General features: G+C 36.8%; 5 protein-coding genes across 15 annotated transcripts; 4 read left to right on the top strand and 1 right to left on the bottom strand.

Annotated features, from left to right (window-relative positions):
- Positions 1 to 57109: 57109 nt before the first annotated feature.
- On the bottom strand, positions 57110 to 69575 carry XKR9 (XK related 9). Its single transcript, XM_026706200.2, has 3 exons — positions 69114 to 69575; positions 61084 to 61277; positions 57110 to 58846 (listed from the first exon to the last, which is right to left on the bottom strand). Exons 1-3 carry the CDS (start codon positions 69449 to 69451, stop codon positions 58218 to 58220), a joined length of 1161 nt encoding a protein of 386 aa, XP_026561985.1. The 5' UTR covers positions 69452 to 69575; the 3' UTR covers positions 57110 to 58217.
- Positions 69576 to 78285: 8710 nt separating this feature from the next.
- Positions 78286 to 88708, top strand: LACTB2 (lactamase beta 2). The gene is made up of 7 exons (XM_026706096.2): positions 78286 to 78667; positions 82438 to 82601; positions 83738 to 83861; positions 85120 to 85298; positions 86273 to 86421; positions 87562 to 87643; positions 88276 to 88708. Exons 1-7 carry the CDS (start codon positions 78546 to 78548, stop codon positions 88317 to 88319), a joined length of 864 nt encoding a protein of 287 aa, XP_026561881.1. The 5' UTR covers positions 78286 to 78545; the 3' UTR covers positions 88320 to 88708.
- Positions 88709 to 91517: 2809 nt separating this feature from the next.
- TRAM1 (translocation associated membrane protein 1) lies at positions 91518 to 102519 on the top strand. Of its 2 annotated transcripts, none has more exons than XM_026706098.2 (11): positions 91518 to 91790; positions 93967 to 94030; positions 95398 to 95519; positions 95653 to 95769; positions 96572 to 96630; positions 96920 to 97004; positions 97970 to 98040; positions 98549 to 98653; positions 99243 to 99386; positions 100961 to 101118; positions 102315 to 102519. In XM_026706098.2, the coding sequence occupies exons 1-11, from the start codon at positions 91668 to 91670 to the stop codon at positions 102386 to 102388; spliced, it is 1122 nt and encodes a 373-aa protein (XP_026561883.1). In that variant the 5' UTR covers positions 91518 to 91667; the 3' UTR covers positions 102389 to 102519. The 2 variants fall into 2 exon arrangements, with proteins under 2 accessions (XP_026561883.1, XP_026561884.1); XM_026706099.2 differs by lacking the exon at positions 91518 to 91790 and adding an exon at positions 93105 to 93327.
- Positions 102520 to 145720: 43201 nt separating this feature from the next.
- Positions 145721 to 267138, top strand: NCOA2 (nuclear receptor coactivator 2). Of its 10 annotated transcripts, none has more exons than XM_087931375.1 (23): positions 145721 to 146014; positions 155778 to 155854; positions 208505 to 208609; positions 209780 to 209952; positions 228543 to 228646; positions 231063 to 231237; positions 233075 to 233263; positions 235266 to 235367; positions 235465 to 235605; positions 239152 to 239299; positions 245269 to 246535; positions 250979 to 251189; positions 252119 to 252325; positions 252887 to 253102; positions 253549 to 253678; positions 254818 to 255010; positions 255912 to 256193; positions 257061 to 257150; positions 258098 to 258323; positions 259226 to 259403; positions 259738 to 259936; positions 261286 to 261375; positions 263597 to 267138. In XM_087931375.1, exons 3-23 carry the CDS (start codon positions 208524 to 208526, stop codon positions 263606 to 263608), a joined length of 4419 nt encoding a protein of 1472 aa, XP_087787501.1. In that variant the 5' UTR covers positions 145721 to 146014; positions 155778 to 155854; positions 208505 to 208523; the 3' UTR covers positions 263609 to 267138. The 10 variants fall into 10 exon arrangements, with proteins under 10 accessions (XP_087787501.1, XP_026561889.2, XP_087787505.1 ...); XM_026706104.2 differs by having other exon boundaries at positions 145822 to 146067; positions 254845 to 255010; XM_087931379.1 differs by having other exon boundaries at positions 145826 to 146067; positions 254845 to 255010; positions 257061 to 257138.
- An 11555-nt stretch (positions 267139 to 278693) lies between these two features.
- PRDM14 (PR/SET domain 14) lies at positions 278694 to 286007 on the top strand. The gene is made up of 7 exons (XM_087930400.1): positions 278694 to 279220; positions 280521 to 280612; positions 280721 to 280878; positions 281261 to 281531; positions 282892 to 283094; positions 285338 to 285439; positions 285780 to 286007. The coding sequence occupies exons 1-7, from the start codon at positions 278694 to 278696 to the stop codon at positions 286005 to 286007; spliced, it is 1581 nt and encodes a 526-aa protein (XP_087786526.1).
- Positions 286008 to 288358: the final 2351 nt, after the last annotated feature.

The raw sequence follows: 288358 nt of genomic DNA, 5'->3' as shown, positions 1-288358 counted from the left end.
ATAGCCATCATACTTTCTGTATGAACTATAAATGAGTTTCAAGAACTTGTATCAGATTTATTACCATTAATATTACTTCAGATATTATTATTATTATGAATAGTAGTAAGAACTTAACCTGAAGTTCTTATTAAAGAATAAGACATGAAACACAGAATTATGAATTTACTATTATTTCTTGCACAATACTTTGAAACTTTATTACTTTTGCTATAATCCAGTGAAGAATTCTTCCTGCTTCTGAAAGTTCTGTTTTTAATCCAGTTGCTGCATTTTAGTACTGGGTTTACATTCATATGTCTGACTTCCCAATTACAGCCTCTGAATCATCAGATACTGCAGCAAATTCCTGATTTTATGCAAAACTCATTATTTACCAGTAATAAGAGCCAAGTCATACTTCCCTATAGGGAATGTTCCAAGTGAATCTGTTTTGGTAATTAAACAAAGCAACTCACAATTTAAAGAGCAAAGTTTTTCAAGGTAATTTCCTATTGAACAATTACAAGAACTTCTTTGTCTCTCTAATACCTCACCTTTAATACCTCTAATACCTCACAGTGCTGTCTCCTCACTTCCTGTTCTTTGTTCAAAGTTCCCCATTCTTTAGCTTTTCAGTTGTATTTGTAGTCTGTCTTTAAAGGGAGAAGCCAGGGCTTTACTCAAAAGCAATAGGCACACAGATCGTGTTTTCCATTCCAATGTTTCATATTACAACTAATCATAGCTCTGACATTGCTTAAAACATACTGGCTGGGGAATTCTGGGTGTTGAAATCTACACATTTTTAAGTTGGCAAAACTATCCAGCTTTCTCCAGCATAAGAACACCCATTAACTGCCTGCCTCTTCTGAAGGAACTTTCTCATTATAAAATTCTAGACCATTTTGTTTGCTTGTTTAAAGTTCATTAGTGGACCAGTGAAAGGTTGACTTTTTTTCTACAGTTCACCATTGAAATTTGGGGATATGTTTGCTTCTACAAATGTAATAAACCAATAGTTTTTTTTTTCTTTAATCAGATTAAATTGACAAGAGTACTATAACTTTTGCCCAAGTGATTGAGAAACTAGTAAATCTGGAGCATTTTCTCCAAGTTTTATCAGGCAATTTGGATGGGAGGACGTTAAATATGAAAGAATCTCAGATTCACTCATATAAAAGAATTGACTGATATGTGCTTTCCTACATATGTGGAACTTTACAACCCTCTCTAAGCGATTTAGAGTCAGGGTTTTGCCCCAAACAATCTGGTAGAGAAGAGGGCAATCCATCCATCAGACTTGATGTAATCACTTCTGAACAGGATACCTGGCTAGCATTCTTATTAAACTGAAGAATGCATTGAAAGGTAGACTACAGTTTTATTTCCTACTGATTTCAATTCAGGCAACAAGCAGTTTATGGCTGCCATGGGTAACAAATCTATGTGCAAGGTAGCACTTGAACCAAAATAGCATAAACCAATTTAGAACTTTGAATAAATCATTCATGAAATAACTTCATATTTCAAAATGTTAAAAATTTATATCTTTGGATACATCCTATGCCTTAGGAATCCCAGTTTCTCTCTGAACTTAAGTTGTTTTGTTGCAGACATTTCATTACCCGCTAGGTAACATCATCAGTGTTATCTTCAGATGCTGATAATGTCATCTAGTTGGGTAATGAAATATCCACTAGCAACCAGACTCAGAGGGTACCAGGGTTTCTACATTTCATCCTTGAGCTTCATACTTCTGATAGTTACTTGTATCTCCCAATAAGACTGGGTAACGTAAGGTCAGTGGAGACATTGCATCAGAAGAGAACCCTAAATGTGAAAAGCAGAAGAGCAAGAGTGTAGAAAAAAAATAATGTTTTTAACATTAAAGAGGACAATAGAGATGGAAGGCTCCTGAAAAAGGGTGTTATTGTTGAAAAAAAGTATTCCTTCTGTGCTCATGAAAGTAGAGGACAAGAAAGCCACAGGGGTATCCTTGAAAAAGAAATCATCAGAAGTTTAGAGGAAAAATAATATTAAAGAGAACAATATAGATAGGATATTGAGAGAGGTTGGGAAAATAATAATGACTTCTCCGAATTATATTCTCATATGTCTGTATTTAGTAATATGGGAAATACTATAAGCAACCCCAAGCTTTCAAGGTGTAAGGCATAAAAAATCTAAATAAAGACATTCAAGACAAAGAAGCTTGCATACCTTCTGGTAAAGGTAACCTCAGATTGGCTACAGTTCTATTTTTGCAGTATGAGAACACTTTGTGTTGTTATGCAGTTCTTTTTTAAGTTCTATATTAATACTGCACAGAAGGGTGCACAGAATCTCTTTCCAAGAGTAATGCACTTTAAATATTTGTATTCACTGCAGACAAAGAGTCTGTAGAACCAGCATTTTAGCCAATTAAGCTTTAATCAGGACAGAATGTTAAAATACACTAATTGAGCTAACCCCAATGGCATGTTTTGTCTTCCTCGGTATGTCAATCTACATTCCTTTATTTCACTGCTTACTACAAAGTAGAACAAATGTATATACTATTGCCAACATCAAAGATTGGGAGACTGCCACTCTCTGGGCTAGTTTTTCCAATTTCTTCCTCTGGGATTGGGTGATATTTATATCAACATTTATATATAATCCAGAAAAAAAGACCTTAGGTGTTTGACAAGATCTATCACCAGGTTAGATAACATAATACTGCAGTCTTATTCAGTGGCTGTCTTCTTGATAGACCTGAGAGTATAACTCAGGGGTAGTCAACCTTTTTATACCTACCATCCACTTTTGTATCTCTGTTAGTAGTAAAATTTTCTCTAACCGCCCACCGGTTCCACAATAATGGTGATTTATAAAGTAGGAGACAAAATCCCTACCGCCCACCATGAAAGCTGGAATGCCCACTAGTGGGCGGTAGGGACCAGGTTGACTACCACTGGCATAACTGGAGACATCCATAACCTGAAACGAGGGTAAATTAGAGAAATGCAAACTCTTCAAAAGAGTTGATCAATATGTGGGGTACACAGCACCTCTGTCTGATACAGGGAAACCAATCAGTATACTTAAAGGAATATTACACTTTGGCCATAAGCTAAAAACTCAACTGCTTCTACCTCTCCCGCTATTTATTTGAGGGGGCTTTATAACACAAATAAATCTTTGGATTTTGACAGCTTTGCATTCACATTTACAGAACTACTTAAGAATCACTGAAAAGACATGCAGATAGAAACCCTTGTTTCCACTGCTGACACTATGCCAGAAGTTATCCTTGTGGAAGATGAATGAAGGTTGCTGAATAAAAATTAGCCTTTAATTTCTGTAAAGCATTCGGTTGCTTCAGAGAGGATCTGGTTTGCTGTCTCAGCTGCATACCAGGTGTTTTCAATTGCTGATGAGAAAAAAAGTGCAGAAATAGTGTTTTGGCCTTCTGACAGCAGTTAGTGGTGCCTTAGAGCAACGTGAATGGTGCCCGTTGCAAGGCCTCAGTCGTCAGTCTATCTTTTGTCACTGTAAAATGAACACAGGAATACCACTCTAAAGGACTGGCAAGAATTATTCATATACCAACTAATGTTCATCAGGGTACAAACAACTGAGTCTTGTCAAATAAATTGACAATATATGTAGATCCTAATCTATCATAGATAATTTTAAAAATAGCATTGACCTAATTGTTAGGAAAGTATGTTGATTATGAAAATAACATCTGCATATCATATTATTATTAGTGTTGATAGAATGCTAAAAAGTCTAAATCCATCTGGGGAGAACTTCAGCTATTTTGTATTTCAATGCAAACATAGACTGACAACCCAGAAATGGATTCTACTTGGATGAATTCACTTTTCATTAATCCCCCATCAAAAAATAATTGACCCCAAACTTTGCCAGAAAGGAGTCTTTGGGACCCTGCAAGGCATCCTGCTCCAAGAGGCTGTGCTGGCACAAGTCTCACAAAGACCCATTTCTGGTAGAATTTAGGGGAGAGAAAGAAAGACTTCTGCTGCTTCTGCTGCTTTCCTTGCATGAAGCCAAAAGAGAGTCTCTCTCTCTCTCTCTCTCTCTCTCTCCCTCCCTCCCTCCCTCCCTCCCTCTCTCTCTCTCCCCCGAGAACAAAGCTGGAGATGATATCCTGCAATCTCAAATAAAGAATGATCGGTCAGTAGGAAAACAGGGTGGGGAATTTTCCTGAAGACTTTTTGGGGGATATTCCCAGGGTCTCTGCTGCTTTCTGCAGAGACCCTGGGAAAACATCAGCAAGCCACCGTCAGTCAAAATTCATATTAGTGATCCACAGGATTTAAAATTATGAGTTTGGTGGTCCCTGAGCTCCAAAAGGTTGGTGACCCCTGATCTACTTGATCCCTTGATCCAGTTATATCCCATCTTCCTATTTTAGCAATTGTTCAATGCAGATAACAAAAATTAAAAACCAAAAATAAGAGCCAAATGAAGCTGGTGTATGATCAGGTTAATGAACTTTTGCTTTCTATCAGTTTCTTTTATAACATTCTGATGGAACGCTTTCTTCCTAACTAGAGCTGAATGAGAGAGAAGGTCAGTAGAACAAATTTCTATGCAGCATTAAACCCAAAGATAAGGAATCAGAATTAATATTTAATATATTTTTCTTCAAAGGTTTCTTTTAAACATATGAATTCAGGAATATCTATATGGATTGGTCCAGTAACATTAAATTAACTGTGTAGAAATCCAAGGAAGTAAATTCATCCAAGGAGTATTCACACACTATATTAATCCAGGGATTTTATTATTTTGATGGAGAGACAGCAATACATGATTCACGTTGCCTTCATATGCAATGGCCATGCAATATACTGAAAACCATTAAAAAGAAAAGGGTTATTTTAGATGTTGTAAAATCTGATCATGTAACCTAGTCTGCAAGAAAACCACCAAGAGCAGAGAGCACAAGGATCCCACATTATAAAATCTTAACCTGTACCAGTTCCCATTATTTTAAACATTTTTGACAAAAGCATAATAAGGTACTAAAAGATACCATAATACCTATACTTTGTTACAAAATTAGTAATAATATAGCATTGAAAAATGGCTATAGGGCTTTGCTCTAAAGACCCTGGATAGAGAAATAATGACATATGCCAGTTTCTTAAGCTTGGCAATTTTAAGATGTGTGGTCTTCAAGTTCCAGAATTGGTTAAACCGTATCAACCATCAGAATTTAACTGGGATTTTTAAGGTTTCGGTCTCTCGACCCCTGTCTAGTTCCAGCTGCAAAATGCTTAATGTACTTTTGAGACTTTATTCACAAGGAAACCTCTGCTTAGTAGAGGGGAAGTGCATTACATGCCTGTTGTCCCTGTCATTGTATTTTTATTCTTTTATTCTTGTTCTCGTTTTTGTTTGACAAATTCTAATAAATAAATAAATAAAATATTAGGTACACCTCCGTGACCTGCTCCTTCAGGAATCTGTGCTCCGGAGACCTGGAAAGTAATCTGGATTCCCTTTTGGTACAGGAGGAGGTCCTAAAATGAGGAAACACTGCAGAGCTGTAGAATATCTCCCAGGTCAGTTCTATGACTGCCTTTCTGATGATCTTGGAATCTTTCTAATTAATTCCCAAGGTTTGATTCATGCCGTGAATTTTCTGTTCTGGAAATATAGATCCACTTGGAATTCTAAGTGAAGGCCAGTTTGAATATTATAGTTTTAGCTCTTCTCAAAGATGAGAAGTAAAGGGGAAGGAGAAGAGATTATAAAAAACATAAGAAGCCCTAAAGTTCCAAATCTATTTCTGCTTATATCTACACAAATTACATGTTGTACAGATCAGGCCCATTGTGCTGTAGGTCTTTGATCATAGTGATCATACACAGAGATTTATTTAGTGTTACTATTTTTCATGTTCAGTCTCAATATTTTGACATAATAGCTACCAGTCATTCATGCTTACAAAAAGAAGAGTTGTAGCAATTAAACATGTGATTGAATCCAGACACTTAGATGGTAGTCTTCCCTATAGTTTACATGTGGGCCCAATTACATGGGCATAAACCCATCTATGTACATATATGCTTGTGTCAGTACAGCATCCATACATTAGAAGCTCTATTGTTTTTTTCTTCTTCTAGGAACTATGAATCAAAAGGAGACGACAGCATATTATATGCTTTGCAGATTGAAAAAGACATCTGTTGCTGATTCTTTTAGCCCTATGCTGCCAAAGCATAAATATGAAAATCAAAAAGGAAAAAAGGCAAGTGATTCTGCCAATGATTGAAATAATCCATCCCCCTTTTGGGTTTGGTTTTTTGTTGTCGTTGTTTGTTTTGGAAGGACAAACTGTTGCCCTTAAGAAATGTCATAAACATGTGTCATCACCTTGAGCTTTTATGAAATACCAGTATTTCTATTTCTACAAGTTTTCTTGCTGAATTTTCTCTTTCTGATTTAATTTTGGCTGAAAGTGTTCAAGCTCATTAGCAGACTTGCACTTACTTAAAAGTAAACCGTATGGAAAAACTAGGGGGTACTATTTGCTAAGGGAAAAAGGAAGAAAGTTATTTTCATATGAATAAAAAAGATTGCCCACCAACCAGTGACTGAGGAAATTTTCCAAACTGTGAGTGGAATACCCTCTCCAGACATATTTTGGCTTCTGAGAAGGATGATGATGGTATTTGCCTTCCAAGTATAGCAGGCCAGGTGATTGATTCATATTTCAGCTCCGATGTGGGAACTTAGTTTTCAGTGCCTGTTAGATGTACGGGGGGGTGAGGATGTGATTCATCAGCTACTGTTCCTTTTGGTAGTAACTTTCTACTTTAAAGGGCATTTAAAGCAGCTATTGATACTTCATTTCTTTGCTATAATCCTAGAGTTCCTAAATTGTACTCAGTTATTCATTTTTCTTTACAATTAGAGCAATTGTTCATTATGTTTTGAAATTGTTGAAATTATATATAATTATAAAAAGTCTCTTAAAATAAGTTTAGGAAATGAATCATGAAAACCATTCATTGAAGAATGAATAGCTTTCAAGATTTCATTCTTCAAAAAATGTAAAGCCAGTATGGTGTAAGGGTTAAAAATGTTGCTCTAGAACCCAGGAGATGGTGAGTTCTAATCCTCCCTTAGGCATGAAAACTAGCTGAATGGCCTGGTGGGGGAGGCACTCATTCTCTCTCAGCCCAACTCACCTCAAAGGTGAGTCCTAGGAAATTACCAATGACGATGATGTTATCCATTCCTTCAAGTCTGATTCTTGGCGATTCTAAGGGCCAGGTCTCTCTACAACTTCTGATTTTTTTAGCTGTTTTTTTTTCTCTATGCTCTGGCTGGTGTCAGTTTTGCTGGTGCCCATCTTCTTTGACAGCCTAGCTGTCTAACTCTTCCAAAGATAATTGCTGTCTCTAGTGAATTTCCACACAGTAAGTGAGATGCAGTTTTGTGATTTTGTCTTCTAGTGACATGTCTGGTGTTATGTGCTCCAGTATTTGCTTGTTAGTCACCAAGGAATACACAGGAGCCTTCTCCAGCACCACAACTCAAACAAGTAATTGTGAGTGATCTCTAAAAATACAGGTCTTGTTGTGGTTCGCTGGCAGCCGGTGCAGACGGTAGAGGTATCAGACAATGAGGAAGAAAGGGGACCAGTCAGGGAGACTGCAAAGGACTTGGACAAGGGTCCTGCATCCAATGCAGCAATAGGGCCAGGACCATCTGGGAATGGGGTGCTGCCTTCGGAGTTTGGCAGCAACAAAGCAGAGGACCCAGGGGAGCTTGTTCCCAATGTGAGTGTGTGCAGAGCTGCTAGAAGGCGAGAGCGGCTGAAGCAGAAGGGGTGACTTGGGTGTAAGGCTGGGAGGTGATTGCCTCTCCCATAAGGGATAACAGTCAGACCTCAATGACAAAAAGCTTTGCAGAAAGCAAAGCAGTTCAGTAATTTCCGAGTCCTTCTTGAAGCTCTGTACTCTGGTTGGTTTTTTTCTGGGTTTTTGGGTTGGTTTATGTTAGCCTTAATTGGGCTTCTGTTTTTTGGCAGCATTCTACAGCACTGAAAAGCATGCTGTCACCTGGAGGAACTGTGTATAATTAGCTTTGGCTCGGAATGCAAGTAATTCCCAGCGTTGCATTAAAAGAGGTTTTACTTTTACTATCATTGTGTTTTATTAAGCTTGATGAAGCCTGGGTCAGAACAGGTCTTTGTTTCCTTACGAAACAGCTTGTTTCATAGTTTTCTTCACAACTAGTGCATAAAGTGAGAATATTTTATTGTAAATTTATTGTCATAAAATTTGAAAATGTGTGCCTGGGCAACAACGTCTTGGAGGGGGGGTATATCAAACAACTGCCTATTTCTCCTTAATCCCCTTTTGCCCTGCATATCCAGTGTTCCAGGATTGGGAAAAAATATTTCCCTACTTTTTCCAAAACTAAGGCTATGCATCAGGATTGAATTAGAGGGTTAAGTATATTAAGAACTACTGCAGAGAATACATAATTTATACCGAATGCGTAGAATTCATGTTTTCCTTTTGGCTGCAAAGTTTGGCATATAGTGCAAAAAAACCTGGACCTTAGTTTTGAAACATTTCAAACCTCATAAACCAAGTGTGCAAATTAAGGTCATATTCACACTTACCGTTTAAGCTGTTCCTGTCCTATGCTCATGTCAACTTGAATCTAAGCCAGTTTTAAAAAATCCTGCCTGGACTGAGACACTTAAACAACAGCTTACAAAATATTCAGCCTCAGTGTAACCTACCACATTTTCTTATTGGCTCATTCCTCTGCAGGTCTTCCCACGTACACTTACATTAATTTATATATACAAAATTAAAGCATAAAAATTGCACTTAGAAAGTCACAAGAACGTTTTAAAAATTGGAATGCTGTTTAGACGTAATAGTTACAACCTGCCATGTAAACAAAAAAAAAAAGGTTGTTGAGTCAAACATGAATTATTTCTCTGAGCATTTTACTTTTCCCTGTACTTTTCTTTTTCTAAAAAAAATGCCTACTGGTCTACCATTTGTCCTGATGCTTTTTGGCCCTGTTGCTTTTCACTTTTGCTCCTATAGCTTGCAGTGGCACAGTTTTATGATCTGGGATATACCCAGGGGTGGGATTCAAATTTTTTAACAACCGGTTCTGTGGGCGTGGCTTAGTTGGTGGGAATGGCTTGATGGTCATATTATTGGCTGGGCATGGCCAACTCAACATTCCGCATAGCAAAGCATGCATCTCCTCGCCTGGCCTCTCATGACTGTGGGGATGCTGCAAAAGTCGTAAGTGTGAAAAATGGTCATAAGTCACTTTTTTCAGTGCCATTGTAACTTTGAATGGTCACTCCACACAAGCAAAGTACCAGCAAAGGAGGAGGGAAAAATTTCAGAGAAGTTCCAGAGACAGGAAGTCTAGTCCTTCCAAGAATGTAATAAGGATTAATGGAGAGGCAGTTTCTATAAGCAACATCAGAATGTTTTCTTCCTGCCTTCCTTACAGGATTAGGCCAGTAATTTCTTCTAACAACCGCTTCTCCGAACTGCTTAGAATGTTAACAACCTGTTCTAGCGAATAGGTGTGAGCCAGTAGAATCACACCCCTGGATATACCTAAATACAAGTATTTTTCTCTATACCTTATTGAAAAGGTATGAGTAGATGTTATAAATGGAATGGCAGTAGGAATAAGGAAATAAATAAATTATAGTTGTATACTTTTATGTACAAATTGGGTCTGCAGAAATTGGTAAGAGAATGGGCAATGGATGGATCAATAGCCATTAGCATCAGCAGAAATCATGCAATTGGAAAAGGAAATCAGCTTGTAGTAGAGTTCCCTAGTATTGAACATCAACATTATTCCTGAGAATGCCTTCCTAGTATTACATCTGCATGGAACACTTTTTTCCATAACTGTCTTCATTATTAACTGATATCAGTCTTTACTGTACCACTTGACAATTTGTTCCAAAGATGATTTTTCAAAAGGAAACTGGACTGACTTGTTTTTCCTTGAAGATGTTTTTCTTCTCATCCAAGAAGCTTCTTCAGAACTAAAGAAGCTTCTTGGATGACAAGCGAAATATCTTCAAGGAAAAATATAGAAAGTCCAGTTGTCTTTTGAAAAAACTTCTTTGGGACAACCATGAGCTGTATGACTAAGAATCTCCATAGACAGTTAACATTTTGCTTTTTTAAAAAAAAAACAAAGCTGTTAAATTAATGGAAGCCCTAATCATGCCCATGATCTTAATTTTATTGATTTGATAAGCAGCATGTCTCAAAGACTCTGCAAATTTATATTAGAAGTATTTGCACAACTGAAAATGGGACAACATTTGAAGAAAGTAAGCTTTTGGGCTTAACTGGACAATAGGGACAATAGCATACCAGCCACAGAATTGTCAGTGAAGAGCAAAGCAGATGCAAAGCTGGTTTATTATTGCCATCATTATTTTTATGTATACATTCCATATTGGTAGTGTTGTTGTTGTGTTTTTATTTTTGTATGAAGATTGTTTTACATTGTATTTTTATGTGAACCACCGACAGTCATTTTTGGATACAAAGGCATGCAAATACATTTAATAAAATAAATAAATTCTGTTCTGAAAGATTTGTAAAAGTCAGCAGCAGACACCCATATTTATGTCATCTTCTGGTGTGAGGATTTTAAGCCAAAGACATCTGTATTCAGCTTTCCCCTTTAAATCCTTTTCCGCAGAAGCCAAACATAACACAATGAGTGAACAAAGCGCTGGCAGCTGATTAACATCTGTTGGTTTGATTAAGATCATAAAGATGGCAGATTTTCAAGATATAATAATTTTAGCTTGCTTTGCAACAAAGGAAGACATTATGTAGCTGCCTTGCTGTGGCTGTAAAGATCATATGCTTTACATTCATATTTCACACCTGGAGCAACGGGGAATCCAGGCTTCTCAATTGTTTGTGGAAATTCCCTTTTATGTTAGACCAATAAAATATATCAGAAACATTTCAGCTACTGTCATTAATACAGTGGAAACTGTAGACTAGCATGCCTCATGTCATAGGGGGCTGCAGTGTAACATATTTGCTTGTAAATTACAAAGAAACCAACCAGGCATGTCCTGGGGGATAGGAGAGACATGATCTTCCCTTGCTAAAAACTGCAGACTATTCTTTTCCACTTTTGTAAAAGCTTGGCAGACAATCCTGAATGATGTTTGCTTCTCATTTTATCTGAACTGAAAGTCGTGTGAAATATGAAATGTCTTTTTGCAGATCACCTTCATCCAATATCTGTTTAAATTGTTTAATTAAGTGTTGCAGATCAGGGCAACCACAATAGAGAGTTTTAAAAGGGAATTCAATAAATTCATAGAGATTAAAGGGTTACTAGTTATATGTATAATCCACTTCGATGTCCAGGACAATGATCCATAGAATATCAACTATTCTGAGGAATAGAAGAAAATATTATAGGAGTAATTTCTGTTTAAGACTTCAGCAACTTTAAAATGAGTGGACTTCCTAACATGGTGGACTTTATGGATGGCTGTGGGATTCTGGGAGTTGATATGCTTTAGATCTAATACAAACATAGCATCTCGCTCCTATTCATTAAAACAGCTATTTCTTCAGGTTTCTGCAGGAGCCTAGAAAAAAAATTCAAATGCCATAGAGTCAAATAACATTAACAATAAATTGACTCCTTAAAGCAGACCCATCTTTTTTCAAGCAGAATCACTGTTTCCAAAACATACTTGAAATGTGCTAAGCCTTAGCCCAGACAATGGACATTTGGGAAAGTAAAAAGTTTTGGGGCTTTTGTTGTTGTTGCTTGTTTAGGCTGCTGTCTAAAAAAAGTTAGGCTGCCAGGTCTATCCTCAGATACAGTCAGGGTGTCAACAATATGTTGTGAAAAAATTGAAGATAGCAGACACAATAATGGGACCAAAGCTTTATACATGCACCACAGGTTTAAAAAAATTGCAGTCCTTCAATTGCACCATTGCGCCTGCCAATTTAACCTTTTTTAGCATACCCTGTGGACCAGCCCTGTCAAACTGGCAGCCCACAGACTGGATATGGCCTGCATAGGCCACACCCACCCAGACTCCAAAAAGGGAAAAAACTTTGTGATACGTCACAATATGGCCTGCGATATGAATGGGTTTGATACCCCTGCTGTGGACCCTCCTGGATAAATACAATCATAGCTATGACACTATTTTTTTCAGTTGTCCTTTCACTTTTTACAAATCAGCTGTAGGGCACTAAGCAGTGCAACTTCAGGTACTTCTCAAATAAAAATTTGGGAAGAATAAATAAGAAAACCTGCTAAAAATCTACACAATTGTTGAAGGGCAAATAATTTCCTTTACTTCTGCAAAAATTTGAAAAAGACAATGTGAATTTGTGTAACCACATGCTTATGAAGACATTTGAGATGGCAAAATATTGACAAAGTTTGGAGGCATGTTTTCTTCCAACAAAATGTAAATTTGTGTTCAATGCTGTGGGAATGTATTCTGTTACCATTAACACTGTCAGATTCTGCTGTTGTCTTTAGTGCTGATAGTTGTTTCACAAGGAAGCTTTTTAAGGAAATCTGTCTGAAGCTTCCCATATGTTACTGTTCAAACCCAATTGGACACACTTTGTATGGTAATTGCACATCATACTTGTTCTTAATTTATTTGATTCTAAAGAGATTCCTTTTGTCATTGTTTCAGAATTCTAAAGTCAAGCAACATCTGTTTTATACAACAACAGATTGCTCTGAAAAAGAGCCATGGTCACCTCTGAAAGATTTTGTGGCCCTGAAATTACTGGTATAACTCACAATCCAGAGCAATAGGCTTGAAATTGAACAAAGTCATTCACAAGAGTTCTTATGGCAGAAGAAGCAAGTCACTCTTCAGTTCAAACACTGGCTTGTCTGTTTCATTGGGATGACTCAGGAAGTGGGGGAGAAAAATGGCCAGAGGCAGATTTCTTATTTACATATCAATGGCTGCTTGTGGATGGTGGTAATGATATATAAATTATTGTTTTTAACATATATTGTGCTTTAACTTTACATTTATCCCACTATCTTTTTCAGATTAGATCTTGCCACCAAGAATGTTTTTTCTACGGGAGTGATCAACAAGTGTTTGAAGTGAGGCTGAAGCCATTCCAGCAATACTGAACAAAGTTGGCTGTTTTTCCACTGTTAAAATTAGTAAGGCAACAGCAATATCAAGATTTGTGACCAGATACATACTTCAGTGTATCATTCAAAGACTGAGTACAGTCTCTATCCTAAAAAAGCTATGTAATGGTGTTACTCAGGTTCCCATGTCCTTTCCATCAAGCAATGTGTTTGGTAGTAGTGCAGTTATAGGTCACAGGAATGCAGCATGAGGTATATGAAATGTAACCTACAAAAAACTAAAGGGATAGAGCTACTGCAAACTAGAAACATTTGTAATACACATGTCCTGCGTGTTGAATTAGCACACCAGATGGTGTACTATAAAATTGCTTCCAAGGACTAATGAGATAACAGTACACAATATATGAAAATTGGGTGTGGGAAGAATAACTAGAGAATCCAGCTCTGACTTGGAGTTTGGGTCAGTTATTTCTGATGTGATGTGTTTTGTATGTATGTTTTCAAGAGAGTAATAAATAATTTATTTATTACTTTATGATATCCTAGATAACATATATTGATGGAGGGCAAATGTGCAGGAGAAATCATATGGAGAGGCTTTACTCAAGCCACCTAACTGATAGCTAAATATGTGAGACCAAAGAGCAGGTATAGCCAGCTATAGGTTTTGGATAATAAGAAGTCTTCTTGTAGGCTCTACATCACTACACTACAAGGATAGAAGAGAAACACATCCATAAAATCACTTCATGCTACATTAAATATGTAAGTATAAAGGTATAAATAATTACAAGCATTTCTGGGAGATATTGTGAGTTTGGGTCCAGACCACCACAATAAAATGACTACTGCAATAAAGTCAGTCACATTATTTTTTTTAATTTCCAGCGCTTACAATGTTTCTTCTGTGGTCTATTAACTGTGTGGTTGTATTATGTCTAAAAGCCAATATATTTTATTGCTAGTGAGCAAATGCATTGGAAAAAAATGACACCAATAGACTTGCTTGATGCAGGATTGACACAAACCTTCAATTTGTAAAAACCACAATCTCTGCAAAGCACAATAAAGCAAAGCACAATAAAATGAGGTAATTTAATCATCACAATAGAAAAAACTTGAATTGGTGGTGCTTTGCTTAGTTTGATATTCATCAAAATACCAGAGACTGCAAGAAAGTAGCAAGTACAAACTGGATCTGGATCCCACTAGTACAAGGCAAGATTTCAAGCAGCCTGCAATACTGCATTTTGGTTGGTAGTTTTAAATTTCTGAGCACTTATATCTCTGAGGACCTCTCATGGACTATGAATGCTAACATGCTTGTGAAAAAGGCAGAGAAGAGGCTGTACTTCCTGAGAATGCTCAGGAAGATAAATCTATCTCAGCATCTAATTTCTGTCCTACTACCACAGCACCATTGAGAGTGTCCTGACATATGGCATTCTTGCATGGTATGGGAGCAGCTCTGTAGCGGACAAAAAAGCTCTACAGAGAATCATTAAAACTACCCAGAATATCATCGGGCTACCGGGGTGCTCTGAAAACAGAACAAAAACTTCTGCAGCCCCAGGCTGGAACCCTGCTTTCAAGTGACAGCTACCAGCCCTGGGTGACATCTTTGCATCTCGCTGTTTGAGGAAGTCACACAACATTCTCAGAGACTCTTCCGATCCTGCTTATAATCTTTGTGAACTGTTGCCATCTGGCAGAAGATACAGAACAATTAAAACTCGGACCACACGTTTTCTGAACAGTTTTTATCCCAGAGTATAATTGCACTTAACAGTGAACTTAAGGACCACCATTAGTGAGCTGTTGGACAGTATTACTTGGTCTGTTGTGTGGATGCTTGTGTGTGTTTTAGGGGGTGGGGAATTTTGGCGGGTGGGGCTGTGTTTGGGGATTGTCACGTGTGTGTGCGTGTTGGGTCTGGTCTCTGGGTGTTATGTGAATTTTGTTGTAGTGTATACTATATACATTGTATATACATACAATGACAATAAAGTATTATTATTATTATTATATTATTATAACCACTGCATCACTAAGGCTCTTATTTTGGCCTTTTGAGTAAACATCTGGGGGACTGACACTCTCATAGTCAAAAAAGTATCCTAAGACTTCACATGAACATTTGAAACTCCAATGTTGTGCTGGAGGCACTTTGTTACGTATTCACTGTCTTCGGAAATGTTCTCAGATTTTTATTTTTATTTATTTTTGCCTAAGAAAATGCTTCCCCTAAAACAATGACAGTCCAGATGCTAATTATCAAAAAGCAATTTCAAGATACCTTTTTTAAATTTAATTTTCACCACACTAAAGTTAAAAAGAATCTTATGATGAAACCTATGTATGTTACATCCAGCAAATCTATGAGGAATAATGCTACAGCTAGTCCTTGTGAGGCTGACAACTCACAAATTGCTAAGCGGAAAATCACATGACCACAAAAGGGTTAGATTCTTACTTCCCATTTGGTCGTTAAACAAATTGCCGTATTGCTAAGCAAAACGGCATGTGACCACAACTTCCAATTTTGCTTCTGTATTTCTATTAACTCTGTTTGTCATAAACTGGTTGTAAAGCACGAGAATAGCAATTTTATAATCATGGGATAGTGTGACAGTGATAAATGTAAGGATTGGTTGAAAAGCTATTTTTTTACACTGTTGTAAATTTGAATAGTCACTATATAAGGCAGTTGATAAATGAGGACTATTTGTATCAGGAAAGAAATTTATATTTGCCAGGGGGAAATCTGCAATGGGAAATGAAGTAGAATATAATCTTAGAACCTATGTGGTGGTTTAGAATCTTCTGTATTCTATTTTATAATTAGTCTAATAATCGGGGGTGAATAAGATTCTCTGCAGAAAACACCAGGCTAATATGACTATGCGAAACATATTACAGTTCAGAATTCTTATAAAAGATAGTAAATGTATAGTAATATGACAAAGTAGCATATGTTGTTTCAATTCTTTACTTTGTGCAGCTTACCTTATTGATTGTAAACTTCCTAGGTTTCTGGGAAAATATGAATAAAGTTGAAGAAAAAATATCTCTGCTAACAATATCTTAGATCATTTCAGACATTCAGATGAAGATTGCCATACCTTGTTGCTATCATAAGGATGTTATTTTAGTTTGACAAAGTCTTTGATTTGTGAATTTAATATTATTTGTTTTGTTTGGTAGAGAGATTGCAAGAACCAAACTTTAATTGTGTATATGTTTTTACAAGTGAATGTTTTGCATGTAACTACATTCAGGTACATGAAAACAAGAGTGTATGCCTCGCCTTGCACACAAATCTTAACAGGGACCAGATGATGGAGATAACAAAGCAGTAAGAAAGGTAGTGAACCACATATCACACAAAACAGAAGCAAATTAGTCTCCAGTACAGGCAAAGCTATGGTCCATAAAGGAACAAAACAAGATCTCCAGAGTTTAGAGTACTGAAAATAGAGAGTTTAATGAGTGTGCTGTTGAAATGGACCATCAGGCACTGATGAAGCTGACAAGGTAAAGCAAGGGTCATCTCCAATTCAATCTGCCTCACCTTAAGTGCTTCTGAAGGCCATGGCAGTATTGTGCCAAAAACACTGCACAAGAAGCCTAATGCATAAACAATTTAACAGTAATCATCCTAGACTTCTCTAGTTCCATGGGCAATCTGTTTGATTTTCATTATTCCCCAAAAATGTGAAATGTAACTTTCTCAAATGGTCAGAGGGGCCTCACTGCAAATATCCTTTGTAGTTTAACTCAACATAGTAAGCCAATATAGACAGAGCCTCTCCAAGACCTGCAGAATCCAGGATTCTTTGTATATTTGATACCCCTTTGTTATAATGAAAGTGTAAAATGATGGCATGCAAACAGAATAAGGCAACAAAGCAAACAAGAGGTAAATTGCACATTAAGCAAAATAGCAAGTACCTAAATCTGAGTTGTCCTCTGAGGCCAGACCAAATTATTCCACTATTCCCTGTAGTGACGGAATAGAGATTGCTATACACAGAGTTTAAGATGGATAAGCTCTAACTGAAACTAATTTTTAAGCAACATTTAATCTCTTCAAGTTTTAGAATAGCTATATAGAGCAAGTATTTGAACCTAGTGGTACCTATTTATCTACTTGCATTTTCAGGCTTTTGACCTGCTAGGTTGGCAGGAGCTGAGGAAAGAATGGGAGCTTACCCCGTCACATGGTAATTGGGTCTCAAACTGCCATCCTTCCGGCTGATATGCCCAGAATCTTAATCATGAGGCCACTGCATCTCTATTGAATAACTCCATGGTGTTGTTGATAAACTGACTAATAATTAATTGTGTAGTTTTTATATTTGCTGTGTATTTTAAGTGGAATACAAATCCACTATATAATGCTACTAATAATAAAAAATGAAGCCTTTGTAAATAGATCTAATGAGACATTCATGTTGATATGAATGAGGTAGGTTGGTATGAATCAGGTTATTGTGGTGCAGAATTGATATATGCTTGTGTTGCTTTAAAATGAATGTTGGCAAGTTTACATTTTAGAGATGATTTAATGCCCTCAGCCTTACTTTGGAACCCATATGTTGATGAACTATTACTATTTGTCTATTAAAAATAGACAAATGACAGGGTGCTAAGAACCATAGTTTGAAAACATCCAGAGAGGTTTGTATTCTCCAACCCTAGGTTACAGGTTGGAGGGGAAAAGAGTTCTAAGTTCCTATTCCTTGTGTACTATAATCATTATTCAGATGATTCACACTTATTTCTGATTGTTGGGATCTCTAGTGAAGCCATTGTAACTCTATTCTTTAAAGTGTCATTGTGGCTTGCTGTTTATTGAAATATGCATAATATCAATTTATTGGGTGTTAGATCAAGATAGAACATTCTGATGCTTAACAAAGTTTCAGATATGAACATGCTTTATGACAGCATATTAAGCATTTGGTTGCACCAACTCTGAATGCCTACAAATAACTTTGTACATATTACTATTGTGTCCTTTCTTGCAGGAAAAATTCAACAAGCATTTAGGTGTTTATGAAAAGAATCCAGTGAATACCTAAATACCTAGAGAAATGGAAGCATCCTCCTAGACATTCTAAAGTGTCTTTCTGCTCCATTTGGCTTCAGATTGAACTCATTTTCCATATTTTTTATTAAATTAAAACATAAATTAAGTGCTCCTAAGGGCATTTATATGTTTTATACAGCAGTAAAAGCATAGCATGCAACACACAAGCACATATGTTTTTGAAATTATTTCTGCATTGAGACAATCTTGTAGAATCATTCACCATTATGAATAGAACTGTGTGTAATACATTCAAATTGAAAAATAAAAAAGTTTATTTGAACATATCTTTTATTTCTATGACAACAATAAAATAAATGTGTGTTAAGTTTTATCTGACAAATGATGCTAAGGAGTCGATCCTATGAAGATTGAAAGGGGGCTAAATATTCTTCTAAATCAATATGTAAGCTTGGAAATAAAGTAGAATTATTATATTAAAAATACATGTGCATGTACGATGAGATGTTAGATTTCAATGAATTATATACAGTATGTTTATCTCAGAACATGAACCTTAAGAGATTTACTTCCAAGTAAACATGCACAGAAATCGGCTATATTATAGATTGGAACTAAAACAAAATGCTTAATGAATTCACAGTTCACTTATCAAATTAAACTATATGCTAATTACTGCTCAATAAAATGCTACCTAGAAACTAGAAATAACCTTCTAAATAACCACTAATTGTATCGACTAATCACAAATCTGGTTTTCCAACTGTTATTCACTGTATTGCCAAAACACCATTCATGTACTGAAGAATTTCCACAAGTTTAGGCAAACTTCAGGTTCTTCTGCAAAAATCATTAGGAAAAATCCAGTGGGTAATGAGAACTGAACCTGTGGAACAGGAAAAAGAGAATGTAAAACTGGAATACAGTAAGAAATTGAATGGATTATCCTGCAAAAGGTCCTCATTTATTTAGTTATTTGTTCAGCACATATATCCTACATTTCTTCTAAGAGGAAAACTGATATTCATGGTCTTAACTCATTCCTATCTTATCTTCACAAAAATTATTATAGTAGTAAATTATTCCACAGCAAGTGGACCAAAACAGGAAAAAAAAATCTTTTTATATTCTTGGCTCTGCAACTTTCCTGGATAGGAGGGGGCCTTAACACTTTTCATTGAGTTTCTTTAATCAGATGGATTGATTCTGGTTGAAAGAAGAGATGGTCCTGGAGGTTTTTGGCATTAAGCCAAATAGGGCTTTTTAGGTTAAAATCTGTGCTTTATATTGCCACCCAGAAGTTTGCTGTAGGCCCATTTGTTCTCTTCCATTCCAAACATTTTACCTATTTCAGAAGATCAGAAGTATGTTTTATTTCATACTGCTTTGCCAAAACTGTCTTGTTTAAAGTGATGGTAACTGATTTTTTTTTTTTGTCAAAAATTTAACATGTGATGTTTGAGCACTTTTCCAAGCAGTAACTGTTCCAAGTTTGATATTATGGTCTTTCTGCAAATTGAAGTATGCTAATGTAAAAGCCTTAAATCTACAAACCCAGGATGGGTTTAGGTGACTATTTCTTTCCACGTGCTTTGATCACATCAATCCTTACTTATCCATTTAGCTAAAGATGACTTCTTGCTTAGGACCACCAGGTATGAGGCTGAAAAAGTACAGACAACCACTAGATGGAAATAACACACACACACACACACACACACAAACACACACACAAAGCGGGGAGGAGACAAATGTGAATTTTAAATACAGAGGATTTTCATTAGAGTAGAATTAATGTGGGGAGGGGAGAAGTATCTAACCCATTGGAATCTTGTTTCTTAACAATGATCTCAATTTGTAAAAAATCTTTCAAACTGCTGTTAGAGCGGAAAATAATGGGGGGAAGGGTGCTCTGAAAACAGAACGAAAACTTCTGCAGCCCCAGGCTGGAACCCTGCTTTCAAGTGACAGCATTAAAGGGAAACCTCAACCAAATCTTCATCTCTCAGGTGGCAAGGTATAAAAGTCATTTCTGCACTGTTTGATGTGGAGTCTTGGAAAAAGTTTAATAAGGGAGATTGTACTTGTGAATCACGTGTTACCATCCCCACCACCTCCTTCTCCTCTCATGCTGAGCCTTGTCAATGCAAAGGAAGGGAGAGTCTATACTATATGTCACGCGTCAACTATTGACAGTGGAAAGAGCTGATTAAAAGCCTCTGGGGTTTGCTATGTTGCTGATCTCGCAGAGTGCTCATAAACTTATACATCTTTGGAAAACTATCATGTGTTTTTAACTTCCTGAAGAATTCTTGTAAAATATAACTTAACCACATTAGCCTTTGTCCTGTGCTTTTATTCCACTAATGGACAAATTGGGAGGAGGCTGAGAACAAATGTGCTATTAATTACCCAGATGGCTTTTTAATAGAACCTTGGATTATTGCTTAGCCACGAAACATTGTCCAGAAATTTCTTAATAATGCCGGTGAGTGCTGCATTCCTTCCAAGAGAATAAAGCTGCCATTGACCAGGAGGCTAAGCTATGTCAGGTTAGTTTAAGAGATAGCAGACAAAGACTGAGTATTGTGTAGGTGGAATGACAAGCCATATCCTAGCTGTCCAGCTTCTTCAGCAATGACAGATTTTCTAATTTGCTACAGATTCTCAGAAAAGTGGGTGGTCAGCTTAGGGGAAAATCAACAGTGCTGCTATTGATAGTGGGTGGGAGAGACATAATTCTGAATTAACCTGAATTGATTTAATGCAACACAGAGCCTTAGTAAGATAAAATTAGTATTAGTGTATTAAATGGTAGGTCAGAATGTTAAGTTTCACTGCTGAAAGATCTACATGCACTGCCAGAACATAATGCAAACAGGTAATTCACATTAAGTTAATTATGTATGCATCTTTATTCCAAACAAAAACAAATACTAAAAATGCCTCTTTCCAAGAGAAAAATAAACATGAAAAGATATGTTTATAACTATTACAAACTGCAGGTTAGCTGGCTATTTCATGTTTTATTTTGAGTTTATTATTTTGTAGACACCATGGTGGCAAAGATAATTGATATTTCCTTGGGTTTTTTTCCCCATTTTCTTGAATATTTCTGCCAGACAAGGGAAATTTCATTTGAAATTTTATTCCAGATCATTTGTTGACTATAAAATCTTTCAAATTCCATCTTAGCTAGGATGGGCATTATACTCCAGGGATAACAACACATGGAAACAGCACCAGATCAAGGATATACAAAAGTGGTCAGCTATTTCATGCTTTTTTTTCCGCAGTTACAATCACTACAAATTTTCTTTATCTATCCTTCTGTATCTCCTTTCCTGTGTCTACTTGTTTTCTAGATAGTGTGTTATACACCTATTTTCATTAAGAGATTAAGACAGCAATCTTATTACAATTGACTTGGGAATAAGCCACAAGTGAAAATTACTTCTATGTTCACCCTTAGCCTTCTTGTCCCTTTCCCTATCATATAAACCTAGTTCTTGAGAACTCAAATCTCCTCTGTTATTCAGGAAATTTGAGTAAAAAGACATAGATATCAATGGCAAAGACAGCATTTTAAACACAGAAAATGCTGCAGTTGCAGAGAAGACATGAAACACTTGCCAGAATGAAAAACCCACAATAAATGTATTAAATTGATAATAAGTTGCAATAACAACAGATCATAAAAGCTACAGTGCAGGATCTTTTCAGAAGCCAGTACTACAAAAATTTGCCAATTTATTTTCACTTTAGAAGTTCAAAGAGGCAATGAATGAATGAATGGGAAAACAGACTATAGGGCCCCCATCTTTTTTAATTATTATTTTTCAGAAAGAGACAGAGAAGGTTTTCTTACCTGATGCACATAGGAACTGAGTCTGGGACTGCTAGTAAAAGTCCCAGCACAAATTGTGCTGCCCTCACTGTCAATCATTATTCTGCCTCAACAGTGAGACTAAAGAGTCTCATTTAATGCAGAAGTAAGACAATGTTTGGCAGATTCACCACTTTTGTTTCCCTTCTTACCAAGCACTATCTACTGATGTGTCAAAACCATTGCCAGTTTCCCCTTAAGTTGGGTGAGATCCTTGGAATGACAGCATTAGCCCCTTTCAAACTGACAAATTTTGCACATGGAAGAATAATATGTCACTCAGAATATTCTAAGTCAAAGATTTAGAGGGTGCTGTTAGGCCTGTACTGTTGCAACAGTTTCTTTCTCTTCACACTCTCTCCCTTTCTCTGGGGAAGAGAACAAAGGGGTTTAGGGAAGGGGAAATGGCAGACTAAGGATAGTAAAGCAAATGGCCATGATAGAATGAGGAGCTGGCAATAGACTGGCTCTTTGTAATTCCTTTCCAGATAAGGAGATGACTTGAGTTCACCCAAAAGTGCTCCAGATAACTCCTTGCAAGGAAATTGCACTTAATTCCCATATTCTATCACTCATTTGACATAACATATAATGAACCAAACATTTTACACACTTTTTGGCTGTTGCTGATTGACCATGGTTAGGGGGAGAGTTTGGGTGTGCTAATTATGGTGTGCTAATTATGCCCCTTTCTGGACTGGGAGGCCTTGCTCACAGTCACCAATGGCTAGGTCTGGATTACTACAATGCACTCTGCATGAGATTGTCTTTGAAGTCTACCCAGAAAGTTCAACTGGTTCAGGACATGGCAGCGTGCACACTGATGTTGCATGAACTGAACTTGCTATAACTTTCTGGGTGCATGTCAGGGTATTGGTCATCATCTTTAAAGTCCTAAAGGCTATCTTGGGAATGCCTTTCCCTAAGGACATCTACCCATACTGCCTGAACAGATGGGAATGGCACATTCCTGATTCCCTTCCCTCAAAATTGTCATCTAATGGGAGCTAGGAAAAGGAAGTGTTCCTTTTCTGTGGCAGCCGCTGCCCTATGGAATACTCTGCCCCCTGAGGTTTGTTAGGCCTCCATGCTTTTAGCCTTCCAGAAAGCCAGAAAGAGCTGGCTTTTCCTCCAGGCACTGGGAGTTGAAACAGCGATACATTTGTGTGAATTAGCACCAGGATTTTGTTTTGATCATTTCTAATGCTTTATGTTTTAATTGAATATGTTTCACAGTTTTTAAAGTGATTTGATTAGGTGTTGCCCAAAGATATCACTTATACAAAACAATGAAGGATTCATTATTTGCACAATGACTGATAAACTACAATAATGTTTAACTGATGAACCATAGAATGGAAGTAAAATCAATCACTTACTGATGCAGAAAATCTACTGCATAGTATTATAGATTCTGTCTATAATTACACAAGCTATTATCTAATAACTTCTTCCTTCATACATACAGTGCATGTAAAAAAAAGTGGCACTTCAATCAAGCATTTGTTGATTGGCTGCCAAAATGTCTTAGCTGTCTTCCCCACTCCCCTTGGATGGTCCTGTTAGAGATTTTGGAGTCCCTGACTCTAATGTGGTACAGAATGATGGTAAGAATTCCTTCCTTTTCTTTTCATTAAGCTGCGCCTTCCCTTTATCTCACTAATGTTGTGGCTACCTCTTCTCTGAATCCCCTCCCATTGATTTACAAATAGTCCTCAACATAAGACCATAATTGAGGTCAGAATTACAGATGTAAATTGTTGCAGTCGTAATTCCAGGCCTCACATGACCATACCCATTTTTTTCCAGCCTTTTTTGTAATGGCTCTGAATGCCATGGTCATTAAGCATACACCATGTTGTTAAGCAAACACTGTGGTCATTAAACAAATCTTCATTACTCAACTTTGGGGTTTTTGGCCAGAAACCAAAAAAATGTCAAAAATTACTAAACAACCACCTGTAAGTTGACGTGGAATCACCAGCTAAAAGAAAGGGGCAGAATGGGGTAAAAGGCATTTCAGCAGAAAGTGGCTCCATGGGAAGAAATAGCAAAGGCCAGACCATTGAAGCCTTATCTGCCATTTCCAGAGGTATGCAATCAGACTGGCAAGATTCTTGTAAAATAGGTAATCAATAATAAAGAAACTGCTTTGGCCTATTCACAGAGTTGTTCTGGTTCCTTGCACGGAGGACTACCTGCATACTGACTCTATTTCCACTCAGAACTATGATATTCATGCAGCTGATTCCAACATAAGGTTGGATTACTGTGGTGGACTTCCACATAGAACTAAGCCTGGAAAAAAGCACCCATTGGAGTCATTTGGAGACTATTTTGCAAAATATTTATATATAAGAGAACCATTCAGCCAATTCACTCCTCTGTAAATGGCAAAATAAATAAACTTGCTTGTATTTTGTTTTTAAAATGGGAAGACACCATCAAAGCCAACAGACCCAATACCTACCATGTCTATTACCTATTTTAACTTTGCTTAAGATGTACAATTATTGATTTGTCATTGTAGTTATTATCTACACAAAAACATGAAATCACAACTGGCAGCTCTTTAACTGACTCTGATCTTTAGTCACATTGAGTTCTTCCCAAGAACCTAAAATGTCATTATGTATCGGCATAGTATACATGCAAGTCTAAGTAGTGTTGACTTTTGTAATCAACAGATGTCAATACACAAATTTTCGAAGTGCCATCCTGGATAACCACTGCCACCACCAGTTTATGCTGTTACCTTTCAATGATTTTCACATCTTGATACTTTGTGAACTTTTTTCAATTCTTTTTTCAGTCTTTCTTTCTTTTTTTAACAACCACAGTTAAATCTGGTGCATTATGGGCTAAGTTTTTATCAGTTTGTATTTGGAAATCCCACAATATTTTAACCTGCACATCTCAACTGCTTTTTTAGCTCTATGTTCCCACCATTTTTTATTACTGGCACATGATAATTTTAAAGATGTTCCCATGCATAATTTTGGTGACTGTGTTATGTCATTTTTGTCTATAATCTGTTTGTGAGATCTTCTTGTGAAAGCTAATGATCTTCTGTTCTTATAGTACCCTTGACTTTGGCTAATGATGAAGAAACAATATTGTTTGACATACAGTAGGTTATAGTGAAAAGAAATTGTGATGATCCCAGTGAATATTCTGTCCTCAATTCTCCTGGGGCTTATTAAATGCCTCCAGTGAGCCCTACATAGCTTCCTTTTTCTGAACCAGACAATGCCATAGTGATTAAAGCATAGGTTACAATTAGATCCAGAGTCAACTCCAGTTAAACCAGGTGGCCTTAAACAGGCTACAATGAGTGATTTAGAGGAAAGATGGGGATGGCAGAATGAGCGGGGATGGGTGTGGGATGTGTGAGGGTCCTGTTTTTATATGTATACAACATATACACATTGACAGCAGGCTTCCTCAATAGCAGGAGGAATTTTTTTAAAGCAGATACTGTAAAGGCATAGAAGGAGACTGAATTCCTTGACTATCACAAAGCATATATTTAACCCAAGAAAATGTTACACATTTTCCGTATTAAAGTGGTATGTAATAGCAAATAGATTTATTATGAAAGGAGATTTTTTTTTAAAAAAGATGTGTCTATCCCTATATTGTACACTGTTTCTCAGTAACGTGGAGGCCAGGTTTTAGCATGCTATCAATAACTATAACTAGTATACTTATAAATACTTAGGCAATTTATCTCTCTATCCAACAGTAAAAGATTAAAAGATAATATGCAGCAATAAAAGCAAAACAAAAAACAGCCTAAAACCCAGTTAAAACGCAGGTTTTGAAAAGATTGGTTAAACTCAAAAGGAGTTCCATGAAACATGGACAGAATTTCCTTCTCCATAAATATATTCATCACTACTCTGTAAGACTGAAAAATCTGTTATTTTACTTTGTATGACTAGGGGTGAAAATATTTGTGTGGCATTTTCTTAGGTTAAATTTGATTTCCTTCATGTTATAGTTTCACATTAGGAGAGTTTAAAAAAAAAGAATTCTCAACTGAATAATAGCTGTATACTTTCTTTGAATATAAATGAGTTCCAGTCCATTTTATCTGTGTGCAACTTTGGTGCTTTTTAGAGAGAAACAGGAGATTGCCTTTAGTTTCCCCCATCTCCCTTGAAGGCAGTGACAGAAGGCAAGTTAAATGATGAATGTTCACTTTAAAGTACTCAGTATATTGGGTTTCTTCTCAGACTCATACCTGCAGTCTCTCTGGGAACCCAAAGCAAATGCTAGGAAATCAAGCAGAAAATGAACCTTTACAAGAACTCAGGATGATTCCATTAAAAACAAAGGAAGGAAGCTATATATTGTGAACTATCATTTTTAATCTGAGGGTCTGAAAGCAGGGCCAAACTGCATATGACACCAGTGAAATCTATGATTCGGCTTTCTAAAAAAAATATGAAAAGCAGCTTTGTTGGTAGGCAATATGGATGAGAGCCGTGGCACAGAGCAGACTATGCTCTTTCTCCATGGGCCACGGAAGGAAAAGCAGAGTGGAGTGTTTCTTGCTCTTCAAACAAGAGTCTGTTCCTACTCCTCTTTGGAGGAAAAATACTGAGAAATTCAGTCATTTAACTTGGGAGTTATATGGAACATGGCCTGTTAATTGTTTTCATGCAGAATCCATCTGGAATTCTTTTTTTGTCCTTTGGGTTTATACATTTACCTGCAAGCCCTAGGGTTATCTTTCCCAACCTGGGTGTTTAAGGTGATTTCAGACATGCTGTCATAAAATTCTGAAAATTGCAGTCCAAAGGTATTTGGAAGATACTTAGTTTAGGAAGGCAGAAATAAAACATACCATGATCGCTGCAAATTTGCAAAGAATAGAGTTTGCATTGTGATACTGAAACACAGATTTGCTCATTTTCCCCTTGTTGTCTTCCCCATGGACCTGCATGGCCATGGATGATTTCCTGGAATGCATCTCATAGAATTTTCTTGCAAATTCTGCAGTGTTCTAGATCTGTGAAATTTTGTATGTTGTAGATCTCAAATCTGAAGTTTTGTGCTGCAAGAAGCATCAATTTTGCACCTATGGAACTGTTATTTTGCTGGATCACAAAAGCAGAAGGCAAGCTTGATTTCTTGTGGCCAAACAGTTCTACTGTGAATTCAGACTCTTCCATGCTCTCTTGAATACCTACCCTAAACCTGGCGAACATGTAGACAGGATGTTAGAAACACACAATGTTTGTCAATGACAAGAATCATAGTGGGAAGATTCAAAGGGAGACTGATATTACATGTCCATGATTTTATATTATTTCTTAAACGTATTAAAGCAAATTAAGACTCACACAACTGTTTTATACAGTAAGAAATGTCTTCCAGTTTTTAGCATTCGTCCATTTGGCAATGTGCTCAGAAAGCCTGGAAAGGCAGCAAAAAAGGAGTTAGGGAGTCCATGTTGCTCACGTTTCTAAAAACTTTAAAGCAGGAATGTGGTTGAGGCATGTTTTATAACATGTATCACCCCTATTGCAGACCCTTCTTGAGTTTTCATCTACTGCCCAACCTATGAAATAAAATTGACTCCAGTATGTTAAGAAATTGAGATGCAGTAGCATGTACAACTGTGCATGTTGCAAAGGCTTTATTATTGTGTGTGTGCGAGCCTCTCCACTGTCTCCTGGTCCTTCCTGATCTTTTCCGGACAGTAGTGTCAAGCACCTATAAAGGCAGGTCAGGCACACTGCAAAAAGCACTAAGTGTGCGGTATTTGTCATAGATACAGTTACAAAGGCAGTTCTGTTTTCAAAGTATAAATTTGGTACTTTTCTCAGAAAAAAGGCTTACCTGCCCAGCTACAAAATACCTGGCTGATGTACTCTCAATATCCTTTCTTGCTTCCCTTCCCATCCGCTCCCCATTCCTCCCTCCCCTCCCCACAATGCCTTTTGGACATATTTTTGTAATTGCTTGTCCTCAGGTACAAAGATGCTTGCAGGAAGTCATTAATCTTCATGAGTAATTCTGCCATTTCTTAATGCTGAACAATAAACCAGCTCCGAAGGGCAAGTGTGCTCTTGTCACAGCATGCTTTGAGGGAAAAAGGGGAGTTTTGAGGAACACATAACTGTTCCAACAAGAGAAGAGAAGAAATAATGAAACGGTTGTATTAAAGAGAGTAAAGCAACAAAGCCACGAGAAGGAAGAAAACCAAAGTATGGAGGAAAACAAAATCTCCTCAGATTTGTTCTCCTCCCCCATTTTCATCTCCAGCTTCATTTTTTTCTAATTCTGTGAACAGATTAAAATCAATTACATGCACACCACAAACTAAAGTGATATGATTGAGCCAAAATTCTCCTCCCCATGCACAGCCAGAAAGACAGGTTGACAGAGTCCTGCCCTCAGCCCATTTTTTTTCAGGGTTCTTGTTTGTTGTGCAGGGCAGGTGAGATACACTAAACAGAACCAGAATAGCCAGCTGGAATCCCTTGTTGGCCAGCTGCTCATGGAAGGGCCACCTGTTATTAAACAAGAAAGGAGCAGCAGCAGCAGAGATATTACTGTCACTTCCCAAGGCTCTTTTTTTTTTGGTACTGTGGTCAAATGCTTTTTTTAGCAATGTTGCACTAAATCCTTCGTGCAGTTTTCAAAGAACTCATTTATGCATATTGCTTAATCCAGTGTTTCTCAACCTCAGCAACTGTGGACTACTATAACTGTGTCCAACCAGATGCGCTTACTATTTGTCCTCAAATGGACAGGGAGTTGCCAGAATCTACATTGCTAGTTTCACAGGTACATTTATTGAATGATTTAAATGCAGTAGGACATTTTTAGAAATAATCCGGTTCAAGCCACTGTTCAGTGAAGCTTCCATAATGCAACATGTAACTGCGCCACAGAAAGAGACTGCCATGGAAAGGAAGGGGTCAAGCTATTTTCTAATGCACCTGTAGGCCAGACATGGAACAATGGATGGAAACTGAACAAGGAGAGATTTAACCTGGAAATAAAGAGAAACTTTCTGACAGTGAGAACAATCAACCACTGGAACAGCTTGCCCTCAGAAGTTGTGGAAGCATCATCACTTGAGACTTTCAAGAAAAGATTGGACTTCCATTTGTCAGAAATGGTGTAGGGTCTCCCGCTTAGGCAGCAGGGGTTGGACTAGATGACCTACAAGGTCCCTTCCAACTCTGTTTATCTGTTATTCTGTTAATCTGCACTATTCACAATAGATAGCCATCCAGCCTTTGCAAAGCCATCCAGCCTTCCAATAGGGCAGGGACCATCATACCTCATGTTAATCTGTTGCACAGACTGCTCCATCAGAATATGTCTTCCAATGTTCAGCCAAAATCTTATTCTTTTCCATTTCTTCTCATTGAGTCTGGTGGATTTTAGTCTTACATTTTCTTCCTATTATGCTTATTAATATGGTGGGTCACACAGTCAGTCATATGTTTAATTAGATTTAGTATTTTTACCCACTTATCGAGTCCTTCCCATGGCCCTGTGATAGGCAGATGTTGTTTGATGGTAAAAATTATGTGTCCATAATCTACAGCTAGATCCACAGTCTAAGATTGCTGGAAACGTAATCATTCAAAGCCAAACCAAGGGCCTATTATTCATTATCTTACTATTGTACTGTATTATTATGGACTGGCAGCTTTTCTCCCTTTCCTATTTTTATACCAAGAACATACTAAGTTTTGCTATTCATTATATTACATTTGATGAATATAAATATTTTATTGTAATTGTTTATTGGCATGTTTATTGAAAGGCTCCATTTGCTGACACTTGCATTTCTTTAAAAAGTTACAACATCACCTTTTCAAGATGATACCTTTTAAAGTATACCCACATAGTTTATAGACATTTTCAGACAACTGTATTCAAGATAATTGCATTTCAGTCGAATCCTATTTTTACTAACAGTATGCACATCCATGTCCATGTAGTTTCAATTATTCATTCATTTAAATTTTTTTAATCTCATCTTTATTACATTATAGGTAGTTCAAGGTGGCAAACATACCTAATACCCCTTCCTCCTCCTATTTTTTTCCATAACAATCCTATGAGATAGTGCTAATGACCAGATGACTGTAAGGAATATAAATCTTTCCATTCTCCACTATTCAGCCAGAACTAAAGAAACTACTTGGATGAGAAGCAAAATGTCTTCAAGGAAAAAAAAAGAAAGTCCTGTTTCCTTTTGGGGTGAAAAGCATCTTTAGCACAACCCTGTAAGGTAGTTTTCCCTTGCATACTTTCCGGGGGTTGAATCTCCCATCCAAATACTAAACAGTTTCTTCTTTTTTAACTTCTGAGCTCAGAAGTTCAGATATCAGCTGCAAAAATCTGATTCATCACTGCAACAGAACATTTTCTCCATCTTGATGCTACCATTTAATGAAATATTTGCAGTCTAGGTTTGGTAATTCTTGTATAATTCTACACATCTACCTGGGAGTAAGGACAAGAAAACTCAAGGCAACTTACTTCTACTTACTGCTGAATCAGCTACCTCCGAAACGGGGGTTCTGGGGTTTATGATAAAATTAAGTCAAAATGGCAGCTATAATGGTGGGATCAAAGTTCCACTTATTTTTGTGCACAAAAATACAGGTAGAGCTTTGATCTCACCTTTACACCTTGGATTTTTCTATCATACCCTATGGACACCCCTGTTCTACACTGATAGGTTTCTGTAATAAGACTGTTATTTATAAAAACTATTTATGTGGGCTAAGTGAGAAGAGGTACATTGAACAAATATCAAACTTTACTATACTTTCAGTTCTTAGGAGTTAATATTTCATTACTTTGACCCAAGTAGACTCTTTTCAGACTGAAAAAGAGATGCTTGTAATGCTTTTTTACAGCTTATTTAAAACACAAGTGTCTGTCAAGAGGCATTGGTTTTTTGGGAACTCATTGGCACACTTCAATCATAGCAGGGTTTTTTTGTGGTAAATGATACAGAAAAAAAATCCAACTCAATAAAAACAGAATTAAAATTGCAACTCCATCCACATATACTAGGAGGTAAGCCCCATTGAATCTAATAGATATGACATTTGAGGAGACATCATGGGAATGGCTTGTTGACATTGCTTACTGTTGGCAGAAACACTAACTATCATAACATATTTTACTTATTTAATCAATTTATACCCTGCCTTTCGCCTTTGATGAGGACTTGCTTATACTCTGATATTCATCTTGACTGAATTTATCCTTTTTCAAAAAACTTTAAATATACACAAAAACACTATTTTAGTTGGTGAAATTTGAGTAAATCAATTGCACTGAATGGTATCATTTCACTACCAGTGCAAACAATAAAAAATATATTTCCAGCATACAGAAGTATTAATTCAGTATTTCTATTCTCTTTAGACAAAACATTGTATCCACTGTTTTATAACGTTATCAATCATAATGATTTAATTTATCTTTGTCCTAAGTATTTTACTAGGAGTTGCACAAAAACAAGAGGAATTGACATCACCTCTTTTCTGGATTCTTATGTGTGTTATGGGTTTCTGTGTGCTTAGAAAGTGGGAAAAAGGAAGTTAAAAGCAAGCCAGCAACTAAGGTAAAACTAAGGTAGAACATTTGCTGAAGTTTTGTGTTACTTTATAATAAAAAAATAAAAAGACATCCAATGTATTATTTTGAATTAGGATTCATATGCTTTATATTAAGGAAAAAGGAAAAGCAGTTAAAAAATGAGGTTTTAATACTCATTTAAAAATAGCATTCTGCATAACTATTTAAAATATAAACGTTCTACTTTCTATTTGTAGCTATTTATAGTCTGTTGCTTTTTGTTTCACAAGATGGCTTGAAAAATATGGAATATTATTATAGTCTGAGACAAAACACCGAATGCTATTGTGTAGTTCAGACTATTATACTCCACATAGATCATAATTTGCTGGTATAAAATTGAATTAAAAGATTAAACTAATGTTTACACGTTTAATTCTCATTAAGTATACATTTGCCTAAATATCTTCATTAAAATAAGTTTTTCCCATTTGCATATTGAAGCAGTAAAAATATCGCCAGCAACATCGTGATTCTGCCATGTTGCCAGAACAGCTAGTTTTGGATGGCTGTCCAACACATGTGTGTTTTTGTCCAGACAAGGCTCATACCACACAAACCTTGAGCCAAGCATAGATTAAAACACACTGTTCTAGGCAGAAAAAGTTGGAGGATGTGGTGCTAATAAGGGGATTTGGCAGCTAAAGTGATATGGAGAGATGGCAATGAACATTGTTTGTTCAATTGTAAAGTAAGGCTAGTAGATCTGGGCTGCAAACATTCTGACAATTTAGATTTCTTTTTTTAATTTGCTGCCATCTAGTAATCTCAATTTTTGAAATCAGATTTACTAGCCTTGGGGTAAATTCCCTTAACATAATTTTCTGTCCCTATGAAGGGAAAATGATAGTTGTCATAATTACAACATCGAACCTAATCCTACTTTCACAATATATTGAAAAAGGGAGGATAGGAATGCCAGACATATTCACTAATGATATGAAATAGAATATGCAGCACACAGGAAATCAGGACACCATCTTTTGTCTACAAAGCGGAACTGTGATAGAAGAGACAAGATAGGGATGAACTACTAGGATACTGATGTTTATGCCAGTTGAATGGGGGATAGGTGAACTGCACTAACTGACTATGCTAAAGGGCTCCTTATCTAAGACAATAAGAAAGCCTCTTTTTCTTTACCAGAGGCATGCCTGTGTACATCCATGTGGGCAGAGGAAGAGAAGAAGGAATGATCAAAGAATCCCAGAAATATTCATAATAATTTGTTCTGGTATCTGTCAGTGAATCCTTCCTAGAAGAAAACACAGAAGTTAATATATTTTTTCTTGAAAATCTCTCTGTGAAAAAAGGGCTCTTGCGATCTTCCACAAAGATGTTGTTCTTGCACTTTAGGATAAAGAAAGGGGAAATGTGTACAGCATAAGCTGGGGTAATCCATTCCAGATATATGGGTAATGCAGGAGATTTGGTGGGGTGAGCGAAACAGGTGCAAACAATTCAGCCAGCTGTCAGTAAGTTCTAGTGATTGCTTGTGATAGGTTAATCATTAGCTGCTCTGTGTGCAATGTTGGCAACATCACTGTCATAGTTGCCTGCCCCCTAAACATCTGTAACCTTTTCTTGGTGCTTCTTGATTTGAGTGGGCATCCACAAAGCCCTGACATCATGGGAAGCTAAATTAGACATGATTGCTGCCATATCTGTTTTCCCACTACAAAACCCAGAAAGCTGACAAATGACAATAATTCCTGATCATTCTCACTTTCTACTATTGCTTTTACATGCCACACAGGGTAAACAGAAAGAGACAGACTCTTCCAAGAAACTCAGGTCGTAACAAAGTAGTTTGCAAATCCAGGAATAGAAAAAGAGAGAGAGAGAAGCCTACTTTTGCAACTTCAGGTACTGAAATAATTTCAGTATGAGTACATTTTTCCAGTCTACTGAACATCCATCATGCATCAGTACACCAATAAGTGCCTGTTATCTTACACCAAAGGTCGACAGCATCTATTGTTAGGAGCTAGTCCCATTTCAAGATAGCAATTCAGTTTTATGCCATAAGGTGCTCGCCGAGGAGGTCCAAATCACTTTGCAGCATTATTTGATGTTCATTAATTGATTAAAGTCAAAACTTAAACTTTTCAGTACTAACTGCTGAAAAATGTTCAATGGGAGGACATTCTGGCATTTCAGTCCTGCGTCTAGCTGGCTCAGTGTAAAGAGAAAGTCAAAAGATCTTTCTTCTGTTCTTTTAGCTTATCTTTCTCTGGGTAGACCCCTGAAAAGAGAATCATCTGGTCATCAGATGATTGTGCCAAAGCAGCATAATGAAGATGGTCTTTCCATCACCTCTCTGGCAGCTGGATGACACTAGAAAGTGCTGTGTTACATTTGAGGCAATAGTGCTGGTTTTTCAAAACCAATATCTTCCTATATTCTTTCTTCCTATATAGCCAACAAATTCAGGAAGAAAGAACCTTTTAGATATTAGAATGGCATCTGCCATAGTAATCAGAATTAAAACATAATAAACCACCAACAATTGTCAGATTGTGGAAAATGTACATTTGATAAATAAATATTGAAAAGGGAATTTCCAGGCAAACAAGACAATTAAGGCAGGGTATGGAACCATAACATGTCAGTGTTGGTGTTTCATATTTGAAGAAGCAAGCAAAAAAAGCTGTTGATGTGACAGATTCAGGAGAGTGGGAATGTTCAAATCGGGAGCATTTCTGGCTATATAGTATATCACTTAGTATCCTCTTCTATGTTAAAAATTCTTTGCAGGAACTAGCAAGCACATCCCCATAGATATCTGATATATGCCAAAATGATATCATACAAATGGCATAAATTGTATAATTCCTATAACTTACATAATGATGTCACAGCATGCATTAAGACACTTCATACACACTCTACCACCATAGATCCTCACACATGTCCCTTTATCTGAAGCTTTGCTTTGCTTTCCTTTGACTTGACTTGATTTAGTAAAATAAATAAAGTCTTGTATTGTGGCTTTTTGGGTTTATGACAAATTTGGTGTGTCATCATGTAGTAATTGGCTTAATGTAGATATATATGAGAGAAAGGAAGAGAAGATAAAGAAGAAAGAGAGAAAGTAGACAATTAAACATTGAATTCTGCAGTTCATGAATGTAGTAATTTCCACATTTCCTTCACTTAAATCAGAAAATATATTGCACATGCATGCTAAGGCTTGGTCATTTTTCGTAGACATAATCCCTTGCTTATAGAAGTGTATATATGGATGTCCATGGTGACTAGTTGGAGTTATTTATAAAAATAATAAAAGTAGGATAAACATCTAATCAATCATTTCCCCCAGTTTGATCCTTTCTTCCAGATCGAGTCCCTATTAGTGGTCATCCATGGCCTCACCAGTGCTCCTGAAAGTAATTTCCGTCCTTGTTTCTTTCTTCCCTTGTTTTGTGCCTATAAGCCATTCTGAGCTGCATTTTGTTTTCACCATGTTAAACTGTTAGTAAGAGTGTCAAAATATTCAGACATATAATAAACACAAATCTTTTTTCTTCCTCTTCTTCCCATTTCCTTCCCCCACCGTTAGCATTTAACATGATAATCTGTTTATCTCTCAGTCTACTGTCATTTCCACTGCAGTAGCAGCAGCTGTGCTGCTGGAGAAATCATGGATTCAGTTAAATTCTCCCCAAGCATCTTGAGGCCTTCAGGCATGTGCTATAAATTTAAAGGCCTAATTATAGCCATGAGCAGCAGGAATTACAGTTATGAAAAGCAGGAACAAATGGGCGAGTGGCTCAGCAACTGAAAGAGATCAATCCTGGCCTCCCTTTCTCCTCAGGCGCATGCCTTCTTGAGGGTCTCCAGTGGTGCATCTGCCACCCCCTAGCAAAGGGCACCCTCCTAAAGTCACCGGGCAGTTCAACTTATAAACCATCCAAACTGGAGAAGGGGGCAGGCCCTTTGATACAAAGCATCTATTTGTCACAGTGATCTGTCTTGTGAAAAAGTAAACACAAAGTGACACAATGTCCAGGGAGTTCTACATTTTCCTGGTTAGAATTATTCACAGTAGATTTGGCGGTTTTGGGGAGGGCATTTTTAAACATATGCTTTTTGACTGAAAAAGGAGGCAAGTCAACTTTGGAATATTTCTGTTGCAGGTCTGCTTTTAGCTTGGTTGGAGTGATTTAATCTCAGGTTTGAGTTAAACTTTAATGGTCCAAAATGCTTAGAGTCCAGTACCTTGCCAAGGGTAAGGATGGAAGGGAGAAGAGACAGAAAGAGACACAGAGAGAGAAACAGACAGAGAGACAGAGACAGAGACACAGAGAGAGACATACAGAGAGACAGAGATACAGAGAGAAAGAGAGAGAGAGAGAGAGAGAGGGAGAGGGAGAGAGAAGCAATGTGGTTTTTTTGGAGACCGTAAAGGTTAATCTAAATTATCCTGGAGATTAACTCTGAGACAGTGCATGGTTCCACAAACATCACTGCTGGTGTCCCAAGTAGTGATCTGATATGCTTTGCTTTTGTTAGCATTTGCAGGGAGACTAATCCAGAAAACCCAGGAGAGGCGAAGACCTAATTTTATAGGTGAAGTTGTCAGTCTCCCCATGGTGAATTATGGGGCACGACTGACACTAGAACAAGTTACTGGTCAAACTGTCCTACAGTGGATCTCATCAAACAAAACAAGCCCAGATATTTGGACACTGCGATCTCTGAAAGAAAGAGTAGAAGGATTTATTTTTGGAACATTACACTTCAGTTTATGATCCACTAGTAACCTGAATAATTATTCTATTAAGAACCTGAAATAATTTATCAAAAGGAAACATTCATGCCAGAACAAACTAAGTGTTTACATCTCAGTCCTCTTGGTAAACAGGTTCATAATTTTCAGAATATGATGATCTTGAGAACAAATGGGAAGAGACTTTAATCAAAAATTTGATTTACCCATAAGTGCAAAATGCCTGTTTAGGTTATTCTGGAAAGAATGAGAAGAACCAATTGCTTTTAACATTTCTTCATATGCACACAAGGGATCAATTTCCCTCCTAGTGTTAGAGCCTGAACCAGGTATCTATAGACTTTTTTCAGACAGCAGCAGCGGGAGAGATACCGAAATCTCAGAAGATTTCAATGATCAGACACTTCAGAGTTTGTGAGGACACATCAATCACATCTTATTTTAACATTCTTGACTGAAACCGCCCATGATTTGAGAGTGTTTTTAAATGTCATATTTTTCACATTTAGATTTAAAAAGACATGGTTCAGTGGATTTCATTTGGGTAATGCAGTTTGGTGCTTGCAAGGATCATTTTGCCAGTTTCTAGTTTAATCACCTCACCCTAAAATTCCCTCTGCTAGATAGTTATTTTTTTCCTAATTCTTAAAAGATTTATCTGAATTATTCTATACCTATGTTTATGTTGTCTGTACCAGGCCTGTGGGTTGGGGCCCAGGGAATCAGGCATTACTTAGAGAGCTTCATAGTTTTTAAATACCTGATCAGGTGTACCAGCTGTCAGTGCTCCAGGGAACCTTCATTCCGATCAGTAACACCAAGACAAGCATAATCTCAAAAGTACTTTTATTAGAACAGCACCTGGCACACCTGTGGAATTTTGAAACTAAAAGTTTCCCGGACTTCCCACAATGTCCCAACCTACAAACCATCTCCTTTTTACTCATCATCACATCTGATGAACCAATCCCAAAATAAGTTTCATTTCTTCCTGTGCCACACTCTTTAACCTTGAACTACAAAAGAATTCTATTTTGTCTACTAAAAGCTACTCAGTTAAAATCACCCCACTCCTACTTTCTCAAGCTATGTGGCAGAGATGAATAAGGATTCCAAAGCTGACACCAGCAAAATATGTGCACTGTCAAAACTGGACTTGGCTCCTAATTTTACCGACATAAAACACACATTTCCACTTATCATCCTGTTGGGAAACGCTGTACTATATAGATGAAATTGCAAGAGAGAGAGTGGGGGACGAGATTGATATCAGACTAGTAGCATTAATAACTACCTTATCTTTTGCACATACTTTTCTGTAAATCATGTTTTACTGAAGGTCAGTTATTTTATTTTTAAATGACTGTTTTAATTTGGGGTCATGGCAACAGCAAGACAATGAATAACAAAGAAATATAGAATGAACTCAGATACAGATATAAATCAATCTTTCCTACCCTAGCATCAATATACAAAATAACAGAATTAAGAGTTGGGAGTGTCCTTATTAGGCAGGAAGTTGATCTAGAAGTCAACTGGAGGTCTTCTAAATCAACTTCCTGCCTAACCAGGACACTACTATTCCAGACAAATGGCTGTCCAAACTCATCTTAAAAACCTCCAGTGATGGAACTCACAACTTCTGGAGGCAAGCAATTCCACTGATTAATTGTTCTCACTGACAGGCAATTTCTCCTTAATTCTAGGTTGGATCTCTTTATTTTAAGCTTCCATTCATTATCATCCCCTTAGGTGGTTTGGAGAATAGGTTGACCGTTTCACTTCAAGACAGCCCCTCAAATTTTGGAAGGCTGCATCAACAGAGGGACAGTATTAAGATCACATGAAGTGTTAGTACTTTATACTGCACCTGTCCTTCTCTTTGTTAGACTAGACATTCCCAATTCTTCTCATCTGGTTTAGCCTCCATCTCCTAATACTCTTTGTTGCTCATCTCTGTACTCTTCCCAAATTCTTTTTTTCATGTCATCAAAACTGGATGTAGTATTCCAAACATGGTCTTATCTGTACAGTATAAAGTATTAACACTTCATGTGATCTTAATACTGTCCCTTTGTTGATGCAGTCTAGGATTGCTTTGGTTTTTTTTTTAGCAACTGCAACATACTGCTGGCTCATCCTTAAGTGATTAAAGGATACTTAAGGAGTCCTGGTGGCACACTGGTTAGAATGCAGTATTGCAAACTAGCTCTTCCCACAACCTGGAGTTTGATCCAGATGGGCTCAAAGTTAACTCATCGTGCCATCCTTCCTAGGTGTTTGCAATCCAATGCTTATCTTTTCCAGGATCTTCCCAAGTATTGATGTAAAGCTGATTGGTATGTAGTTTCCTGAAGTCATTTTTCCCCCTTTTTTGAAGATGGGAACCATATCAGTTCTTCTCCAGTCCTCTAGCAGTTCCCTGGTGCTACAGGATTTTTGAAAGATATAGTTCAATGTTCCAAAGATGCTTTTTCAAGAGGCAACTTGAATGTCTTCCAAAGAAAAACCAGAAAGTTCAGTTGCCTCTTGAAAAAGCACCTTTGGGACAACCATGATTTGGATGACTGAGAATTTCCATAGACATATAGTTCAGTGGTTCCAAAATCACACCTGTCAACTTCTTCTGGATCTTGGGATGTAATCCATCAGGGCTTGATAATTTGAAGTCATTTAGAATGGAACAATTTTTTTAATGAAATTGCTGTGCTAGACTATAGAGTACTATCTTCGGAAAGTAGTGCTGGATTTAATCATCTTAAAAATAGCTGTTATCAATATTATAACAGTTTAGCTTATCTTTTGGACATCTTCATAAGAATCTTTGTGCTGTTCCAAGATTGGCTATGCATTCCCATAATATTCTTCTATGGTGTTCCCTCCATCAGGGAGTAGACAGAGACAAAAAATCTCCACAAATAGGAAAATAGCTCCTTACCCCAGTGCTACAGAATCACAGAACTTACAAAAGAAACAAACCAGCTTCACAAATATTTTGCCACTCTCCACTTCTTGGTCTGCTACTATGCCAGATGAGCTTCTTATGACAAAGGCTCTTTAATGGCTTTCAGTTGTCTCACATATTGCCGGGATTGTTTTTATCAGACAGCAAGAGAATAAATCAATGTCAAGAAAAGAATATGGATTCCAGGAGAATTTGGAGGTTGAGATAATTTATATTATATACACTTAACACTAAGGAAGAGGATTGTTTTTTTTGGACTTATTGCAACTTGCGCCAAAGCAGTGTTTTTTGCTCTTTGAGAAATTATTGCTAGATCAATAGCCAGGAACATATTCCCAGATAATGCCCAGTTGCTTTTGAAGTAGAAGTGGAGATAATGTCAAAATTACATCTATATGGGTCTGCTTTTGGGTAACATTTATTAACCAAAGATAATCAGTAAGCCCTACTATTGATTGGACAAAATTATACAAAACGTAATTCCCATAGTTCAGTTAGAATTACCATAACCTGGTTGCATAACTCAGGATTCAACCTAGAGGCAGAAAAGAGATGCAGAACATTTTAAAAATGTTTGCCATCTAGTGACAATCTGTATTTTGCAATCCAGATTAGGTAACCCTACCTCAATGTTCTATTTGTGTACACAAGTGTTGGTGGTGACCAAAACACTCTATGATTTAGGGTATGTCTATCTGGAATATGTACTCCCTTATATGATTCAGTCTGGGCTTTCTGATCTGCACAAAAGTTCTATTCTTGGTTTTTTCATCACTCAAGGTATCTGTTGTGGCAACTGAGAACCTTCTCAATAGTTGTTCTATGATTCATGTTCAGTTCAAAGGAATGACAGTGTTCTGCCATCAAATGCTTCTGCTTCTGAAATGTGACAGTTGTTTTCAATTTTTTGTAACATTTAACACTTTGTAATCAACTCAAAAACCTGATTTTTAGGATAAAAATACTCACAAAGCATATTTTAATTCGAAGTATATTTCAATTTTAAAAGGACAAAATAAGATTTAAGTATATATGTTTTTATTTTCAAGCAATTATCATATGCCAAACCAGTACATGCAAATAAATAAAAGAGAGAGGCAACTCATTTTCCATCTGCCTTCAGGGAGCAGAGGGATGGCTTGAATAACAGGAAAAAGAGCTATAGCCTGATAAAAGGGACCTGACCACAGGCCAAGAAAGTAGACTCAGACAATGTTTCACACGAAAATTAAGAGAGTGAAGAGGAACGATACTATAGCTTTACAATAAAAGCAGTGCTGATCTATGTGGCATTAGTTTCCTAGTATGACCTATCTTGAAGGGCTGATGTCACTTTTAAAATAAAACAGCAAAAGTGGAATGATTATGGTATTAGAACATAATCATGCAAGTACCAGAGCCTCATCTTAACGCTGAACAACCAAACCATCCTGGTTATTAGAATAAGAAGGTCTAAAAATTACAATAATAGGACATAATAGGACATAATAGGACATAATAGGAAGAACACTTGTAAGAACTGTTACAATGCCCAATGATGAATTGTGTTATAACTTCACATGGACACATGCTCTTTTTGGGAATGCAAAACACACTTTGTCACTTGCCTATCCCTGCTCTCTATGGTCACGTATAACAACTAAAAAGGCAGCTGTTCTTGGTTTCATTTCTGGGACATTAAGGTGCCAATTTTTAGAACCCTAAAGTTTAGACCGAGATTGTTCTATGGAACTCCTGAAAGATTGTTAGCTAACCTGAGATCAGCATATTTGTTCTGAATTCTAATTTCCCAATAATTGACTCTCGGACTGAGAGTTTAAGAGAAGTGTCATTTTCCATTTTATGAATGCCCCATTCCCAGGAAGTACATAAAGCATTCTCTTGGTTGGTCATTGTTAAGCCAAGATTCAATGGTTACGTACAAACAATCAATGATTATATATACCTAAGTCTGAATTCTGGGAAATATGGCTGCCTGTGGCTGCCTTTGGCTGTCTGTGGCTGCCTTTTAAAGGTCATTTGAAAATGTATTGTGTTGTTATATTCTATTCTTTTGAATTAAAGTACAGTTTGATATCATGGCTAAGACATAAAGCTAGAGAACATGAGATTGTGAGTTCTAGTCCCACTGTGATGACCTGGGGCGTGGCACAAAGGCAACACAGTCACATAAGTAAGAAAAGTCCCTTTAATACCTCCAACTTTGCCCCCAATGTCCAGTTACTTTCAGCTGGAGAAAAACTTCTCCCAAGAACAGTCTTTAAGTGGAAGAAATTCAGTCTGAAAACAAAGCACATATAAACTGTAAATAAAAATCCACACATACCACGCTGCAGCAATTAACTGGACAGGGCAAGATAAGGAATTGCAGATTTCAAAGGCCAACAAAACACACACTGTTGGGAAGACACCAGAAACCCAGATAAGCCTCAACAAAACAAGGTAATACATGATTTGTTTCCAACAAGTTGCTATGCGCAAACTCCCTTTTAAACACTGTGTTCCCAGCTGCAGCTAATGAAGGGAATCAGGGCCCTTTCCTCCCCCGTAAGCTATGCAACTCACATTTCTCCCTTCTCCATTCCTTCCTGCATGCCTTAGGATGAAGAGAGGGTGGACCTTGGTCTTCCTCTGAATTCCCTCTGCCTTGCTCTACCTCTCCCCTGCTCTGCCCAGCCTGACTTTGTCCTTCCCCAGTTTCTTCCACAGTCAACTCCCACCTCACTGTCAGTTGCTCAGCCTCCTCTCGAATCAGATTCTGACGGGGGCATGACACCCACCTTCAACAAAAAAAAAATTACCAGGTGATTTTCTCTCAGCCCTAAAAGGAGACAATGGCAAACTACTTCCAAAAAATACCTTAATAAGAAGATTGCAAGCACTTGTCCAGGCAGTCACCAGGAGTCAATACTGACTTGGTTAAAAAAAAAAAAATCAGTGCAATTCCCAGGGATGAAGTACACAGTTCCTGTGCTTACCTTAATTACAAAGGGAGGAGAGCAAAGGGGAGGGGGAATCCAGTCTTTTATCATTGCAGAGCTCTCTCTGGCTTCCCATGTGTCAATTAAATCTTAAAAGAAGACATCAGGAAGGTAATCATCCCAGAATCCTTTTTAAGAAATTGAATTATATATTTTCTACACAGCATCAATAAATGGTAAAGCTTTGGGGTTGTTTCCCCGCTTCCAGCAGAGAGAAAATAGAAGCCATGAAATTAAGATGTTGATGTTTTCTGATAGAATATGATCACTGATGCCCCAGAAGCTAGATTATATAAATGATTATATAACTGTGGAATATATGATTTGGTTATATAGCTTGAGTTTCCCCATTTTAAGCTCTACTTCACTAAACCAGTCCCTTCCAGACGTGTTGGATTTCATCTTCCATGATTCTCAGCCAGCTGATTGGAAATTATTGGAGTTTAAGCCAACACATCTGGAGAGCACTAAGTTGAAGAAAGGCGAAGCCCAGCCCTCCAGCACAGCGTTGATTGCCTCCTTTGAAGCAATCATTATAAATAATTAGATGAAACATTGGTTGATTCCAATAATTAATTACTTTGTTTCTGTTTAGAGTTTTTAAAGTATGAAGGGGAAAAACCCTTTTTTCAAAGAATTATGGGGTCTAATAGGATCCATTTTATACATTGGGTGCCTCTTCGTTTGCTTTTCCTTGGTCCTTAAATCTTTTTTAAAAGACATCCATTATTCAGCTTTTGTGAGTGCTCCCTGGATATAGTTCCTTTTCTCAATAGATATTATTAAAATAGAATGTAATGTTTGCATTTAGGGTATTCAGTTTTAGGTTACTAGTAGGTTGAGTGTGAACTAGAAAGTACAAGGGCATTAAAAATAATGATAATTGCAACGTGCCTTATCAAGGTCGGTGTAGAAAAGCACCAAACGGCATACCCACTCTAAAACTGGTGTGGTTTGTTCAGCTTGTTTTTTTATTAAGAAAGCCACGGACACTCACAGCAGCATTTGACCTTTCAGATGGCATAGTGTGTGCACATAAAATGCTGAGTTAGAAAACTGTCAGATAAAATATAGAGATGAGATAATAGTCAGAGAGATAATGTTAAATGGGTTCCCAGTATGCTAAAATGATCGGGTTTCTTTGAAATGGCATGTGACCTCACTGGGATATCACTTTCTTTTGTGCCCCATGCTGTTTGTTTCCGGATTTGACACCCACGCAGGCGTAGCGCCACCTGCTGTAAAAGCTTTGAATGGCAGGAAAGCAACTTCTTGGCTCTTTCAATACCAGAAAAAATCACTGTCCTCAAAGTAATGGTTTTATCTATGAACTTCAGCTTTTGTTAGTCAGTATCTTTGTTTTCATCTCTTGTTCATTCCTGAGTCGAACTACATGGTTCTGAGTCACTTGAAGACTCCATTCTTTAAGATAGACAGGATACAAACCTGAAATCTGTCTACAGTATTTATGCTGCAGGGTTATGCTTGTTGTTATTTAATTTGACTTATATAACTGGTGTGCATCCTTCCTATTCCTGTTGCTTAAACAGGAAGTGGGAAACCTGCTCATGTTGCTTCTGCTACACAGACATCCTTTGTTAAGGACTGAATGCAGAAAGAATAAGTTTTATTATCCTGAACCAGGAAGAGTTTTGAGCAAAATATTGAATGGCATTGGTGACATCACTAAGTATCCAATTCCTCTGTTCACAGATGCTTCCCAAGTGAAAAAGGGAAGGAAGGAAGGAAGGAAGGAAGGAAGGAAGGAAGGAAGGAAGGAAGGAAGGAAGGAAGGAAGGAAGGAAGGAAGGAAGGAAGTCCTTAGTCATTTTGAAAATAAACTTCTAATTGCACAAGAAAGAATGCTTTAAGCCAGCCAAGTGTAGGGAAAGCACAAATTAGAGTGCAAATCAATTATTTTTGCAGAATCAGATGTACACCTTCCTGTCAACTGTGAGAGGGGATCAAAAGAACCATGGAGTATCACCAAGCCAGCAAGCTGGACTGCATTCTATTTTATTTATTTATTTTATTTGTCAATTGCTAACAAGATAATAGGTATAAGTATAAACATGAGTAAGAATACAGGAAATAGGTATGAATAAATGGGGACAATAGGACAGGGACAGTAGGCACGATTGTGGACTTATGCACACTCCTTACAGACATCTGAGGTAAATAGTGGACAGTTTGAGGTTAAAGGAGTGGGGGTTAGAGGATGTAATAACAGAGTCAGGTAGTGCATTCCAGGCATTGACCACTCTCTTGCTGAAGACGTACTTTCTTCAATCGAGTATGAAGCGGTTATACTGTTCCGGACTAGCAGGCTCGTAGCCTGCAAATCTGATTGGCCCGCTGATAACCGATCGTGATTGGTCGCCATAGTCTGATGAGATTGGCCAGTAAACGGGCTGCCGCGATTGGCCCTGCCAAGAGCGGCAAACTCAAATCGCCTTCATTGGCTGCCTAGCCGCAGCCAGCCCTATATAAGGGGCTGCTGCGGCTGGGGTTAGTTGCTCAGATCTGAAGTCACAAATAAAGAGCTGTTGTTGCTATCTGAGTCTTGCCTCCGTTCTTGAACCGTCCTCCCAGATCTAACATATACCATGGAGAATCACCAAGCCAGCAAGCTGGACTGTATTCTTTCAACTCTATCTACTGTGCTGTTCAAAATTACAAGTTATTGTGTACTAGAATATTGGAAGTGATTTGTATTCTGATTATTCCTTGTAAGAAAAGTTTCACTTTATGCTTCCATTTTTCAGTTGACAGAAGAGAAATTCTCTCTCCTTCACTGGTTTTTAAGATCAGTTGAGATGTGAAGACATGCTGCAGTTTTTTCCAATGATCTTCTAGATGTTATCTTCCGATCCCTTCTCTGAGAAAGCCCCACACCCCCTCTCATCCCCATCAACTGCACTTTGCTATGATGATCTTTTTGTGGACAAGAGGAGTTGTTTCCTAGTATGATTGATTGCTTATTGTATCTGATGACTATCATTAAGTGTCGTACCTTATGATTCTCGACTCCTGACGAATGTATCTTTTCTTTTATGTATACTGAGAGTATTTACACCAAGACAAATTTCTTGTGTGTCCAATCATACTTGGCAAATAAAGCTATTCTATTCTATTCTATTCTATTCTATTCTATTCTATTCTATTCTATTCTATTCTATTCTATTCTATTCCATTCCATTCCATTCCATTCCATTCCACTTCACTCTACTCTACTCTACTCTACTCTACTCTACTCTACTCTATATTCTATTCAGTTCTGTTCTACTCTACTCTATTCTATATTCTATTCTACTCTACTCTATTCTACTCTATTCTATTGCTGAAGTTTTCTTTTATTCTTTCCATTAAGACTGCTACTATATCAAGTCTAACTTGGATTTGCTATTTCAATGGTAAATTTAGATCTGCCTCCAGTGATATATGCCTTAAGAATGGAACCACAAAGGAGGGGAGGGGGTTCTGCACATGATTTATATAACATTCTTTCTGTTCTGATCACATATGGGGGGGTTGGCAGAGAAATAAAATGTTAACCACAGAACAGTAGATTCTAGCCAAAGTTTGGCTGTAGCTTCTGGGAAATGAATTTGCTGATGTGTTTGTTTCTTTTTCTTTCTTTTTAAGCTATCTGAACTGTGACTTTCCTTCATTCATGGCACTGTTTAAGACAGTTTTTCAACAATCTCAGCTGTAGGATCCTTGAACATCTTCCTATCTTGTTTCTGCATTTAACCACCCACAGCGATGCATATATGCCCTCATGTGCACTTTTGGCAAATTGCATCTTTGTTATTTCAAGCATAAACTGTGTATGGAAACACAAAACCCACAAATACAGAGCTGCTTAAATCCAGGAAATAAATATTATTCTTGTTGCTGGCTTGGTATTAAGCAGCTTAGATGCAGAAGGTGATGCAAATCGGGTAAAGAAAACAACATCAAGTTGTGAAGTTGGTTTATGTTTTCCAAAACATCATTTATACATTCCTCATATAACCATGACAACTGTAAATTCTTATGTAGAAGAGTCTTACCTGAATGGTAAGACAGTGTATTTTGATAATGGAGGTCCAATTTTCAGTCTATGGCTATTTCTAGTTTAAACATTCTTAGTTGTAGAGCTGCCAAGTTCTTTGCTTGGCAAGTTCTTTGCTTGTAATTTTGGACAGACTACTAGAAGTGGGTAAAAAGTAGATTAACTCTAAAAGCAAATCTCTGGATGACTCACAGTAGATAAGCAAGGATTTCCTCTTCCCAATTATTTACCAGCAGCTATAACTGAAATAATTACCTTTCAATCTCACCTTCAACTGAACTAAAGGTTGAAGTAGGAATTAATTTTTATCTGAAAGGACACTAACATAATGAACTTATGGTACTAATTTCTCAGAGGTAGAATTCAGCAGGTTTTGACCAGTTCTGGAGAACCGGCAGCGGAAATCTTGAGTAGTTTGGAAAACTGGCAAATATCACCTCTGACTGGCCCCATCTCCACCCCATCTATTCTCTGCCTCCCGAGTCCCAGCTGATTGGCTGGGTCTTCTTTTGTTGCCCTCCACAGGAGAACAAAACTGGAAAGCAGGTTAGTGGGGTGGGGACAGAATGGGATTTTGCAGTATCCTTCCCCTGCCATGCCAACCAAGCCACACCACACCCACCAAGCCACACCCACAGGACCGGTAGTAAAAAAAAAATTGAATCCCACCACTGTAATTCCTCAACTTAGAATTAATATATTACTGTACAAATATATAATTTATGTATCTATTGATTAATAGTGAAGAACTTCTAAAAAACAGAACAAACTATCACAAGGAGGAATTCAACCCACCACTAGAATAGGCGGTCTGATACGAGACAATTTTATCCATTTACTCACTCAAATGTTACCAGACAAATACTGTATTATAGGAACTATTTGAATTAAATGTGATTCCTCAAAGTACCTATCATCTTAAAAACTTTTTTTTAACTTATGTTCTTCCTTTGGTGCAGCCTCAGGAAGGTCATAAACTGAATCTATGGGGCTATTTGCTCTTTTTCACCATTGCTGATTAATAGATGTCCCAGAAAATGTAATATAGCTTGCCCCTTTCCCTCCAGATAAATATAAATGTGACTACGTTTAAGCCATTGAGTGTTGGGCTCCAGTTGTCCAAAGCAACATATCAGCCTGGAATTTTCAACACAAAGGCCCAGAGCTACGTTTTACTACTCACGCCTTTCTCCATTTCCTCTCAGGGAGTCATTCATCATTGATGATGACATATCTCTGGCCCTGACTTCAATTGCCAGAGAATTTTTGTCATTTTCTAATAAATCCCATAGAAGCGTCTACATGGTTTGAGAAATGAAGAGGCTTCACTGCTTTAAAATGAGTAGTTGTGAGTGCCAGAGTGTGACAAGCAGAAATAAAAGAGGAGACAGAGGGGGGGAGTGGGCGCAGGGGGGGAAGCACTGTGGAAAAAGTTCCATGTAAGAATGTTTGCTGATTTTTCTGCTTAGCAAAAATTCCAAAATACAGTATTCTCCTCCTATTAACTCCTATGCAGCTGCTGCCAAAAGGTTGGAAAATTTCTCATACTGTGTGAATTGTTTTGCTGAGTTTTCTTCTCCCTTTGCACAATATAGCAGGTTTTACTGATTTACATTTGGGATACTGCCTCCTCTGCCTATAAAGTTTTACAAGAAAACACAAACAATATTATTTCTTATGGCTTTTAAAAAAAATCTTCTGAAATAAATATTCCATCAAAGACACTTTTATGTCTCACAGTGGCCAGTCTCAAATGTCTTGCCTGCTATCATGTTCAAAACCTGGGGCACGATTCATTTTTACAGTAGATTTTCTCAATCGCAGTTACTAATCAGATTAGTACTGCTTTTGTATCTGACAAGTCATTAAGGAAGTTGTGTGGAAAACCAGCCATTGTTTATAACTGTCTGTCTTTGAAATTTGCTTTCTAAAAATAATTAATGGTAAGTTAGGCTACTCCTATGGAGTCAACTACCAAGGAAATATGAGGCCCTTTCTCCCCACTCCCCACCTCAATTATATTATATTCTGAATAAAGAGCGAACAGCAGTGAGAGAATGCTAATATTCAGGCCAACCAGCTGCAAACCATCATCTTTTGCCAATGTCACTTGTTTCCTGTTCTTTGTTGCTCTCAGGTGTTCATACATTTCACTTCTGTTTAACATTTTACTATTGAAAATCCACCTATGATTCTTCTTAAGGAATGTCTCATTCCTTAAGAAGCTCTTTCTATGGTACATTAAAAAAGTGACAATGTCATACTCATTTATTATGTATAAACTTATACCAGTTTACATTTATATGTTTATATGTTGTGTTTATACTTGTTTTCTTATACATGCTTGACACTAAACTAAATAAATAAATAAAATAGATATATCTGCACCATCATTATCAGTGTATACTGTAATTGTTTTTGTTTTATTCCAACCAGAGACAGATATCCACAAGTTTAAAACCAACCTTCCACTCTTTCTGCAATTTGAACAAGATGACAGCTAGCTTTTGAAAAGAACATCTTCCACGGAAAGAAAATAAAAGCTAGTGGTTTTATTCTACTTCTCCCCGCAATTTCCTTGTCTATTTGATGCCAACATAACACAAGGCCTCTTAAACCAGAGCAACTTGACTTTCAGAGAAAAAGAAAAGCTCATAACTTCCAAAAAATTTTATGGTGAAGTTTGGAAATTTAGAGAGAAAATTATTACCAGAATGAAAGAGAACTCTTCTGCACAACATAGAGCATTAATTCCCCCAAGATAGAAATTAACCCAAATATCTGCAGAGCTGTGGAAAAAGTTGAAGGATTGTAAAAATGTTGGACTTTATTTAGTATGTGAACCACATTCCAGGTAACATCGAGACATTTCTAAATCCTCAAATCAATTGGTAATTTTTTTTCACCAATGCAGAAAGAAACCCAACAGAAAAACCTTAGTTACACTTTAGACAGAGTAAAACTTTGCATTGAGATGCAAAATGGATTTTATCAAAGCACTCTATAGTTGTTATGGTTAGCCAGCAGCAAGTGCAGACGGCTGGGGAGAGCGAGGACTCAGATGAGGGGCCAGGACCATTAGGGAGTGGACTGCTGCCTTCAGAGATTGTGGGGGCTGGCAGCAATGATGAGAAGGTTCCCGAGAAGCCTGTGCTAAGTGGTGCAGGGCTGCTTGTAGGAAAGAACAGCTGCAGCAGCACGGGCGACTCAGGAGTAAGGCTGCAAGGTAATGGCCCCTCCTTCAAGAAGATAAAAGCCAGCTGTGAATCAGACGTTCTTTGTAGGAAGCAAAAACGTTTTGAAACTCCAGCCTCATGGACATTGCAGTATCTTAGTTGGTATTTGAAGATTCTTGTGTTGTGAAATATTTCTTATCTGTGATTCTTGGCAGTCTCGTACAGTTTTGGCGAAGTTTGTGCTTATCAAAGTTAATTAGTTTGCAGCAGCCTTTTAACCGGGGATTCGTAAGATTCATTAAAAGGTTTCTGTTCCCTTTGGTTAATGTTTGTTTTATTGGGAAAGGGTTTGGGTCAGAACAATAGTAGAACCATTCTTGTAAAGAAATGCTCTATGGTTGTTGTTCATTTCATAATTTTTCTGATAGAATTATAAAATCATAATGTTGGAAAGGACCTTGATGGTCCTCTAGTTCAAGCCCCCTGCCTAAGGTCCTCATTCCAACCCAGATAAAAAGCTATCAACCTTTGCCTTAAAATCTCTAGTGATGGAGCATCTATGACTCCAAGAAGCACATTGTTCCACTGTTTAATCTCTTGTTCCTCCCTTCTTTATTTCCCCAAACCTATGACCCTTACAATCATGTGCACAACATTTGTATTTATTCTGTACCCAAAGATCTGAAAGCCAGGATTTTTCAGACTACAGAAATAAATGCAATACCAGTGCAGATGCTCAGTTCCATGAAAGGAAACAATATGGGAGAAGTTTAGCCCCAAAAGAGGAAAGGACACTCACTGCTGGTGTAAAACTCATTTTCCCCCAAATCTGCTTCCTGACTGTATTGAACAGATGACCCACTGAAATGAACTGATGGAAGGAAGGGAGGAAAAACATGAACTGTCCACTACAGAAAAATGACATCATATAGAAACTGTGTATAACTACTACAATTAACCATACTCACTGCACATTAAAAGGTCTGGCTCAACATACTATAGCTAATGATACAATTGCTTAGTTCAGGTATTTTCTGATAAAAGTCATTGCATCAAACTTGCAAGTATAAGCAAAATCATTCCAGTAAGTGTTTGTTATAACTAAATTCTGAGTGATCTTTTTTCTACAAAGTATTTTTTTTTTACAATACCAAAGCTTTTTAGATATTCTGGTGAGTATAAGCTACTCAATAAATGGATAAATCATTGTTCCTTCCTGCATCCATTTTTTAAAAAAGGGACAGGGAATAAATGTTAAAAGAAGCTTCAGTCAGCAAGTCAGTTTTATCTTTGCTTGTACAATACATATCTAGTGCTTGTATAGCACTAGACATGGACACAAATTCTCATCATAAGATGATAGCCAATGGTGTTTTTCAAACCAATTATGTTTTTGTTTATTTTGATATATTACAGGTAATCTTTAACTTACAACAGTTCATTTAGTGACCAATTTGGTGTGAAGTTCACACCAAAGTAGCCACCCTCCAAATGCAGACTGAATCCACTGAAAGAAATAAATTAAAATTAGATTTGCAAGAAAAATGTTGGAAGAGAAACCAATCAAAGATTTTGAAAAACTAGTCACATTCTCACAGCCCAACCCACCTCAGAAAGTTGCAATGGAGAAAATAGGAGGAGGAAAAAGCATTAGCTCTATTCACTGCCTTTAGTTAGCCACAAAGTAACCCAATCAATAAAATAAAGTAAAATAAAATGACAATTATAAAGTGAAGAACATTCCAAATATATTACGTGGAAGTAAATTATTCTGGGTATAAAGGAAAATTAAAGTCAAAAGTTTGAGAAAATTTATATGACAAGTTTAGATAATTAAGAATTCATTAATCTTTAAAAACAACTATCTGCTGAACAGTGTTTGTGTGTGTATGTGTTTATTTCTTTTCCTACAGGACACAAAACATTGTGTTGGGAATTGCAGTGTAATTACAACTCATTACACAGCGTAATTGTAGCCTCAATGCATCTCAGTATCTCTAGAGCATGCAATGCAAGGCTGGCATGAGACAGGCACAAAGTGAACAGCCTGCAATTCAGATATAATGGCTCAGGATGAATCTGAGAAATAAAACATCTATTTTGGGTCTTTTAGAGTTTTGGAAAATGTACTGATTGTGTTGAGTCTGGAGACTAGAACATTCCAAAGACTACTCAGCTCTATTTCCCTTCCCTATATGTTTCTATCCTCCATCAGTCTGATTCTGTTTCATGGGAACAAGAAACACTTGTTTCTAGGGCTCCAAGATCCCTCTCACAGTTACCTGGCTTTTGAGCCAGGCTGCATCTAATCTCTACTTGTACTTTTGGTTTATCCTGCCTAAGTGTAAGATCTATAACATTTCATATTTACTTTCTTTTAAAAAAAAACTACTAAAATGCATTTGAGATTAATAGTAGAAGGAAATCAATGCATACTCAGAATGGAAGATGAAATAATCCACTAGAAAACAACAGAGGAAAAATTCATGATAATTTGGTTCAAATCAGCTTTGGAAGCAATGGCATCCTTCCTGATTCATCCAAGACATGACTGGGCATTTCCCACCATGGCAGATCCTGGCCTCCTCCTGTTGTGATGATCAGGTTTTGTGCAATTTGGAACTTTGCTCATACTTGTGTTAAGGCAATTTAAAAATTTCAAAATACACTGAATCACATTTTATGTACGAGATGCCTAATCATAAATGTCCGTTAAGAATTTGTTCCTTAAATATTTCTGTGTTTAGCTAAAAGCTCTCTTTGTGAGTCAATTCCACGGTGAGTGTAATCAGCAGAAACAATGCTTCCATGCCATATGCTCAAACATAACCGATAAAGTGTGACTAGAAATTTGGAAAGGCCAACCCAAACAATGTTCTACATGCTGTTCGGGGAATTATTTCTCACAACTGTGCCCTACCTGGCTGTTGTGTTTGGTGTTATATAACTGAATAAGTAATCCTGAAAGCAAGGTCAGTTCCACTGGCAGTCTGGATAAACATTCATCTCAAATTAGGGAATAAGAGAGATTTTCCTTATGGCAGCTCCTTTGCCAGGGGGAAAAAAAGATTAGTTTGCATATAACTGGGTGAACATTCAATTTTCTTTATAAATTAAAATTCTCCAAGGATCTGCTTTAATGCCTATATGGGATAATTGAAGCAGCAATATTTCATATCCTGTGTCATTGTCTAGGCTCTGGCCATAGTCCTGTTGTTCCAGAGCCCGTAAATCCTTAAGCATGGAGTGGAAGTAAGGACACATAGCTGCTGTCTCCCAGCATTGACAGGAAGGTCTGATATTTGGACAGACATATTATGCCCCTCCATATAATTCTGCACAACTGGTATTCCAGACTGCATTGTTAATTGAACACCCTTAATTATTTCTCCACTGACACAATGATATCTGGAAGGAACTCATCTCCCATCAAAACTTTGAATGTTACAATTATACAAATATATATTTTCCCCTGCACTGCCTATGATGCTTAGCACAAAGGTATATTCCAACACTGTACTGTTAGAATCATTATTACCATTATTATTGATAATATATCTTTGAAATGCTTCAAAAAGTGTATGTCAGTTTCCCTTCCTTTAACAGAATAATAGAGTTGGAAGGACCTTAAAGTCCAACCTTTGCTCAAGCAAGAGGCCCTATACTATTCTAGACAAATAGCTGTCCAATCTCTTATTAAAAATCTCCAGTGAAGGAGCACCCTCAGCTTTGAGCTACTTTAGTGATTGGTTGTTCTCACTAACAGAAAATTTCTCCTTTGTTGTGGGTTGGATCAGGGGTGGGATTCAAATTTTTTAACAAGCTGTTCTGTGGGCGTGGCTTAGTTGGTGGGTGTGGCTTGGTGGTCATATTATTGGCTGGGCGTGGTCAACTCAATATCACTCACATCAAGGCATGCATCCCCTCACCTAGCCCCTCATGACTGTGGGGATGCTGCAACAGTCATAAGTGTGAAAAATGATCATAAGTCACTTTTTTCAGTGCCATTGTAACTTTGAATGGTCACTCCACACAAGCAAAGTACCAGCAAAGGAAGGGGAAAAAAACTCCAGAGAAGTTCCTGAGACAGGAAGTCTAGTCCTGCCAAGAATATAATAAGGGTTAACAGAGAGGCAGTTTCTGTAAGCAACACCTGAATGTTTCCTTCCTGCCTTCCTTACAGGATTAGGCCAGTAATTTCTTTTAACAACTGGTTCTCCAAACTTCTTAGAATGTTAACAACCAGTTCTAGTGAATAGGTGCGAACTGGTAGAATCCCAGCCCTGGGTTGGATTACTCCTTGATAAGTTTCAATCCATTACTTCTTGTCTTGCCCTCTGGTGCCTTGGGTTGACCCCCCCCCCCCCACCCATTCTCTGTGACAGACCCTCAAATATTAGGAGACTGCTATCATGCCATTCCTAGTCCTTCTCTTCATTAAACCCAGTTCCTCCAACAGTTCATCATATGTTTTAGTCTCCAGCCCCCTAATAAACTTTGTTTCTCTTGTCTGCACTCTGAGTTCAGTTCCATATTTTTGAATGTTTTTAATTGTTAATTAAAGTTCCTAGTGAATGTTGGTTATCTCTACCTTTAATGTAAAGCTATAGTGTATGGCTATTTCTAAAATAGCCTTTCTCAAGCTGACATTCTGCCTAGTTGACAAAATCTTGAGATCTCCCGATGTTTTAGGGAGTGCCATTTAGTCCTCAACTGTTGGCCATGCTAACCTGGAATTCTGGGGTTTGCAGCCTCTGCCACATCTGGATACTGCCATCTGCACTTTCCTGGTAAAAGACTGGTCTAAATATTCTAGATTAGATCTTAGATTTGATGACTTGTTCTATATTATTTGAATAATGTAATAACAAAACATAGGTTCTTGTTCAAATTACTAGTCAATGATTAAGATATCAATCCGAATAAAGCTGGAAGGACCTTGGAAGTTTTCTAGTCCAACCTTATACTCACAGGAGACCTATACGATTTCAGATAGCTGTCCAGTCTTTTCTTAAAAACCTCCAGTGACGAAGCACCTACAACTTCTGAAGGCAAGTTGTTCCATTGGTTAATTGTCCTCTCTGTTAGGAAGTTTCCTCTTAATTCCAGGTTGCTTCTGTCATTGATTCGTTTCTATCTTTGTTTCTTGCCTTGCCTATGGTGCTTTGGAAAATACATTGACCCGCCATCTTCTTTCCAGTACTGGAATACTGCTATCATATCAATTCTAGTCCTTCTTTTCTCCAGACTGGCCATAACTAATTTCTGCAACCATTCTTTGTGTGTTTTTGTCTCCAGGCCTTTAATCATCTTAGTTGCTCTTGTTTGCACTTTTTGCAAAGATTCAACATCTTTTCTGTGATGTGGTGACCAAAATTGGATGCAGTATTCCAGTTTTTTACTAAGGTTTTATAAAGTGAATACTTTGCGTGATCTTGACTCTATCCCTCTATTTATGCAATCAAGGATTGTATTAATTTTTTGGTTTCTGCTGCATACTGCTGACTCATGTTTAAGTGATTGTCCACTAGGACTCCAAGGTCTCTCTCACAGTTGCTGTTTTTGAACCAGGTTGCATCTAATCTATACTGCCTAGGTATAAAACCTTATTAAATTCCATGTTGTTGGATAAGGCCCATTATTCAAGTCTGTCAAGATCTTTTGGGACCCTGAGCTTGTCTTCTGAGTGTTGGCTATTCCTGCCTGCTTAGTGTCATCTGCAAATTCAATGCGTCCCCCTTCTATTCCCTCATCTAAGTTATTAATTAACTCATCTAAGTTTATCTTAGAATGCCTAGGAGCCTGTCATGGACAAGGTCTAACCTGATGTTTTTTCCTAATCAGGGCCCACCAATACTGCAATGGTGTCAACAGACCTGTGCAAAAGCTGTAGCTAGTTGTAAGGTTTGAATCATACAAAACCCTTCACCCTCAAGAAATGCCATGTAGGTCTATGAAAGCCAACTTCAATTGTAAATGAATGAATGAATGAACGAATGAATATGTATGTATATGTATGGATGTGTGTATGTGTGCGCGCTCTCATCTTACCCTTGTTATCTTAATTAACCATAAAGTAATTGGATAGTAACACGTTTAAAAAAATGGTCTCATTCACACCAGGGAAAAGAGAAAAAAAACAAATCCAGGATTTAGAGTATAACATGTAAAAAGGGAATATATATATATATATATATATATATATATATATATATATATATATATATATATATATAGAATATATATATATATATATATATATATATATATCTTCCCTTTTACATAAAGGAAGATATATACATATATATATGGAATAACCATTGCACAGAAGAACTCAACGCCTTAACCATTCAGAATGAACTTTGGCCTTCCAGTGATCATTCTTTAGTACTTAAGTCTTCATAAATTTTCATCCTTTATAGAGTGTTTTTGATGGCAGACAATTCTTTGCTGAAAGTTAAGTGCTCTTTTATATGATCATTATAAAGCAGGCTTTGGTTTGAATGGGTACATTACACTGACAAATGTTTATTGGAAAGCCAATTACAGCTTCATAAATCAAGGCCCTCTGACACAGATAGGGTAAACTCAAAAGTACCACCAGATGTCACAATTGAGCCTAGCAGGGTAATTCAAATAATACCATGGAATCCTGTCCATCATCCATAGTACTGACAGTAGTCAAAACAGGAAGAAATGGTTTATTATCTTTCAGTTAACTTATTAAAATACTTGTTGCAGGATGTCATGGCCAACCTGGAGTTGTGGGGAACGGGGGAATGCATTTGTTTTCAATTTGCAGATAGATTAAAATGACAAGCACAATCCACTGGCAGATTGGCAGCTAAATTTTAAGGTGAACACTATTGTGCACATAAAGCTGAATAAAGTCTCCTAAATCTTTTACCATTTTAATTTTACAAAGGGCAACTTACAGTATATGAAATACAACCATTAATGCATGTTCATGGTATTGTTTAAGTAGATTGATATTAATTGAAAATGATCAGTAAACATTAGAATGTCCTTTTTAAACACATCTAACCAGTACAACCTTGGGTTTATTATTTATTTGCAAGAAATGATTGTAAATTTTGCTCTGTTCTGTATTTATCTGTACCTTGTTCTAATAAATGAGCCCTCATGTGGTGAAATCAAGACATTACATGGCTGAAAGCCTATCTTTGGGGTGAATGGACTAAACCACTGATACATTTTAAAATACTTTAATGAATCTCAGGAATCTTTCATCCTGATGAGCATGAGAGAAAACCTTGTTCCTTTCATCAAATTCATTTTTGTGATAATCACAAAGCAGGCAGTAGGGAAGAAGAGAAAATTCCTGCTGCAAGCTAGATCATTATTGAATAAGAGTTTATTAAATAAATAAGAGTGGGCTTGGTTTACCTACAATAACTTATAAATCACACAATATTTTTGTTATATATTTTATTTTATTCAAAACATTGTCAGCTGAGAGGGAAAAGATATGATGAAAATAAATTGATGAAAAATACACTGATCCTACCTGAATGTCAAGGAACAAAATAGGTTTGAATGTCTGGAAAATCAGACTTTTAAACACTGTTCCAGGTTTTGTTATAAAATGTATATATTTCAGTCTTAGTTTATATATGTACAACTAGGACTATTGGGTCAGGGTTGCAAAAGTTAGTGGAAGCAGACAATTAAACATTCCCAAAATGATATATTGCCATCTAACAATCATACATATTTTTGCAGACCAAATCTAGCATCTTTTATTGCAGTGGTCACCAACTGGAGGGCCGTAGCCCACTGGTGGTCCATGAGAAAATTTTGATGGTCTGCAGAGAAATGTCACCCCCAAAAGACCCCCAAAGCAATTAATCCAGGCTGCACAGGAACATAAGTTTGCACCATTCACCTGGCCCGCGGGAACACAAGGCTTGCGTTGCTTGCATTGTGAACAACACGAAGTAGTGAGAGGAAGGGGGAAAGGGCAGAGGGGGAGAACTTGCCCCACTCACCCCACGCACCTTGCCTGGCCTCCAGGCTGCTTCTTTCCACTTCTTTCTTCTTCTGATTTTGGCTGCACGCAAGGAAAGCAGCAAAAGTTTCTTTCTCTCCCCCAAACTCCGCCAGAAATGAGTCTTTGGGACCCTGCAAGTCATCCTGCTTCAAGAGGCTGCGCGGGCAAAGATTCATTCCTGGTGGAGTTTAGGGAGAGAAAGAAAGACCTCCGCTGCTTCTCCTGCTTTCCTTTCCTGAAGCCAAAAGTCTCTCTTCCCACCCACCCCGAGAACAGAGCTGAAAAGCAAATTAGGAATGTGGCTGCCTTGCAGGGGGCGTGGAGTTGTGAAGGACCTGTGTGTGTGTGTGTGTGAGAGAGAGAGAGAGAGAGACAGAACATCAGAGCCAGCCCTCTGAGGTTTCCTCTCACTCTCTCTCTCTCCCTCCCTCCCTCCTCCCTCTCTCTCTCTGTCTCTGACTCTCTTTCTCCCATCAAAGTCAGCAAGCCACCATCAGTCAAAATTCATATTAATGATCCGCAGGATTTAAAAATATGACTTTGGTAGTCCCTGAGGTCCAAAAGGTTGGTGACCCCTGCTTTATTGTATCAGAAATTTACTAAATCTGCAGGGTTCTTCTCTTTCTACTCCTAGTCCATCAACTTCATCTTGTGTGCAATAAATACTAGGATGAAAAAGAGTATAATATATAATAAGAGAAATAATACCCAATGTTAGGAAGATCACAACTGCAATAATCAGTGCTGACAAATATATTTTTTCATCAAGTAATGATTTCCAGTACCCACAAAGGCTCAGTAAAATTACAGTTACAATTATTCGAAAAATATAATAAACACTCTGGACAATTGCTGTGTTTTCTCCCTTGATATTAAAAAAGGTACAAATGAGAATGATTGTCACAATCATTCTGTAAACATATTCTGCTGATTTAAATTTACAAAAATCTGTGTTTTGCTTTAACACCCAGCTTAGATTTCCAAATGAAAGAAAAATTAGCAGAACAATAGAACCTATAATGCTCAACATTGAGAGTAAGACAATGGTAAGTATCCAAGAAGTTAATGTCATGAGTTTATAGAAAAGATAAATAAGTTTGCAAAATATCCCACCAAATTCATTTTTATCAGGCAGTGATTTTCGCAAAACTATCTGATAGTTCACTGTTGCACAGGAAATGCTGCAGAAAGACATCGCGATGGAAACATCTTTAAAACAAAACAAAAATATGGAAGGTTAGTTCAGGCCAAACAAAGTTACCAAATTTTACATTTTAAAAAAAATGTTTAATGGTGGATAACACAGTATAGAAAGTTAGCACTCACCCCTCTCTTAGAAGAATGAAATGTTCTAGGAAATATTAAAAAGGCAGAATATTATATTTCTCTGGATGAGAAATGGAGAAACCTGTTTTTTTGGAAGCAGGAAGCAGACTCACTCTTAAACCCCCCACCCTTCTGGCTAGGTCTATTCATAAGCAAATACCCTCACCCAAGATCCAACAAATGTATGATTAGCCCTCAGCTACTATAGGAATTGCCCAAAGCTCTTCATTACATCACCCAGCAAAATTTAACCAACCTTAATTCAGACAACCTCAGCTGGAGGTTAGCTCCTGCATAGCTCCCTGGGAGTCTGACAACCAATAGGATACATTTCTTGCACAGGAACAGGAAGCTCTAGGGCAGTGGTCACCAATCAGTGGGCCACGGCCCACTGGTGGTCCATGAGAAAATTTTGGTGGGCCGCAGAGAAATGTCCTCTCCCAAGCAATTAATTGAGGCTGCACAGAAACACAAGGCTGCACTGCCCACATGGCCCACCCACCTCCTGGCTCCCACCCTTCGGCAAAGTGCAAACCTGCAAAAAACAGTGCAGCCCTCACCATTAGGATGAGGTAATGGTGCTGTTGCAGCCAGAGGGTGCTGGCGGCACAGGCGGGCTGAAGCAGTGATGGAGATGGCTGGAAGGTGCAGGTCCACCATGCTACTTGCATTTGCATGGCATTCCCACACCTTCCAGCTCGCCTCTTCTGGCCTGGGCTCTTCCCCGATGGCTGCGGGCTTTTGGGGTGGCCTGGGACAGGAAAAGTACCGGCTGGTGGTGGTGGGAGAGGGCGGAGTGGGCAAGTCTACACTCACCATCTAGTTTAGAGGTCCGGTATAGGGTGGTGGTAGGAGCAGTCTTCTCATCCCTCTTGGCACTCTGCTCTGCTGCCCCCCCACCACACCCCAGCCATCACTGCCCGGGGAAGGCACAGAAAAAGTGAGCAGCAACATAGTTCTCGCTGGGGTGAAAGAGCAGAGATCGAAGAAAGCACAGGTAAGAGAAGATAGAAGCTGCCACCTTTGAAAAGCACCGCTTTCTGTTGCCTGTGCTTTCCTCAATCTCCACTCTTTCGCCCCAGTGAGAGCTGTGTTTCTGCTCGCTTACTTTTCCTGTGTCTTCCTCAGGCAGTGATGGATGAGACCGTGGGGGCGGGGGGGGGCAGCAGAGATGTCAGGGCTGCTCTTCTCCCTCAGCAAGCCAGGCCTGGAGGAACTCAAAGAATTGCGGGCGAGTGCTGGAGAAAGGCATGTTGGAAATGCCAACACACATTTCAAGTGCGCTCTCCTCTGTCCTGAAGTAGGATTGAGTGGTGGGGAAGGGAGCAGGGGGAAGGGTAGGAGGGAAGGAGAAGCCCGGCTCACTTTCCTTTGCCATGGGGCCGGGGGAGACCAAATGCCCAGACCAAAAGAACGCTGAGGAAGACAGGCTCCTAATAACCAGCCTGTCTGTGCAGGTGAGACCTCTAGATTTTCTGGGCTCGACACCCGCCTCTTCAGCTTCCACATAGGAAGGTACCCCATCTCTGCTTGGAAGCGGTGGGAGAAACCTGGAGCTTAGCCTGGGGGGAGAGTCTTCTTGTGTGGAGGCTGAAGGGCTTGTTATTAGGAGCCCGTCTTCCTTGGCGCTTCCAGCCCTCCTTCCCTCCCCCCAACTCCAGGCAGCCACACCTGGCAAAGGTGTTGCCTTGATTTGAGAACTGAATTTATGATTATTAAAATTTATTGGCATCCTTCCAGGATGATAATATTCCCAAGGTGTTTTATAGCCAATATAAAAGCAAAAGCAAAATGAACTGAGCTAATTTTAAAAATCAGTCTTTAGGTGCCTCTATACCTGAAGTAAAACAGAGGGAAATTAAGAAGTAACTACCAAGCCAATAATGTCCTTCTGCAAAGGTACCCAAATTGGTGGAAGTGTTTACTCCAGATAAAGTATTTTTAAAATTGACCAAGGGTTTATATTATATTTTAATACTTAATTACACAAGTATTAAAATACTTTAATTACTTTCAAAGATAGTAATTGATTACAATTTACAAAGCTTAATCTTGATCTTCATTGTAATATTGCAGAAAACTGTTTTTACAAAAGTAGACTGCATACAGATTAGACTCACATTGACCAAAAGCAGAATCTTCAGATGCCATCACAATATAGATCTGAAATATAAGCTGGGGTGTGCTTTCCAAGAAGGCTTTAAATAGCTGGAGCATACTTATATCAGTCATTGCACTGAAGCATAAGTTGCTGTTGGTGGAACTGTTTGATATAAATGCAGCCTGATATCCATATTTTAAGGTGAAATAGTATCTATAATGAGAAAAAAATAACTCACTTTAAAGAAAAAAAGGTAGACATATAGAGAATTAGACACAGATCAGTCTTCCATTTCACCACTCCTCCTTACCCCATCTCAAACATTTTATTAAAAGGAAGATGATATTTGTTTGATGCTGAAAGCTAAATAAAAAATACTGTTTTTATTGATGTAAATCACCAATAGATGGCAATACTGAGGTGCTATATAAAAGATGTTTTTAGAATTTTTTCTTCCACTTCAAAAGGTAGGAACTTGCTATGGGATGGGGACAACTCTTGTATTGCTATTTTTTGTGAAATGACAGCCTGCAGGAAGTATTTAACAGTCTCGACTAAACAGTGGTCTCTGAGTGCATTTTTTTGACTGCTGAAGGAGTTCTTCCAATTGAGTCCATCCATGCACATGTACTTTTACAAATCTTGCATCACAATATGCATCACAATATGCTAAGAGAATAATGTCCCTCTTTCCCAGTTGGGATACAAACAGGATAACATAATTCCTTTTACATACAGAAGGGCCTTCATTTATTAGTGATGGCAGACTGAAATTATTGCTGTTAAATAGTTCTTATCTATTATAAACAGCATAGGGAAGCTGTGTGATGCAAAGTACTCAGCAAGTTCCTGCTTACTTGGAAAATATGCCTGAATTCTTTATATATTAATATTTAAATTAGGGCTCATAACAGCTTAACATTCTGATTGATTTTTAACATACGTGAATTTCCAAAGCTGCAAAGGTACTAAATGTATGCCAGCATTTTCCATAGTATTGTGAGATCAAGAATGCTCTCCAGTTCTCTAAATACCTTTGAGGCTAAGACATAATATCCTCCAGAATAAAATTTAAAACAAATGATGCATTAAATATTTCAAGACATATTAATTCTTGACTCCTATACAACTTTTGCCATTCAAATCTTGAGTATTTGGTGCTGTAAACTACATAAATTATTTATATTGTCAAATTATATCATATCAAGGGATTAGAACTGAATGACAAAACAGTAGTTTTGCAGTGTGTTCCAATATCGCTTTATCATTATTTCAAGATTTTCTCTTAAAACAGTAATTCTATACCTCTCATCCATCGCTATGCTTGCTATAACCTATTTTAGAAATACACCTCATTGAGGTCAACCAGGTACTCCCAGTAAGGTTTGTATCATAAAGACAACTTTTTCATCAGGGTATAAGCATATTCAACTACTATTAATTCACACTTATATGAAAGGTTCCATAAGATCAATATATGCAAATCCTGAACGTTTTAAGTTTTATACAACTGTATTTGTTTTCAAGAATGCAGTCAAAAGATACTTTCCTTTCCCCTGTGGCCCTCTAATTCCAAATCTGCTTGAGAGGATTAGAATTCTCCAGACCAAATTTGGGAAAACAGGGGTGTGCAGGAAGAAATGAAAAATATTCATATATACACAAGACTGTAAATGCATTCTAAAATATTTGAAAACTGAGGGTGTTTGACCATTACTTACATTCTAGTCATGTCATTTTAAAATTCTTAGAGCAGTGAAACCCTTCCAAAATTCATCGACTTGTTTGCATGACATCAGACTGAAAAGTGCTGCTTTGCTCTGTGGTTATAAGTGCCAAAAAAAAGGGATGGTTGAGGTTGCTAAACCAAGTCAGAATAGTTTAAAAATTCAAGTGATTTCTGCAATGGTAGAAATGGTAAAAGTCATGAATCTGTTCTGATGGCACATAGAAGGTTGGGTTTGCTGATAAATTTATTTTCATAAGATAATTCCTTTGCTATTGCTTGATAACACTGTGACTGTATTGTGTTGCTGTTGCTTGATAACACTGTGACTGTGTTGTGCTATATATACATCTATTCTGGTTATTGCATGTCTAAGTTAAATGAAAATTGTGTACCATTTCTATTTGCAATGCACACTAGAAAGGTTGGGTATTATTCCCAAAAGATAAAATTAAGCAGCCACGCTATGAAACATGTGGCTGTTGATTGCAGAATATTATGGTTGCTAATGACTTTTTAAAAAAATTTTATTGGTTTTTAAAAACAAACATAAACAAACAAAACATAAAAACATCAAGCTATCTTCCATAGGTGTACATACAGTGTGCCGGTTGGTTTACAAATTGTTTTGTGCTTCCATTTCGTAGTCTTCAATTACAATTACATTACATATTGTCAATCAAAAATTAAATACCTTAGTATCATTATTAATCAATCATTTGACTATACTTGAATTCATTCATGTTTTACAAGATAACCATAATTTACTTAGTTTATTTTATAACAGTTCATATTATCATCCCAAATCTATCCTAAAATCATTTTGTAGATATAATAAGAAAGAAGTACATCTTTATATATTTATTATTTTCTAAAAGTCTACATATTTCATTACTGTATTTTATTGTCTAACCATTGATAGAAAAGATCCCAAATTTTATAAAATTGTTTATCCTCTTGTTCTCTAATTTCAAATGTCAATCTATACTCATTTCAGCACATTCCAATATTTTCTTAATGATTTCCTCCTGTGATGGCATTTTCTCATTTTTCCAGTTTTTAGCAAATACAATCCTAGCCGCTGTTAATACATTTACAATCAGGTATTTCAGTTCTTTACTATATATTACAAGTAAAATTCCCAATAAAAATATCTCTGGTTTCAAGTCTATATGGTTTTTTTGTCATTTTTTCCAACCACATGTGGATTTTAGTCCAGTATTTTTGAGCATCCGCACAAGTCCACCACATACGGTAATATGAGCCAGGTGTCTGATGACATTTCCAACATTTTTCGGATTTATTCTTGAACATTCTTGCTATTCTTGTGGGGGAAAATGCCACCTGTTTGGTTGCTAATGACTTTAATGGCCCATTTTTAGGTGGAATGTCTCCTTTTCTCATATGTGCTGGATGTTGGTCTGATTGCCAATAGACAAAACATAGATTTAGGCCTGATCCCTACATCAGAATCTGCTGGTGTACTAGTACTAGCAAGAGCCCCCAGATATAATGCAGACAGCAGGATTCATTTTGATTAAGCATCCTTCCAAGAACAAAGCTTTTGGATCAGAGGTGGTATTCAGTAGGTTCTGACCAGTTCTGAAGAACTGGTAGCAGAAATTTTGAGTATTTCAGAGAACCAGTAACAGAAATTTTGAATAGTTCAGAATACCACCTCTGACTGGCCCTGCCCCAAGTCCCAGCTGATCGGCTGGGTCTGCCTTTGTTGCCCCTGCACAGGAGAACAGAACTGGAAAACAGGTTAGTGGAATGGGGAGAGAATGGGGATTTTACAGTATCCTTCTCCTGGAATGGGGTGGGAATTGAGATTTTATAGTATCCTTCCCCTTCCATGCCCACCAAGCCATGCCACACCCACCAAGCCACGCCCACAGAACCAGTAGTCAAAAACCTTGAATCCCACCACTGTTTTGCATCATAGGTAGAAACAAAGGAGAAACCAGTTAATACATAAAGTAGGAATGAGAGCAATAAATCAATATAGGGCCTTTCCTCCATTTACATACTTAAAATATATAATTCCCAGTGATGACCAGTTTTTCATTGTTTTACTCAGTCTTAAAACAGCTGCACTAATGGGTTAAATGCCTTTCCTCTTACGGCAAAATAGCTTGTAGTATCTCTTTGCAGTTGCTAGAGTGTTGACTATATATTTTATGACATTTCAACAATTGGCTTTAATTAACAATGTTCAGAAATACGGTTCTTACTCTCTCTGAACATTTCTGGAGTGAAGAGGTAGAAGTGGAGAGGCAATAGCAGATAAACAGAGATAAAGACCACCTATCTGATATGCTATATTGCACCAGATGAAAGTGCCTTTTTCCTCCACCATAGGAACAATGTTCCTTCAACAGAAAATATTACCAAAAGGATGCAGCTATGAAATAACATAAAGGAACTGATTCCTGTTCCTTTGAGAATGCCCCCTTGCAGGCAGAAAGGTAAGTCTATTGTCTGTCAAGATAACACTGCTTTCTTATGTTATATGGACATGTATTTATCCTTCAGAATAGCCCTGCAGGATTTTTGTTTTCTTTTTTCTTTTAATAAAGTTTTATTTGGATCACACATACAAAATACAAGTAAAACATCTTGTTTGAAAATAGCATGGTCCCGGGTTGAACTTCTTTATACAGACACAAAAACTCAATTTCATGCTCCTTTTTGTGTTCTATTCCATATCTTATACTATTCTACATTTTCGATATAGTTTTTCCCCTCTTTTAATTTTATCAATTTTATTTTGATTATCTCATCTCAATTCAAATCATTATATTTATACTTTTGTCTGTTCTGTTTCAATTTCATATTATCTTTTCTCATTAAACAAATTTTCTCCTGTAGTTACTAATTGGAGTATGACGCCTTTATATCTTTTAATTACATCAATTCAACTCTTATTTAAATTTCAATATATACCTTAAGGTTATGACCTTCAATATAATACATAATACATAACTTCCAATCGAATTCTGCTTGATACATTCTTACAATACACAGTATATTCTTTTTTTAAAAAGATTATAAATATATGTAATTATAAACCCTAATTCCATTCCAATTCAGTTCTATCATTAATAATCATTAAAATCTTAACATCTTTAACACTTCTTTTCAATTAAATATCATACTTCCTTAAAGACACATATAATCTCCATAATTAATTTTTCCCTTATTTCTCTTCACATATGTTTTGTAAATCATTAAATATTCATTTTGTTACATTTATTTATTGGCAAGCATTCCAGTGAATTACAATAGCTATTTTATCAAACATTTTAATCATACATTGTTTCATATTTTCTAAAATTATTTCTGTTTCTAATATAACAATACTATCTTATGTACCTTTGCAGAATCCCTTTTTTCATTAAATTTTCACCCATTATCTCTAAATAGGCCCTGTTTCTCTATATTTTGTATCTGTCCTTTATAACTTCTTTTCCTTTCTTTCTTCCCTCTCATCTTCTCCCTCCCCTTTTATCCCCTTGTCTCTCTACTTCTAATTCTCTCTTCTGCATTTCCCTCTTCTGTTGCTTTCTGATTTTATACTTATTTTTCACTCTATTTTGGGGTGGGAGTTGTTTTTCCCAATCTTAAACTTTCCATTCTCTTTCCCCCCTTTCCTTTTTTTCCCCCACCGAAGATTACTTGTTCATTAAAGATGGCTTCTTCTTTACCGCAATCTTCTTGTTCGGCAGGCATTTCTTGTTGTTTCTCATAATTCCAAATCTCCATTTCTAAAAACTGAAATATGAAGCCAAAAGAACCTCTCCCTTCTTGTGCTTCTTCTTTGTACTTTTTAAGTTCCATTTTTCAGTTCTTCTAAAAGTGGAGCCATTTTAAACAGTTTTAAACAACCACCCGATTGATTTTAGTCATTCAAATGCAATAACAAAAAATCCAGAAATCATCAAGTAATCCAAATAGTCCCGAGTTATTTCTTCTTATTTCTTTTTCCACTTTCTCTTCCTGGGGTTTTTGTTGAGATATTTCAGTTAAAATGTATCTTTTGTTGAGATTTTACTGTAAGTTCTTTTTAATTCCAGGCAGTCTCCTCCCTTCCAGATCCTGTCCTTTTATTCTTTTTCTCTCCTTTCCTGTTTTCAAAAGCTTTTGATTATCCAGAAATCTTTATTATCCCTTTGACTTTTTATTTTCAGCATTAAATGCCTATTAATGTCAAAGTGGATTTTTTTCCAATTTCTTGCTTAAGTCTCTTAGCTGTCAGTATAGGAAAAGGAGGAAAAAAACCCAAATCTTTTCCCTTTTCTCTCTCCTTCGCAGCTTAAAAATCTTCTTAGGGAACAATGTTATTGGTTTTTTTAAATAGTTTCAATTCCAGGTATCTTATTTGTTGCTTTTGCTGTTTGACCTGGTCAACCAAAACTTTCTCTTCTTATCTTCCTCCTGCACATTCTTTTCCAGTCGAGTTCTTCTTTGTGGTGGCCATTTCTGACCACCGCTACAACCGCCTTCGGGAAAGGGGGTAATGGCCAGCTGGGGAGGAGAGATGCGGTCTCCTCAACCCTGCAGGCAGTCTCCCCCCTCTTCACCATCTCTATGGGATGGCTTAGCCTCAAAACCAGCTGGCTCAGGGCACCCCAGCAGCGAGCACAGATCGAAGCCTCGGAGAGACGAGGTTCGGTCTGTCGCCAAAGAAGCTCAAACCGGAAGTCCCAGGATTTTTTATTTCTTATAAAACAATCAAGAACATTAATCGTGTGGCTCTAGCATCTAAGCATTGAGAAATCAGGAAAAATAAGTTGAGTAAATCAGGCTGTTATACCTTTCATTCATATGAGCCTGTTGTTTTCCAAGCTGTGTTGTAGCCAGACTGACTACTTTACAGAATTGCTGATAAATTTTGGACTTTGCCGTACACTGAATCTCATAAAGTAAAGTATTTATTGTACCTTTTAGGCAGAAGTTGATGAATTTCATTTGATTTTGCTTCTTGAAAGCTAGATAAATATTAATTGACTTATAGATATTGCATGAATATATGGGTCTTGACTGCTTATCTTTAAATTTTTTATCAGCCTACAGAACAGATCATGGGTGTTAAACTAGGTCGCATCACAGACCGAATTGTGACGTATCGTGATGTGTTTTGCCTTTGCGGAGTCAGGATGTGCATTGCCTGTACGTGATGTATCTGGCCTATGGACTGCCAGTTTGACAGGCCTGGAATAGTGAACTCTAATATCTATGGAGATTCTCAGTCATCCAAGTCATGGTTGTCCCAAAGCTGCTTTTTCAGGAGGCAACTGGACTTTCTCGTCTTTCTTTTAAGATGTTTCACTTTTCATCCAAGAAGCTTCTTCAGCTCTGACTGCATGGTCAGGCCATTCCAGAGGCCTTCCATTCCCCACCATTCAGTCAGAGCAGAAGAAGCTTCTTGGATGAGAAGTGAAACGTCTTCAAAGAAAAATGAGAAAGTCCACTTGCCTCCTGAAAAAGCACCTTTGGGTGAACTCTAATAAGAATAATGTAAGAACTGGATGGATAATAATTAAAACAAATTGAAAGAAATGAAAGAACCATGTGATTTTATGGTCTTCAAGATAGCAATAGCTATAGCACTTAGACTTATACACTGCTTTATAGTGCTTTATAGCCCTTTCTAAGCAGTTTACAGAGTCAGCATATTGCCCCCAACAATTTTGGGTCCTCATTTTACCCACCTTGGAAGAATGCAAGGCTGAGTCAACCTTGAGCCTGGTGAGATTTGATCTGCCAAGTTGTAGGCAGTCAGCTGTCAGCAGAAATAGCCTGCAGTATTGTACTCTAACCACTGCGCCACCGAGCTGTTGCTGACATACAGATTTCTGATACTGTAGAGTAACACCTGATATCCTCTAGTGTATTCGTTCAACAAACACTTTTGTCTTCTACTGTAACCTGTTTTATTAGCTCTTTGATGGTTTTCTGCACATAATGCATAGAAGACAGTTACTTTTAAGCAAAGCAATCAGCTGAAACAGATAAGCTTTGCATCCACACTTTAGGAAATCAAGTATATCATCTTCATTTTTACCCCCAAGGCAGAACATTATCTGTCAAACTGAAGTGTCAAATGTATTGTGCCTCCTTTACACAAATCTACTGTAAACTCAATGAAACAATTATTTATAGAAACCTGGTTCACACAAGTAGAAATAATAATTTGAAATGTGAAAAAAAAAATCAACAAGCAGTCACATTATGTGTTAACATCCTCGCTATCTATAAAAAATAATTTAATGCCCTTATACATATAGTATCTCTGCTCTAAGTTAAAATTTGGCACTTACCTTGTAAATAATCCACCATATAAAGAATGTAATAGATAAAATGCCCAGTCAAGATTTTCAATCTCATCTTCTTTAAACCAGGTATAACTGAAAAACTGAATGATTATTGATGAAAACAGTCCTGTGGACAGTATTAGGATACCTTTCAAGTACTGGCCTTCACACAAAAAGTTCTTTGCAGTCCAGAGATCTGTTCCGATATCAAATGTATAAACCACAAGCCCAAAAAGAATAATAAAAAAATCTACTTTAGTAAATCTTTTTTGCTGTTTTTCATGACTGACCACTTCATTGCAGGTAAAACAGTTCAAAATGTTTTTCTTAGTAGAATGAAACATGGGAGTTTATGTTGGTCAAAACAGCAGGTTAAGCTAAAAAGTCAGGTCCACAAGTGTAGTACAAAATTTGTTTGACCACTAAGTCGTCATTGAGAAAGGAACAGCTTGCAGTTCAAAAGATGCTGGAAAGGCTAATGTTTCTTTATGAGTCCTGAAAAGAATAAAAAAATTAGTATCTAAGTAATTCAGCGGTTTATAAAACTCATTATCAATCTCAATATCTATAAAAGAGCAACTTGCGTAATAAAGGTTTATGATGGTGTGTAATTCTGTGCATGTTTTGAGTTCAAAAAGATATTTCCTCAGGAGGAAATATATTAACTGAATAGATGAAAAAAGAAACATTAAGACTTTTTAAAGTCCCGGTGGAACTCTTTTTTTTCTATTTCCCATAATTCTCTAAGGCATTTCAGAACTTGGTTATATAATTTTATTACAAAAGCCTCTACATTATGTAAATAAATAAACATTCCAGATTAAAACTAAAACACATATGATAGAACACACATGCTACTGGAAGTTCTCACACAATAGGAAGGGCTATCCTGTCTTTATGATTCTAGCAAGCTGGGCATATCCTCCAAGTAACTTACATTATGTGGAAAGGCCCAGAAATACTTCATTCCTAATTGCAACTTATAATATTGCCTACTTCTTCATACTATCTGCCTCACCCTTTCCTTAGAAGGTTGGGTTATTACAATGTTCTAATACCTGCCTGGCATTATTTATCTTGAGTGCTAATAATTGCATAAAATGCATACTCTAATAAATCTGGTTAAGTACTATAAAACCAATTGTTTTTACTGAAATTATCATGCAGAAGAGAGTTGGTCTGGTGAAAGGAATTGGATAAATTTCTGCCTTCTTGATTTAAACATTCTTTGAAAAGAGATTGTCACTTCTGCCTTTCAAGACTATAATCTGCTAGGTAAATTGACTCTATAGTATTCTAAATCAAACAATTAAAAGCTCCTTGTAAGGGTTCTCATGCCATTATGCTATTTATTGAATAATTATAGTTAATATTGAATAAAATATAAGACATTGCCACTTTGAGAGTAAATTATTATATACTATTTCTATCTAAACTTGCCTGTCATTCTAGCAATGTTGAAAGTGAAACCAACACTTGGAGAAAAGAATCCAAGAGAAAATAATTTTTGTGGATATTTATGCTCCTTCTAGAATTACGTAATTCTGTGGTTAACATTTATTGAAAACCAATATGAAGATTCCATAGAGAAAAATAAAAATTCATCAGGGATCAAGCAAATGTACATTGTTGGCCTGATGATACAACCACAAATAAATATTCCAGATAACGAAAATGTAACTTTCTTTTTGGTCAATTAATACTTTTTTTCCACCTGACTTAATTCCAGTGAAGTCAATTCATTAGGCTTCTTAATAGTATAAAGTCTTTTCTATACTGTCACAGCATAAATGCTGTGGGAGTTAATGAATGTCAACAATACTGTAATAAAAAAAATTACCTTAAAACTTGCCACGTAGATTTAGATTTTCAGTAGAAAACTCTATATCCTCAGTAGAAAGAAACAGCGGTTTGCATAGTTGGACTTTGTAATCTATACCGATAAGATGTTTGGGTGTGAGCAAAATATAAAGTAAACTGCTTTCATCCACAAGCCACATAATACTTTAGACAAGATGGACGGCGCACAAATCTAAATAAATAAATAAATCTTTTGGTATTTGGATACAGTGGCTAAGGCATCAGCCTAGAAACCAGGAGATTGTGAGTTTCAGTTCCGCCTTAAACACTAAGCCAGCTGACCTTTCACCCCACCCAGTCACTCACACATAGACATATTCTCATATCTAGGAAGGAAGTAATGGAAAACAACTTCTGAAAATTGCAGGAACTAGTCCAGGCCGGTTGGGGATTGAATTTTTTTTACTACCAGTTCTGTGGGCGTGGTTTGGTGGGCGTGGCAAGGGAAAGATACTGTAAAATCTCCAGTCAGAGGTGGTATTTGCTGGTTCTCCAAACTACTCAAAATTTCCGCTACCGGTTCTCCAGAAGTGGTCAGAACCTGCTGAATACCACCTCTAGGAAGTTGTCAATAGTCGATTCAACACCGACTCAAAGGTACCATAATTTTTTTTTGCTATAATCATTCCTTTAGCTGAATTATTATGTTGATAAATCATTTTATCTTGAAAGGACATTTTGACATGAATCAATCTAACCTTTGCCCTTTGCATCTGTTAAAGAAGTTGCTTGTACTATTTTGCTAAGGATGGAAATCATTTGTTAGGAATTCATTCTGTAAGAGAATTGTATCCTTTTCTATTTGGTTTCTCACCTCTGCAATTTGCTTCAGAGCTAGACACATCCTTGGAGACAATTCCCAGGAACATCCTGCTGCATAGATAAGGGTGGGCTGCCTAGGAGCATGAACGCACAAGGACAAGGGATACTGTGTAAAATAACAAAGTAGGGACAAAGCACGGACAAAGAACCTTCCATGGATATGGAAGGGGCGGGCAGGGGCAAGACATTGCCCACATTAATAATGAACCTTTGTTTCTAATTGGATAAACTTTGTTTCTATCAGTGTAAAATGTATGTAATAATCTGAGCCACTCTCACAAGATGTGGCTATTCCTTACATGCATTTTGTCTGTAAGTTTTGGACATAGTATTCACCCAGACTTTTTGCTTTGGCCAAACAATTAAAAAGCTGTTGTTTTTGCAAGCCTTGTCTCGAGCCTCACTCTTTGGCATCTCCGTGGCTCGGGAAAACTTCTGGGACCTTACAATCTGATTCCAACTGTCTATGATAACTTAATAACAGAATAACAGAGTTGGAAGGGACCTTGGAGGACTTTTAGCCCAACCCCTGCGATGGCAGGAAACCCTATACCATTTCAGACAAATGGTTGTCCAATCTCTTCTTTAAAACCTCCAGTGTTGGAGCACCCACAATTTCTGAAGGCAAGTCATTAATTGTTTTTACTGTCAAGAAATTTTTCCTTAGTTCTACGTTGGTTGTCTCCTTGATTAGTTTAATCTATTGCTTCTTGTCCTGCCTTCAGATGCTTTGGAGGATAGGTTTTCTTCTTTGTAAAGCCCCTTAGATATTGGAACACTGCTATCATATCACCCCTAGACCTTCTTTTCATTAAATTAGACATACCTAATTCCGGAAATCAGGAATTCATAGGTTTTAGCCTCCTTTATCCTCTGATCACCTTTTGTTGTTCTTCTCTGAACTCTTTCTGAGTCTCAACATCGTTTTTGTACTGTGAGAATTGAATTAAGCCTTTTTCTTATTTTTTTTCCTGCAAACTAGATTTCTTTTAATGGCAATGGTATTCTAGTTGAACCATTCAAGATAGGCATTGTGATTATCCTATAAACAGACAACACTCAATTCCACAGGCACTACCCACGTGTAGTTGGGTTATGAAATTACCTGATATTAAGTTAATCTGATCTGTGACACTGGAAATATGAGTCTAATCATGTATTTAAATCCTCCAAATTGCTGCTGATGGTGCAATAATTTTACCTCAAGCTCTATTTTTGTTTGGATTGTACTTCGATGATGGAATAGCCTTTATTCTTCTCATGGTCCCTAATTCCCTAAAATGTGCCCTCTCTGCTCCATGAAGGAACTCAGCTGTGCTTTGGCAGCAATTTTTAGAACACTAATTAGATCCCCAAGGCTTGCAAGTGTCCAGCAAAATCTCCACTTATAGGCTAAACCAAACATTAGTCCCTCGTAACTAACACTATATATGTCTAGTGCCCTGAAGGAAGTGACATGAAGAGGAAAATGGGCAGAAATGAGAGCTAATCAATCTTTCCTGTAAAACTCTTTTCTTCATTAAATTATGTGTTTCATTCAGGATCCCATCTGACTCAAAAAAAAACCACCCTACTGCTGAATTAATTGCACCTTTTGGGGTCTATTAATCTCTTGGATAATAAAAAGCAGAATTTTAAACTGGTAGAATAGGGTTAGGATGGAACTGAAGCTCTGGAATACAGCAAGCAATAAAGATATTAGATGGGATTGTTCCTGAGATTTCTGTCCTTATCTGATAATGAAGGAAGGTTCATTCATCGGTATAGTGAGGAGTTGCAAATGATAAAATCTTTGGAACATCACTGGAAGGATATAATCAAACATGGTTCTGAACTCAGGTCTACTAACAACTTTCTGTCCTTCTTCCATCTGTGAAATGCCAGGCAGCAGCACTATTCAGAATTATCAGTAAAGGATAAAACAAAATAGTGTAATTTCTTTATGATCAGCATGCTGGTCATTTCATAGATAAAATCATACTTTCTGAGACTTCTCAGAAAATAACAACTAAATGAAAAACTGCTGGTGACCTTCTATTGCTGCACCATAGAGAGTATCTTAACTTACTGCACCTCTATATGGTTTGCCAATTGCACAATGGCAGATAGGAAAGCACTCCAGAGGGTTAACGTCATTGCCCAGAAGCTCATTGGTTGCCCTCTCCCCTCATTGGAAGAGCTTTGTAGCTCCTGCTGCCTTAAGAAAGTTCAAAATATTCTCAAAGATCTATTTCATCCTGGGCACCCTTTTTTTAACTATTACCGTCTGGCAGATGGTACAGAATAATAAAAACAAGGACAAATAGGCTGAAAAACAGCTTCTATCCCAGGGCAGTAGCTCTGTTGAATTCTGCTATATAATGCAGTGTTGGTGCGGTGTTGGGGGTTTTCAATTCAATGTGTGAAGTGTGAAGGATGTGTGTTTGTGTTTATTTTCATGGTCATGGATGTGCACTGATGATGGTGTTTGATTTCGTTGTACGAGGTGCAATGACAATAAAGTAAAGTAAACCTATAGCTCCAGACTGAAAGCCAGAGAGCCAAAATCCAATAGATTTGGAGGGGTAGCACCTTGCAATGTTTTATAGAAGTTTCTGTAAGTCTATACATGCCAAAAAAGATTCATTCTGATCCTGCCTGGCCACCTGGAAGGTTCATCTGTGCCCCACCTGTCTGGTTAAGATACCAGGGACAGATCAGGTAATGCTGATCAGGTAGCAATTAGTAATTTGCAAAAAGCAGGAGTTAGCTTAGCAGCTACCTTGAAAGACACTCTGGCTTGCCTCCTCCTTTGAAGTCAATCCAGGAATCTTAGTAAACTATTATCTTATATTGCACATCTTCTATATAAGTATGTGGTGGAAAAGGTGATAAGACAACAATTACATAGGTCTAAGGAAGAAGCAGATTATCTAGAGTAGAGTAGAGAACCAGACTATCTAGTCGTCTCTAGGCAAAATGAGCATCTCACAAATCAATTAAACAGATAAATAAATGTAATATTTGATCATCAGGATTTAGACACCAGTTTGGGACAGAAGCCATATTGTGCTGTCCTATAGTGGGGTTTGGATATGGAGAGTACAAACATTCTTACCTTACTGGACCTCTCAGTCCAGTAAGAATGGCATCCTTCAGGATCACATGTTAGGATTTCTTCTGACTCTTCTTTAGCAGGCAATTCCCAATAGTGGTTATTAGACTTTCCATTGTGGGAGATGAGGTGGAAGTTTTGACTCAATGCATGAAGATGGATAGAAAAAAAAATAGGCTCAGACTCAACTCAAGCAAGACAAAGAGACTTTTGTTTCAGAAGCTTGCTTTTTGTGAAATACAATTTTCCCTCTGTGAGGGAACAAGGTTCCCCTAAAGAGCAGGGGTCTAATCTAGGCCTCCTCCTGGATGGATGCACAGGTCATGCTAAAAGAGAAAATAGAAGCCCATAAAGAGGATCTTTTTCTTGCTTCTGTGGGTAATTCTTACCTGGCATGAGATGTGTTAAGGGCATTTATGAACTCTTTTGAATTACTGTAATGTGCCCTACGTGGCTTACCTTGAAGTCAGAAACTTCAGCTAGTGCAAAATATGAATGCACATGTGTGCTTATGAACTGAACATCTTATTTTTTAATATACCCACTGCTACAGGTGCTGCATTAACTTCAAGTTTGATTTCAAATGTATTTTAATATGTTGGTTCTTACCATAAATCCCTATATGACTTGGAATCTGCTATCTTCAAGACTGTCTTTCCTGACCAGAACCTGTCTGTTCAATGCACACATTCAGCCAGAGGGAGCAAAGAACTTTTCTTGGGCTCTTCCCTTTTATGGAATAGTTTTCTACCCAAAGCAAGAATAGCCCTTTTCCAATACAAAAGACAGTTAAATCCTGGATATTTCAGAAGATCTTTGAAGACTTTTCACTAGACATGTATTTGTCGAGATATTGAATGATGGATTAGCTTATTCTTAGTATGTATATATTTGATATAGTATAAATGTATATTGCTGCTGCTGCTGATGTTATCCATTCAGTCATTTCCGACTATTGGCAATCCTATAGGCTAGGTCTCACCATGTCTTCTGGTATTACATTATTTCTTTGAGTTTCTATATATTCCGGTTGATGTCAGCTTTATAGAGTCCAGCCACCATGTTCTTTGATTACTTGGTTTCCTTTTACCACTAATTTTTCTGAACATAATTGCTTTCTCCAGTGAATTCCCCCACATGATATAGCCAAACTAAGTGAAACATATATTGCTATGTTCATATGTTAGATTTATATATTATATATTATTTGTATAAGCTGATTTTTATATTTGTGGCTATATATGGCTTAGAGTCAGTTGGTTAAATATGGTACAGTGTAGAAGGTAGCATAGGAGTCATATAATTAATACATTTTGCCTGCCATTAAAGGACAGAGCTTTCATCTTTGCAATTCACATCTCTCTTTCTGTCCCTTCCACAGCTGTTAGCCAAGTTGATAAGTCAAGGCATGGGGCACAAAGTGACATGAAAGAAGGCACCTCTAATACTTATTATCCTTTCTACAACCTCATGACCTATCATCAAATTACTGCTTAACATGGATTTACTATTATTTCAAACAATGATATGTTCAGAAATACTCTGCTGACCAGTTACATGTGCAGAACATTCCATACCTGTCATCTGTCAAATGTACAGGTATATTTACCTGGTCGTATATACCGAATTGAATAACAAAGTTGGAAGGGACCTTGGAGGTCTTCTAGTCCAACCCCCTGCTCAGGCAGGAAACTCTATACTATTTCAGATAGATGGTTGTCCAATCTCTTCTTGAAAATCTCCAATGCAGAACACCCACAACTTCTGGAAGCAAATTGTCCCACTGATTGATTGTTCTACCTAATCAAGAAGACAGATCCATGCCATCCATTTTAAGGATTTAGTGTGGTAGTCTCTTCCTTTCTGGCAAAGTGATTTTTAAACAAACCCAAGGGAAATTTATTAAACAATTAATGATGTTTCACTACTATTAAACTCAGAAAGAATAATATAAACTTAACTACACACAATACTATATACTTAAGTATACCCTGAAAACTTGATCATCTGCTTTGCAGAAGAATATTGGGGGCATTTTGCAATTTAACTTTCTCCACAAATTTTATTATGACATTTTGTAATCTTCAGTGCTGTTACTGCCATCTACAGACAACATGTATTCTCAAGGACATGCTATTTCAGTATCCTGGTATAACATTTGCATGGCTAAAACATTTTTTTTATTCATTTTTGCAGTTATTTAGAAATGAACTTGAACCCAAGAAGCATACATATTTCAGCTTTTTTCTCAGTGAGTTTATCCTCACCATAAACTATGAGAGACCCTTGAAAACTTCACTGAACTGCATCTCTCAGTATCCTCTATCACTGCCAATTAAGGATCTTTTGCAAACTGAAATTCCTTAACAGCTGCAGAGATTAGACATTTTCCCAATCTCTATCCTAAGCAATAAAGATTAATAACAGTAAAGAACCTGGAACTTGTTGAAGTGTTAAAGGCTTTATTGATTATGGTGATTTAAATGGGATCTCATGGCAACTTATTTATAAAACATCTGGACCATACCCAAAATATCCACCCACATGGAAATTACCAGGGCAAAGGAGTGCCTTCCATGAAATTCTCCACAAACTCCAATATTTTTAGGGCTATCAAAAATGGAAATGAACCATCTCCATCTGGAATGGGTAACTGGAATACCATCCAGATGTTTTGGAATTCAGTTAATTTAATTCTTTGACTTCAAGAGGAATGTGTAGCTTTTGCAGCTCAGATTTAGTAGTTCCAATTTTAGCTAGCAGCTCCTTGTCAAATGCTAGGTTGCCTCATAATGGCTCTTTGTCTGTCTATGCTGCAAGAAATAAGTGAACAATATTGGGGGCATATAATTTCACAGGGTCACCTAAGGTGTGAAAGTCATCCCAGCTGCCCATCTAAGCCAAACTGGCACCTTTATTGGGCAACAGCAACATAGGAAGATGCTGGGCATCAATTTACTAACAATACTGAAGGCATCATTTCATATGGCACAAGAGAAGGTAATGAAGCAAACCATTCTATTTTACCAGGCAAACCACACAGATGTAAACTATAAAGTGATTCACTACGTTTGCATAGTAGTTTATGGGAAACATGTATTTAGCCAGACCAGGTGACTACAATTAAATTTTTATTCAACAATATTACAGAATAATGTAATTATTAATGAAATTTATTGTTTCTGACAAATGCATATTTTAGAAACAAACTTCTCTTATAGTTACAGAATGATTGCTAAAAGCGCTTCCCTTTTCTCTCTTCTACATATTGGATCTGCATCTCAGCCTACCCCGTTCTCTCCCCAGCTGGTCCGTGAGGCGCGTCGCCGGGACTCCTTATTTCTATCCAAGTTCTGCCCACTTGGCTTTTAAAGGAAGTATCGAGTTAACTCTTTACATTCCACATTCGGAGCAATCGTTCGTTTCCTTGCATAGTTCAGCAGAATGTGTCAACCTGGGAATCACGCTCTTTAAAAAGTCTGGATTGCTTCGTGCCCCAAAATATTCTAACCAAGGAGAAGAGGGGGAGGGAAACGCAGTGATGCGTTAAAAGAAAGCCCCAAAGCCAAAGTTGTCACTCTACACTTTTTCCTATCTCTATATTTTTTGCTCTCTCTCTCTCTCTCTCTCTCTCTGCGCGTCTTTTCAGGCTGGCGGCAAAGATGTTGTCCGTGCTGCCCAAAGTGGAGAAGCTGTCGGCGCGGGTCATCCGCGTCCTGGGCTGTAATCCCGGGCCTATGACGCTCCAGGGGACCAACACCTACTTGGTGGGAACCGGGCCCAGGTAGGTGGGAAGCAGCCTCCTTCGGATCTGTTGGCTCGGGGCTCCGGTGGGTAACGCGCTCCCTTGGCGTGAGTCTTTCGTTCCGTTTTTAAGCAAAGCGAGGCTCGAGGGCTGCCCGGGAATTCCTATTTCGACCTCCTTGCTTTTCACGCGCTGCTCTGACTATTAATTCATACGTTTCCTCTTTATTGTACAGGTAGTACTGCGATGGCGTGGTGACGGGAGAAGGCGGGGCCCTAGATGAGATAGCAAAAACATTGGGGCTTTGTTTTGTTTTTTTGTATCTCCACCCCACCCCTGAAAAAAACTCCATAAACATTGGGGGACGGAGGAGACATTGCTAACTGGATTATTCTATGCATGTGATTAAAGTCGCCTTTGGATCAGATGGACGGCTCACACATCTAGTAAATAAATAAATGTAAAAGCCATTAGTGCAACCTAGGAAATGTTGCAATGCGATCTTCCCTATTCAGAAATCCTATTTAACTCCAGGGTCTTATTCCCTAGAAGTGCAGACTTGGGACTTTTCCAATTGCTGTATTTAAAGTGCTGTTCTCCAGTCCAGTCAATAAGCTCATGGACATTTATAAACATCTACTCCGCTTCATTGACAAAGCCTCTAAGTGGTGCTGTGTGCGGGACAAGTTAAGAAAAACACTCTACTTTTCCCTTTCCATAGAGTAACGTGTCTCAAACTTGACAAGTTAAAAATCGTGAGCTGCAGTTGTCTGGGTCAGCTTTGTTATAAACATGTTTGTATATTTTTTTCACTTTTAATTTGTTTTGCTATTTCCTTTTTCCTTTTATGTTAGTTGGTGTTTTAATATTTGAGTTTGAAATTTAATAAGTTTTTTTTAAAAAAGCAGCACTGCCTTAGGGAAAACAACACTAATGAGTCTCCTTAATGCTTCGTGGGGACTGGCTGAACAAGTGCAACAGATTCTTTTAGTCAAGTTGCTCAACTAAGATTGCAGGCATGGAAGAGCTGCACATCTATGAGAAGTCTGGGCTGTTTCTGAATATGAACCTCACGCTCTTTTGAAAGGGCCAGAAAATACTATGGTTCACAGATTGCAGATATAAGGCCATGTTTAGAAATATCCGAAGTGATTGTTCAGAGATGGGGAGAAGAGACTATGAAGTGCATAGGGCACATCACTCCACAATCCTCCTCCAGGGCCTATTTCAAATTCATTGGAGTGAAATAAAACTAGAAGGAATAATTAATAATTTGCAAGCTGCATCATAAATTATAGGTAGTCTTCAACTTAAACCATTAAACTATTTGTTTAATGGCCCTTTTAAGTCAGCACTGGAAAAGGTGGCTTGTGACTTTTTCACTCTTATAACCATTGCCCCATCCCTGTGGTCATGTGATCAAAATTTGGATGCTTAGCAACTGGTTTATACCCTTATGATGGTTACGGTGTCCCAGGGTCACCTGATACCTTTTTGCAGTCTTCTGACAGGCAAAGTCAATGAGGAAGCAGGGTTCATTTAACAACTTTTATTGACTTAACCACTGCAGTGATTCACTTAACAACTCTGTCAAGAAAGGTTGTAAAATGAGGCAAAATTCACTGTCTCATTTAGCAGTAGAAATATGTGGTTGTAAGTTATGGGATTCAAATTTTTTTACCACCAGTTCTGTGGGTGTAGCTTGGTGGGCGCGCTTTGCACGCATGCAGAAGGTTTGCTACTGACCTTTTTCTGCAATCCTGCACTCTCCCTGTGTCCTCAACAGTTGACGCGTGGCAATCTGCTGTGCCGCGCAAAGCAGCTGAGCTTCAAAACCAGGAAATAAAGGTCAGAATAGAGTCCGGGCAGGCGGGCGGGCCCAGCAACTGATCATCAGAGTGAACCAGTTCGCTCACAGATTATCCTAGAAGCTACCGGTTCAGCCGAACTGGGCCAAACCATTAGAATACCACCAATGTCATAAGTCAAGGATTACCTATAATGCTGCAAGCAATTGTGCTGGCAGGAAGGAGGCCTGGACTGTAATATCCAGAAGTAACCTATGTAATAGGTGTGGTGCTGTAGAAATAAGTAAAATGGCATCATTCCCCTAAACATCAAAACCAGTTTTTTAAAAAATGTCCGGTTTTCTTGCTTGCAGAAACACTGTAGAAACAGTAATGGCTCACAGGAAGGAGCTAGCCACACCCACCTGCCTCAATCATTCTTGTCTCAATTCAAAACAGCATTCTGTATAGCCAAAAAGAGATCTCTCTAAACCTAAATGTACTAGTAAGCCTGTGCAAATAAGGAGCTTGTGTAACACTGACAAATTCTTTAGAAAGAGCCAGTCAATCACTGTACAGGCAAATGTTGGTCATGTGTCTGTAGCAGCTCCATTGTCCAGGGACCAAGGGAAAGGAGTGAATCCATACCAACCCAAGTGACTGGAGAAAGACTGATTCCTTCCCTGATCAATCAAAAAGTCAATGAAGCATACTAAGTCATATTCATGGTGAAAATTGTGTCTGAGGGATACTTTAAAACTGGAATAACTTTAGCTAAATTTAGGCTTCCTTTACTACAGGATAAATGAAATAAAGGCAGTCTCAGGCAATATGCTATTTTAAAGCAACTAGACCTCATTATGCAGTTAGAGGGATCTGGGGATGATTGCTATCTAGAGCACATGCCTGGTTCTTCTACAGAGCCCTATCTTGAATCTTGACTATTACAGTTTAGTTGTCCTCTTAGGCAATATAAGTCTTACTTGGAATCTTGTTCAACTTGTCACTTTTTAATTTGCTCTTGGCAATATTTTCTCCTTCTGTGGACAAATTTCCCTTTATTACCTTTTTATTGGATTGTATTTGATCCATTTTATTATAATCCATTTTATTGTATTTATTTGATCCATTTTATTGTTTCTTTTGTTCACCTGATTGGATTTCTGTTCCAGTGGACTTTTTTCACCATTATGTCTATTCTCATAGGCTTGTTAATAGTGGTGGGATTCCAATAATTTAACAACCTGTTTTCTGCCCTAATGATTTCTTCCAACAACCAGTTCACCAGACTGTTCAGAAAGATAAGAACCGGTTCTCCCGAACTGGTGCGAGCTGGCTGAATCCCACCACTGCTTGTTAGCTGCGGATGAACAATATTATGAAATTAAGAGAGACTATTTTGCAACCGCTTCCCACTGGAGATGTGTATGGTTCCAGCTTTACTGGGTTTAGAAAGGCAACGCAATCTTGCTCTTGCAGATGTGTCCTTAAATATTTTTCTTTGGGTATTTGAATGAGTGTACTTGTTTTTCCTGATACGGAATTTTATTTATTAAATTTATATACTGCCCATCTCACTATCAAGTGACTCTGGGTGGCTATTGTAATTTTTTAATATAAAATAATGTATGTAAGCTGCTCAGTGACAACTGAAAAGGTATGTTTGATGTATTGATTTACATCTCATATAATTTTCTTTAGGATTCCAAATTACACAAAAGGAATGGGATATAGAAATAGAATGTAGAATCATGGGGCTGGAAAGGACCTTGGAGGTCTTCTAGTCCATCCCCCTGCTCAGAGCAGGAATCTTATACCATCTCAGGCAAATGGTTGTCCAAGCAATTTTTGAAAACTTTCAGTAACGGAGCATTCACAACTCCAGGAGGCAAGCTATTCCATTGATTAATTGTTCTTATATTTCTTTTCATGTCACATTACACTTTTTTAACCTGGAACAAACAGGTTGTAAACATTTTTTATTAATTAGCCTTTTCTTGGTTTAATCTGTTTTTATTATAGGAGGATCCTAATAGATACTGGAGAGCCATGTATCCCTGAATATATAAGCTGTTTGAAACAAACGCTCCATGAATTCAACATTTCCATACAGGAAATTTTAATAACTCATTGGCATCATGATCACACTGGAGGTATATCCAAGATTTGTGAAAATATTCCAGCCAGTAAGTATTTTCTGTAGTTTTTAAAATACTTTAAAATACTTTGCAAGCAGGTATATAAAAATTGGTTAAAATAAATATAAGTTAAAACTTTCACTGTTCTTTTTATTTTAAACAAAAGGGCTTTTATCTCCAAGTATTTGTATGTTCTATTTTTCTTTAAAAGTGAAGCATCAACCTAAATTACATTATTACTAGGGTGAGCTGAATGATCTCCCAAACACCAGCAATGAGTGTTCTTTCCTACTGTATTGACCTTGTTCAAATTAAGCTACTCTAAAATTCTGCAGAAATAGGTCTTTTCAAATCTCTTCATGAGAACAGGAACTTGAGCTTCTTTGCAAAATAAAGAGCATTGATTGTTTTAATGTTTGCATGAATGTTTGCTAGTATGTATTTTAACAGTTGTTTCATTAGAACCAGGTAAAGTTGTAGAATTTGCTATTGCAAACAAACCACTAATACAAAGGACTTGCTAAGTAGGTTGTAGTGGTAATCTGGAGGCTGTTGTCAAAATTATTTGAATAATAGGCAGCAGGCATAGCATAGAACATATGTTCTGCCTTGATTGATCTGCACTTGTATAATAACATAAATCCATTTTATAAACAAAAACTTTCATTAAAAATAAAACAGTATAAACCTAAGGCAACCTTTGAAACACATTACCAGTTTCCAAAATTTGAAATCATTTACAGCTATTTTATAAGTCTGTTTAAGATCAAAGATGGTCATAAGTGTCTCAGTCCAGAATTAATATAGATCCGGGGTGTCAAACACAAGGCCCGTGGGCCGGATGTGGCCCACACTATGGTCAGGTCCAGCCCGCGGGGCCATCCTAGAAAATGTAAGGGCCGGGCCGGGTTGCTTCAACCCAGTCTACCCAATGCAAAGAGGAAACATGCCAGCAGTTTGGGGAGTAGCTTCAAGCTGGTCACGCCCACCCAGCTGGTCATGCCCAGTGACTGACGTCAGGCTGGCCATGCCCACCCGTTTGGCCATGCCCATCTGTCCCACCCCCACCGAGATCAACCACAGCCCTGATATGGCCCTCAATGAAATTGAATGTTTTTTAAAGGGGGTATATGAATTTCTGACTAAATTCTGGTATGATACAGATTGTTTAATTTTTAAATTAGGTTATGAGTATTGCATAAGTAAGCTTCCACGTAACCCACATCAAGAAGAAGTAATAGAAGGAAAGAAGAAGTATGTGTATTTAAGAGATGGAGATGTTTTAAATACAGAGGGAGCTTCTCTCAGGTAAATGTTAACATTTCATATTGATGTTGTTTGCAAGTTTTTCATGTACAAGATTTTTTTCAGTTCATTTGCAGATTTTATCCTTTTAAAACTAAAAAGGCTTGTGAGATTTGTTTAAGATAGCTTATATGTTTTGCCTAGCCTTAATGAATAGGCTCAGCAGATAAAGAATATGAGCCTGTCAGCTGGAAAGCTGACAGCCCAGGTTTGAGATCCGAGCACCATACGAATGGGTGAGGTCCCATTATCTGCCCCAGCTTCTGCCCATCTAGCTGTTCGAAAACATGCAAATGTAAGTAGATAAATAGGTACTACTTCGGTAGGAAGTAGCAACATTCCATGACCACAGAAGTGTCTTCAGACAATGGTGGCTTCCTTTTAGGAAACAGATGAGCTTCCAACTTTGCAAGATCTTTTTTTGCCCCAGAAGTTGGAAGGCTTGACTGAACCTTTTTTAAACTGGTAGTCACATGGTCTTCTTTTGTTGCCCTGAACACAGGAGAACGGAGTTGGAAAGCAGGTTAGTGAGTGAATGGTGGTTGTTCTGGAATGGGGTGGAAGTGAGGATTTTGCATTATGATGGCTCTGGAATGGGATGGAATTGTGGTGTTTCTTCATAACCAAACAAAAGTGTATTTTCTGTGCACTTCACACCCCTTGGTCACTGGATTTGGATGTCACAAAGCAAAGTCCACATTTTGTAATTAACCCCTGTGCCCTGTTTTGACAGAGTGCTGCAGGAGGCTGAGTGCTGTCACGCCCCTTGGCCATGCTCACCCAGCCGGTCATTAGGGCAGAGAACTGGTTGTTAAATTATTTGAATCCCACAACTGGTCATAAGTCACATTTTTCAGTGCTGATGTAACTTTGAACAATTACTAAAGGAACTGTTGTAAGTCAAGGATTTCCTGTATACATCATAGGGCTACACAAGTTTCTGTGCTTTTGGTAGATAGCAATTTGCATACAATTATTCCTGGTTGATTTTTTTTTAAATGACTTTATCTGGCTTGTGAGGCCTTTGGTTTATTTAGGAAATTTATCTTAAGCTATAGGTAGTTAAAGCTTGTTCTTATTTTAAAAATAATTTTACAAAGAAAAATTTGCTCATAACTCTGCTTCCACACAGTATAAGGATCATTCATTTCCATTTTGGATCTGAGCTTTTTTAATGTATGTTCATTTACCACTGTAAGAACTTTCTTCAATTTATGACTTGAATATTATAAACATATTTAACTTTTCTGTCACTTTGCAGGGTATTATATACGCCAGGGCATACTGATGACCACATGGCTTTACATTTGCTAGAAGAAAATGCAATATTTTCTGGTGATTGTATTTTAGGAGAAGGAACAACTGTGTTTGAAGACCTTTATGACTACATGAAGTCATTGGAAAAACTTCTGGGAATCAAAGCTGATTTAATATACCCAGGTAAGTTATACATTTGACATTAATTGTATTAGCTCTTTGCTATAAGTATATTTTACTTGACTTGTGAAAAGTCCTTTGGCTGCTAAAATGTCTGTTCTTTACACTTATTCTCTCTGTCTCCCCCACCCCCAATTCCCTATAAGGAAAACAGTATTCAGAATTCAGCACCTCCAAGCTAATCTATGAAAGAAATCATGGAAATGGAATATCACAATAATACTTAAGCCAAAAGTCTTGTCAGATTCAAACCTTCAAACCTGTTTTAAAATAATGTTTAGGGATGTAACAAATTGAATTCATTTTATCATTCATCCACTTACTGTATTTATTTATCCTGTATTATTCTGTGGGAATGCAAGGTGGTCTGGAAGGAGTAGAAGTTCTCTGTTCTATTCCCATGTCTCTTATTATGAAATGTAGATGGAACAAAAGCCGTAGGATAACTAAATTGGCTCCATAGTTGATCAAAGACTTGAACTTGTACTTTTTTCATCCCATCCAGCATATTTAATCATAATTCCCATTTCTTTGTTTACATAATATATAGGCCACCTGATTCCTAACAAGTTTGGGTGGCTTATAATTTAAAACTTTTTTTAAAAAAAGAAGTCTCTTGAGTAGCTCAAAAACTACATAGAATCAAGGGGAAAAATCTAGCAGGGCTCATCCTTCACCCTCCTTCAAAGCCTGGAAGCAAAGCTGTGACTATAATATCAAGGTATAAATTGAAGAAAGCATTTAATAGCTTTCTGAATGTCGGGGAGGACATCTGGATCTCTAAGGGTCCCACTCCAGAGGAAAGGTGCAACAAATAAACACATTACAAAATTAGAAGCTGTAGACCTGTCCTGTGTTAACTCTGTAATATGAACACTTTAAATTATCTCTTCTCAAAAAGTATCCTGTACACACTATTAATTCGTAAGTTCTCCCAGAAATTTGTGTTAAAGAAACATTTGTTGTGGTGTTTATAGGACATGGACCAGTAATAAAAGAAGCAAGAGCTAAAATTCAAGAATATATTTTACACAGAAATGCACGTGAGCAGCAAATCCTACACATCCTGGATGAGAATGCTGGGAAATCTCTCACAGCAGAGGAACTTGTGAAAATTGTTTACAAGGTACAGATGACATCTGGTTTGGGTTAGAAATAGTTTTCAGTTATGCAGAAAGCAATGTAGTATAAAAGAAATTCATGATTTATAGCAAGAACAACATTTATCTAAGGAACACCATGTATGTGTACTGCTTTCAGAAACCATATTGTATATTGCACCTGGTTGTATGCCGGAAAGTGCATAGTATTAATACAAAAATATTAAGATTATCATGCTTTGTTCAGACTTTAAACAGCTCTTCCAAAATCAGACACGTTTTTTTGTAAAATCAGACACGTTTTTTTTCCAAAAACACCAGTTTCCTTTCTTTTTTAATAACTGCAACTAAAGTAGAAAACAAAAGTACCGAATGCCTCAAATTGCTTCCAGCTTGAAGAAATTATTCCAATACTAAGCAAATTAACCCATTTCACCGTGGTCTAGAAGGTTCACCAGGGACATGGGGGGGGGCCACTTGGGGGGCATGGAATGTTCTTAAGTTCTACAGAATGTCCCTGAATCAGTGAGTTCCCTATATTCATATTACCTTTTTTGCATCACTCAAAATAAGAGAAATGCCTTCTCTGAACAACAGTTGCTCTCTGGAATATGGCTCCCCTGAAATATGAATTGCACCACCACCACCATTTTATGGGTGTTCCAAAGAGCCTTGAAGACCTGGCTTGTTGCCCAGGACTTTGGAATATGTAATTGAAGCCCCCTTTTCTTTTCTTTTTTCTTTGTTTATATCTGGTATATTATCTCTATCAACTTCATTCCTTTTTTATTTGTGTTGTTTTCTTGTTTTCATGGTTTAATTGTAAGATTGTATGAAGAGAATAATTACCACTCAGAAATCTAAAACAAAATTTTATGAATTTTCCTCTGCACTCTGAAGTTGAGGATAAATATCTAATAAAAATTCATGACAGGACCTGAAAAAAGTAAAGTTATTCAGAGAAAATTATAAGATTCATGATAGAGCTAAGCAATTCCCCCTTCCCCCCATTAAAATAGGAATTGATTGGACAATTGATGGGACAATTTGCATCAAAACCCTGAAAAGTGTTTTAATCCGTACCAAATTTGAAAAGTTCTTGTTGTTTTATTTTCTTAAAAAAATGAAGTTCCATTAATATGCATCATTTGAACGCTTTATTTCAGGACACACCTGTCCATTTGCATCCAGCTGCAGAAATCAATCTCAAACATCACCTGAAGAAGCTAAAAAAAGAAGGGAAAGTTGGTAAGTAACTTCACTGTTTATATATAACAATTACATTGTTGGATACCAAATGATGAAAGGAAGATAAAATTACTCACACTTACAATCATCACAGCTTTCCCATAGTCACATGGTCAGGATTTGGGCTGTCAACAATGAGCTCATAGTATCCCACAGTCACATGACCATCATTTATTTTTGCTTGTTTATTTAATTTGCACATTTAATAACCGGCTACCAATAAGCAGAATCAATGGAGGAGCCAGCAAGGCACTTTCACATGAAGTCTCATTTAACAACTGTGTCACTTAGTAATGGAATTTGCCAGTCCCAATTGTGGTTAAGGTTATTAACCTATGGTCTTTATACATTCTTATTTGATGAAAAACATAATTTGTGTTAAAAATATTACAAGGGTGATTAAAAGAATGTAAAACTATCTGACAAAATGCTTCTCGGGATATCATCAGAAAATATGAAAAATAACGACATGGATTTCATGGTTTTTAATGTATCTTTTTAAAATGTAGTTAATATGTATATGCATTTAGGTGTTTTAAGGTAAATATTTTAGATATTACTGGTTAGGGCATTAAAGTTTTGCTGATTAGGTTATTATATAAAGATAATATAGATCCTTCTTTCTCTTACAGTATATGAAAATTCTCCTAACTTCAAGTGGAAAAGTGTTTTATAAATATGGCATATACACAGTTTGACAAACGTGCCCTTCTATTTTCTGAACTTAAATGGACTAAAAAATTTAATATCAAAATTACATGTAAAGCAGATGCACAAATGGACCTGTATTTTGTTATTAATCTGATTAAATAATAATTTGTCGATTGAAAGAATCATTCAGGGTGGAACAAGTGGATTATTTATTTCAAAGCAAAATATTCAAAATTTGCTTTGGATACTTGAATATTTTGTAAAGAAGTTTGGTTCAAGGAATGTTATTATTAATTAAATTTGTATGCAGCCTGACTCTTAGCCGTATGAGGGTTTCAGATTATTTAAACATCGTAAATTCATTACCATTATATTAATTGTATAATAAATATAATAACTAAGTATTTTTGTTCATATGTAGTTGTCTTCCTTTTTTATGTATTGGTGTCATTTTCAGGATCTTTTTTAACTTGACTGGAAAAAAACTAAAATCTTATAGAATAGGATTTCTATAGATTAGTGAACACTAGCAATATAATATTCAATCTAATTTTAAATACAGTTGAATGAAAGTATGAAATGTTTAGATCTGAACTATGTCTGCAAGTTTCCAAATTTGAATGTATTATAGTAATCATAAAATTCCGTGCATCTTCATAAAAAAACATGGTTGCTGGATATATGCAAAGATAAAAGCATCCAATTCTATACATTATATAAATGAGGGGGGGGGGGATGACATTAAAAGCCACAATACAGAAGAATTAAATTTATATTCCTAACTAGAATTTTTGACATTTCTTCAGATCAGCCTCCCCTGAAGCATCTTTTTTCATGTTTCAATTTTCCTGTATTCCTATCTTTTTGGAAACTTTTAAGATTTAATCAAAGGGTACAGTGGAGCAATGTTAAAGCCCTCACTTTTATATTTTCATGACAGTAATCTCTGTTCACATTGTTAAAAGAATCAAACCTTTTGTTATATCTAGCAGAGTAAGGGGCTGGATTATCTGGAAAACATCTTCCCTTTTGAATGTGAACTGTCTGTCTGAGTCTGTTTGATGTACAGTCTGATAAACTGTTGAATGCCTGAGCTTGCAGCATTTACATTCATAACAATGGCATTTTTTTTAACCAAGGTGGGAAAATGTGTCTCTGAAGTGTTGATCTATAATTTTCAGCATTCCTTAGTAATAAGAAATGCTGAAAATTGTAGCTCAATAACATTTGGTGAATGCTTTAGGAAAAGCCTGTAGGGCATTAGAACAAGCTGTGTGGTCTTTATATAAGCTATGTGGAATGGCAGAAATAAATGCTTTGAATAATGATGTTGCATACTACTGAACATCGTGCAAAGTTGACATTGATTACACGAAGTATCTCCTCTGAGCCCCAAAGCAGAGCTACATGCTTACACTGAAGCAAATCAGCAATATCCGTGTCAATCAGAAAAATATATATAGTATCTTGTAAAATAAAAAATAGCTATGAAAAAATAAAAAAAATAAAAGATCTTATGAAAATTATGTTATATTTTGAGTTTAGAATTAATAGTTATGTTTATAATATTCGCTCAAGGTATCCAAAGTTGCTACATGTTCTTTGATTCCCAAGGGCCGCAGATATGGATTGAATGGCAATCCATGGTAAGATGTCAATTTTTCTGAAAAATTGACCTAAGAGACCATTTTAAAACCAGTTTTGAAAAACTATTATATGGATGTTAATATATACAGTATATGTAGCCACTAAGACACAGATGTCAAACTCAATCACGTCACATGACATCACATGAGGTATCATGACATTTTTGCCTTTGCGGAGCTGAGGTAGGCGTGGCCTGCATATTACACATCTGTCCTGCAAGCCACCAGTTTGCCATCCTTGTGATTGTGACTAAGGCATTCTTTGCCTTGGGAGAATACTAACTGAAAGAAAATGAAGAAATATGAGGCATTGTGGTCATTTTCAAATTCAAATTCCCACATTTCTTTAATTGACTATCAGGCACTGCCGTAAGATGAATCTCCCTGTGACAGATTATCCTGACCTGCTATTGGAGTGCAACTTCCAAAATAGATCAATACTTATAATCTGAAAGAAAGAACCAGCAAGGAAGAGATACAGTGAAAAGATGAGAGGAAAACGTCGATATTGTCCTCTAAAATCACCTCCCCTAATCAGTTCTCCAAATATGTACACGTCAGGTCCCAAGCTAGTAGTTACTGCAGACAATTCTGCAGATCAAAGTCCACATATTTAGAGGGCAATGAAATAAAGCTCCTTTCAAGTTAGGCCTCTCCTGGAAAACTGAACAAGCCCAAACTGTTTTGCTTCACAAGTTCTAAGTTTAAAATTTTGCACAGTAAGGATACTAGTCTAGTCTACTTGTGTGTTTTCAGTTGGATTCCTATACAAATGAGATTCTTATCCTGGAGATCTTAACAATATTTACTTTCTGATGATAGTCATCTCTGCAATGACTTTTTGCATATTTTCTGAAACCCAAAGTAAGACAGGCTGGGATTATTATTTGACATTCTGCCTGTGAGATTCACTTCCAAACAATACAGGATGACAGAAAGTTAACAAAAGAATTGTAGACATTTGTAGTTGTAAAACCTCTTGCTCAATAAAAGGAAAAGAGGAGAACAGATCGTGTTAGGTGAACATTAGAGCCGAATTCCTCTAGATGTGTTCAGACTACAACTCCCCAAAATCAACGGTCTAGTCCAGGGGTCTCCAACCTTGGCAACTTTAAGACTTGTGGACTTCAACTCCCAGAATCCCTCAGCCAGCTTAAAGTTGCTAAGGTTGGAGACCCCTGGTCTAGCATTCCTGTTTGGACAGCACCCAACTGGTGAACGACAACGGGGAAGACTGCAGCTTCAGCAGACAACATAGGATGAAAATCAGTCTGGAGGGGCGCGCTTCTCCGCAGGACAGCCTTTTTTTGTGATTGGCTAACGTCTCTCCTAAACGCTAAAGTGACGCGCGAGGCGGCTGGGCAAAGGGACCTCCCACTTTCTCTACCGTTTACGCCCTAAACTGTCTCCGCTGCCTCGTAGAGTCTTTGCCACCGCCAATCAACTGCGAGTTCCGGATTTGGTCCGCCTATCCGAAAGAGGGCGCTGTCGCACCTTTCCTGCGACTACCCACAGGAGAGCGAAGTCCCTCCGATCGAGTTGAGGGGCAGGAAACGACGAGTGGCGGTTTTTTGCCCGACGCTGGAGCTAGAGAGTCGCCCGAAAAGGCGGAGGCGAAGTTGGGCGGAGCGGCTTGGCCGAGCTTTCTTCTTTTCGGGCCCCTCGGCGGACACACGAGGGGACGGAGGGACAGAGGCCACCGAGCAGGGGCCGAGGAGGGTCTCGCCATGGCGATCCGCAAGAAGAGTAACAAGAACCCTCCAGTGCTCAGCCATGAGTTCGTCGTGCAGAACCACGCGGACATCGTCTCCTGCATGGCCATGGTCTTCCTGCTGGGGCTCATGTTCGAGGTGAGAGGCGGCAGAAGGCAAAGCGCTGCAAGACCTCAGTGGGGCTGCCGGATACCCGACGGGAAGGGCCGGGCGGAGGATAGCGGGGAAGATGTTTCAGACTGACACGGGCGAGGGGAAACCCAATGATTTCCAGGAAAAGAAAAAAATGAAACCAGGAAAAGCCAGAACGGATTCCTAGTCGCAGGGCGTGAGCCTTGAATGCCTCGGTTGCCGTGTGTGGTGGGTAGGCGGGGTGGGGTAAATGCAGCGCCTGGACCGCTGTACGCCTTAAACATACCCGTGTGTGTGAGCATATGGTCCTACTCTGTGACTCCCATGTGGAAGGGCAGCTTCGCTTGTCTGTCCTCCAGGTTATATCTGGTCATATCGGTCGTTCCTTGTATTATTGCCCGTTCTTGCCTGAAAAGAAGGGGGGCAGGTAGGGCTGCATATAGCCTCAGCAATGACAATAGCGAGGTGATGCGAATATCGGCTAGCAACTCAAAGGTGCAACCTAACCCCCTGCCGGCGGGAGTAGTGGTCCCTTCTCCACGGATACGGCCGGTCGGGTGCTTGTCCCTGTAGGTTCGTCAGACCGTTAGACACCCACCCACCCCCCATTCGTCCAAGAGGGTCTCCCACCCATTGCAGGTCTGTCTCTGGTCTCAGTGGAGCTTCTTCGGGTAGCTGCAGTGTCCTGGCGCAACCGGGCTTAAATGCAACGCCGAAAGCCCCCCTTTTTAAGCCCGGGTGTATTTTAACGCTCCTTTCCTGAGAAATCAAATTGATTGAACGGGTTTCGAAGCAAGCGTGGGCAGCAGCAGCAGCAGCGACTCGCGATGTTTAGCTTCCCGAAACTGGCGGGGGAAGAGAGGCAAACGGAGAGAGAGTTACACGTTTTTTGCAAGAGGAGCTGTTTGCTCCTGCACGCTGCATTCCGGCGGCTCGGGAGTTCCTGGTCTCGGATAGGTTACGTGGCACTCGGAGCGCGAGCTCGGTGTCGGGGGGGGAGTTGGCCGCCTCTGCGATTTCGGGGCGGGAAGGCCGGCAGGGTTGTGGGGCGAGTGGAGGGTGGGGGGAGGCTGCAAGACGAGGCGTCTCACATTGCCGAAGCTGGTGGGAGGAGAAGGGGGGCGGAGAGGACGAGCTTGCCTTTTGTGTGTAGCCGGAGAACTACAAACCCCATGGGGCGTTGCGGCAAGCGACTCCTCCCCTCCGCTTCGGAAAAGGTGAAATGGCTGGTGACGTGTACTGAGAGCCGTCCGCGATGCACATCAGAAGGGGCGGGGCTGGTTCACGCCCCTGAGGATGGTATGACACGTATCCAGTTTTGCCTGTTACGGCTGTAGCGTAGAAACATACCGGAAAAAGGGCTGCAGGATGCCCCAGTTCCCTAACTCGCTTTTCGGCGGTAGGGTGGCACATAGAAGCCTTGGAGCTTCACCCACCGTTAGAAAATTTTCTCCAGAAGATAATAAAGGATTAAAATGGCGTAACTTTCACATTTCTAGTTCGGATCACTTTTAGCATGGAGAAAAATATGCCTTCTCGAAAGGTGTGAAATTAGAATTTCAAGGAAGAATAGCAATCTGCCTTTTGTGCTGAATAATCATTGGCTGAGGTCCCAAATTTTGTAGGCTGAATATCCTCTGGATTATGGATTGGCTTTCAATTCAGATTTTTTTTTTCTGGATGCAACCAGTTCACTGTTGTGCAAAGCCAGGAAATGCTTAATGATGGTTCAGCCACCACTGTGTAAAATGTATTTAATCAGTATAATACTAATTTAGTTTATCATATGTAGAAGACAGTGCAGAAGATGAAGTCTTTTCGGTATTATTTTGCCAATCTGTGATGTCCTAATAGGTTTATCCTGAATACATTTCTAATTGACTAATTACTGCTTTAAATAAGGCTTTTGTGGTTAAAAGTAATTTGATAGCAGAATACCAATTACATTCAGTTCTTCCCATTGAGATTCAAACAAGCAACAATAGCAAGCAGGCTAATAAAAAAAAATAGCCAAAATGCTTTTTTGCAATTAGCCAGTCATCCTTTATTTTTTGATTCGGCCTAGTTCATTGTTGTTTTAGTCTGTTAAATGTGTTTTTTCAGATACATGAAAGAATATAGATGTTCCTATGATTTACCATGCGATCACATAGTTTTATTCAGACAAATTGTTTTATTGCAGGTTACAGCCAAAGCAGCTGTTGTCTTTGTTACACTTCAGTACAATATTACCATTCCTGTTACAGGTAATCTTCTAATAAATGTTTGGGTATTTGTCTGCAATATTATTGTATACCAGAAATATAATTGTATCTTAAGAGAATGATAACCAAATGTGAATGGCATACAGAAACACCAGCAGAAATCTTTAGTGGATATTAATAATGCTGCTCCAATTGTTGCTTGAGATCACAGAAGTGGTTTAGATATATAATTATACTGGTTCAGTTCTGTATTAGTGCTGTTTGAAAGGCTCTGAGATTTGGAAACTTCCAGTTTTTGCTAATTCCTCCTATCATGGATGGAGATTTCATCTTATTTTATTTGTAGAAAATCAGAATTAGTTCTTTCATCAAATAAAAAATGATTTGTCTATATTGTTTACCTTGTGGTAAGATGTGCAGCCAATAAATTAGATAGATAGATAGATAGATAGATAGATAGATAGATAGATAGATAGATAGATAGATAGATAGATAGATAGATAGATAGATAGATAGATAATATAAAGCTCAAAGCCACAATTTGATCCTAGTTTCTAATTTTGACTTGCACTTAATGCACAAGCAAATCTTTGCCAATTCTAACAAAATGACATATCTTTGCAAACTACAAATCTAGAAATGAATCATTTTTAGAAGAGGAAATAAATCTTACAAAGCTTGTTTACATGGTTTGAAACTATGGCTTGGCATCTGCTTTGCATCTCCTAAAGGAGTTTCTTGAACTTTCTATAACACAAACCACTAAACGTTCCGAAACACATAGACGACTTCTTATGTCAAAAGAAACTCCATGATGAGTTTGTTTATAATATAGTCATGTTCTCCATTTTAAAATAACTTTTTAAAATAACTTTTGTATAAAAAAAAAGTATGTCAAAATGAAGAGCTTACTTGTTTACCTGAGCTGAGAGGTGACCAGACTCTGGCCAACAGACTGTTAGAGACCTGGTTAAGTGCACTATCAGCCAGCTGGCCAAGCCAGAGCCCACTTTCTGCTTTCATTCAGCCTCCCTCTTGCATCAGTGGTCAGCCAGCCAGCTAATTGCCAATGAAAAGAGAAATGCAGATCTAAGGCAGAGGACGGGCATTGCCCAATCAACTTGGTGATCCCTATGAATCAGCAGTGATCTGCAGATCACAGTTTAGGAATCACAGCTTAAATTAAATCTATTTCTTTGCTAATGAACTTTTGAATTTAAAATTTGGAGAGGAAGATAGTGAAAATCTGATCACTGTCAATATTTTGAACTGTTTCTTTCTGTACTACTATTGTTTTGTACTGGCCTGGAATATAGAAATAAAATTAGATGTTTTTTTATTTCTGATATAAATTGGATGAGGCTGGTTAAAACAAATGTATTCTTAAATATGTTCTTTTTTTCTTTCAGAAAACCAGCCTACAGAAACAGTGACATTATATAATTATGGCATCAAAGATCTGGCTACTGTTTTCTTCTATACGCTAGTGGCAATAATCATTCATGCTGTTATTCAAGAATATGTGTTAGATGTAAGTAATTGCTTGTTAGAGTAATAACGGGCATTACCACAGTAGAAATTTATTGATTGTATTATGGACTTTTGATATAAGACAAATAACTTACTATCATAACTATCAATAATGAGAGAATTTTTTTCTTTAGAAAATTAACAGGCGAATGCACTTTTCCAAAACAAAACACAGTAAATTCAATGAATCTGGACAACTCAGTGCATTTTACCTTTTCTCTTGCGTCTGGGGAACAAGCATCCTTGTGTCGGTGAGTAAGTCAGAGGAAGATATATAATGGAGAGTAAAACAGTTGACAATGATCACACAATTATATTGCCTTGAAAATAGTCATCACATCAAAAATATTTTTCATTTTATTTATAATTCCCTTTTGAGTCATGAGTACTGTTCTATAGTAATGGAATGCTCTAAGTATCAATGTTATGTTTTCTAGAAGAGTTGTAAGTACACATAGAGTGCCATTCATTTTATTGCTTGAAGAGAAAGTCAGGAATAAATAATATATTACTAATGGCTCCTCTTATTGGCTGCAGTATACAAGTGAAAAGATCCAAGGAGGATCAATACTTTCCTTGGACATTAGATACCGAAGTTTAAAATGCTAAACCTAGAATGCAAAATATATATAAAAACATGCTGCTAAACGAAATTATTAAGTGGGAGTGGGAGTTGGGGTTACCAACTTATTTGTTAATGAGGGCTTGCCAGCCAACATATATTGGTGTCTAGAAAAGCTTCTCAGATAGTTTTTATGGTACATCAAGGTGTTCACATTTTGTTGAAATTGTCTTACGTGCATCTGGCATTAATTTGAGCTCTATGAAATACGTAATTCACATAATTCAATTTAATTCAATTCAAAACTTGCTTCTCTTTCTTGCATTTATAAGCACTTTGTTTCAAATGAGGAATCACAGCTCAATTTGAGGCTTGCTAAATCATTTCATTCATATTTCCATGTTGGCCTTCCATGCTATAGGCCATGCTTAGAAAGAAGTTAAGCAACTTCATAGGACATTGGATTAATATTTCATGTTTCTTATTTTCAGGAAAACTATGTATCAGATCCAACATCACTCTGGAGAGACTATCCGCACACATCAATGCCGTAAGTTATTTTAATTAAGAATTTCTTCTGTTTACCCCACATGACTTTTGTAGTTATTAAAATAATTATCTATTTAATTATATATAAATATATCTAGTATTTTCAGGAAAATAACAAAAGATGTTTTATTAGCAATGCATCTACAGTAACTTTGTTATGTCAATAGTTTTTAGGTGCTCTAAAAAATTTCAGGTATTATTCCATTGTAAAAATTTAGCTCAAAATAAGGGTTTTTGTATGAAATAATCAGTACATTTTGATTTTGATTTTTACATGTTGTATTCTGCAGGTTTCAAATGAAGTTCTTTTATATCTCACAGATGGCATACTGGTTTCATGCCTTTCCAGAATTCTATTTTCAGAAGATAAAAAATGTAAGGTTGCATGTAATACCTTGTCCATAAGCTTACAAACTAAATGCATAAATAATAAATATGGTTATCTTGTCAAGAAGAAGCAGAATATTGTCTATGGGATTTACAAAGAAAGGTACCTTTGAAATGGAGTTTGCTTGTAATATGAGAAAATGTCAGAGAGAATGTAAGGTTTAAATATGTAGCTTCAGGCTCTTGTGTTCGTGTCCTACTTGCATATATGGAAGGTTTAGCTTCCTGTTTCAGCCAGTCCAAATCTGCCTCTTTTCCCTGTTCCTGAAGCCAGTTCGAGCAGCTTTTAAAATCGAGAAATAACTTCTTGATTAATTTTTAAGAACCAAGAAATGACCCTTCCGTAATTTCTTCTAAGATTCTGGTTTAACATTATGTCTCTTCCCCACTCTCAAATGTTCCCCATATTAAGTTTTGGACTGTTGCGATAAGAGTTGTTCCAGTATGTAAGTTATATTGTAAGTTATAAATCGACCTATCCTGGAACTTTTGTGAGTGGACAACATCATCATTTATTTTATTAAAGCATTTTGGCTGATTTTATACAGTTCCCTGAGACATGAATAAACAAACTGTTACAGCTTAACATGTTATGTACCTTGTCATAGTGTCCTTTTTTAAGACCACCACATAAATTAAACAGATTATTTTTAGGCAGTAATTGAATAGAAGTGTTTTATACCACTAACAAATATGGTATTTTCCATTAAAGAAAAAAAGTAAGCAAGAAAGAGACGATTTATTGATCAGATAATTTTGCAGTAAATTGTTGAGTTTAATATTTTTTCTAAGTATTTGTAGAGATGGACAACAATTCCTATAATTCCCAGACAGCACATTCTGCAACCTTTGGGGCTGACAGTTAGGGATATAGATAAGAAACACGGTTATGAAACCTAATTGAATATGATAAGAATTCTTGGAGAATTCATAAGCTTGCATCTCTTTCATAGGAAGACATTCCTCGCCAGCTTGTTTTCATTGGACTATATCTTTTCCATATCACTGGAGCTTATCTGTTAAAGTGAGTGGCATTTTTATTTTGCTTGGGGAGGGAATCCGGTAATTTGTAGGATGCAGTCCAATAATTTGTAATAAAGTAGAAAAATGGTGCTTCCAATGATGCTTTACAGGTAATCTTGCAATATTTCATGTAGCATAGTTTAGAAGACAAATTAAGCCATAAATGTACATACCAATTTTCAAAATGTACCAATATTTAGGATTCCATCCTCCATTTTAATGGATAACATGACAATAGCAAAGGTCTCTAGAAAGAGAAGTTGGCAGCTACCCATTCTTGGAATCTTTCTTCCTTGCCATGCAAATAGATGTATGTTGTTCTTTACACAACTCAAGAAAGTGAGTTTCACACTAGTTTCTATCCTGTAGTTGTGTCTGAGAATTTGAGGTTGGTATTCTATCCTAGAAGTATCAAATGTTCTCAAGGTGCACCTTTATGACAAACAATTCTAACAGTCTTTTGTTTCTTTGCCAATTAGCAACTGGTGTATTTTTTTTCTTTTTTGTAGTTTGACCCATCTTGGTCTTGTTCTTCTTGTGTTACATTACTTTGTGGAGTTTCTGTTCCATATCTCCAGACTTTTTTACTTCAGTGATGAAAAATACCAGAAAGGGTACGTGCTTCTATTGTCATATCTCACATATGCCATCTCTCACATTATAAATGTTATAAAGAAATATTGTTCATATTTAATAATACTTGCTGCATGCATAAATGCGTATACATATTGTATATAACAATACAGTGAATATTACCTACTTTTTAGATAAAGATGTATGCAGTATGTCATATATTAATAGCTGTGCTTATATGAGCTTTTTGTTCAATATAGAATTAAACACAGTTGGTATATTCATTTACATGCAAATCTGTTCATTTTAAAGGATGGGCTTGATCTGTCAATATCTAGAATGTATCTTTCAACTGAACAGTACACAATAGCCTTTCCAGAAGGTTTCTTGTGCTTTATTTATCAGTGGGGGATAGCAGTGTTGTATCAAATAAGTGCCAGAGCTCAGTAGCATCATATACAGAATAATCGCTCCTGATACATTTCAGAAATGTTTTATCTTAGCAGGCAGAATTATTCACTCAGAAAACTTAGTACATAATGCATATAAATATCTGAAACTGAAGATGTAAGTAACACAATCAGTGGATGAATTCTGATAAGTCATGTATCTTTTATTTCTTCCCGCTAGGTTTACATTGTGGGCTGTTCTTTTTGTTTTGGGAAGACTCCTGACCTTAATTCTGTCTGTCCTTACTGTTGGATTTGGCCTTGCTAGAGCAGAGAATCAAACTTTGGATTTTAGTACTGGAAACTTTAATGTGCTACCCATCAGGTATAACACAGATATATGTTCATGGAGCATATGATATTAAAACAAAATACAGTAATTAAAATTATTTTCAGAGAGAATTGCCTGGATATAATTGCGTGAGGAAGCTGTTGTCTTTGTTAGGAATATTGGGTGTATTATAATGAGAAAGAAAAAGGAATATTTAAAATACCTTTTACTATATTTTACAAATTCTTCTGTCATTTTTATGATGCTTTAAAATCATAATTTTCCTAACCTAGGCATTATTAAATCATCTACGGGCAAAACTAAATTGTAATGTTCCAAATTAGCAGATGCTTGCTAATTGTGCCATCTGTTTTGAATTAGAATACATAGGATAATAATTATATGATACTGGTAGTCCTTGACTTGTCACTATTTGTTTAATGACTATTCAAAGTTGCGGTAAGACTGATCTTCACACTTACAAATCATCGCAGCATTCCTGCAGTCACTTGATTGCAATCTGGGTGTTTGGAAGCTGGTTAACAGCACAAGCGGTATCATACAGTCGCATGATCACCACTTGCAACCTTCCCTGCTCGTTTCCAACAAGTAAAGTCAATGGGAAAGCCAGCAGGTGGTCACAAGTAAGGGTCATGTAATGTTTCACTTAATGACTATGGTTAAGTTGCTTAATAACCATGGCAACAAAAGTGATAAAATTGGGGGCAGCCATGTCACTTAATGACAAATTATTATGGTAAAACAAGGGCCATTTGCAAGTTCATCCGGATGATTACCAAAATATTTAATAGTGAATGGCACCAAAGTTAAAAGTCAGTGGGAAAATATATTCTTTTGGTATATTCTGTTTTCCCCTTTAACAACTTTCCCAAAGGTACCAGCTTTTCCTAGGTTCTTATTTGTATTTTAACAAACAAATCTAAAATTAAACTGAGGACCTCACGTTAATCCTTAATCTGGATATAAATCTGGCACTAAATTTACTTTTATTTTTTTTAATGTTACCTTTTAATAGTTCAATTATACTTTTATGGTAGAGTGAGAGTGACTGGTTAGTGCTGTCTGACAATTAGAAAGTACAAAAAGAAAGAAGAGGAGAAATAACAGCAAGGTGCTTGATGCTCACTTTCAGAATAAACTGGTTTATTTTTTATCACAGAAGACTCTGACTGTATTTACAGTTCTTGGAAACATGCTCTCACAATATTTTCTATTCTTTAGATATTATGCTGGTATTTATCTAGACATATGATTTGATCTCTTTCAGAGGATATAGTAAAAATGGCCTTCAGAATGCAACACTGATGTGCCCTAAATTAAACTATTATATCTGATCTTCTGATCCACAGCATCCTAATGTATTTGCTGCATAGAAACGTTGCTTTGCTATATGACATTTTAAAGAAATGTTTTTCTGATATATGTATTGCTATTTATGATCTTCCTTTTGCTAGTCCAGCAATATACAAAATTGTTTACACAAGTGTTAAGCAAATTAAAGATTAGGTAGTGGCCTTCAAGAAACATTCCTAAAAGAAACAGTTTTTCTAATCCTTTCCATTTCTAGATTATCAGAAATTCTAATATTCTATATCTGGTCTTTATAGAATCAGTGTGTTGGCGTCAATCTGTTTAACACAGGCCTTTATGATGTGGAAATTCATTAATTTCCAATTAAGACGATGGAGAGAACATTCTTCACCTCCTCAACCAGTGAAAAAGAAGTTTATGACATCAAAAGGCAAGCCCTCGAAAAAAGAAAGAGGTTTGTGTTTTAATGATTTCTGTATACTTTTGGCAGAAGTACAAAAGGGAAGTAGCTGCTTTGCACAATTAGGAAACTATAAATGACGTGGCTTAATCTGATAACAAGTTCTCTAATATAAGTCTACAACACATAATTGGGCATCTAGTACAGGCAGTTCTTGGGTTACTAAAGCTCATTCAGTGACTGTTCAACCCAGTCTGCAAAGTTGTGGCCATTGCATCATTCCTGTGGGTCATGTGAATGGATACTGGGCAACTGGCTTGCAATTATTAATGGTTGCAATATCTTACAGGCACACGGTCACTATTGGCGAAAGTCAACTGGAAAGCCAGCAGGAGGTTGCAAGTCACTCACTTGCTGTCCCTAGCCACATTATGGTGCTTACTCTCGTTCCACAGGTCCAACATGCAGCACCACCATACACACACCTTCCTCACACGCACACCAGCCTGGTTGCCTGGAATTCTTGCCCATGTTGTTGTCATGATAGGTCCTCATAGTGAGTTTTGGGGTTATGATGGCAACTAGGACTGCCAGGTTTGCCATCAGCAAACACTGCAATCACATGAATGTCACACTTAATGACCACATCTCTTAATGATAGAAATTCTAATCCCAATTGCCATTATAACCCCAGGACTACCCATATTTCTTAGGCAGCTCACAAAAAGACTATGATGTTTATTTCTCCATAGAGTACTAGTAGATGCCTATCTTGTTACATATGAAGAAAAGGGAAGAGAGGAGCAAACTTGGGCAAAGCCCTTGAAACTATTAAGTTCTTCAAGTGAAAGCTACAATGAAAGACAGGGTCAGAGAAGAAAAATGCATTGCTATCTCAGAAAATACGAGTGATGACCCTACATCCTTCGGTACAATTACTGAGAGAACGTTACCACATAGAGGGACAAAATTGATGACCTGAGAAGGACCTGCTTCCTCCCTTTCCATAATGTTCTAAAGTGGCTGAACGGGATTCAGCCCTCATTTTTTGTTAGAAGACCAGCAGAAATCTCTGGGCATTATATTGTTAAAGCATCTGTGAGAAACATTCTCATTTATGATGTGCTTGAAGCTTCTTCCCCTGAATTAATTTTAAAGCTATCTGTTAAGATGTTTAAGATTAAATCTTCATAATCTATGGGCTTGGAATCCAGAGAAAAGAGTTAATTATGTTTGTTTTTTATTTCTAGAAAATGGAATCAATGGAACATTAACCTCAAATGGAGCAGACTCACCTCGCAACAGAAAAGAAAAATCTTCTTAAAACTGAACTTTATTAAATTAATTGACTAATATCCCCAAAGAGAACTGCTTTTTACTTGGAAAGTCCTTCAGCACCATAGTTCCTACTGTTAACAAAAATATAATAAAATTAATGCCTTTTTTGATTATTGATATCAGAATGTTTTGTGCAACCTTTTAAATGTTTAAATGAAAAAGGCCACTTTATTTTTAATAGCTATAAAACTCTTTTTGGGTATTAATGAGAATTCACTTCTAAAACTAGTACAGTAATACAGTCTGCCATTCCTTATAGTTTTATAGTGGTTGAGTTTAATCCATTTGAATATGATGTTAGGACATTTTTGTTTTAAAGGAGAAGTTAAATCAAGGTTAAAGTTGTACTATTTTTTTAGGCATTCTCTAATATTTAGGCTTCTATTTTGAAATCAGCTTGGAATAGAATTTGTAAACCGCCAAAACAATCAACTTTTTGTAGATGATATCTACACTGATTAAAGAAATTCCCTTATTAAAACACAGTTGACTGATTAAAATGTTGCTGTGTATGCATTTATCTAGGAATCTCTTGAATAATTCTGGATTTAGTAAGAAGGTGTTTAGGAAGTAACTGAATGAGCGTCCGGCCACTGAGGCCAGTGAGGACTTACCACCTCCCAGCCTGTTGGGGAGGGGGAGTGTTACAGTAGACATTCCATGACATGGTCAGAATTTTTCAGACTTTGCAAAGTTTAAAGGTAGAAATGGGTCATGAAGCTAACTGCTGTTACTCTCACCTTTAAAATCTACATAAGATTTGAAAACTGTTAAAAATCCTCTTATTTAAATTTGTTTGCAGGGTAAAAGCACTTCAATAGTGCAGTTTGTGGAAGGAGAAATTTTATGGGAGGAAATGGAATAAATTTTCTGGAAATCAGCCATTTTTTTCTTTGAATTTCAGAAATGTAATGGTGCTGACCATCCTTATGCAGTCCATAGATGCACTATCATAATCTATGAATATGAATATTTAGTTAACGATTTAGTTGAATTGTATGGAATTCAAAATAGTATTGAGTCTTCTATTATTTTGTTATTAGATTCAAATCTAGCCTGTCTTTTTGGAGTTCAAGGCATTGTACTTCAAAATCTCATATGCTCCTTACAATAGCCCTTCAAAATAGACCATACTTAGTGATGTGGATGGCTCAAAGTTATCCCACAAGTATTACGATCTGTTTGTGATCTGAACAGTGATCTTGGATTTCTCTGGACCCATGACTACACTTAAACTACTATTATTAAACTACTATTCCACAAAGATTAGATTATTATTATTTCTCAGCTTTCTTAATTATATCTGATATAATTGAAGGAGAGAATACAGAAATAACAGTGGCTAGCAAAATGATAATTGCTTCCTAAGCTGATGAAAGGAATCCATTTCTACTTGCAACCTCAAACGTCTTCGCTCTCAATTGTAAATGAGCAACATAGGCAGTTTACTTGAAGTTCCATCCCTATACTCTAAAATATTTTCGCTGGCCTAGAAAGCATTATTCTTACTGGATGTTGGGCATAGATGACCTAAGTTTACAGATTAGATAAATTTATATCATTTATAAAATTGCTTCTAATTCTCTGCATTGTAGAATTACCTTGAATAAGGCAAACCTAACAAAAAACTAATGAGACTGAAATATAATGTTAACAGTGTTACTAGATTGGGCCAGGATTCTTGTACAATCATCACTCCTTAGAACATTTATTTTAAGTTTAACAAAAAATTTAAAGTTTATTTTTAACTGGTAGCAATAGGAGTCACCTAATCACCAGTAATGCCTAAGAAGAGCCGTTTTGCAACTAATTTATGTTATATATTTCTAGCTTCCAAATGGTTAAAGAAGCCAAACAACTTATTGTCTGGTCCTTTCTTTTTTCAGTTTTGTCTCCTTTTTTATGGGTTCAGGTTAACAGAAAACTGAGTTCTTAGAATAGCTTTTGGGTAGAATGCAGTAGATTTACCCGAGTTTCAGCTTCACAATTTAAAAGTAGCTGCTTAAATGAAGAAAGTGAAAAATACATGAATTCAATAGTATAGTAGTTCTGAAACATGCTCAAAAATTACCTTGTTCTTGTAATTCTGCTCTATATTATGACTGATTATTTTTGTATTGCCACCTATTCGCCATGATGACTCAATTTGATTTTTAAAAAAATAGACCCAACCTAATCTAACTAGAATCATTTTGGGGAGAAAAGAAAAAATATTGTAAGATACCCCAAGAAAACTCTTCTAAAAAATGGCATGCTGTTCTAAAGTTAACATTGCTTAATGCTCATCCATAATCAGAATCTGTCGAAATGAAATCAAAATGAAAATAAGGAAGAATCACAAACTTCCCTTTTTCTGTATAACAGTAGTACATTTATCATGAGTCTGGGATATCCAATTTTCTAAACAGCTGAAAATGCATTCCCTTGTTAGAAGTGTTTCTCTTCTGTCTGTTTATTCTCTAACACTACTCTCTCTTTATCCAATACTAATCCTTTGAACAGGCAGATTTCCCTGCTTTGTAACCAAGATACAAAGGGCTTTGACAGCAGTACTTTCCTGTTGTTGGAGTTAGGTGTGCCTATTTTTTAAAAAAGTCCTTACCTTGGATTATGTTGCTGATTCACGTTATATGTAAGCTTTGTGTCCAGGTACTTTCAACTTTCTTACTTGATGTAGAATAAGGTGGAGCTAATTTTAGCTATATTTCTGTTTCTTGTATGATCTTTCTTTTGCTTAATATTTATTTCTTCTTTTCTGTATTTACCATGTTATTGTTTATCTTGAAAAGGAATAGAGTAATGGATATTTATAGTCAAGCTTTTTCTTTCAGACAAATAGCAAAGAAATGAAAAGCCACAGATTACATTTCTCTATTTAACTCTATGCCACACAGCTATATTTTTCCCCCGGAAATGGAGAAGTTAAAAAAAGTTACATACTGAGCTGGGATTAAGAAAGCGTTAAAAAGAACTAGTGGCTTCTGTTTCTCAATAAGGAAACAGTCACACTTGGAAAGCTTTGAATATGGTGAATGGTTTTGATGTGGTAATCAGTATCAAAGCCATAACTTTAACAAACATTGAAGTGAAATTTCAGCCCTATGCCAACTATGGAAGGTAGATCTGACATAGATTTAGATATTTGGCAAGCGAAGTAATGCTGTCAGTGTTCCAAGTAATACACCCTTTGAAAGGAGAACTCTTGAGGCAGGTAGATTCCCCAAAGAACAGTTTATACATCATATCGGCAACTGGTGAAAACTGACTGAAAGTTCCTGGGGTTTTCACCTAATTAAAAGGTGAACGTTTTCCCTTCTCCCAAGTCATCAGAGGTGCTGGCCAGTCACTTGGTTATTTCACTCCTCCTCTCCCAGCCACCTGTTGGTGAGTTCTCCTCACTGTAGAACTTTTTGTTTTGACTGCAAAGCCCCAGTTAACTATTCCCCTTTCCCTGTCCCCTCTTCTGCCTTGTGGCAACCCTGAAGCCATATAGATAGCCTCAGCCAGGTTCGCCTCAGGGAAGACATTGCGCGGGGGGGGGATTTTCCTGCAGCTAATCAGAATAATACATCTTTTAAAACAAAATAAAAGAAAATGTAACTAAAAATTGATTAGAGTGTAATATTACAAAACCCAGAAAACTTTGTGGCAGAGACAAAAAGGAAAGCTTTAGAACAGGAGAAGGAGAAAAATTGGACACACACAGTTTGAAAGTGTTGTTATTTATCTCCAAAGATAAAATACAAAGGGGAAAAACAAATTAACAGACATCCAACAACAAAAAACCGCACGTACAAAAAGAACTTCAAATATTGTGGGAAAACACATGCCCCAAATATCTGCAGCAGGAAAATCTGACTGGATAAAGCATTTATCCTAACCAGACTGTCTGAAAAGGGTTTAGAAACAGATTGATGGCAACTATAGGCTCTTTCATTAATTATATCGATCAGCAAAAGCTGGTGATATTGTGGATTATTGTCACGGAATACAGTGAACACTTTTATATTGCAAATGGGTCCTTTAGGTTAAATTTGTTATTTAAAAAAGCCAGAAGTAATTTCATAGCCAGGAGATAAACTTTCTCGAAAAGAAAATTTGTAAGTTTTTGAGTGCAACAAAAAAATGAAGATATGGAGCAGAAAGAGTTTATTTTACAAATGCTGAAGCCAAAAATCACAGCAGCATTGGGAAGCAACAGAAATTCATGATTAATAGTGGAATTATATAGAAATTTATTTTCAGAAGTCTTTATAATGCAGTATTTTCAAGCAAGGAATAAAATTGTTCCCAACTTTTTTTTCATGGACAGATCCATTCACCCATATGTTTGCATTATTTTATATTGCCGTTTCCTTGAAACAATAATATGGTTGATGTTCCTGTAGATCAAGATCCATTATTTGGCTGAAAAGCTACCCCTGACCTTTATATTCTGTAATACAACACCACAAACCTTATTACAATGATAGTGCTGGAATGGTAAAAAGTGCAAGGACCAGTTGTAAAATTACTTTTTCAGCACTGTTGTAATTTTGAATGGTCACTAAACAAGGCAGTTGTTAACCAAGGACATGTTCAACAATATTTTGGCAAATAAAATTGGCACCAGAATCTTGTCCTTTGACAACTATTGTAATTAACTGAGGTTCTATAAAGTTCACTGTTTCCTATCTCAAGTACTTTGGAAACGTATCAAAAGGCAATACAATTTAGCCTGAGGACTCTTCTTGTTGGCATATGGTTGATGTTGTTAGTTATACAGCAACTGTTCAAGAGCTCTGCTATAGACTGACAGGAGTTTCTGGCAGATGCCATTAAAGAGAACTTAAACCAAATGAAAGCAAATACCACTTTGGTCTTAAAGAAATTGCTATATCAGGACATGTCTCAGCTGAAGGAATTAAACTTGAGCCAAAGAAGGTTGAAGCTGTTCTGCAAGTTGCAACTCCTGAAAATCTGGATTTGTGGCATTGTTTTCTTGGCTATCTGTGTCTGTCTTATGAAATGGATCCCTAATTATGCAGATATTTGAGAGCCACTGTGCTTGCTGACTATACTTTATCTTAGTGAAAATGCCTGCTAACTTCGAAAGGGACACAGGTTTACAACAGTTAAGAGCACCAAAATGTTGTCTAGTATAATCAGAAAATACCAACTTTTGAGGTAACTGGTGCCATTCCTGTGAACTTTTGCTAGACAGATCAAAGAAACCTGTTCCATATGTGAACTTTCTTTTCTGAAACAAAGCTGTTCCTAGATTAAGCCTGAAGCTTGAGATGTACACAGTTATACACAGGGGTTGGATTCAATTTTTTTTTAACAACCAGTTCTGTGGGCGTGGCTAGGTGGGCGTGGCCATGTGACTGGTGAATGAGGCTTTTTTTTGTGGCCACCCCCCACGCTCCATTTCTGGGCCTTCTGGGCCCCAGAGAAGCCTCTTGGGGGAGAGTTTTTGTTCCCAGGATGCTTTCCTGGGGTAAGAGAGTGAGGGGATCCCGGCACAGCTGATCATCAGAACACTTGATTGTCGGGAGGGGAAGAAAAAAAATACCTTAAGGAGTGACTGGACAGGGAGAATGCAGTCAGCGATGTCAGACATGCACACATTGTCCTGTATGTGTGATAAGGACTGACTGGGCGGGGAGAGGAGGGGCAGCCAGAGAGGGGCAGGGCCAACCAGGGGCATGATTTGCCGGTTTTCCAAACTGTGCAGAATCATAACAACCAGTTCTATGGAACTGGTCTGAAGCGGTAGAATCCCACCCCTGGTTACATAATTCCGTACACGGAGAGCTGTCCATTTGTGCTATTAATATATCACAAACCCATCATATATGAGGGACATCCATAAAAGTAAAACCAACGCAAATAAATCTCCAGCCCTTTATTAGGAAATATTATTACCATGCTACTACCATTAGTTATAGTAAATTATAGTTTTAAAACTGGGAATTATTGGTATATGTTGATAAAAACTGACCAGGTGATCAAGTTTAATCAGTGTATAATATTCATTATATTGTCCTTCAGAGAATTTCTACATACAGACATACATTTTTAAAATAACAAAAATTAAGAAAAACTAATACAAAGTAAAAAAAAAAAAAGAGAGAGAGAGACAGAAAGGCAGTTAACAGCTTAAGGATGGTTCAAATTAATATGGCCTCAGTAATGGTGCTTTATGCATGATAAAACACTTCCAACCAGTGCAAAATTTATTCATTTAGATCCCACCCTTATGTCACAACCTTCCCCCTGCTGTCTGTGATTACAATCTGGATGCTTGGCAACACGTTCACACTTACAACCTATTACCAAGTATCCTATGATCTTATGATTTCCATTCGCATATTCTCTGCTGCCTTCCCCAAAAAGTCAATGGAAAAGCCTGCAGGGAAAGTTACAAGCTGCTGCTGCTGCAGCAGCTTCCTCCTGTCAAGAGGACTCCCTTTTGTGTCTAGGCCTGGGGCTGGCTGAAAAAGCTCCCTGCCAAAGGATTTCAATTCCATAGCTAGTTGTACAGAACTGAAATTCTTTATTCCTGCTTGATAGAGCTGAAATCCTTCATCAGAGATTTAATAAATTATTGACTGACTGACTGACTGACTGACTGATTGAATGACTGTAAAAAAAAAAATCCTTTGTCCCTGTTCCTGACAAAGGATTTCAGTGAAAAGCAGGTACCAAGCTGAAATCCTTAGCAGAGAGCACTTTTAAACATCCCCCAGAGACAAGAAGGAGCTGAAATCCAAGCAAGACTTTTAGCCTCTGAGTGAAGAGGCACAGCAATAAGGTAAAGGATTGCAGGGGGCCTTGGGAGACCAGTCATTCAATGCAATCGATGGTTTTAGTTGAGGGTTTGTCAAGGTATTGAAATTTAATAGCTGACCAGCTGTTGTAAGGCTGATGCAATGAGGATGAATCAGCATGGTTATTGCTGCTTTAAAACTGAGGATGGGTCCCACAGAGTTTTACCACTTTAAGAAGCTGTCTATATATATATGAGGCCATGAGAGGTGTACCTCTCTCTCCTCATGTTCTATCTCCATTGTAGTTCTCCGTGCAGAGTAATGAAGACTGATTGCTTGCCAGGTATTTGCCTTGCGTATATAGCAGTCTTGTATATAAACCACTGTCAAAAGACAATGCCTCTGTGGGCTATGTGGTACTCCTGGGTTGTCTCACAATAGTAGTCACGCTGCAAACACTCTGACAAGAATAATACAAGACAGTTCAACATCTCTTTTTGATATCTGGTAAAATAATTTTTTCACCCAAAGTTTTATAAATAAAATATTTTATACCCTTTTTTCTGATATAAGTCTTATGTAGGCAAATGATATTTTGTTTTAATTTTTGTCAATATTGAACTAATTTTCTATCTTGATGAGCATTTATTTCACTATATTCTATGTTAAACATTTATAAGCCATAATTGGATGAAACATTTAGAAAAGGGTATTTCTCCATTTTTTGTTTGAACTAATTAACACAAATATGATAGTGCTTTAATTAGAAATATCAACTATTTGAGAAAGATTGCACTTTTTCAAATGAAGGTAGAAGTCTATTCTACTTCTGATATATGACTACTGTACTTCAGAATTGTGGGTCCAGGGAATGGCAATTGGAAGTGACAGACTTTTATCAAACTTTCTAGTTTTCATGACATGTTTACAAATTGTCCTTGCTTAACAACCATTTGTTTCGTGACCATTCAAAGTTACAATAATACTGAACAAATGGTAATGGCTGGCCCTTAAAGTTACATTCATTGTAGTTGGGGAACTGCATTCACACAATCAAAATTCAGGTCCATCCACATATGTGATGTGTTTCACCTTCCTCCATTTACTATGTTTCCCCCATCTCTGCCCTTTTGGCTACTCTGCTATCACTGCCTCCTACCACCATTTCCAGTGACTTTCGCCATCTTCTCTCCAGCTGCTGCCGATAAGGCACAAAAGTCAAGAACAGAGTGTCTGTCAAACTTAAGTTGCTACTTACTCTGGAGTCTAAGTTAAGAAAGTTCTAGGAAGGAATACAATAAGAACTTTAAAAAGAAGCAAGCTGAGGAATGGCTGTTGGAAATTGTGGCTAAATAAACTTAAACATTTTTTTGTTAATTTTAAACCAAATTCCTCAAACTCAGCCATCCATGTTTTCTATCCTTGTTGAAAATATTCCTGTTTGGCTATAATAAATAGGATTTCATCTCAGCCTCCCACAGAAGTATTTATTGATAGCTGGTGAATTGAGTTCATATTGTTTCAATAAAGCATGCTTCCATGAAACATAGATCCCTCAAAAAGCTAAAATGTTATTTCTGCTATACTTTCATGTTATATAAATTTTAACAGTTAAAGGCCTGTTACAATTTTGGGCCTTCTGGGACTCAATGAACTATCTCTAAAGGTAATCAATGAAGTGAAAGAAAGAAATGTGGAAGTTATTTGTTCCTTCCAATGCTGAGGCAAATGTTACAGAAGAGATTGTCCCAAAAGAGGCAACTGGACTTTCTAGTTTTTCTTTGAAGACGTTTCACTTCTCATCCAAGAAGCTTCTTCAGCTCTGACTGGATGGTGGTGAATGGAAGGATTCATCCAATAAAAGCAATCAGGGAAGCTTCTTGGATGAGAAGTTAAACGTCGTCAAAGAAAAACCAGAAAGTCTAGTTTCCTGTTGAAAAAGCACCTTTGGGACCACCATGACCAGGATGACTCAGAATTTCCATAGACATTTTATAGAAGAGATGAGAAATTTAATGTTGAAACAGAAGGAGCAGGGGGTGGGGAAATTGAAGAAGAGGGTTAACTCCACCCTATCAAACTTAGCTGTGATTCTTTATTTATTTATTTGATTTTATTTTATTTGTCAATTGCTTACAAGATAATAGGTGTAAGTATAAACATAGTTATGAATACATGGATACACATAAGAAAAATAAAAGAAACAATAGGACAGGGATGGTAGGCACGTTGGTGCGCTTATGCACGCCCCTTACAGATCTCTTAGGAAAGGGATGAGGTCAATAGTAGACAGTCTAAGGTTAAAGATTTGGGGTTTGGGGAAGAAACCACAGAGTCAGGTAGAGTATTCCAGACATTGACCACTCTCTTGCTGAAGTCGCATTTCCTGCAATCAAGTTTGGTGTGGTTAACCATGAGTTTGTATCTATTGTTTGCTCTTGTATTGTTATGGCTGAAGCTGAAGTGTTCATTGACAGGTAGGACATTGCAATGTATGATTTTATATACTATACTTAGATCGGTGTTCTTGGTTTTCTAGGTCTAGAATTTCAAGTCTGGTGGCATAAGGTATTCTGCAATGAGTAGAGGAGTGGAGAACTCTTCTTGTGAACTATTTCTGGACTTTCTCTATTGTGTTAATATCAGATACGTAGTGTGAGTTCCAGACTGATGAGCTGTATTTATAGTATTGGTCTAGCAAACGTTTTGTATGTTCTAGTTAGTAGTGTGATATTACCAGAGAAAAAGCTATGTAAGATTAGGTTAACAACTCTTAATGCCTTTTTGGCTATGTAGTTGCAGTGTGCTCTAGCACTTAGATCATTAGAGATGAGTACTCCAAGGTCCTTGACAGAGTTTGGATCATCAGCAAGGTCTTGACTATTCTGCCCATTGCCATAAGAGATAGTGCTTGCAGGGAAAGGAGAGAAAGGTTCCGCTCCTCTATTTTTCTTTAAAAATAGTAGATGTTTCAGTCATGGTCCTGGCACCTGAGGAGTGATTCTGTAATGTGATTATTCCAATCTCAACGACTTTAAGATATGTGGACTTCAGTTCCTAGAATTCCTAACGATCCTGTCACCAACTTCAGATTTCATAATTGTGATTAAGCAGTTGACAGAACATCAGGACTAGAGTTAGAACAAGATCAGCATTTTTGCAACAAAAGTGGCTAGGAGAATAAACAAAATATTAAAATATAGCATTCTGCCTATTAAACGTGCTAGTTTTCTGATATAATTAGCATTAAGGTACAGATGGATAACATAATCCTGCTTGTTATTTTGGAATAACAATTCACCTGACAGTATTGTCTGTATCTATGACCAATCCTATTGCTATGTCTGCGTAAAGTTATGTATTTTACAACAACTATTCTATTACAAATGCTATTCAAAGTTAATCATCTAAAATCTGGAGAGAGACAGAAAAAAAAACCCTCTGCCAGCTTAAATTTGCAATAATCAAAGGGCAGAAGTTGTTTTACTTGAGTCATTTATAGCCAAGAAGTCTACTGCAGAATACTTAACAGATGATTGGGAAAAATATATCAACAATATTGCATCAATAGGCAGCAATATAAATTCAATACATAAATAAATAATTGCTGTGTGTGTGCAAGTGGTAGAATGTTAGCACAGATTCTTTCAGCAGAAAGGGGGCAGCACTAGGTCAACAAAGTGTATGCAGCATGACACTGGTTAATATTTAGATGGGAACTTCTCAGAAATTTCATTTTTCCCTAGGTTTGCAAGCTAAATCTAGAAGTCAAACATCACAGAAGATGGTATTTCAGAATTGCTGCCAATAAAAGTATATTTAATGGAAATAGGTCCATTAAATAATTAGGAATTGAACTTGTCTGGAAGGATATTTCCCATTTTACAATAGTTTGCACTGACATGTATCAACTATTATAGTCATACATTACTTAACATTAGTCTGACAATTTCATGAAATCTACACGTAATTTAAAAACCTTGGCTAATTTTGTAGATCCAGTGAAGTATCCTTTTCTAAGTCATTCTCTTGGTCTGTCACTTGTAAATCTAGTTTCAATATCATCTCTATCTTGTCAAATAAAATTTGTTCTACATCTGTCATTTCTTCAATTAATATCATTTTAGAAGATGACATTTTTTCATTGCTTTTTCTTGTAAAAACCAAAACAGAACCTATTTCCCACGAGAACCTGTTTTCTTTATAATTAATTTCAAAATCCTGTTGTAATGTTTGAGTTTTATTTGGACACAGTCTATTTGTCACTTTCTAAGATCAAAAATTATTTAGCTTTTTGCTGTTTATTTCAGATTCTTTAAATTCTTAAGCTTATGATTAATTTTTTCTTTCATTCAAAATTGAAGACAGACTCAAATGGTGCTTTCAAACTTCTTTTAGGTGCCTAATTGCTTAGAGGTAGTTAATGAGCAATTTGTTGAAAATGATTAGAGAGTGAGGTTTTTGGATTTAGTGTCCTTTAAAAGATTCGGCCATGGTTGTGAGCAAGCTCACTAATCCCATAATCTCCTGGTCACACCGACCTGCAAAACACCAACTGTCCTGCAGCCTCTTTGTCAGAATAGCCATCCAGAGCACATGTGGATGATCTTTTGTTCTCTTTAGAGATTTCAAGGAACTAGTCTACTTATTTGGTCTTTGCTGTGGTCATTGGCTTTGCTTTCAGAGAACTGTCTTCAGTTCACCTTATCTCTCCTAGAAATCAAAAGGGATATAACGTTATTGCAAATTTTTCATTGATCAATTCATTTTACAGGATTAAGTGTTTCCTTGATAGTTGTGAAATGGGCACTGATATTTTTGATGTTAAACAGAAACACCAGGTACAGATATCACAAAATGAATACCATTCAATTCAACTCTAGAATTGGAAAAATAGAAGGAAAAGACCAAAACCTCAGACTGGTCACTATAGAAAATAGGATACTGAGTTCTATGGAGCTCTGCGCTAATGTTTTGGCCATATAGGTTGGGTCCCAGGTGATATTGAGAACCATGGAGATGACTTGAGGGAAATATTCAAAAGACAAAACTAAAAAAGACAAAATCATGTCCTGAGAAAGGAATAGTATTAGACAGAAACACAGACTGGCTTTTCTCTGGCTTATAGATGTATAAGAGGGTGTGGAAGAGAAATATAGTCAGTCTTGCAAGACTCTGTTTCTATAACCCAAGGGTCCCCAAACTTGGCAACTTTAAGACTTGCAGACTTCAACTCACAGAATTCTCCAGCAGCTATGTTGGCTGGAGAATTCTGGGAGTTGAAATCCACAAGTCTTAAAGTTGCCAAGTTTGGTGACCTCTGCTATAGCCTATTACAATGAAACTTAATTCTAGTCTTCTTGAGAATTCAATTTCCTGATCTGACTTGTAAAGCTCACAGGTTAAAAACTTCTGTAATAGAAATTTCTAATGTGATATGTTTTATTCTTCCAATGAATCAAATGAAAACAGTTTCTAATCAGAACAGAGACGACCCAGTTCTAACCATAGGCTACTGATAATGAAGGAACAAAGCCAAGATTAAAAGCCTAAATATAATTGTAAAGAGAAACAATTACTTTCCAAAATAATCTCACTACTTCCCATTTAATTTTGTTCAGGTTTTAAACTTGCTAATTGAACCACATTTGCCCTCTGAAAATACCTGCTTAAAGCACAGATCTACTACAATGTCCTGCGGATCAGGGTGGTTTCTATTCTAGCCTCTGAATGTTATTCTTTAAACTGCCTGAATCCCCCACATGATGGTGGGTATAATTGTAATATTCACACAAAGTACACAGGTCTTTTAAAACTGCATCATACATGTAAGAACAGGAAACCTATTTCCTGGACACATAATCCAGAGGGGATAATACTTATAATAACCATATAGAAGAGGGGATTTGTCATCCATAGATTAAAAAAGTGTATCAGGTATAAGGCAAGCTGGAGAATTTGTCAAGGACTCCCAAGGCCTAGCCAATCTGGGCTGATTAGAATGATCATCTTGATGTGCCATCAAGTCAGTGTTGACTCTCAACAACCAATAGATATTTTCTATGACAATCTGTCCTTAATTTATTTTTTAACAGTGCACCCATCAACACCATAACTAAATCTTCTACCTTTCCTAGCATGAGAGTTCTCCAGAACATTGAATCTTCACATAATGAGGCACATAAATAGGATAATTTGAGCCTGATCATTTGTGCCTCAAGTGACAAATCTGGGTTGATTTGCTTAATGATCCATTTGGTTGTTTTCTTGGATATTCACGGTATTCTCAACAGTTTTCTCCAATACCAAAATATGATATCTTTCCTATCCTGAGAAAGACCATGAAAGTAAGCAAGCAAGCCAGCATTTTTTATCATACCCAGAAAAGCTACTTAACATGGATATGTAAATAAGTAGATGACAAGCTCCATTCAAGGCAACTTTACTTTTTTTAAATTGGTACCACCAACTCAATGAGCAGCACATTTCCTCTTTTTGTTATGACATATGGAAAATGTGAGATAATTTGTGGGCTGCACATTGTGATCAGGTTCACAGATCATATTAAGATAATATACTAAACCATAGTTTGGGTAAACCCTGTTATCTGGGTTCTTGCATCCTGCTAAGTTGCAAAACCATTTTTATAAATTTATTGTTCAGGTTAGTGCAACATAGTAATACAAAAATAAATCATATTGTGGTATAGGATTGCAGCTCCAAATTATCTCTACCAGTTAAGTTCTTCATAAAACAAGAGCTGACACTTAAAGCTATACTGAATCAAATACCCAGCTTCCTTCGCATTTCATTCTATTTAAATAAGGTTCTTCAGAGTGGTTTTGAATGGTATTAATTTGGATGCAGAAGTCCTTCATTAACCCGGAACTCTCCCTCACATCTGTGGTAATGTGCTTTCTCTTGTCCTCAGATTATGAGGAAAATGTGTTCTATAAAATTTGCCCCTGCTTTACCTCAGCCTTAGCAAAGGAGTCAGTCAGAGCTGCTGCCAACACCCACAGTGGGGTGGGGTGGGGTGGGGGTGGTAAATGAGTGGAGTCTTGGTAAAAGTGAGAAATATTCACAATCACATGACAGGAAATCCTTATTCTTGAGAATTTAAACAAAATAATATTTGTTTGACATCTTACAGTCTAGTCTAGCCTTCTCTTCTCCATTCCTGCTGTAGGGGGCGTGCATAAGCGCACCAACGTGCCTACCATCTCTGTCCTATTGTTTCTTTTTTTTCTTGTTCGTATCCATTTCATGTATTCATAACCATGTTTATACTTATACCTGTTATCTAATAATCGCTTGACAAAATAAATAAATAAATGTACTATACCCAATCACATCTACCAATATCTTTGCTGCTTAAATCATTCTGTTGCTCAAGGAATATACCATACATTTTAAAAGAACATTCCTATAGTTCTCTGCCATGATTGTTTTTGAGAGGGTTTTTTTTTGTGGATTGCTCTTCTCAGGAGCAAAATTGTGAAACAATTGTTAAGAAAATGCAGAAAAGGTAATTTACCTGGTAACATTCTATGAAGTGTCCTACTTGTACACAGTAGACTATCTCAATACGTTTGGGGAACCAAATTTGAGGACCAAATATTAAATTAGCTTTTTTCACTTTTGCAATTTTACATTTTCTTGGCTGATCATAAGTGTTCAGATTTTCCTCAGCTGGGCACTGCCTACATTCCAAAGACTGTAGCTAGCAATATAATATAACCAATGGGCACTTTGACGCCAGTATCATTTCCACTCTTCAATTATGTGAAAGCATTTTGAAGCTGATTCATAGTTTTCATTGCTGTCAACCTCATAGATTAAGGATCCATGAACTATCATTGCTCCCTTCAACTCACCAGTCTGAAGTATATGTAGTGAATGCTCCCTCTTCATATTTTTTGTTTTTTGGAATTCTTCAGTATTCAAGCCCCAATTTCTGTTAGCAATAATCAGAATTATAAGCAAACCAGAGCTAGGATCTTTTGGAACATTTTTCTCCCTCATATTATTGCTAACAGAAATTGGGGCTTGAATACTGAAGAATTCCAAATTTGCTATCTTTGTATGCTGTGAACTTCTTCATTCTGAAAGGACAAGCCTTGGGGAAAGAAAAAAGCCTACACTACAGAAAATGGGTTTTCTTTTTCAAGGCATAGGCAAATAGGAATCCTCTTTTTCCAGAAATACTAGGCTTGGTTTTCCTGCAAGTTTCTATTTACATCTTAATTCCTATTATTCCAGATTCCACAATTTTCCAAACCATAGGAAGTTTCAGGCAAGCTGCCACATGCAGACAATACCAGAAGTTTAGAGTGGTTGTATAATATTGTATGGTTACAGCTGCACAGCCTGAGCTGCTTTAAGCAAGGAGAGACAGAATCAGATGATATTGTAGTCCCAAAGCACAACAGCACCTAAACTCAGGACAATGCCAGAGAGCAAGTTGCATAGCTTATTATCTGAGCTTTCGGTAACTTGTTTTTCCAAAAAACAAAAGTCAGACAGACTGTCAATCAGAAGATTGGTATGATGCCCAAGCTTTTTCAGAATAAATATAAAGTGTATCTAAATGCCTTCATTCCCTTTAAGCTTCCTATTGGACTCAGTTTGTGATAGTCAAATTCTCCTGTCCTGATCTAAAATCCCTCAGTATTTACTTAGAAGGTGTTCAGCAAATGTTTACCTGTTTTCCCAAGGTCCTTTCCTGGCTCACTGCTAGTGCACACATATTAAATACTATGCAGTATGTGCACTTCCACTTATTACCCACTAGACATTCTATTCCTATATTCTATTCCTGAAAACTATAGTTGGCATCTTCTGAAAAAATGGATGTCCTTCCATTCCTTACAAAAGAACAATATTTGTTTTACACACACACATACACACACAAATAAGTTATAGCAGGGGTTACCAACCTTTTGGACCTCAGGGACCACCAAACTCATAATTTTAAATCCGCAGACCAGAGAAATTCCCCAAAAAAGTCTGTAGGAAAATTCCCCACCCTGTTTTCCTTACCGATCAATCATTCTTTATTTGGGATCTCAAGATACCATATCCAGCTCCATTCTTGGGGGGAGGAGAGAGAGAGAGAGAGAGACAGAGAGACTTTTGGCTTCATGCAAGGAAAGCAGCAGAAGCAGCAGAAGTCTTTCTTACTCTTCCCAAACTCTGCCAGAAATGAGTCTTTGTGAGCTTGTTGTGCTGGTGCAGCCTCTTGGAGCAGGAGGCCTTGCAGGATCCCAAAGACTCATTTCTGGCGGAGTTTGGGGGAGGGAAAGAAAGATTTTTGCTGTTTTCCTTGCGTGCAGCCTAAAGCAGAAGAAATAAGAAGCAGAAAAAATCAGCCCAGTGGCCAGGCCAGGTGTGTGAGGTGAGTGGAGCAAGTTCCCTCTTCTTTCTTTTTCCCCTCCCCTCACTACCTCATGCTGTTCGCAATGCAAGCAACGCAGGCCTTGTGTTCCCATGCAGCCTGGATTGTTTTGGGGTTGCTTAAAGAACATAATCTTTAACTGACATTTCTCTGCAGACCGCCAAAATTTTCTTGCGGACCACCAGTGGTCTCTGGCCCACTGTTTGGCGACCACTGGATTATAGCAGAATAATTCCAACAAGTATTTTTGCTTTCAGATGTGAATCTTTTATGTATGTATTTCAAAACTATCCCCTTCTAACTTTATGTCTGCCATTCTTTTGGTGAAAAAGAGAATAGGTGTGTCTCTTTGAAGACTGACCAGCCTGCTCAAAGATATTGTTTACACAACAGCTGCCAGTTTGAGAATTAATAATAGGTGCACAAAAATGCCAAATCCAGACCCAACATTTGGCTGACTGTGCACTGAATCATCATAATATCACGAGAGGAGACTGGTTGCTCATATTGGTGCAACAATTTCTGAGCCAGATACCAGGTTAAGGTTAAAAAGTTGATACTATTAAGGAAACAACCACCTGTCAGTCTTAGGATAAGTACCCCAGCTTATAACAGAGTTTGGTGTTCAGTGAATAAAGCAGCAGTGTAAAAGCCAGTATGTTTATGAGTGTACAATGTATTTTTTTAAATACTGTTTTCCTCTTCTAATTATTTTTATGGATGTATGACAGCATAACATCTGGCTAGTTAAGTCTTTCTGAGCTCTTGTTCACAAATTGCTAATGGTTTAGATGACTATTTGTGACATGACATTTATCTGTTTGGGTACACACAGGAAATGATTTTAATTATAGCAGGTGAATCATTCTGAGTTAGCATGGCCATTCATACTATTTCTTTATTTTGAGCCATCCCTAACCAAGTTTGGGTTTATTATGTCCAGCTAAGTATTCTGGTCTGTTCCTGTTGACTGCTAAACTACAACAGTGTGCTGCTTAAAATAATCCATCATTTGTATTTAACAAATGTATTTATACAATTCCAAATTATATATTGGCTGGTTTTATAAATCTCACTAAGCTCTTGCTTATTTTAACTATGGTTAGTTAAACAAGCCATAATGGATTGTTCATACATAGCCCTAAGCCAGTTTTTCAGTTGTTCACCTCAGAATTGAAGTAGTTATCCCCCAAAACCAGTGGACCGAAGTAAGCTCCCAAATAACATGAGATATACTTGAATGATACAAGTGGAAAACAGTGTAGACAGAATCACGGATCACAAAGCAACATATAATTGAAAGTTTTAAAAAGCAAGCAAACAAGTAGAGGTGAACAGAGCTGCCTTTTCTGGAAGTGCTTCCAGCACTATTAACCACAGGGTGTGTACTCACATTGTTTCACCTGCATGAATACCTGTTTTTGTAGAATTTCCTGTATTCCTTCTAGGAAAGTCAATTGGCTTTACATCCAGAGCTCTTCCGCATTATTCAGCCATGCACACTAACCCAACTCCTTGTGTGTCAGACAACAAGCAGCCAGAACTTGCATGACACCATGATTCCAGTCAAGCTTAGGTCTCCTTTAAAAGGACCAGTTCCCTGTCTCAGCATATCCAGAGTTCCTAGACTGACACTGATACCATTCATTTTAGCACTCAGCAGAGTGAACAAACGTACTTCTTAAGGACAATATGTACTTAAATGTTTCAGCTTGTCATACCTATCATTTTAACCTTATTATGCAATGTTATTACAATGATTTAAATTTAGCCAATACACAAATATGTAACTAACATGAGGGGTGAGCAGGCTTTCCATTGAGAAGATTACATTTTGCCCCAGAATAAAAGGCAAGATTTTTTGCACCTTGAGCTACATTAATGCAGAATGACCTCTTTAATTCACCTTTAATATATTTAACCTGGCACAGGAGGTTAAATGGTGCAGCAGTGGCATTAGTAGAAACAAAAACAAGCTAAAACTACCTGACCTGTACTGTGAAATCCAGACAATTGCTAAGTGCCATCAAAGAGACAATGAACCCTCTTAACTCATTACTACCATCTCAAGATATGGAGGTTTTGGCAGCCCAGATCCAGTAGCAAAATTCAGACTGGGTAATTCAATAGCTGCCGGGAGAAGTAAAACTTTTCCGGCATAACAGTGAAGAATGCCAATGTTATAAAGAAAGTACTTTCCTTTTCATGGAATTAAATTAATTAATCTCTTTCTCCTTTCTCTTTCTTTCTATCTATCCTGACTAATTGCCAGAAAACATAATGCTGTATACATTAAATATGTGTATCAGATATATAAATATAGAAGCACATGCACCTAAAATCTATAGATATAAAGAAAAGATAAAAGTTAGCATACAATACAGTTAAATAACATAAAAGCAAGTGGTGATAATTAAGATAAATATATTTCAATTTCAGTAAAAAATTTCTTGGCAAGGTCTTTACAAGGTGGGTTGCTAGATCATATTTTAACTGTCTTCATTTATCCAGGCTTGGAATTGGCGTGCATTGTTTGGCTTGTGGTGTTGGAGAAGGTCCTGCGCATTCTTTGGACTGCAAAGGTGGCAAATGAACAAGCACTGGCGTGTATAAAGCCTGACATATCACTGGAGGGCAAAATCACAAAATTCTGCCTTACTTACTTACATATCATGTGCTCAGATTCACTGTTTGATGTTTGTAGTCATCTTTGGAATGATCAATGAAAAAAGAAAATAATGTTGCTTAAAAACATGGTGGTTAGACACCATCAAACCTGACACAGGTCAGAACATAAAGCAACTGAAAGAAGCCATACAAGAAAACATGGAGAAAGATGATCCATAGAATTGCTGAGAGTGTAACAGGATTTAATAGATAGCATCAGCGCCATCATTATCATCACCATGCAAAAAGACAACCAGAACAAATAGAAGCACAAAAGCTACCAACCTTGGAGAATATTGGAATCTTTATCAAACAGAAAAAGCAGTACAAAAGCGTTGAACTCTCTGCCAGTGTATTTTTTCAGGATGTCATTTGAGAACAGTGGAGTATATGGTGCAAGAACCCCAAAGGCTTCTCCCTATATGGGCATATAAAATGATGTAGAGGGAAGGTTTTATAATGCCTTCACAGGACTGCAGAAAGCAGCATATTCAGTCTCATCTGGAGTCACTCTGCCTAAATGAACAGATGCAACTGACTCTGGCAATCTGGTTTAAACTCCATTAGAGGCCATGTACTTACACATCAACTTGTTCTGAAGGAAGTCAGTAAAGGATCAGATAATTCCAGACTCCTCCAGATATTATGGAATACAATTCTCACAACCTCTTAGCATTGGTCCTACTGGTTGGGGCTGTTGGCAATTGAAGTCCAAACACATGGCAAGAATAAAACTTCTCCCCTTTGATCTAGAGGAAGAATGGATCTTACACATATGGCATATATACTTAACCCAGCCTTAGAAGCAAAAGTGTACCACACAGCACAGTGGGGTACTGTGACCAGGGTACCTATACCATGCCTCTGGTTATAAGAGCACCAAGGTGAGTAGCACCTGACAAGCATAAGAACAGATACTCATGGACTGTGTAAAGGCTGTACTACTCTTTGAGATGTACAAAAATAAGAGACAGACTTCCAGTTAATCTTGTTTTGAATATTCTGCCTTGAAACAGAAACTGGGTTCCGCTGACAACTAGATACATTATCAAATAGATCTGTGCCAAACTAACTAAACATACTTGGCACCATACATCAGATAGTGTGATATTAGGCAGCCACCATGGTTATTATGCTTAATGTATTTGCTGAATCAGTGGCTTTTAACCTTGGTTAGTAAGATATTTTCGGAGGACTGTTGTCTTTTCTGTAAACATTTTAAATGAAAAAGGCATAATTTTGAAATTTACTTAGTTGTCACCAAGTTATTATGATAACTTGGCAATGATGATTCATTATGAGACTGTTAAGGGCAAGAATTACAAGTTAAACATTATGCAGATATGAGATAACTTGTCATCAGATTATAAAAGCTGCTTCAATGTGATGCCTACTAGAGGTATTGAATTGCACCAGCTAGCTTTTTTGTTCTTTTCACTTTATTCATTTATTATTGCCACTGAATCAGAACTTCCTAACTTTTGTACACAAATTACATTAAGAGAACAAATTGTAAGCATCTTCAACAATGGTTGCTCAGAGCTTGTTTGCTTTTTTACTAAATGACTGCAAAGTATTGTGTAGTCAGTGACAATACATTTTTGCAGAAGGAAAACTTACTAAGTTCCCTCTGCTCCTCTAACTCCCTTCACTCCAAGATGCTTCTCCCATCTGGTTAAAACTACAAAGAATCAGATACATGGTAAATAGCAGGAGAAACTTCATGACTATATGAACTATCAGACTACCAAACAGCTTCCCCATGAAATATTAAGTTGTTCTTTGCTAGAACTCTTAAAATAGGCTAGATGGTCATCAAATAGCCTAAATGGTCATGGAGATGGAGGGCTGGATTAACCGATCTCTTAGTTCCTTCTAATAATGACTTTATTATTCTAACTATCTTTTTTAATGGGTACATGGGCATACATTCTCTTCAGATTTTTTGTTTTTCAAGAAATGCCTGTAAGATGTGAAGCTATCTTGGAAACAAATATGATATTGAAAGCTACTACAAGTGATTTGTCCCATGCCAGCTTCTCATTTATTTTGTTTTCATTTAAACAGTCCTTTAAAAGCATTTTAAAAGCCTGCTGGGCAAATAAATTTTGTGGTCATAACATTGGAATCCATGGAAACATTATTGCATTGTGTGTGTGTGGTTTTTGTTTTTGTTGTTTTATTATAACCTGGATATTTAAATAACATAATGTGATGTAAAAATGTAAAATAATAAAAATTATCAATTCCTTGGTGCTCTCTGAGCTTGATTGTTTGCTTGCAGATGTTTTGTTGCTCAACTAAGCAACATCATCAGGGCAAGTAAGTATGGTTTGTGGAAGCAACTGTATGTTTGTTTTCTGTATATATACAGTAGCTTATCCTGCCAATGTTGGTGGCGTTGTGGTTTTCTCCTTGGTAGTTTCTTGATTAGGGCGTTGTTTTCTTTTTCATTGTTCATCTGGAGTTAGTCCCTGCTTATTTGGATGTTGGCTGCTGGATAGCACATCTTTCTGGACTTTTTGTTTCCTTCTCAGCTCTTTTATTAGGGTGCAAATGTGGTTTAACTTTATGTGACTGTTCATAGATGATTTGTCTGAGTGTCAGACTTACGGGAATTCCTGATCAGTTTTGGATTTAGCTTAGTCTAGGATGCTAGCAGATTCCCAGTTGAAATTATGGCAACATATCACCATGATAACAAAATGTAATTTAAGACATAAGAATTTATTTGTCATTACACTCGCAAGCGGGTGCAACGAAATGAGGTGCTCTTCCACAAGTAAAACTGGACAACACCATTGAAAGAAAAATAAAATTAAACACAACAGACCATACAATAATCTCTCTACAATTTTAAAATGTAAATACCCCATTACTCTCAGCCATTAAATTCCATAAAAATCTTATGACCCTGCATTCAAACTCAAAACTGCACTTGGATAAAAACTGTTCTTAAATCTAGTCGTCCTTGTTCTTAATACCCTGAATCTCCTTCTCGATGGTAATAGTTCAAAGAGCTGATGTCCCGGATGAGAGGAGTCATTCAATATATTAAATATCTTCCTCTTACATCTATTCCTATACAGTTCTTCCAAAGAGGGGAGTGAGCAGCCAATGATGTTTTGGGCCATCTTAATCACCCTCTGAATTGCCTTTTTCTCTGCCACTGTGCAGCTCGAGAACCATACACAGAGACAGTAGGATAATATATTCTCAATTGAACTCTGATAGAAGGTAGTCAGTAGACTCTCAGCCAGTTGTTGTTTCCTAAGAATCCTTAGTAAATACAACCGTTGTTGTGCCTTAAAGCAGCGGTGTTTGCACTCCAGGTCAGGTCATTTGTAATGATGGTCCCGAGATACTTACATTCAACCACCTGTTCCACACGAACTCCCTCTATATACAGTGGCTGAATGTCTGCTCTTTTTTTCCTATAGTCCACTATAACCTCCTTGGTCTTCTTAATGTTAAATAGAAGATTATTATTTTTGCACCAGTGGGATAGCTGTAATACCTCATCCCGATATGCAGACTCATCATCCCCAGAAATAAGTCCTGCAAGCGTAGTATCGTCTGCAAATTCAATGCAAATACCTGTTAAAAATACAAATGTACTCAATACTATCATACAATATAACCCAGTAATTACTACTATCAGCACACCCCAATATAATCATTTATTTAATTCCTTAATCCTCCGATTCTCCTTGAAAATGCTAGCTCTTAACTTGCTTTGTAAGTACATTACTTTTATATCAAAGAGTACATTATTCCACAGAATAGGAGCCCCAATAGGCAATGCTATACTTCATGTGAAGTGTGGGGGACTTGCAGTATACATCCTCTGCCCACTCACCTGAAGGCAAATGCTTCTTGGAACAATTGTCTTGCAGACAGCTAGATCCCAAACCTTACTCAGCTATAGAGGTTGTAACCAACAGTGGTGGGATTCAACATTTTTTACTACCAGTTCTGTGGGCATGGCTTGGTGGGCATGGCAGGGGAAGGATACTGCAAAATTTCCATTCCTTCCCCACCACAGTAACCTGCTTTCCAGCTCCGGTCTCCTGTGCAGGGCAACAAAAGAAGACCCAGCCAATCAGCTGGGACTTGGGAGGCAGAGAATAGATGGGGTGGAGTCAGTCAGAGGTGGTATTTGCCAGTTCTCCGAACTACTCAAAATTTCCGCTACCGGTTCTCCAGAACTGGTCAGAAGCTGCTGAATACCACCTCTGATATAACCAAAACCTTGAATAGTGCTTAGAAATAAATTGGCAACAAATATAGCTCCCAAAATATTAATGTATCCAATCATTCTTGTAAACCTGCAGGATGGTGTGGTTTGGACAGTAGAAATGTCCAGGTGGTCTTCAAGGGCAGCCCTATGTAGAGTGACAGACAGTAGTCCAGACATGAAGCAAAAAGGTCTTAAGTGACTACTGCCAATGCTTCCTCTTCCAGGAAAGGTTGCAATTGCACAAACTCTGGTATCAGACATTGGATCAGGATTTATACCAATGTACACGGATACAGTTGGATGTTATTTGTATATCAATAACACCATACCCAACCCCGGGGCTCTCGGGTAAATTTTAAATTAAATAGGAGAAAAAAATAAAGACTCATGACATCCATATTAAATTGCCTGAGGACCAAATCTCTCCTCTTTTACAGATGCAGGCCGGAACTATCTATTTCAGGAAGGAATACCAGCATAAACCATTGCCTCCCAAATGCAACCCTTAATGACAATCCAGAAAAATAAAAATAGTTGATGAAACAGAGGTTGCCAGGCATTCAGCAGGCCTTTTAAAGAACAGTAGCATTTTATCTTTCTGCAAAAGGTTTGCTCTTTATCTTTCTGCCAGTGTTGTTCCAGGTGTTTCTGGTACTTGATCTCTTTCAATAAATCAAGGAGCTCCTAGGTCATCACACAAGGAAAGGCTACTCAGGAAATAAATACCATGGCCATTTATTGTCTCTATATTCCAGATATTAATCTACCTTTTGAAGATAGGTCAGTGTTATCTTCTACAATACTAGGAAACTTCTAGTGTTCACTAGAAACCATTTGGAACATAAATGCGTAGAGCAGCTGATTCAATGAGGTCCAATCTCACTTAGTTAGTGAACTGTCATTGTATCTTTCACAGCATGCTGCCTGGAAAATTCTGGGAACTGAAGTCCATAATCTTAAAGATGCCAAGGTTGAGAAATATTGGTAAAGATCAATCTAATGTCAAGTACTCTAAGGTATAGGCTAGTCTAAGATATGCCACTGTGCCAGTTCTTTCTGCTAATCTTTGCTGGTGTAGCAAGAATAATCTGAGTAATGACAGTGTTCAAAAAACTTTGTGCAATATGACCCCTGTCTTAAGCATTTGTTTATCTTGCTACATTATCTTTCTGGCTAAATACTATATTCTGAAATTCAACATGAAGGAAACTACCATCTGGAAAAACCATGAAAGAGCCAAGAAAATAACTACAGGGTGGAAAGGGTTGAGATGAAGCATAGACTGGCTGTGATTCATTTTCTGTTAATACGTTTATCGTTTAGCGAACTCAAATTTTCCTTCACTGCCAATGTAATCAATTTGTTCCCCTACTGGCTTGCTAACTTGTTTTGGATTTACTTCAATAGTATCTGGTGTGTAATGAGGGAAATGGGAACCTATAACCACAACAAAGAAAACTGCAAAAACCTGTGCTTTCGCTACGTAGAGTCTGGCAGAGGGGGGCAGTTCCTCAGGAGTTCTATGACTGTGAATAAGCCTCATCAGTACAACCTAATTATGGGTCATTGTGATGTGAATGTAGTCAATTTGTCTTCTCCATTCTCAGTCCAAAGGACCATTGCCATTACAAGGTTGTAGTAGTTAGGAGGCTAACCGTGGTCCTCCTATCTATGTGATGGAAACCCCTGAAGACTTTCACTCTCCCTATACCTCTCAGCCTAATCTATCTCACTAACTTATGATTGTCAGAATAAAACTGGATGAAGTAGTCATATCTATACTGTCCTGAACTCCTAAGGGAAAGATTGGGTATACATCTAACAAACTAGTAAATAAGCCAATAAGCTGGCAGCTGTGATTTCACATTATTGCATATGTAATAATATTATTAATATAGAGATAGGTAACAGTAAAATCCAGTTCTGTTTTATGCAGCTCTAAAGTGCACCCATGCACCTCACCAGCCACAAACATTCATCTTGAACTTTTATCATTAAATTGCTTCAGAATCAAACTATTTTTATGTTTGAATTATGAAAGCTTACATGAGTAAAGGAGTCTTTCATGATATAAAATTGCTAGTCAAAGTATATTTTAGCTATCAAATTATCCTACTAGAAATCTTGGAGAGATTACAGAGAAAATAATATGCCATAATAACTACTGGGTTGTTTTTTCTTAACTTCAGTATGCTAAAAATTATACCCTCTGCTATGGGTGTGTTCAGCCATTCATTTCTAAATGGCTACATTTTTTTCCAACACCTTGGATATACTAGATATAGTTAAATATACAAGATAAACAAAGATTATCGTTTTTTTAAAAAAATGTGTTCTTGGCAAGTTATCTCCACCCCTCTATTTATATTTCTGACTCCCTTATAATTTTAGAAACATATTATACGCCTGGTTGAAGAGTGTTATAAAAATAAGGGAGATAGGTTTTTATATTTCTGCTTTGTTTTGTTTTAAAGTAAAATAGATTGCATATTTTTATACTATTTTTTATTTTAAAACACAGTGAAAAAAACAATCCACGGTCATGTTTTAGTCCTTATAACTGAATTCAAACACAGAAACATGGTTAAAGAAGGTTTCCGTTCAGATTTGTTATTTTTTGCATTATTTTAAAGTGAGAGAATTGTGGTAATGTGATGGGCATTTTGTATGAGAACAAGCAGAGTTATTTTGGCAGGAAAGAGAATGCTTCAAAGAGACATTAATAAGAAGCTAATGTGGTATCTTTTATTTGAATTTTTCTCTATGTGAAATTCTTATTCAGTCTGTTGAATATAAATTACAAAACACCAAAATCAGAAATAACAGAATATATAATTAAAATAAAAAGAATGTCAATATCACATCCCATAACCACAGGTGCCCAACAAGATTTGTAGCATTAATTCCTAAAGAACGCCCAGTAGTTTTGACTGCTTTGCTAAAAGTTATCATGGTTAGCACCAAACTAATATCCAGGAGTATGAGGGATCTTTGTTTTCCAAGGACTGGACACACCATAGTGAAGAACAGTGATGAAAAATATATAACAATAGCACTTAGACTTTTATACCAACCCATAGCGCTTTATAACATTCTCTGGGTGGATTACAATGTCAGCATATTGCCCACAACAATCTGGGTCCTCATTTTACAGATCTCGAAAGGATGGAAGACTGAGTCAATCTTGAGCTGGTTTGTATCAAACTCTAGCTGTGGGCAGAGTTAGCCTGCAATGCTGCATTCTAACCACTGCATCACCATAGTTCCTATGCACATATGACAGGCATGTCGAAGATGATATGCTATAATATTTTGATTAACATTCCAGTGTTCACCAACATCCAACAAGAACAACAATTTTTGAAAGTTCTCCCTTTTCTCACATGATTGTTGGAAACTATGGAGACCGTGGAAGAATGAGGTGTGTTCTTCCATGGTGTTTCAGAAGTTACAAAAGGAAGCCATTATCTTGTACGGTTTCCAGAGCTTCCAAAAATCATGTAATAAAGGGTTGTGCTTTTACACGGTTTTCGGAAGCTGCAGAGGTCGCAGAAGAGCATTCTCAGAATCTGCTTCAAGAATGAAGTCCTTCCAACCCAGAGCATCCTTGAGTAGGCCATAGGGGCCTATCAACAGGAACACTGACTGAAGGTAAGCAGCACACAGCAAATTCTGGGGAGCATAGGTCCATATTGGACAATTACGCCCATCCCAAAGGCTCATGAACTTTGGGGCATGGCAAAGGTCGCAGTGGTGGTATTCAAATTTTTTTTATTACCGGTTCTGTGGGTGTGGCTTGGTGGGCATGGCAGGGGAAGGATACTGTAAACTCTTCAGTCAGAGGTAGTATTTCCCAGTTCTCCTAACTATTCAAAATTTCCGCTATTGGTTCTCCAGAACTGGTCAGAACCTGCTGAATACCATCTCTGAAAGGTGGGCTTTTTGAGTGGCAGTAGTGGCATTGAGGCTGAAGAATTTTTAACACACCAAGCCCAAGAGGTTTGCCATGATTGGCATTGAAGATAATTATACAAAATACCTTACTGTAGCACATCCCTCTCCTCTTGCCCTGGCTTAACTCCAAACTCCCAGGCAAATTGATGTAGCCACATAAATAAGTCTTTGATGGTTAGTCCTTAAAACAAGTAAAAATCTTGACGTTTTAAAATGGCATACAACTTTTGCCTTCCTCCTTACAATTGCTGGGATTAGATGCTGCCTCACTGTTCCTTTTCTGGTCGCTGCCAAGCTCCAGGCCAAGTATACCAACACAATGAGCTGCTTGCTGTAGCATGTGATCCTGGCAATTGACTGATAGATCTTGCTTGCCTGTAATAATTGTACACCACAGACATCACTTTACGCTTTCTCATCTGCTTATTGTCTTCTTTTTCTCTATTGCACACCCACACATTTGTAGGCTGTGAGGCTGCACATTCCTGAAAACTGCCAGGGTGTGGTTCCATTAGCCAGACACCTGAACACCAGCATGGGTGCTTGTAAGGGGGGAGGCAGAGAAGATGAGCGAGCAAGCGAATGAATGAATAAATGAATATGCCCATCTCTGCTCAGATTTCTGCGGCTGTAAACTTTTACGCTCCTTTGGGAAATGGGACAGGAGCCGAGCATTAGGGAAGTAGGGGTGGAAAACACTCCTGCCTGACCGCAGCTGCTTTTCCCAAGTACCAACAGCAACTCCAGCTTTTTTCCTTCAGATGGGACCATTATGGAGAAACTTTTCTCCCAGCTCCCATCAACATTCCCAATTTGATTGGACAATTTTATCTAGAGATTTAAATACTTAAAAGGGCGGAATCATGTGGAGTTTTAAAAATCAGAAACACTTTTTAAATTGTACATAGGCCATTGCAATGACTGGAATGTAGATAATATGTGGCTGAAGCGGTCTCATCTGCCATATGGGGGAAATAATACATTCTGTGTTATTTACAGTTTTGTTCTCAAAGGGAGCTCTAAGAAGGGCACGTTTCATGCACACAGTATGTATGATTCAAAGCATATTATTTTTCTTTTTTCATATACTTAAAATGAAGGCATTCCTATTAGGTTTTGTTGGAATAGGAGAATCTGCTTTCATACAGTTGTTACAGCATACATTAAGATGACCCAAACAGTATCAGAACCAAACAGTATACTTTTCTGTACGATTTTCACCCTAGCAGAATGCCATGTTGAGACTACACTCTATTCTGTATATAGGGGCTGGATAATAATTGATATTGCCAATTATGTAATCTCAGCATTAGTTTTTAAAGCACAATATTTTATTTTACCTTGGCGAGCTTAGGAAGGGAAGCTTCTGCTGAGGGATGAACACTGCAGCAAAGGAATCCTAGGCTGTTCTTGTTATGCAACTAAACAGGTGCCCAAAGTTAGGGAACTTGGTTAGATGAATCCTCAGACTAGCTCTGCTCTGTCATGATTTCAGACATGATTTTGTGCGAAGGGATAGGTGCTCATTTAAAAATAATAATAAATGGTACAAATACTGCAACTTCATGAGAGGAAGGAAGGAAGGAAGGAGCGAGGGAGGGAGGGAAGGAAGGTGAATGAGTCTTAAATTACTCTTCTGTTGGAACTTTAAATTACCACCATCTTTACAGTCACTCCTCAGGGCAGTTCAGAGTTGTACTTTGGAGAATATTTGGTGGCAGAGAAGGGAAAAATCTCTTTCATCTGCTTGTTAGCATTTGACAACAGGTATATCTTGATTGCAGAAATCAGCAAATTATAATGTAGTATGTGCGTCATGGAGACCTGCAGAAGTTGGCAAGACTCCTGTTCTGCCATATGAGTGCTGCATACAGGAGAATATCTAGCCATATGCATGCCTCAGGGTGGTTGGATTTACTTGCGTGTAGATAGCATAGAGCAGCTGTTAATTTACTTAACCTTAACCTTTCTTAATTGTCAATCTGGATAGTTTTTTCATTATTGCTTTGTTCTCAAATGTCTGCAAGCTCATCTATTTAGAAAGCTTAGAGTTATAGACCATTTATACATTTAGCTTTTATGAAGCAGATGTTTTAAACTCTCACCCAGATTGAAGTAAGAAGATTTCAAGCATAATATATCAACGAAGAATAATTTTCATGTAGGCTTTCTCCTATCATGTTATTAACGAAGCACTAAGATAAACATGTGTAAAAGCCTCACTTGCTTTTCAACCACTGTTTTCATTCTTTTCTTTCCTTGCCAAATACATGACAAGCTGCCTTTGACTTGGTTTAATTCATCTTTGGAAGGTTATATATTCAAAATGTTTCATCTAAAAAACAAAGAGCTTAAGATCTGTTAACTCAGAATTAAGTGCTTACTAACAAAACACTGAGTGTAGGATTTTTCCTTAAGTTATATTTTGTATCATAGCATATTATTATCAGGAAGGAGGAAAAATCCAAATATTCTAAAAATACACAGAACTGAAAGTATTATTTCCTGGTTTCATTTTGTGCCGCATTATTAGTTGAGCCACAGCAGAACACATAATTCTTGGGAAAATGTCTTGGGCAAAGAAACATGAATATGTGTTGTTGCTCTGTTACTGTGGGTATTGTGTTATTCTCCAGTTCTTAATAGAATTTTAAGAGAATCCCTGTCATACAGCAACTTCATAATCCATTAATCTAGTCATCTTTAAAGACAAATTTTGGGTTTTTTTCATGGAGCAAAATTCATCAAACTAACAATTTTGTTAAGGGAGATGGGAATCTTGCTTACATGAAAATATGTCAAAGTCTGAGCAGCATACAATGAAGAGACACAGACTAGCTGAGGTGACTTGTGCGTTATACTGTTCTTGTACTAAATACTTTTTGTTGGAAATAAGTTTATGGCTGAAATATAACAGATTTCTTCTCCATATAATTTCATGACAGGAAATATTGAAATAAACTAGAAAGTCAATTTCCCACTTTCCTAGGGAGAAATTGGAGGTAGTACTGCATTCCACAGAATGAACTGCAGATTGCAAGGTAGTTATATTTTAAAAAGAAAGCCCTGGTATTGCTGAAATAGAACTTACTGTATGCCTAAGAATTTGTGTGTAATTTTCCCACTATCATATTGAATATAGCTATCTTCTGACTTATTTTTATACATCTCTATTATGTTTCTGAGGAGTGCAATTTAAACTCAAGTCTGACTTGCCATACATTAAAAAAAAACTGAAAACAAAATGTAACACTGATATAAAATATTGTGTTTTAGTGTAGTATAATTAAACTGCAGGAATATAGTAACTATCATATTCAAAACTTGCAAAACTGATGTCAGCCCTTTCAGGTAGTCAAGACAAGAAGCACCAACCCTAAGTAGTAATACTAACTTTGTTGTAATGTTACAGTAACAGAATCTTGCATGCCTGAAAGTACTTCTCTCCCCCCTTACTTTTAATCTCCTGAAAACTAGGGAGCGTTCCTTCTGAGATGCTTTCTCCACCCTCATCCCTCCTTCATACTCAGATTTTATTAGACCACTGTTTATGCTGAAACTCTTCCTGCACTGATGGATGTTGCCTAGTTAGGGTAATGAAACGTTTGCAAGAAAACAATCATGTCCAGGGAGTGCCAAGGACTCCTCATTTCATCCCTGAGCTACAAATATTCTCCTTTATTGAAGCTGTTCCTCCTGCCTCCCAATGTCATTCCCACATAACATTACCCTACTTTAATAATATATAAGGATCAACATTGTACAGAATGTGGAATGAATTTGAATAATTATAAAATATTTATTTCCCTAACATAGAGGTGGACAACTGGCAACATCCCCAGATGTACCGTGCAAAACAAATTTTATTTATTCATCAATTTATATTGCCATATTACTGTATCAGTGTATAACTTTTAAGTTTACTTGTAAAACTTCTGTATTCTAATTTGAGATTATTGCAAACTACAGATTTTCCTAAAGGTGCTTTTTCAGGAGGCAACTGGAAGGATTTCTACTCCTTGCAGACAGCTGGTCATTTGCATCCTTTTAGAGGGTCCTTGAAGCACTTGGAGGTTTATCTGTGTCCTTGGGGTCACCTGAGTGGTGCTCCTGGTTCCCGTAGTCTGCAATTTTTCTATGGAAATCCATTCCTACTTCCCCACCATTCAAAGGGTGTTCATCCCAAATTATACATACTATCTTGTCAGAGCTGAAGAAGGTTCTTAGACAAGAAGCACAATGTCTTCAAAGAAAAAAACAAGAAAGTCCATCAGCATCCTGAAAATGCACCTTTGGGACAACCATGACCTGGATGACTGAGAATCCCTACAGACTTTAAGCTACAGATTTGGAAAACAAAGATTGCACCTTCAGCCTCCCTTTGTTCTTGAACTGAACTGAACATACTGCTTGATGAAAATTCTTGATGACTTTCAAATAAAAATGATTTCTTTACTGGTAAGTTTCTGTCAGTTCATGGAACAAAAATGTTATGAAAGCCTTGTATTTAACAACTGAAAACAACTGAAAACTAAATCCAACTGAGCTTAGAAACATTTACTTCAAGCATTACATCTTTGGTAGATTTTTTTTTTTTTTTGTGAAAATATGTTTTGTGAACATGTGTTGGCAGTTATCAAGCAAAGCAAGTATGGCCCTGTTTACTTCATTAAACATTAAAACAAATGTGCGCATGTCTACAGAATGTTCAACTTTAGGGAAGGAGGATATAAAGAGCTAGGGAATGTTCAAATCACAATCATGGAATGAAAACTGCACTTTTATTGTTGCTGTTTTAGAGTGTTCAGTGACTTAAAAATGATCTATGATTTAATACATCGTGTTTAATGTAATGATTTGTGGTTGCAAGGGAGTTGGTACATGATTATTATACTTCCTCAGTAAAACATGATGTATTTACAGAATTGACTTAGGATGCCTATGAGTACATATGAAATAGAATTACTAATTGACAATATGGTGGGCTTTTGGAATTCTAAACATTGTATCTTATTACATAAATGTTATGTACAATTTCATTTTTTTCTGCAAGTTTTACATTATTTTCCGATTTAATACATCAGGCATCCATTGTCAGTTTGACCCTATGCATGCTAGCAACATAAATATTGATCTGTTATAAATCTCACTGCAACATTTTAAAGAATATTTATTGAATTTCATACAATTTAACCTAATACTATTATATCATTTAAATCAGTGTGGCGTTCCAGTGATTGGTTTGTTATTTTTCATTCGTTTAATAGATGTAATTTTAATTTATTAACGAAGTCTGATTGTTTGTGCTTCTCTTCTTTGTGGTTAATTTTATAGTCATTATCAAATAAGAGAAATTATGGAATAGACACAGACTCATGAAAAAAAATTACCTGGTTCACATATCATACTAACCCATAATATAAGCACTTGGTCCGAAGTTAAGTGTGAATTACAGATTGTAACTTGTAAAACTGATTTAATAGATTAGATTAGGGGTTACCAACCTTTTGGACTGCAGGGATCACCAAACTCATAATTTTAAATCTCACTGGACCAGAAAATCCCCAAAAACATCTGCAGGAAAATTCCCCACCCCGTTTTCCTACTGATCAATCATTCTTTATTTGGGATCTCAGGATACCGTATCCAGCTCTGTTCTCAGAGGAGAGAGAGATATTTTTGGTTTCATGCAAAGAAAGCAGCAGAAGCAGCAAAGTCTTCTTTCTCTTCCCCAAACTCTGCCAGAAATGAGTCTTTGTGAGGCTTGTTGCACTGGGACAGCCTCTTGAAACAGAATGCCTTACAGGGTCCCAAAGACTCATTTCTGGCAGAGTTTGGGGGAGAGAAAGAAAGATTTTTGCTGCTTTCCTTGCGTGCAGTCAAAAGCAGAAGAAAGCAGAAAGCAGCAGCCCGGTGGCCTGGCCAGGCGCATGGGGCACGAAGGGCAAGTTCCCCTCCTCCGCCCTTTCCCCCCCTCCCCTCACTATCTCGTGTTGTTCATAATGCAAGCAACACAAGCCTTGTGTTCCTTTGGGCCACGTGGGCAGTGCAGCCCTGTGTTCCCGCACAGCCTGGATTACTTGCTTTGGGCAGTGCTTTGGGGATGACATTTCTCTATGGACCACCAAAATTTTGTCATAGACTACCAGTTGTCCCCGGCCCACTGGTTGGTGACCACTGTATTAGATGATTTATTGTAAGCATAGCTTAATAAATAAACCATGATTTTTGGTCTGTAATTTTTCTGTAAACTGAAAAAAAAAGCCCTCAATAACCTAATGCAAAACATTATGCAATTATCAATTTCAGGACATTTCTAATGCTGGTATCAAATTTAAAAGTTAAATTTGCAAGATAATAATAGTTTCTGAAAATTAAGAAGACATTTTATCAAATTGAAAATCTATTTTCATTCTCTTTTGAAAAAGAAGCATTTGAAATGTAGGAAAAGTAACAGCAATTCCTTGCTGTTGAATTCATTCATTTCAACAGAAATTCAAGCACAGATTTATAATACAAAAGTGCTCTTTTCTGACTCAAGTAATTTTAAACCCCCCAGTAGATCATCTCCAGTGCTTCTATTCATATTCTATGTAACAGCAGCCCTTGGTCCAATGGGCTGCATGCCACTTTTCCTCCAGTGACTGATTTTGTTTTATGCAGCCAGTTCATTCTGTAACGCCAGGCTGCTATATTTGCAATTGATTGGTGGGGTTTTTTTTGTTTTTTTTTTGTTTTAAATTTAATTATTCAATGAAGGTTGAAATATCCCCAGCCCTAAAAACCTAAGCTGCATTCAACCTTTACATTTCCTTTTCCACTTCTGTCCAGGCTGGTGAAACATGCTACCCTTATTTTCTCACCTCCTGCCTTGAATACTGGAAAGCTTCCCCAGTCCTTCTCTTCCCTTCCCATTTTAACAAAATAGGAACATTGAGTGCAGGGTGAACCGAGTTTTACAGTGGCCATAATCCAGATTAAACACTGCTCAAATTTTGTGAAATCTATACCATAATTTTACTCAACGTTTTTTTTCCAGAAGTGTTGCTACCTAAAAATGTTTGATGATTATCACAGACCCCTTCAAACCAAACACAAATATAATATCAGAATGATTGTATCATGTAGGAATCTTAAGAAAGCAACATGGAGATCAATATCTTAAACTCTTGTTTATCACAAGTAAAATGAACAATTTGCTCCTGGTACAAAGTGGACGATTTTTTTCAGTAGCTTGTGAATTAAATAATCCTTTCTTAATTTTTATTATTTTATTTTATTTTCTGTAAGCCCCTTTGAGTCACGATGTGTGAATAGGCGACAATATAAATTCCCTAAATATATACATACATACATACATACATACATACATACTTGGTGTTTCATTAGAACTGTATTCTCATTATTACAAGAAATAAAGGTCATCAATTTGTCATGAAGATGGAATAGGGACTCCATGATTAGATGTAAGGTTAGTATGATTGTACAGATAGTCCTCAACTTATAACCACAATTAGGTCCAAAATTTATGTTGCTAAGTGAGAAATTTGTGAAGTGAGTTTTGCCCCATTTTACGCCACGTTTGTTAAGTGAATCACTGCATCTGTTAAGTTAGTGGCATGATTATTAAGTGAATCTGGCTTACTCCTTGACTTTGTTTGTCAGAGGTTGCAAAACATTACCTAGGACACTACGGCAATCATAAATATAACCCTGTTGTCAAGCATCCAAATGTAAATCACATGACCACATGGGGATGCTATAAGTCATAAGTGTGAAAAATGGTCGTCACTTTTTTCAGTGCTGTTGTAACTTTGAATGGTCACTAAACGAACTGTTGTAAGTCGAGGACTACTTATATTTATTTTATGGCTGCCTACTAGTAGCAACTACATACTAAGCAAGATGAGCCTAGGCTGATGTAGCATGACCTTAATCTTAGCAACTAAAAGCAAAGGAAGCTCATTTCTTCTGATTAGTTGTTCTAGAACATTTGCTTTATCACCATGTGGGACATTATCTATACTATATTCCATGCAAATTTGAAACTTCCTCTATGTTGCACATTATATAGCCATTTATGTGGGACAAGTCAACTGAATAAATAGGCAAGTATTGGTTTGAACTGTAACCTTTTTAAGGATCAAGATAGACTGCCTTTCAAAAACAAACCTGAAGTTTTCTAGGGACCATGCAGCTAAAATGCAAATGAAAAATAGGTGTTTCTCCAGATATTATTGAACTCTTGTTTCTACCAACAGCTATCAACCTGGCTAACGGTCATGCTTCTTAACAACAACCTCATTCCTGAATTAGAAGAATAATTATCTTTCATATTCATTATCCAATTCCTCCACTATTCAGTTACTGAGACCAAGAGTGATTTGAAATAATTTTGTTTTTGAAAAAAAGGTTCTTTGTGGACATTGTCTTTGTAAGGATAATTATTTGCTTAGCCATGGATCAGAATTTTCTGAGAAGTAATGTCTGGCAAAATAAGATATCAGCATCAGCTGTGAATTTTGCCAATGGCTCTTTCATTCTTAATTTTTTTTAAAATGTTATCTATGTTTTGACTTGTCTCAAGCTGGGATCTATACCAGGCAGAAACAATAAGGGAGAACCATCCATCTACATAAAGTACAAGGTTGAGTATATATACTCCTGGTAATTAAGAAGCCTTAGGAGACAGCAGCTAGTGAGATAATTAGAGTATGCTCTGAAGTAGAGAACAAGCAGTTCATTAAATATGAAACACTACTCCACAGTGTCAAAAGGCTTAGTCTGAAAGCAAGGAGCTAAGTGTATTTGGCTGATCTTTCCAACACAAATCATTGTTGCTCTTCCATCCCCAAAGCCTAAACTGTCTTTTCCAAATTCCAAAGTGTGTGTGCGCGCGTGTGTGTGTGTATGTGTATGAAGGGGGGAGGGAGGGAGGGAGGGAGAGAGAGTGTGTTAAATTTTGAATCACCAGCCTGCTGCTATTAAAATCAGTGAGATTTTACCTGTGCACAAAAATTTAGCTGAGGGCTAAGGTGACAGTTTGCAACCTGTTGTGGGGTGAGCATTGGAGGTCCAAAGGAAACAGCAGATATTCTTTAAGGGTGAGTGGGATTCTTTAAAATGATAAAATCATTCCTTATACCTCTTACAATTATTTATTTATTTGGAAATTTTATATTGCTGCCTACTTGCATATTGCAACTCATATTTGGTGTTATATTATTTCTTGAAAAAAGTAGTGTGTTTGTTTATAAGCAAAATATTAGTTGCTTTTTAAATGCTTCGATATGTAAGCTTGATTTCTAGCAATTTAGTGTTATATGAAGAATGTTTGCTTACAGAATATTCTGTAAACAAAATGTTGAGAATAGGTGGTACAAGATATCACTGTAGTTGACAAAGGGATTCATCATCACACTAAGGCACACTTTTTAAACCATTGTTTGTTCTCTAAGACACAGTTGGCTGGGCTCATACATCATGCTAAACCATAAACAGTGATTTGCAAAACACAAGTGATAGGTTTGCACATTACATTTAGCAAAGCATATTAAACAATGAAGTATATTGTGGTTTAGTACAATGTATTAATGTTTGGATGAGAAGTTGACTAAAAGAACTATCATACAACACTAGAAAGAGAAAACTACACCTGTTTTGGCTCAGTAGGTCATTGATATGAAGGTATTTTTGACAAAGGGAAAGGACAAAGACTTTTGTACAGTATGGTCAAAGCTCTTTGAATTATTTTAATGTTTCCTCCCTCCCTCCCTGCCTTCTTATTGTAAGTCTGAAAGTATGTTATTTCATTTCCTTTGTTATTTGTATGTGTGCTTTTCTTTTGTTAATTAAACATAAAAGCATTAACTATAGTTGTCCAGAACAAATAAACTTGCAATCACATTTTTTCTATAAATTTCTTAAATGTACAGTTGGTAAGAATAGCAAATATTGATGAAGCAACATCCTTCATGCCTTAAGGCAGGGTGTCAAACTCACATCGTCACGGCGTCATCACATGATATATCAGGACTTTTTTCCCCTTCGCTAAATCGGGTGGGTGTGGGGCCAGCATGACACATCTAGCCTGTGGGCCACAAATTTGACACCCCTGCCTTAAGGTGTATGAAATCTATATATGAATAGGTCTTATAGATAGTACCATTCATGGGTCTAACAAGCTTCAAACCACTCCAGAAAATAATTGAGCCCCATGTTGATTATTCAATAACACCACTCGCCAGTTTTTGTAATGCCAGATCTTATCTTCCTTCTGGGATGATAAAGTTTTATCCTATAATTATTAAAGTATAAATGCATGACAAGTTAGGACCTGGCACAATGGAAAGTACCAATGACATCATCAACTGATTGGCAGGGGACTCAATTTGCTATCTGCATAGGTCTGAAACCACATCTGGCAATGCCTAATTAAAATAACCACATGGTGAAGCCAATCGTGTTTTGCCCCAGAAAAAATAATGTGACATGATCGTCATGATATTCAGGTGGGTTACAAATAGCCCTCAAATACAAGATATTTGTTTTAGATTACAATTTCTGGCATTATTTACAGAGTACAAAATAATTAGAATCTCCTAGCTGAAAATAACACACATTCCAATATCATTCTCTTTCTTTTTCTCTCTCTCCCACCTTCCCCCAATTTCAGAGCTCTTGAAATACAATCCAGTTAAATAACATTGCATCCCACAGATGTTTGAAGGTTAACTAAATTATCTTTAAAAGTTTAAGGTCACATGCATGAAACTTTCCTCCTTTATGTTAATAATCTGGCAGATGTTATTAGAGAGACTAATTTGGTCAAGGCCATATGATATATTTTAGGGAGAAGCTGATATGCTCCCTGGCCCAAGTCAATGCTCAAATCCAGGGTATTTGTGGTCCAAGTGCACACCATATCACTCTGATTCCAGCTCCAAATATAGTAGTGAGTGTGATATACAAATTTAGGGCAGCCTTTACTTTGCAGTCCAATTTTACTAAAGTACACATTTTGAAAATTATCCAGAATTACAGTGTGTTCCTACTATTTATTAAAGTAATGTGTACTTTTTAATAGTTCCTTTTTAAAATGCATTATGTTTATAGTTAGGAAAACTGTTACAAATAGATTTGGAGCTGAAGCTTCTTCAGAATCTTGTTTTTGAAAACTATTAGCATGTTTAAATTTTGGATATAACTTGCAAGAATGAAACTGACAGTGACTGTTGTATGTCATACATTAAATGTCTTCATTCAGAACATATTTCTGTTGATAGTCTACAGCAGGAAGTAGCAGAACATCCTGTTTCTGAAAGAGAAAAACAATTTTTCAGGCTTAAAGTACTACAACTAAATCTTTAGATTCAGTTTAATAGAATCAATTGACATATACATAATCAATTGCATAAAAGGAAAGTAGAGAACATAAAAATTTCATATGATGTTTTTTGAAAGTGATAAGAAATACTCTGTTAGTGCAACTCAGTCTAATACTATGTTCCTACTTAATATATCCACAGTATAACTGTGCCTTGTCAACAATTATTTTTCCTGATATTGCCTTTATTTCTTCTTCAGCCTAAGAGAAATGAGAGAGAATCTACATTGTTAGCTGTATTGCTATTAATATAACATTTCTGAGAAGTACACATTTTGAAAATTATCCAGAATTACAGTGTGTTCCTACTATTTATTAAATTCCACTCCTATTTATTAAGATAGACTATTGTTTTGGACTTCCAGAGAAGCCTTAAAAATTGTAAGATATTAAAGAAGATGATTATGATTTATAAATTGGCCAAATCTCATTTCAGACTTAGGCCAAAGGTGTCAAACTCAATTTCATCGAGGGCTGCATCAGGGTTGTGTTTGACCTTGGGAGGCTGGAGGGGATGGCCAGGGGGCATGGCGAGCTTGATGTTACTCGTTGAGGCTCCATTTTCAGCTGTGATGGCCTCCTGCAGCCCTCTGCCAGCGAAAACGGAGCTTCCTGAGCTCCATTTTCCCAGGTAGAGGGCTGCAAGAGGCCACCGTGACCCAAAACGGAGCTGGGGATAGCCGCGCATAGCCCTCCCGGTTCCGTATTCACTGGTAGAAGCTGGTCCTTCACTGTTTCCAGGGCAGCCCCATGGACCTGATTTAAGCACCCAGAGGGCCAGATCCAGCCATGGGCCTTGAGATTGACATTCCTGACAGGCAGTAATCTGAAAAAAAAGAGAGGCTACTGTAGAGGTGCAATGCTTGCGTTTATTTTATTTATTTATTTGATTTGTCAATTGCTTACAAGATAATGGGTATAAGTATATACATAGTTATGAATACATGAAATGGGTACATATAAGAAAAATAAAAGAAACAATAGGACAGGGATGGTAGGCACGTTGGTGCGCTTATGCACGCCCCCTAGACCTCTTAGGAAAGGGGTGAGGTCAATAGTAGACAGTCTAAGGTTAAAGTTTTTGGGGTTTGGGGAAGAAACCACAGAGTCAGGTAGAGTATTCCAGACATTGACCACTCTGTTGCTGAAGTCGTATTTCCTGCAATCAAGTTTGGTGCGGTTAACCTTGAGTTTGTTATCTATTGTGTGCTCTTGTGTTAAAGCTGAAGTATTCATTGACAGGTAGGCCATTGCAATGTATGATTTTATATACTATACTTAGATCAGGCCAAAGATGGCGTAATTCACGGTTTTCTAAGTCTAGCATTTCAAGTCTGGTGGCATAAGGTATTCTACGAGTAGAGGAGTGGAGAACTCTTCTTGTGAAATATTTCTGGACTTTCTCAACTGTGCTAATATCAGATACGTAATGTTTAACCTTAAGGTCTTTCTTTTTTTCCAAATCATTTTTTAAAATTGCATGGGGGTGACATTTTTCCCCTCCAGGGACAGAATCCAATCAGTTTCAAAGTGGATAAGAATTTGTCTTCCATCATGGCAAACTGCTGTTGAAACTATGGATAATTTTGAAAGCAGTTTGTCATGTGGCATGAGTGTGTGTTTTTCAAAACAACTTTTTTTTTTCTTAGCTGCTATGTACAGGTAGTCCTTGAGTTATGACCACCATTCAGTCCAAAATGTTGCTAAGTTAAACATTCTTAAGTGAGTTTGCCCCATTTTACGATCTTTCTTGCCACAGTCGTTAAGTGAATCATTGCATTTGTTAAGTTAGTCACATGGTTAAGTGATTCTGGAGTCCTCATGGACTACTTGTCAAAAGGTCGCAAAAGCTGATGACCCTAGGATACTGCAACTGTCATAAATGGGAACCAGTTGCCAAGCATCTGAATTTTGATCATGTGACATGCTGCAATGCTACAATGGTCATACGTGTGAAAAACAGTCATAAATCGCTTTTTTTCAGTGTTGTTGTAACTTTGAATAGTCACTAAATGAACTGTTATAAGTCAAGGACTCCCTTTATTTTACTTTTTGTATTGTATGTCATCCCACCCAGGTAAACCAGAAAGGAAACATGACTTGATGAGCTAAATCTACTTTATTGTAAGACTATATTAACCGAATCTTGCAAGTCTAAAAGTGCAAACTTCCCACTGTTATTTCTAACTGCTTGATCCATTAGGGCGGGTCCTTTATAACTTTTTTCCCCTGATTGTTAAGTCACCAGGGGCTTTTGCTTCTCTTGTCTGATTGTTTCCTAGGCAGCATGTCTTCCCTCCTTTCCCCAAGGTCATTCCCACATTGTTTTACTTTTATTTTAATTTTGTGCTGCTGCCCAGAATAATTTGTTGAGATGAATTGCTATACAAATGGGAAGAAAGAAGGAAAGATAGAAAGAAAGAAAGAAAGAATGAATTGCAGTAAAATATCCTTTTTACAGTATTTATTTCAGAGCAGCAATTGAGCTGCCTATAGATATACAGATTACAAATGGCATTGTAGTGCACAGAGAAAATCTTGGTTTAATATAGTAGTTGTCTGTATATGATCAGTGGTTATGAAATGTAGCAGATAGTTTAAAAAAACAACACAGTAAGCAACACATTTCATACCTTTGTGAAATAACTATAGCATTCTGTATCAAGTTCCACTTGTAAAAGTAGAATAACCAAATGAACACAAGCATACATGTTACTCTGAACATATTAGTTTGAACATATTACTCTGAACATGTTGGAAAGATTTCTAGTTGAACTAAACAAGATTGAACTATACAAATGATATACATGCGATTAGGTAAAAAGTTTAAAATACTTTATGAAATAAAATTATTTACGCTAACAAGGAGAGGTAAAAAATTAAATTGGTTCTTGACTAGATTAAATTGTACATACCAATTAATCTAGTTACTTCCTTTAGATGTTAATTTTCACTTTAAATCTATTAATAAACACTAGCTTGTTCTATTTTAAAACCTCTTTTAAAATGCTGTATATCCCATACAAAAGCAGGCAAAAAACAATTGATTCTAACTGAAGTCAATGACAGAAGGATCTTCTGCAGGTTTATGAACCAACCAAGATGAAGAGAAGAACCAGGGACATTAAAAAAAAAAAGATCTTAGCCTCTGACTTTTGTTCCATTAATTTCCACTGGACATCCATTTTGGTGTAGGTTAAGGCAGCGTTCCACAATCTAAGTATTATCTAGATATGCTGACTTCAACCCCTAGTACAGGTAGTCTTCGACTTACAACAGTTCATTTAGTGATCGTTTCAGTTACAACAGCACTGAAAAAAAGTGACCTACAATCATTTTTCACAATTGTGACCATTGCAGCATCTTCATGTTCACGTAATCAAAATTCAGATGCTTGGCAATTGACTCATATTCATAACTGTTGTAGTGTTCCAGGGTGATGTAATCACCTTTTGCAACCTTCTGACAAGAAAAGACAATGGGGAAGCCAGATTCATTTAACAACTATGTTACTAACTTAACAACTGTAGTGATTCACTTAACAACTATGTTGTAAAATGGGCAAAAGTAACTTAACAAATGTCTCGCTTAACAACATATATTTTGGACTCGATTGTGGTTGTAAATCGAGAACCTGTACTTTCAGCAATAGACTTGCTGCCTGGGGAATTCTAGGAGTTGCATCTGGCTGGGGAATTCTGGACTTTGCAGCTTACACGTTTGGGAAACATACTTTATTATTTAGAGAAGTCTAAGCTAAGGCTTCTTTTTTTCTAGGTGGTTAATCTGTTTAAATCTGCTTCCCCTCCCCCTTTTGTAACACTCAGTGTGAAATGCCTAGGGTATCACTTGAATAATACATAATAAAATATGCTATACAAAAGTAAAGAAACATGTAATCCATACAAAATTTATCTATGTAACTGATCTTAATTTTATTATGTTCTGAATATTAAGGCAATATAAACTCAAATTATTGAAATTTCCTTTTACAGTGACTGCAAACCAGTACAGAAAATATCAATTTGATACTCAGTTTCCACAGATAAACTAGAAGATTCTTTGCACATTTCTACATTTTTATAATGTAATTTTTAACATGAAAAACTTGATAAAAATTGCTGCTCATTTTATCCTGGGCTTGCTAAAACTTTATGTTTACTATGACTCCACAGAGGTTAAATCATTGTATTATTGATCTTGGCTTAGGGTTGTATAGATCTATGATTTATGCAACAAGCTCTGATTTCAAAAATCTCGTGTGAATTCGGCCAATTCGTTCATAAGACAATTTACTCAAGGCATATCTTAGTAAATGCACCACCCTATGGGCATATCAAGATGAACAGGAAATGTTAGTTCAAATGCCAATAACGCAACAGTTAAAAAACTAAATGGAGGTGGTCATGACCTAAGATCATGCAGTTTTGGTGTCATACCTGATAGGCCTGGAACATCCAGAACTATCAAATACTCCCCAAAGTACATAACCCATCAGTAAAGCTGTGTCTATGCTGAAAGGTGCCATTGTTTTGTGTATTCAAAACCGCAAGGATTTACTTTCAAACCGCGCGGCATGTCCTCTCACCCAACTTATACGTGGGGCGTAATGTTATTCCTCCACAGATTTATATAGTGACAGAACTCGTGTTCCCTTAGTTAGAAAAGCGTTTCATCTCGAGGGAGGGCGAGAGAGAGGGAATATGAATATGTGATTATGACCATCGGGTCTTTTAAATGGTTCGGCGAAAGAGCGCCTTGTTTTCTTTAATCGTCCAAGGATAGGAAATCGATGAATCACACCGATTGGTTTCCACTTCTCTTTTGTTAACGATACAGACAATGGCATCCTTTCCTATCTGCCTTCTTGCTTCGGTCACGGCTTCTTTCGGGTTTTTATTTTTTTTCCCCCTGTTCCAAGACGCCTGTTTACGTCCCGGCGACCAGCGTTAAGTCGCAAAGGAACTTTCCTCTCGGCGAACCGCCCCGCCAAGACGACGGCCGCGGACGGGCTGGGGTGCGCGCGCCCTCTTTCCGTCGCAGGGAGTGGCGGCGGCGGCAGCGGCCCTCCCAGTCCCTCCTCGCAGGCTGAGGAGCTTTGCGAAGAGGAGGGTGAGCTGTGGGAGGGTCTCCATTGAAATAAACAAGCAGCCAGTGATTAAAACATGGCGGCCGCGGAAGACTCAGCAGCTCCAGCTTCCTCTTACAAAGCAAAGGTCAGCGCTGGCGGCAGCTTGAGCGAGAGGAGCCGGAGACTTTACTGACCTCGGTAAATGGAAGCGGCTGTGCGCCGCGGCCGCCAGGCCCCTTCTCTGCGGAACAGGCGGGAGGTTGGATAGCGGGGGGGGGGGGGGGACGCTCCCGGCTGTGCGCTGTCGGATAAGCCGAGCTTGCGCGCGGCGCTGCCGGGGAAGGCGAAGGAACTGCTGGAACTGATGCCGGGAAGAGCAAATGGGGGAGACGACCTGGCAGCCAGACTGCTTTCCCTCCTCCTCCTCCTCCTTCCCCGAGAGGCAGTTTGAGGGGGATCTGCACCCAAAAGGGGGAGGTGTCCGTCTGGTTGTCCGCTTGCTCCTTAATGAGGGGCGTGCGGTTCCCTCGAGCGGGGAATGAATAAAAGAAGGGGGGGAGCGAACTGATCTGAAGTTGGGTTTTAACATCTTCCTCTCCTGCTTTCTCTTTAAAGAGAAGGGGCGTCTCGGCCGTCTGGCTCGAAGGGGTGGGAGAAGAATAGGGGAGCCGCCTCGGGAAACGGGTGCCGCTGGCAGGGAAGGAGCTGGCTGCGCCTCCTCCTTCGAGAGAGGGTCGTTCCGCGTAGCAGAGATTTTAGGGGTGGCAGCTGAAAGCGCGCCCGCCTCTCCGAAGGTTTTCCTCAGGGAGCCTCCATCCTGCTGTCTCCCGGCAAGTGTGAGGGGGACCGAGCTCCTCCAGGAAGGGGAGGTGTGCAAGGGAGGCTACGGCGACGGGCTGTCGCGGTGCAAGTAGCCTCGGCGGAAAATGAGTCGGGGTATTAAAACTCTGCTCCCTCCCCGGTCTTTTGTTGTGGTTAACTTCTCCAACTTTGTGCGCGGTGGCGCGGCCTTCGCAGTCCCCCTTTCCCGGAACACGACTAGGCCCCTGCCTGCTCGCCGCTGGGTGCGAGCGCAGCCTGGGGAGCCGCATTGCTGGTTCGTGTGCTTGGCTGGGTGGGGGAGGGGACGGCGGCAGTAGTGGCGGAGGCGGCTCCGGCAGCGCCTTGGCTGAGCTGTCGTCCTCCGCTGAGCGGCCTAAGCAGCCGAGCCGAGTTGCTGGCCGGGGAAGCTGAAAGCTTCCTTATCGCCTCGGCTTCGGGGCACCCGGGTTTTCGGCGCCTCTTCCCCTCTCTCTTCCCTGTCAGTCTGGGCGGAATCGATCGCACTGTGCACAGTGTGTGGGAATAGAGATGGAAGCGCGGGGAGAAGCGTCACCTTGCTTTCTATTTGGGACGCGTTTGGTTTAATGGGTCAAAGAGAAAACCGTATTTCGACCTCCCCTCCTCTTAATTGTATTTGGAGAATTGCGTACGCCTCCTCTTTTCCCGTGTGGCAGTGAGGATGTGCGCCTAATCCCTTTTCCACCTGCTCCCTGAGCTTTCCTTGTGCAAGGGAGGGTGTTGGACACAAACAGCACAATTTTGCTGTAGCGTTCAATTGAAGGTGTACTCAGTACCTAAGGCCCTGATTTCAAGAAGGACGGAGATGGCGTTTTTGCTTCCTGATAGGCAGAAGCTTTTTTATTCCTTGCTCCTGCTGTTGCAAAGGCATCCAGGGTTATTGGTTGTCTTGGTAACTTTGACTTTGTATCTATTTTTCATCTATGCCACTTTTCACTTACTGTTGTCATCAGCCTGATACTGCTGCTTTCGTAGACTCATTGTATTGTATATCTGTAGGCAAATAAAGCAAAGTTGAACAATAAAAATGGAATAATAAATTCATAATTCTTGTTTACCTATCAAACACATGCATAGTTCTTTCAATAACATTTGTTTAGAGGAATGTAAACATGTTACTGTAAATATATTATGAATATAATTTTAGAACTTTCATGAAAAGATAATATGACCAATTTTTTAAACTTATTCACTAAGAAGTTCACTAATTTAGAATTTTCATGAAGAGAAGCTGTCTGTGTGGTTACTAAAGAGTTGACACTTGACTTGATGCACGTAATAAAATAGTTTTAAGTGTCTGGGACGGTCTCTGAAATTATATCAAAATCTGAATATCCTAAATTACTAATTTCTAACTGTGAAGAAAAGTATAGAATTTAAAAATAAACATAAACACTATATATGTGTATTGTTGGAGGAATTCTGGTTTCATTATGCTTTAAACATCCTTTTTTAAAAGAGAAACTGGACAGTAAAGGTGTTTTTTAAAAATAAAATACAGATTTACAGCTTCATTTGTAAATTGTGTATGTAAAAGCTACTTATCTACACTAAATCTATCTATTAGGCTTCTAAGGCAGTAGCTCAACTTCAGCCAATACAAATATATTATGTGGCATACAAGACTGTTGATACTTGGATTACCAAATAACCAGTTCTTGTTTCATTAACTTGTTCCATTGTGATTTACTGTGTTTCTTAATACAATGACAAAATTTACAAAAACTGATTAGTAAAAATAGTGCTCTGTAAGAATCATTTTTTCTAGTGGCTACAAAGTACCAATTTTCTTCAGATTTTTTTTTTGTATAGTAATGATTTTGGTGGTAGTAACAATCACATCCTTTGCTATTTGTATTTTAAGTGTGCAGTAATACATGAAAGATGATTACATAATGAAATTACTTCTAAATAGATGGAGGCCTTATGTAGATAGATTTAACTTTTCAAATTTGTATATATATTTATAGGTGGTGTCTGTAGATTTAACTCATGAATCTCGTGATTAAAACTCATCTTCAGTAATGAGGAACTGTAAAGCAAAATCGGCTTCTTTGTGGCCTACTAAGGATGCTGTCATTGATTTTTAAGTTTCTCTTGGGTAACCAACATGTTTAGTATTACAAGTTGCCATATAAATTCAATAAAAACAGTTTCTAGGATTTTTGTGATACTGTATATCATGAGTGTCCAACCTTTTGGCTTGCCTGGGTCTCATTGAGTGAAAAGGAATTGTCATAGGCCACATATAAAATATATAATTAATGTATATAAATAAAAAACTTCCTTTAAAAGTTTGATCTACTGGGCTCTCATTACTAGTTATCCAGGGTTTTATGTGGGTTGGACAAATCTGCTGTATGCTTTTGTTTCAAAAGATGATTCCAGTGGGGAATAGCTGACATGGAATCAATAATTAAATTTAATTGTATTCATTGTGGTCTCACTAAGAAAATGATAATATCATATCTTTCTATTTATTGTTTATTAATTTGTATCATGCCTTCCATCTAGGAGCTCCCTCCTCCAGTGTTTATCCATAGCAGCCCTGTGCAAAGTATTGAAAAAGGCCATGCTCTCTCAAGAGCTTAGTGCAGCTGCTTCAAAAGTGTTCTTTGATTTCTTATATCCTTATGCACAGATAATATTTTCAGTGGGAGGTTAGTGAAGTAAAGTGGCTATACAGACACTTGGATATGGAAATGATTGGGGAAGATTTCAGAAGAGCTGTGTTGAATTTTTCAAAGAACAGGCTGCTTTAAAGCTTCAGGGAGTGCAGGTTTCTTACAACACAAATGTTTCAGAAAACACTTCTTTAAATACTTTGCATAGCCTGCCATAAATTAACTTACATATTGCAAATTTACATATTGCATTTATACACTTAGTTATTATATGAGTGATAATCCTGTAGGTTGCTTCTAACATCTTTAACATTTGCTGTAGTCACTATTCACTTTAATCTTTAGATAATTGTGAAATGTTTGACAAACTAGAATGATAAAAACATGCTTTTTGTGATGGGACAATAATTGCAGTGTTTGGGTAGAAAAATAATATAAGTAATAGTCACACTAAATGAAGTTGATAAAATAGGTTTAAAATAGACTTCGTTGTAGCTGTTCTACAATGTTCATTGTCTTCTGTCACCTTTTGTTGATGATATTGCCTCCATGTTGACATCTGTTGTAGTATGTATCTATAATGAACTCTCCCAGGGTGGATTCCTAATATAGACATTTTGAGGTTTGATCCACAAGGAAAATGTAGGTGTTCTGAAATATTTTATAAATATTATGCTCTAAATGAATTGACTTATACATGTTTAATCCTCTTTACATAACAATCTAAAATCCATCTGTCTATTGGGCAAGTCCTTTTTCTGTTCTTTCTTATCTTAAAAAAAAATTCCAACAATAATAGATGTGCTAACTTTTTCTTGAGAATTAAAATCTAAGTATGTTTTCCTGTTATGGTTCATAAATATTTTATTGCTTTCATATCAAGCATTCAGGATGCAAAGAAGATATATTTAAAATAATATGATTATAACAATCAATATTTTTCTGTGATTGCAGCAGCACACAAATTTAATCAATAGTACAATACATGTGTGTGTGCCTGTGTATGTGGGTATGAGTAAGTGAGATAAGGCTTCCTCATCTGGACCATATAATGAAATCTTACTAGGTTAACACTATTTGTATGAAACAGAACATCCACTATCTGGTTATATTCTTTGACCACCTTGGATAGTTGCAAATACTAGGCTGTGGAAAGAAATATGGGTGTACTAAAAAGAATTACTTGAACGTATGTGTATCTATAGACAAATGAGTGTAGTTAATTATAGCTGTATAATTTGCTTCAGGTGCATACTATCTTTTACAGTGGGTGATTTCAATTTTATAAAAAATGTTTTGACCTGGAAATAAAGATAATAAATTTTAAGTGTAGCATATTAGTAATATGTCCTGTTGATTTTTCATTTTTTTTATTCATTTAGGAAATGAAAGTGAATCTCTTAGCAGTTACATGGAAATTAAAAAATACTGTAAATAGCCTTACTCATTTGGGAGAAAAGTAAGCCTTGCTAATACGTTGCTGCTGCTGCAATTTAGAAGCTTGTGCCATTTAAGTGGTACATATATTCTTCTAAATAAGTTCAGGACTCTCTCTTTTGGTCATAATATTTCTAGTGCTTCCAGGACAATGTTAAGATAGTAAGTACATTTGAGTAACCACTGAAATGTCAGATTCATAAGTAACCACTAAAATTAGAGCTGTTCAAACTGAAATAAAATAATTGCTTGTCATGTATTTAACCTTTCATAATGCAACGTGGATGAGAATCAAAATAACACAATTCTACTGAATTCTATGGCTAATTTCCATTTCTTTTCAGAATCATATTTATGTTCAGTTGTGGTCACTAGTCATTATGAAATATATTCTATTGGCTCTTTTGTGGGGGAATATAGAGGTTTTATTACTTTATTTTCAGAGGAAGACATAGAATGAGTTGTCACCTAAAAATACTGCAGAGAAAACTTCTGTTCTCAGCTGAACTTGAAAGAGGAAGTGCACCTGTAATGCTAGCAATATTGCATAAAGCTGCTTCCTGTTAAACACTGAAGGTGCATCTTGTTTTATAACCACAGTTGATTATATGGGTGAGCTGATTATATTACTTTTGGTCACATTTATATCCTACAAACTATTATTTTCCTCTTATATAACTCATTAATATTTTAAAAACCTTTACGTATTCTGAGCACGTGTTAATGAAGGGTGAATGAGCTCGTGTTATTGCCAGGGTATCTAGGAGGTACCAAAAAGAGTAAATCCAGATCAGCACCAGAGCTTTTTGTAACATTTCAAAGAAATTCAAATCAGCAGGTTCAAATGTTGCTGTTGAAACAGGGAATTCTAGACTTTTATACACAGATAGTCCTCAATTTGCGACCACAGTTGAGCTCAAAATTCCATTGCTAAGCGAAACATTTGTTAAGTAAGTTTTGCCCCATTTTAACAATCTTTCTTGCCACCCTTGTTAAGTGAATCACTGCAGTTGTTAAGTTAGTACATGGTTGTTAAATTAATCTGGCTTCCCCATTGACTTTGCTTGTCAGAAGGGGATCACATGACACCCCGGGAGACTGCAACCATCATAAATATGAATCAGTTGCCAAGCCCCTGAATTTTGATCATGTGACCATGGGGATGCTGCTACAGTTGTAAGTGTGAAAAACAATCATGTCATTCTTTTGCAGTGCCATTGTAACTTTGAACAGTCATTAAATGAACTTGTAAGTTGAGGACTACTTGTAGTCAACTGCAGTTCCATCTCCTTTCTTCTCCCATTCAAAAAAGTTTACTTCTGCTTTTCATGTCATCCGACTAGGAAACATGTAACATTTTGCTCATGTACTATGTTGACATGTAAGTAGCCTATCTTTTAAATAATGTTTGTAATATTTATTTATTTTATTTTTATTTATTTTTATTTGTCAATTGCTTACAAGATAATAGGTATAAGTATATACATAGTTATAAATACATGAAATGGGTACATATAAGAAAAATAAAAGAAACAGTAGGACAGGGACGGTAGGCATGTTGGTGCGCTTATGCACGCCTCCTACAGACCTCTTAGGAAAGGGGTGAGGTCAATAGTAGACAGTCTAAGGTTAAAGTTTTTGGGGTTTGGGGAAGAAACCACAGAGTCAGGTAGAGTATTCCAGACATTGACCACTCTCTTGCTGAAGTCGTATTTCCTGCAATCAAGCTTGGTGCAGTTAACCTTGAATTTGTATCTATTGTGTGCTCTTGTGTTGTTATGGGTGAAGCTGAAGTATTCATTGACAGGTAGGACATTGCAATGTATGATTTTATATACCATACTTAGAATATAAAAGTTCATATGGTAGACATCATAATGAGGGTTCCTTGGTGGTCTCTAAGACTGATTTTTTTTCTTGCAGATTACCCAAACTAGGATAATATTCAGCTCTGACAGGATAGTGGGGAAAGGAACACACTTTGCATGATGTGGGAGTAGGAATGGATTTCCAGAGAAAAAAATTGTAGATTACAAGAACCAGGAACACTACTCAGGTGACCCTGAGGACACAGATAAACTTCCAAGTGCTTCAATGACCCTCTAAAAGAATGCAGTTGACCAGCTGTCTGCAATGAATATAAATCCTCCATTTCCCACTAGCCTGTCAGAGCTGAAGCAGCTTCTTGGATGACAAGTGAAAGGTCTTCAAAGAAAAAATAAGGAAGTCCAGTTGTCTTCTGAAAAAGCACCTTTGGGGCAACCATGACCTGGATGACTGAGAATATCTACAGACTATTTACTTGATTATTAGTCTGATGTTAATCTTGGAATTAATCTATGCTGATCTGGATGCTGAATGCTGGTGGCGAGGTGCTTAGGTCTATTTGTTCCCTTTTTGGTTTGTTGATGGTTTCTCTTTTCATATTCTATAGATATTGTTTATTTCTATGTGTCTATTGATGGCTGATTTGTCAGAGTGCCAGGCTTCTAGAAAGCTCCCTAGCATTTTTAGACTTGGCTTGGTCTAGGACTTCCTTAGTTTCCCAATTGAAACTATGATTAAATCTGTCCATATGTTGTGAAATTAAAGAGCTTTTATCTTCTGACTGCTAGTTGGTTTCATGGATGTGTTCTGCCAGTCTTCTGCTGTTTGTCCTACATAGTAATAGTTGCAGGAGTTTCTGGGTCTTTTGGTTTGCTTAGGATGTTTTGGAAGGCTTTAGTTAGCATGTATTATATTGATTCCATGTAGAATCAGACAAGCTCAGAGAAAAAATATTCTCTTTCATTAAACATGTTGCTGGATTGAATATAAAGGGATTTTATGCAAATATACATTTATATAAATTTAAATATGTATAAATTGTATAAATATATGTATAAATATGAATAAATATATATGTCTAAGCAGTGGTATAAATCTTTTTAATATTATTAATAATAATATTTTTGTTTTCAATTTTTATAAACTTTGCATTCCCCTGTCATACATAATTTCTTTTATATCCTAAAAAACATCTTAAAATACTTCTGTAAATATACTTCTATATAATATATTTAATTCTATATTGAGAATAAATATTGGCATATGGGAGAAATATGCACATTTGGTACATTTCTATTTCTGTTATTACCATTAACTTTCAAACAACATAATAATCACTGAAAATGAAATGCCTGTGACTTTTGGAAAGGAATATAATCAATAATTATAGAACAACATAGAGTAGCTTATTTGCATGAAGTATAAACAAAGTATCTGTATCTGGGGAGTTATTAGAATTCGTTATTGTTATATATTTGTTTGATTATTAATATACTGTCCATTCACAAACGTGAGTAAAAAAATCTAAACCCCCACAACAATAAAATATATAAAACGTCAATATTGGGAAGAGTAAAAACTTCTGCAGCAGCTGAAACCATTTATTTAAATTTCTATATCTAGTATATTGCCTTGGTCTTTCTTAGTAGTCTTCCATTAAGTAACCAAGTTGCCACCTGTAGCACAGCACTAAAACATTTCAGAATGCTAAACAGTTAAACACATAGGTAACTTTAAAAAACCCTAATGATTGTTGATGCCAAATATATGTTACCGTATGGAAGCGAGCTGTAAAAATTAATGAGTGGACAATAATGCATATATTATATAAGCCTCAGTGGCGCCTCAGTGGTTAAAGTAGAGTCTGCAAGCTACTTCTGCTGACTGTTGGCTGCCTGCAATTTGGCAGTTCAAATCCCATCAGGCTCAAGAAAACCTGCCTTCCATCCTTCTGAGGTGGGTAACATGAGGACCCAAAATTGTTGGGGACAATAGGCTGAGTCTGTAAACCGCTTAGAGAGGGCTGTAAAGCACTATGAAGCAGTATATAAGTCTTAAGTGCTATTGCTATTACTATTACTTCTTCCTTTTTAAAAAATGTATGCAAATTTCGATGATGGAAATGGCCAAAGATATTTACATTCCTCTTACTTTCTGCTTATGTGAGAGCTGTATGTATTAAGAATCCTGAAAAGTTCTAGAAATAAATAGTTGTGATAATCGATTGATCTGAGTATAGACAAGGCTGCAATCTTAACACATATTTATTTATTTCAATAGGACTTTTATAGTATGCTGAAAGTATACTTGGGTTACAGTCATTTACTTACTGACTAATGTTTTGTTAGATCTCACATTTCTGCACATGACGGCTATCTCCTGCACATGGAATGATTTTTCTCTCTTTATGTTGGAAAAATATAGATTTCCACATTTTTTTTCTGGTTCATGTCTTATTATACACCTTTTCATATGCATGTGCATACCTTTGAGGAACAGAGTATAACACTTTTTCCTTGGTTACTTGGGTTCAAGCCATTGTGCCATGGGAAGATTATCAATTTAACAACTCCTCTAACAGTCTGTAGTGTCTTCAACTAAATATAAATATAAATAATGTCTCTTTTCAGAGGTGATTTTAAGCAGGTTAAATATGATAAACGTGCTCAACTGCATCTATATCTTGCTCTTAGAATGTAGCTGGTTGGATGCAAGTGATGTTTGTACATCGTTTTTTCAAATGCTTTATTAAAAGACTTCATTGCATGCAGTATGGAACCCCGCATTAGGTTGGCTTTTTAAAGCTAAAATTTCTTTACATGCAAATATGATTCCCACACAAAAAACATAAAAAAAAGAATAATACTCTGTAGAAATAGTGGCTTAAATTATCAAGAAAGGGATCATTTTAGAATACTTTAGAGGAGTCCCCAACCTCTGGATTGTGGTTTACTACCGGCCTGTGGCTTATTTGAAATTGGGCTGGGCAAATGGCAGGCTGGTGCACATGCACTAGTCCACCACTCTCATGGACCAGTACCCCTCTGCCCCTCTCCATTGGGCTGCTAAGCCACAAAGCATGGGGATTGCTACTTTAGAGTAACAAAAAATTAACATGGCAATATAAAATAAGCAATATAATTTGGTATGAATATTTATTGTCTTTTTGTTTGTTTATAGCAAGATTGAGATGTATCTGAAGATTGAAGTTTTCAAATATACAACCAATACTGATTTAACTGCCTCATTGAGTCTTGGTAAGTTATCTTTATTATCATCATCAGGAATGAAACATATGGGATGAAGTGTTGCTCAAAATAGTTCATGTTGTGTTTTCATTCTCATCTAGATTTTTTCTGTTGAAAAGAGGTTTCATATGTTCACATAATAAAAAAGACTTATTAGCTAAGTCATATTGAAAAGCAGGCCTTGAAACAGATTTCCTACAACACATTTGGACTCTGCCACTTAAAAACCTTTTGGTTCATGGCTTGAGTGCTTGGGACTGGCCTCTTTTCTTCATCTTGTGGAGTCTGAGGTGGAGAGATCCTGTCTTGAGACCCTAATGATACAGTACCTGGTTCCGTTATCCTTTTCTTACCACTCTTGCCAAAGAAAATTCCTGTCAGTTATTTTCTGTAGGAGAAGCTCTAAGAAGGAACGCTGAAACAGAATCCAAAGCAAAATATTACAATTATTTTGTTTTTGTCTTAAAAGTAGAAAAAAGTGCTGTTGCTTTGCAAAGCAGGTGTAAAAGTTAGTTCTTACACAGAAAAATAACAAAGTAAATCTGACTATTGCAAAAACAAAGGACAGATGAAAACCAACCTTTTCACACAAAAGAGGCGGCGAATAGCCTATTCATAGAGCTTGCTCTTGAAACATAGCAATCATTAGATATATTTCATTATGGCTTTGAATCTTTTCTTCAGTACAAATAACTTATCAGAAAGTCTTATATCATGTGAGCTTGGCTAATTGGTTCCAGTCCTGCCTGTTGGACTAGAAGTCTGACAACAGCATCAAGGTATGCTTTGTTGGCAGCTTTGTTAAAATGAGGTGCTTTTTTAAAAGCTTGCATTGACTTCCTCAAAATTGTATTTTGAGTTTATGTAATGAGGCCTTATTGAGAAAGTTTTACAATTTCATTTCAGATCTTTTAAATTGTAAATCTTTAAAGGTCTGCAGACAGACCATGTGATCACCATAAAAATGGATCTCCCTTTTTTTCAAAGACAATGCCCTTATTTTGGGATTACATCTGATAGATTAAGAGTAAAGATGGCTCAGTCAGAAACAAAATATAAAAGAAAGTAGATCGTAATTCTATTTAAATATAAATATAGACAGATCATGTTTGTTTACATTTGCACGATCTCCCTTTACATAAATGTATGTGGCTTGAGAGAGAATAACTTGGTTTAGTTAGAAATTACTGCTTATCTAACCAGAGGCCAATATCTACCACCAGCATGCCTGGTATAGAATTTTCCATTATTTTTCCAAACTATTGTTTTTCCCAGCTCCACTTAAAAACAAGGTAAGATAAGCAAAGGTTAGATTCATGCAGGCTTATGGTTGAATAAAAAGCTTCAGAGGAGTAGTAGCATAGGCATACAGGAATTGTTTATCCTTTTCACAATTACTATAACAAATTTTTAGGTTGCTGTGTTAGGATTTTTGTCTTGTCAAAGCACAGTGCTTCCACCGGCTTTCTGATCCCATCAGTGATTTTTTTTTCCCTCAGGTTGCTTCCCTGCCTTAAGTCTTTTTTCTTCCTCTTATGGATACGATTGCTCTTAACCTACTCAGGCTTTATATTTGAACCATCATTGTCTTCCCATCAAATATAAATATGGTTAGTTATGACATAAAACATAGTATAAAGCACAGAATGCCCGAATCTTATGTTTTGCCTGTTCCCATTATTTTTTAATCTGAAAGTAATATTAAAGCAGTGTGTAAAAAAAAATCAAGAGATTTTCTGTTATTTAAAGTATTCCATTAAAAAAAGATCAAACTCTTGAACTACCTAATGTAGATATTCAAAGCCTACACTTTTCTGGCATATCAATGTTAGGATATTTAGAAAATGATCTTTAATTTTATGAATAACAGTGTTTTTCAAGTATGTGTTTTGATATACAGGATTCTGACTATGATTGCTTATTTTTTACTGTATGGTATTATATTACCTGGAAAAGTGGGTGATGTCAAAACCTGGCAACAATCTCTGCCATTTACATAAGACTAGATGAAGGAAGATTTGCCTCTACTGTCTGAATGAAGATAGTGAAAGAGCTACCCAAGTGACTGCTTGACAGTAACTGGTGCTAATTAAATACAGAGTCAGATAATGACATTGATTCCTGGATGAAAGCCAGAACTAGAAACTTAATTTTCTAGTTCTGTTTATCTGTTGGTTTGGTGTTATATTGCAGCTGACTTGGCTTTCATAGTGAAAACAATGAGTATCTTCTTTATGAAATTAATTTAATATTTATGCATTTGACAATGTATTAATTATTTAATAAAGATGTATCATTGTGCTCCAGTCCATTCCAGTATTTCTTCTATATGTCTTGCTAATCGTGACTATGAAGACTATGAAGAATGAAATAGGGTAAAATAAGATTATTTAAATTCCTTCAAGATGGAATTTACACACACCCATTAAAATGCCAGGTTTTTGAGATGTAAAAAAATGAGATCAAGGTAAATCACCTCAGAATGCTTTCTACCTTTAATGTAATGTATAAACTGCAATTCAATTGAAAAACAAACTAAAATCTTTTAGAAGCAAACCATAACAATAAAAAACCCAGAAAAATATGGCTGCACAACTGTCCATGCTCTCTTATAAGTAGGAATATGGCTGTGTTCAGATTTAACCAGTCATATTAAAATTGATGCTAGTCAGTGCACACCTGCCATAAATTAAAGTGACTCTTAATTACTGGCAAGCCCATATGCTGTTCCAGAAGGGTTTTTTTTTCTGCATTTGCTCAGTTGCTTCTTGCAGCTAAGTCCATGGTCTGCAAAGAGCTTAGAAAATCTCAAGGGATCTCATTGTAAGATATCAGTCATGAGAAGGGTATAAAAAATGCTTCAAGGCATTGGATATACCATGGAACACAGCGAAGACAGTTATCAATTATTGAAGACAACATGGCACAACAATGATACTACCAAGAACTGGATATGCTTCCAAAATTGATTTAAGAAACAAAAGAAAACTAGCTCAAAAGCCCTCAGAAAGCTTAAAGGATACTGGTTGTGTATTACATGTGACAACATTCTCAACATTCTCCCCTATCCTTCATATGTCTAGGCAGGTAGAGGTCTATGCAAAAGCCTTTTCTAACAAAGAAAACATCCAAGCCCATCTACATTTTGCAAACACTTACATCAAGTCTGACCAAAATGTGGTAAAATGTGGTCTGATGAGACCAAGGTTTTGCTATGATTCCAAGGATTCCAAGTTTTGCATCATCAAAAGTACACCATACCGACAGTGAAGCATGGTAGTGGCAGCATTATGCTTTGGGACTGCTTTTCTTAAACTAGAACAAGCTTTAGCTATTAGTTAAAGTGGAGGGTATTATAAACAGGTCAAATATCAGACAGTTTTGACACAAAACTGCTAAAATGCTGAAGAAGAAGAAAACTTTCACCTTTCAATATGACAACAGCTCAAAGCATACATCCCAAAAAACCCCAAAAGAATGGCTTTCACCTTTCAATATGACAACAGCTCAAAGCATACATCCCAAAAACCCCCAAAAGAATGGCTTCCCCAGAAGATGATCAAAGTTTTGGAATGGCCTAATCAGAGCCTAGACTTAATCCCACTGAAAATCTATGGGGTGAGCTAAATAGGATGAATACCCCAAAAGACTGAATGTTGTTATAAAACCAAAACATGCTTCAGGAAAGTATTAGTTTAAGGGAGTGCACATTTATGTAACCACTTTAAGTTTTTAATTTTTTTACCTCTAAAAGATTTCACTTTGTTTTGCAATTGAATTCTATAGCTTAAAGGTAGAAAAAGTTATCTTGGTCTGATTTTATTTTTACATTTTTTACTTGGCATTTCAACAAGGGCGTATAGACTTTCTATATCCACCATACAACAATATTCTAATAACATTCAGACTACCTTGCCACCCTACAATATTGTTGAAATCCTGAATCAATGCTTGGAGACTATGAAGAATGAAATAGGGTAAAATAAGATTATTTAAATCCCTTCAGGATAGAATTGTTATTCAGATAGCACCCTAACAATAGTAATCCCAGTAAATATTTTGGGTTGAGTTCTCTTCCTGAATAAGTTTCTTCATAACTAAGTGTTCTTTCTGGACAATTTTGAACAGCATATGGAAGGTTGGGTGGTTCACCAGCTATAGTTGGGTGGTTTACCAGCTTGGGGTTAGAGCCACTTTTTCTTATCTTTTCCCTCAAAAACGGTGAAATAAGTTTCACGAATTTGCCAAGTGCATCTTTAAAAGGCAAGGTCCTGCATCTTGCAACAAAGAACCTATCAAAATATCTGTTTCAAAATTGTTTCAAATTGCTAATTCATACTTTTGCACTCAGTAATAATGGAACAACCTTCACGTTGTGGCTATAATGTGTCCAAAATTATAAATCGGGTCAGAAAGATAGTGTTCTTCTGAATTGGGAAACAGATAATACACCCATCTATCAATCTGTTGTATTTCTTGCAAGCAGATGATTTCAAATAGAAGAAAAGTTTTAAAAAAAGCTATCTCCTTCTTATAAGCTCCCTTTTTCTGCATAAAGTACTCAGATTGTAATTCTTCATTTGAGTTGTTTCAGCACAAATAGCATGCCTGACAAAACAGATGAGTTTTGTGCTATGGTTAAGTCTAGCAAATTCATAATACGAGCTTTCGTAGCTTAGCTTTTTTTAATCATAAACATGTATCTTAGTCTGAATTATACATAAGTATACATGATTAAAGGAAATAAGAAATATTTCAGAGGGTAAGTGAAATAAGTTTGCATAAATTATTGTAATTAATGTATTACCAATCACACAACATATCATGAACATTTCAAAACCTTGTGAAGTAGATTACAGTCTGCTAAAATTTATAACAAACTGTAATAATAATATCCATATTTTTGCAACAGATTAACATAGCTGCCCTGTTTGAATTTGCATCTTCTATCCCATGGGAATGAACTTCTGATAGTCTGGGCTACATCTAGGTGTTTGCTACTTTGGTACATATATATAAAATAGTAATGATAAATGTGCATAAATAGAGCTCCTTCTTGTCTTACAACCACAATTGGAACCAGAATTGCAGTCATAAGTTGTCATAAATTGAGTTAGGTCTGATTTTATGATTTTTACAGTGATCATTAAGGGAATCAGAAAGTTAAGTTAATCCACCTTCCCTATGGGTATTGTTGGCCAAAAATTGTCAAAAGTTGCAAATCCATCCAATTACAGAATACAACTGGTAGTAAATATTAGCCAGTTGCCATGTTCCCTACTTATGATTCTGTGACTATGCGGGTGGTGTGACATTCATAGGGGCGAGCGCAAGCCATACATACTTTTTCTGAGTCAGTTGTAACTTTGAACTGTCATTAAACAAATGATCATAGGTTGAAGACTTCCTATATGATAATGATAATAAACCTATTTTGCTTTAATTGTAATGTTTTTCAATTCCATATATCTGTGTGACCTAGAACTTTATTGGCAATATATATGCTGCTATGTACTAATGACTTATAACTTTTTAGCTACCTGCTCAATTTTCAAAAATTAAACAATTTGAAAAATTACATTGGTGCTCAATTTTTACTTTAATTTTATTTGCTGTACTCAAAAACATATTGATAATTTATAAAAGCAATATCCAAAATATATTGTTAGAATGATGACATGTTTATATCAACGTTTTGGGGAATTTTGTTCATATTTCAGATAAGAAATTAATTTTTAACATATTTTATTTTTGCCAACAATGACTTTTTAAATTGTTTACATCAGTATAAACATTTGTTAAGAATCATGGTCAGGTTATTGGAATAAACATACATACTATCTACATTTATTCCTATTATATGTTGATGTGCATTTTAACAGCTAATTGTGACTGAAAAATTCCCTATTAAACATATTTTTATAACATTTTAATATTGGGATTCATATTATGCAAATCATCATGGTGGGTTAAATATAACATAATGTTCTAAATTAAAATCAAGCATATCATACTATTTCAGCAATATGTATGAATTCTGTAATATATTAATTTTGTACATTTCTCCATAGCATTGCTGGAAAAGCTTTAATCTTTTGTTTGAAATCCCTGTAAAGTTTTATATTAGAACTTAGATAATGATGCTGGTTTGGACTTGGATGGAATTTGTTTCTAGAAATTCTGATGTGGGAATATTTAAATCTGAAAACTTGTGGAATTTATGCTACATGATTTTAAAAGAAAGCATAATAAAAATATAGTAAACTTCAGCAAATAAATGAGATTGGGCTATTTTTCATGCATAAATATATATATTAAACATAGGCTAAATCTAAGGCGTTATTCAAGATTTTACTGTTTAGACTGGTCAAACTGCAAGTGTAATTAAAAACCATCTGGATTCTTTTACTAAAGAAAATATAAATCTGTTTCTACCCTAAAAGATATTGAATGAGGCTTAAATGAGAATTTATGTGGCTTGTAAGCCCACTTACTTTTAAAAAAAATATTGGAAAAGAATATGTTAATCTATAACAATGGTTTAATAACATGATATTCAAAAACTACTTCTATAAATTACACTTTTCAAATACATTTCAAATATTGGAATCATTCTATTTATAGGTTATAGTACTTAGGTTCATACATTTGTCCCCAGTAAAAGAAAATATACTTATATAATATGTAAAAAAAATTAATAAGAATATAAAAAGTACATTCAGGAGTGAAATTAGACCACTTCTGAAAGCTGGGCAGCAGTTTTCTCTTGTTAGTCTTTTAGATAAGCAACAAGTCAACTGGGATGAAAATGGAAGAACAAAACATTTAGTGTGCCTTGGTGCAGATCATTATCTAGAATAGTAGTTCTCTGAGCAACTCAGAAATGAAGAAATATTTGAGTTTTCTGCTGAAAAGTATTGGACAATTGTTCTCACACATTCAGTAATATAAATTCAATGTAATTTATATTTAAATATATATTACTTTGCTATTTTAAGCTTCAATATGACCTAGAACAGTGGTCGCCAACTGTGGGACCACTGGATCACTGGTGGTCCACAAGAAAATTTTGGTGGTCTGCAGAGAAATGTCACCCCCAAAGCACACCCCAAAGCAATTAATCCAGGCTGCACAGGAACACAAGGCTGTGCTGCCCACATGACCCATGGGAATGCAAGGCTTGCATCACTTGCATTGTGAACAACATGAAGTAGTGAGGGAAGGGCGGAAGGACAGAGAAGGGGACTTGCCCCACTCGCCCCATGTGCCCTGCCTGGCCACCAGGCTGCTTCTTTCCGCTTCTTCTGCTTTTGGCTACATGCCAAAAGGAAAGCAGCAAAAATCTATCTTTCTCTACCCCAAACTCTGCCAGAAATGAGTCTTTGGGACCCTGTAAGGCATCCTGCTCCAAGAGGCTGCGCCATTCTGGTGGAGTTTGGAGGAGAAAAAGAAAGACTTCTGCTGCTTCTGCTGTTTTCCTTGCATGAAGCCAAAAGTCTCTTCCCCCCGCCCCCCCAAGAACGAAACTGGAGATGGTATTCTGCGATCCCAAATAAAGAATTTTCGATTGGTAGGAAAATGGGGTGGGGAATTTTCCTTTTTGGGGGGTTTTCCCAGGTTCTCTGCTGGTTCTGCTTTTTCTGCAGAGACCCTGGGAAAATCCCCCCCAAAAGTCTACAGGAAAATCCCCCACCACATTTTCTGACGGATCAGTCGTTCTTTATTTGGGATTGCAGGATACCGTCTCTCTTTGGCCCCCTCCCTCGTCTCTCTCTGTCCCCCTCAATCGTTCTTTATTTGGGATTGCAGGATACCGTCTCTCTCCGTCCCCCTCCCTCTGAGAACAGAGTTGAAAAGCAGGTTAGGAATGTGGCTGCCTTGGCGGATGTGGGGTGTGTGTGTGTGTGTGTGTGTGAGAGAGAGAGAGAGAGAGAGAGAGAGAGAGAGAGAGAGAACATCACTGCCAGCCCTCCAAGATTAGATCAGATCTCTCTCTCCCATCAATGTCAGCAAGCCACTGTCTCTCAAAAATCATATTAGTGGTCTGGAGGATTTAAAATTATGAGTTTGTGGTCCCTAAGGTCCAGAAGTTTGGTGACCCCTGACCTAGAATATACAAAGGACAATATGATTTCCAAAAAGAAAATATGAGTTAACTTTCTCAATACATTCTTTACTTGACAGCAATATTAATGTTTTTCAAACCCCGTTTGTACATTTTACATACCCATTTGGTTTTAAAAGTAAAATTTTAAGATATTTTACATTGAGCTATATTGCATCAATTCATTTAGTCATGTCTCTGATACTTGTGGCTGCATAAGCAAAAACTGTTTTTTGAAACTCTCTTCCTCATCTTGTTCGCTGCATTAGAGATGTCAGGGGTTGATTGTACAACTGTCAGGACTGTCAAATGTAGTGATTTAATTACTAACTGCAACAACAGTGGCAAGGCTGATTACTGAGAACTACTTTCCATAAGTCATAGCATCTTTCCTTCAAAAACAGCTGGCTATCTAAGTCACAGGTGAAGGTTATCAGTGCAAGATATACAAAATGTTTTTTCTCTTAAATAGAAAATAAGTTTGAACTAGTTTCCAGAGGGAACTAATTTGGTATACAGTACTGGTTAAAGGTATCAGTCTAGAAGCTGGAAGACCATGAGTTTCAGCCCAGCCTTAATTAAAAAAAAAAAAAGCTGAGTGACTTTGGGCTAATCACTCCCTCTTAGACCTAGGAAGAAGTTAATGACAAATTACCTCTGAAAATAATGCTAAGAAAATTCCACAAAATTGTTCAGTTTTGAGTATTATAGTTAAAAAATAGGATAATTAATACTCTTAAGGTAGTAGTACTGATAAATGTTTTAATATCAAAATTACTTAAAAATTATACTATGTGATAATATAATTTATCAGAGCCGGTTTTGAGAATATAGGATGGTTTGTTGGCTTCTAGTGTCCTAAATCTACCTAAGCCTCAGCCAAATATCAGTGAAAGAAGTTGTAGTTCAAATGTCTAGAAGGTTAATTTATATCCAGTGGATGATCAAAATGAAGCTGAAATATGTTTTAAATATTTATTTTAAAGGGTTTTTTTTGCTTTTTAAAAATTTGAGTTATACTTTTTAAATCTTGTTTCGTTATATATTGCAGATTTTCTCATAATGATAAAACAGTTTACTAACATAAATAATTTCATCAATGACAAAATGTAAGTTTAAAAACTCAATTTTAAACTGTTAAATATTTTAGTTTCAGAGTATATTTTTGTAAAGTATTCTTTAAATAACCTTTAGGATTAAGTGAACATTATCTAAAGCATGTGTTTAAAATTGCCAATAAAAAGAATAAGAAAAACTAGTTACCCTGTTGTATAATTACTTAGTGAACTTATTAAAATACATTTCTGAGAATAGCCTACTATTCAAGGAGAGTGTTTAAAAAGACTGGGAACTTATGTTTTTTAAGAATGATAATTTAAAAACTTAAATATTTCATTCTCATTCCAATCAACCAGTACTATTATTTCTGTTTTTGACACATCTATACAAAATTCTTTACAAATGGATTCAGTTGGTTTCTGTTTTTATAAGTCTTATAAAATGACACAATATACTTTCATAGAACTCATGAGGTTTTAACTAAGAATAATATTCAGTATAATTTTCAGCTGTAAAACAGACTTGGCTATGTTTGACACTACTGTTGTCTTGAAAATATTTAAACTAATTATAAACTAATTTTAAGCAATGTATATCTGCATTGTATGCCAAATAGATATGTGAAGTTCTAGTCTGCTAAGTTAGGCATTCTGGTGCACTCCAGATGTTTTAGATTTCAGATATCATCAGATTCAGATAGTATGAGTAATAACCAGAAATTACAGCCCAATATATTTAAAGACACTAGGTTGTCCTTCTCTAGTGTCAAACTTGTGTTGTCACAGTGTCATCACATGACACATTGCAATTTTCCCCCCTTTGCTAAACTGGGCATGGGTGTGGCCAGTGCTTGAAGCATCCCGCCGATGGGCCACAAGTTCAACATCCCCTAGGTTAATAATGTTTTTTCCGCAAAAATATTCGGTATTTGCATTTTTTGTGTGTTTTAATAAGTGTTGAGTCAAGGATGTCAGTCCTGTTTCCAGATCAGTTAAATGTATTTATTCAGTAAAATGTTTTAGTCTTGTTATTTCCACTATACCTATTCAAACACAAATTGCAATCTGTTTATTTCCCAAAAGAGTAAACACTATCCCCATTAAACAAAAACAAAAATGCATCACAGCACATTTTTGAATTTCATATAGTCTATAATTCCTGTGGGGATATGTTGTGGCACTAGTTTAAATATATAGTAGTAATTGTTTAATAAAGTTCACCAATTCCCTTAACATAGGTTCAATGAATAACCTTTGAATTATATTGCTTGTAGCTTTCAAAACTGGAATTATTTCATTTGTTTATATTAATCATTAATCAAATTTTGCAGCTCTTTAAGGGCTCTAAGCATTTATATTAGTTTAAGAGCAAAAGCTACTCTTGCCAATTAGATTCTTAAGCCAATTAGAAGATTCATTTTGCACACTACTCTAAGCAGTTTTATAGTTTCTTTAACTTCAGTATTTAATGCTTCAAATTACATTTAAGTAATTCATTTTAAGCTGGTGTTAGAATTGTCAGACTTGTATAGTCGAATGTCTCTCCTTCCAGAACCAGATTTTATGAAAATAAAATAAAAACTTTCATATGTAGAATTCCCATATGAATAGTAATGTTTAATTTTTTGATACATATTAGTGTATCTGAATAGAGAGTTGTCTGTGGTATGTCCTAATTTCTCCTGTGGGGAATTGATATGTTTCTATTCCCTCTGAACACATGAAGTATATGAAGATCATCTATTCTACTACAATCAACTACAGTGAGTATATGAAAATTGAAACAGAACCCTTCAGACTTTCAACATGATTTAAGGGAAGAGCTGTTTACCACTTCTGGCATATTAAAATCTATAAACAAAAGTATAACTTAAACAATATACTTTCAAACATTTTTTTTGCATTATTGTTCCCTAATACTGAAGTTAGTAGTAATGCAAAACTAATAGCAAAAATAGTTCTATATTTAGACAGCTTTGTATTATTGAAGCTCAGGCTCATGGCTGATATTGGAAAACTATTCATAAAGAATCAATCACTGTAGCCATGATAGCTTATGGTGCCAAAACTATGGTTATGTTTAGTTTTTTTATGGTGAGTTATAGCTCACCTCATCAGATGCAGTGAAGCTTTTACTGTGATATGGGATTTAAATTGGAATGGGGGGAAAATGGGAGGAGTAGACTAAAGGCAGGTTAGTTAAGTAGTTCAAATTTCCAGGACATTCCATTACAGACCTTGAAAAGCCATCTTGGAAAAAAACATTTTTACAGCACAATAGAGCAAGGGACTGTTGAGGTTGCTTATATCTCAGGAGGCCTGAACAAATACAATAGATTTTAACACATTGAAATTGTTAATTGATAAGGCAGTTACATTCTGTTTCACAGGTAATCTACATTTTCTTATTCAACTTGTTTTTTCTCTTTGCCTCCTTTTTCCCTTATTCCTTCCAATTTAAATCTTATATCAGTCCATCCACTGCATCGCATCTGATAAACTGTAGTTCCCAAAAGCTTCTGCTTTTTGATAAAATGTGTTAGTCTTTCAATCCCCTGCTCATAAACATGTACCAGTAAGTATTTTATTGCACTATACAAAATTTATAGTCCAAACTTTGGTATTGATGCTAAAAACATGATTAAAGCTGTCTGAAAATATGAAACAAGCTTAGTCTTATTTAAGCACTAGCATAAGTCAGCAAAATAAGATATTGAACAGAATTCTGTATTAATAGAGATGTTGCATTGATTGGTAAAGAATGAATGTTGTTTAATTCACCATAGTTGGAGTATATGTTTGCAAAGGATATGGCCATTTTTCACCTTACCCAGACAATACCATCAGGGTATTATAAAACAACAAGTCCAAAGCAAGATTCTTCTTTAGTTTCTCCTTATATTGCATTGTTAACTCGTACTGGATGAGAATTCTAGAATTGTCATCTAACTTCACACTGGAATAGTGTCACTATTCATAAAAAATTGTGAACTGCTTGATTTCATGTTTGCATTCAGATATAATTTGTTATGGCTTTATATATTTCATGTGTCCAGTAGACAAGAGGAGTAAACTTCGATTAGAGTAAACTATTATATGCGACTGTAACTGTGGTGGACAGGTCTTTGCAGAATGAGAATAACAAGGTAGAGAGTTAAGCGTCAACACTTCCTGTTTACCTTAATTTATTTGCTTGAATATATCAGAGTAGAATATTGTATAGAAAAGAGGAATCGATTCCAGTGATGATTCTCTCTTTGTTTTGTTTTTGTTTTGTTTGTTTTTTTGTTCCTTCAGTGAAGGAGCAGTAGGCATTGCTCCCATCGACTGTAATAGTTTCTCAAAAGCCTTAGTTAATACTGTACAAAATGTTTATATTTAGAAATGAATATCTTGTATTTATGCTATATTTTCCACATAGAGAAAAGAATTGTGTGCAAGCATTTTAAGATACAGTATTTTCTCATCTGAAGTTTGAAATAAGGTACAGTGACTTTCCTCACAGAACAATAACATTGATTGTAATTTATTCAGCTTTTCTTTGATAAAATACATGATTCAATGTGGTTTTTATTGTGCCTTTTTTATAGACATAGGAAATAGCCACCCCTAAAAAGAAGAAAGCGGAAGGACAAAAAGTGAGGACTACATGGAAGGCTATTTTTTATCCTTCATGAGAATTCTTACATTGAAAAGAAAAGCAAAACTTTAAAATGGATATACTTCTAAGCATGTCCACTTCCATTCTTTGGTATTGTGCCCTGATATCTTTCCTGTGACTTGGTTAGATTTCACTTGTATCTATGCTTACCTGTTTTTTAGTTATCTGTATTATATATTCTAGGTTTGCACAAAAGAAAGACCAGGCAATGCAAAGGGTATTAAATCTTTAAGGCATGAGCAAAGTTTGCATGAATGCATAAAGCATCCATGTCTCCACAAACATTTGATAAATTAAAATATGAAAGGGGGAGGGATATGACTAAACTAGAAAAGAATAGCAACCTATTAACTTGCTAAACATCAATGGTCTACTTTTTTCAGTGGTACAGTGATTTTTAAAAAAATACTAGTTACCATTTCAGAGATCTTACCTAAACAGGGAAACAGAATGACTAAGGTTAAGCAAAAAAGCAGAAACAACTTCGAACTTCCTTCTAGCTTCCTCATTGAGTTTCCTTGTGAGAATCTGACAGGGAGCATTGGAAACCTTTCCTTCCCCTCTCTCCTCTTCGGTATGTGGTTATTGATGGGTGGGGGAAGTAGTAAGGGGTTGAGAAACAGTTACATAATATTAAGAATGAAGAAGCCAGAGCCTAGCACCAGTAAACTGATGCAGCCACAGCTTTTCCAAATTTCATTGCCTTGGGGTCATGGGTCCTGGATTTGGGACACATTCTCTAAGTTAGCCCATTTGAGGTATCTTGGTTCAAAAATTGTTGCCCCATGATGCACCATTTCACTATTTAAATGTCATGATAACAAGAGTTTAATAGTGTGTGTATTAGTGTGTGTGTTGTGTATATGTGTGTGTGTATGTATGTATGTATGTGTGTGTGTGTGTGTGTGACCATAACTCACTTGTGTCAGGTGGCAGCTTCTGTGCTGCCTGCAACTAATCGGTCTTGAAGTGATCAAGTATTCATTTAGATTTTTTAAAACTGCCTATGTGTCTTTTCAAAGGAGGATTCCTCCATATTTTTTTTCAAGGTGTGCTGTAGAATCTATCTCATTGCAGTGAATAATTTTCTGAATTTTAAAGTTAAACTTTAAACAGTATTTGCTGCTATCAAACAAAAGCATCAGTGACTAGGCTTGTGCAAATCCCTTGAAAACAAGTATTTTGCAACACACAGGGGCATATACAAAGTACCCTTCTTCAGATCAATAAAGCATGACATCAGAGCTGTAGTGTTGTGTACATGCATATGGGAGCACTTGTAAAGTCTGGGAAAAGAGAGATGGCTGCCTCAATCCTTTGTATGTAGGCCTATGTGAAGCAACTCTTTCAAAGGATTTACATAGATAAAACAGTAATATAAGTGATCTCTGGAGTTATGCACCATATGCCTTTCTTTAAGAAAAGAATCCTTAGGATTGAATAAGGAGGTGGCCTAAAAATGCCTGAAAAGCTGTTTTAACAAAGGTTGTAAAGAAAACAAAAAAACAGCTGATTACAGAAAATCAATTAATTGTTTGCTAATATGATGATAACTAAAATGCCAAAAGGCTTAAAAGCAAAGTCAATATAATAAGGAGGAAAAGTATGAAAGAGAATTAAGCCATGTTTTAACTTGTGTCTGTGTAGGAGTAAATGTTTTAAAAGTTCAGATGTGCATTTTAAATGCAACTTTTAGTAGTTGAAATCTGGCATATACTATTAAGCATAGTATGTTTATTCATGGAAAGAAATAAAGATATTCCATACAGTTTATATTTCTATAATACATAGTCATTGTGGGACCTGTCATTAAGTTTTGCCTCTTCATTTTAATCTTTTCTCTACACACAACCTATAATATTCAACCTTTATTAAACCTTCAGTAATAAAGCCAAGGAAGTATCACTGATCTCTTCCTGTTGCCAGTTCTTTCAAGTTGTGCGAGCCAGTTTTCCTTGTGATTCACAGCGATAGTACAAACACAACACTAAACAACGCATAAACAAATGTTATAAGAACTTATGCTAAGAATGAGTGCTTTCTCCTGTGATTTAATTGCAGGAATAAAATACACTGCTCAAAAAAATAAAGGGAGCACAAAAACAAGACATCCTAGATCTGAATGAATGAAATATTCTTATTAAATACTTGGTTCATTACATAGTTGAATGTGCTGACAACAAAACCACACAAAAATTATCAATGTAAATCAAATTTAGCAACCCATGGAGGTCTGGATTTGGAGTTACACCCAAAATTAAAGTGGAAAAAACCATTACAGGCTGATCCAACTTTGATGTAATGTCCTTAAAACAAGTCAAAATGAAGCTCAGTAGTGTGTGTGGCCTCCACGTGCCTGTATGACCTCCCTACAATACCTGGGCATGCTCCTGATGAGGTGGCAGATGGTCTCCTGAGGGATCTCCTCCCACACCTGGACTAAAGTATCCCCCAGCTCCTGGACAGTCTGGTGCAACATGGCATTGGTGAATGGAGCGAGACATGATGTCCCAGATGTGCTCAATTGGATTCAGGTCTGGGGAACAGGGGGGCCAGTCCATAGCATCAATGCCTTCGTCTTGCAGGAACTGCTCACACACTCCAGCCACATGAGGTCTAGCATTGTCTTGCATTAGGAGGAACCCAGGGCCAACCGCACCAGCATATGGTCTCACAAGGGGTCTTAGGATCTCATCTCGGTACCTAATGGCAGTCAGGCTACCTCTGGCGAGCACATGGAGGGCTGTGCGGCCCCCTAAATTAATGCCACCCCACACCATTACTGACCCACTGCCAAACTGGTCATGCTGAAGGATGTTGCAGGCCGCAGAACGTTCACGGCGTCTCCAGACCCTGTCACATCTGTCACGTGCTCAGTGTGAACCCGCTTTCATCTGTGAAGAGCACAGGGTGCCAATGGCAAATTTGCCAATCTTGGTGTTCTCTGCCAAATGCCAAATGTCCTGCACGGTATTGGGCTGTAAGCACAACCCCCCACCTGTGGATATTGGGCCCTCATACCACCCTCATGGAGTCTGTTTCTGACTGTTTGAGCAGCCACATGCACATTTGTGGCCCGCTGGAGGTAATTTTGCAGGGCTCTGGCAGTGCTCTTCCTGTCCCTCCTTGCACAAAGGCGGAGGCAGCGGTCCTGATGCTGTGTTGTTGCCCTCCTACGGCCTCCTCCACGTCTTCTGATGTACTGGCCTGTCTCCTGGTAGCGCCTCCATGCTCTGGACACTACGCTGACGGACACAGCAAACCTTGCCATAGCTTGCATTGATGTGCCATCCTGGATGAGCTGCACTACCTGAGCCATTTGTGTGGGTTGTAGACTCCGTCTCATGCTACCACTAGAGTGAAAGCACCGCCAGCATTCAAAAGTAACCAAACCATCAGCCAGAAAGCATAGGAACTAGAAAGCTGGATTCACTAAGCAATTGTATGATCCACTAAACCCAATAGACCATCATTATGAAGAAACATGGATAAGCTGATGTGTAAATGACCCAAAACAAGATGTGAGGGCAGCTTTTAATATTAATCATAATTAAGACTAACAAAAACTGTATAGGTTAAATAGCAGCAATTTAATGAAAACAGAAGGAAAAGCTTCCTACACTGCTCAAAAAAATAAAGGGAACACTTAAACACTACAACGTAATTCCAAGTCAATCACACTTCTGTGATATCAAAATGTCCACTTAGGTAGCAACACTGATTGACAATCAATTTCACATGATGTTGTACAAATCGAATAGACAACAGGTGGAAAGCATAGGAAATTAGCAAGACATCCCCAATAAAGGAGTGGCTCTACAGACCACTTCCCTTTCTTTTGTCCGAAACTTTCTTCCCAAAGGTCGCAAATGCGAACATGTGACCCCAGGACACTACAACCATCATTAATACATGCTGGTTGCCAAGCACCCAAATTTTGATCATGATAGCAGGAACACTGCAACAGTTGTAAGTTCTACCTTTCAGCATTATTGTCAAAGTTGAGAACTAACTGTATGGTTCCCATTTTATTTTTCCTAGACTCTTATCCAGACATTCTCTCTCACCTTTTAAGTTTTTAAAACTACAAAGAACAATCCCCTTGTAATGTTTTGGGATCTGAGAGAAACTGGGTTTAATTGCATGCAAACGTATATAACATTTAGGATACAGGTGGGAGTATAACTTAGTTTTCTTTTACACTAATTCTCATCCTGTGGTTAGCTGGGCTTAGATTTTTTTACTGCTGTCTGGTGTCAGCATTTCCTGATAGTATGATGAGAGATGGACTTCTAACCCATTGGTCACGCTGAACTTGTGGGAAGAATGGTTATTCTAACCTCCTTATGTTTTTCTGCAAAAGTAATGTTTACCATTTATAAAAAATACCTTTGATGGGATCCTATCAGTTACTGAGTCAATTATCCAGGTGGACTTTTGTTGAATGTGTTGAAATTGAAATGTAGGATAGACACACTGGAACTCTTTATTTTGGATTCTTCCCTTTGATGAGGAATTGGACTTAGGGGCATAAATGGGACTTCCAGCTCTAGTAAATCCCATTCTTATAAGAGAGTAAAATGTATAAAGAAACAAAGTAGCCAAAGAACCAATATTATTGTATTTGGGTTTGACAAAGATTCAGTTGTGTTACTGAAGACTTACACTCTTGAATTCTTATTTCTAGTCATCTTAAACAAAATTAATATGAACGTCGGTATTCTCCATTGAATGATTTCCCTTTCTGACCTTCTGATCATGAAATAAAATGAATGACACTGAAAAGAAACATTTTTTAGATATACTGATAAGGGATCACTACGGCATTTCTTGTGTTTTTAGAATACTTGGCAAAACTGATGACATTCCTGGGATTTAGAAAATTCTTATTAAACAGAAGAAATATGCTCTTATTTTCAATTTTTAAAACTTTTTTAAAAATAAAAATTGAGATGCTTGAATGTTTGTGTAAAAGATATTCCTTGTGACTCAGTCCTTTTCCCTTTATCATTTTTTTCAGTTGTTCAATGCTAATACTATGAAGTGTAAATTTCCATGACATTGAAGCACTTATAAGTAGTCTTTGACTTACAACAGTTTTTTTAGTGCCGTTTGAAGTTACAGTGCCACGAGGGAAAAAAAGCGACTTAACGACCTTTTTTCACACTTAAGATCACTGCATGGTTACAAGATCAAAATTCAGTTACTTGACATCTCATATTTGTGACAGTTGCAATGTCACAGGGTCATGTGATCACCTTTAGCAGCTTTCTGACAAGCAAAGTCAATGGGGAATCTTAACTTCTTTCTAACTTAATAACTACAGTGATTCACTTAACAACTGGCAAGAAAGGTTGTAAAATGGGACAAAATGTTTCACTTAGCAACATAAATTTTGGTTTCTTGTGGTTTTAAGTCAGGGACTACCTGAATTTCTATGGGTGATATTACTAAGGTAAAAAGGAGAACAAAATTGAACCAGGGGTTGCATTGTCTATTTTTAAACCTGAGGATTGACATTATTATCCAATCAAATCTTAGTTTTCTGTTTCTTATCTATTTTAATACTGTATATTAGAAAACCCTATTTAATACAGCTCAATAGGTTTCTATGACTGACTGCTTCCCACATAACAGGGGAACTTGAATTTGTTGTATTGGTAACAGTATCCATATGTAATACATTTTGGAAAATCTTGGTATAAACTGATGACATCAATATTTTTATCAATACTGTGATGTAGGCTAGATAGAGAAACTTGTTTGAGAACAATTCAGTTAGCCTTGAGACGGAGTAGGAATCTGATACAGTTATGGTTTCAAGTACTAAGACAGTTCTTAAGAAAATACATTCATTTAATTACAATTGGTGTGTTTTTAATTTTCTCTGTGACTTGCTGAGTTTATAGGAATTATAGGAAATAATTCAACACATATTTACCCCAAACTAAAGCATAGTGAGCAGGATTGGGCTGCTATATGGTTGGGTTTGCTGCCAAATATGGATGAGGCAATCCACTATGATTGTGTGGAAGCCAATACAGTACTGTCCCAAAGTGGTTTTGGTGATTAGTGGTGTACTTTGGCAAATATTGAGTTAACTTTAAACTATGCACAACATTTTTATTAGCCATAGTATTACGTCTCTGATTTGGATTTCACGTCTATGAACAAAAAACCCAACATATTTAAAGATAAATATTATTACTTAATTGTGAATGTTTCTTTTTGTTTAGGCTAAAAGCTGAGTGGACACTTTCCGTCTAAAAGGTTTCAGGTGAAAAACTAGTCGATATAAATGTAACGGCAAGAAAAAGCCAGTTTAATTATTATTCTCAGGCATTGCATTCTAGCTACCATTGTAAGGTTTTATTAGTATAGAAAATAATAGGATATCTGAATTTTAATGTCAGATTTGTTTTAATTTTTTCCCAATATTAAATTGGACATATATTCTGAATTTTTTATTTTTTATTCCAAAAATTATATTTTAAACCATATTTATACATCAAAAACCTGTTATTACTACTGATGTTGTAAGAATTAAAACACAAGAGTAGATTTTCGATCTGTATATTAAAAAAAATATTGCGTCAAATTAAGATGCATTTAATCTGGCTATTTGTCAAACTATTACACTTTATAATTGAAATGGTTGTTGACCATATAATTGCATTTGCTTGGATTTTTCCTTTATTGAAATTTAGTTGCTGCTTCTCATTATTTTCATACATTCGACATCCCTCCTTGGTTAGTGACTACTTCAGTTAGCAACCATTTGCAAATATAATGGTAATTAACAATAATGAAATTGGTCATTTTCTGACAAGTGTACACACTTATGACCAAATTTTGTATCTCTATAAAGAAGACACTGAAGTAAGAATAATATTTGTGAAGCTATATGAGAAATCAAATAACAAAACTTATCTGAATGATGGCAGCAACCAACAATCTTCAGGTGGCTCTTCCCATTCACATGTTCACCATATTACTTAACAACTTGGCCATTAGAATGAAATTCAGTCACTAGAACACGGGTGTTAAACTTGCCGTGTCATGTGAAGTTTCTCAATGTTCTCCACATTTGTGGAATTGGCATGGGTGTGGCCTGCGCATGATGTATCTGGCCTGCAGGCCTGTCAGTTTGACACCCCTGCACTAGAGGAAAGATGTTTGTTTTCTTGACAATTGTTTCTGTAGTATTCATTTGTACATTCACATTCATTTCAAAGGTGATATCCAAATTAATTAATTAATAAATGTATAGCCCTTCCTCTGAATGGAATGTGTTTTTAAGATGACTTTGTCATCTGTGTAGCTGGACACAGTTGCCTTAAGGTGGGATTTCCTGCTGTGAGAATGTGATAACCAGAGTGATTCATCCTAAAAAGTCAACCTTACTTTCAGTCAGATTTTTTTTGGGGGGGGGAGGGGGATTAGCAGTGAATGTTATATCAAACTGAATGTGTTTAATTCAAAAGAAGCATAATTAATGCAGGAAAAAAACATTGTAGATCAGTAGAAGCAATGATAACAAAAATGTATTCATAAAAGATGAATATCCTTTTAATTAAGAATCTCCTCTCCTTCCAGTAATGTTTCTTCCCTTTCTTTCATTTTCCCTGATCTGTTTTGACACGGTATAATATTCAGGTAATATGGGCTTTGAATAGAACTTATATTTTTACTACTGAGGAATGCATCTGTGTTGTGTCCCCATTCCCTAATTGCAAAATGGCCTTATGTCCTAGTTTCAGGGTAGTGGCTCTAGACTCTAATTGTTACTGTTTGCTACTATGGGTGGGGTGAACAAAACATTGTTACGCAGAATCTAGTTGGGCAGCATTCTCTTGGTCTAGAGAAGGATTCATTTGGTGTTTTTTTTTCTCACATACGTTTGTGTAGAGTTTTCTTCTTTATGTCCTACTTATGATTAATAATTTGGACTGAATTCTGTAATAACCTGGACTGCAAGGATTGTCATTTTATCAAATATCAACATCATTTTATCTTCTGATCAAATTTTGGGCTGAATGAATTACCTCTTTATTGTTTTTACAGTATTGTGGTTTTGTAGCACCTCATTCATTTTAGGTAGCCTTTATAATCTTACTATCTTTGAAATATATATTCATTGACTGGAAAAATAAACTTTTTAAAAAGTTAACGTTTTCTCTTGATAGTTGACGTTTTACTGTTTCTTGCTTGATTATACTATGTGCTTTTTAATCTTCCCTTGTAGTACTGAAAGCTGAAACAAACTGCTTTTATTATTTTTCTTGTATTTTTTCTTGTATCTTTTTGAATCAAGACATCAGTATTCCAAAAGTCAATGGATTAATTGATTATGAAGTTTATCAATTTATGCAACCATCCAAATCAATTGACTCTGAGTTATAATAAAAAATCCAATTAAAATGCCCAACTGATAAAATTATTTTTAAAAAAGTAAACAAGAAAAACAAATAAAATTACTTCTCACTCCAGGGTGTGGGAAAGAGCCAGGTTACTACAAAGTTTACTTTAAGCACAACAGGGCAGTTACTGTAATATTTAAGATGTGCCTATTTTCTTTTTAGAGAAAATAAATTGTTCAAATCTGTGCATCAGATGCCTATTTTTTTCTCATAGCACTATATTTAATGGATATTAATCTTTTTTCCTTTAAAAATAAATATATGCCACAAAGGATAAATATTGACTTAAAAATCAAAATGAAGTTATCTCTCTGAACAAGAATCTCTCTATTACTGTTGTTACTTATTTATTCAATTTATATGTTTACCCATCCCACCAAGGAAACTTTGGGCAGGAAACAAAGTTAAAAACAATAATATAATAATTATAAACAATGTAAGATGTTGTTGTACTGTGGTATATATAAAGGATGTGAAATATCACCAAATTATATTACAGGTAACTCAGAAATATAATGGAATTCCAAAAACATTTTCTTGAAATAATTGTTTTTTGAGCAAAAATACTTATAAGATTTTGGTTTGAAATGAGTTCTGTAAGATGGCATGAATAGAGACCAATTAGACCAGTACTAATTTTTGATATAACTAGTTTTTGGTATAATTGTTTTAGACATTGTCTGTACACATAAAAGATGTATATGTTGTAAGCCACCCAGATGTATAAGATGGACAGCAAATTTCATACAGACATACATACATGTATGCATGCATGCATTCATACATACATACATATACATGTGTGTGTGTATATGTATATATATATATATATATATATATATATATATATATATACATACATACATACACACACACACATACATGTACATGTACATATACATACATACATACATACATACATACATATATCTTCTTCAATTGATTCAGCCTTTTTCCTTTAAATAGTGGAAAATATCTCTTTTCTATACTTTGCCATTCAGTCTTGAGAAATAACTCTTCAAGAGCTGATGTAAAATACATGGAAAAAATGGTCTTGGTAGTTGAACATGTCTTGTGGAAAAAAACATGGTTGTCTTGGAAATTAATGAACTGTAACTGAAAACTTTTTCAAATTAAATAATTTACCAATCTGGATTGGTAATTGTTTGCATTGAAAAAATACTATACCTTATTCATTAAAAATTAAGTCCATAGAAAACCTCCAAAATAATACACAATGACATCTTGGATGTAACATCTCCAGTGGTGGTATTCTATCAGTTAGGCCTGGTTCGGTGAAGATCGTATGTGAGCAAACTGGGTAGCTACAATGATCTGCTGGGACCAACCAACTGCACCAGCTCTATACTGACCTTTATTTTCTGGTTTTGAAGCTCAGCTGCTTCGCGTGGCACAGTAGATTATCGCGCATCAGCTGTTGACACAGGGAGAGTGCAAGATTGCAGGAGAAGGTCGGCATGTGCCTACCAAACCATGCCCACAGAACCCATGGTAAAAAATTTGAAACCCACCACTGTACATCTCTCTCCTTGCCATTTATTTGGAGAATATAATCATTTATGTCAGCCTGGTGTTTTTATAAAAAAACCACAAGACAATGTAGCTGAGGATTTTGAGGTCTTCTGGATCTAGAGATTTTCACCCCAGCTCTTTATGACATCTAGTTCTACATAGGGCTGCTATCCCCCAGACAAATCTGGTAAACAATCTGGAAATCATTCTAGATTCACAATTCCTGTTTGAAAACCTGGTAGAAGCAATGGCTTGATAGCCCTCTATATAAATCCATTTTATGGATGATTTGTGTCCATTTTTGCATTTGGAGACCTTACTCATGAAAATTAATCTGTTTGTCACTTCTACCTCATGTTCACAGGTTTGCTTTTGAAAACTATGTGGAAGCTACAGCTAATCATATTGGTACAGGTAGTTATAGACACATATTGCTATTTCACTGCAAAACTTTGCAAGTTATACTCGTTGGCAGTAAACTTCCAGATGCAGTTCAATGTATTTATTATAATTTGCAATGCTTTTCATCACACAAGGCTTGTGTATTTGCAGGACAGCTTGCCTGTTATTATCTCCGACTGTCTCCAGGGTTGGCATGCTCTGAATCCCATCTCTTATATAATGTCATCTTACAGAAGGAACCAGGAAATATAGTTGTTGTACCAGCTTTACACATTATTCTTCCTGAGTTCCAAATGCCCTGACCCTGCCTAATTTTGAAGACCTATTAGATCAGGGTAACCTATGATCTCATCTGGCTATATTTTTCTGATTGATGAATTGCTTTGGCATAATTTGTTCTTATGTTTGACTATATGTTATGATTGTTTATAGTGCTATTTCTTTAATTATACACTTACTTGAGTTTTTTATATATATGGCTCCATATAAATTGACTAAATATAAATAAACCCTGAAGTAATTTGCCTGATTCATATTAGAAGTATATCTATGTTTCTTGAGCGAACGTTTCCGGCTAAGTATCAGTATAAACAAAACTTTCTTGAGCAAATGCCAACTTTCTTAGGTATTAATACTTTCTTCATTGATAGCTTCATTTGAGCCTTTGTTTACATCTTACTGTGGCCTCAGTGTTGTGGGAACTTCAGTGGTAGATCAGGTTCAAATACCTATTTATGAACTGACATATAAAAGCCATTAAAAGGCTTTCTGTCCAAGGTTGTTTTAGACCTGGATTTAGTCTAATATTTGTCATCATAATAGTAAAAATTTCCCCTGTCCAGTTGTGTCCAGCTGTAGTGGATGATGCTCATTTCCATTTCTTATGTGAGAGCCAGCATAGTCTGAACACATTTTCATGTGGCCAGCATGACAATATGCCGAGGTGCACAGAATGCTGTTGGCACCTATTTATCTACTCACATTTGTATGCTTTCAATCTGCTTGATGGGCAGGAACTGGGGCAGGTAACAGGAGCTCCAGCCAGCAAGGCCATGTCTTAACCACCGAGCCATCATGTCCATCATCTTAATATTAAATTACTAAAGTCAACTACTTTTCAAAGGAAATATAAGAATATAAACTGTACTCATCCATGTAAATCAATTTATAATCCAATACTCTCTTTGTCTATTTAGAAAGAAATTGCATAGAATTCACAGAAATTTAGGAACTTAGTTAAAGTGAGTACAGGCTGGGTGAAAATGCTTGCTATCTGAGGGAGAATATTAATCCTTGAGGTCTGAATATCTATTTAATATCTGTTCAAAGTTACGAATGTAGCCCAAAGGTATGACGGGTACACAGTTGCAACCAACCAGAGGCCTGAATAGACATGTGACCTGGATTTATCACGTCTGGCCATTTTTAGTCTCGTTGCCATCTGGTGTTATGACAGGCAATTTCTGAGGCTCATATGATCAGCTTGCTTTTTCCTCCCTGGTCACATGATCAATCAAGATTGGAGTCTTTGCAGCCAGCCTGCTTTTTTTTTTTCCTCCTCACTACTGCCGGATAGACAACTAGAGGAGGAGGAGTAAATCACTCATTGCTGCCATTATTGCTTCTTTTTTTGCTGTTTCTTTGAGGGCTGTAGTACAGTAGTTGCCTTTGTAAGTATTTTAAAACTTTCTTTTTCATTATAGTACTGTGCTTGTTTGTAAGTAATTTAGAAAGATAACATTTTTTTATTAGTGTGTTTGTCTGCATTTGCTTTGGAACTGCTTACAGAACTTCTAGCCAGAGTCCATAGAAATCAGATTTAGTACTGTAAAGTTCCTTTGCATTAGGTTGTACTGTTTGTTTGCATGTAGTTGGATATTGCTTCCAGAAAGATCCTTTGTGTTTCACTGTCCTGTATATTTGAGATTACTTGCAGAAAATGCTCTGCATTCTCCTGTACTGTACTGTTTTGACTTGAGGATTAGTGTGTGTTAATGAAGATTGCATGTGGAACAACTGATGGGTGGGTGGCAGTGGTTCCTTCTGAAGGTTCCATCAGAGCCCTGCAAATTCATCCACTGAACCCAGTTTTAGTCTCAGCACCTGTCTGCATACACTGTAGTATGGAGCCACCTGGTCCTTCCAGAACAATTGTTGAATGGATGACGTTCCCCCAGAAGCTCCAGCTAGGGAGTCTGTAAATTTTGTAACCTCTTGCTTCACAACTGATGGCAGAGCAAAGACCAAACCCACTAGGGTCGTACCTGGAAGAGTACCTGTAATATGGTGGCAGCCCAATTCCAAAAAATGATTCAAGGGTACTCAGTCTTATTTAAACATGGGCAATAGGTCATGCCTCACATCAAAGTTGTAGACCAGCTTAAGCATGTCAGGCCAAGGGGCAGCAGCTAGACATCTGCAGAGGAGCCAATGTATGTCATGTCATACAAATTATACATGTTACATCATTTTATATCAAACATATTAGTTGTGTGATAATGATATATATAGTATCTTTTAAATTTTTCTATCAGACATTTGTGTATACAGCTATGTCCTTTAACGGCTCACTATCACTGCCTGTCAAAATCTGTTGCTTGAAGCTGTTGACTCATTTTTCTACCTATAGTGGTATTGACCCTCAAGGGCAGAATGAAAAATAATTATTTCATCCAGTTTATTGAATTTTATTACACAATAAATACATGATTTCAAAATTGTATGGGATTTTTCTAATATTTTCATGACAATGTACTTTGAGGAGTTCTCAGTGGTTATACATAGAAAAGGCTTTTATGTTAAGGAATAAAATTGTTCTATGTCTGCAATTGAAATTATGCAATACCTACAGATCTTATGATATCATCAGTCTCCTGTACTTTCGGAACTCAGAAGCACTGAAGAAAAGTCATTAATACCATATGTATTTTTACTATAGACACTAAGAAACTAGGAAAAAAAACACAGATAAAAAACTATTTTTGCTGTTAGTAAATTAAAGATATTTTTGCATAGCAAATCATTTCAATTTAGTGAATTGCTTTATATTTATTCATTTTTGCATATTCTACTCAGAAGCATTGGTTATCTGATTTTAAAGAAATTCAATTTATTTTGCTGTTCATGTAGCAAGAAATATGATAAATAAATTTATCTCAGTAAGTTTCACGTACCTGTCAAGTTATACATTCTTTTCTGTTTGTGGCTAATTTAGTTTTACCCTACCCCCATCCCAGTTGTGTTGCAATCAAGACTTTTTCCTCAGATGTTGGTGAATAAGGAAAATGCAGTGCATTAATTATTGCTAATAAACATTGTTTAATAAAATTATCTTAATTTGTACTGGATGAACTACTTTCAGATGCTAGTGGAGTAAAACACACTGAACAATACATGCTGAAGCTTGCACTTAATTTAATTATTGTAAGCATCTGTCCTAAGTGCATGGTAGCCATGTTTATACCTGTTCCAGGCAGAGCTGCTGAAAACTTCCAGGCACTTCTGGCAATATCATAAGAAAGTTCTAAAAAATGCAAAACAAAGTACTGAAGATACAAAACAAAGAACATGAAAGATAGTGAATATACGCAGATAGATTGTGGAAGAGACAATGGATTTACACAAGATCAATTAGGAAAACAATTATTGTGGATGTATAGAGATTAGTTGGAAAAACAATTAAAACTAGGTACTTCTCTTTACAAACTTACATTGTGAAAGTTCTTTAGTGCATTAGGATTATATATAGTATTGACGAAAGTAGCTTTACTCAAGTTGAAGAAAAAAAGCTTCTGATCACTTGTAGTAAAAATTTGTTTGCAAATGCTTTTGAAAAATGCTTTTTAAGAATAGTAGTATTCTTTTTCCTTTGCACGTATTTTTAGAACTCTGTATCTTTACATTAAATGTACCTTTGTTTGCCAGTATTCTATAACTGCTGTGAAAATACACTTCAGTCTGGCTAGCAGACTTATTTTGGGTGGAGTGGTTGAAAATATTTAAATAAGAACAGTGTTTTAAGTCTGCATTTATAGTTCTGTTTTGTGCAGTTTTTTTAGGTAGAGTAGATCAACATTTTTAGGCAATTATATAAATTCTAATCTGGAATGTTACCTTATGCTACTTATATATTTCCTAATGAGATAATAGTTATAATGTAGAATCCTTCCTCAAATACAGAGAATTCCTTACATTTCCTATGATCTCTATCGAGGTAGTCAAGAATTTTAAATATGAAAATGAATGAGAAATATAAATCTTAGTATATATGTTTTGATTTTTCTACCAAGTGCTTGGCAGCATTTATGAGTAACTCTGATCTCAGGCAAAAGTTACAGATTGCTTACTGGTAGACTGGCACAGGGCTCTAATTATCTACATGTACTTTGGATTACCTGAATGCATAGTTGTTGTTGTAGTTGTTATTATTAATGTTATTATTCACAGTGTTTTTTTTATCTTGACTGTTACATATTTTTATCAACTCAAGGCGGCAAACATATTTAATACTCCTGGCTCCTATTTTCACCACAACAATTCTGTGAAGACGTTAGTCTGAGAGAATGACTGATCCAAAGTTACCCAACTGTCTTTCTGCTTAAGGTTGCCTAAAAGTTAAGAACAACTCGTTATTCTCTTTCTGATAAAGCAATTTTGTCTTATCTGGAGAGAGACTGTTAAAGGTTAGTCTTGTAGACTATTTCAATTCTGTAATTGATAATCTTATGGAGGCATTTTGGTTGATTAAAAAAGGTAACCAAAACAAATAAAGATAGAACCTCTGGTTGTGAATGCTTCTGTTTACAACTAAATTGGGTGACGACCAAATTTTTTTACCTCTGTTCACTAATGGTTGCTCAGGTGGCGACCAAACAGCCACAGCGATTTGCCCTTCCACAACGCACTATTTTTTTAATACGCGCATGCGCTTCCAGTAATGACCAAATCGGGTGACAACCAAATTCTCAGAATGGATTACGGTCATCACCTGAGGTTCTACTGTAATTCTTAGTTGAAAATTTTATAGAACACCTGTTTGTGTACACTGTATGTTCTTATGTTATGAATTCATTATAAATATTGAAGATTTTCTAGGAGATTATTTAAAGAATCATGATATTTAGCATCATAATAATTTTATACCATAACATATAATTTAAGCAAAAGTACTTAATGGTTAAAACTATTAATGTCCTTGCCCTCAAAAATACTTATTTGCAGCATAGTCCAAGATAAGACTACTTCAGAGTATGCTTCACTAAGTTTCTTTTGAATTGCATTGCACTGTTCATGTGACATATTGAAGTCAAGAGGAAATTAAGTCATTGTAGAGATATCATAATCCTGTCATCTAACTTCTCCAGGTCATTGTGGTAATATCATAATCCTGTCATCTAACTCACCCAGTTATGCAAAGAGGGATTAGGCTTTCCTTGCCTGGGCTGTTTGGAGTCATTCTGACCCCTCCATTATTTAGCTTTTCTTCTCTGCTCCTGAAACAGAAGTGACATCCTATAATACCTCTGCAAAACAGGGATTTTTTTTTTAAAAAAACGCACACTTGTATCTTTTTACTCACTGTCCCCAGAGGCTGGAAAAGAATGAAGTAAATAAGTCCTAACTTCTTATTTTAATATGTTCATCTGAGGTCTTTCACTCCCCCACCCCAAAAATAACCCAAAACCGAAGGAAAGATTTCCCCCAGTGAAAAGTTGTAGCCATTAAGTGATTGGCAATTTCATGTGTAGCCATGCATTTCCAGGCACAGTACTTGAAAAATATTGTGTAAAGAGCAGTCAGTCATGTCAGCCTGTATAGCACGTGAAGAAGAAGGCTCTTTTTATATAGTAAGAATCTCTTTGAATAAATATGATAGTAGTTCATCTGTGCTTCAGCTAGTTCACCTTACAGAGTAGCGTTGGCCTCTGACAGAGTCAAATGTCAGGTTCTTATTTCTGAGTCAGAGAAAAATGTAAGTTTTTCAGATGTTTCTGTTGAAAAGAAATGGCTGCATTTATTCTGGTCTTATGTTTTCTACTTAGTATAGGAATATCATAACTTTTTACAATAAAGTATATGAGGTTACACAAATAGAATGTTCTTTTTAGTGTTTTTAGTTTAGATAAATATAAGAAATCCTGCTTATGATAGATAGTTGGAACTATGATAATCAAAGATCACCTGAAAAATGTTGACTGTGTTTGTTATATTGAATGTTTTCTTTGTTACATATACATTTTAATAACATGACAGAAAATCTCAGCTTGTCCAGAGAATCTTGATGAGACAATCACTTTTTGTGACTAAAAGACTTATGTAAAGAAATACTAGTCCTAGATATGTAATATAAACTCAGATGGTTCTTCATGACAAAAATTCTAAACAGTCTCCTGGTTAAAAGTAATGAATTTTGATGACACTTATTCAATTAAAGAATGATGAAATTACCAGGCTGAAGGATATTAGAATGGAAGTCTACATTGGTTTATACAATTTGGGTGGGCAGGGTAGCTTTCAATTTAATTTTTAATGCAAAATTCTAGTGGAGTTCTTTATATACTTAATTACACTGATGAAGATTTAAGATGGCCTTTTCTTATTGAAAAAAAGGAGGTTTGCCTTATTTGGAAGGCTTTTCAAAGTCTGAATAGATGGAATATAATTTTATTTTTCATATAATGTACAGCATGATTACAAAACAACAACCTAGGCACTTGAATTATGTGCAAACATACACACGCACAGTGCATTCAGAAAGTATTCAGAGCCCCTTCACTTTTGTTATGCTGCAGCCCGATTCTATAGACGTTGAAATTCAATTTTTTCTCATTAATCTAGACTCAGTATCCCTTAATGACAAAGTGAAAACAAATATTTAGAAATGTCTATACATTTATTAAAAAGAAAAAAAACTGAAATACCATATTTCATATTGAGACCCTTATGAACAAAAGTACTTTGTTGAAGTACCTTTAGCAGCCATTATAGCCTCAAGTCTCTTGGGGCATGATGTGACAAGCTTTCTACACCTGAATTGGAGATTTTTCTGCCATTTGTCCTTACAAATCCTCTTAAGTTCAGTCAGGCTGGGATGGTGACTGGTGGCGGGCAGCCATTTTGAGATCCTTTCAGAGATGTTCAATAGGATTCAAATCTGGGCTCTGCCTTGGCCACTCTAGGACGTTCACAGAGTTCTCCCTAACCCACTTCTGTGTTGTCCTGGTTTTGTGCTTAGGGTAATTGTCATGTTGGAATAATGGATGGAAACTGAACAAGGAGAAATTTAACCTGGAAATAAGGAGAAACTTTCTGAAAGTGAGAACAAAAAATAAATTTCAACAACTGTAAAATCAGGTTGCAGCATAACAAAATTGACAAAAGTGGAAGAGGTCTGAATACTTTCTGAATGCACTGTATGCATTTTTAAATACATATTTAAATTTTAAGTATTTTTATAATATATTTAAGTAAATAAATATGTTCTCATTCAACAGGTACATTGACAGAATTATATTAAATATAATCATGTTTACTTTCGGGGAATAAATCTACTTGTGTAGTTTCATTAATATTTGTGGACTATGTATTAGCTAACTTCAAATGTATCTGAAAAAAGTTTCAGTATGACATTAGCCATGAGAATCAGAACATGGGGTAAATGTATGGTATTTCAATTTTAAAAGCTTTTAAATTTAAAATGTAAAATATTTAAAAGCTTGTGCAAGGATCTGCATGCCTTTTCAAGAGCTTCTATATGACCAGTCTTGTTTCAAATGAGATGATTTGAAATTTCAGGCAGTTTACTGTGGCATTTTGTAAATCTATACCAGCTGCATAAAACAATGCACCCTATATCCAGCATAGGGTATATTCTATAATCGGTTTAGGATGCATAAAATATGTTGTTAGTAAAAAATGGGTGATGGTAAGTTTGTGCAAATTTCATATCACCAAAACATTTCTCAGTGAAGATACACCTATATTTATCATTTCAGGGAAAAGATTTTCAAATGTGCAATGTTTAGAAAAGTTTTCTATTACTTATTGTAAGCGATGTTGCTTTTAGAAGTTGAACTTACTTTTCAGCTTTTGCTGCTATTTTTATTAGAACAGTAGGATTTTAACCACTGCTTAACAGTGTTTAAAAAAAAATTGCAATACATCTGTTGCAAGTGATAGGAAAAATCCAGAAAACTGTTTAAAATACAGCTGTTGTGTGTGTGTGTGTGTGTAGCTGAAATTATGTAACCTACATGTTGAATTAAATTCTGAAAAGGTGAAATATTCTTGAAAATTCATTTTACAGATTTGATTTGAAAACGGTTTCAAGTAATTGACACTTCCCTTGTTTTGAAGAAGTAGCCTTACCTTAATTAGTTTCAACATCAGAGTCCCATCCACTCAAAACATAGTAAACAGAACTTCTGACTTAGCAAAAACAAAGAACAAAGTCCATTGTGGACATGTCTGCAGATTTTTGTTAACTACTTACTAGCTTTCAACAATACAGTTGAAAATGTTGAAGACACTTTCTAATTTTTATTTTTATTATTACATTTTTATCTCACTTTTATATTTGGTCAACATAAGGCTGTGGACATACCTAATATCTGGGTCTTATTTTTCCCACAGTTATAACCCTGTGAGGTGATTGACACAGTCATTCAGCCAGTTTTGACTTTCTTTTACTTTCTAAGCCAACACCTTAACCAAACTGGCTCTCATTTTTCTAATATTAATATAGATGGATTCACATTAGTATTTTAATAGATTACAAAACAAATTGATAAGTTGTTTTTCATACAATCAAAGAAATGATAGATATCTATTTTATGGAAAGCTTTTGTCTTGTTTTGTCAAATTTGACCAAAAGGCTGCTACTACTACCGGTAGTTCTTGACTTATGACAGGTTGCTTAGGAACAGTTTGAAGTTATGATAGATCTCCCCATAACTACTGGGTATGACCCAATTTTGAAGTTCCACTGGAACAGACATGTGATTGCATTTTGGGTCCTTGCAACCAGCCCACAGTTGCAGCCATTTTCAGCATCTTATTGTCACGTGACCATAATTTTTGGCTTTTTTTTGGCCAGAAACTGGTTTTTACTTCTGGTTTCTGCCAAACATTGTTTATAGGCTAAAATGGGTTCATTTCACAACCATCACATTTGCTTAATAACATCACAAAAAAGATAAAATTAGGTAAGTGTCACATGGTGACCTTATTGAACACTATGACTTATAACCATTATTCTAGGCTCAGTTATGGTTTTAAGTGGAAGACTCTATATATTTTCTTAAAAGTCTTTCAAAATCAGTAAGCCTTAGTTTCACATTAACGAATGTCAGATTTTAGCTTTTTATATTACATTTTAATGTTTTACTTGAAAATATTAGTAGATTACATATATTCAAGTACATAGACAGGTGTATATAAACTATTTAATTTTTTTAAAAGGTTCAACAGATTCAGCAATCTTGCTTCATCAAGGAGCAAGGATTATTTGAGGAATGTCATCCAACAGGAAGATACCAGGAGTTGAAAAACCAACTCCGTCATTTATAAGTAGTCTGAGTACAGCAACTTGTGGGCATATTCTGAATATCCATAATTTCTGAAAGGCCATTATTATCAAAATCCAAAATTAAAAAAGGACAATCTAGCAAACTTTTTTCATGGATTAAAGAAATTTTGTAGGATCCAATCTGGGTCAGTCACTGGTATGAGAGGATTTTGTCTTCCGAGCTTTCTGACTCGTGCTGGAGCCCGTCTTCAGGGAACTTCTCACTAGACTAACATGAGTCTGAAAGCCCAGAAGACAAAACTTTTGATTTCAGTGACTGACCTAGATTGGATCCTGCAACATTATTCTGGGACATGTATATTCACCTTCATTCATAAAGAAATTTTGCCTTTCTCGATTTCATCTATGCTGCTGTTGCATTACCTCACATATTTTCAGTATCAAACCACTATGCTTAGGCAAAACAAAATAAATGTTTAGAATTTTAGAAGTACAAATTACACATTTTCTTGGTAAAGTTTACGTAATTTTATTGAGCATGATACATGATCGATGCGTGGACACAATCTGCAGAAGTCTTGCTGGCCTACTTATGAGCTAAAAACCAATGACTATATTTCAGAGCCTTATCAGTATAGCACTTCATGTGTTACTAATGCAAAGCTATGTACTTCAAATAAGTCATTTTATAGATATGTAGGAAATCGATGCATTCCTAAACCCAGAAACTACTGTATAGTTTCATAGAATCATAGGGCTAAAAGGGACCTTGGAGGTTTTCTAGTCCAAACCCCTGCCCAAGGAATTCTTATATAAAAAATCCTTATATAATTCTGGACAATCTTTTTTAAAAAAAAAAAAAAAACTCCAGTTTTTTTAAATAAAGCATGCAGAACACCAGAGCAAGCTGGTTCCATTGATTAATTGTTTTTACTGTTAGGAAATTTCTCCTTATATCAAAGCTGAATCTTCCTCTGATGTGCTTCCATCCATTGCTTTTTGTCCACTCTCAGGTAGTATGGAAAATAAATCGACACCACTTCCCTGTGACAGTCCTTCAAGTATTGGAAGACTGCTATCATATCTGCCCTGAGCCTTCTTTCCATTAGGCTAAACGACTTATTTCCCTTAGCCGTTGATCATATGGTTTAGCCTCCAAACCCCTCATCACCTTTGTTCTTCTCTGCATACTTTCTGGGGCCCCAGCAATCTTTTGTACCATATGGCCAGAACTGGACATAGTTCAGGTAGTTCTCGGGGCTCAACAATTATAAAAGAATTCCTGCCTCAAGCAGGGGGGTTGAATCAAAAGACCTCCAGGATGCCATTTGAAGTTATAATGACACTAGAAAAAGTGAGTTATCACCCTTTTTCACACTTGTGACCATTGCAGCATCCACATAGTCACATAATCAAAATTCAGATGCTTGGCAACTGACTCATGACCATTACAGCAATTTGAGGTCATGTGATCACCTTTTGTGATCTTCTGGCAAGCAAAGTCAATGAGGAAGTCATATTCACTTAAAAACCATGTTACTAACCACAGGGATTCACTTAATACTTGTGGCAAGGAAAGTCATAACATGGGACAAAACTCACTTTCACTTAGCAACAGACATGCTGGGCTCAGTTGTGGTTGTAAGCTGAGAACTATCTCTATTTAAATTGTGGCCTCACCAGTGCAGTATAGCGCGTTAGACGCTTATAGGAACCTTGTTTTGCTGGTTTGATACATACTTACGAACAAAAAGATGATTGGTATTCTAGAACAGGAGACTTAAAGTCCACAAGTCTTAAAATTGCTAAGGTTGTAAACCCCGGTTCTAGAACACAAAACATCCTGGAGTTATAAAGGATAGCCCCTTGGATATATTTTGTAGTTAACTTTGCCATCATCAGTCTGTGTCATGATAGTTGTGATTAGTGGCTATATCCTAAGACACCTTGTTCCATTTCTTACCTAAGGAAACAACTTTGTTGACAAAGCAATGTGTCAGCAGACCATTGTAGATGTAATACCATGTGATCTACTGTCTGAGCTTATTAAAATTATATACATTCAGCATAGGACCATTGTTTTGTTTTAGATTCCTTCACATATTAAGTCTAATATAGTCTATTTTAATATGTATTACATATAAATTAGAACAGCTTTGTAGATGATAATACTCAAATTCTAATAATTTGAGACAGGATTAGTTTTTTTGGGAGGGAAGCAGAAAGGCCAAAATAAGTAGATTGAGGAAACAAACTGGATGAGCAAGGTCATAATTTTCATTGTTTCACTGGCTTATAAAGAAGATAGTAGGCTTTTCCCTCCTTTAAATTTTAGCATTACAGAGATTCACATTTCAAAATAATAGAAGTTCAGATGATATGTTCTTAAAAATCATGACACCTCAAAAAATAAGTTGAGGGCCAACATCTAATTTTAGGCAGAGACTGAAATTGTTCGCTGAAAATGTTAAAAGGGAAGCTGAAAAATTATTTTTCTAATATACTTTTATGCCAAATTAGATAGTGATATAGAGTAATATTTTTGTCTGGTATCCTTTCTCTTTAATTTAATTTGCTGCTGTGGTCTCAGCTATAAATTGTTGAATACTACCTGTTTTTATTTGTGTTAGTTGTTACTGATGCTGGTAGTTCTAGTTCTAATTTTTTATATTATTTCTGCTTCTTTTCTATTGCATAAAAACCTTTTACTACTATTATATTGCAGTATATTTCATATGATCTGCAGTTCAGTACTACCGTCTAGCCAGCCTGCTGTCATTTTGTACATGCTCCTTTAATTTTTACTTCCAAGTGGGTTACTTTGTATTTGTCCTTGTAGAAGCTCATTTTATTTCTCACTGCGTTGTCTATTTCTGAACATTAGCTCTGCTTCTGCAGTGCTCACTATTCCACCTATGTTCATATTGTCTGCAAATTTAATCAGTGGCCTTGCCACCCATTCCTCTGAAGATGTGTGTCTAACAGGGAGGGGGAGGGGGACTGGAAAGGAAGTGTTTTGCATGAATAAAGAAATATGACAGTTAATATTGCTAAGTAGGCTAATATAGCCTTTTGTGGTTTTTCGTTCACAATTCTTTTTAAAGATCATATATATTGTAATATTTAAATTACATTTAAGTAGTATTGATATTGATTTTTAAGACATGCAATGTTTAAGTAACATCTGATAATTTTTTCTTTTTGTGCAATTTAATTCTGTATTATAATTTTCAAAGAAATATCTAAAATCAGAGCTTCAGATTCATTATGTATATATCCTTTTGATACAGTTTGCATCCCTAATTGAGGTCTGTGCCTAAAAATTTTATACTAATATCTGAGAATTTTAAAACAATTCCCCATTCCCCCCCCAAAAGAAAAAAGAATGGCTATAGTTAAGAAACTGGGCTATGAATTAAGATATTACTATTAAATTTATATTTAAATTTCTATCCAGAAACCACCCAAAGCAGCTAACAAAAATAAATACAAAATAATTATTTTAAAACAGATTTAAAAAAGTAAGTTGCACTACAGGTAGTCCTTGACTTACAACAGTTCATTTAGTGACAGTTCAAGGTTACAAAGCATTGAAAAAGTGACTTATGACCATTTTTCATAGTTATGACCTTTGCAGCATCCCCATGGTCATGTGATCAAAATTCAGGTGCTTGGCAACTTGTTCATATTTATGACTGTTGCTGCATCCCAGGATCATGTGATCACCTTTTTCTACCTTCTGACAAGCAAAGTCAATGGAGAAGCCAGATTCATTTAACAACTGGGTTACTAACTTACCAACTGCAGTGATTCACTTAACAACTGATGCAAGAAAGATTATAAAATGGGGCAAAATTCTCTTAAGAAATGTCTCAATTAACAACAGAAATTGTGGGCTCAATTATGGTCATAATCTGTTTTAACTAATTCAGATTGAAAAGACCTGCAGGTCTTGGGTTTGAATGCAGCTCCTTCAGGATGACATTCCATCACTTGGAAACTACAGGGGAGACGGCCTCTTCTTAGGTGGCCAAGACATAAATCTTGAAGCCAATGTATGTTTCAGAGGACTTTTCCTGCTGATATAAATGTGCAGGTTGATTCAGATTGAGATAGCCGATCCTTCAGATAATCGTTTCCTAAGCTGTTTATTTTAAATCCTGTTGTATATCTATGCCATGGATTTTTAAGAATCTTCTACAGTACTCTGAATCTCCGTGTATCCCATGCAAGTTAGAAATCATATTTATATATCTTACTGCTTTGTTATTAATATGATAATGTATATGAAATTATTTGGATACTTCAATTTTATTGATTTATTTTGTAGAGTTCCCTCTTTCCCCTTTTATTTTGTACCAGATCTACATAATGCTTCCTCCTCCTATGTCCCCTACTATAGGCTGTATAAGAGGTGCGTTGGGCTGAGAAGACTGGTCCAAAGTCATCCAGTCAGCTTCCTCCTAAGTGAGGACTGAAGCTGACAGTCACCCTTTTTCCACTCCAACATCTTAAATTATTGTAGTATTACTCTACAATTCTGTTTTGCAAAATCCATGCAAATTGTAATGTTTATGGTCAAAACAATATAGAGCTTATAAGCAGATGCTGCTGCTATTATTATGGTTTGAATATAACTTTACAGCAAAGTTTTAGCATTCTTTCGTGCCAGCAAATAAAATCAAGGTTTCTTAGGTGTATACTACAATATATTTTGTCATGTGTTTAATCACAGTACAAATGTGTTTCACTGAATGATTTTTTTCATAGCAGTTTGACAATAAAAATCAGAAATACCATGTCAGTTTTCATCCTAGTGGTTCTCTGACATTTTGAAACAGAACGTCAGACTTCGAAAAGTCCATATATTAAACCTTGTATCTTGTGTTAATAATTGAAGGAAAGTCTTTAACCCATCTAAAGCTTGCATGTTTTCTGTGAGTTATATTTAAAGCATGCATCGTCAGGAAAAAATGAATTTTACATACTTCTATTCAGAAAGGAATTTGCTGTGTCCATTGTACTTATATGATGTACTGTTTTTAAGATTTTGGTATACGATTTTGGAACACTCATTGCCCCCAAAAGATGAAAAAAATCAGAGATAAGAAAATAATACACATATTTTTTACTATATGTGACAAGGACAAAGGAGAATATTATGGAGCAAAAAAAATGCTTCAACTAAGCTTAAGGCTGAAAATCTAGAGTCTGTAAACCAAATTATTACTTACGTCTTCTAGGCATCATGTATAATATTGTTTTCATTCTACATTAATTGGTTATAGCTAGGATATATGCATTATTGAAAAGGAATAGCATCAAAATGCTTTCTTTTTTTCTTCTGTCTCTGTATCTCTCCCCCTTCCCTCCCCCCTTCTAAGAGATATACGATGTTGGCACTTTACTCTGCAAAATGTTTAAGTGGGTTTTAGAGAGATGCCCTTCTTAATAGCAGTAGAAATGGGGAGGGAGATCTATTATCATAACGCTGTGCTAATGTAGGTTCTGAGTCATGTGACTGCAGAAAAGGCTATTATCTCAATGAAAAGGAAACTGCCTTTAGAGGAGCAGGAGAACAGAAGCAAGAGGAATTTTCGAGTGCTCCACCATGCTGGATTGTCTATTTGATCAACAGCTAAAAAAGGATTAGTTGTGGCTAGTTTATCAGCTGTCATTAGAAGCAGATGAGCAAGGAGATAAGCTGCTATGTGCGCACATCCTCACTCAGCATGTGTTTTAGTTTAGGGCAAGACAGTGATAGTTTAAGTTAACACAGGACTTATTTTCTAATAGGTTGCTATTCATTGTTGCTTGCTTGAATAAAACAAGCAGTATAGCGACATGTGTAAATAAATATTATAGCTTGACAATAAAGGGAAAGCTTCTGACATTTTTCACTGAATGGCAGAGTCTGTGGAAGATTACAAGGAGTGTTTTCAGAAGTACAATGACTTCATATTTGGTATGTTCATGTCTTTTGTATAATGTAGAAGATGCTGATCATGACAATTAATCATTGGCATTCCTTAGCAAATAGAGGGAGTGTATCTAGCATATTCATTACCCATTTTTCTCTCTTAAAAACTATTATTTATAGTTTCGTTAATAATTTCCTTCTTAATATTCATGTATTAATGCATTCCCTTGTAAATATGTGTGGAATAGAAAATGTTGAACATTAAGCCCAGTATTTGTAATAAAGTCAAGTAAAATAAAAGCTTTTTTATATATAAGCCCTGTTTTTCAGGATGAAGAAAGGCTGAATAATATGCATGCTTAAATTGTTGTATAATTACAATGCAGTACTTGTATTGTTTTGACTGCTAATTCTAAGATAAAAGGAAGATATGTATTTTATTATCCTTGTATTTTCTGACCAAGGGCTTAAAATAGGTCATATACTGTAGTAGTAAATAGGACTGCAATTAGTAACTTCATTTTCTAATCCTTATTGCTTTAGTCTTTTGCTCCTATATGGACAATGGCACTTAAACTTCAGTCTATGTATCTCTGTACGATGCTGAATATTTTGATGCATTTAACCTTACTGACAAACCTTACCTTTCTTTTAACCTTGGGGAGAAAAATAGCTTGATATATATTGTTAAATAATATTTCTCTGTAAATCTTTTTATTTTATATCCTTAAATGTGAAATGCTATTCTTGATCAGCTATTCTGTATGTTTATTAATGTGAGTAATAAGCCCCCATGAACTCATGGAACTTGTTTTTCAGTAGATAATGCATAGTATTATACTGCTAATCTCCCCCCCCCCCGCAAATATTACTATGTGGGCGTTGTCAAGTTACTAATAGCTATATAGTGTTGAATGCTAGCTAATTTCTTCTAAACGAATAGTAGACATCTTTAATATTGAACTCTTACATCATTGACTTTTTGTTTATACTGCAACTAAACTAAGTTCTGCATTTTTAAAGAGTAGCAATCCAGACATAACTATAGTACAAATAGGTGCTTTTAAGATTTTCTTGGGATATTATGGCGCTAACCCAAATATACTGTTTAATTTTAAAACAAATGGGGAAGGGTTTTTACTTATGTTAAAATATCAATGGGCGATGGGTATATAAAGATGGTCCCCTTGTAAGTCCTTAAGAGCAAAGAATGATAATTAATTATGGTACACTATATCAATGTGTGATTTTTCCACTTCTCTAAAATTATTTTAGCTGCACAGGTCAGACCTAGGGCATTGGTGTAATGGTTAAAGTGCTGAAACAGAAGACTGAGTCTTAGGCCTCCATTTAGGAAGGAAAGTCAGTTTAGTGACTTTGGAGTCTCTCTTAACCCAATCTGTCTCACATAGTTGGCTACTATTGTGGGAAAGTAGAATCTTTATCAGATGTTTATGTACGTTCACTACCTTGCATTGAATATATATGTGGGATAAAATATAATAATTTGAAAATTCTATTATGTTCACAAGAATATTTAGTGTAGCTTATTTGTTTCTGGGTGAAAGTGGTACATTTGTATTTGGAAAGTTCATATATTTTTTAATGAGAACTTAGCTTTATATATTTCTGTACATGTGTACTGGTGAGATATGTTATGCATTCTGTTTTTGAAGAGTTTACAGTGAAAAAATTGTCAGACTTTCAATGTATTTGAAAAAAATGTACTACATAAATCCTTAAGTGCTTTTCATTATTTTTATTTATTTTGCTTTTCACTTTTAGCATCACATCCCCATTGTTCTAAAGTTTTGTATAAACTTTTTTCTTTTTTCATAAATGGTTATTAAATGTGCAGCTTTTGTTAGAAAACAAAGTTGTGCTTTGAAGTGTAGATATTCAGCACCTGCCTGTAACTTAATACATCTTCATCCTTTCTTCCCTTCTTAAAACATCTTCATCCTTTCTTGAGACTGTAAATCTGTTTGCTGCAGTTATAATATAAACTATGAAAAAGATACACTTAGTTTAAGATATTGCAAATAAATGCTACATGCATTTTTTCAAGTGATACGAAACACACCTTTGCCTTTGAACCTAATGTACTACACCATTGCCCTGATGGAAAATGCTCCTGCATGCTTTCTCTGGCCATCTTACATTAGAAAGACTAAGTTTCTTTTAATCTGGATCATGGAGAAGAACAAGAGACCTGTTTTGATAAATTAACTGCTGCTTAACTTCTGATGTGTATGTTGATATATTTTGAGGTCGTGTGTTTTAAGTTTTTAACTTGATTAACACATATCAGTCAGGTATGTCCTTTATAATTATAAGAGTCTATATTCTTCTAATTGTCTGGTGGGGATGAGAAGACATCCAAGAGGAAAAGGTAACTGGAGTATATCTAAAAACAGCACTGAAATGTGTATGGGCAGCCCCAACAATTATGGTGCAGATTAGATACTTAAATCATGTAGTCCTATGGTCCACTCATCCACCCAATGCAGATTTGAGTTTTTCCACCAGTGTTTATACATTACTCATATGCTAGTAATCCTGATCAAATTCACATAATTACAGCTTTTGCTCAGTTATGGGACTTCCTTCTTTGTTGAGGGATAGGTAGGTTATAGTCCCAGTCATTACCATATTTTGCCTTTAGCCTCATCTTTTTAGCAACTTATGAGATATATTAGGCCAGAAATTGATCCATCCTAAAAAGAATGACCAAGAGTTGGAGGTTATGAAGTTGTAGTCCAGATTTTCATCATGAAGTAGTAAGTGGAAAAAAAGATCCAATGTTCTAAGTTATTGGGATTGCAAATCAACACATTGTAATGTTTAATACAATGAATTTAAACATTAACATCTTTTAATTGAGCAATATTAGGATGGATGAGGTTTCTATAAACAAAGAAAAATATTTTAAGACTTTCATCAAGTCACATGCACTTGAACAAAGCCAAACAATTTTGTCTTCCCAAAAATTAGCAAAATCATCCTGGTGGCTTCTTCCTTTTGTAACATTATCCTTGTGGAAGTTACATTGGCCCCCCTTTGATACTATTTCCCAAGGCCCTGAAGACCTAGTTTAGCTAACAGGTCTGGGGAACCCAGGATGGGATGGAGCCCATCAATTTACTTGTTTGATTGATTTCTCTCTCTCTCTCTCTCTCTCTCTCTCTCTCTCTCTCTCTCTCTCTCTCTCTCTCTCATTGTTTATATATTAGGTTTCTATTTTTTTAAGCTGCCCAGAGTCACTGAGGGTGACTGGGCAGTCATACATACACATTATCTTAAATAAATAAACAAACATGTGGAACAGAAACATGAATTTGAGTCTTCTGCAATGTCTAGAATGCCCCCTGGGTCTGCACAATGTGCCCATCTGCTCCTGAGGCATAACAATGTGCTATGGAGAATGCAGAAATGCAGGAACCTGGCTAAAGGAAAGGAGAATTGGTCTGGATAAGGGGACTCCAGCCTGGCAACTTTAAGACTTGTGGACTTCAGCTCCCAGAATTACCCAGCTAGTATAGCTGGCTGGGGAATTCTGGGGGTTGGTGTCCAAAAGTTTTAAAGTTGGTAAGGTTGGAGACCTCTGATCTGGATAAATCATTTGGATGTTTGGTGTGGATAGTCATATTTCATGTATTTATTTTGTTTGTTCTGATACTCAGGGCATCATATGCAAATCACAATTTATGCAGCAAGAATTAAAAAGCAGTTATTAAAATAATAACAAGCTTGGTGAAAAAGATATATTTTATAAAATGGGGTGGGGGTGGTGAAATAAACCACTAACTTAGGGAACACATTCCATAGCCTTCAAACTAACCAGAAAAAAGTTTTTTCTCAAGTATTCCAAGCATCTTCTGAATGGTCATTCATACTGATCTAAGAAACTGGCCAGACACATAGCAGAACAGGCAGCCTTATAGTTATATCATCGCTATGCTATTTAGATTTTAAAGGTCAACATCAACAAATTAAATGGATAGATCATTCAGTACAGGCATGATATGATCCTAGTACTGTGTACCAGTCTGCAGTGTAGATAGCATGTTTTATACAGTTTGCAACTTCTGAACATTTTAAAAGGGCAGGCCCATAGAAAGAGCACTTCAATAGTTGAGATGATTATAACTAAGGCATGGAAAACTTATGTCAACGTCCGAGAGATAGCTAGGAACTCAAGGGAGAAGTCAAAAATGACCAGTGACAAAGTATTGGCATGGTTCTTGCTGATCTATCTGGCTTCCTCTTGACATTCACTAGTTTAATTATACATCATAATTCTTTGGAAGTATAAGTATTTTGTTATTTGTAACTGAAATGTTGATTGCCACAGAACAAATTGCTAACCTCCAAAGACAGGTAATTGGGCAAAAGCTGGAAAAGTTGTCAATTCCTCCATTTGAAACCATTCTCCCTTCCATGTCTCCATGTGACATGCCCTAGAGTGGAACTGTTTTGAAGAGTTGTAAAGAAATCCAGAAACGAAAAAGAAAAATTCAGGAATCATGTTCTAATGCTTTCTCTAACTAGTTATTTCCAATCTAGCAGAATCTTGGAATCAAATTATGTAAAAGCAATCAAATATTTGCACAATATATTTCTGAACAGAAAGGAACCATATTATTTCTGCAAAGAGAATCCAGCAAAAGAAAGATTGAATTGAAATGGGCCAGATCAGATTGAGATTATGGAGAAAATGAATCTAGAAAAAATTCACCCAGTGCATCCAGATAAAAGAGTCATTTGACTGCTCTAGCCTAATTCTAGATCAGGATTGTTATTAAGAGGTTGAAAAGAATTCTTAAAGCCATGCAACACATGGTTTCCCTAGCTTATTTAAGAAATTAATGGGAACTAGAATAATTTACCTCCTCTCAAAGAGATTTAATAGATTCTGTCAAACCCTGATTCTGATCAGTGGTTATCCACTTGTAGCCTCTGAATTCCCTCTTTAGTTCCATGGAAAGTTGAAGGGAAAATAATTTTCCAGCCTTGCTTATTAGTGAATAATGGGGGAGAATACAATGGGGGAGAATATTAACAGACTACAGGCTCAGTTTGCATACTCGATCTACTCCAACTCATTATTACCTAGAAATACATTTCTTCAATGTAACTGGCTGGTGGATTATGGGTTTTTAACTTTATGCCTTATAGTTTTCTCCGTTTCTGTTGGCTGGACTATCTTTCGACATATTTCTGGCCTTCAGTTTGTGTTTTCCTTTCAATAACTTTGGCTATCAGTTGTGGTGCAATACAGGGAGACCTTGTTTACCAATCAGTTCAGTTACAGTGGTGCTGAAAAAAGGGTAACATCTAGTCTTAGAAGTTATGACTATCGCAACATCCCCATGTCATGTGATCATGATTTAGCTTATTGACAATTGGCATTTATTTTCAATGGTCACGGCATTCCAAAATTACTCCCATTGACTATGAGAATATGTAGATGCTTTTTTGACAGTACATAACAGTACATAAGTTTTTTCCTATTGTCCTCTGTCAAGACTGATCACAATTTGCAACATTCACAGCTTCTAAAAACAAAGTCAATGGGAAGCTAGAAGAGAAGTCACAAGTTGCAGTCACATGACTCACACTTAGGAACTGTAGATGATTTGCTTAACTACTACAGCAGGAACTGATGTCATAAGTGAGGTGTACTTCATGTTGTTTTACAAACATCAAACGTGATAAAGTTTCCAGTCCCAATTGTAGCTAGTAAGTGAAGACTGCTGCTGCTACTACTACTACTACTACTACTTATTACATTAATAAATAAGAATGCAACCAAATTATTCTGTTTCAGTTAAAATACAGTTTAAAGCAGTGCTCTTTCCATGACAATTTAGTAACTGGTAGGTTTACCAAAAGATTCCCATCATGTCCAAATTTATATATGAAGGAGGATCTAGGTCACGGTATTGCCCAATTAATATTACTAAGGGAAAAATCCTGTGTTAGCTTTGGTAACATAGAAGTAATCTGTTGAAAATGAAACTTCTTTATGTGGTATATTTAAAATAGCTGGATGCTAGGATGTTAAAATCAGAAATCTACAATTGAAATTCATCCAAGTTAATAGAAATCTGCACAGTTTAATCAGTATGGTATTATTTCTTATTTGGTCAAGTGTATTGAACTTGTAATCAGTAGGCCAGAATGAACATCCTGTGTTTGTAAAATTCAAAATGTTGTAATTAAGATTTTTTTTAATGACCTGTGATTGTTATAAATTAAATTGATCAATTTTTCATCATTATTGTATTTCTAAAGAGTCCCTTTAGCAAGACAATCTGCTGCTTATATAGTAGTATTGTGTAATATGAGTTGAAATGAATTAATAACAATTGAACAGGAATGTTCAGTCCACTGTCAAGCTTCCACTAATGGGATAGTCAAAAGTGGCCTAGAAGGATGAGGCACCGATAAAAGGCAACATTGTTTCCCACGTGAAAGATGTATTCAGATTTCTTTGGGTGTAATAACCATTACTTATCTACGTACATGTGAAAGATGCTCAGGACAATGATGATAATCGTTTTTTGTATTGTGTAATATTGTATAGCCTGGTTCAGTCTTTCCAGTATATAATTTATATTTCCTATGGCTCTGTGTTTTGATATACATGTAGTCAAGTGGAATATGAAGATAGGGAATTTTAAATTCAATATGAACTGCTTGTATGATAGGCAATACACTGTGCACATTGCTCCCACATGCCTACTTTTTTTGAGAACTCCAAGTGTCTGTTTTTTTAAAAAAAAAAAAACACATGTATGTGTGTATCAGGTGCAAGAAATCAGGAGTCCAGTTATGAGTACAAGTTTATTCCATCCTTACTCTAAACAAGAACACGACTTATGAACCATAGGTCAAAGCAAATTGATGTTGATAAGAGTCAATGGAATTCAGGGATGGCTAGACTTAGATCTCTTGTGTCATGAAGGCACTCCAAACTGGACTTCTCCTTTGGGTTCAGCCTGGTCATCTTCTACATCATATATATATGGATCTATGTATTAAAAATTCCCAGCCTAATGAGAACTAGTCCCATCAATACCATACATAAAGAAAAGAAGAGAATTGTCTCTTTCTGTGTGTGTCTTTTATATTAATGTTAATGTTGATACTATTTTATGGGTTTTATTTCTTGAATGTCAGCTTTGGATCTGAGAGGAATATAAATATAAGGAAATAAATATTACTGTGTGAAACAGCATACAGTAATCTTTATAGTGTTCTTTGTTTTTTAGTAGAAAATGTTCTGTAATTTGTCTGTAGCTTTATTATAATTTTGAATAATAAGGATCTTAATTAAATGAGTGATTATTATTCCCCTATGCCCCTATTACCTTCATTTTTCCCTGCTTTAATAGCATTTAAGTTTGTAATTGTTATGATTCAGTCAAGAAGCATCTTAATATCAGTTGCTGAATGATTTAATCAGAATCGGATTCCTACACATTGCTTAAAGAAAGCAATTTTCTTTTTTAGTGTTACAACCTTCACTTGCTATTTTGGAGCTTATTAAGAGGGGCTTATTAGAGGTGCCTGACATACTTTAATATGTAAACAGCTCACTGAATAGCTATATTAGGAACCTTGGCATATATTAACACAGAAGTTAGTAACCATTTTGTATTAAAGTATTGATGTCAGGCTAGAAATTTTGTTGTTGTTGAATGCATATGGTAGCTTTCACCAGAAAACTGGTAGGTAAATATACCAGAACTGAAGTTATCTGTATTTAAAATGATTTTAAATATAAAAGGTACAGATAGATACTTATAAATACTATTAGTCTTGACCATGAATCTTAAATCTGCACCTGCAATAAAAAGTTCCTTTCATACATTTATAGCTAATGTGTTTATTATATTATCTTCCTTTTGGCATCTCCTTGCTTTAAAGAAATGAACAATGTGGCTTTCAGTGAGACAATGTAAGGTTTTTCATTTTCCTAATATATTGCTTTAATGTTATTAATATGAAAAAAAACATAGAGGCTGTAATATATTGAAACAAATTAATAACAATTGAATGGAATGTTCAGTCCACTAGCAAGCTTCCACCAACGTGGTTGTCAAAAGTGGCCTAGAAGGATGAGGCGCAGATAAAAGGCAACATTGTTTCCCATGTGAAAGATCTATTCAGATTTCTTGGATGTAATAAACATTACTTATCTACGTACATGTGAAAGGTGCTCAGGAGAATGATGATAATCATTTTTTGTATTGCAATATTGTATCGTCTGGTTTAGTCTTTCCAGTATATAATTTATATTTCCTGTGGCTTTATGTTTTCATATATACACAGAAGAGAGAATAAGAGAAAGAGGATTTTCTCTGTGCAGATAGTCTTCGACTTACAACAAGTTCATTTTAGTGACCGTTCAAAGTTACAATGGCACTGAAAAAAGTGACTTATGACCGTTATTCAGTTACAACCTTTGCAGCCTCCCCATGGTCATGTGATCAAAATTCAGATGCTTGCCAATTGGTTCAATAATTATGACCCCTGTTGCATCCCAGTGTCATGTGATCGCCTTTTGCAATTTTCTTACAAGCAAAGTCAATGGGGAAGCCAGATTCACTTAACAGTCTGGTTACTAACTTACCAACTCAGGAGAATGATTGATTCGCTTAACAACTGTGGCAAGAAAGGTTGTAAAATCGGACAAAATTAACTTGACAGATGTCTCAATTTAACAACAGAAATATTGTGCTCAATCGTGGTTGTTAGTCGAGGACTACCTGTATCACTTTAAAATGGCTAACATGCCTGATGAGCTTTTTTAAGGTGTATCCACAGAATAGGTATTGGTAAAGAGTTGCATTCACTGTCCATTATACTTCAGCTATAAACCATACAGTACTGGGAAAGACCTAAAAAGATATTTTAAGCTCTAGATTTGTGCACATGGAGTCAGGAGATCATATGATACCAGGTCCTGAACTGAAGTTTTTAAATTGATCCAAAAGCAGACTAAGGTAGAAAAAATGATAAAGCTCCAGTTTAGAAAACAGCTTACATTTTCTAAACCCTCTTCTTAGCATAAAGTGTATTCTGAACAATCTGATGTTTCCAGATTTCCAGTTCCATTGACAGTATATTAACAAAATGATAAATTCCCACTAAGATAGCTTAAATAAGAATAGTATCTAATTTAACCGTGCATTCCATAGCCATTTATCAGAAGTCTGTATTATAATTATCCATACTTGAGCTTTGAAATTTTTATATGAAATGAGTATAATAGTTAAAAATATAGTATATTTTAATTGTAGGTTTTCTTATTAATATATTTTATATTTACTACTCAATTGTTTCAATGTGAACTCATACTTAAGACATACCATTGCATAAAATCTTCCAGTTATATTTTAGGTTCTTTTTTCTCCTTCGGTTCAGTTGTGTCTGGACAGATCCAAGGTCTCCACACTTTTCTTGGCAAGATTTTTCAGAAGTGGTTTGGCATTGCCTCCTTCCAAGTCTGACAGATCTAGCCCAAGATCCCCCAGCTGATTTTGTGTCTGGTAGGATTAGAACTCACAGTCTCTGGTTTCTAGCCTGATATCTTAATCACCACACCAAACTCTCAGTAATATTTTAGTTAGAAAAATTTAAATTGGAAACACAAGTCAACTGTAATTAGAGGCACAAGCTATTTTCTATGAATAGTAATGAACAAAATTGTATGAAGTTTTAGGATAGTTACGATGTTGCAATAACAATGTTTTTAGGGAATTATTTGTAAAATATTCAGCAATGGGATATAAAGAGAATTCTATTAGCTCTTGCAGATTATGATACCAGAATCCCATTATTAAATTATATAAAGCATTTTATATGCTTATGCTTTCTACTAAAATATATTATGATTTTATGAATGGCACAACTCAAATGCAAATAAAGGAAGCATTTTGAATATTACTTAGTTCCAAAAGGCTCATTTAATCATAATGAAATGTTTCATTTTGCCTTTACTTTTGTTTTATGATTTTTAAGAAATATTGAACTTATAAAACTGATGTTGAACTTCTCCACAAAGAATAGAAAAATAGGAAATAGGGCACAACTTACATAATGAAACAGAAATATGTTGATGAGGCAGTTCCATGTATTTTTTCTCTCTATACCAGGAGTGGAAGATAATGAGTTGAGAATTTCCCCATCCTACATATTCATTGCAATAAAGTAACAATGAATGTGTTCACTTTTATTTATTTAATATTAAAAAAGGGAGGGAGAAGGAAGATGCTTCTCTGTCTTATCCAGTTCTGTCTTTACGGTTGTAACTGATTTACAAGTGCACTCAGTATAGTTCCTTGAAATAGCTTCTTGTTAGGAATTTTATTTTTGTTGTTTATTTTTATAAAAGTGTGCTCAAAGTCAGAACTGTGAAAGAATTTTACATCTGACTCATCTAATCTGTTATGGTTTGTTAAAGTATTCAATACACCATAATTTTGGTCAGAATGGTGTCTGTAGAATACATTGTTTCTCCTTTAACTTGCACTGTGTAAATTGTGTTCCCAAACAACCATTCCCCAAGGCTATTTCTTTATAAAAACAATTTTCCAATCTAACTTTTTAACCAGGCCAACTATTGAAAGAGAGGAAGACGTGTGATTGATTGTCCTAGTTTGTTAGGTATGCCTTTAAAATCAATAGATTAACTCACTAATTGTACCTATTTTTGTCATTAGATTGGGGAATAACCAACCAATTAATTATTTAATATTCTGAAATAAAAATAGATTGTGTGCATATTTACAAAAGAAACTATTAAGACAGGTTAATTTGATTCAGCAACTTTGTACATCTGAAAACCTTGCAAGAGAAGAATAATTAAAAAAGATTACTTAAAGAATAATTATAATAAACAATATAATAAAAAAGAATGAAAAAGAATAATTAAAAGCAAAACTGTCTACTAATTGCAATACACATTTACAATGGATTGGATTACAGTGCAACCCCAGTAGGGGCACTTCAGAATTTTAACTGCATTTCTGTTCCCAATTCCCACACCAGTCTTTGACATTAGTATTTGAACATTTCATTTCTGCCATCTCCAGAACATTGAAACTAAGCAGGGAGCACTGTGAGCCATTTAGTTTTCCTTCCAGCTGAGAAACAGGTTTTAAATGTAAAATTTGAACCATATCCTACCCATGACTTAGATTAACAAAAATCTTCAACCTTTTCCCAAAGCTCCCACTACTGGTATTTCTACCTATTCTGACTTTCAGTACTCATAATATATACTTCTCCATTTGTCTGGCTATTTTCAAAACAAAAAAAGCAACAGTGGTCATGGTAAGAGCAGTTGTTATGGGGAAGGGACACCCTGGAATATTTTTTTTTTTAAACTGTGATGCTGGAAGTATAATATGACAATATTTTGCAACCAGTGTTTGTAATAATAGCTCTAATTATTGTAGGTTCATATTAGAGGAGGAAAGTAATACTGAGCATAGGTGATGAGAGATTGAATAAAACACACACAGAAGATGAACCATGGTAGCTTTCCATTCAATTGTGGGACTAACTGGAAGGGTAAAGATCAGTTACTTCATCATTTCTCCTAGACCTTCTCTAGCATAGTTAGGTTGCAATAGGTGCTGAACAAGGGCTTGCTTGTGTCCAGAATTTGGGCTGTACAGTAAAACAAAAGACCAAAGCAATACAAAAATAGTTTTAAAGGTGGTAGGGTATCTAGATTTGCTTTACCCTCAGATAATGCAGTCCAGAATGGCAAAAAAGATGATTCAGCTCTTGAAATAAGCAGATGTGATCAGGATGTTCAGTTAGAATTAATCTGGAGCAGTGCAAAACAAGAACATTAAGAGATCCGATGTTTTCAGATGTAAGAATTATATGTTATATTGGAAAAAAGTTACCATATTTTGATTTTCTATTAATATAGAAAATTTTAAAAACCTGTAATTATAGTCATTTTAAGTAGAGTAGAACAGTACCTAGTGACTTTTTCACTCTTGAAAAAGGTTAGGCAGAGTATAAAATCTGAGTTCACAGTCTTTTCTCTTCCGTGAGTAATAACATTTAGTTTTTCATAACCACATAACAGCCTAATTTATTTCATTAAATATTTGGAATAATTTATTGAAGTTAAGATAAATACTGATAAATGTTGTATGACATTGATACAGAAATATTCTCAATTAATGCTATATTAACATATAAATAATTAAATCTCAAGGCTAAGCTATTGAATTTATAAACTATCCACATGTTATTGTTGCTTTTGTTCATTCCTTTTTATAAATTCCTTTGGTGTGAGGATATAGCATTTGTGTCAGGTTTTAACAAAATGAAGCCCTCTGGTCTGTGGAGATATATATATTCTGATAAGACAGGAAGCTTTTACAAACTATGAAACTAATTTAGTCACTAGCAATTACAATTAACTTCATGATACTAATAAGTTTGGGAATAAAGTATTCAATGTAAAATCACAACTGAACCTACTATGTTATCTTTCGACAGTTATGAATGTAATATGCGAAGTTCTGTTTATAGTGTAATATTTACTGGATTATGTCTATTCATAAAGTCCCACCATTTTCAAGTAGCCCAATATATTATATTTGGATTAAATATGGTGTCACTTTACTTTTCCTAATGGTATAAGGCCTAAGAAGGCCATCAACAACAAATCTGTAGTATGGCATTCATCAATTAATATTGAGGATTAAAACTATAAGTGTATTTAATTACATTTTCTAAAATTTGAACTTTTATAAAACTAGATACCAGAAAACTGAATATGAACCATTAATTCATTCTGGGGTTTTTGTTTCATTCATTTTTTTTTACTTTTAAGTTTCTGTATTTTCAAGATTATCATTGCTTATACTACATGCTCAATTTCAACCTGTTCTCATGCTAGATGTATAGAGGATGTGGATAAGTGTATGCTGTCACAATGAAAGCAGAAATTTTTGTTTAGTTACTGATAACAAGGAGAGATTGGAAACAAGCTATGTTCTTTCACCCAACATCTGGTGGAAACTAGATTGTTCTCAATAACTGTAATTACATCCTGAGAGCTTACCCAGATAACATTTTGTTTAATGTTCATGAAAAAGGGTCTTATATTTCTTATTTTAACAGTTGGAGGAAAACTGACTTTAAAAAAAAAAGAAAACTCTTGTGTCAGAAAGGAACATCAGCGCTACTAAGATAAATGGCAAATCATATTTTTTCTTATGTGCCTTTTAAATTTTTCAATGTCTTATACTGTATATTTTAGTGCTGCTCTGTAGGTCATTACATTTTATATTAAACCATTTTAATATAACTATTACACTCTGCTGACTTCTTTCATTGAGTAAATAGCAAATACCAAGTTTAGTCACTGCATCCTGTGGAGAATAATTGTAATGTGTTACTTGAATACTTCATGAAGTCATAGAATCAACAGCAACATAAACAGCTTAAACAAAGGCTGTTGTAAGTGGTGGCATACACAATACGTATTCCCACTTTGCTGGGAATAAATCTCAATTATGTCCCTGATACAAAAGTTTATAAAAATAAGAATTTTGTGGTGAGATTATTTAGAACTGTGAAAATGAAACAGAAGACGATCTAAAATAGTTATAAATGATACCAAATTTTAACAAAATTTTACAATGAAATGTATTCAGTTGACTATTGATCTGGGATCCGGTCATTGACAATCTGAGCAATTATCAAGTTTCAATAGTGCAGTTGTGGAATTTTCAAAAAGAACACCAAGAAATACATGCAACTTGAAAGTTAGCAATTGGTGCTGAAAATCTACTTTTAGCTTTAAGTTTCGCATGTTTAAAACTCATCAGTTGTTTTTAAAAACTGTCTTGTTCTTCAAATATCTATTTTGGGTTGGCGTACACATGCATATACATTGTGCCAGGTGTGTCTTCATGTCCTGCTTGCTTGAAAAAATAATATGAATTAGAAAAATGATGTGTTTTTTTACTGACTTTTCTGTGTGTTTCAGTTGCTGATATGTGTTTAAGATGAGTGGAATTGGTGAAAATTCCTCTGACCCATCTCGGGCAGAGCAACGAAAACGCAAGGAATGTCCTGATCAACTTGGACCAAGGTTAGTTTGGATATGAATATGTTTTGTATAATGTGAAGTTAAGTCGGCATTTTCATGTTACCAAAGTATTATTGCCTTGATATATAACAATTGCTGTATAGATCCAGATCATAATGTTTTCTTTGTCCACCTATGCAAAGTATAAAGTTGAGTGAATATTTTTAAAGGAACAATTCTTCAATAAATAAACAATTCTTCAATAAATTAAATCTTGAACAGTGAGCAACCTCTTATAAAAGCATACAACAAATGTATACAGGAGAGTTGTTTCAGAAGGCTCTGTGGGTAGTCTGTACAGTATTTTCCAGTTGAAAAGAGACAAAACTATTCAGTTTCACACCTTGTGCTTTTTGTTTGCCTCCTAACTATTCCCCCACTGTTTGTAATGATGGAGTTTCGGCTTACTGTCTTAATACACATTGAAAGCAATTCAGGTTTTTTTTTCCTCCCTACCCTGCAAGCAGATCACAGACATTGGAGAAAAAGAGATTTCAAGAAATACTGCAAGCTGTTTGCAGAGCATGCCGAGGGTGATTGTGTTATCATGCTGCTTTTAATGGTAGAAGAGTAAACAACTTCTCTCTTGCAGTCCCTTTTTCTTCAGTGTCTCTGCTCTGCGGTGGAAGTTGGGTGGGAGAAAAAAGAACACAGGTCAAGCACAGGACAAATGAGGCCTTGTCAGGCTAAAAAAACCAGCACTACACATGATGTTCAAGTTAAACTGATTTATTACAACTTGTGCCTAGGCACAGGAATCTATTCAACTAACAGTTAGCACTATTTTTGCAATAGCTCAGTATCAGAGGAATTCAAGAAGGATTGGATTAGTATGTTTGTGGCTTCATAGAGACTCTAGTCTGATTCCTCTTTTGACACCCCAAGATCTGCCACTCCTGTTCGTACACTTGTATAGCAGTCTCTGTAGCCTGGGCTGTGTGTATGGATTTCTAAGGGTAGCTTGTCAATTAAACATATAACTAACTTAGAAATTCTGAATTGAAGAAAAAAATTATTTTTCATATATACAGATCTGAAAATGCCTCTGAATAAACATAATTAGGAAGGACTATTAATGGATTAATTTTTCCTATATTTTGCTACTTTGATTAAAACTACTCTTTAATTATGATTTGTAATTTTTTGAGTTTAACTTTAAAAACTTTCTTTCAGTCCTAAAAGAAGCACTGAAAAACGTAATCGTGAACAAGAGAATAAATATATAGAAGAGCTTGCAGAGCTGATTTTTGCTAATTTTAATGATATTGACAACTTTAACTTCAAACCTGACAAATGTGCAATCTTGAAAGAAACTGTGAAACAGATTCGTCAAATAAAAGAACAAGGTAGGGAAATGGGGTTTTTGTGTGTGTGTGTGTGTGTGTGTAAAAACATTAGATAGATAGATAGATAGATAGATAGATAGATAGATAGATAGATAGATAGATAGATAGACAGACAGACAGTTTTTGTCTATCAAAACATAGGTTACCTTAGTATTTCCTACTTGAAATTGTTAATTCATGATTATTTTGTTGAAATATGTTTTCATCCCACAGTGTTGAATTCCATTGAAATTGAACTGAATAGAAAGTAATCAGCAGATTGAATATTTAAAAATAATCTTAGAAGATCAAGTATAATGGTGTCATTGTCACACAAATATTTTATAGCATCTTACAGCATTGTACAATTATCACAGGACTGATATATCAGTAGTCAATAGACTACTATACAATAGACCCTAGATGACACAATACCCTGCTATAAGTCAATGTTGTAAAAATATGCTTCATTTAGAATGAGCAGACAGATCTTGAAATATTTCATAAGTTTGAACTTAGAAAATTAATATGTTTCATTAACATATTGTGAATATGTTAATATTCTTATTAATATTCTTAAACTCTCTTTTACAGTCAATTTTCTTGAGTTACAGTAGACCTTTGTTCAAAATGCTTCTAACCGGAAACTATGAGATTTATTGTAGAATTATATGTTTTGTATTCCATTTAAAGAAATTTCCTAGAAGGATTAGAAATAGAATTGTACAACTTAGATGTAAAAAAAGAATAATACACAACAACAATAATTTTGACAGTGTGTATGTATGGGTGAAACCCTGGCTGTTAGGGTTAAAGATCACAAAAGGATGATAAAAGTTATTAGTGTAGTGTTTGGTCGTAGATGCCTTATTGGCCCCTTAAAATCTGTTATAGCTAATTTCTGAAATAATTCAGGGCTTTATAGTATAATTTTTATGAAAAATATTTCAGTATAAAAATGTTCATTCTCCTCCATGCTGCATTGAGAGCCCAGGATGGGGTTGACACCTTCCTATGATGTCATAGCTGAGTCTATACTAAGATATAAAAGCCAGCCCACGGGAGAGACCCCAGCTTTTGACTCAGCTCCTTTCAGTCAGTAGCTGTGTCTCTGAAATCGTTCTGTTAGATAGCACTCACAAGCGATCTTCAATACTTTTTTCCTCTCTTCAAGCAGCTCCCAGGGATCTGGGCATCTGCTCTTCCAGAGAGCAGGGCTCTCTCTCTCTCTCTCTCTCTCCTCTCTCCTGCAAGTTGAGAGCAGCTTTACAGAGTTCTGTGCAGGCAAGCTGGGCAGCGTCTGCAGACCTCCCCCACGCCTGCAGTTTGGAGTGTTCATAAACACGATCGGCAAACTGATAAGAGCTCAAGCCAGCTGATCGTATAGCTGGTTGCTGTGTTTTTCCCTTGCTGATTTCGTTCAGGGCTCTGTATAGCCTAAGGAGCAATTCTTCAATCTTGGAGCCTGTTTTCCTGTAGTCAGCGGCCATCTTGGATTCAAGCCTTCCAACATGAGGTGAGTGGCCATTTTGTAAGCCCAAGGGCCATTTATACCCCAAGGGGCTTAATAGGAAAATTTCTAAACAGCTTCTTTCCAACACAAGAGCCTTTATTTTACAAATGGAACAAGATAAGGCTCTGGCAGAGCTTTCCCCCCCAGTAGAACAGTCTCTTAAGCCCAATAGGAGAAAAAGACGTAGGTAATGCACCCAATCAGTCCAGAGGGAGGCTGCTAAAATCAAAACTAAGGCTCTAGCCCCTAAGAAGGCAACTCAGGCTGAATTGAGGGCAGAGAAGCACAGACATGCAGCTCTAGAGAGGCAGTTCAACAGAACTATTCAACAGAAGGGAGTGCAACTACAGCATGTTTCAGGTGATACTCGTGGGCCCCAGCCAAGCCCTCCCAGGGCAGGAGAAGTCATCTATGAGCCTTTCCATCCTCCATCCTGGTCTCCTGAGTCTCTTGCTATACAGTCAGATCCTCAGGATTTAAGCAGAACTGGGCCTTATTTCCAACAGGCTTCTGTGCCCTATGCTCCTCCCCCTCCCTCCAGGCCTCGAACCTCTCCTCAATCTAGGCCTGAAGCCACCTTCACTCCCACAGCAGCGGGCCTTCGGCCTTCTGCCTCTACCTTTGAGCATAGACCAAGGGATATCCAAGATGTAGTCTCATCAGCCATTAGGCAGGAATTGGCTGAAGGCTTCAAGCAAATTCTTCAACCTCTGGAAAGGGTTCAAGCCCTTCTCCCTTCTCAATCTATAAGTTCCTTGCCTCATCATCCTGATTTACACAGGCCTCAGGACCTCAGGGTCCATTCTTCTCTGCCAGAATGGGAGGAGGTTGATGAGGAAGGAGGGCGTTCACCATCTGAACACAGTTACTCCTCTCATTCAGAGTGTGAAGAGGGTGAGATTTTTGATCAAAATCTTTCAGAAGAAGAGGTTTCTTGCCCAGAGCAGCATCCTCTGCATTGGTCTTCAAACCTACTCTTTTCAGACGATTACTCAGCAAGGCCTTGGTCACTGCCAAGCTGTTGCCAGAGGAAGTGGCTCCCGAGTCACAAGGAAATTCCTCTAGCCAAGGGGATTCGCTCTTCTCCAAGCCTGTGGTGCATGCAGAGGTTTTGCCTTCTCCCATTTTGTTCCTGGACATGGTCAAGGAACAGTGTGCTTCTCCTTCGGCAGGTCCTCACCCATCTTCTCTAGATAAGCATTTCTACAATGTCAGTGCAGCTCTGGACAATGCCCTGGCAGTACCTTCTGTTGACATTCCAGTTCTGGCCTCGTTCTCATCTTCTGGCACTCCCACGGAGCCAGAAAATATCCTGAAACCAGATGATAAATGTTCCGAACAGACCCTCAAGCACAATTACCAGGCTGCTGCTTGGGCTGTTCGGGCTTCAACAGCAGCATCCTTTTTCACAAGGGCATCCATACAGTGGCTGCGCCAACTCCAGAATAGATTGCCTGCTTCTGACCTTCGGTCTCACCAAGACCTTAATAAGATTATCGCAGCGGCGGAATTCACTGCAGATGAATTCCGCCAAATTTGCATCCAAAGCCATGGCATCTTCTGTAGCAGCAAGAAGACTTTTATGGCTCCAAAATTGGCAGGCGGAGTCACGCCAAAAATGGAAGCTGGCTTCCGTTCCTTTCGCAGGTGATAAGCTTTTGGGCAATGCTCTGGAACCGTATCTCATCAAAACCAGAGATAAACATAAAATTCTCTCTTCCTCTGGGAACAAAGCCCACTATCACCCTGCTCCTTATCTCCCTCCTGCCTTCCGAGCGGAGACCTCATCTCGCTTCCCCCACTCTCACAGGCCATACTCCCAACACCAAGACCAACAGGCAGAAACATCTGGCAGGCAAAAACCTTCTGCTGGTAAACGGCCCTTTCGGGGGGGAGGTTGTCATTCCTTCCATCGCTCTAAGTAATCCCTCGTTCTCCCCACCCATCGGAGGTCGCCTAGCCTTCTTTGCCTCCAAATGGGAGGAGTCAACAACGGACCCCTGGGTGCTCAGCACTATTAGGTCAGGGTTACAATTGGACTTCCTAACCCCACCCTCCAAATTTTTTTTTGATCTGTCCTGTGTCTCAGGACATTTCCAGGCAAGCGCTCATGAATCAGGCCATTCAGCACCTTCTTGAAATCAGGACTTTTCAACCTGTTCCCCCGTCTCAGTGGGCATGTGGGCTTTACTCTCGCCTTTTCATTGTTCCCAAAGCCTCAGGGGGGTGGCGAGCCATTCTTGATCTAAAATTTCTCAACCAATTTGTAAAATACAGGCGATTTAAAATGCAGACTCTGCATTCTATTTTAGAGAGCGTTCGGGAGGGTGACCTCCTCTCTTCCATTGATCTCATGGAGGCTTACCTCCACATCCCAATTTGGCCTCATCATTGCCAGTTTCTCCGTTTCTCTTATCAGAATACCCATTACCAGTATTGAGCACTTCCCTTTGGTCTCTCATCGGCTCCAAGGGTCTTCACAAAGGTTCTGGCAGCATTGGTGGCATCTCTGCATTCTATTCCAGTGAGGATCCAATGCTACTTGGATGACATTTTGATTCTATCCTCTTCCATCCTTGCAGCCCATCGGGATCTGCAAATTACCCTGTCATGTCTTCAGGGCCACGGATTTTCCATCAACACCAAAAAGAGCCAGCTCTCTCCTACAACCAAATTGCAACACTTGGGAGCAGTCATCGATACCATGTCGTGCCAGGTTTTCCTGTCCCCAGCTCATGGAAAGAGCCTTGCAGAGATTATCAGCCAGATCCAGCAACATCAAATTGTCCCCCTGTCGCTGCTGTCCAAACTTCTGGGGAAGATGATTTCCTGTATTGGCATCGTCCCTTGGGCTCGGCTCCACTCCCGACCCTTCCAATGGTTCCTGCTTCCCTACCAACGAGCAGGAACCAGCCACTCATCCATCAAGGTCCCACTCCCTCCACAAATCTGGAGATCTCTCAATTGGTGGCATTCCCCATCTATCTGGAGGGGACCCGGACAGGCTAGTGATAACCACCAACGCCAGCCTCCTGGGTTGGGGTTCCCATATGCAGGGCCAGATAGCTCAGGGCATTTGGTCCAGATCGGAACAGACCCTTCCCATAAATTGGCTAGAGCTCAGAGCTGTTTTTCTGGGTCTCAAGCATTTCAGGCAATCAGTCACCGGCTCTCATGTTCTAGTCCTTATGGACAACATGGCCACAAAGGCTCATGTGAACTGGCAAGGGGGGACAAGGTCCAAAGCCCTCATGAGAGAGGCTCTACGGCTGGGGTTATGGGCAGAGAAACACCTGTTATCTATCTCGGCAGACCACATCTCCGGGGTCAACAACTCCAGGCCAACTGGCTCAGCAGGAGCCTAGTCGACCAGGCAGAATGGTCCATTCCTCCATCTTTATCCAGGGATCTTTCCCTCAGATTCGGAACACCGGAGGTGGATCTTTTCTCCACTCCTCAAAACGCTCAAGTCACCAGATTCTTCACCAGGTTTCCTTGCCAGGGAGCGGAGGGGACCAATGCTCTTCGGTGCAGATGGCCCAAGGGTCTCCTCTACGCCTTTCCCCCGCTTCCCACCATTCCGGCAGTAATTCGGAAGATGTTGGAGGAATGTGTGGAGCTCCCCCTCCTGGAACCCTCTTGGCCAAGGAGGCCCTGGTTTGCGGACCTGGTCAACCTATCGATGGCTTCTCCTTGGAGGATCCCTGCCCATCTAATCTCCCCTCACCAGGGGGCCCTGCTCCACCCAGAGCCCCAGTGGTTCAAGCTGACCATGTGGTACTTAATCAGCAGCAGCTAGAGGAGGCTGATCTTCCAGAAGGGTCATCCTCAATATCCTGGCTTCTTGCAAACCTTCTACAAGGCGCATCTATGATGCCACCTGGAAGGCTTTTTCCCGATGGTGATTCAGGGAGGGTCTTTCTCCTGCTTCAGCCCAGTTGGCAGAAGTTCTTAGCTTCCTTCAGCATGGGCTGGAGAAAGGTTTGGCTCCCAACACCTTACGCAGGCAGGTTGCGGCCCTCTCCTCAGTCCTTTCATGGGGTTCACTTCCTTCCTTATCCCATCACATTTCTGTCAGGAGGTTTTTGAAAGGGGCTTCCAACCTGCACCCTCCGGTGGTTCACAGGTTTCCTTCCTGGGACCTTCATTTGGTCCTTAATGCCCTTACAAAGCCCCGCTTTGAACCCCTTAGAACAGTGTCTCTCCATTTCCTGACTCTGAAGGTAGTGTTCCTTGTTGCCATCACTTCTGCCAGGAGGGTTTCCGAGCTTGCTGCTCTTTCCATCAGACAGGAGCTTTGTTCCTTTCATGATGATAGGGTTGTTCTTCGTCTGGACCCCTCATTTATTCTGAAGGTTAACACCTGGTTTCACAGGTCCCAGGACATTGTTTTGCCTGACTTCTGTCCTCTCCCGCACCATGACTTAGAGCGGCAGTGGCACATGCTAGATGTAAGAAGTGCTCTTAGAATATACATTAAGCACACTTCCTCCTTCAGGAAGTTGGAAGCCATGTTTGTTTCCTTTTTCCCTTCTCACTTGGGGCACAAGGCCTCTTCTCCTACTATTAGCCAGTTGGCCAGGTCTTGCATTGAGCAGGCCTACAAGGCTGCGGCCCTTTCGGTACCAGAAGCATGGCCACTTCTGCTGCCTGAGTGACCCAAGCATCCTTGGAGGAGATTTGTCGTGCAGCCACGCGGACATCCCTGTCTCCTTTCATCAGACACTACTGTCTGGATGCTTTTGCCTCAGCGACTGTAGTCTTCGGCAGACGGGTGCTTCAATGAGTGGTTCCACAGTCGGTGTGATGACCCAGACGAGGACCCGCCCGTGGACATGCAAGCTTTGATATGTCCCATCCTGGGCTGTCGATGCAGCATGGAGGAGAATGGGCATTGATAGAAGTTACTGTGAACGCCCTTTCTATTTATGCTGCGAGAGAGCCCAGCCCCTCCCTTGATTCATCCGGAGAGGGTAAGTCATATTTCTGTATTTATTTTGGGCTTTCAGAGACACCTTTCAGTCTGTCAAGTATCTTCGCCAAAGCAGGGGTCTCCCGGGGGCTGGCTTTTATATCTTAGTACAGACTTAGCTATGATGTCATAGGAAGGAGTCAACCCCATCCTGGGCTCTCTCACAGCATAGATAGAAAGGGTGTTCACGGTAACTTCTACCAACGCCCATTTTCTTTGGTGAAAATCAAAATGGAAAATAGTTAGATAGTTATAAGTATGAATTTAACAGAATAACTGAGTTGAAAGGGACCTTGGAGGTCTTCTATTCCAACCCCCTCCTGTCCGGGCAGGAGATCTCCTATACCATTTCAGACAAATGGTTGTGCAATCTCTTCTTTACAACCTCCAGTATTGGAGCATCCACAACATCTGGAAGCAAGGTTTTAAATGTCAGAAAGTTGAAACACTGAGATGCCTCATATTCACTGTTGAAACTTTCCTTCTCTCAAAATATTCTAAAGCACTATAGCAACCAGATTTGCCAGGATATGGAAAAACTATAGGATTAATCCTCAAATTAAGTTAAATGATGGAAATAATTTTAGTGAAAATAAACTCTTAATATATATTGTAATAGGTGTATTCATTCTGAACAGGAATATTCAATGAAAAATTTGGAAATTTACTGGTAAACAGTTTAAGAATAAAGTGGAATTAACAATTGAGATGAATTAACCACTGTGCTGAAGTAGTTAAAGTTCTGAACAGGATTGGGGAAATCCAAATTTAATCATCATGTTTAAATTTCACATGGTTAAATCAGCCTGTGGTAGCTATTGACTTAAATCCAACAGCATAAATAACATTTTAACAAGCATGAAAATATATGCAACAACTTCATAATTACAGGGAGTCCTCAAGTTATAGCCATTCTTTCAGTACCATTTAAACGAATAGCAGTGCTAAATGAATTATACTTAACACCAGTTCCTGAAGTTATGGCCATTGCAGTGCCCCTGCGGTCACATGAACACTTGGCAGCCCTCCTGCATTTACAATCTCAAGGGCACTTCAGCTCCTACCAACCCACCTATCTTCCACCATCTCTGCCTTTTTGGCAGCTCTGCACAACAACTCTTCTCAGCAGCATAGCTAGGCCTGCAGAAGAAGCCCAAGGCCTTTAGCAGTATTTCCAGGTAGGCCAAACTGGAATGAACCAAAAGAACTATTTCTATGATAAGGCTACATTAAAAGACTCTTATAAGTCTGATAGTATAAATCTCCCACAGCCTGATATATTATGGAGATTATTTTCTAAGTTTCGTTCTCTGCCCTTTGTACAACTTTGGTCCATGACGTCTCTTGTCTCAGCAGCATCTTTTCTCATCTCACCCAAGTCACACCCACATACCATTACAAATGTCACCAGCTGCCACCACCCCAAGTCTCTAGTTCAGCCCAAGCAAAATCACTGACAAGGAGAGCCACCTCAAGACCCATGCCATGGCCAGCTACTACAGTGGGACAGCACAAAGCCCTGGCCACCCCAACTTTTGCCAACCCTGCCGACCTACATTTCGCTCACCTCTGTTAGCCTGCCAACTTTGTGCCTTGTGCTCACTGGCCATACTGTCCTGTATTTGCTGACCATATCACCTCCATCTGCCGGTCTCTTCCTCCTACTGCTTATGAGGCATGCCCAGCCTGATCTTATGTGAAGCAGCGGTTGGCTGTGACAGTCTTTTCCTGAGGTCATTCACTCTGCCTTCAAATAACACGCATCTTTGCCATGATTCTTCGGTAGACTTCTGAGGCCTTTTAAAGCCTTGTAGAAAGGCTGTGCCACTTGTTCTCCAAATATCTGTAGGAGAAAGACAGTGAAGATTAGCTGGGGGTGGCAGACCTGGCAGGGCCAGGAAAATACAAAACAGCAAGGCTGACAGAGGCAGTAGAGTGCCAGGTGGCCAAAAATGCAGAGATGGGAGTGGGGAGATAGAAAGGTGAGGAAAGTTCAAGAGGAGGCAATTCCTTATCTTACTGAGGTTCTAAGCTGCCAGGGACCAAGCCAGGAATGCCTTGGATTGGGGTGATCCTCACTAACAATTGGTGGGATTCAGTAAATAATGGCAACAGAGAATGCCAGGATTGCCATCACTCAGAAATGTGGTCACATGACATCACACTTTATAGCTGCATAACTTTGCAAAAAAATTTCTGGTACCAATTAGTATTAAAATTCAAGGGCTACTATATACAGTTAAGAAGTAAACATAGTAAACAAGCAATAGAAAATTCAGGTGGATTTCCATCAAAAAACTCAATGGGTGAGTTTAAGTCACATTTTCTTAGCCCAATTACAATGTTGCTGGGAAAATAAAAATTAGACGTGCAAATAATCCATGTTAGATTCCTGGAAAATAAAACATTTTGTAAATCTAAAAATTCGTAATGAAAAACACAGTGGTATGAATTACTAACAGTAGATTTCAGAAAATTAATGCTTTGTAGCTAATATATCTTTTCAAATTATCTATATGGATAGAGATACAACTCTTCATCGATAGTATTTCCTATTTTTATTTATTTTGGTATTGAAGAAACTTATTGTCAAACTGTATAATAACTGGTGTGGAGAAATGTCATTTAGTATCAGGAATGCTTAAGTATATCCTTCATTTAAGAGGGGATCTATAGATGACAGATTTATTTATTTATGTTGAAATATTAACTAAATAGGTACTTGAAATAATAAATTGTATTTACAGTTAGCTGCACTTAGAGTGAATTCTCTAAAATAAATCAGAATTAAATCTATTAATTATTTTAAATATGCTTCAAATATTGTTCGTTTGGATCTAGTTCAATAAGAGTGAAGTATAATTTGACATTGATGGCAGTCAGCAGATTAGCAGTTCATTGGTCAATATACTTAGTTCAGTTTATATTTAAAATTCCCTTTGATAATGGTACTATGATTATGAAAAGCACAAGAGGAGTGATTAATTTTAAAAAGGCATTATCTGTTACAGCTGCAATAAGTGTTTCTGGAACTATTTTAGATTTTTCACAGTCACTGTTTCTAGGATATAAATTGATATTCCTTTCCAAATGGAAAGATTTTTCCATTTCCTCTTCTGTAGGTGGGAATAGATACTAAAAACTGCATTAATACATGGTTATATTAGTCTAGCCATTTATTTCATTGTTTACAACCCATTGTTTCCCTATTTTAAATAGTTTGTAGTTTTTCAGGTATTTCTCATCCAAATTAAATTTGCTTCCCATTCAGTAAGCATTTGATGGTAGAATGAATTATCATTATATATGTCTCTTTGTTCTTTGAAAACATGCATCTTCATTTAAATATAAATTATCTAAGCCATATCTATCCAAAACAACCAACAGAATAAATATAAAAATCAATTGTTATCAATATGTTTTGTAATAAACAGGTAGCCTTTGAATTACAACCATGAGGATGAAATTAATTCTATATCTTTGTATTTGTTTATTTATTTGTGTTCTAGTTTATCATTATCATGAGCCATTATCATTATCATGGTGGCATAGTGGATAGAATGCAGAATTGCAGGCTAACTGCCCAAAGCATCCTCTGCCCAATCCTTACTGGCTCATGGTTTACTCAGTCTTCCATCCTTATGAGATTGATAAAATGAGTAGCCAGATTGTTGGGATCAATATGCTGAGTGTAAACTGCTTAGATAGTGAAGAAATCATCATGGGGCATTATATAAGTCTGCTACTTCTATTGCTATGAAAAAAGGGAGTGTAACTGTGCACAAAATACATAAACATCCACAATATAAGAAATAATAATACAAAAATTAAAGCTAATATTTTAATCCAATACAAAGATTTCTATCATTAGAACTCTTTATCATCTCCAGAAGAACGCAATGTCACTTTTTCATAAGGCCCACAATGCTGGATCTAATTTAGCATCCTGGGAAAAACTGTTCCATAAACTATGTGCCATTATGGAGTAATGGCTCCTCTTGGTCTGAACCCCAATAATTTCACAGTAAACCACTTAATTTGCAAGCAGTATAGGTATCATTTAGGTAATGCAAAATCACAGTTTCTGTTGTAGCAGTAGTAGAATGAAATGTTCCTGTTAGTATGTTCAGTTAGATTTGTAAGTGTGAAATTATAAGTGATTTTGCTAATACAGCTAGAATTGTATAATCAGGAGGCTGGTTGTTTTTGTAGTTACTTGAATGGTGTTTGTCTTTTTTGACCTTCGTTGGAAGCAAGTATAGAGTTCAAGATAAATGTAATCTTATTTCCACTTTTTTTGAGCTCTGTTATTTTCTTGCCTGACAGCTTAATTTAATACATTTTAACTGTGTGATACAGTTAACAGGGAATGCTAAAACCTTAATGCATGCCTATAAATTTGCCACGCTTTTTTAAATAGTTTTGTTTGATGGCATTTTTGCTAGTATAATAAATAATATTTTCTATCATTTCTGTGACTTGTTGAAAAATATCTCTTACTTGATTTCTGCAGTAGGTGAGAAATATGGAAAGAAAAAATATAATTATTGTTTTATTCAGTATTATTAAGAAATTCAATACATAAGTATTTGGCATAGTAGATCTAAAAGATTTCCATTTCCATTGTTCATGTCTTTATGAATTAAAATGCAACCAAAAGGAAAAATTACAATAAATCCATGGGAGGTGAGTAATATGATGTTTGGCTTTCTGACAGGTTTTTTAAATATCTTTTCTCAGAATGAACTGCTCATTTATTGGCCCATAACTAGAGTATCTGTAACTGCATGAATCTTCCACCCTGCCTTTAGATCATGAATCAATAAAAGCGAATTTTTATACCTGTGAATAGATACAGTGAGTTTCTGATACCTGTCTAAACCTAGCACATGGAGTTATTTGTAAAAATAACATAGTTGGTTTGTAAAAATTATCTATGATAGGTAAAACAGACCTGCAAATTGATTCTTCATTGCAGATCACAGCAAGTAATCTTTTTTTTTTAGCAGTGTACAGAACAAAGTGTTGGAATTTTATACTGCATAATATAAGTATAGCTATAGGTAATAATTGTCAATTAATTGTATGGAAGTCTTTTTTCACACTGTATGATATAATTTTAGCACATGCATACGGTTTCTCATCAAGAGTGGTCTTATTACATAGTAAGCATTCTCAGTTTACTCAGTGTCATACCTTTCTTGTCTACAAAGCTTACTCCATTTTATCATGAACAAGTGAGATCATGGTAATCCTAGCACAAGCTCACATTATTTCCCTAGCTCCACTTTTTACATTATACTACACTTCCAGATGTTCAGTAAGGTAACAATTAGCTGGTAATCTATGCACAGAGATTCCTCTACTGGGATGTCCCATACTGGGTTGTGTTTCCATTTTTTAATTATAGTTGGTTCTGCCACATATTGTATGTTGCTTGAATTTATTTTTAAATTGTTACTAAGTTAATTGTTTATAAAAGCATGGAAATTCTTCCTGCAAAATTGAAGCAAAAGTGACCTGAACTTCCACCACTTTCAGTAATTTGACTAATAGACTTCTACCAGTCTATAGGATTTATATTTATAAGGACTAACAAGCAGTCTTTGAGCGTTTTAAATTATAGATGTTATTACACTAATTTGCTTTTCAAGAAGAGTAAGTCACCTCCAGTATACGAAGAGGTATCAGTTGATATATCTAAAAACATATGAAGAAATGGAGGTAGATTGAAGTGTGTCTTCGGAATTGAATGAACTTATATTTTAGAGCAGTTTGTTAAAGAGATTATTGATATGAAGAAATGTATATCAAGATTTATTGTAAAAGGATGTCCTCAAGGAAATCTGAAATAAGTCCTAACTTACTACATTATTTTATAAAATTATTTTACAGTAGCATAGAATTTTCTGAATGCAAAGTATGTGTTTTGTCATTGTTATAATTAATAGCAGGACTATATTTGACTGAAAGAAACCAACATATTAAATGTATGGCATTCAAACATTCTTGAGGATGCCTGCTTTGTTAATTTGCAAATTAAAAGGTGACTGTCAGCAAAACAAACAGGCAGCATGTTTCCTCTTTGAAGGAATATAAAATTAAGAAAAGTTATCTTCAGAAATAATATTACCTAATAAAGAGACCAAATTGGATTGGCACAATATAATAGTATATCCTATGTGTATTAAATATCTCTGAAAACCACTAGGTGCCAAAAGTTCACTAAACAGTATAGCATGACTTGTTTGGGAAATATTAAAAAGATAAGAGTCTACATAGACCTTCAAGGATAGAGTTCCAGACTTCCGGTTTGAGCTTCTTCGGCGACAGACCAAAATCCACGATTGTGCACGGTTTCGATCCGTGCTCGCCGCTGGAGCACCCCGAGCCGGCTGGTTTTGGGGCTAAGCCACCCCGTAGAGGTGGTGAAAAGGTGGGAGACTGCCAGCAGGGTTGAGGAGATCCGCATCTCTCCTCCCTAGCTGGCCATTACTCCCTTTCCCGAAGGCGGTTGCAGCGGTGGTCAGAAATGGCCACCTCAAAGAAGAACTCTACCGGAAAAGAATGTGCAGGAGGAAGATAAGAAGAGAAAGTTTGGGCTGACCGGGTTGAACTGAAAAAGCAACAATATAAGATATCCTGGAATTTGAACTATAAAGAATAACATTGTTCCCAAAGAAGATGTTGAAGCGGCAAATGAGAGAGGTAAGGGAAAGGATTTGGTTTTTTTTCTTTCCTTCCCCGTATTGACAACTAAGAGATTTAAGTAAGAAACTGACAAAAATCCACTTTGACATTAGCAGGCATCTAAGCTGAAAATATAATGTCAAAGGGATAATAAAGACTTCTGGATTTTCAAAAACTTTTAAAAGAAGGAAAGGAGAGAAAAGGAAAAAACAAAAGGGTGGGATCTGGAATAATGGAGGAGACCACCTGGAAGTAAAAGGAATTAACAGTGACACTTTAACAAGATTCCTAAAAGATACATTCCAACTGAAACTTTGTAACAAGATAATAGAACCCCAGGAAGAGAAAGTGGAAAAAAGAAGCAAGAAGAAACAGCTTTGGATTATTTGGATTGCTTGGTGATTTTTTGGATTTTTGGTTATTGGATCTAAAGGACTAAAATCAATCAGGTGATTGTTTAAAAGTTTTTAAAATGGTATCACTCTTGGAAGAACTGAAAATGGAACTTAACAAACAGAAAGAAGATGCACAAGAAGGAAGAGGGTTTTTTGGCTTTGTATTTCAATTTTTAGAAATAGAGATCCTGAACTATGAGAAACAATAAGAAATGCCTGTAGAACAAGAAGGGCGGGACAAAAAAGAAGCCATCTTCAATGACCAAGTAATTTTATGTGGGGAAAGAAAAGGAAAGGGGGGAAAGAGAGTGAAAAATTTAAGATCTGAAAAAACAACCAAAAAAAAGAATAGTTTGAAAAGTAATTACAATATTAGAAAGAAACAAAGAAAGGATTACAGAAGAGAGAATTAGAATTAGCGAGACAAGGGGTCAAAAGGGGGAGGGAGAAGAAGAGGGGCAAGAGGGAAAGGAAAAGAAGTTATAAAGGGCAGAAACAGGATATAGAGAAACATGGAAAATGTACAAGAATTAAAGGTACAAGCCTATTTAGAAGACACAGAGATAATGGGTGAAAATTTAATTGAAAGAGGGATTCTGCAAGGGTACATAAGGTAGTATTATTATATTAGAAATAGAAATGAATTTAGAAAATATGAAACAAGTGTGACTAAAATGATAGATAAAATACTCATTGTAATGTAATGTAATGTTTGTTAATAAATAACTGAAATAAAGAGAATGAGAGAATGAAATTAGGAAAGGATGGGAACATTTTATTTTAAAAAATTAAGTGAAGAGGAGTATGAAAGAAATATGGAAAAATTATGGAAATATTATAAGTGTTCCTAATATGATACCTCATTGAAAAGAAATGTTAAAGATGTTAAAAATTATAACTAACATTAATGATAGAGCTGAATTGGAATAGAATAAGTATTTTATTTATTATTGTTATATATATATTTTCTCTTTAAGAATTTAGTGTGTATTTTAAGAATGTACCAAGCAGAATTCGACTGGAAGTTATGTGTTATATTGAATGTTATAATTGTAAAGGCATAAATTGAAGTTTAAATAAGAGTTGAATGGACAAAAATTAAAAGATACAAAGGTGTCATACTCCAATCAGTAACTACAGGGGAAAATATTGTTCAATGAAAAAGAAAATATGAAATTGAAACAGGACAGAAAAAAATATAAATTTAGTGATTAGAAAGATATTGAAACTTAGAAAAAGATATATATAGTTGAATTTAGAAAGAAATGAGATAATTACAAACAAGGTTGAGAAAACTAAGGGAAGGGAAAAATTATTGAGAAAATGTTAAAATAGTAATAAGATATGGAATAAAACAGAAAGATGAATATGAAATTGAGTTTGTGTCTGTATGGAGACGTGATAACCCAAGACCATGCTATTCTCAAAAAAAGATATTTTATTTGTATTGTTTTGTGAAAACCCTAATAAAATTTTTACCAAAAAAAAAAAGGGATAGAGTTCCACAAAAGGGAAACTGCCACAAAGAAGGCTTGTTGTCTAGCATACACAGTTTTTTCTAAAAATTTCCTTATTTGTTTGGCACGTGAATTTTAAATATTCCTAAGTATTCTAATATTTTCTCTGGAAAGAAATAATGAAACATGATAAGCCTACGGGACCTGATTTTTTGGTATATCCTATATTTAAAATCATATACAGAACTACTTATATATCCAAAATTATTTCTTCCAGTCTGTACAGTTTTGGATCCTGACTCTTAAGGACTGATCCCCTGTATTTTCTCTTGCATATTTCACTTATTCAGTGTCAATTTTAGCCATTATTGGTTTCCAAATACTTGTGGTGTGTGTGTGTGTATGTTGATTCATTATAATGAATGAAAGCATTCTGTATAATCTCTGTAAGATATCTTTTTTTCCTAATAGAATCCAAATATGTCAAAAGTTATCCAGTCCTAATTAGATGTATTTTATATATTATTTTCTAATTTCTTATGAGCTATTGTGCCTCTATTTGCTATCGTGCCTCTAATGTAAGAATTGTTTTGTTCTTTCTCAAAGAAAGACAAGTGAACCTATTTATCTCATGTAACACATTCTGACAATAAAGGATACAAATTCTACTGAAAAAGAGTGGCTGACTTGCAAAGAATGAGCCAGCTAGCTTTCAACTCATGGATATCTCTTGGATTAATCTATTTACCCCCTTGTACCCAAACTAGTTTACACTTGCATCACTAAGGATAAAAGCGAAAGCAAGACGGCTTTCTATTAGCAAACATTAGATCAGTTAAAAAAAAAGGAAAGAATTAGAAATGTAGTATCATTCATAGTTTAGGATTGGCTGGTATAACCGTCACTCAGCAGATTTTTAGACACTTTCATTTGCTGACAGGAAGGACTGTGCATAAAGAAGGGTGTAAAGCAAATCTTTACCCTTAAAGCTGATCTCAGTAAACAAAACGGGAAATAGTGCAGCTGTGCTTTTAAAATATGCACTGCAGGAGATTTCAGCAAGCTGATGATATATGGTGCATTAATGTTGAAAAGATAAACACAATTGAAGATTGCAGGAAGGGACCTTGTGTTTTAATGTTGGCAGAATGCTTCCTAATGAATAAGAATGTGCTGCTGGCTTCACAGTGCCATATGGCAGCTTTTCTAATTTTAGTTCAGTACAGATGCATAATTCTTTCCCTTGTTTTATCTTCTAAAGTCATTCTGCAATTGTATCTTTTTTGGATAGCAATATTTTGGGCTTTTATCAGTAAAGGTGCCTGTTGCTGTGTGCAGGTCTACGAAGGTGTGTTGTAAAATGTAATGAGAAGGTACTTGTTTTTTAAATAAAAGGTAAACATTGTTAGAGAGGGCGTAGCTTTCCTGCTGAGACTGGAAATTGGAGCTGCAGCTAATTTTATAAACTCTTCTGAAAAGCTGAAATCTTGTGCAAGCAATAGACATCTCCCTGCTGATTGAAATGCTAAGACATGATTATGACATGCTTTTTATATTCAAAATCCAAGATTTTAATGCAGTAAAATAATCTTAATAATGAACAAAGAATATGAATAATGTTTGAATATTTCAGTACACTAGACCTGTTTGTTATCTGGTCAGACTAAAATATTTATGAAAATGTTTGATTTGGGGGTTTTGAAATTTTGTTTTAGTTGAACAATATGGTAGATTCTTATTTAGAATTATTTTGAAGCTTAGTAAATAAAAATAAAAATAAATCCAGATACTTCAACTGCCATGATGTCAATCTTTTAAATGATTGTATGGTCTATCCCCACTGTAAAATGTCTTTATGAAATAGAATAAAAGGATTTTTAGATTCCGTGGATTCTTAGTATTGTTGAAATTTGTTCAAATAAATATTGCAATTAAGTAAATATGCTACTCTGTTTTCTTGTAACTTGTACAAAATTCTTATTTTTCTAGTTTTCTAATATTGTTAGTTTAATAATAAAATTTGGTTGAATTAAAATACAGAATGTAAATTAAAAATTAAGTATATATTTAAAAATGGCTTTTGAGATTTAATATATGTTAAATTGTGTTTTATGTATTTCTTCTAAACTCTTTGATATAAATACACCAGATAATATCTCTCTCTTTTTCTTTCTTTCTCATTTCATTCACTCCCATGAATCTACTCACAATTAAATAGGATGGCATCATAGTATATATTTAAAAATTGCTTTGAGATTTAATATATGTTAAATTGTGTTTATGTATTTCTTCTAAACTCTTTGATATAAATACAACCAGATAATATCTCCCTCTTTTTCTTTCTTTCTCATTTCATTCACTCCCATGAATCTACTCACAATTAAATAGGATGGCATCATAATTATCTAAACTTAATGGAATATATTATAAACCATATTTCATGTGTGATATAGCTGTTCTTTCATGATTAATGTTTTATATTTTCTAGCCTTAACTGTTATCCAAATGCTTTATATTTAGTTCAGTAATTATCATCAGTGTGGGATTCCTGGCTTTCCACAGATGTAGGAAGTGTAAATTGTTGATGCAAGTAAAACATTATTAGTAAATCTTGATTTGCCATTTGGTCTTAAATTGATGTGTGGATCTCACATTTATTTTTAGTAGCACTATTTTTCTTTTACATTTAATAGCAATTATTTGCCTTTATCCAATAATCTGGATAATAATAAAATCCAATAAAACTAGATGATCCAATAAAATTTGTAGTGTGTTTAAATAAGTTCTAGTTGAATTATGGAATCATTTGGTTGGCGCATGTGCATACATGGCTCAACTTCCACTCTCTTAGGTAAAAAAAGCAAAGTGATGAGTTTGTAGCAGTCATGCCCTTTCAGTCCTAGGAGGTGGCTCTGACAATCCACTTCCAAAAATGTTGCCTAGAAAACTGAGGGGACTAATCCATGCAGTCACCAGAAGACAAAGCCCGCTTCAAGATACACTCCATACTGTATATATGTATATAAACTTTTCTCAACTTAAGGAATGTATTATTTGTGATATTTAGGGGGTCCCTTTTGTGAGGAAACACTTCAAGCTAGATTCCAAAGTAAAAACGTAAATAATAGTATATTGTAATAATTAATGAGCTAATAAAAACATAGCAATAATTTAAAAAAATCACATCTCCCACCTGTGAGCTATTTGAATTCAGTAAATACAGATTAAGATCCACTAAAAGGTTATTCATGAGAGATCAAAGACAAAACATGTATTCATATTCACTGTAATGCATTCCTGGTAATAAATATGTACCACTGAAAAGAGACTACTGTGGAAAAAAAACCTTTTCTTTATCCACAGTAACCAGTTTGCTTATTAACATTATAAACATTAATCTTGTAGGCAAGAGTTGGCACTGTCTGAATTAACTTAAAAATGGTGATTGATTCCATCTGGTTAAAATGATGCCCATTTTCTATAATAAGTATCAAGTATAATCTTCTTACATATTGCATTACACTATGCTGTCTTGCACTTTATATGCTATAAAGTATGCGTTTTTCCCTCTTTTTTATGTGCAGAGAAAGCAGCAGCAGCCAATGAAGATGAAGTGCAGAAAGCTGATGTGTCATCCACAGGTCAGAGTGTAATTGACAAGGATGCACTTGGACCAATGATGCTTGAGGTAAAGTGCTGAAAGTTTTAATATTTAGAATTATTTGGTAAGATTCATCAAGATAATAAATTTGGATTTTGTTTTTGCAAAAGCAGTATATGATAAAAATCTTGAACCATCGTAAAAACCAGCATATGACACAAGCTTTCTTCAGATAAAATTCACTTTATAAATCGTAGTTTATGGGGTGAATGGATTCTAAAATTCGAAGGCAGGACAATATACAAACAAATATAATAAAACTTTGAATATATGATATGTTAATTTCTGTTTCCTCCATGTTATATTTATAGTTCAGTGTCAGAGCATTCTGAAGGATTAGCAGTTAACTTGCATTGTTTTTCTACAGTTTTCTATAGGAGAGTATACCTATTTAGATAATAATCTGACTCAAAAGTGTTAGCAGTGAATAATAAAAAAATTGAGTACTTTACAGTGTACAAGATATGAACAAAGACATTTAAGAAAAAGTATCTTATGTAAAGAATTTCTGCAAGAGAGACAAATATAGAGACAATGATAACATAAAGATGTACTATTCATAATATAAATAATTATATTTACAATAAAATGTCATTAGCAAATATACAATTAAAAAATAATTGCATATTTGTTAATATATAATTGGACTATTTAATAACCTTCTTCTTCTTTAAAAACTTATTCTTCTTCCTGAGCCAGAATTGAAGTCTATTTAACAATGCTGTTTTAAGTTATGTTATGGGTAGGTGTACCTATACAGAAAAACAGCAGGCTATTGTTCAAGAATTTTTTTACTCCAGTTTGAAATTTATTTGATTCCAGCTAATTGAATGGGCAAAATTGATATCCTCTAAATTTAATTCCAACAATTCAAGTATCTAGTTCTCATAGATTCAGAAAAAGAAAATAAATATTACCTATAATTTATTATCTCATTTGTCCTGCCCGTTAGGCTCATTTAACTGGCATAAAGGATAGGTCTTCTCCTGTGTCACTTCTAGACTACAGAATGCACATCTTTAGAACTTGCATTTTATCCTTTCTGTTTGTCTTTAGAAAACCAACTACAACATAGCTCTTTAACTAAGCATTTAATTGTTTGAATCTTTTCTGTATTTTAACTATTGACAGCATCGACCGTTAACTTCAACAAAAAAGCTGATAAAATAAATCATATTGATTGTCATATAAGGAAAGGCAGGATTCATATGGAAAATAAATTACTGATAAATAGAGATAAGAAAGGTTAGAATCACAACTCATTTACCATGAGATACTGCTTCCTTGTTCATTTTTATTATATTACATTCCAAAGGGTTTGGTTAACATGAAGGTTACATAGTTGGGTGGGTCTGGTATTTTTTGGTTGATCTGGGTGGGGGGAGATTTAAAGTCTGAATTTTGGGCATTTTTTTAAAAAAAAACCAAAGAGCCATATCCAACAGCAAACTATCCTGATATCTTTTCCAGTATTGTATCACTGAAAAAGGTCCCCATTGCAAACTCTCTTCAGTTTAGCAAAGTTAAATCTACCTAACAATTTGGTTTGTTACATCCTACCCTGCCTAAATAGAAAACGATGCTATTTGCAAAAACAGGGATATTTATGTCTCTGCCTGAAGGCAAGATTTCTAAACCTAGAAACAGAAAAGAGTATAGATTTCTGTCACTAAGAGAATACATACTTTAATGCTACTTTATGCTAAAATCTGGGGTGGGGAAATTAAAAAAAAGGTTTTATGTATGTCAATTTGAACTTACGACGAGAAGTTTGTGCATTGTTTATATTACTCTAGATTACTATCAGAATATTAACATCGTGTTAGTTTTGTGAGTCACTAATTAAATTAAAATAATTCATATCTGTGTGTATCAATGGAGGAATAAGATTAGTTAGGTACAGTGAGTCTTCTCTTAGATTTGCAGCCTAAGTTATTAAATATGCTTTTAAATTTAGCTTATTTTTCAGTATAAATATTCAGTACATATTATGACAAATAGTTTTAGCATTAAGATATTCATGATTCCATTGATCTCCCAAGATCTCAGGATACATTTTAATTTTCGCGTCATGCTCCAGAATTTTGCAATTAACTTTTCTACTCCACTCACTAAAACTTTGTATCAGTAGTGTTGTCTGCTGAAAACTCACATGCTAGATTTAAGTGATGTATCTCTTCTTGTTCCCAGCACACTGTAGCACATGGAATTCTGCATTATTTTGAAGCTTTAATGTTCAGTCATGTTAGCATCCATAGAGCAGCTTGTTGCTAAGCATAGTAACTTTTTAACAAGAAAACTTTATTTAATTATTTTAATAAAAAGCCCCCTTGTCTTTAATAAAAAAATAACAGACAGCTTGAATCTTAATATTATAATGAATAAAATCTTTCTCCTTTTAAAAAGATCAGCAGTGTTTTAAAACATTGTTTCCTAATTTCAGGCCCTCGATGGATTCTTCTTTGTAGTGAATGTAGAAGGTAATGTGGTATTTGTATCAGAGAATGTGACACAGTACTTACGGTACAACCAGGAAGAATTGATGAACACAAGAGTATATAACATCCTACATGTTGGAGACCATAATGAATTTATCAAAAACTTGCCAAAATCTATGGGTAAGTGTTCTAAAGATGTATTTTGTAGTGAATATGCTTTTGTTTACTTTTTTACTTTGGTTTTGCCATCACTTGGGATGGATATCAAATGTTTGCAATTTCATGGCATAAATTCATCAGGGATTGGTAATCTCTTCAGGCTCTGGGTCCAATAACAGTCAGAATTTCAAGGACTAGTCATTAAGTCCATTTTTAACTTTGAATGATCATTGAATGGACAGACATAGAACTCATAGATATATGCATAGATACAGATATATCTCTGAGATCTCTGTCTCTCTGTCTCTGTCTCTCTCTCTCTCTCTCTCTCACACACACACACACACACACACCTCCCCCGCTACAGGCACCCAACCCACATTTCAAGGCAGAGTTCACCTCAGATCATCAGCACAGCAGGAAATGAATATTTTGTTCTTTGTTGCAACTGGCTATTGTGCATTTCAGCTGACCGACAGGTAAAGCAGAGAGGTTGCCTTTCACATAGAATTCTTTTTGCATTGATAATACCAACAAAAAATGAACTGTCCTTTTCCTTCGGTTGACATGATCACCCGTATTTTTTACAGTTGTTAATTGACTGATTATATATCATTGAGATGTCATTGGTAGATAACACAGATTTTATTTATGATGATCTGACTGAATCTTTTCTTCCAAATCTCCCAATGTGCCCTCATCACCACTGTAGCTGATTCCATCCATCTTGTTGTTGGTTGTCCTCATCTTCTCTTTCCTTTCAGCTTTCTCATCACTGGAGCCTTTTCCAGAGAACTGAGCTTTCATATAATGTGTCCAAAGTAGAATAATTTTGAGCCTGGTCATTTATGGCTCACATGAGAACTCTGGATTGATTTGTTGATTGATTGGTTTGTTTTCTTGGCTGTACACAATACTCTCAGAAGTCTTTTCCAACCTCAAAGTTCAAAGGTGTCAATATTATTCCTAGTCTGCTTATTTGAAGTCCAACTTTCACTTCCATAGAGTGTTTCAAGGAATATCATAGCTGGCATGATTCTGATCTTTGTAGGTATAGATACTTCATGGTGTTTGAATACCTTTTCCAAGACATTCCTAACTACTTTTTACATTTATAGTTTTCCATAATCTACACACACACACACACACACACACACACACACACACACACAAAGGGGGGGGGGGTATTCATTAATTCAGTGCATGTTGAACTAAGGATTTTTGCTAAGGGGCATCTTTTTTATTTTGACACTCAGAAAATAGAATATGCTAAAATTGAAATATTAAAGAAACTCTTGGTAGTGGTAACTGCCAGAAATAATGCTCATTTCAGATACCTAGAAATTATAAATTATATTTGTCTGCCAGCAGATACTATTCTATTCTGTTCAAGGAGTTCATCTTTATATCCCAATATAAAACATCTAGGAAAAAAACTGTTTTTTTCCTGGATTTTTTTTACCTCAGCAGATGAATTTAGCTGATGAATTATCAGTTCTTTCCATCACTACTTCACTGAATATGGAGAAAGTTCATGGCTGAAAATAATGTTCTTCAGTTTGTTCCTCATGTTGTTTTTTTCCTTCTGGTGATACAGTATTCATATAAAAAACTTATGGACCACTGAAGTATGGAATGAGTGTTTTGCTGTGGCAAGGATTGAGCTCAAGAAGAGAATATGGTATAACAACAACTTTGAACTAGCTCTGAGTCAGCAGCTATGTCAGCACTGGTGCTGACTGTAATTTATTATTTCAGAGATTGATTGCTAAGAAATTACTTTTAAGGCTTTAAATATTATTGATTAGAACATCTTGGTAAGCACTTATTTATTCTATATGAACTTTGTTTTATTTAGTGAATGGCGGACCTTGCTATGGTGAATCTCCTAGGCGCAATAGCCATACTTTTAACTGTCGGATGTTAGTAAAACCTTTAACTGATTCTGAAGAAGAAGGTCATGAAAACCAGGAAGCACATCTGAAATATGAAACTATGCAGTGCTTTGCGGTTTCTCAACCAAAGTCTATCAAGGAAGATGGTGAAGGTACATTTTATCTGTATGAAGGATGGCTTCCTCATCTGTCTCTTTTTCCTTGGCACAATTTGGTTACTAATACAACTACTAAATAACAAACTAATAACTAGTTTAACAGCCTTTCAGGAGTTTCACTCCACAATGCATTTATCGTAGAGTAGGTTAAAGCAAGCAGAAACCATAAAACAAAAATTAAGAGAGTTGTCTGTGACATACATTACTTATATGATCTAAATTAATCACTATATAAATACAAGAGCATAGACAAAATTTTATATTTTCTGACCTCTCTAATTATCTTATTGACTAAATACAATGTTTAAATTAAACATTTGCTGATACTCAGTATATGCAAATCAGTATGCATATTATTTGCTTATTTTATATAAGCAATGGTAATTATTGCATCTGAATACTCTTGATGTCTTCTCCAAGTTGAATGTGTAGAATGCACATTTCATTGTTTCATGGAACTTGGTCTAAAATATGCACACCTAAAGAGGTTGATAGAATTTATTTAAGTTACAGTAGGACTTACTTTTTATAAATTACAGTTTACAGCTTAAGTTTGTTGGTGTTAGTGTTCATTGTCTTTCTTGAAAAATGATGTTAAAAAAGTATTTCAATTTTCAAATTTATAAGCATTTCCATATAAGGTATTTTGAATGAAATACCAGTGATTGATCCTGAATGATAGGAAAAGCAGGTCAATCTTCAGCTGTATAAACTCACTAGGTAATTATTATCACTGGGTCATAATTATGGAGAAAATAGTAAAAAGGAATGTAATGTGTATCACCTTGAGTTCTTAGACTGCAGACTATAAATTAACAAAAATAACTTAAGGTACATTATTCAAGACAGGTGTGCTATACAGGTGAAAAAGATAAACTAAACATAATTCTTTAATTAATATAATGGTTTTCTAAAAGGCTGGAGCTAAAATAAATTGTACCGAATACTTTGATCATTAGCTAGTTGAAAAGTGCAAAAACTGGAATGGATTTAGTTTGCAAGATTCTTCTTGACTTTCTTTGCTTGATTAAGAAACCTATTTGACTTGCATATAGTTGTCAACAAGTAGTTGCTTCAGCATTAACTTAGGATATACTTAGGAGTTATTTGAGAACTGCTTCTTAGTTGTTTTTTAAATTTGGTATTACTCTAAGGAGGTAGTGTATTTTCTATTTAGAATGCAGATCAATTTTATGAGGGAGCCAGAGAAAAACTAAAGTTATAAGTCATTAAGGAGTATCAACTCATGATCTGCAACTTGTAAGAAAGGCTATTAGCTTACTGATGGCTGAGTATTGAAAGAAAGAATTGTTTAGGCAAATGTATATTTGTGTTATTTTAAGCTCTGAATTTAGTGGAATTAAGTCTGGTTTAACCTGCATGACAGAGCATGAATAATCATAAGGAAAGAAAAAAAAGCATTGCAGAGTTTTATTTTTATTCTTTATTTATATTTAGTAAGAATTTTTATAAAAAGACAAAAGAAAAAAAAACAAGTATAAGAAAAAACTGTGAAAACTAGATTAAATGTAACTTACTTTCATTCTTTTCAACATATAATTGCAATCTTATTTTCCCTTTTTTTTCTTAAATATTTTGAAGATGCCCTCACCCTCTTATTTAATCTGCATTTTTCTTAATCTTCAAATTTATACATCATCAAATCATTCTTTTCTTTAACAAAAAGTACAGATAAGATTTCATGTGTTTCAAAAATATTGTTTGTGCTCTAACCAGAATTTTATCAATAACTGCTTGGAAAAGAGTTGATTTGAGGAATATTGCCATCCTCATAAAAGTGAAATTTAGCCAAAAGAACTTAGGTGTTGCTTGGGGAACTAAGGAACATCACTCCAGTAAGAAAATAGTCCTTTGTCATTGTCATGTTTGCTGCTTTGTTGTAACTCTGTATTACAGGATTGTTTAGTAATTCTGTATTGCACAAAAGTATCAGATACTTTTGTTTGATTTAAAAATATGTTTGTTCCATTTAAAGATCTGCAATCTTGCTTGATTTGTGTGGCACGAAGAGTTCCAATGAAGGAAAGGCCATTTCTGCCCTTCTCAGAGACTTTTAGTACTCGTCACGATTTACAAGGTACAAACAACACATTAAAATATTTACTTCAAAAAATTCACAAGACCTGAACAATTTTTCACATCTTCATATATTTGTATGCGTATGTATAAAACAGGCAAAATAACGTCACTGGACACTAGTACCATGAGAGCAGCTATGAAACCTGGTTGGGAAGATGTGGTGAGAAGGTGCATTCAGAGATTCTATGCACAACATGAGGGAGATATATCTTTTGCTAAGAGGCATCACCAAGAGGGTAAGGGATGTTCTTTTTTTACTTAATATATTGAAATAAGGTTATGCATTACCTGTCACAGCAATTAAAAATAACTCTTATGGAAAAATTTTAATATGTAAAGTTGTAACTTATTAATTTAATATACATTGCCAAAATTGTTAAAACCCAGTAGAATAAAGAAAAAGTGACAAACTTAAAAATAAATCAGCAAACAGATTGAAGACTACATAGGGTAGAATAGATGTACTGTATATTAGTCCGTTATGCTGCCTAAGCTTACTTACCTTTTGCTTGAAGACATTTCAATACCAGAACAGTTGGCATTATCAGTGCTTGTAAGTGGTGGGGTATCTTGCCCTGCCAATGTTGACGGGTGTTTGGTATATAGTAGCTTGCCTGGAAGTGTGATTTTCTCTTTGGTATTTTCTTGAATGAGTATTGTTTTCTGTTTGATTGTTTTTCTGGGGTTAATCCTGGTTATCTGGGTGTAGGCTGCTGGAAAGGACATAGTCTGTTTTTTTGTTTCCTTCTTAGCTTTGTATTGCCTTGTTTGAATGATATATAAATTTATTTCTATGTGTCTGTTAAAATTAATTGATGGCTGGTACTATGTATGTAAATACTTTTGAGCAGCACTGTTGTTGACAAAAAACATTGGAATATTTTAAACAAAATATAAAAGTGGTAAGAGAAGAAATTTACAGAGTTAAAAATGAAAAATTATATAAAAACTTTATTCATATACCGAACCACCGAACATGCTTTTTTTCATGTTAGAACCCCATACAATTAATAATATTATGAATGATACCATTTCCTGCTAGAAGTTTGGATCAAAACTGGTGTAATGTTTACAGTTTGGGGTAGGAGGAACTTTTAAAATTAGTGACAGATTCTTTCTCCCAAAATCTTTCAAGTGAAAAAAAAAATACATTAAGATTGTGTTTCTTAACACACAGTCCAGCCTAGGATATTTGAGACGGTTTGTTTTTACATAAAAAAATCTATAAAGAACGTAACAAAACTTTATATTTCCTGTGTGGATACAATAATGGATTTCATAGCATGGTGCAGATTCAATGGCAAAAATAATTTCTTAACCTTTGCCTCCTGCTTTTTTCTGGTCTTGGTTCTCTGGAGAGCTTTATTCTCTTTGGATAAAGAGCAGTGATGGGATTCAAATTTTTCTACTACCAATTCTGTGAGCGTGGTTTGGTGGGCATGGCAGGGGAAGGATACTGTAAAGTCTCCAGTCAGAGGTGGTATTTGCTGGTTATCTGAACTACTCAAACTTTCCGCTAACGGTTCTCCAGAACTGGTCAGACCCTGCTGAATACCACCTCTGATAAAGAATATAGCCCACCAGTATAGCTGTGAGGTACCGCACATTTTATAATGAATGACAACAATTAAAACAAATGTGGCTTGATTTTTGTTTTGTTTATTGATGGAAATCATTATGGAGATGTATTTATTCAAATCTAAACTGACTATAATTTTAAATAAAAACAATTTGTCATAGTGTATTTTTAAAAATTCCATTGCTTGCAGTTAGAGTGATGTCCTTTTACTTATTAAATATTGTAACAATCTTAGCCTCATTGTTCTTGACAAGGATGTATTGGAATTTCCTGCTCAATATGAAAAGAACTATTGCCCAAAGATTCAGGCTGAATCAGTGGCATTCCTTAATGTGAAATTTCATTATACATTATTCCACCATTACCACGGTCTTTATTTTTCATTCTTACCCTATAATAAACCTTTATGGTTTTTAAATCATTTATATTTTCTTCTGACAAACATTTTGTGATGAATGTTATCACAGGATAGATCACTTGAAGGCAAAAACAGATTTTTTTTAAAAAAAAAACCAAAATCCTACAATATCAGTGTGGCAAGTCTGGACAAGAAAGAAATGCCTAGAACTGCCAGCTTTTTAGCCTCATTTGACGTATTTTGTCAGCTTTTTCCAACCTGGCCCTTCAAAAGTTTTGGATTATAACTGTCTTCTCAGATAATTAGAAGGATTACAGGCCAAACTGGACTTTTTTGCACTGAAAGAGAGAAGACAATTGTCAAAGACAAATTATTAATATCTAATAATTTTTAGATATATTTTAGATTTTTTTTTCCTAAAGTCTAATGTATTAAAAATTTAGATTAGTTATCTTTTTATTTAAAATATTTATGTGCTGACTTGAAATATCTAAGCATTTTCAATTGAAAAATTACATTTGCCATTTAAAACTACAAAACAGTTAAAACATAATATATCTTTTTTTAATTAAAAATAGAGTTATAATACTAATTAAAAATAGCAAAATAAGCATTAAAACACTGGCAGAAAGAAGCAGCAAGCAATTGAAAAATCAGTTATTTGAAAGGATTTCATAAAAGAAGGTTTGTTGGGCCCCTAGCACTAGAAGCCAACTTATTGCATTTTCCAATAAAGTATCAGAATAAACTTACAATAATCAGATTTAATACTTATTTCTATTAGAAAAGAAGCAAAATATGAATAATCATGCACTATTAAATTGGATTGTTGAAATATTCCTCTGTATTATGATGGTTAGTATAAAACCTTGAACAATAAGAAAAATGTGTATATTTTTAGGAAAATGTAGATTTTTGCAACTATAGCTTTAATATAATTATAAATAAAGATGTAAAAATAAACAGGCTTGGCCTTCTGGAGTGGCCTGAAAATATGGCTTTGCTGTTTGTGGCAGTGATGGAACAGGTGAAGTGGGAAGTGGCAGTGATGGGACAGGATCTGCAAAATAGCTGTACTGTTAGTGATATTAATTGTGCTCTCCTGAACGTAATGCTTTTTATTTTTTAATAACGTTATTGTGTTAGTATTTTAAAATTATTTTTATTAGTTTGGGGTTATTTTGTTGTATTTCTTTCAGAGTCCCATTGTGAATTGATGCCATTAGAGTAGGGTGGGGGAAGGGAAGGAGAAAGGAAGGGGAAGAGGAAGGAAAGCAGAAAGAGAAAAAGAAACAAATTTTTTTAACAGGAAACTGAGTAGTAACATTTTCTGGAACATCAGGGGCAATCTACAGCAGATATGAGGAAGAGTAGCCCTTGGGCTGTATAGTCTCAGCCCATGTTTTTTGATATCTCAGTTGCTCGTAGCATTTCTGAGAAATATCACTTTCTAGCCATTTTGAGAAAGGAACATAGGAAATCTGTATGGCAACCCTCAAATTTGCTTAATGCACTTTACAAGTGTAAAAAACAACATTCTATTTTAAAGTTTGTGACCTTATTCTTGTATGTGATATAAGCCCATCCATTCATGTGTAGGTACATCGCTTTATCAATGTTGGCAACATTTCTCTTTCAGTTAATAGTTTACTCCACTTGCTCTTTGGTCTTAACTTGACAGAACTTTAATACTGCCTTGCTGATTTTGCAAAAGAATTTGCAGATTTCTTCTTGCCTTCTAAATAAATTAAGGAATAACATTAGTGGACAGACCATTTTAGTGTGATTATTTCTACAGTGGGTAATGTGTCTTTATGCTTTGTTTTTGTTTTTTCTTGCTTGTAGTGCTGAGGCAAGGATTAGCATTGAGTCCTGTGTATCGATTTTCTTTGTCTGATGGCACTATAGTTGGTGCCCAAACGAAGAGCAAGCTCGTCCGTTCCCAGACTACTAGTGAACCTCAGCATGTAATATCTTTACATATGCTTCACAGGTAATTCGATAAACTTTTTTTATCATAAAAAAACTGGATGTCACTGTCAAATACAGCTGTAGTATATTATAAGCTTATAGATATTTTAGCTATAATAACTATAGATTCCAAAAATAAGCTAAGTTGTTTTTACTGCTTCTGTTTTCTTAACCAATTCTAATGTCACAGATCTAAACATTTATTTGAAAGAGTATCCTGTTACTTGAATACAATGTATAAGTAAATGAATTTGTGTCTGCATTTCAAAACACTGAATGGTGTTTTAAAGGCAACTTTTTACCATGAGATATTTATCTATTGTAATCATATGTGTTAAGGCTTTACTTTTTTGTATGACTAGTTTACTCTTTGGATATTGTTCCTATAGTTCTGTTTTCAACTTGGATTTAATCCTATTACTAGAGCAGAGGGCAGGGACCTGCATTGGGAATTTGCTTCTAGCAAAGTCTCTTGTACATTTTTATTGATATACTAATGAAGTCATTTTGCAAGATACTTTGCAAGCAAACAGCAAAAATAACTGATGTGACAATGGTTCAGATATGCAAATATTTGTTATTTAGTATCTGATTGATTTCTAAATCATTTAAATACCTCTAGACTTTTTAAAGAAAGGATCTTCGTGTGGGAAAAAATATATATCATGCACACAAATGGTAAATTAAAATAACAATGTTTCTCCCATTTTTTCTGTTTTTCAATTAAAAACATTATTTAATAAAAGGATGCACTGACATATCTGATTATTTGGACTACACTCATCTAAAGAATTGCAGTTTTCTTGATAATATCAGATTGATATTTATTTGTTCATTCATTCAATTTATATATCTATAAATCTCACATATATGATCCAAGACAGCTTATAATAAAAAGGTAACAATATAAAAATGAAAATATATAGGAATCAAAGTATTATACTCTTACTTAACAAAGTCAAGAGAAGGGATTTATTACACTGAAAGATTGGGATCTCTTCAGATTTTGGTGGTGGTTCTTGAAATGGTAAGTAAAACATGAAATATTAGACAATTTGAATTTTTATGTACTAATATTTTAAGAAAAGATTTTAAAATGAACTTTTATATTTCTTGTGTCTTATTTTCCACTTCACTTATATCTTATTTTCTTCAAGTTCTCATACCAAACAGAGCAAACTAAATATTTCATCTGGGAAACTTGCAATGCAAAGTTTTATCTATAAGGAATGTGTACATTACTACCAAAATGTTTTAAAATATAGTTCCTAAATATTTTTCCATCAATTTAAATTTTTGCCAATTTATTTCACAAACTTTGGAAGAGAGGAAAAATAATTGGAAAGTTTCCTTAATTTTTTAAGGAAAGGAACTGACTATTCAGATATCTGCCAACAAAAAAAATTATGGAAGATCTTCAAATATTTTTGTCATGCATCTTTGCAAAAAAGCACATTTTTGAAAGAAATACTTTTCTCACAATCATGTCTCTAAGAGGCAAAAAAATAATCCCCCCAAATATGGAATATCTAGTTGCTAAATTATATTTTCTTCCTGCTAGCATGGTTAGTGGTGAGGCATACTAAACAATTACATTCAGCTCCATCTGGAAGACTGTAAATGTTAATCCTGGCATTGGTTATGGTTCTATATTGTATATTGTATGCACCTCTTATATTAATACTTGGAATGATGGAAATCTGCAGACTGACATTTTAAAAAGAAATTTAAAAAAAAGAGTAGGAAAGAAGCTATTATTTAGACTTAGATCAGAAAGTCCAGTAGGATTTAAAACAAACTTTCTTTCCCAAATTCTCACAAAATGTTCGCCAGCATCTTTTATAAGATATAAGATACCTCAAAGAGCATCTGCTCAGTCTCTGGAACTTGCAGCCAAGATTGAAATGGTAGAAGATAGGATACATCCTTTTTTAAGAAGCTGCAATACTGAGAAGAGATAATAGCTTGTGTCTCAAACTGGACAGAAGTAATCTTTGTCCTGTGATTCCCTAAAATAAGCCTTACAGTGTAAATTCCTCAACAATAATAATTACCCAGCAGATAGGTTGAATTCCCTTCTTCTTGGAAATCTTGAAAGTTTTGTATAACCTCTGCTTACACTGAAACCTGCATTTAACAAGCTATTGTGTTTTGTAAAATATTAAGGGAGAGCAATCACCCAGTACATGTTTCCTTGTAGGAATAACTATCATGTCCTCTTTCCCTCTATCATCTATTGTGTGTATATGGAATATCATGCTGCTACTTGTGTGATTTTCTTTTGAAAGATAAAATGTGGTTGGAACAGTCCAGTCATGCAGAAAAGATTCCTGTCTACTATTTTCCTCTGAAAATGCATGCATCAGCTTGTGTGCACATACATACACATGCACACACACAAAACCATATTCATGAAGAAATACAAATATTCCTAAAACTACGTGGATCTCATTCTAAGCTTTTTGTTTTCGGAGTTTCTTATTAAGACCTGTTCCATTATAATATTTTTTGAGAGGGGGAGTGAAAAGTCTCTATAAGATGAGTTTAAACATTTGCTTTTCTCTGTAACTCTTATTAATTACTAGAAGAGCTATAGGTTTGAGAATGATATTTTACATACATTTAAATGTTACAAATTGTTGTCACTTTTTTTTAAATAGAGCTGTGAATATGTCCATTTTAATTACTGGTCAAAGAAGTATGTAATGTTTATGGAAAATACAGTGTGCTTTGTGAATTTTCAACATTTTTACATAAATACGATCTGTTCTCCATATAAGTCCTAAACCTAGGTAAAAAGATATCAATTAAAGGAATGAGTCAAAAATGTTGTACTTGTTCATGTATTTATTGAGGAAAAGATCCAAAGCTACATAGAAAGGCTCGTAAAGTTAAGTACATTCTGTGTACTTAATGTATCCACAATCTTTCTATTTATGTATGCAATATAAAGTTAGCTATTAAAGTGGAAATACATTTGATATGAATTAAAAATACATAGGTGTACTTTCTGTCTTTTGTCATAGTCACAGGTTTATTTGCTGGAGTTAAGGAAAGGATGTCCACTGATGAGGACTCATATATGCCTGAGGAAACACTACATTGCTAACTGGAAGATAATGTGGCAGGATGCTTGCTTAATCAGCACTCTAGCCATTAAGGGGGATAACTTAAATTACAATTTTAAGCACAGTCTGTTTCAGACAGAAATCTTTCCTTAGAAGTCTTATTTATGGCAACAATCATTGAAAAATATGGCATAAAAATAACATAGAAATATATATTGAACTGAAATTACAGTCTTGATTCTAATATATTATAGTTCTGCATGTATGAAATGTTATTTATTTTTATATTATTATAGGGTATTTTTAAATATTTCACTTAGTATATATATGACTAACTTAATTTGGTTTGTTATAGAAGGAACTGACATTGCAACATACACTGCTCAAAAAAATAAAGGGAACATTTAAACAACACAATGTAACTCCAAGTCAATCACACTTCTGTGAAATCAAACCGTCTACTTAGGTAGCAACACTGATTGACAATCAATTTCATGTGCTATTGTGCAAATGGAATAGACAACAGGTGGAAAGCATAGGCAGTTAGCAAGACATCCCCAATAAAGGAGTGATTCCTCAGGTGGTGACCACAGATCACTTCTCAGTTCCTATGCTTTCTGGCTGATGGTTTGGTCACTTTTGAATGCTGGCGATGCTGTCACTCTAGTGGTAGCATGAAACGAAGTCTAGAACCCACACAAGTGGCTCAGGTAGTGTAGCTCATCCAGGATGGCACATCAATGTGAGCTGTGGCAAGAAGGTTTGCTGTATCTGTCAGCGTAGTGCCCAGAGCATGAAGGTGCTACCAGGAGACGGCACTACATCAAGAGACGTGGAGGAGGCCGTAGGAGGGCAACAACCCAGCATCAGGACCACTACCTCCGCCTTTGTGCAAGGAGGGACAGGAGGAGCACTGCCAGAGTCCTGCAAAATGACCTCCAGCGGGCCACAAATGTGCATGTGGATGCTCAAATGGTCAGAAACAGACTCCATGAGGGTGGTATGAGGGCCCAACATCCACAGGTGGGGGTTGTACTTACAGCCCAACACTGTGCAGGATGCTTGGCATTTGCCAGAGAACACCAAAATTGGCAAATTCACCACTGGCGCCCTGTGCTCTTCACAGATGAAAGCAGGTTCACACTGAGCACATGTGACAGATGTGACAGGGTCTGGAGACGCTGTGGAGAATGTTCTGCGGCCTGCAACATCCTCCAGCATGACCGGTTTGGCAGTGGGTCAGTAATGGTGTGGGGTGGCATTTCTTTAGGGGGCACACAGCCCTCCATGTGCTTGCCAGAGGTAGCCTGACTGCCATTAGGTACCGAGATGAGATCCTCAGACCCCTTGTGAGACCATATGCTGATGCGGTTGGCCCTGGGTTCCACCTAATGCAAGACAATGCTAGACTTCATGTAGCTGGAGTGTGTCAGCAGTTCCTGCAACACAAAGGCATTGATGCTATGGACTGGCCCTCCTGTTCCCCAGACCTGAATCCAATTGAGCGCATCTGGGACATCATGTCTCACTCCATCCACCAATGCCATGTTGCACCACAGGCTGTCCAGGAGTTGGGGGATGCTTTAGTCCAGGTGTGGGAGGAGATCCCTCAGGAGACCATCCGCCACCTCATCAGGAGCATGCCCAGGCGTTATAGGGATGTCATACAGGCACGTGGAGGCCACACACACTACTGAGCCTCATTTTGACTTGTTTCAAGGACATTACATCAAAGTTGAATCAGCCTATAGTGTTTTTTTCCACTTTAATTTTGAGTGTAACTCCAAATCCAGACCTCCATGAGTTGCTAAATTTGATTTCCATTGATAATTTTTCTGTGATTTTGTTGTCAGCACATTCAACTATGTAATGAACAAAGAATTTAATAAGAATATTTCATTCATTCAGATCTAGGATGTCTTATTTTTATGTTCCCTTTATTTTTTTGAGCAGTGTATTATAGAAGAACCTAACAATAAAGCAACAGAGTAAAACTAAATTGCTTATCTGGTATGTGCAGAATCTAGTATTCCGGGCACAAGGAATTGGTGGTTCTCAGAAATTCCTCTTTTGTTCTGAAATGTGCTAAACAGAATTCTAAGATTCAATTAAAATGTTTTTTTAAATAGTGTAAACCATGTACTGATCCAGATTTACTTAGGAAAAAAAATATGAACCACTACCTAAACGGCATAATCCCAGAATGGCACTTCTTACCTACTTCTTTAGTTCTGTACACTAACTAAACTCTTCTACATCAGTCCTCAGGTTAGAAGACAAAGGGATTCAGTTTATCTTTTTAAAAAAACTGTTAAATGTCTAATTTTGTTTGTAACAGCAAGTCTTTGAAGTCTGACTACACTGGGGATACACTGGTAGCCTCCAATTCAGTCATCTTTATTTGCATATGTAAAATGAGAATTGTATAATCTGATACCAGTAAAACTAACTAATGAATAATTATTTCATATTGCAATTACCCTCCTGTATATCTCATAATCACTGTCAACCGTGAAGCTTGACAATCACTGTATATGACTAATTGTTGAACTTTGCTGCTTCGGCCCCATCAAATAATTTTGTATCCCCTAATCTGCTATCTTCTAGACAAATCAAACCTAGATATTTTTTATGTAATAAGACAATACATATATAAGAATCAACAGATGTTTTTCTCACAAATCAATATATCTATTTTTTTTACTGAAAATGGTTAAGACATTTGTTGTAAGAAATTGTTTATGCTCTGTTTATTTTTTCAAATAAACACATAGGTTTTAAAATAAATGATTAAACAAAAGTTACATTTATTTTTGCACATGGGATTGATTATGATTATAATATTCTTTGGTGTCTTTTTATTAAGTTGTTTTAATTTAACATACAATATTATAGGTATTTTTTTTCTTTTTTCCCATTGTAGGGAACAGAATGTCTGTGGGATGAACCAGGATTTAACTGGACAAGTACTGGGAAAGCCATTGAACACAATTAGCTCTAACAGTCCTGCCCATCAAGCCATGTGCAGTGGGAATCCAGGTCAGGATATGACCATCAATAGCAATATGAATTTTGCCATAAATGGCCCAAAGGAACAAATGGGTATGCCAACAAGCAGGTTTAGTAGTTCAGGTGGGATGAACCATGTGTCAAGTATACAAACATCCACTCCTCAGGGTAGTAACTATGCACTAAAAATGAATAGTCCTTCTCAAAACAGCCCTGGCATGACACCTGGCCAGCCAAATTCTATGCTTTCCCCAAGGCATCGTATGAGTCCTGGAGTGGCAGGAAGTCCTCGGATCCCACCTAACCAGTTTTCTCCTGCAGGAAGCTTGCATTCACCTGTTGGAGTTTGCAGCAGCACAGGAAATAGCCATAGTTATACCAACAGTTCCCTCAATGCACTTCAGGCTCTCAGTGAGGGGCATGGAGTCTCTCTGGGGTCATCACTGGCTTCACCTGATGTAAAAATGGGTAATTTACAGAATTCCCCTGTAAGTATGAATCCTCCCCAGCTAGCCAAAATGGGAAATCTGGATTCTAAAGATAGCTTTGGATTGCATGGGGAACAATCGGAAGAAACGCCTGGACAAACAGAAAATGTCTGCCATTCAGGAGAACAGAAAGAAAATAATGATAACATGCCCCAAGTTGGCAGTGAAAGACCTGATGGACAGAACAGACTGCACGATGGCAAAAGCCAGACAAAGCTCTTACAGCTGCTGACCACCAAATCTGATCAGATGGAGCCTTCATCTTTGGCTAATACTATGGGAGATGCTAATAAGGACTCCATGGGAAGCTTATCTGGCTCTGGTGCAGCACATGGAACCTCGCTCAAGGAGAAGCATAAAATTTTGCACAGACTCTTGCAGGACAGCAATTCTCCTATAGATTTGGCCAAGCTCACAGCAGAGGCCACAGGCAAAGAGCTGAATCAGGAGACCAGTAGCACAGCTCCAGGTTCAGAGATAACTTGTAAGCAGGAACCAGTGAGTCCCAAGAAGAAAGAAAATGCACTACTTCGTTACTTGCTAGATAAAGATGATACAAAAGAAATTGGTTTACCAGACATTACCCCCAAACTGGAACGGTTGGACAGTAAGACAGACCCTTCCAGTAGCACAGTAAAGCCAATAGCTATGAAGACTGAAAAAGAAGATATGCGCTTTGAGCCAAATGAACAGGTAAGAACTTGTGGGGATTTTATTTCATTTATTCATTTGTTTATGTCAGGGGTGTCAGACTCTAGGCCCATGGGCTGGATCTGGCCCATGCACTCCATTTTTGACTGGGACAGTCTCCTGCAGTCCTGTGCCAATGAAAATGGAGCTTGGAAGGCCATGCATGCACCCCTGAGCTCCATTTTCACTGGCAGAAAGCTGCAGGAGCCAATCACAGCCAAATACGGGTCCTGGGGGCCGCGCACAGCCCCCGAAGCTCCATTTTGTTGGCAGAGAGCCAGCCCCTGCCCAGCTCCCCTGTGGTTAAACACAACCCTGATTCGGCCCTCAATGAAATCGAGTTTGACACCTCTGGTTTATATTATTTGTATCAGAATTGGGTACAGAAACAATTCTTGTTCTGTATCTCTTCCAACCCAACATTCTTTGTGATTAGAATCACTACCATTGTCTGTTGCCAAGACTTCACTGGCTGAAAAATCTGATCTGGAAATGCCACTTAATTTAAAATGTAATGCTTGGTATAGTATCATTTGGCTTTGGAAATAAAAATGAAAATGTGGGATGAGAATGACACCCATTGATAGATGCTACTTGGACTATGTAATATTCAGTCTAGCACCTGATTTAGAATCATAAAATTTAAATTGAGCAAGGAAGCAAAGCACTGTGTGGAAAAAAATGCAGAACTAAATGCAAAGTGTTTTAATATAAAATACCTAAACTTGTGGATGCTTCTATGCAAAGACTAATTAGAAAGTGTACAAATCAAGATTTATAAAAAGTCTCATTTTCATAGGAAACATGATCCAAATGTATTTGAAAGTTTTGGGTTCTTCGGGTTTGCAGTAAATTTTGCTATAAGAAATGATGTTCTTAATCTCTGGGTACATTTTCTTTTCTATAGCTCAAAAGTAATTTGCTTGGTTTTACTTTGCCTCTTAAATGTCTGCAAAATGAATCTGATGTTTCTACAGCAGTGGTATAATTTATTTTGTCCCTGAGCATCGTCATTTTATTTCCACATTGTTGATACAGATTTTATTGCCTGCATCACTGTACATTCTTTTAAAAATTCTTTGGTGAAAAAAAACTGTCATAATATTCTACTAGTACAAATAATTACACCAAAATATCAGAGAGAAACTATTAACCCAGCTCTTCCTTTCGCCCCTCCAATGCTTACACAAAGTCACTGAAGTCATAAAAGAAAAAGAAAACAAGAAGCTGGCACAGCGTATACTTTATTCTATGCAGAATAGAAAAAATGGTTTTTCATAATTGTTTCCTCTGCAGTTTAATTTTTGACAGATAAGTTAGAAAAGGGTAGAGAAGCAGCACAAAGTTTATGATGTAGTTTATTTTCTTGTGCATTATGTGGCAAATACAAGTGACAGGCTTTACCTACGTATCTTTGATATATAGAAGTGATTGTAAACTAAAATGGTGAGTTTGGAAACAGTGCAGCAATTACATGAAAAGCTGCGATGAATCAGATGGATCAAGTGTACTTATTCAAGGACTATGAACTTCAGTATACGTAGTACTCAGAGCAATTTTTAACCAAGGTTCAGGTCTGGAATTTGTCATATTCAAGCCTGGGAACCTGCATGGGCTTTAACAAATATCCCTAAAGTTGATGCCCTTATTTCACATAATTTTATCAAAGTTACATTATATGACAATGCTCACAGAAGAATAAATTTAAGGGAGAAAATAGAGGTGATCATATCTCCTGTTTCTTCAGCTGGTACATAATTTGTTGGAAAATATTAAGGCTGAAATTGCATGGGAACAATTCTTAACAAAACTGGAAAGTGTCATCCATAAAAGATGCATTATGCAGGTTTGATGGTAATATTTAGCTATGATATTTTAAAAAGCTGTCCTCTATCAGAGTTTCCATATAACACACATCTAGTAAAAGCAGGATTATCATACATTTCCCTGTCTCCATTCCATTTACTGGCTATCACTGTGTATTCTGAAAATATATAGAAAAACTGGTTAGGTTTGTCTAAATGCTATGAAATACTTCAGTATTTGGCAGCAACCCAATACTGTATTTCCTGCTTCCACCCAAAATTAAGATGGGAATATTTCTAACAATGAATAAAAAATTCTAGAGAATTTTTCTAGACTTTGCAGTTGGGTCAGATATGTTCAGAGTGATAAGTGTGTACAAGAGCAAAATGATGCACGTTACTAAATCCTAGCTTCATATATGTTTGGACTGCAAAAGCTCTTTTGAAAAGGTCTGAGTCATAATGGAACACTCACTGACAACAGACCAGTGTGTGCTTCAGCAGTGGAAATGTCTGCTTCTTAAGTGTTGAAGACATTGCAAAAAACTGTTTAATTACTCAGAAACAAGAGTTTTAATCTTCCAGGAGTGACTTGTTTTGTTTGATGGATTTTTTTTTACATTTATCAATTTGTTCTGCAGTTCGACTAAGTAAAGAACACCAGGAAAAAAAATACACAAAAGCATAATTTATTCCTGTTATGCTGACACTGGCCACTAGTCCAGACATTATCTTCTCTAAATAAAGCAGCTTCTAAAAATGCTGGCAGGTTTTTCCAGCTTTCCTGCCTAAGAGTTTTCAAACTAGCATTTGAGTAAACTTTGGATTACTGGCCTGCTGATTTGTCACTCTTTCCTAGTCAAGGCCTCAGAATAGCATGAGAGCACAAGAAGCAATTTCTTTACTATATTTGTTGTTTTTATGTATGTGTTTATAGGAATTACTCATTCTTAACATAATCATTATTTTTAATTAATATTTAACATTTTAAAAACATAATAGGTAATGAAAAGGAAATGTTCAGAGAAAATGTTTTCAATAGCGTACTGTATATTAGTAACCTTTACCAAAAACAAATTCCTTTTGTGCCCAATCACGCTTGGCCAATAAAGAATTCTATTCTATTTAATTATTTTTCAAAAGAACTACTTTTCCAGTATGTGATATTTCTTATGTAGTCCATTGTTGTCACTTTACTTTTTATACCAATCTCTTTTACTACATGGGGTTGATTATTTGCTTGCTTTGTTTGTTTATATTTTTTATATTTTGTTTATTTATATATATTATATACCTGTTCTCTAGAGACATGATTCACCTTAGCCCCCTCCCCCCCAATTTATATGCTCAATTTTATGTTAACAGGTTGATCTGAAAAGTCTCAGGTAGCCCAGTTACCGAGGGAGCTTCATGGCCTCAGAATCCTATTTCAGGATTCTAGGGTGTATGAACATACTTTGTCATCCAGTCTGTCATGGGAGGAAATAAAAGAAAGGTTTCTCACACAGCATTTGGTTAGACTATTTTTGAAGTATATTGTAAAGCAAAGTTTCTTCTTGCCTTGCTTGCTTGTACTGTGCCATTTCTAACCCTAGTAGAGCTCATATTTGGAGGATGGGACTGTTAAAGCCCAATCCTTTAAAATTATTACTTATAAATTGAGGGCATGGTAGCAACATGTGCAAGGGAACAAACAGCGTGATGGTGTATTTGTAAAAGAAGCACAATGGTTACTATGCCATAGTACTATCCTCCACTTGAAACAAGGCTCCAACACTAGTCTGAGGTAGTATGCAAAGTTATGAAATACTCAGATTTATTACCATATACCAATTATACCTATTTTTTGGGGTTTAAAGGGGATAATTGCCTAATTACCTTGTTTACTAATACTCTGTGACTTCCCCCTCTTTTTTTTTTTTTTTCAAATTTGGAGGTATTTCTCTAAACTTCTCTCAGCCTAGGTTTTTTTTCCCCACTCTTAAATTTATTACGTGTTGAGCAGTAGTACATTGGTTCAACTTCCAGCCGCAAAAGTTCACCCTTATTATAGTTTCTTTTGTCTCCATTTCTTTAAATGGTTCACATTTTTCTATCGGTGATTGAAAGTTCAGATGAAACGTAAAATGTTTTTAACTACGTGGAAGTAACTATTACACAGAACATTTTTAGTCCTGTTATAACCAAGCAGAATTACAGTAATGACAGAGTGTTGATTTCTGTTGAACAAAGGGTTCTTTGTTACATCCATGGAAATCTGCATCCTCTCCCCGCTTGGAGACATCTCTCTGCCAATTCATGGCTAAACTACAGGTAGTAAAATTATTAGTTCTTTTTAATAACTAGTAAAATTATTAGTTATTTTTTAAAAGAGAGCAATATTTTGGCCTATTTTGTACTTCCAGAAGGCACCATGATAAGGAAAACTAAAGAGTTATGTGTGTCCTGGTGTGTCCCCTGACTAGTTTAAGAGAGAGACACGGGTAAATCTCTTTCTTTTCAGGAACAGATTTCAGATATCCCACCTCAGGGTGGGTGTTTTCAATGCTGGAGATATTGATTCTGCTTCCTAGTATTTTGGTCTAGTCCAGATTTAAAAAACTATGAAAAACATGTATTTTCTTTTCAAATTTCATGAAAGCCTGGCAGTGAACTTGATAACCTGGAAGAAATTCTAGATGATCTACAGAATAGCCAGTTGTCACAACTTTTCCCAGACACCAGACCAGTTGCTTCAGCAGGATCAGTTGACAAACAAGCCATCATCAATGACCTCATGCAGATTACAGGTGACAACAGTCCTGGCACACCTGTTGGATCCCAGAAACCCACAGGGAGGATCTCTCAAAGCAGTGAGTCTGAATTATTTATCAGGTTTTAGAAACAAACAGTAGTATTGTTGCAAAAGAAAGGAATCTTTTCAAAAGCCACCATGCCAGTTTCAGTATTGCTCTGCTTTATAAGTCTTCAGTGAACAAACAGCACCATCTACTGTTCTCCTTATAAAATCACAGCATAGTGAAATCCGACTTATAGAATATTGTTTGACTTAGAAATAAATAAATAGCTTTTCATTTTATGGAAAGTTTTATGTTATTTTCATCAGTAATCTGTGAGATTATCACATGGTCATGACTTGCACTGTACAAAGAAATCACTAAAGAGCTACATGCTATAACCTCTCACCAAGGTAGAAAAATAAAATTGTTTCTTTAAATATACTAATCCATAAAATATGATTGTGTCGCAGTTTAAGAAAAAAGAATTCCAATTCTAGCTCTAAAGGGAAACTCAACAGATGAGACTATTAATTAACCAGGCAAGGAAGGGAGCATCAAACATATTTTTTTACATTTGTCTGTTGCATGAAATCCAGAGTTAGTGCTATGAGGATATGTTTTTAATCCATACAAGCCAGGTCTTGGAGAAATTGTTGTATTTTATTAAATGACAAGTTAATATTGTATCAAGACAGAAGCTGAGCATGAAAACAATTTTGTATAAGATTACCAAGTCAGAAATCAGTATAGGAATCTCCAGCTGAATGATGGACGTTAGGCAGAGTAGATGATGGAGCTTTTCATTTAGTTTTACCTTCTCTGTGGATTCATCTGAAAGTCTAAAAAGAACTTTTGTCAAATGTCTGTACGTAGCTGCATTTCTTTTTGAAACATAACGCTAGTTTTTAAATTAATTTGAAAAATTAATGGTGTATATTTACAATATAACTTTCAAAGCTCCTAGTTTTTCCCTTTTCATCCTTTTTTTCCTTATCGTTCAGCTTTTACCAATGCAAGACAAGCGCATTTGGGAAGGATGTTGCCAAACCAGAACTTGCAGCTTGACATTGCTTTGCAAAACCCACCAGGTGCTGCAACTTTTCCACCCATAAGAAACAATAGTCCATATTCAGTGATACCTCAGCCTAGCATGTTGGGTAGTCAAGGAATGATGGGAAGTCAAGGAAACCTTGGGAATAATAATCCAGGTAATAATCCAGGTTGGTTTTTTTTCTGTGTTAACACATTGCTTCTAATATAGAAAGTACAGGCATCTGATTACAAGGATCGCTTACCCCAGCAGTACCCTAAAACCAACATAAAATATGTTGAATTGGGTTATGAGACTGTTACCCATTTTTATTTGCAGGAGAATTTCACTGAGTTCAAACAGATGTATTTTCATGGGGCTGGTTATGTTATAATATTGCACTTTTAAAGTATAAAAGGATGTTTATTCAGAAATAAATTCTGCCTGAATTATTTGAGATCTGATCAAGTTAACCTGATAACACAAGGATCTCTAGTTTTTCTAATTATTAAGAGTGTTTATTTTACTGGATTATTTTTTGAGCATATATTTGTGGAGAAATATGCTCAGGTACCTACACATAGCTCTAAACTGGCAGAGATGTTGCATCAATGCCAATTGCTACTCTTAAAAACATTCTTGATTCTTATGGCTTGACTTATGAACTGATTGTAAACATGGCATGAAAAACAATGGATTCAAGCCATAGTTCATCATAAACATGTATGTGTTTTAATAGGAATGATTGCTGGTAATACTCCTCGACCTGCTATGTCATCAGGAGACTGGGGTAGCCAAGCTGCTGCTGTGAGAGTAACTTGTGCTGCAACAACAAGTGCCATGAACAGACCAATCCAAGGAGGCATGATACGTAACCCAACATCCAGCCTTCCCTTGAGACCTAACAGTCAAGCTGTTCCAAGACAAATTTTACAATCTCAAGTTATGAATATGGGTAAGGTGGAGTCCAGTCATTGTCTGCACAGTTTCAGCAATACCGAATATTATGCTATTAGCAGGGATGACAAATACATTTTAATTAGATACAAATGCAGCTGTGGGAGTTCAATTACACAGTAGACAAAAGATGTGCTCGAATATTTTTGCATAACATGCTGATTATATAAGAACATTTTCTTTTGAAACAGCCTAATCTGAATTGAATTTGTCTTTGACTAGTCCCAATCCAAGCTTATGTAAAAATACTCATATATATATATATATATATATATATATATATATATATATATATATATATATATACACACACACACACATACACACACACACACACACACACACATAGTGTTCAGAGAAATATATACAATAAGCAGCAGATTGTTGGTCTTCTGCAACATCTATAATTTCATTGAAATTTTATTTGTGATGATTGTTCTTCAGGAGGTTCAGAACTGGAGATGAATATGGGAGCTCCTCAGTATACCCAACAGCAAGCCCCTCCCAATCAGACTGCTCCTTGGCCTGACAGTATATTGCCCATTGATCAGGCATCATTTAGTAATCAGAACCGGTAAGTCTTTTACTTAAGAATCAATGCTGAATCATTGTAAACACCCGCTGACAGTTAACTGGTTTGTATTTTTTTGCTTTTTAATTTGTTCTGTTTCTGTATAGTTTATCTTTTTGAACTGCCTTGGTACTGTTCATTGGACTCCACAATTAAATTAAAATGTTTTTATAAATAAATGAACATAGGGAAATGAACTACAGGTGTTTCACTGATTGTTCTTATTATTACTACTTGCTACCCAAAGAAGACAGCAAACATCCCTTGACTGAGCCAAGGATATTCCTAGACTGTGACAAATGATTGGCAGAGTAGAAAGGGGTTGGCAAGTTAAGACTACACTTACACATCATCCTTCCCACATCATCTTCCCAGGCAGTAGTGATTGCTTCACATCAGCAATTTCTTATTTATGAATTTCATGAACAGCAAATTTGTATTGTGACTATTTGTTCAACACTTAATTTTTCCTTCATATATATGATTTTGTATATATGATTACACCAGCAACTGCTTTTTACTATTTGCTGATCTCTATTTTAGGAATAACTAGATTTCGTCTCCTTTTATGATAAAATATTACTCAGTTTCAGTTATTTATTTCTTAAGTTATCAGGATTTCCTAATAGACTATTTATTTTTTTAAATGAGAAGCAAAGTCCTGCATTCACAGATTTAAAAGATTTGATTAGGGCTATTAGAAGTCATGTAGCTTATTACAAAATTAAGCTGTCAAAATAGAATACATTGTCATAAATATGAACAAAATGGATTGTTGTAAATCACTGTAATACAAAATTCCAAATTAATAGTGATTTTTCTTCTTACTTCCTGAATAAGTCTGTACAATTACATTCAGATTTTGACTCAGAAGTTTAGAAAAAAGTAAGGATGTGTTTGTCTGTATGTAAAAGTGTGTGTGTGTGTGTGTGTGTGTGTGAGAGAGAGAGAGAGAGAGAGAGAATGGTCATGATGAAAAGGTTTTTGCCATTTTAAGTATGCTGTCTAGATAGACATATTGAGTTCTAGAGAATTATTGAGTTTGCTTTCAACTTATCTGTCCAACATAGTAGCACATCTAATGTATATAACATCCAGTTAATTTGGAATGTCTAAAGAGTAAATGTTTTTGCCCCCTCAAGTTGCTCATCAAGCTGTGCCCTTTGTAGGCAACCATTTTTAGGCTCTCCGGATGACTTGATGTGTCAGCGTCCTGCCTCTGAGTCTCCAAGTGACGAAGGAGCTCTTCTTGATCAGCTTTATATGGCACTAAGGAATTTTGATGGTCTAGAAGAAATTGACAGAGCTCTTGGGATACCAGAACTTGTCAGCCAGGTATTGCTATATTGGATATTTCTAAAAATGTATATGCAAACTTTCCTGGGTCCTGAACTTAAATTTCTTGAAATTCACTATATGAAAATTATTTCCTTGTTCCAAATACCATTCCTCCTCTGCCGTACAGTGCTATACCAGGAAATGTTGACAATATGCTTCATGTCCTCTAATATAATTATTATTGTATTGACAATATGGGGAATGAGAGCTGATGGTTTATCTTTTACATCATGGGTTCTTGATTGCTGGAAATGACACTTGCTTAGTGAGTGTTTTTTGTGAAACATCAGCAAGCAAATGCTAACATATTTTAAGCATTTTTTGTTTAAAAAAAATCCTCTTTTTATGTTGATCTTTCCTAGCTAGTATGGGCTCTTTCATTTGTGATACTGTTTTTAAAATTTATATTAACCATTTTTTAATGGGGAAATATTTTAACTAATAAATATATTTTATGTATTTATTATTATGTGTTGTGTATTTATTATTACTTATACATTCTAAGTTTCTAGAAAAGGCTTTAGCACAGAAAATAAGTATTAGACAAAATACGTTACAGAAAAACATTGGGGAAGAGGGAGAAATGAACCTATATTCATTTAACCATAGGTTTCTTAGAGTTCTGTCACAGCTCCAATTTCTCTACATATGTGGGCTCCAAATCTTGATAGATGATAGATAGATAGATAGATACGTTTTCTTAAGTTTTCGCGGGTATTTATATGTATGGTATTCAGCTTTGTTCAGTTATTTTCCCACGTCATTATAGTTGTGCTACTTTTAAAGTTGTAGTGACGTTTTGGCAGAATCTCATCTGCCATCGTCAGACTTGTGTATTGTGTTTGTCTTTGACAAAATATTATATATATATATTTATATTTCTGCTTTTGTTTTTCAGCAGACCCAAGGAGTGGATCCAGAATCATTCTCAAGCCAGGAACCAAACATCATTCTAGAACAAAAAGCACCAGTTTTCACACAACAGTATGCATCTCAGGCTCAAATGGCCCAAGGCAATTACACACCACTGCAGGACCCAAACTTTCACCCAATGGCACAACGGCCAGGTTATGCAGCATTACGGATGCAACCTAGACCTGGTCTGAGGCCTACTGGTCTAGTGCAAAACCCGCCCAATCAGCTGAGATTGCAGTTGCAGCATAGGCTTCAAGCACAGCAGGTACTTGTTTTATGTTTCTTTGACCAGCAACATGATTGTCAGTGGCTTCTAAAATATTTCACTATATATGAATTACATATGAATGTATCTGTTAATGTTATTTTTCTGATGCTATTTATGTATTTTTATCCAGAGTATTCATTTCTTTTATATGTCTTCAAAGCTAAAGTGGTGTTTTTGATAACTCTTTAACTTTGTAAACCTTAGGGCATATGTTACTTTGATTTTTTCGAAATATCCAGACGTATTTCTGTTGATAAGTTGTAAGATAATACATCAGAGTACTTGCTTGAATTTAAAAAAAATATCCAGAAGAAATCAACTTTTTCTCCCCTCAAGATGGCAATTCATTTTTCCACCATTTTTTTTCTTGCGTTTTCATCAACTTAAACTATTGTTGAGCAACCCTGCAAAGTTACTGAAGGAATGGTGGTTATAACTAATCTTGAGTGTTTCTGAACCCCCATGGCCACTTGATCGCAATTTGGGTGCTTGGTAACCCTTTCACACTTGTGACTCGTTGCAAGCATCCTGTGATCAAATGATCACCAGTTCTATGCCATCTTCCCTAGAAAGTCAAAGGAGAAGCTAGCAGGAAAAAATGCAAATTGTGCAAGTCTTCCCCCAGCCTTCTGCATTCAGGCTGGTCACTCATGCATTCTCCCCAACTCACATGGTGCCTCTCTCATGCACCCAATCCATGTATGTGTTACATATCTGTCTCCGAGTGCTGTTAATGTAAGTAGTTATTCAGATTGAGTTGCACAACAAAATATGACCTGCCGGTAATTATGGTCTTTATTGAAATGGCACTTTCATAAAATCAATTTCTTATATGTATATGTATGTGGATTGTTTTTAACCTAGAATCGCCAGCCATTGATCAATCAGATTGGCAATGTTTCCAGTATGAACCTGTCTCTAAGACCTGGAGTACCTACACAGGTGAGGGAACAGGTACTGCCAATGTTTCTTTTCTATAGATTTTTACTCATATGTTTCATAATTTCTGCAAGTGCACCATATGTTCTAATACTATATGAATCCATTAAATCAGTTCATTTCCCTAAATTTATCTTCAGAAATATTGCAGTTCACTGGATGGGGGGAAATGAAGTATTTATTTATTTAACTTGTATGCGGCCTATCTTGCCTAGATCATCCTTCTTTTAAATTCAAGACCAGCTTGAGTAGTGACCATATGAAAGAATATTTCTGTTCTGGTGTGCAAAATGTTTTTAATTGAATAATTTACATTTTAGAGTGCATTATTTGGAACACAGAATGTTCTAAACAGATGTTTGATTGTTAAACAGCTGTTTCTAATGCAAAATGGGCTATTTTGAGTGTTTTGGAAGTCTTCTGTAGCTTTAAAACATCTCTGTTCTATACATGAAACACTCTCAAACATGCAGTACTCTCCAAACACTTAAAAACACTTCCAAAGGTCATTTCACTAAGACAAGATATTTTGAAATTTAAAATGTTGGCTTCAAATACTTTGCACATTCTTAAAACATAATCAGAACCAATTATAATGCAAACCATTATAAAAACTTTTCCTTGAGATAACTTTAAACAAAGTGTCCTTCCCATGGAATATTTCAGTGAATCCACTGGTATTTTAATAAGTAAAAACAAAATAAAAATACTAAAGAAATATTTGCACATGTGTGCGCACACACACACCTGCCTTTTTAACCTAGACATTTATTTATGAAATACAAAGTACAACTGATTTTCTTAAATTTTTTAGAATTTATTTTCAAATAACTGTTGCTTTGTCCAATCAGCAACATATTATATCATGTATGTCTTCAAAACTGTCATCTGGCATGTGGTAAATCAGACTCTGAAAATGACTTCCAGCTACTTACACTGATAAACATTTGTTTTCTTGGTAGGGAAATATTAATTCTCAAATGTTAGCCCAGAGGCAGAGAGAGATACTAAGCCAACACCTGAGGCATAGACAGATGCACCAAGTTCAACAGCGAACCCTGATGATGCGTGGCCAGAGTATGAATATGACACCAAGTATGGTGGCGTCGGGGGGAATACCAGCAACCATGAGCAACCCACGGATTCCCCAGACAAATCCCCAGCAGTTTCCATTTCCTCCAAATTATGGTATTGGACTTTTATTTAAAAAAATTCAGACTTAACTGCCTACAGGGTTTCAGTTTCTTCTTTGGATCATAGTTTTTATCTTATAATTACAAGGAAGACTCTTAGATTAAGCAAGCTCACTGAGAGTCTGGAAAATAATTGTGGAATGAGGAGGCAAGGAGATACTTTAGCTTGCAAGCCTTTTAAAAATTCTGCCTGCCTGCCCTCTATGTCTGTCTCTGTCTGTCTGTCTGTCTGTCTATCTATCTATCTATCTATCTATCTATCTATCTATCTATCTATCTATCTATCTATCTAATTTACTTTTATACTGCCCCAATGTCACAACCAGTTTTTTAAATTTGGAATCCTAAGTTAAAATAAAAATAAAAGGATAAACTATCATTTCTTCAACAAATGGCAACTGTGAAAGGGCAACTCTGAAAGTATACATGAGATTGAATGGTTTTTACATGTTGTTTATGGTATTTTATGGTTTTTACATGTTTTTTATGGTATTAAGCATTGGGTATCAACACCTTGTTTGTGTCGTAGTGTCATTTTCACTTATTTAATGACATTGTTTGGGTATTAATTGATTTCTTAGTCTATTTTTTATATAATAGATAGGCATCAGCACCTGGAAGAGGGGTTTCTTTTTGGAAAATTTTACTTGAATACAGTCAAATAAATATCTCCAGCAGATGTCACTGCATGCTATTGATCACAGTGAGGCAAATTAAAACAGGAAGCAAGCTCTGCAGTATATATGATAGGAAAGCAATAGGAAGGAACAATGGAAAGTTTCGTTATTGTCCAGTGAATCATATTTAAATAGATGAATCCATAATGGACATTTGTATTAAAGCACGTAGTCTTAATTGTCCTGTAAACATGATTGAAGTTCCTATGATCTTTTCTAGGAATAAATCAGCAGCCTGATTCAGGCTTCACTGGAGCTACCACTCCACAGAGTCCCCTGATGTCCCCAAGAATGGCTCATACTCAGAATCCTTTGATACAGCAATCTCAGGCCAATCCTGCCTATCAGTCCTCTACAGAGATAAATGGATGGGGGCAAGGCAATATTGGTGGAAATAGGTATGTTTCAAGAATCAGAATGTATTTTGACTGCATTTTATAACCTGCTGGTTTGAATTACTGTCACATAACTTCTTTGTAACACTCTGTTCACCAACTCCCTTACAACGGGGAACCTTTTAGAAGAATCTTGCTCTCTCTCTCTCCTAGTGTGGTATATCAAGTAATAGATAAAGAGATTCTGATTAAACAAAAGGATGGATCAGCTTTTGTTATTGGAAGAAATACTTATGCATCCAAGCACATAGGTGATTCTTTGAAGAGTTCAGGAATACTTGAGTCCTATAAGTGTATCTTTCTGATTCTGACATGGGCCTTGTACTTTATCCTGTAGCATGTTTTCACAACAGTCTCCACCACACTTTGGGCAGCAAGCAAATACCAGCATATACAATAACAACATGAACATCAATGTGTCCATGGTGGCCAATAGTGCTGGGTTGAACAACATGAACCAGATGACAGGGCAGATCAACATGACCTCTGCAACCTCTGTGCCTACATCAGGGTTGCCCTCCATGGGTCCCGAGCAGGTGAGAATCTCAGCCTGGCATACTTAAAAATATATTTACTTTTAACGTCAATATGTTTTGCTAATGTTGTATTATAAATCATACTGGCTATATTAAAAATAGGGATTTCAGGAATGGCTTATTCTTGTTATAGATGTGCTGTGTAGCGGATTTTCCAAATATTTACTACCCATCGAAGTCACAGGTGGGCAACTGCAATCCAAGCCCAAATAGTTATTTCTGGGAAGAGTTACTTTTTCTTTTCCTAGCAGACTTCTGCTTGGGAATTAGAAAAGATGATGTCAGAAAGAAAAAAGAATGGATGGCAAGCAGGGGAAAGAAAATGACATGTAACCCCTTTATTCACTGAGATGCAGGATCCATATATTGCCCATACTGAGTGAGGCTTTAGGGCATTATACCCACAAAACATTGGAGGACACCTACTGTATATGACCTGCGCCAGTTGGCTTAGTTTGGCTGATTTATTGAAATTCAAGTTGAGACTAAGAAAATGCAGCTTAGTAGCAAAATGGGGGTTTGAATCAACCGTCCATCCCTCTGTAGTTAAAGGTATTACATAATCTACTCCTGGCTCTGTTTTTGACTAAATCCAACTGTCATCTTAAACTATGTATCTTTAATGTCCTTCTTTGTTTATAAATTGTAGTTGAATGATTGCTCCGTTTTATTACTGATGTTTCTATGCTGTTCTAGTCTAAAAGGGCAAGTGTTTGTGGTAATTCCAGTATGTTCCCTTTAATTGATTTAATATGTGGCTTTTAGTGTGCTGTAAACGTATTCATTCATTCATTCATTCATTCATTTAAAGGATTTATATGACCACTTACTCTCTCCCAGTGATTCTGGGCAGCCTACAAACAATAAAAAATCCAATATAAAAAGGGATAAACAATAAAACAATAACCCCCATCCCCTTAGTGACAACAAACAGTCAGTGAGCCACTTCCCAGGTCCGTTGGCAAAACCAGATCTTTGGGTCTTGTGTAATAGTGTCAGTGTCAAAAAATATCATTTTTTCAAGCCTCTGACAAAGTTATATCTCTATAAACATTTTTTTGAGTCAGTTAAAATAAAACATTTTATTAAACACTCATTTTCCATCTTTTCAATCTACTTCTGTTTGCTGTCTTCCCTTTCAAAATAGCAAACTGACAGTAGGTAAGTCAGTAAATTGTGCAATCAGATAATAATGTGTTGTGGAAAAAAGAAAAAGATTCAAAGATAGGCATGGTACTAAAATAGATTGCTCAACTATTAGTGGAGATATTTTATTAAACAAAAGTGAAGGTTGTGATTTGTTAAGTCTTTTGTTTCTGTGACTGAATTCAAACATTGTCCTTTCTCAGGTCAATGATCCTGCGATGAGAGGAGGCAGTCTTTTTCCAACCCAACTACCTGGAATGGACATGATAAAGCAGGAAGGAGATGCATCTCGGGTATGAAATAATAAATATTCCAACTTTGACACTAGCTCAATTAGAGTGGGTAACTTTTAGTTGACCTTGGGCTTCACTTACGTTTGTTGAAGGTCTAAGGGCCATAATTGGTAGCTACCCAAATAGTTAATAACATGATTTTCTTTATGACTGTCCCTGGAGTTAAGTCTCATTATGCCTGTTCTAGGTCTTTTTATAAAATTGCTACTACAAAAGGATGAAAACTGCTGTCCATTTTCAAGAGTCATGTTCGAAGTGAGCTAAATGGTCGCCAACCTTTTGGATCTCAGGGACCACCAAACTCATAATTTTAAATCCCGCAGACCAAAGACGGAAAATCCCCAAAAAAGTCTGCAGGAAAATTCCCCACCCCGTTTTCCTACCGATAGATCATTCTTTATTTGGGATCACAGGATACCGTCTCCAGCTCCATTCTCGGGGGGGTGGGGGGGGGGGAGATTTTTGGCTTCATGCAAGGAAAGCAGCAGAAGCCTTTCTTTCTCTCACCAAACTCCACCAGAAATGAGCAGTTCTTTATACAGTCAGTAAAAACAAGACCTGGATGCTAACTGTGGTTCAGATCATGAGCAACTTATTGCAAAATATCAGGCTTAAATTGAAGAAAGTAGAGAAAACCGCTAATCCATTCAGGTATGACTTAAATAATGAATATACAGTTGAGATGGTGAATAGATTTAAGGTCAGGTAAATAGAGTACCTGAACAACTATACTTTTTGATGCTTGGTGTTAGAGAAGACTCTAGAGTTCTTTGACCGCAAAAAAAATAATCAAATCAGATCAGTCAGTCTTAAAGGAAATCACGCTGACTGTTCTTTGGAAGGACAGATATTGAAGCTGAAGTTCAAATACTTTGTCGCCCAAATGAGAAGAGAAGGCTCATGTTGGGAAAGGTTGAAGGCAAAAGGAGAAGGGGCCAGCAGAGGATGAGATGGTTAGATAGTGTCATTGATGCAATGAACATGAATTTGAGCAAACTCCTGAAGACAGTGGAAGACATGAGGGCCTGGCATGCTATAGTCAATTGGGTTGCAAAGAGCTGAACATAACTTAGCAACTCAACAACAACCAAGTTCCTGGATGAAAATAATATTGGGCTGTTCTTTTAAGTAGTTTGATATATTTATAAAAGTAAATATGATACATGGTCAAAAGTTAGACACGTATATACTATCTGAAGGGCTGAACCTCCTATTCAAAACCTTTCTGATTCTTAAGATCTTCTGAAAAACCCTTCTATAACGATGCTGCTGCAGAAGCCTATTTCTGTCTATCTTAGAGAGCTCTCCTGCATGGCCCGCTAGGCCAGGGGTGTCAAACTGGTTTTCTTCGAGGGCCAGATTGGCATTGTAGTTCTCCTCTTTGGGGGGACAGGACGGATGCCTTTTGCAGCACCCTGCCCGCCAAAACGAGGTATGGGGCCTCCCTGCACCTTGATTTTGCCCTCCTGCAGCACTCTGCTGGCTGAAAGCAGGCTGTGTGGTCCATTTTTTTCAGATTCTTTTCATCCTATTTTGGGCCCGGTTTTAGATCCATTTTTGGCCTACCGTGTGCTGCAGGAGGCCATAGAAGGTGAAAACGAGGGATGGGAGGGCTGCACATGGCCCGTTTTAGTCACCAGAGGTACCGCAGGCCAGTCACTTGATATTTCCTGACCGGCTCCGCCTGCAGGCCTTGAGTTTGACACCCCTGTGCTAGGTTATGAAATGCAGTTTCTTGGAAATTCAGTTTGTCCTCTATTCAGTTTTTAAATATTTATTTATTTATTTGATTATTTATTCATTCCTTTAATTTATATGATCACCCACTCACAGAGCGACTTTAGTAAAGGGTGCCAGGATTGCAGCCAGCTGATTTTGGGGGATGGAATGCTGTTCTGTAGACAGGGAAACAAGAGAAGACAAAATCTGGATCCAATCGGATGATACTTTTATTGATGGATTTTGGATAATACCAGGATTTTTGCAGTAAGGACAACCTCTTTTGCATTAAGCATTTGTTTGTAAATTTAGTATTAATTTTATGCTTCCAGGTTTTCATTCAGTCATGTATTCATCATTGATCAATGGAATTTGGAGATTGTTCCTTACTATATCTTATGTCAGCCTAAAAAGTTCTCATTTTTGTTCTAATTATTTGAAGTTAGCAAAAGATAAAAGCATACCCTTAATTAATTGAATAATTACAAATGTTCTTTTACAGAAATATTGTTGACCCTGAAGATTGGCTGTATCTTCAATTGATTGGGCTCCTCATTCTGAACTACTTGTTAGTTTGAAGAACTGCCTGTGTCTGTTTGCTCCATCTTTTCTGCCAGCACGGCAACTGGAGAAATGAGAATTGAGTGCTGCAAACAGAAGAGCATCATTCTTGAATGGCATCAAACCTTTCTTGGTGGAAGAGCAGTCTCTTCTTCAACAGCCTGATGCTAGCGTACAGACAATTGCTCAGCCTGTTCACTGCATTCACCTTAGTGCAACTTAGATCTCTCCTGCAAAGTAAATGTCGATAGCCAGTTTTCATAAAACATGTCAGATTGAATGTATTTAAATGTATGTATTTAAAGAAAACCAACCATGATCTCATTCTGTTCTGTTTTAGTTTTAGATTTTTATTTGGGCTTTTTTTGTTTTTTCCTTAGCTACACAGTCAAGTGCAAAGTTTCATCTGGAAATCAATGGTTTGTATTAGGACACTCTGTGAAGTAGGGAATAGACCAAGTTATGAATTTCAGAGTGACAGATGATAAAATGAGAATAGGTATCTAATCTAGTGGCTAGATATGCTGTTCTATAAAACAGACTTATTTGGTTTTGAATATATCTAAATCTATTTGATTAACTTAAAATGTTTAAGTGGGTTAAAACATCCTCTGAGCGGGCTTTTAAAGCTTTTTTAATCAGTTTGGGATAAAATCATGAGTCAGTCACAGAATTTAAGTTCACATGTTGATTTCAGCTTTCTTAAAATTAATTAATCTTAGTGTCCCTGTTCTCCTGCCTTCACTTGGACTTTCTGATAGGTTAGATAATCCCCATCATAGTCCTAGATCTGTTACCTAAGTTCTAGGTTGCAGGTAAATTAGTTGCTGAATAATTTCATTTGAACAAAGGTGCATTTCTTGGTGATGGAAGTGGCAGGATTGAGGCATGATATCAGAGCCAAAGGCATCTGATTTAAACAATAAATTTTCTACTTTCCCATCTCCATATTTAGGGGAAACAATGACTTAAGCTATAGCAGATATCACTACAGAAGTAACCATCATGTGTTCAATTATTTTGAAGCAGTGTGGACTTTGAGGAAGTTTTGTAAGGTACATACAAAACAGTTTCTATGTAAACAAGCAATAATTTAAGTTGAAGATTTTAGTGTTTTAACTGTATAATTTTGTGAGGTATACATGTTGTGGAGTTGATTTCCAAATGAGGTACTTCAGTATTAAATTAGATATCTTCATAACTGTGTGTGTCTCCTGGGGACAAAAATGTGTTTTGTAAAGGATTACAATGCCTTGATTAGACCTAATTTGTAAGCTTGAGACTTCTTTTTCTAAATGCAATTCTGCTCATAAGTCAGTTATCTAACCTTATATGCAGCCAGTGTAGGAGCCAATTCTTGACTTTTTTTGTATGTTTATATTCTTTCATAATAATCTTAGCAAAACTGTTGTACAGCAGACCACTGCTGAAAGTGGTTATACTCTTACCAGCTATGGTCTGAGTATTCTTTTAATATAAGCTGACATCAGTTTTTGAGGACTTGAAATATCAGGAAACTGATTGTTTTCGACCTCCTGTTCTTCTGTTCCACTTAATCTACACTTTCATACCTGTAACTCAAATTTTAGATGTTACTTAAAATGCAATGCATTTTATATTTTCTGTGTCAATATTCATGTCCTTGGAAATAGAAGGCTTGTTATCTTGAAGCATGGTGTTTGCTTGCAATGAGAGTTAAATATACAAAGGAATTGACTTTCATGGAGTGCTGAAAAGAACATGTTATGGAATATATAGAATGCATTTCAAATTATCTGTTTCCTGTTGGGTGGCTTTCTTACCCCTTAGAGGGGAAAACTCTATTTCTCACTAGTCACCAGACTCAAAAGTTAGTTATTCAAACATCTGAGCCATCTGGTGGAAATAAAAAAGTGTCAGCCCTGAGCTCTGTATTATTAAGAGAATATGAATACCAATAAATATAAACACACACACATTATCTGAAAATTAAAGGAATTAAACCATTCTAAATTGGATGATAAAAATAGTTTTGAAATGGATTATTTTTAAATCATGCTTTAGTAGATTAGTAGGCAAATAAATAATTTTAAATAAGACCCAATTCAAAGTATATTAGAACCATCTAGTGATAATTTCAACTGAGTATAAAATGAAGTGTTTGCGTTATCAGCAATGTCCAGGGAATCGCTAATTTTTCCTTTCATTTAAATTAATTAAAGGCAGTAGGTTTAAGCATTTTCTGAGTATAACATTCATACTAGTTACAACAGTAATGATGCCAAGTCAGTTGTTTTAATTTTTTTATAAACAGTATTTCTTATTCAATAAATAAAGTTGTAAAGATAGTAATTGGATTTATGTTGGAACATCAGTGTTCTCTCATATAAAAGTGTGAAAAAGCAAGATGTATTAAGTCAGAAAAATATATAGATAATTCTACAGGGGAAAGAACCATTCAATTACGTCCAGGTAAGCTGATAATAAACATCTTGTTCAACATTTCACTAGTTACTTCAAATATTTCTCAAACTTAAAAGATTGCCCCTCTCCTAGTCTTTATATGGGTCTGTATTAACTAAAAGCAATGCTTTTTGCCATTTATACAAAGCATTTTTAATCTGTATTTTTTAAAAAAACAGAGTTCATATGGGCTTAACACATGAAAAGATGGTTCAGCTCTACTTGCAAAACCCAAAGATACACAATCAGTTTTGAAATGCAATTTAAGCCATTAATTGTTGGTGTGACTTTAAAGTTTTCTAGTATTTGTATGGTAGTATTGCTGCCTAAGAGCAAAAGCATTCTCTGCACAAAAGAAAATTACTGTAGTGGCTTTGGTTTTTAATTAGATTTTTTCTCCCTGGTGTTTCTTTGTAGACTAAAACAAAATCTTTTAAGTTTCTTACTACAGGTAAAGCTATGTGCAAGAACCTCAAAATGCTAAAATCTAGCATAATGCCTTAGATCTGTTTTTAAGTCTTGTATATTCCTACATAGCTGTCTGATGTATTATATTTGTATAGTGAATTGTGTACAATTTTGGAATAAGCGCATCATCACTTAGCTTTCAGTCATTGAGTAGAGATGATGGACACATTTACTTCAAACATTGACTTTTTTTCCTTTTGGTCATTTGTGAGTTTTATTTGTACAGTTCCTCATGAAGTTACATCTGAGATGTGTATGAGTGTGTGTATATGAAAAGATTATACAAGGGTAAAACTAAGCAATATATAAACTATGGTTCTTCAGGAGAAAGCTTACAGTGTTTTCAGGTTGTGATTTATTTTGAAGACTGAGTTAACTTTGAACATCATTTTGTTCACCTGCATTGATGTTTGTATTTCTAGTGTGAGCAGTTTATGCAAAGGTAGATATATTCAGAGAAATTTTAAATACATTTATGCAAGTTAATATTGCTTTGCTGATGCTAATTTGCTTATTTGATGTTAAATAATGCTATTGTAAATAAAGAATTCAGTTATTGCGTCATTTAATAAATTTTAACGCCTTCGGGTTTTACATGGTTTTAGATATAGCAATATTTCTTTTGTTGTGCCTTTTGTGTGTGGACAGCTGGTACCAGAATAGTTAGACAAACTTCTGTTTATAAATAGCTGTGTGGGATCTATACTGTATCTTATTCGCTACTTTTGTTGCCTCAACATTTTGGCTGTAAGCATCAACAACCAGTAGTCCAATCTTGACATTGAGAAGTAATGGAATGCTGTAATTTATGCCTTGGAAAGAATAAGTTACAGTAGTCCTCGACTTACAACAGTTCATTTAGTGAGCATTCAAAGTTACAACGATACTGAAAAAAGTGACTTATGACCGTTTTTCACACTTTTAGGACCATTGTAGCATCCCTATGGTCATGTGATTTACATTCAGATGTTTGACAACTGGCTCACATTTATGACAGTTGCAGCATCCTGGAGTCATGGGATCCCTTTTTTGACCTGACAGGCAAAGTCAATGAGGAAACCAGATTCACTTAACAACTGTGTAATATCACAACTGCAGTGATTCACTTAACAAACGTGGCAAGGAAAGTCGTAAAATAGGGCAAAACTCAACAAATAGCAATATAAATTTTGGGCTCAATTGTGGTTGTAAGTTGAGGACTACCTATATAGGTGGCATTTTTATAATTAACAATATAGCCTACTAAAATAACCTTGACTTTCTTCCTAACCTGTCTTCTTCCCTTTTGACTGTTGTTTAATTTATGCAACAAAACTTGAAGGGTGATCAGTCCATCAACTGGACAATCACTTGATGTGTTCAGAATATAGTTACCTGTCATGAATGTTCACATTTGAATTCAATTTGCATTAAAAGGCACAGTGAATTGGCCACTTTCCTGGTTCCATGTATGCCTTGAAAAGAACTAAAGAAGCTTCTTGGATGAAACAAAACATTTTCAATAACAAGCCCCCCAAAAAGTTCAGTTGCCTTTTGAAAAGCACCTTTGAGACATTAGTTTTTACAATGAAAAAAAATATAGAGCACTTTCTTTACAACCAATAGGATATAGGCATAGAATCAACAGGGTAGTTTGTGATCTACATTAGATCTCTAAATGCTCATCAACAAATTTCTAAACGACTCAGCCCAATAGTTCAAAAACTACAAGTAAACTGAAGGGTTTTTTTAATGCAATAAGCATTTCACTCCCATGTTCCTTACCTATAAAATAGCTTAGTTCAAAAAGTACAATGAAAAATAATGGGACTAAAATATTTTTTTAAAAATGACAACCAGCCTTAGACTTCACATTGAAGATAGCAGATAACTTCTGTCTTTTAGGACTAACTATTAATAACAAAGGAATAAGCTTTTAAAACATAGACTGCTGATTAGCACTTAATAGAGCAGCCAGCCTTTAAAGGCCTTTGAAAAAATATTTAGATGCTATGATGTGTCTCTTCTTGTAAAGATCAGAATAGTGCAAGCCATGATACTTAAGGAAATGAAAGTTGGACTCTGAAAAAGCAGGGTAGGAAAAGTACTGATGCCTTTAAACTTTGATAGAAGACTCTTGAGAATACCATGGACTTCCAAGAAAACAAACATCAAACAAATCAATGCGGAGTTGATTCAAATAAAACTAATCAGAAAACAATTCTCAGTCAACAAATCAACCACTTGAATAACAAATAACCAGGCTCAAATTACCATACTTTGACATACCTCTCTGGAAAATGCTATAATGCTAAGGATGGTGGAAGGAAAGAGAAGACGGAGATCCATGCAAAGAATGGAGTGACTGTCTACAACAGCAATGGGTGAACTACCGGAGCAGGGCTGATCCACAGGCTGGATGCGTCACATGCTGGCCACGCCCAGTTTAACGAAGGGGGGGAAGTTCCAGTACATCACGTGACAATGTGACAATGTGAGTTTGACATCCCTTGACCTAGACAGAGGATCAGATTGGGGACAGATTGTTATGGAAAAATCTATAGAATCACTGCAAGTTGACACCAACCTCATAGCACATAAGTAAACTGATTCAAAGAGCAATATGTTTCCCCCAAACAGGAAAATAAGAGCCAGTATATGGTTTGATACAAATGTTACTTTTGCTTAAACATTTTGCATCAAATGAAAATGTATGGAAACTACTTGCATCATTTCTATTCAACCACAGTCTGAATCAGACAACAATATAAAAAACAATGCAATTAAAACATTAAGATGCAAATCTTAACAGTTCCAAAATCATGCTAATTGGGAATGATAGAGACTGAAGCCTAATTCCTAAGGGCAGAGGGTTTGTTTTGTTTTTTTAAAAAATGGCCTACTCCTATTGCATAGTGTGGATTTTCTAAGATCTAAACTGAAAACTGGGAATATATCCCTGTAGAACCAATAAAGGAGATAACTGATATCTGCTTCTCCTTGGCTGTGTTTACATGATGCACTGAACCACAAATCAGGCAACACTGTTTAACCAAATTTGTGTAAAACCAGACCATATAGTTAACATGACATACGACACGAAGCAAATAATTGTTAGTAAGCATACTGTGCAAATAACTCATAATTTTATAGTGGTATCCAGGCGAGGAAGCATCTGCATGGTCATCCAGCTAGAAATTTATACATATAAAAATAGGATGCTTTATAGACCAGATCATATATGCTTTGCAGCATACAAAAAAAATAGGTTAAACTTTTTTAGTTGGAGTCAAAAATTACTCCATGTTGCTGAACATTGACCTGGATCAGACATTGCATCATCAAGATTTGTTTATGAATCTGGGAGATCAAAAATCTTAGGTAGGACTCATTTTCCCAACCCTTAAGATATTCATTGGTGATGCTACACCGTAGTGGATTTTTTTAAAAAAAAAACATCAGCCAATCTGAAGGGCCACTGCTTGGAGAAATCTGTACTAAGATAGAATTAAAACCAGAATTTCATAAATTTTAAAAGAATAGAAGATGGGTCTCCCTGCTGATTTATCCTAAAATAAGAATGGATCATGCGATTAGGTGTTCCACCAGATATCAAAACTGAACCCCTGAGGATCCTCAATTAAGGGAACAAGTTGGTAAACAGGAAGATTAAATGTCTCCTTTTGCTCAGAAGATCAGCAGATAAATGAGTCAGTGCATGCTCCAACTACTCTTCTTTCTGAGGTGAAGATGACTTCCCTAATTTCAGCTCTCACAGACATGTACAAATTTCTAGCTGTACGATCTTGAACTAGAAGTAATTCTTCTTCTGATAGACGTAGTATACAACCTAATGGTCATGAAGTGACAGAAGAATCTCCACAATCTCTCAGATATACCTGGAGTTTGACAAGTTCATTCAGAAGGTTACAGTAGAGGAGACAAAAGTCAACTGAATTTCTAGCTTTAGGAGCTTCATATTTCATACCATCAGTTTTACTCAGAGCAACATAAAACTGATTGTATGAAGAGCTTATGATCATTCGGCTCTGCTTAACTGCAACTCCAGGTCCAGACTACTTGGAGAAGCCATCACTTCATCATTTAGATTAAATAACGCCAACAAAAATGCAAATTATGATTTGCACATGAAGAAAAAACATTGCCGAGATTCACACTGAGCAACTTATTTTCCAGCATTAAAATACTCATTTGAACTGTTTCAGTTGGTTTTGTAATTTCCTTGGTACACCTGAATTTGTCAACTAACAAAACAGCTTCTTGTTGTAATTATGAGGCTCCATATCCTCCCCAAGTTCTCTTTTCCCCTTGGAATACAAATTATTACACAACCATTAATAGTTAAAGCAAAGTTTCTCTACCTTGGCAACTTTAAGATCTGTGGACTTCAATTCCCAGAATCTCTGGATCCTCACATCTTAAAATTGCCAGTTAAGTTGTCCTCAATCTCCTGGAAGTTGAGGAAGACGATCTCCGTAAGGAGTAAGGGAAGGAAGTTAATTTTTGGAGGCTCAGGGCGGCAACCTCAGGATTTCCCCACTGAGCAAGATACAAGACAAACAGACTGGCCTATCCCACAAAAATTTGCCGTGGAGATAAGAATGAGAGAGTTCGTAGCATTTGAGCTTCTCTGAGATGGAGTGACATAACAATGTAAATAAGAAATAATAAGACCACCACCTGTTTGAGCTACAAATTGCTGTCATCTGAATGCGGTTTCAACAGCAGTGTTTCATGATGCATTTACACATTGTATCATAATTTAAGTCATAGTTTATGGGAAAAGAACAGGTTCTTGTTCACAGAAAAGGAGGCATAAAACATAATCTGTCAAAGGCAGTGACTAGGGTTGTAACAATCCACATCATGATTCATCTGCAAAGCAAAACTATAAAAAAAGAAGCCAAGCCTGTCTTTCCCTTCAAATATGTCGGGACTACAACTCCTAGAATCCCAGATGCTAGCTAAGAGACTAGGCATTAGGATCCCAACAGAGTGAAAAAAATACTTTGGTGGAAGTCTATTTAAGTATGGCTTGTAGTAAAACAAGGATACACTGTGGAGATTTGGGTATTAGTGTTTGTGTTACAGCCTCTAAATTCTAAGCTTGAAATCCAGTTTGATTATATTTGGATGTCTAGATACATCACTGCAGTTGCCTAATTTTATTTAACTAGGCTGCTGGGTAAGGCTGAGTTCAATAAAAGCATTAAGGAAAAATGAAACGTGGTAATTTAATGAGGTATTAAACTTGTTCCAATAAGGGAAGCTTAATGATACTTTGCTGTCCCCAAAAGAGCCTTCCATAAAGATTCTAATAAAGTAGTTTTTAAAAGCTACCTAAAAAAAAAAAATCACCCATGGGGCCTATATTCAGAGTGCCAGAGTCAACGGAACAATATCTGACCACAGACAAAATACATTTGATTGCAACAGACCCTTTTTGTGTGTGTGCAATGTTACACATGAATTACTTGAATTAGCAACAGAGTGTCTGTTTAGTGCAACAAGTAAGGTGCTAGGGTAGAAAGAGTCCTTGGACATGAAAGCTGCGCAGAGAACTTGGGGGCCATCTCAGCCCAACCCATCCTACAGGATTGTTGTTGGGGGAAAAGAGGAAGTGGAATACCCTATCTGAAGTTGTACAGAGGGAGGTTATATACCATCTCATAAATAAACAAGTCCCCAACACGTGCCTTTCGCAAGCAAGCAGTTATCATCTTTCCATGGTTAGAACAGACGTCTCCAAACGTGGCACTTCAACCCCCAGAACTCTCCAGCCAGCTATGAGGTGAAATCCACAAGTCTGAAAGTTGCCAAACTTGGAGACCTCTGGTTTAGGATTTTTTCAGGATGACCAGCCTTTAGTAAGGTATCAGATGCAGGAAAGATTTAAACACCAGAGGAACTTCAAAGCCATTTATTCGCCCTTTCCGAATCTGACCCACCCGCTCCGGAGGAATTGCATAACAGTTCCTCAATCTCCTGGAAGTTGAGGAAGACGGATCTCCGTAAGGAGTAGGGTAGGAAGTTAATTTTCGGAGGCTCAGGGCGGTAACCTCGGGATTTCCCCACGCTAAAGAACTTTCTGGCGTCCGCGTACCTTCCGATCGCTTCTAATGCCCCTGTCTAGATCCAGCAGTTTTCTTTTTCGGGAGGGTTGGGGCGGGGTGGGGTGGGGTGGGGTAGCGAAAGCCCAGCTATTAACCCCCGATGCTCCCAGTCCTCCTAAAAAGGCATTTCCGTCGCACTTGATTCTAAATCAACCGAATTCAAAGAAAAGGAAGCAAGGCAGTGCTCCTCCCAGCTCGGCTATGCGAGCGGTTCGGTTTAAACGATTACGGCTTTCATACAACTCAAATGTACTTTCTTCGGGACATATTGCTTCCAATTAACGCGACTGTCAGTCATATTGTACTGCTAGGTTCCGTGAACCCATCCATTTGTGACCTACTTACAAACCGTAGTTCAGCCAAGCTGTGAGCAGACTTCCTATGTCTTGGTTGTTTGGCTTGCTTCTCCAAGATTTTCAGATCTTCTCTATCGAGTTGGGTGACATTAGCAGCCAAAATATCAACTGTTTCTAGTGTAATCTGTTTTATGGGTTTATTATATAAACAAGGGTTACATAACCATCACTTACCATATTGTGTGAACGGATGTAACCAGCAGTATAGGCGTTGGAGGACCACATTGATTAAGTCAATGGTGACACTTAACAAATTTGTTCTCCCACAAATCTGCCCTGAACCTAGTATTTCAGATCTTGAGCCAGATTTAACTGGCTTCCCCTCACAGCTGCTGAGAGAAACGGGTCAGCCCCTTTTTCCTAGCCCCACAGAGGGTTGGAGGGGTGGGGGGGGAGAATCTGGAGAAGGGAGTATTATGCAAGTTGAGTTGGAAGAGGGGGAGGAAAGAGGAACCATAATTGGAACCCCTCAAAAGATAGCTAATTTTCCCAAATGACCTATTAAGTTTTGAACTTCTAGGTGTTCTGGAAACAGTTTAACATGTCTACTGTAGATACTTTTTTAATGTAGCTATTCTGTTAATTGCTTGACGAAAGTTTAATGGGGTGGCAGTCTGTTTCTTAATTCATATTCCCTGTATATTTTTAATACATTAATGTAACAAGGACTTAAATTCCTCTTTACAACATGCCTTGTGTATAATGGATGAGTGTAACCTGAATGACTTTTTTTAAAAAATGCATTCTGAATATTACAATGTTTACTTGAAATATTCAATAAAGATCTTTGAGACAAGCAAATATAGTAAAGCAAAAACAGTTCAGTGGAGTCTGCATTTGGATATATAAGCAAACATGCATGGTACCTATAGAAAACTTTGTAAGGTAATTTTGAAGCATATTCTGTTATTTCTGTATTTGTGAAAGCTAGTCTGATCAAATAATTTGTACACTGACAGTAAATAATGTAAGAGTTGGTGGAAAGCTATGTCCTTAATTTTAAATTTTCATTCTAAAATACAAACTTTGCCAAGAATGTATCCAATAGAATTCAGTAGGATTTCCTTCTGAACCTTTCAGCATAAAGCAGTGCACGAATTCAATTAAATGGGCAGAAGGGGATTCTTACCACTTCCCAGTTAATGCACCGACTTGATATCTCCCCTAGAGATATCATTTCACACGCTTTTTACGGCAATCCTTAAACAGCCCTAGATCAAGGTTTGATTGGTCTAATTCTAACCCGAACTCTGAGGGAAGCTCAGATTTAATATTTCATCGACGCCCAACCTCTCCCCCGTCCCCCGTGCCAATGGGACTATCTTATGTTCAGACCGGTTTCTCCCGGGGGATCGTGTTGTCGGTGGACAGCACTCCTTTCCGCCGATTATTACTTGGCTGTGGGCATCTGAAACACGACCGTTTCCTCCCCCAACCCCAAGAGCAACACCATAAAATCAAAGGAAAGCGGATCCAGTTGCCTTTAGAGAACCTTTCGATTTAGACAAGCCATCGTGGGTTTTTCTCGCTTTTTCTGACTCGTTAACGGAGGGTCAACGTTAGAAGAAATTTCTGTTGGGAGGGGAAAAAATTGCATTTTTTTTCTGGCCGGCTCATGTTTAGTTTAGAGGCGGGAGAGAAAGGCGGCTGAAATTGATGAACACTTCAGCTACTCGTCGCTTCGGGACAGGAAACGACCCGTTTCGTTTTGGTAACTCGTATGGTTTATATTTTGGGTACGAGGTTTGAAATGGTAACAAGCATTAATCGAACCCAAAACTTCGGAAAAAACGCCCAGCCTTTTTCTTTTGGTTGGATTCATTCTTTTCGTTAATGTTCACCTGATATCGATTGGAGAGAGTTCGGGGAGTGCGGCCGTGGATACAGCTCCTTTCCCCTCTTTTCTCATGGCCATTTATTCGAGCGTTTTATATATTCCAAACACAAAGGAGAATCTCGGAGAAAGTGGATTTGTAAGCAAATACAACATAATAACATAGTTTTCCACACCGCTAGGCCAGCTTTGTTTGTTTGTTTGTTTTAATTAATGAACAAACGGTTACTATTACAGTCCTTTCTTTCGCAAGAAAGCTCCAAGACGAATCCCTGGAACATTTGGTGGAAGGTCGGAGGGATGCAACTCGGAGCGATCCATTTGGACAGAAGCACTTCGACATTTTCGAAATTAATCCTCTCTGATTTCCGACTGCTAACTCCTAAGAGACTCTCGGTCGGAAGGGACTTGCTACGAAGCGATTCGAGAGCGGGGGGGAGGGGGGGAGGAAACCTCGTGTCCGACCAAAAGACGCCTGTCGAAAGCCGCGGTGTTGCAACGGGAAGGCCGAAGGAAAACAGGAGCAGCTCTCCCCTTTCAATTCGGCCTATTTCGTTTAGCCCTTGCCTATAAGTCCGGAGGCGTCGCTCGGCTTCTAGTCCCAAGAGCGGCCGGCCGGCCGGCCTGCTTGTCTCCTCCCGCTCTCTTTTTAGGGTCCCTTGACCGGAAAATCAAACGAGTTTATTTGCGCTGTAGAACTTCTGGCGAACATCGGGTGACCACAAAGGCGGGCGGCGTCTCTTTGCTGCCACGAGACGGTCGTCCCGAGTTTGGGGGCCCACGTAGGTGGCCTTAGCGGAAAGCGGCTTGCGGAGCTTTCAGCAAGGAAAGGCTCAAACGGAAGCTACAAGGCCGACTCCGCTTAGGGGGCTTGGCCTCCCGAAACTGCGAAGCTTGGGCGCAGGAAGCTGGTTTTGTCGGCCCTGAGAAACATCACGCCTAAACCTCTGTTGGATTACAAGCCTATTGTTTGTTATCTCCCGTGGGGATAGTCATCCAGCAAGTAGAATCGCTGCAGAACGACTTTCAATTCGGGCTCTGCTCCAAGAATGAGATTAAACTTTATACAAGGAATTGCTGCACCATTCCGCACCTTTGTCTCCTACAGCGAGATTCACGTTCACGGGCATCTCCAAGGTATGGTCGAAAAGCACAAGATGGCGGCCCACGAAGTGAGATTGAAACACTTCCCTTAATGTGTGCTGCCATCTTGACATTTTTGACCATCCTGGGGGTCTCTGCACTTTCAAGGCGTCATAATTTCCCGACGGGGTGGGGTTCCCACATTCCAAGGGGCGGGAAGTCTGTCGAGTAAACCAGGCATTGTTTCCAGATTAGGTTGCGTTTGAGGTCGACTCGGTCAGACTTTCAATGCCGGAAGGAAGCCACGCACTAAGTAGGGTCGTTACAAATTTCGAGTGCGCGGTTTTGTGCGAACGCAGCTTGGGTGCTCGGGGTCTGTTCTGTGTTTCTGGCACTTTGCGCCCTCCTTCGGAAATAAGCGCACCAAGTGGCTCGTTCCCGACTCCGAGTTCCTTCATGGTTCACGGTACCCTAAGAATCCACGTTATTTGTGGAAAACCACGATTCACCTCGATGAGCCCGTCGATGAAGGCAGGAGCCGAGCTGGACGACATCGGTTTCGCCAGCAAGTCGCTGCCAGAAACGGTGCTCTGGGAGCGCAGGCCCGCGAGAAGGGCAGGAGTGATAGGTGGGCCTTTGGAAGGCGCGCTACTCGCCCGCGCAAAGCCCGCGTGCAGCGAAAGAAGACCGCGCTCCGGGTAGCAAGACGAAGTAGTCTGGGGGAACCGCTGCCGTTTCTTGGGAAGGCAGCTTTCGAAGCCACACCGGGGAGCCGGAGCCGTCCTCACCCTTCAGTCCCCACCCTCCAAGAGAAGCAAGCCCCGGGCCCTATCCGCCTGCCTTGGCGGACCAGGCCGACTGAAATGAATCGAGTTGCTTTTGAGTTGGCCCAGAGAGCCCTGGAAACAGAAGTGAGAGGTTAAGGGACGCTCCGGTCCCCGCTCTCCTCCCTCGGGCGCTGGCAAAGAACTACCCCGTCTCTTAACTGGCGGCGGCGTACAGGCTCGGCTTTGCATGCGGAGCCGCTGCGCCTTCTCCGAGCCTTTTGCTTTGGGTCTGCCCGCTACGGGAGGGGTGAAGGGATTCCCGAAGAAACACGGGCTGCCGTTTAAGGACGGCGATCCCCAATTAAGACACCGCAGTTCCCCAGCCAGCAAAATATGCTTAGGACCCGCGTGGGCAAAGCAGCTGTCCTTCGGCTGAGCAGCAAGAAAAACGTGGTTTATTGTAGCGGGAAACTACGATAGCGCCTAATTTAGAAAACGAGAGACTATCTGTGTTGCAAGGCGAACTTTTCTGCCTTCCTCTTGCAGCTCTCGTCCACCAAGGTCTGCCGGCACTTTTGTCCCGGCGGCCGGCTTCCCTCGGGAGAGCCTTCGCGTAGCAGCTGGGAGCAGAAAAGCCGCTAAAGGAAATAAAGGCTCTAAGGGTACTTAAGGCACGGGTCTTTGCCGGTGGAGTTCTCATTCAGAACAACGACTTGGGAGGAGGCAGGTATGAGATTGAATTGGAAGGTCCCAAAATCGTTTCCGGAAAATATATTTTCAAATCATTCTCAGCTAAGCCGCCATCTAGGCAAATTTACCCAGGAGTAAATTGTGTCACAGCTTGGTCCAAAACAGGCATGCCTGGAAATACGGCTTTAGAGGAAGAAAAGGTTGTAAGTCTGATGTAGTTCAGTCACGCAAAGGACCTCCGAGAAACGTTTGCAGTGCAATCCTATCCAATTTACTCATTTAGTAATTCTCTGTGTTGGGGATTATTCACGGCCGGTTTCATCATTAAAGAGCCACCACTTATAGAAATGTCCTTGTAAGAGCCCTGCACTTGCAAAGCTAGGAAGGATTCAGAAAAAATATTAAGCCGGTCGAGGAGACAAGTCTTCCTAAAACGAACCAAGGCTGCAGTCCATTTTCCCAAGGAATAAAACACACACACGTGTACAAACACTCAGGCGCGGTTGTATAGCAAACTACGCAAATTATTTTTTGCTCCCGGAAAAAATGGGATTTGGCTTGCTTAGAATAAAGTCTTTGCACCCACGTATTTGACACCAAGGACCTCTGAAAGGGAAGGAAGTGAGTCAATTTTTAGGGCTTTTCGTGGATAGCAATCCTATAAAATCTATTGCCACCCCCATCCTTTCCCAGGTAGCCCCTTTCATCGTGTCAGATGCGTTTCCCAGCGACACGAGAGGCAGAAATAGATCATACTTGCACCGGCCACTCAATTTCTCTCTCAAACGTATCGATATAGCGGTCGGGAGGAGGTCAGAATTGCTCTCCCCGGAGCTTTTCTCGCTCTCCTGCGCTCCCCGTGAATGGCAATATAGAAGCCAACAATCTCAGGTCAATACGGCGGGCGTTATAGCCTAATTCAGCTGAAGGGATAGGAAAAGGGCGGAGGGCTGCGCTTCCCTCCCCCACGGGGCTTCCGACCTTGAGGGCCATTGGATCACCAATCGAAGCTTCTGGGCTGAGCTGCCGCCCTCCTTAAAGGGAAGCGCGCGGGAGGCGGGGGGTCACTCCCACCGAAGAGATAGTGGGCACGTGCCTGCCGAGCACGGCTCCCCAGCCCTGAGGTAACCCCTCCCCGGCTCCTCCGCCAGACAGGTTGGCCCAACACTTCGGCTTCTGGGCGGGGATTACGGGCCTCAGCCGCCCCTCCCCGAAGCGTGCTGCCTCAGCTCTGCCTTTTCTCCGCCTCACAGGTGCCGCGTCTTTTCCAGACGGGCGCGTAGCGATGGCTTCATCGTTGCCGGGGACCGCGCCCTCCAAAGAGGCCGGCGTTGCCGAGGGCGCCGGCGGCGAGTCCATGGTGATGCTGTTTCACAGCTGTCCCGCCGGCGCCGCTTCCTTTGGCCCCGCTCTGCACCCGCCGCTCTTCTTCGACGCGCTTTCGCCGACGGTCGTCTTCCAGTCGCCGGCGTCAGCTGCCGGGGCCCTGAGCCCGGCCTCGCCTCCGTTGCCGCCTTTCCCCTTCCAGCGGCTACCCGCCACTTACCTGAGACCGCCGCCACTGCCACCTCCGCCGCCCACCCTTCCTCTTCTCCGGCCGCCGCCGCCGGCCCGGCCTGTGCCGGTGCTGGCCGCGCCGTTGCCCGGGAAGAGAGCTTCGCCCAGAAAAAGGAGCCTCGAAGGGACGCCGGACTCCGAGCAGCGCCCGCCCAGCTACCGCTTCACGGCTCAGGAGCTCCACGCCGTCCTCTACGGCGCCCTGCCCGGCGGAAGGCAGCCGCGCGCCCTCTCGGCAGGTGGGCCCCAGTCCGGGTAAGGGAGGCGGGCTTTCCCTCCACTTTCTCGCTGCGGGTCTTGGGACGACTCCACCCAACCTCGACCCCGAAAGCCTCTCTTCTGCTTTGGGCGAGTTTGATAGAGAGGCGCCTTTGCTCGGATGGCCCGCGATTGCTCCGTCGATCGCGTAGCGTGTGGGTTGCTTTGGAGGAAAACTTCTCACTCTCGGAAGGGAGAACGGACTGGCGCCTTTCTTTGAGCTTAAGCCCCGCTAAACCAAACCGCGCAGGAAGTTTCTTCTGATATTTAGGTGTCTCGATCAGCCGGGCTGAAGCCCAAGGAAAGATGCCCTGGATCGCGAGGGAGGAGGAAGCGGGCGGAAATTCTGCTAAGAGGGTGTTTGGAAGCAGCTTTCTCTTCTAGTAAGAGGCTGACTTCTCCTGGTTCTGGATCCCTTCCTCGAAAGGCTGAGCAAACCTTTGATCTGGTGCCTAAGGACTTCTCGAACCTGCCTTGATCTTGGTTGGTAGCGGTTTTTTTCCAGTTAGTTGTCTGATTCCTGGCAAAAGCAAACATCGATTCAAAGCATCAAGGATGCTGGTTGGCAGGAGAACTAATATATATCGGCAGCAGCAGCACATACCTTTTCTGCAGCAGGAAGGATGTTAAAAAGGGAAGAGGAGAAGGGTGAAATGGTTGAAGAAGAAGAGCTGTGTACTTTGATAGTTTAGGGGTGGAATAAATAAATACCTGAATAAATACCCCTTGCTTTAAAAACTACATAAAAAATCAGTAGTCTTCTGCTAATTGTCCTAGTTATAATTACATTGATTTCATTGCTCTGGCATGTTATTTTGACTGGACATTGATGTTTTTGTTATCAAAATATTGTGTGGGGAATTTCATGAAAATTATTTTCAGTAAACATCTTCAAGATAAAATGGCCCAAAATGGGCTTATCTAACTTATCCCTTCCAGATCCATTGGTTCACAACTCTCCTGACTCCCACCAGGATGGTATAATAAGAGTTTTATAATGTTTTTCTGAATGGTGCCTTATCCTCTTTGTATGCATCTCCTTTGCAAGACCTGAGGTTCTCCCTGTAAAAAAAAAAAAAACAGTTCAGTGGCAATTTGAACCACTTTGTTCTGTGATTCATCTCAGGCATTTAAACAGAGGTGGTTAAACTGGACATTGGTAGTTGATGCATATCTGGTAGAGCTACTGCTCCATTTATATTATGGCAATTCATGGCAGCTTATTTTGGATTAATTCTAGTTTAGAAGAGTTTTCAATCTGAGCATATTTGCTTATTTTTGCTTACTCTTCTTAAAGCCCTGTTGACCTCATCATAACTGCTTTTCTTTCAGGAGATACTGACAGTCAAGTCCCACAGCTGGATAGATCAAGTCTGCAACTTCCCAAAGGTAATACATTTTTGTTCACTTGGGAATGTTTTTTTGCTGGCCATCATTGAATTCTTTATTGGTAACATTGCTTTGACTTGATTAACCAACTTGGATTCTTCCCTTTAGGTCTGACTGTGTTGAAGACTGTATTTATTGATGGCCCACAGTTGGGTATCTTCTGCACAGAAGCCATTCTTAAGGGTATCCGGTTTGGGCCTTTCCAAGGCAAAGTGGTCAACACCAGCGAGATTAAAACTTATGATGACAATTCTTTGATGTGGGAGGTACTTGAAATCCCACTTTCTGACTTTTTGCTGACCGAACAGTTGAAAGGTGGTAGCGTTTGGGAGTGAGGGGGGGGAGAGACAGAAACGATGTACATCCTACTCCCATGCCTGCTATGCATGGTACAACTATGCGGGTTAGATATCACCCTCTCCATCCCTGGATTTGTTTATTTTCCCAAAGGAATTTTCTCAAGAAAACATCCCTCTTCTAAGTCTGAACATAAAGTTCAGTCATAACTTCTGCTTTTTCCCCCAAAGTCAACCATTCAATTGTCTGGGCATTAAAGGTGGTTCAGTGTTGGGTAACAAGGTGTATGAAAGCCTTGCCCAAGAAATACCTGGATGTTTGCATTCCTAAACTTGTGTGTTTGTTTTGCAGATTTTTGAAGATGGCCAATTGAGTCATTTCATTGATGGCAGAGGTTCTTCTGGAAACTGGATGTCATTAGTGAACTGTGCCCGCTTCCCAGAGGAGCAAAACCTGACAGCCCTTCAGTGCCAGGACCAGATCTATTATGAGAGCTGCAAAGAAATTACACCGGGCCAAGAACTTCTGGTCTGGTATGGTGATTGTTACTCACAGTTTCTTGGCATTCCTATCAGCCTCAAAGGAACAGCAGAAGAAAAGCAAACCCCACAGCGTAGTGAAGGTCAGTAGGCAAATCTTTCCCCTCTGAATAGCAGTTAACACATAAACAATTTATCATCTTGCATGTTACGAGAGCCTATCCCCACAAAACTTCTAGGGAATTGTGCAAACATGCAAAAAAACCCTGTAGTTAGAATGAACCATCATTAAGTCCACTATGGGTAGTGCGCTCCGCAAGCAAGCAATGTCTTGATTTGGCCAGCAATCTCCCATAGGCTAATGGTTGGAAGTAAGGATCCTTCTTTCTAAGAAAACGGAGGACTGGGGTATTCAGTTGGGTCTCAGTGTTGAGACACAAACACAGTTCTTGATCCCTGGAGGAGGCTAATGTTTTTCAAATGGGTACAGTAGCTATACTTGTGTCATGCCCCTGGTGGAGACTGACTCTGAGGCAGAAGAGGAACAGACAAAGTGTGGCTCCGGAGGTTGTGGAGGAGGCTGGGGAAGGGCAGAGGCCATCTGGGCAGTCAGGAGGACCCAGGCCCATCCCCTCTCCATCCTAGGGCACACAGGGAGGAGAGGATAAGGGAGAGGCATCCTCTTCATGGGCTGCAGCTGTGACAACTGAATAAGAGGCCGGACATGCATAAGGGCAAGTGCTGGAAACAAAACGTGAAAATATGGTTCCTCTCTTGAGTTTGGTGTCCTTCCCAATGTGTGTTCTGTTATCTGCAGACATCCTCCAGCCATTATCTTGCCTGGTTTGTATTGTTTTTTACTCTTTATAATTTAAACGGCATTTCCTCCTCCTGGTAAGTGTTTGTGTGGGAATTTTTGTCTCCAGTCAAGGATATTTGGAGCTTGGAAGAAAAGTGAAGGAATAAAAGGGGCTTCACCTGTTTTTTGTGACTGTGTTTATTTTATATTCCACCCTTGGGTCATCAACTTGGTTCTCAGAGGCAAAAACATAGAAAGTGAGCATTAAAAGTGAATTAATTCATGAAATATATTTTCAGGAAAGGAAGCTACTTTTCAATTAAAATGCTGGCAACCCCATCAATGCAGTCATAAGAGATCTGTGTTTTCTTACCTACGAAGTCATTTCCTTTGTTATACAGAACAACTCTGTCCCAAAGGTGCTTTTTCAAGAGACAACTGGACTGTCTTGTTTTTCTTTCTTCAGCTCTGAATAAGAGCTGAAGAAGCTTCTTGGATGAGAAGTGAAAGGTTTTCAAAGAAAATCCAGAAAGTCCAGTTGTCTCTTGAAAAAGCACCTTTGGGACAACCATGACCTGGATGACTGAGAATCTTCATAGACAAAATATCTTTGCATTATACTTGCCTTCTGAATGCTGCCCATGTCGTTTGCTCTAAGTTGTCTTTAGGTCCTCAGGGTGATTTTTTTCCTCCTTTCTTTGTAGAATCTGTGGAGGGTTATGAATGTGGGCGGTGTGAAAAAGTCTTTGCCTACAGATATTACCGGGACAAGCATCTGAAGTACACACGATGTGTGGACCAAGGAAACAGAAAATTCCCATGCCATCTTTGCAACCGGTCTTTTGAAAAACGGGATCGTCTGAGAATCCACATTCTCCATGTTCATGAGAAGCACAGACCTCATAAAGTAAGGCATTCAGTATCTTTATGTTACTCTACTAGAATCTCTGGGGAGTCCTCCTTGATTTACAACAACAGAAGCAGAAGCGATGAAGAAAGTGGTGTTAAGTATAATTAGAATGTCATCTCATTTCAATTTCTCAGGATTTAGGACTGGGCTTTTGGAACAGGCATTTCTTCATTAGCATAAGACAAAGGAGAGAGATGGTATCTCTTTTCTGATTATTTTTCTGTTGGAATTCTCCTCAAGAAGCACTCAGTGCGCAGTCTTACTTGGAAGTAAAATCTAACACCATGAAATTTATTTCTGACTAAATATGGTTCTAGGCTTCTAATTTGAATGCTTGAAGCCAAACTACCATTTCTTGTAGTCTTTATTTGTAATATTACCTGGTGCTTTCAAAGGATTGAAAAGGTTTTTTTATTGCAAGTCATGCTCTCTGCAGTATTTTAGTAGCTCATAAGTACATGTATGCGAGGAGTAGTCTTCTAAATTTTTGGTCATCATTTTATGGATGGAGCCCAAGTGAAGAATGTTAGTGACTCTCTTGCTGGCTTGTGCTAGAGCTTCAGTGCTTGTCTGGTTTCAGCCAGGATTCCTGAACATCACCAGACTGGGCCGCAAAAATCAAGAAACCTATTGATAGTAAAAATCTCCATCCGGTTATCTAGTGGTGATTCTGCCCAAAGATGTGCAGTCAGCATATAGATGCTATCACGCCTCATGGTGACAGGTAATCTCCTCCTGAGGTTTCATATAGATGTTAAATAAGAATGGAGAAAATACCAACCCTTGAGAGATCCTGAAAGACAGCAGCCAGATTTGTCACCTCTCATCAGCAGCAAGAATGGCCTCAGAGAAAGGAAGTGAACTAGGACAACTCAGTGCCCTCCAATCCCTGGAACCCTTCCAGAAGAACAGCGTGGATTATAGTATCAGAAGCTGCTGTGAAGGAGTGAGAATAGACAGATACTTTACCCCCATTTCGCTCCTGCCAAAGATCATCAAAAAGTGCAACCAATGACATTTCCATCCCATATCCCTGCCTGAGTTGCACATGAAAGGGATATCCAGGATCCTTTGGGATTGCAGCGCAACCACCTTCTGAAATGGAAAGGTTGGAGTCAGGATGAAAATTATCCATATAGGTGGGATCAAGCAATGGCCTCTTAAGGGAGGGGGAGAACCCTAAAGGACGGAAGCACTACCCCCTCCCCAGAAAGGCATTTATCACCACTAGCAACCACCTGTGCATCATCTCCTGGGAGGCCGTAGCCTGTTAGGAGCACAATGCAAATGAAGTTAGCCACTAAAATGATTTCTTTTTAAAGCATATTTATTTCCAAAAACTGAGGCTTTAAAAGAAATTAAGAAGTAGATTAGATATTTAATATTCTGAGTAGATTTTCAATAATTCAAGATGTCTGACCAAGCAGGAAATAAGTGCAATATTTTTAAAAAATCTGATTTTAATGATTTCTGAGAACTACCCATTGAGATAGATAAAAATAATTTTTTTGTTTCATGCAATGGAAGCTTCAGTGAGGCTGATAGATTAGTTTTTCTGCAAAGTACACATGATTGCAATTCAAGTAAATACATACTGTAATTGAAAGTAAGTGCAATTTAATTCATTGGGATATACATTTGAGGAGGCATGCTTAGGATATGAGTTGCCTTTTAATACTATTTTGGCAACAGAGGAGATCAGATTGTCTGGAAACAAAACCTGTATATATATTTTTAAAATATGAATTATTGCGCACCTGATAGAATATATACACTATGACATTGTACATATACATCATCATACATAGAGTCTAAAATTAATGTTATAATTTAAATGATTAGTTTGCTTGTCTTATTATAACTTTTAAACACTTATGAAAACAGTTTGAATTTAAGACCGAAATTACATATATGCTTAGAAGTTTCACTGTATTTGGTGCATGTTGCAGTGTTAACCCTATTCCTACTGGGAAATTGGTTGCATGCTCCAAAGGGATATTTTTGGATATTTTCCGACTCTGAAGTTCCCAAAAGATGGTTTGCTTCCAGCTTATCTGAAGCACTTCTTCCAAATAATTTTTGAAAAAGTTCAGAGCTCTACGTGTATGCAGTGGGAAGCTGCTGTAACATTGTGGTAATTCACCTGCATGAAATGAATGTTTGCACATTTCTATGTCCTACCAGAATGGATATAACTGCTATAACTTACAGAATGATAAGATATTTTTTTCTCATTTTAGTGCTCTGTGTGCGGTAAAAGTTTCTCTCAGTCCTCTAGTCTAAACAAGCACACAAGGGTGCATTCTGGAGAACGACCGTATAAGTGTGTATACTGCAACAAGGTAAGGAGATGTTTCTTGCAATTCTCTTGCAATGTTTACACTTTTCATAAATTGGAATGTTTTGGTCCCCTCATTAGCCATTTGGGTCATCTTTCACTAAGATGCTGTACTTGTGGAACCATTCTGAATTTGCCCCACTGGCTGCTTTTCTTCTGTTTGTAGCAAAGATGCTACATGTAAACTATTCGATTAAGGAGCAGCATGAGATGAAGAATTCCCCCAGTTATTAATACTGCGGTTACTGAGACTGCCCCCTGATTATTACAAAGGTTTCATGTTTCCGGCATTCTCTTTCTGGGACCTAATTACTTTCTTATCCATTCCCTTAACCTTTCTGCAGGCCTTTACTGCCTCCAGCATCCTGCGTACTCACATCCGCCAACATTCAGGAGAGAAGCCCTTCAAGTGTAAGCACTGCGGTAAAGTGTTTGCTTCACACGCTGCCCATGACAGTCATGTGCGACGCACACATTCCAAAGACAAAGGTTCTAAATGTACGCTGTGTGATAAAATATTCTTGAAGGCAGAAGAGTTTCGCTTCCACATGAAATTCCACAAAACTCTTTAGCCAGCAAAGTAATGGTTGGGCCTATCTCTGCCTGCCTGTGACATTATGTACATTTTAATATTGTGCTGTATGTGCTGTGTTCACAAGCAGGCAGAATGAGCTGGTCAAAATGCAGGACATTATGACCTCTGCTGTTTCAATCAGTATCTGGCCTTGTCTGTCAACCATTAATAAAGATTATTAGATTTCAGGTTTTGTTTTATTGTGGCCATCATGGTTGTCTTTTACCTGGGAAATATTGACTGTGACTCAAGCAATAGTAGCAATAGTAACCTAAACTGGAGATGGGCATATGTAATTAAAAAATCATTTTGTCAGACAATGTCTTTTCCACCCAGGTAAAGTTTCTACTGATTGTTTCTTAATGATTATTTGTCATCTTCAGCTTTTAGTTTTTGTTTTGTGCCCTTTACCTGAGTGGTGTACATTCCATCTAAAGTCAAAAGATTGGTTTAAAGTAACTTCTGGATTTTATATTCATGATGCAAATAGAAATCATTATCGGCACAAGGGAGAGAACCTACTTTTAAAGTCTGCACCTTCTTCCACAATTTCATCCTTTAACTGATCTTGCAGACGTTATAAACAACATCCATTAACTTCATTTTTTTCTCCTTAGCCTATTTTCTAAAGCAGGCTAGATTTGGTTTAGCAGGTACTAAACCAGACATTGTTTTGGTTTAGCAGGTACTAAACCAGACATTGTGACTTTAAAATATAGCGTATGATTCATGTCCATTATAAAGCTGGTTGTGGTTTGTTCTATATTGGTTAAGCTTAGCACAATGGTGAAAATCATTCTTTGGAGACTCAAAAAGCATGGATATTCATATATAGTATAAGAAAAGAAACAATACTCCCATTATTGATGTATATAAGGCTATTGTACCTTGGTTGCAAAAGTTTGAAGAATTATCTGATACAGGTAATCCTTCAGTTACTTTCAGAATTGGGACCAGAATTTCCATCACTAAGTGATGGGGTTATAATACATAATATCACATGACTGCATCATTTTAGTTGTGGCAATCCTGCCACACCCTGTTAACTGAATTCCACCAGTTGTTACCTGAAGATCCATCCAAGCCATTCTGGGCTTGGTCCCTCCAACTCCCGAACCTCATTTTTGCTAAGTTAAGAGACTGCTGCCCCACCAACTTGCCCTACTGCCTGTTCTCCCCATCTCTGCTCTTTTGGCAACCCTGCCTTTCCTGTGAGACGAGGGAAGCATCCCTAGAACTGTGTTGTCTCTGGGATTTCTTGGCGTACCACAGCAGCCACCCTTGGAAGCTGCAGCCACCACAGCCCAGCAGTGTGGTGCAAAGGGACTTAAAGGTGCATCACCCCTCTAAGTCTCCAAGAAGCCCCTGAGCCACAGTGCAGTGCAAAACCTTTGCAGGTCAAAGTCCAGTCTGGCCCAGCAGTGCAAAGCTACAATCTCCCTAGCCAAGTCACCCACACTACCCTGTAGTCTGAAGCCCTTACTTGCCCTACTGACCTTCGCTCTCTTCTTGTTTCTACTGCTGATGAGGTGAGACTGTCCTGGCCTTTAGTGTGGTAGCTGCTGGCCCTGTGAAACCTTCATCTCTAGACCTCATGAAGCCATGTGCGATTTGCAGAAGAAACCCTTTTGAAAATCTTGTTCAACCAGTAACCGCCTTGCGAAAGGCTGGGCCAGGCATTCTTGGTCAGCAGCAGGAGTGAGGGCAGAGATCAGCTGGGGTGGCAAGAGCTGTGGAGTGCCAGGGGCTGAAAGGGAATAGAGAGGGTGGGATAAGCAGGTAGAGTCGAAGCATCTCTGCAGTCATAAAAGTGATTCTGCAGTCATGATTGTGGAAGCACTGCAATATCTTCAGGGACCAGTCATTTCTTTCATTAGCAGGGCTAGAAGTCTGCATGATCAATGAACAACAAATCTAGGACTATCTGTATAGAAAATTCTGTTCTTCTGTCTAGCAGAAGTCTGTATTTTTCAGTTCTACAAACCTAGTTACCTCTGGATTTTCCACATAAGGATTCTAAACTTGAAGGGAATGCTATTTGTTGTTTAGGGAACATTTGGCCTGTCAGTAACTTGTCAATACAGTTGTGAACCTCTTGATTATAACCAGTTTTTCCATTGTTTATTTTCTTTCCTACTTGATTGTCTATTTAAAACTTCTCCCAGCCAGTGTATCCTCAAGTCACTGAATGTTATCTACTGGCTGAAGTAGTTATTATAACAATTGTCTTATTACTGTCAAGGATGCTGCTTGAAATATGTCTGAAGTGGCTATATAAATAAATTTTCTTAGCATTGTAAACAAAATATTTAATGCAAAACCCTAAACTAGTAAACATACACAATTATA

This window comes from Pseudonaja textilis, chromosome 3, assembly GCF_049901715.1.
Source record: "Pseudonaja textilis isolate UNSWEBS1 chromosome 3, rPseTex1.2, whole genome shotgun sequence".
In the NCBI taxonomy this organism is placed as follows: domain Eukaryota; kingdom Metazoa; phylum Chordata; class Lepidosauria; order Squamata; family Elapidae; genus Pseudonaja; species Pseudonaja textilis.
Note: the sequence above shows the minus strand (reverse complement) of the source record. Positions and strands in the feature narration are given on the sequence as shown.

What these genes read in the sequence shown, in the direction of transcription:
- XKR9 (XM_026706200.2), bottom strand. Translation starts at nt 69,451, where the DNA reads ATGTTTCATTCTACTAAGAAAAACATTTTGAACTGTTTTACCTGCAAT. An exon ending in TATGGTGGATTATTTACAAG is followed by an intron (nt 61,278 to 69,113) that starts GTAAGTGCCAAA and finishes TTCTCATTATAG; the next exon opens with ATACTATTTCACCTTAAAAT. An exon ending in AGATTCTGCTTTTGGTCAAT is followed by an intron (nt 58,847 to 61,083) that starts GTGAGTCTAATC and finishes TTTGTTTTAAAG; the next exon opens with ATGTTTCCATCGCGATGTCT.
- TRAM1 (XM_026706098.2), top strand. Translation starts at nt 91,668, where the DNA reads ATGGCGATCCGCAAGAAGAGTAACAAGAACCCTCCAGTGCTCAGCCAT. An exon ending in GAACAAGCATCCTTGTGTCG is followed by an intron (nt 95,770 to 96,571) that starts GTGAGTAAGTCA and finishes TCTTATTTTCAG; the next exon opens with GAAAACTATGTATCAGATCC. An exon ending in GCCCTCGAAAAAAGAAAGAG is followed by an intron (nt 101,119 to 102,314) that starts GTTTGTGTTTTA and finishes TTTTATTTCTAG; the next exon opens with AAAATGGAATCAATGGAACA.
- LACTB2 (XM_026706096.2), top strand. Translation starts at nt 78,546, where the DNA reads ATGTTGTCCGTGCTGCCCAAAGTGGAGAAGCTGTCGGCGCGGGTCATC. An exon ending in TTGGTGGGAACCGGGCCCAG is followed by an intron (nt 78,668 to 82,437) that starts GTAGGTGGGAAG and finishes TTTTTATTATAG; the next exon opens with GAGGATCCTAATAGATACTG. An exon ending in AGCTGATTTAATATACCCAG is followed by an intron (nt 85,299 to 86,272) that starts GTAAGTTATACA and finishes TGGTGTTTATAG; the next exon opens with GACATGGACCAGTAATAAAA.
- PRDM14 (XM_087930400.1), top strand. Translation starts at nt 278,694, where the DNA reads ATGGCTTCATCGTTGCCGGGGACCGCGCCCTCCAAAGAGGCCGGCGTT. An exon ending in GCAGGTGGGCCCCAGTCCGG is followed by an intron (nt 279,221 to 280,520) that starts GTAAGGGAGGCG and finishes CTCTTCTTAAAG; the next exon opens with CCCTGTTGACCTCATCATAA. An exon ending in AGTGTGTATACTGCAACAAG is followed by an intron (nt 285,440 to 285,779) that starts GTAAGGAGATGT and finishes ACCTTTCTGCAG; the next exon opens with GCCTTTACTGCCTCCAGCAT.
- NCOA2 (XM_087931375.1), top strand. Translation starts at nt 208,524, where the DNA reads ATGAGTGGAATTGGTGAAAATTCCTCTGACCCATCTCGGGCAGAGCAA. An exon ending in CCTGATCAACTTGGACCAAG is followed by an intron (nt 208,610 to 209,779) that starts GTTAGTTTGGAT and finishes ACTTTCTTTCAG; the next exon opens with TCCTAAAAGAAGCACTGAAA. An exon ending in TTGGACCAATGATGCTTGAG is followed by an intron (nt 228,647 to 231,062) that starts GTAAAGTGCTGA and finishes TCCTAATTTCAG; the next exon opens with GCCCTCGATGGATTCTTCTT.